The 288,358-nt window shown below is 41.6% G+C and overlaps 3 protein-coding genes and 2 pseudogenes across 3 annotated transcripts; 4 read left to right on the plus strand and 1 right to left on the minus strand.

Moving 5' to 3' along the window:
- The first annotated feature begins 7,155 nt into the window (after positions 1-7,155).
- LOC124597061 lies at positions 7,156-7,273 on the plus strand (annotated as a pseudogene).
- A 4,251-nt stretch (positions 7,274-11,524) lies between these two features.
- On the plus strand, positions 11,525-151,034 carry LOC124593885 (juvenile hormone acid O-methyltransferase-like). The gene is made up of 5 exons (XM_047132231.1): positions 11,525-11,677; positions 16,049-16,269; positions 19,448-19,580; positions 83,294-83,441; positions 150,850-151,034. Exons 1-5 carry the CDS (start codon positions 11,525-11,527, stop codon positions 151,032-151,034), a joined length of 840 nt encoding a protein of 279 aa, XP_046988187.1.
- A 57,251-nt stretch (positions 151,035-208,285) lies between these two features.
- Positions 208,286-216,784, minus strand: LOC124593886. The gene is made up of 3 exons (XM_047132233.1): positions 216,632-216,784; positions 211,972-212,192; positions 208,286-208,289 (listed from the first exon to the last, which is right to left on the minus strand). Exons 1-3 carry the CDS (start codon positions 216,782-216,784, stop codon positions 208,286-208,288), a joined length of 378 nt encoding a protein of 125 aa, XP_046988189.1.
- Positions 216,785-273,083: 56,299 nt separating this feature from the next.
- Positions 273,084-273,201, plus strand: LOC124597154 (annotated as a pseudogene).
- Positions 273,202-275,514: 2,313 nt separating this feature from the next.
- Positions 275,515-283,318, plus strand: LOC124593887. Its single transcript, XM_047132234.1, has 3 exons — positions 275,515-275,667; positions 280,037-280,257; positions 283,297-283,318. The coding sequence occupies exons 1-3, from the start codon at positions 275,515-275,517 to the stop codon at positions 283,316-283,318; spliced, it is 396 nt and encodes a 131-aa protein (XP_046988190.1).
- The last annotated feature ends 5,040 nt before the right edge of the window (positions 283,319-288,358 follow it).

Here is a 288,358-nt window from a genome sequence, read left to right on the forward strand (position 1 = left end):
CCGCCTTCTTAGCTGGGTGGTAACAAGCTCACCTCCCGTGCCAGTGGCCCGAGTTCAGTTCCCGACCGGGTTGGAGATATTCTCCGCTCAGGGAGTGGGTGCTGTGTTGTCCTCATCATCATTTCACTCTCATCACCGGCGCAAAAGTGGCCGAGTGTGGCGTCGGCTGAAATAAAACTTGCACATGGTGGTCGAACTTCTCCACATGGGGCCTCCCAGCCAACGATGCCATACACTCATTTCACTTCGTATACTATTTACAGAAAAGAGAAACGACAATAAATACAAATAAAAGAATGAATATTTACATAGTTCTTCTTCAATGACAAGATTGGTCTTTGCGGTGGGCAGGTACGTGTGACTGTAAATGCTGGCGTAATCGGCGAGTTTGCAGAAATGAAAAAATGGGGAAGTCGGCGTGAAGTGTTCTGGACAAGTCCGATATGTGACGAAATCGAATGAAGAACCCATCAGACACCTTTTATTGTGCCACTTACATACAATGGTAATTTTATTACCATTGTTATCAAACTGGTTATCGCCAAGCGTGAACGTGCATCGTTTTCCTTTCTATTCTTGCTCTAAAGGGAATAAGGAGGCTGCTAGCTGTTTGATACACAGAATATCTATTAATAAATCATTACTTAAATACACAGCTCTAAAACTGGCAGTGTATTTACAATGAGCTGCCGACATTTTTGTAGTCCGTCGCGTCGATATTTCTCAGTCGATGTATCGATACTTTCCCTCGATGTATAGCTGTCTGATAGTGATATATCTTTAAATACCGAATTTCGAAGGCCCGATGCTTATAAAAATATCAACAGTCCTAGAGTGGAGCTGCCAGCGCATGTGCGTCCATCTAAGCGTCGAATGTCCTGCTCTTTGGGAGCACACACCGAGGAAGATGGCGGCACGTAGTGTAGACACTGTAGACCAGACATGGGCAACTTTTGATGCACTGCGGGCCTGTTTCACGTACATATCTCGTGGGCCTACTCGTCACATGACGCGACAGCAGCGCTCTTAGCGTATAAAGGCAGAGCTACAGCGTCCCTGTCGTTAATGTATATGGCATAACGCACCGCCATCTCTTTATTGAAACGCCACGTCAATAAATTATGTTTCAAAACTAATAGTTTTGGGGGTGCATTCACTGTACGTGATCAAGTGTTTACATTTGTTTACGCATAGTAAACGTTATTTATTTACTTACGACGTTTCACAATAGCTGTCTGAAGAAATTCCTAACAAAATTCTGCAATGCCTCGCTCTCTCTCCCACGAACTTCTTCCGCGCGCCATATTGAAACCAAACGCTGGCCGGATTCGGTCCGCTGGCCGCCGGTTGCCCATCCGTGCTCTAGAGTGTAGATCACAGACGTATACAGGGTATTACAAAAAGGTACTGCCAAACTTTCAGGAAACATTCCTCACACACAAAGAAAGAAAATATGTTACGTGGACATGTGTCCGGAAACGCTTACTTTCCATGTTAGAGCTCATTTTATTACTTCTCTTCAAATCACATTAATCATGGAATGGAAACACACAGCAACAGAACGTGCCAGCGTGACTTCAAACACTTTGTTACGGGAAATGTTAAAAATGTCCTCCGTTAGCGAGGATACATGCATCCACCCTCCGTCGCAAGGAATCCCTGATGCGCTGATGCAGCCCTGGAGAATGGCGTATTGTATCACAGCCGTCCACAATACGAGCACGAACAGTCTCTACATTTGTACCGGGGTTGCGTAGACAAGAGCATTCAAATGCCCTCATAAATGAAAGTCAAGAGGGTTGAGGTCAGGAGAGCGTGGAGGCCATGGAATTGGTGCGCCTCTACCAATTCATCGGTCACAGAATCTGTTGTTGAGAAGCGTACGAACACTTCGACTGAAATGTGCAGCAGCTCCATCGTGCATGAACCACATGTTGTGTCGTACTTCTAAAGGCACATGTTCTAGCAGCACAGGTAAAGTATCCTGTATGAAATCATTGAGCGTAGGTGGAAGAACATGAGGCCAAATCAAGACATCACCAACAATGCCTGCTCAAACGTTCACAGAAAATCTGTATTGATGACGTGATTGCACAATTGCGTGCAGATTCTCGTCAGCCCACACATGTTGATTGTGAAAATTTACAATTTGATCACATACTGACGAAACTAAAATCAGCTCTAACATGGAAATTAAGCGTTACCGGACACATGTCCACATAACATATTTTCTTTCTTTGTGTGTGAGGAATGTTTCCTGAAAGTTTGGCCGTACCTTTTTGTAACACCCTGTATAGAACGTGTGCGACCCTAACTCTATCAAGTTTTGAAACTAAATGTAAGAAGTGTGATGCAGAGCAAAATGCTTTATTTCTGCCATTGGAGCCGATACTCACCGTCTTTCTCGTTCATGGCTAAAATAAAACACTGATTTTAAGAACTGAAGGACGTGTTGTCTTAGACTGACAGACTTGGGGGAATGTTTCCAGATGGATTTTCGCTCTGCAGGGGAGTGTACACTTACACGAAACTTCCTGGCTGATGAAAACCGTGCATCTCACCGGGACTGGAACCCAGTTCCTTTGCCTTTCGTGGGCAATTGCTCTACCTACTAAGCTACCCAAGCACAATTCACGATCAGTCTCCACAGTTTTACTTTTGCCAGTACCTCATCTCACACTTCTTTCCAAACTTCACAGAAGCCACCAAATGGTAAGTGTGAAGAACAGGTGGAGAAGGGGGTAAGAGCGAGGAGGTTAGCTTCTACACTTCTCTCTCGAGTGACAGCTTTCGATGCTCCCTATGAAGGGACTCATACTATTGTGTTTAAGGGTGCTGTGGAATGACAAGGAGAAATAACACACAATAAAGTTAGTTTCGGTGTTGGAAAACAGGAGGCAGAGACCACAGTTTGTTTGCTTTCGTGATTAAGTCAAATCTCATCAATGTACATTTTTTGCCCCTATTTTCGTTTTTTCTGGGCGATTAACCTTTGCAGTACCAAGGGGGTTTGAGGCGATAATTTGTACCCATCTTCTGAAAATATTGTAATGTAGTCAGGTAATTTACATTCTAAAATTTTGCATAAAATATTCATCGTTTCTAATGTAACCATATACCAGATTCCGTATTTCTTTCAAATCTTTAAGTTAAACATAGCCCAAGAAACTGTTGTAGTAGCAGATGTAACGTTTCACAATGAAAGTCATATTCAGTATTTCCAGCTTCACGACCATATGTACATATTAATATCTCTTTAAAAAGTATGTTGTGAATATGTCAATAATAATGAAACATAAATTTTTAAAATTTTTTGTGGAGTTCATAAAGTAGCCGACCACCCTTTAGTTGTAAGCTTTATTGAAAGTTTACTGATATTGCTAAGTGTGTGCTAAAAGGTTCTAGAGCGTAGTTACATCCCAGTACCCGTTTAAAAATTATGTTGCTAATATGAGTCAACAACAGTTAACGAATTAATTTTTTTTTCTAGGATGGGCATAAGTATCTCCCTCCACAAATTGGTAATACCCGTTGTTGAAAATGCATTGCTATTGCTAGGGCGAATGTGCTGAATATCAAAATCGGCCGTGATTGAAGTTGTGTTGAGAGTACTACAAAGCGGATTGTACCAGCGGAAATAGCAGCTAACTTTACATAAGGGTGATGTGCTAGTTTTATTGGCCCTGCTGGTTATATACTGAAATTGCGATATTATAGTAGTCATTTTTTAGTTAGGAACGAATTATTCAACGTACAGCCTCCTGCTATGGTTCATTTAATCAGCTCGAAAATGTGCATCTGCATATGTAATTTTATTTGCCCTATGCACATTATTTGGTCAAAAGCATATGGACACCCATATGTGATGTGGAACGGATCACCAAATATCACGAGAAGCGTACCTCCTAGTATAAATGCAGGTGGTGAGTATTGTGTTGTCAGCAGAGGTTCAATAACAGCAGAATGGATCAGACAAGAGAACTCAGTGACGTTGGATGTCGACTGAGAAACAAATGAGTCACGTACTTTTCAACTCTTATAGAGCTGTACAAGAGGACTGCTGGTACTGCGACTGAAAAATGGAAATACAATGCAACATTCACAGCTAAACCACGACCATGCAAGCCTAATGTACTGACGGAGAAGCATTACCTTGAGTCGTTGTAGAAAATTGTATGAAATCAGCAGAAGGAATCACTCCTGAATTACAAAATGCTAGCAGCAGACCACCTAGCACAATTAGTTTAAAAGGATTTGGGGAAAATGGTCTCGCAGATCCACATGAACCACAAATTCATGTAGTCAATGTTGAGTACCTCTTGAGAGGGATGGACAGTGGTTTACGCTAAGTGAGTGACTTGGAGCAATGAATCATGCTATACCCTATGGTAGTCCGATGGAAAGGTTTGGGTTTGGCAAACGCCCATAGAAAATTGCCTGCCATCGTATGTAATGTAAAGATTTATTTATTTATTTATTGTTGAAGAGCTGCGAAGGAAGCACCTGGCTTGGCGTGGAAATTTGTTGAAGAGCTTTTAAGTTAGGAGGAAGTGGTATAATGGCATGAGGATGTTTTTCATGGTTGCGCTTGAGACCATAGTCTCGATCAGCAAGACAATCTAACCAAAAATAAAGCAGGATCTATTAGGCAGTGGTTTGTGGACAATAACATTCCTGACAACTGGCTGGTCTCCCCTGGGTCCTGACCTGAGCACTGTGGAATATCTTCGGGGTGAGTTTGTTCATCGGCTTCGCCCCACACGCCAGCTTCTAACTTCCTTCTCCGGTTTCCCGATCTTGAGGAATAACAGACTGCCATTTCTCCCCAGACATTCAGACACCTCAGTGAAAATATCACCAGTGGATTACAAGCCGCCATGAGGGCGAATAGTGGACACAGCCCAAGTTAGTGTCCACTAATAGCTGTCTGGATATGTTTGATCAGTTTGTGTAAAGGTATATAATTTGGAGTGCAACAACTAGTCATTACCGTAAGTACAGCTCGCGGCTACCAGAGGCTGCAGTGGAACACTACTACCTGGGCACAATTAACCGCCTATGTATAACACGAACACACAAACATGACAAATACTGGCGAACCCCTGTGGCACAACAAAATTGACGGTCACCACGAGGTGTAAAATAGTCGACCAATCGGCAACGCAGGGAAGCGGAACTGCACACTAAAAGCAAACAAACCTAGCTAAAGCCCTTATACCGTAATCGATTTACGACCAATCGACCACTTATACGAGTCTTGGCCTGTCAAAGGGCCAGACACTGCAGTTGGCCCAGGATACCTCGCAGGTGCCCAGCCCAGCGGTACCCCTTCTCGAACATTTCTTATGTCGACCAAAGCTATGACAACAGTACCGGGCATTGCACGAGACCCAAAACTAACAGCCACCCTATCTTCACATGCTCTGTCACTGATAGCAAGCAATTCGTTACTGATCTTACTACCCGACCAAACAGTCGCAGAAGTTTTTTTCCCTTGGCGCTTGCGTTGGCACATTTTCCCCTCAGCCCTTGAAACTACTGCCCTTGGCTCGTTTTACGTCCACCATCTATCTCCTCGATGCCACCGTGTTGGTGGGTAATCCTACCTACAGTAAAATAAATAAATCTCGTCTGATTAGGGCCTCCCGTCGGGTAGACTGTTCGCCGGGTGCAAGTCTTTCGATTTGACGCCACTTCGGAGACTTGAGCGTCGATGGGGATGAAATGATGATGATTAGGACAACACAACACCTAGTCCCTGAGCGGAGAAAATCTCCGACCAAGCCGGGAATCGAACCCGCGCCCTTAGGATTGACATTCTGTCGGGCTGACGACTCAGGTACGAGTGGCGGACTTACCAACAGTAGATGTACGGGTAACGTCACAGACCCACATTCCGTGAAGTCCTCTGTCAGTAATTAACAAATATGGAGGAGACGTCTTTGTGAGCGAGGACGGGCTCCACCCTTTGCGATGTTAAAAAGAAAATGCAGAGGATCTTGCGGTTTGGGACCACGAACTGTGTAGGATCCATGTCGGTTCGCACCATCCCGTCTTATATTTGTGTGCTCTCAACGCTTGTAAATTTTTCAGTGTCCTAGTTCAGTCACCGAAAATATTTAATGAGTTTTACTTTCCTCCCTCCTGTTATGAGAACTTGTGCTATTATTAAATAGTAATTGCTGGTTAGAACTTCGTAACTTTTCATGAGTGGCAACCCTCGGGAAATGAATTTATTAGTGGTTTAACGAACAGGCAGCGCTATTTACTGTCGCGAGTTAACGACACTCAAAAGTTGCACTCAGTTTGTAATTTACCTTTGATTTGTTATGATCTTTATCACCCCAGGATGCATAATGTGACAGTGGTGAGTACACTGTGTAGGGACTCTCGAGTCCGTCTACAGACTTTAGCTGCTACAAAAGATACACTGGGTGCTGAGTTGACAGCCTAGACTCACTATATGTGCCAGGAGCACGCAGTAGCGTGTGAAAACTTCAATAAAATTTTTAAAAAATGTTCGATAGTGTAAGCGTAGGCTTCTCCGCCCGCTGTCGCACTCAACAAAATTCTCTTGCGCTGTCGACAGCATTGTCAATACATAGAACTGTCCGACGTTTCGGCCACTACTGCAAACGATCATCCTCAGGGCTTTGTACTGAGCTAGATTGTTGAATGAGAGAGACTGTAGACCTTATATAGCAGCAGAGGAAGCTGCTACACGTAATTTGATGGGGCGCTTGAGGATAGCAGAAGCGTTAGGCGTTCGTTACTGGTCTTTATATTATTCTTTGTAATTGGTGGGTAAAGACGTATCTCATTGGTGTTGAGACTACTTCTTGCCACTGGCGGAAACATGCGAATCAGAAACGGACGCTAGCTGTGACGTAGCACTGCTTATTCGTTGTCGGGTCCGGGCAGCGGCGTGCCCCAGCACAGTGCCCCGCTATCTTGTGTGAGTCGCTTTTCGCGCGCTGTCCGCTATCTAAGGTCTCTCTCTCACTCGGCAGTGTAGCTCAGCACGAAGCCCTGAGGAAGGCCGTTTGCAATAGCGGCCGAAACGTCGGACAATGCGATCAACAACTCAGCACAGTTTCATTGACAAACTTCAAGAGTATTAACAGAAAGGAATTTGTGTTGGCTACATAGATTTGTGCTGACAGCCTTGCCGCAGTGGTAACACCGGTTCCCGTCAGATCGCCGAAGTTAAGCGCTGTCGGGCTGGGCTAGCACTTGGATGGGTGACCATCCGTTCTGCTGAGCGCTGTTGGCAAGCAGGGTGCACTCAGCCCTTGTGAGGTAAACTGAGGAGCTACTTGATTGAGAAGTAGTGGCTTCGGTCTCGGAAACTGACATACGGCCGCGAGAACTGTGTTCTGACCACATGCCCCTCCACATCCGCATCCAGTGACGCCTGTGGGCTAAGGATGACACGACGGCCTGTCGGTACCGTTGGGCCTTCATGGCCTGTTCGGGAGGAGTTTAGTTTAATTTTTACATAGATTTGTAGTCGCCTGATTTTCTATCACCAGCCTAATGATGCATTGTTCTCTTACAGCTATTGTACCATATAACTCCCCCGGATGCGATAAAACACTTTCCGTTAAGGTTCGTGCTTTTATGTAGCGTTTTTATCTTTATATTTTCTCGTCAAGTATCCTTCACTTACACACTTAAGTCACCGATTTAATTTCTGACGTTGTCTCATCTTCTCCAGCCACATGAAGAAAAGTGGGGGACAGATGTCAGTTTTCTTCTGGTAAACGTGGAGCATAGTGGACGCAAAGATAACGCGGCATCATGTTCTTATAACAGATTTGCCAAAGTAAATGGTGGGTCACAATACACATTGGCGTGAACTGCGTTATTCATTTAACCCGTCGGTTTATTTTAAATTTTTATTTAAGAAACAATCAAAAGCTTTCTCTTCCGGCAGTCACAAAGAACGACCACAGATTATGCAAAGGTTGGAACATAAATAGTGGCAACTATTTATTCACAACCGATACAAAATACTTACATGTTTGCACCTGTTACTGTCGTTCAAAGTAGTCACCAGTGGTGTGTAGAGCCCGTTGCCAGCGGTGAGGAAGACGTAGTATACCGTTAGCAGAGCCTGTTCTGTTGATGGTGCGAATGGAGCGGTCTACTGCCTGTCGAATCTCTGGAACAGTTCTGAACCGAATGCCACGAAGTGGTTCTTTCATCTTCGGAATCAAATCAAAGTCACAAGAACTTAAGTCCGGGGAGTATGGTGGATGGTACAGTACTTCCCAATCCCACCGACCAAACAGAGCAGCCACAGATTGCGCTGTATGCGTCCGTGCATTGTCGTGCAAAATGAAGGTTGGGTTGCGCAGAAAGTGTCGCCGCTTCTTTCACAAAGCTGGTCGCAGCTGATGCTCCGAAACTAAAAGTAATACTGTGCACTGACGGTCTACCGTGGAGGAACGTAATGCGTTAGGATAACACCATCACACTCGTACACGAGAGTCACCGTAACTTTAGACCGCTCCATTCGCACCCTCAACAGAAAAGGTTCTGCTAACGGTATACTACGCCTTCCACATCGCTGGCAACCGGTTCTACACAACGCTGGTGACTACTTTGAGCGACAGTAATAGGTGCAAACATGTAACTCTTTTGTATCGGTTGTGAATAAATAGTTGCCACTGTTTAAGGTCTAACCCTCGTATGTGTCTATGCAGGAGCAACTTACATCCCACTTAGAACTGACACTAACAGATGCAGGCTCTCCCCACCACCAGATAACGAATGGCCAGACGCTTGGTGCCGTTTAGAGTGGAACCCTCGATGGAGCATTAACCCCATTTTTATGAGACATGACATGATCAAGTTTGTGGAGTACTCTATCTTAATTTTCAATATAAAATTTGTCTAGATTTTCACGTTTATAAAAAAGGTGCTCTGTTTCGATTGCTAACTCATGATTTTCATATTTAAAATAAACAGAAAAAATATTGTACTCTAAAAGTTCTACCTACTTACAATATTTAGCATATAAAAAGAAAAGAAAATGACAGGGAGCATAGCATCAAAATTTCGTTACAGTGAATAACTCGTCAAATGTAGTACAAACATGTACCATGTCATAAAAATCATTGTGCTTGTATGATACTACTGTTTAACAAAGAGACAAACTCGCATCTGCTAGAAGGCACAACGGTGTGCACGGTCGCATGATTACAGTTATCGTATAGATAATCATAGAAGAACACAGGAAAAGAACGTTGGAAGTTAAATTGTGTGCAGTTAAGGATTACATGTTAACATGATTCTTCACGTTACCCGCAAGTGTTGTAGTCAATTGCAAACAAACCACGGCATCAGTTGCTACTTTGTTTTCTAATGCTAGAACCGGTTTCATCCAGCAGGGACGTTTTCCAAGTGAATATGAACGGCAAACAAACCACGGCATCAGTTGCAGCTTTGTTTTCTAATGCTAGAACCGGTTTCATCCAGCAGGGACGTTTTCCATGTGATTATGAATGCAGCGCCGTGGAGATTCGTTGACGCTGACCAGTCGTGGTGTTGAAAAAGGAAAACAGCAACTGGTACTGTAACCTGTTTGCAATTACTAATCAACTTGCCAAGAAACATGTAAACGTACTCGTTCAGTACACTGAGGTGTATATTATAATTTTCAGGCTGTTCTAACCGTGCATCACCAAAGACAAAATCAGTTTACAACACTTACGCTAATCACATTACTGGCCTGAAGACGTGCAGAAGTCTTATTTTACGAAACACTCGTGTTATTTGCTATTACTAATGTATGAAAAGTGCACATCAAACGGTTCTAGGAGGGTGACTGAAAAGTAATGCCTCCACCTTCGTAACTCTTCAACAGTTGGCAACATTGCTATGCGGCAGGTACTGACTTGTTCCGTAACCTCTTCTCTACAGCTCCAGTTGGCGGGAAGCCTTGGCATTGAACGGTTGTGTTGTTACAGTGTAAAGTATGGAACCTTGCGGAGACGGTCAGTCAATGCAATTTAATCAAAGTGCAGTCACTGAATTCTTGACAGCTGAAGATGTCACCCAAAAGGAGATTCATCAGAGAATGAAAGCAGTTTATGGTGATTGTGTTGATGTGAGGTTGGAACATCTGACCTGCGTGACAAACAAAGTGTTGGACTTGCTGTGACAGCAACCACCGAGTTTCACAAGCAAAATGTTGACAGACTGATTCAGGACGATCATCGTATCACTCAGAGAGAAATTAAAGCACAATCGGCATTTCACAAGAACATGTGGGTTACATTGATGCTGACACCTGCAATAAAAGCACACATACTTGAAATTTCCCAGGAACTCCTCTCGCGTTACAAGAATGAAGGTGACGCTTTTCTCCATTCAATTGTGACAGGAGACGAAACGTGGGTACACCATTACGACCCGGAAACGAAACGCAAAGAGTCGCCCCAGGAAAAGAAATTCAAGACGCAGCCCTCAGCTTGAAAAATCACGGCCAAAGTGTTCTGGGACGCAGACGGTGTTATCAATGTTGATTTCCTTGATCGTGGAACAACAATAAATTCAGAGCGTTACATCACAACGCTGCGAACTCTGAAATGACGGCTAGCAAGGGCTCTAAAGGAAAAGGGTAATGTTTTCCTGCAGCATGACAATGCCAAACCGCACACTTAAGTGCCATCACAGCAGAACTTCAGAGACTGAATCTCAGCGCCGTACGGCACCCTCCATACAGTCCAGATTTAGCACCGTCTGACTTCCATCCGTTCCCGATAATGAAAGACGATCTGCGGAGACATCATTATGCTTCTGATGAAGACGTTGAGAGAACTGTGAGACTGTTGTTGCAGAAAATGAATGTCACCTTCTTCCGTGACGGCTTCAGAAAACTTGTTAATCGTTGGCAGAAATGTATCCAATTGGCTGGTGATTATGTGGAAAAGTGAATATTGGTAATAAAAGATCATATTCTAAGGATTATTTCTGCGTTTGATTCACTAAAATATTCCCATCCAAACCCAATTAACGAAGGTGAAGGCATTCTTTTCGTTCAGCCCTCGTAGTAAGAAATTCAGGAATGAAGTAGGTGTGGACCACCGATAAATCCCTTAGGATCCTCTTAAACTGAACTTTATTACTAACTGAAGTCGTTATGGCTGCTGGAAATTTCTTGTTAATGTGTGTTTGTGGACCGAAGTAGGTGACTTTAAATTTTTTTGAAGATACTTAAAAACTGTTTCCATGGACTGAACTGTTGACTTGAAAATGAGATATATTATTTACCACAAATTTCATTAACGCATAAGTAAGTGGGAAGCAGTGGTCAGTTTCCTTCGTCTTCCAGGAAACTGACTAGTATTCCGTCTCTAACGGCAAACGGTTAACGTCCACCTTCCCATTAAACTGTATCTGACGTGGAGGGAGATTTCCCTAAAAACATCTTTCTTCCAGGCATCAGCATCTTGTTCCTGGCTGTGATCGGTACAGAATTCTAACCAACTTGGCTGAGCAAGAAGTGTACACCAGCATGGATAAGCCGGACTTGTACAACCTCGGGTGTGCTCCCCTCACGCTGCTGGCCGCCAAACGGGTTGACGAGCTGTGGCCGGTCCTCACGTGGCCGAGGCAGCCGCTGCCGGTGCTCGACATTGGCTGCGGGCCCGGTGACGGTGCCAGGAAGGTGGGTTCTTCACTTTCAGTCACGTTACTACTCCATCAGAGCAATCGATGACTAAGCAACTCTCTTGTGTGCTGTAAAGTATCGTCGCTCCTGGATACCTAGGACCACCGAGATAAGGAGGTATACAGAGTGTTCATTTTAACAGAAGACACTGAAGCATCTCGAAACTACACATCGGACCAAAAAATGTTCAAATTCCAATTTGTTTGTCTCGGAGTGAGACATCTAATGATGCCACACTCAACCAGCCACCCAACCCTGTCAATGACTGGTAAGGGCAACTTTGAAATCTTCAGTGGGAACCCCCAGTTTTTGTTGCAGTTTACGATTTTATGGCAAAATCTGTATACTTTTGTCTGAAGCATTTCCTTCCTTTCGCCACAGGTGGCGCTGTAATCGGAGGAATAGAAATGGGTGCACTATCGCAATTTGTAACATGGTACTCAAAAGTCCTTGAATATCCAGTGGCATTTGGGAACCCACCTCCATGCTGCGACGTAAGGACAGGCCAGTGTCTCCTAACTTCTAATTGGAAACCCCATTCGCAACGCTGTAGTCCTCCAACCCATCGAACAGGGGACTACTTGACGTGATACTGTGGCCATGGTTCGTGGTGAACACTACTCTACTTTTCCAATTCGAGTAGGTGTTCAAACGTAGTATCGTCAACTTCAGTACACTTAGTGATCCACTTTTCAACTGACCGTAAAGAGGACAGAAGCATAGATGCAGGATTATCAGCATAGGTGTTTCCGATGCTGTCGACCATGTCTTCACGGCCTGTTGGCACTTGCTGATGCAATTTATCTTTTAAATATCCCCACAGGAAGAAATCCGGCGACCTAGCAGACCAATTAACAGGGCCACTTCTCCTGATCCACAGAACAGTGTAAACAACGTTAATACCTCCGGTGTTTCAGTTGCGTAATGTGCCGGGAATCCGTCATACTGAAATCACATACGTTGTTGGACGTCCGGGGCAACGTCTTACAGTTTTTCCGATAGTTCCTGTTTGCGCCCCTTCAACATGCCGTTGGTAAGATACGGACTAATGAGATTGTTCCCTATGACTCCACACCATACGTTATCTGACAGAGGACGCTGATGGTCAACTTGCTGCAACCAGTGGGGATTGTCTTCACTCCAGTAATGCATATTATCCCGGTAACGCAACCATGGTTTGTGAATGTAGACTCACTGGAAAATAGTATATGGGTAAAGAACTTGGGGGTCGGTTGCATTTGTTGACGTGGCCACTTACAAAACACTACTCCGTTATGGAAAACGGTGCCATGAAGTTCTTGATGCAGCGACATGTGGTGTGGATAATCCTTATGACAATGCAATATGGTGACAATACTACCTAAGGACATATCGGAATCGCGATATAATTGCTTGTCCGTGGACTGTGGTGCACTGGCGCTATTACAGCTATTTGATTAGCTTCTCCTTCAAAAACAATTTTATATGCCAGATTACGAGTAAATGGTAGCTTTAACGCGTCGCTGCACAGATTGAGTAAATCAGATCATGTCAATGTTCATTCCGCTCACAGAGAACTCATCACCACCAGCAACAAGGGCTTTCATTTATCACACCCATTTATGAATTTTAATAAAGAAAGCGATATGTAACATCCTATGTACAACAATAGATTTAAGACATTCTGTGGGGTTTCTATTTTACTTGCATATTCCTTGTTCATATCCCGAGCTACAGTACCTCCTCGTACGCAACAGGTGCACCAAACTTCAGATACGTATAATAATTAACAATATTGTGAAAAGGATAGTTGTTACTCACCGTATACCGGAGCTAAGTCGCAGACAGCCACAACAAAAAGACTGTCAGAAAGTGAGCTTTCGGCTAACAAGGCATTTGTCGAAAATCAACACACACACACACACACACACACACACTCCCGCAAACGCAACTCACGCACACATGATCACAGTTTCCGACTATTTTCGATGATGGCCTTATTGGTCGAAAGCACGTTTTCTGACAGTCTTTTTGTTGTGCCTATCTCCGCTACATAGTGAGTAACAACTGTCCTTTTCATAATAATGTTACGTTCTATCTTGAATTTTCCATTGTGCATTAACAGATCAATGTATCCTTTTCCAATGCAAGAAAAAACATGGTGCTCCCGATTAAGCAGGGATTCTTCATGCAAGCTGTTAAAAAATTATCCCATAGTTTGAGTGGTAATAGTGTGGTCCAAACCAAGACAATAATATCCAGTAAACATGGGATCCAAAATGCATCCATTAAGAGCTGTGACCACTTGTTCAGTATTAGAGATTTTTTTCACACGAGCCTATATGAACAAATGCTCATAGAACTTAAGGCATTCCTTTTGGAGCCCATGTATATTGGACTGTTTTCTTGTTTTAGTCCATACTGCAACCTCGCAATGCATAGTACGATTTTTTTAACATCCTGTATAGCGAAACATTGGCCTGTGCGTTCGGGACTCAAGCTGTGAGGGTTCCATACAAACTTAATTTTTATCCTGAACTGACGCGGCATGTACACCGAGAGATTTTTATTCAACAAATACGTCGTGAAGGACTTCGTAGCCATATTGTATACAGATAGTTCATCCATCTTGGAAATCGAGAATCTCGGCGATTTCTGCCTGTTATCAACATTGATACTGGCAAAGTATTGGTCCCAGGGATTCCAGTACCTTCGAGAATGTTTTAATTTCAAGTCTGGAGTCAGATAGCAAGCGAGAAAAAGACATTTTTTCCGTGTGATATAATAACAAATTAACAATTTACTGATTGTTTCCTTTTCTTGTACTGTGAAATCTTGCTTCTTGCCAAATTTCATGATTCTACGTCAACGGGAAAGAAGTATAGGTTTTGATGGATGAGTGTGCGAATGCCAAAAAGTTTGACACAAATGGTCCTACTTTGGATTTCACTGACTTAGAAGCTTCATTGCTGCTGGTAAACCTTTCGGGGTATAATGTCGTGATCCACGAAACTGTTCTGCTCCTGGCGTTCCCTCCAGAATTGGGCTGGACATCTCCAGAGGTGTTGCTCCTCCGTTGAGACTTGAGTCGTGAAAGAGCAACGCCTCTAAAGACGTCCAGCTCAGGGTAGAACGTCAGGAACAGAAGACGACAACATTATACCTCGAAGGATTTAACAGGAGTGTGTCATCCGGTCCTGAAAGCCTCCTTTCTGTCATTAGATGCTTCACTTTTTTACACCGTCAAGGGACAGTAGGCCTCAGTATGTGACATAAATGTGCACTTGGTAGACCTTAGTATGTGACATAAACTGGAACTTGATATGTTTACCCGTTGTTGACAAAAATGGTTTTTCACAGTAGGGTAGACAGACAGACAGAAAAGTAATCCAACAGGGCTTCCATTTTATCGACTGAAGAAAGGAACCCTAAAAAGGAACGAATTGTACGTACATTGTGTTTTCGCCAGTTTATGGACAGTGTTCTGACACAAAGACACACGAATCTGAAAACGAATACAGCTCAAACACATCCGATGTTCCGCACACACGCGTTAAACCCTTGCTGAGGGCATAGGCCCCACAAGCACATCCCTTGTACTCAGGAGCCGGACACAACCGATGTTGTTCGCAAAATATGGGCGGGTTTTCAAATAGACACCGTTTGATGATGCGCCGCTTGAACTGCCTGTTAGTTGTCGCAGGGTTGACAGAAACAGTCTGAAAAGCTTGTAGGGGTGTTGCAAGGTAGGCTGTACTGAGAAATAAATGCTGAGAACAAAATTCATACGTTACGGCAAGTCCGATTTAATTAGCAATTCAAGCACTTCCACGAGGAAAAGTGCGGTAATGCACAGACATCTGTGAGTTAGCACTTCTTCAAATGCTCATCACCTGTTAAACTGTGCTTTTTCCGGAAGTTATAAATTTAAGCAAGGTGAGCAGAAGCTACGTCTGTGCTGTCTTTCAACGGCTTGTTTAGCTAACTTCAATAATAACAAAATTAGAAACAATTAATAATTATTTCTCAGAGCAACCTACCCTGCAACACCCTTACAAGCTTTTAAGACTGTTCCGGACAGCTTTGTACATCTTTCAGGCTTTAGCTGGCCCGGTGAGCTATGTTCCATGGCACATCGCGGCGAGCCACCCTAATGTACCAGGTCACGGCACACGAACTGGACGATCTGGAATCTGAACTGTACTCTCCATTCGACAACTGTGGCCTCTTCTATCAATTCCCTCTTTTCTCAATCCTCGACAAGTCTGGAAGTCGCACTCAGCACGCTGTTTATCGCTTTGTGTCCTCGAAGAAACGGAAGCGCCGATTAACTTTACCAGCTGTGTAGCTTAGAAGAGCAAATTAGAAACCATATTTCTGCACTGGCAGATTTTAGCTCCGCGGCTGCCACCGGGTACGAAGCTGGTGGCCTGCGACATCAGCACAAAGGTGCTGGAGTTCTGCAGGCAGCACAACGCGCTGCCGGGCACCATCACGTACGAGCAGCTGGACGTGGTTCAGCCCGACCTGGTGAACTCCGCCGTGTGGCAGTACGCGCCCTTCGGCAAGGTGTTCTGTCTGCTGCTGCTGCATTGGGTGCCCGACAACAGGTGTGTGCTCAGTTTGTCGCCTTATCAACTACTGTGCAACAGCTCGCCTGTCTTACTTCTCCGACTGTAATACAAGAGGGGTTACACTCGATCACTCCAGCTATGGATTGCTGTTGTGGTACTTCCACCAGTAAGAAATACCATAACAATCAATCATACATTTTCTCCAACAATTTTTTAAGTTTATCCATATTTATCTCTTTTGTTATTGATAAAACTAGGTTATGTAAGGCTTGTTGTCAGACTGCAAGAAGAATGTCTTATGTATTAAAACGGAGTCACAGAGCAGCATGTAACTACGAGGGCAAGTCAAAAGGTAAAGATCACTGTTCAAAATAGAAATAAACTATTTTATGTTCAGGGCAGCTGCAGCTGTTGAAATGTATGACGTTAGGAAGAAGTCCGCTAACAGTAGGTGAAATTCTTGTTCATTAAAACTCAGTGGGTTTCGCTGCCTAAAGCCGCATCGTCAAGTGCAACATACGTTCTAAAAAGCAAAGTACAGTATCAGCAAATTTTGTGAATATTAAAATTAATAAAGGAATGTCTAAAATATAGCCACAACTTAAAAAGATTTCAGGAATATCCGTCGCTCCTAGTTAAAATTAATTGTTCTGTGAATATCGTCAGTACTACTGCGTGCTGTGTTCCTTAAAATTTGCCTGCATAAAAAAAGACGGAAGAAAATATTTTATAGTGAGTGGACGCTAAAAGTTTTTAAATAAGTCCGGATTGGCGTTGAAAAATTGTCACTGCTAACATGATTAGCCGCGACACTACGCAGATTACTGTGTGGAAAGTGTCAGGTGGCAGTGTCTTACCAGTGTGACAGCAGAGCAGGACAAAGCAAAAGCACGACCGACGAAGAGAGACTAGCTGGCTGGCGGAACGGAAGTTACCTATATGGACAGTGTGACGTCATGTACTGATGACTAGGAGCGGTAGGTCGATACCTTTACACACGAGAATAATACACAATTTTATTAGGTACTAACACCTAATCGTACAAACAGTCAAAATTAGCAAGAATGATATGGTGCTTTAATTCCAATTGATTATTCGACGTGAATTGTGCGTTTTCTTTCTAACATATTCAAAATGAGGCTTTTTTCTTTCTTTTGGAATATTTTTAAATTTCTGAACGGCTTGTGATGCTGTGTCCCTCTTCGCTAAGTGCGTTGTTATTTAAGATAAGGTGTTCCTGAAATCTGTAATGGCCTACCGGTTTGTCCTATTTATTTCTTACGGCAGTCATTGCATGTAATGCAGTATACGCCCGCTTTTTTATGTTTATTTCCCACGGCTTTTTCCTTGTGCCTGAGTTTTTTGCTTGTATCCGAAAATGGTTCTGAGCACTATGGGACTCAACTGCTGAGGTCATTAATCCCCTAGAACTTAGAACTAGTTAAACCTAACTAACCTAAGGACATCACAAACATCCATGCCCGAGGCAGGATTCGAACCTGCGACCGTAGCGGTCTTGCGGTTCCAGACTGCAGCGCCTTTAACCGCACGGCCACTTCGGCCGGCCCGAAAATGTAGAATACGTTGAAGTAATGTTTTTACATCTCATACGTTTGCAAATTCTTTCGCGTACTGCACCCAGATATGGTATTCTAAAAAAAGAAAAATAGAGCGTTCCTTCGTCTCCTCAGCTGGTGTTTTGCTTTGTCCTTCACCGAGCTGTCCTGACTCACACCGGATGGACACTGCCACCTTATACTTTCCACATAGTAATCTGCATACTGCCGCGATTAATCGTGTTAGCAGTGACAATTTCTATCGCCAATCCAACCCCTTCTTGAAAACTTTTAGCGTCCGCTCACTATAAAATATTTTATTTTTTATTTTTAGATGGAGACAGATTTTAAAGGATGGAGCACGCCTCTGCTCTCCCGTTAGAAACGACTTCCTTTTACGAGAAGAGGGGACGGCACATGTTCGACTAGCAAACTGGTAGAAAAATAAAAGCTGCAAAGGCGTGCTATTTACTGAATATGTTCCTTCTGGATATGCAGAAAGAACCACAAAAGTTCATCATTCGCTACAGGTTGTTCTGTAAGGTATCTTTGAACGAGAGACTACGGGGAGAGTAGTGTAGCTCTAGAAACTGCAAAACTACTCTGGAGGAAATAAACTCCTCTGGTCTCTACGAGACATGAAAAAAATCTCATTCACGCTTTCAACTCAACGGAAAAAGAAGGAAAGGACACTATAGATGGGTACAGGGGAGAAGCTGCTGGTTTCATTAAAAATAAAACAGCATATCCCGTTGTGGCTTCTCCCCCACCTCCCCCCGCCGTCCACAGTATCGGCATCTATTCGAGCTGTGTGATATAGCTGAAGAAAATGAAGACAACATGATCGTTATGAAATAATATTAGGAGAGTTGTTGGACGTGAAAACGTATCCCTTCCATCGTGCCAGAATGAGAATTTCAAAGAAATCACAATGGGATGCAGTGACAGTAAAAAAAAATGCCGTCGATAGCGCATTAGCTGCAAAATTCAGGAGCAGGGTCCTTCCCTGTCCCTAAGAGTCCATTAGAAGAACATGTTGCTTTAATACCGGGCTATGTACAACAATGGTATATTCGTATGATAATTTTAAAAACTCTTTCATTAATCGGTTGGAGGATAGACATCTTATATTTTTAGAAAAACTGTTCTTTGCCCCTAAAAAGTAGTAATTTTACAATTAGTCTATAATTTAATGCAACGTTTGAAGCCACGGGAACAAAAAAGCTGTAGTCAGTAATTTTTTTATGGAATTAATGAAGTGCCATTCTGAATTTTCACCAAGGTGTGCTCAATCTGCTGGTTTTCAAATAGCACAAGATGTTAACAGAGAGCAAGGAATGGTTACATTGAAGACCTATAACGACACTGAATATACCGTTACATGTAATTTCATTTTTGTGCTCACATTTACAACGTTATCGTTCTCATAATGTGTTCGGCGTTGTGAACAGCAAGTTCAAGCCTGTTAATTTAACTTCGTTTGCATAATGTGAAATTAAAAACACCTTATTTTGTGTAGGTTTTTAGTATTATTGTTGTAAATTTTCACCACAAAATAGTTTTGTTGTAATTCGTTCATTTGATTCTTACAAAAAACCAGAAAGTCTTATGTGTCCTCCACTGGGGCAACGCCTCCTAAGACATTAATATTTTCACAGGCGCGCTGTCCAGAACATTCACAAGCTGTTGGTGCCTGGAGGAGAGGCTGTCTTCAGCATAATAGCTAACATGGTGTTTTACACAGCGTTTGAAGAAATGGCGAAAGACTCGCGTTGGGCGCGGTACATGCAGGTAACCCTTAGGTCTACTCGATATTCTCCTAAACCTTAGAAATACTTGGGAAATTATGTTTAATAATTCTAAAAATGCCCTACTTCAGGAGAAGTCAACTTGTTTAGCCTGCCACCCACTTTTGTTTCTGTGTTAGGTATAAAATTTTCTAACCGTCCACCGATTACACAGTAAATATGATTTATGAAGTAGGGATAAGTTTACTTTACAAAATTTATAAAGCCGAGCTACATCAAGTTAAAACATACCATAGTCAGTCCCTTATTTTCAAAATTTTTCTTTAAAGCCTAATAAAAGTATTTTCAAAATCCCTACCAGCTACCGCCCACCACGAAAGCTGAAACGCCCACTTGTGGGTGGGAGGGACCATGTTGACCACCACTGCATTCTGCCTTTTCCTCAAACGAAACTAAAGTTACTAGCCAGGAAGAATTTTCTTTTATAAATCTGAGGACTGTCGTACCCATTGCGATTGACTTTAAGATTCTCAGAGTTTTTCAACGTTCTCGAGTACTCGACGTTTCGACCCCCTGCTGCGATCATCAACAGGAGTCTTCTGGTGTCCCGTGGTTAATGAACAGGGCTAATCATAGGGCAGAGAGAGGCATCCGCGCACTCAGTCTTGCCGAGTTTCATGTACGATAAGAACCGGAAGATGCAGTATTACCGGCCAAGCTGATAACAATAAATTATACTGCACTATCCCTTGGAATATGGCTGAACTGGAATGCAATTACACTACTGTCTATGGCTCTACGTTATCTAGGTGTCTGATTGCATCAGACCGGTTCTTGTTCAATTGATAATTCAAATGAACGCAGTTCCCTTGAACTGTACAAACATATAAGTTACAATAAATTTTGTTCCCAATGCAAAGAGTTTGCAATAAATTTAAAAATTTATTTCAGCAGATTCCATAAACACTTTTTCCTGATGCCTTTTGTCAGCTTCAACTGGTATTTAAAGCAAAATCGTGCACCAGATGTGCTTAAAAGGAAATGTGAAAGTCCGTAGGTCGTCTCGTGTACCTCCATACAACGTAGGTAACAATGTAAAATATCTAACTTGTGAGCGCTGATGCGTCAAGTAAGTCACTGTTCGACAGATACGAGGGCTTGTAGAAAAGTAATGCCTCCGAATTTTTAATTCTGTGCTTTATACTGGTAGAGGTACTAAAGGTCTGGCTTATTTCTCAGTCGACTGACGTAAGATGGATTCGAATTGTAGCGTGTAAAATAGCGGTATGTACCGCAACTATGTCGGTGCGTAAGAAACTATGTGTTGTAATGGAGTGTCTAACCGCAGACAACGTGCATCCAATTGAAGTTCATAGAAGAATGAAAGCTATGTATGGTGATGATTGTATCGACATCACTAACGTCCGACGCTGGGCTGTTCGTGCTCGTAATGAAGGGAGTAAAAATCGTCGAAGGAGACCAAGAGGTGAATACAGTAAGTAGATTCAGAACCATGCAGCCTGCGGTACTTATTTGGGTATGAAGAGACTTGCTCAGTATGGAATAGCATGGAGAGCTGCATCAAACCAGTCTTCGGACAGAAGGCCACAATAACAACAACCTCATTGTGAGTGACAGAGCACAATCTCTTTCCAAAGCTTAAAGAACAGCTTAGAAGACTTCGCTTTGATAGCGATGAAGCAGTGTAGTTAGAGGTAAGGTTTTCATTCCGTCAGAAAGTCAAATATTCTACAATGACTGATCAACAAACTGGCCTCTCGTTGGGGGAATGCCTTCGTCACCAAGGTGACTGCGTTGAGAAATAAGTCCATAGACATGAAAAGTAATGAAGTAGATATTAATAAAGTTTGTTTTATTTAAAATGTTTTGCGAGTTTTCGTATTAAAAAAGTTCGGAGACATTCAAGTTCAGCACATCCTCGGAAATACGATTCTCGACTGAACTCTAGCCACAACCCTAGCGGGTATCCCGGGAGCAGTGATCAGTATTGAGGAATATGACAGGAACGATCATTCGAAGCAACAATGCCCAGTAAGCAATGAATGTAAAATTCATGCTTTATGAGCCTTGAGCACCTGTTCATCTTCGATACAGTGAAACCAATCGCACATCGACAACGACCATATACTCTGCGACTTACGCAGAATCGTCACTGGAGAGTGGGACAAACTGGACCAGACAGGCTTGATAATCTCATCGAAGATGCATAAGCGATGGTTTCAAGTCTGTACATATTAACGTTGGCCCAGGAATGCAGTGAAAAACCTCCAGGGGGAAGCAGAGGATTTTGTCCTGTGTGTTTGATTTGGTGATCTGAACACATCCCAAATGAAAACAATCGCATGCTTCAGGCCAATTTTTCTTTTCTGTCCCGTGAATTTCCAAATAAAAGGGCGATGCACAACATTTGTTGTTGCGTGTATTTTTCGAGAAAATAAATGCAGATGTTTCGAAGTGTTTGGGTGACAATTTGCCCATTCTTTCATTTCTCGAGAGAGTGGAGAATTCAGCATACGTCCTTTGCCCAGAACATCTGCTATGAATTTCGCCTTGATCATTAATAATAAACTTTATCATCATTGCTTTTTCTCAATTCTGTTACAATATGTAGATTTTATTTTAGTAAAACGGATTGCTCTTCATATCCTCACTTCGAGAGCCAAACTGCTGAGCAGACAGCTCTCACAACGCAAGCACATTTGGCGCTGAGGTGTCATCAAGAGCAACCACTCGTGACAGACGAGACTTGTTACACTAGTACAACGCCATAGGTCCTGCAGTAGACTCACTTGTCACGAGTAGTCAATGGAGACAACAAAATCGTTCACGTAAAAGGGGCTTTAGACATAATCTGCCGAGACTTTCCAAAATAACCAGTTCTTAGCAGCCGAATCTGCACTAGTATATCATTATGATTTCTACAGGGTGAGAATTATTGAACTATTTGAATAAAACGTAAATTAGGTACAAACTACGGCGTGCACACAATTTATTCAACATATGAACGTCACTACAAATATTCGGATTTAGATTACGACATGTTCGATATTGCAGCCGTCATTGGCGATGGTGTGGCGCAGACGAATAACGAAATTCTGCATGACCCGCTGAAGTGTCGGAACAGCGATGCTGTCGATGAACTCCTGAATAGCTGTTTGCAGCTCAGAGAGGGTTTTGGGGTTATTGCTGTAAACGTGTCATTAATATAGCCCCACAGAAAGGTGTCGCATGTGTTCCGATCCAGAGGATATGGCGGCCAGTTGAGGCCCATGCAGTGGCTTCTGAGTACCTGAGAGCCATAATGTGTGTCCCCAAAGTGCTCTTCCAGAACATCAAACACTCTCTTGTTTCGATGGGGTCGAGCTCCGTCTCTCACGAACCATATCTTGTCGAAATGAGGGTCACATTGTATAATGGAGATGGAATCATCTTCCAAAACTGTCACGTGCCGTTCGGTAGTCACCGTGGCATCAACCATCAACGAATATCGAACCGACAATCCGTGACCGGACATTGCCCACCACAGAGTCACGTGCTGAGAGCGAAGAGACTTCTCGATCGCGAAATGTGGATTATCAGTCCCCCAAACGCGTTTATTTTGGTTACTGACGAACCCATCCATATGACGGTGGCCTTCGTTGCTAAGACAAACAACAATGCGCATGCTAATTCCCATCATGCTACGCAGCCAACAGTGCAGTTTGAACTTCCTAACGCAAACCATTCAGAGAACCTATGACGTTTTTCATTTCATGTAGTTCAATAATTGACCCCCCCCCCCCGTATATCACTAAGGTCAGCTAAATTCTAATGCGCGCTTTTGCGCTGATTAATTCAAGATGTTACAATAAGATGTGAATGAAGTGTTTGTCAGTCGGGATATTTCCACACTATCACAAGTAGACATAATTTAACTTTGTTTATTTGAACAAGTAAACTTAGAACACAAGTAGTCACTATTTCTGAAGCAGCGCAACAGAAGAAAATAAACGTTTTCCAGCGATTCTTCCTAGTATTGTGAAGGAAAGTTTCATCACAAATAACTGTTCTTAAACGAAACCGGTATAGATTCTTGAGAGCTTAGATTACGTTCTCGTGAGCAATGAAAAGTCTGTCTTAGAAAACAAAGTACGTATGCAAAGTTGTATCTCACGGGCAGTACGACTTGTCCACGGCGCGGAACACAAAGGCTCAGAGCGCAGGTCGCGGGCGACGTCCCATCTGAGGCTGTATCCAAATAGTGGTGGTACTTGAGTCGCTGGCTGGCGAAGACAGAACTGGCTCTAGCCGGCTCCGTGCTGGGAGAAATACTCGAGCGGCGGGAGGTTATAATTTCCCTATTGGCTAGTGAAGCTGCAGCGAATGCAGCAAGAGATACGTGTCTGGAGTGACGCCTGTTCTGCGCCCTCTAGCTGCTTGCCTACATCTACATCTACATCTACATTGATACTCCGCAAGCCACCCAACGGTGTGTGGCGGAGGGCACTTTACGTGCCACTGTCATTACCTCCCTTTCCTGTTCCAGTCGCGTATGGTTCGCGGGAAGAACGACTGTCTGAAAGCCTCCGTGCGCGCTCTAATCTCTCTAATTTTACATTCGTGATCTCCTCGGGAAGTATAAGTAGGGGGAAGCAATATATTCGATACCTCATCCAGAAACGCACCCTCTCGAAACCTGGCGAGCAAGCTACACCGCGATGCAGAGCGCCTCTCTTGCAGAGTCTGCCACTTGAGTTTATTAAACATCTCCGTAACGCTATCACGGTTACCAAATAACCCTGTGACGAAACGCGCCGCTCTTCTTTGGATCTTCTCTATCTCCTCCGTCAACCCGACCTGGTACGGATCCCACACTGATGAGCAATACTCAAGTATAGGTCGAACGAGTGTTTTGTAAGCCACCTCCTTTGTTGATGGACTACATTTTCTAAGCACTCTCCCAATGAATCTCAACCTGGTACCCGCCTTACCAACAATTAGTTTTATATGATCATTCCACTTCAAATCGTTCCGTACGCATACTCCCAGATATTTTACAGAAGTAACTGCTACCAGTGTTAGTTCCGCTATCATATAATCATACAATAAAGGATCCTTCTTTCTATGTATTCGCAATACATTACATTTGTCTATGTTAAGGGTCAGTTGCCACTCCCTGCACCAAGTGCCTATCCGCTGCAGATCTTGCTGTATTTCGCTACAATTTTCTAATGCAGCAACTTCTCTGTGTACTACAGCATCATCCGCGAAAAGCCGCATGGAACTTCCGACACTATCTACTAAGTCATTTATATATATTGTGAAAAGCAATGGTCCCATAACACTCCCCTGTGGCACGCCAGAGGTTACTTTAACGTCTGTAGACGTCTCTCCATTGATAACAACATGCTGTGTTCTGTTTGCTAAAAACTCTTCAATCCAGCCACACAGCTGGTCTGATATTCCGTAGGCTCTTACTTTGTTTATCAGGCGACAGTGCGGAACTGTATCGAACGCCTTCCGGAAGTCAAGAAAAATAGCATCTACCTGGGAGCCTGTATCTAATATTTTCTGGGTCTCATGAACAAATAAGGCGAGTTGGGTCTCACACGATCGCTGTTTCCGGAATCCATGTTGATTCCTACATAGATTCTGGGTTTCCAGAAATGACATGATACGCGAGCAAAAAACATGTTCTAAAATTCTACAAGAGATCGACGTAAGAGATATAGTTCTATAGTTTTGCGCATCTGCTCGACGACCCTTCTTGAAGATTGGGACTATCTGTGCTCTTTTCCAATCATTTGGAACCCTCCGTTCCTCTAGAGACTTGCGGTACACGGCTGTTAGAAGGGGGGGGGGGGGGGGAGACCCTCTGTGGATTGAGCAAGATAGGCGGGAACCAGCATGACCGCAGGTGTTGGACTGACGATAACACGCTGAACAGAGATGCGTTGCGGGTTGGTGGAGTCGCAGGCGAATCCGAGATAGACACCAGTTTACACGAAAGTTCTCCCATAAACGATAACAAATATAATTAGAATGACTGCACAGTCTCACTAAATTATTAAAACTGCCTAAAATTACTGCTAGGAAACCAAGTGGCGTATCATTCCAATGGTAAATTACGTCCCCTTTCTGCTAGCACAGACTTCTTGTAACTCATGCATCTGACTCCTTGATTGTTATTTCATAACGTTTCGTTAACAAGCTTTCTAAGATTTATCCGTTACCATTATCTTCGCCTCAATGAATCTCTGTTAATTTTATATGCTACTGATACAATTATAATAAAATATTCAGCATGTAGACCTCTTTAAGAGGATATACACTCCTGGAAATGGAAAAAAGAACACATTGACACCGGTGTGTCAGACCCACCATACTTGCTCCGGACACTGCGAGAGGGCTGTACAAGCAATGATCACACGCACGGCACAGCGGACACACCAGGAACCGCGGTGTTGGCCGACGAATGGCGCTAGCTGCGCAGCATTTGTGCACCGCCGCCGGCAGTGTCAGCCAGTTTGCCGTGGCATACGGAGCTCCATCGCAGTCTTTAACACTGGTAGCATGCCGCGACAGCGTGGACGTGAACCGTATGTGCAGTTGACGGACTTTGAGCGAGGGCGTATAGTGGGAATGAGGGAGGCCGGGTGGACGTACCGCCGAATTGCTCAACACGTGGGGCGTGAGGTCTCCACAGTACATCGATGTTGTCGCCAGTGGTCGGCGGAAGGTGCACGTGCCCGTCGACCTGGGACCGGACCGCAGCGACGGACGGATGCACGCCAAGACCGTAGGATCCTACGCAGTGCCGTGGGGGACCGCACCGCCACTTCCCAGCAAATTAGGGACACTGTTGCTCCTGGGGTATCGGCGAGGACCATTCGCAACCGTCTCCATGAAGCTGGGCTACGGTCCTGCACACCGTTAGGCCGTCTTCCGCTCACGCCCCAACATCGTGCAGCCCGCCTCCAGTGGTGTCGCGACAGGCGTGAATGGAGGGACGAATGGAGACCTGTCGTCTTCAGCGATGAGAGTCGCTTCTGCCTTGGTGCCAATGATGGTCGTATGCGTGTTTGGTGCCGTGCAGGTGAGCGCCACAATCAGGACTGCATACGACCGAGGCACACAGGGCCAACACCCGGCATCATGGTGTGGGGAGCGATCTCCTACACTGGCCGTACACCACTGGTGATCGTCGAGGGGACACTGAATAGTGCACGGTACATCCAAACCGTCATCTAACCCATCGTTCTACCACTCCTAGACCGGCAAGGGAACTTGCTGTTCCAACAGGACAATGCACGTCCGCATGTATCCCGTGCCACCCAACGTGCTCTAGAAGGTGTAAGTCAACTACCCTGGCCAGCAAGATCTCCGGATCTGTCCCCCATTGAGCATGTTTGGGACTGGATGAAGCGTCGTCTCACGCGGTCTGCACGTCCAGCACGAACGCTGGTCCAACTGAGGCGCCAGGTGGAAATGGCATGGCAAGCCGTTCCACAAGACTGCATCCAGCATCTCTACGATCGTCTCCATGGGAGAATAGCAGCCTGCATTGCTGCGAAAGGTGGATATACACTGTACTAGTGCCGACATTGTGCATGCTCTGTTGCCTGTGTCTATGTGCCTGTGGTTCTGTCAGTGTGATCATGTGATGTATCTGACCCCAGGAATGTGTCAATAAAGTTTCCCCTTCCTGGGACAATGAATTCACGGTGTTCTTATTTCAATTTCCAGGAGTGTATTATGGTTTTCTGAGCTTTTATGGTCCAGGAACACTAACACAAAAGTAAATCGCTTCGAATACGAGCATCACACATAATCAGATGACTAGTAGACGGGCGTTCCAGCCACGTATATGTATGTGTCATGTAGTCCCATAAGTCCGCTTATTATCGAAAGTACAATCGCTTGGGATATCATGCAATATTTGTGACTGGAATGAAGATTTGTTGGTAGGGACGACGCACGTGCTACCTGGGACGGATGATCATCAACAGATTAAGAAAGAAATAGAGCTGTGAACCAGAGACAAGACCTAGCTGTTCATATTTTAAAGTAACTACCAGGCAGAAAAATCTAATAGTAACTTCAGAAGTTATGCAGCTGTTGCAGTAGCCCGTAACAAAATACTATCACAGAAAGGATTACAGATATCAGCCACATCTTTTTAAGAATTAATATCGAGAACTTGTTTCAAAAGTTCAGAGATGTAAAACTGTGCACTTCAAGAATTGAAAAACGTATTATCTTACGATTGCCGTATCAATGAGTCGCAACTGTAATGTTCTTGCACGAATATCTGGGTATCACAACTACAAGGAGCACGAAATGGCATGACTGCATAGGTCAGTCATTTGTAAACTAGATGGCGGAATTCAGTTCATTGATAGGGCAATAGGAAAATGCAGCCAGTCTACAGAGAAGTCTGTTTACGAAACTATTGTGTGACCCATCCGTAGTATAACTTGTGCCAGTTCGAGCACAACCTGCATTGTTGCCAGATTTCCCTCCCTTATGACAGTGTGCTCTTTTACCAGGTATTCCCCTATCCTTACACCTCCACCTACTCCACCACCGTTCCTTTTACCTCATATATGCCAATTGACAGGTCTATGACATGAGAATCCAAGATGGCGATCGAAGATGGTGGACCTGGGAATACGAACACACTTGCTAGGTCACATTTCTTAACATGAAATTGGCGGGAAATGAAAAAAATCCTTTGTTTCTCCCACTCCTATGATATTACACTTCAGTTGCCCTACGTCCATGGCATATATGAGGTAAAAGGGACGGTGATGGAGTAGGTGGAGGTGTAGGGATAGGGAAATACCTGGTAAAAGAGCACACTGTCATAAGGGAGGGAAATCTGGCAACAATGCAGGTTGTGCTCGAACTGGCACAAGTTATACTACTGATGGGTCACACAATAGTTTCGTAAACAGACTTCTCTGTAGACTGGTTGCATTTTCCTATTACCCTATCAATGAACTGAATTCCGCCATCTAGTTTACAAATGACTGACCTATGCAGTCATACCATTTCGTGCTCCTTGAAGTTGTGATACCCAGTCCATGTCTAATGTTATTAAACAACTGACGCCACTTCTGGAATAGGATAGGACTTTTTATGCTTTTATTTACATAAATACCACGCTGTGGATGGCCTCTGCGTGTCGGAAAGGCCGAAGTAGCAGGGTATACAGACACCACCAGGGGGTTGGAGTGATGAGAACTAAATCCCACCCACTGGCTGATGACAGATGCCACACTCATACTACTGATTCAACTACCTAACGGAAAATGCAGGATAATAGCTCCAGTTTTCGCGACCAGCATGAAGTTGGCGATGGTGGTGCAGTCACAGCCGACCTAAGTTAAATTGCTCGGGAAATTTTAAAATGGAAGACGGTTATTTATACAAAAGCCGTTCAATAAGTAATGCATCACTTTTTTTCTGAAAACATGTTATTTTATTCAGGATTTCAATATACCGTATTATTCCTCTCTCTTTAGGCAACAAAACCCTATTTTTCAGCGTAATCTCATTCAATACGGTGGCTTTACGTCACCTTACTGGGAGGTCTGTATGTCCACATGGTACCACTGTATTCGTTGTTGTCAGAGCCAACGTCTTGCTGCATCAAAAACCTCCGTATCAACCACGTACTGGTTCCTGCAGAGTACATGATTCATTGGAAAAAACAAACGGAAAGTGCGAGATTCGGGCTGTAGGGTTGATGAATACCTCAACAGGTAGACAAGTGAGTCAGCACTTCTGACAGAGACGTCCAGTTGTCCAGCGAGGTGTTTGTTTGTGATCCGTCGATCACCTCGAACGTGAGTGTTCGCATGTTTCAACACCACAGAAGTAACAGCTGCGTGCAGGCTGCTGGCATGCGTTAGATCAGACAGATATACATGACCATATTTCGATAATGATGGATGCCTTACCCAGTGACTGACTGTGCGTTTGTTCACTGGCAGGATTAAGTAGACATTCTACAAGTGTCTATGAGTGTCTGCCATGCTCTGGTCTTCCACCAAAAGAAACTCTCTGCTGGGAACACACCTCTGTTACAGACGCCATTTTGAAGACTGTACATAGCGCCGCCACCGATGGGCACCTCATGAATTTACAGTGTTTGAAGCGAGAACATTTCATGAAGTCCCACAACAAATTCCACATTACTTTCCACCAAAAGTGGCTGAGAAAAAAATGTGTTGGATTACATGTTGAACAGCCACATTGATAAATTATGGGACAATTGGTCCTATGATTACATATCGGATTGAGTTTTCGTAAAACTAAACGATGATTATTTTTTTAATTTCTGTTCCAGAATTCTTATTTTTGGTTCCCAATCTGTGCGACCGCTAAAACAGTCTTGACTGCATCTCATTTTTTTAAATACAATTTTTATTAATGTAAGTGGAATGCTTATTTCAATTGCACGGTAAGTCATCTATTGTTGAAAAAAGATTAACCATTACTTACAAGAATATTTCACTAATTGGCCTTTATTAAACTTTTTTAACTACAATATTACATCGAAAAATAATGAATTATTTTGTGACACAGAAGCAACAGAAATTCCTGTAGATGAGAATAGTTAAAAAAGTTAGAAAAATTTCTTCAATCGAAATATCCAAATATTCATATTAAGCCAGATGAAATTTTAAATAGAATTGTTACTGAGAGTAATGTAAAATTCTGAATGGATATAAGAGAAGATAATATTGGAAGAGAGCTAGAATTTAGTAATCAAATTATTGAAGCTAATGAAAAGACTGTTGCTAAAGATATTCCTAAAATTACTCCATTCGAATTAATTGATATAAATTTTAATTTGGTTGATGGAATGTTTGTTAAACATACTGATCGTTTTCGCAGAGAAACCAATATTATTATTTTTTCATTTAAACCAAATGCTTACTTTGGAAGACCAATAATTTTTGAACCATATTATCCTGTAAATCTTCCTGTTTTAGATCCCAGTCAAGATTTAGAAATTACTGTAAGTGATGAAAATGACAATTTGATTGATGTTAATTGTGCTCGTGCAACAGTTGTTCTTAAAATGTTTTAATAAATTTTATCCTTACTAAATCATGAGGAAAATCGAGAGTTATCAGTTCTACTCATTCTCTGCGAATGGGAAAAGTAAACATAATTTAAATGCACCCAACTTGGATACAGATATTCAAATAAATGTTTGTGACTTCATCCAAATTATGCACAGCTATACATGAACTTAAGAATTGTTCTAGTTAACCCAGATAGATCAGAATCAGATAATCCAACATGTGATTGAAAATCCAATAAAAAATTAATCGATAAGTATGTGGCAAAACTGTTTGATTTTGTGAGCATAAAGAAAGGAAATGATATTTTATCTACAATCAAACATCCTTTTATTTCATCAGCAGCAGTGTTATATTTGACTTCATGTGTTATGATAAAATAAGCTTATAAGGATAAATTAATAACGGAAAAATAAAGAGTATGAAAAATGAAGTACTTTATCCATTATTAATTCATGGTGGATTTTTTATAGATCATAAAAAATTAGGTGGGAAGGAGATTTAACAGTAATTTTTACTAGGTCTTGTAGTTCTGAAGATGCAATTCTTAGATGGCCTGATTATAATGATGCTGGAGTTGAAATTAAAAATACACTTCCTAAGGAAGGAAAATTTCTAATCGAATTGATGGAAATTTGTGTAGTGATTGTTAAATATGAACCAACTTACAAGTTAGAACAATGAAAAAATATTCTGGAAAATCCATGAGTTCGGATATCTTTTTATGAAATAAAAATTGTAGCAGTTGCAGGATTGAGATGTAAGAAAAATTTCGAACTAGATATCACTAGTTACTAGAACTCTGCAGAATGTGATATACCTTATTTCGTATTTGTTACATTGCAGACAAATCGTAAAATTAATCAGTTACTTGACTCTTCATTATTCGACCACGTTAACCTACCCTACAGAAAGAATGAGGAAACGTAATATTCCCACAGGGAATGTGGAATACTAATCAACCAAATAGTTTTCTCAAAGTATACGATCCATTTCTTGATTTTAAACGACTTACGCTACTGAAATCAGACACTGACATTTCTCTATATAACTTCATAAGAAACTGTCCTATCTATGCGATTAACGTCTTTCATAGAAAGAATATTGTAAGTTCACAGAAAACGACTATGAAAGTTTGCTTGGAACTTTTAGTGAAAAAATTTCTACAGATATACTTACTGAAAGCTTTCAACTTTACAAGTGAATAAAAGATTAGAGAAAGTTTAGGAAATCTTTACATCATGTTTTCATTTCACTTTGAAATATTTTCAGAACGATAGAGATAATAAAAACTGGGTAATGTTAATTAGAAAATGATTATTCATTGTATTTTTTTCTGAATAGTTCTTTTTATGTCGATGATTTTAGCATTTTGAATTTCCAAAATCGGTTAATATTTGCGTGAGATCGATGGACAGCACTGGTTGCAGGCCAAGCTTCCTTCAGTTGTCACTGGGAGCTTCAACTTGTATTTTATTCAGCAGCGTGTGGCTTCTAGATAAACGTAGTACTGACGTAGAGCAGTAATTTACGTCAGTGCAAACGAGGTCAAGCGTTGAGTGAATTTACGTCAGCATGACTTACGTAAGACATTCTCTCGTGCTGATATAAGAAGTTCATAACTTCATTCACAGATGGCGCTGATGGACTACACATTGAAAATAATATTTGGAACATGTTCCACTTTAAACACAAATTAATTATTTTACAATTGATTTCAGTATTTATACCATCATGTACAGTCGTGCTCACGAGTATCCGAACGACCTGACTTGCATTTCGCCTTATTCGCATGCAACCCACATAACGCAACTGATTAGCAGGTCCTCTAATCGCTCCTTGGTACAGTCGTTTGACTATTGAAAATGGTTCCAACAAATCACCACTAGAAAACACTGCTCTGTATCGCAATAACTCAAGATGTAAAGTAAAACCAAGATACTACAAATATCAGGGAACCCTTTATCACAGATAACACTGTCCTTAAGGCCTGTAAGCTCACATTTATTACAATAAATGACATACCTGAAATGCTTACTTCAGATAGGTAAAACACGTAGTAAGTTCGTCCTATTCATGATTTCCTCTTCAACGTAACATACCGTACTTATTGTTTAACACAAAATGACATTAAAAATTTAAGTTATTCACGAGCAGCTAGTTGAGAAAATGTATGAACTTCAAATGACACGACGAACCGTCTTGTTCTGCATATGGATTCAAACCCAGGTCATGCAAACTAAGCAAAGTCTTCGTGACTGACGAAAACCAACAGTCATTCCTGACTAGGCATACAGAGAGCTATATACCTCGATTTGAGACAGTATCAGTTAGCAAATATCAACTTTAAATTACATAACGAAACATTTTTATCGGACGCGAATTCCTACTCATCATCTATTGTCCTTTTTAACGAACTACGAGAGATGTTAAATATTGCTTCTTTACATGTAACTTACTTGAAATGCCGTGAGGTAAAGATTTGTGTGGGATAGGGATTCGAACCCAGAACCTAATCGGATTGTAATTGAAGCACAATCAACTGTGACTTATCAGATTTTCTCGGCAGTAGCTTGATGTTTTAACTGAAATGACTAGACGAAACATTAATTTTTTTCTTCCCAGAACTCCAACCTGGCACTTATCGCTGTTATATCCTACAGAAAACGAACGTTAAATATGGATTTGTTACAACAGCAGCAACATGTGAGCACGTTTGAACTAGAAATAATATGACGAAGAGTTCAGTGCTAACTGGGAATCGAACCACACACATATCGTTGTTGACTGCACACTGAGAGACTTCAACTACCGAATTTTTCTCAACTTGCAGCTCGGAATAACATCCTTGAATTTACAATGACCTCGCAAATAGTTCTGTGTCTCACTGAGCGTCAAAAACGTCAGATATCGTTAGTGTTGACAACGAATAAAAATACATTCAAAATCTAAATTATTATCCACCAGCAGATAGGTGTTCTCATGCTAGAGCTTGATAATACATAATGGAAACTTTAGTGCCGGGCCAGAATTCGAACCCATTCACGCGCAATATGTGGAGATGTTGAGGAATCTGCAGTTTTGAACAAACAACAAATTATTGTCGAGCTGTTTTGTCACGAAAGGATCAAATTCCGCGTTAAGGGTGGTCTGAATTGCATCTCCAGTTCAGAACCAATTTTATCGACATACAAAAGCTCAAATGAAAGATGAAATAAGTGACCTGTGATCCTACTTGGCGTTTGTTCCGTCACTAGAAATAAATAATTACCATAAGAAAGATTACTGCTGAAGTTGGAATCGAATCCAGACCAGAGGTATAGGAACCTATCATCAGCCCAATAGACCACCAAATCCTCTTCTCTGTGAAACATTTTTCTATCGTAAAACGTTGTTCCATACTAGATGAGAATTCTGACTAACAGGCTCCCTGTAGTGTTGTGAAGCATGTTCTGTACATTCCTTTACTTGGTTGACCGAATCGCCATGAACTAGCTGCCTCGGCTACCCAGTGCATACATTCGACTCTATTTTCGAATCATCGAAATAAAATCACGTAACTGCCACCTACACAGAACTGCCAACAGTGTAGGATGCAGAAATTTAAATAGGAGGTGTTCCTTTCCACTTGAGCTACTCTATTGCGCTAAATGTTTGTTGAAAACGCCGTGCAATGCAAAAGAAAAACTGTAACTGTCTGTCTCTCAGAAGTTATCAGTCTAATGAAACGTTAAACATAATTCCCTTCACTTCTCAACCCAAAATAGTCGCATGTCGAAAAAGAGCTAACTTCTGCGACATTTTGTTCTTTTCAGGTTTAATAGACGGCCAGGCAGTAAATACATCTCGCAATTTTTGTATTATGTATGGGGAGAGCGCATCGTGCCAAATGTTCAAATGTGTGTGAAATCTTATGGGACTTAACTGCTAAGCTCATGAGTCCCTAACCTTACACACTACTTAAATTAAATTATGCTATAGACAAACACTCACACACATGCCAGGGAGCGGACTCTAACCTCTGGCGGGACCAGCCGCACAGTCCGTGACTGCAGCGCATCAGGCAGCTCGGCTAACCCCGCGCGGGCCACATCGAGAAAAAATACGTAAGAAAGGCATTTTCTACACTAACTGACGTGTGGTAATGGCATTTTATTCTTCTTCAAACCTTGTTTGACAGCTTTAATTCAGAACAAGTTTTCTATATGCATGTAATCAATAAACTGCATGTGCATTGTCGGACTGTTATAGATAACATCAGAGAATTCGCATATATCATTGATGATTAATTTCCCTCTCATGTTTACTATTCTTTTAACAACACGAAAATAACCTTACGAAAATTGTGCATTGTATTATAAGAAATGAAATAAAACTACCCACGATAACCTTACGACGAAACTCTGTTTCAATAAAACTGAATATCTATACACGCGGGTGTCTCTTTCGGCACGAATTAGTAAAATACTATTCACTTAGATTTCGATTGGGTTTGTGTTTGATTGGTATGCTGTGTCATACTCAAGTGGTATGCAAATGTGGTATTTCATAAATAAAGTTATGTATTCCTAGAAACCCAAAATTTACTTGTCAGCAACGGTAAGAGGCGTTACCTGCTGTGCAGCATTGTAAGTTTTTCACCATTGTACTATGAGCAGAAAGTATTCCCTTGCGATTTCCTTATCGATGTTTGATCTGACTGCCTGTAGCTCTTTCACACAAGGGATAAAATCGTTAGAGTCGAGAGACTGGAACCGCAAACAATAACAGCCGCTTTTTTACAGCTCAGCAAGTTACCACAGGGCTATGGAAGATGCATGTGTTTACACTTACTTTTACAAGGCCAATAGTGGCTAGAACTCATAAACCGCTATTTAAAGGACGAGATTAGTTGCGATTTTCACGTGCAACGACTTTCCTGGGCCTTCTCTTACCATCTGCTAGGTGTTTGAATCTAAAATAAGGATTCAAATTGTTGTGCCTGAGCCACAATCGAACCCCACACATACCGTCCTTCTTTATAATCCACGAATACAGCTGAAGTAACAATTGCTTGGTCACCAATAGTAAGATGTGTGCTTGTTTGACCGGAAATAACGACACCTATTGCGATTGTTGGCAACACGTGAACAGACATTAAAAATGCACGTTAATTTTCGCTACCAGGCCGGTGTGTACGTAATAGGGCTTGAAATGAAATTATGAATTTTTTTTTGTACTTGATCAGGATTCGGACCCACATTCTTACCTTTGGAGGAGATCTAGAGAAGATTGCAGTCTTGGTAAAAGGAACGAAATGATTGAACTATTCTGTTCCGAGAGATTCAGATCCTCGAAAGAGGAGATACGAATTCGAATCACAGTCCAGCACCAAATTTTTCAACGTCTCTAGTTCAATCGAGTGCCAGTAAAATAAGAGCCCTGTGCCTTTAAATGCATATCGGTTCATCAAATAATGCAAAATTTTCTAATGTAAGCAAGTTTACTGGTGACAGTATTTCTGTTTACCATGACTTCCGCCTGTGTCATTTCCCAACGTAAACCGGCTCCGCCCAGTTGGTAATGAAGGAACGTGATGTTTAATGCGGATTCTGGATTAAAACGTCGTTCTGTTGATGCTACCATGGATAAAGTAAAATTTTTGTGCCTCTTAAAAGTAAATGCCAGAACCCATGCGTTGCACCTGTCATAGTTCGTTCCACCAGACCATTGTGACCTCATTTTCCAGCCCCAGGAGTGTGCTGTAACGGATGACGTGATTAGCTTACAAAATTAGTTACTGTGGAAAAAATGCGAGTGTATCGAGTGGTTAAGTAGAAGTAAGCTTCTGACGCGGAGATTATGCTATTCTCATGTCAGCAGGATGTAAAAACTCTTCTAGGCATCATAGCCTCGATGTGAAGCCATTTTGAAATTTTCACTAATTCAGCAAATGTCTTAGTTCGAGAAAATCCACTGTGAAGTGTGAAGTTACCTGATAATTCGATTATTACCGTCATTATTACTATCATTTTCTTCATACCGCTGCTGGAACACATGTGCTTGAAGATCATTTAATGCCTTTTGGTCATTATAGAAGTAGCTGCCCAAGAAGAGGTTCTTTCCCTGTCTACGGAATCCTTTTCATGTTAATATCAAACATCAGCAATTACTTGTAGATTACATTAAAACTAAAGTAATTGATGAAGACGTTACTCGATAACAAAGACGCGCTGCCTTTCTTCATTTACTTGCGCCTAGAAATGGCTGCCGAATACTGCGAAACTAAAAGCCAAGGGATCGTACTGCCTTCCGATATACGTCGCTGTCAGTTCTTCCATATGATTTGGTCGACGTGACCTGTTACAAGTTGTATATGACAGAGAATGTTTTAGAAAATCAATTGTTTTCCTTTGCAATAAACAGAAAAATTTTCATTCTAAGCTATCCCAGTTCAAAATTTTCGCAATATTAGTTCAAATTTAATATTCGCTTCTGTAATGTAGGAAAGTATTTCACAGTTGCAAAACCCACATCCGACTCATTGACGTTACACTTAGTCACTGACCATAAATTCTAGCTCAGAGTGACACCAGTTTAAGTAACCTAATGTAGCGAAGACTGTTTGCCAGTGTTCTTTCTCACCGGAATATATGCAATTCACTTACTGGGCTCAGTACACTGTGACAGTAATTCCTGTGTGTATGCAATGCATACGTATTGTAGAATATAGTGGTGTTCTGGCTTCCACTTCTGTATACAATACGCCTTACCTAAACGGGACCTTTATCATTACAGGCCCTGGGCAGTGCAACATCATACTGACAACAGTAATGTGCTTATACTGACAACCTCACTGTTCTTTTTAGCTGATTTTGTAATCATTTAAATAAAACAACATGACCTTCCAGTGGGAGACATTTTGTCCCCCTTTTCCTTCTGTGAAATTTGTCAGTAAGCTTTTTGCTTTCAAACCAGCGAAATGAGGCAGAGTACAGCCAGTAAACGATTCACAAACCACGATTTAGTGCCTTTAAGACGATCTCTTTAAACATTGTCGTAGATGAAGGAATTTAGTTTCTTCATAATTCGTCTTATGCAGCAACACTCACAGATATCATAAATAGGAATAGGTCTTCATCCAGGTATAAAGGTTCTAAAACACAGCTTGTGTCAGGTTGATCTTTTCGTCTGATAGCACCGCCATCTACTACCTTTGTGTGTTATTTCTCGGTGTTCAAAAAGCAAAATATTATGCCTGTTCCCACGAGGTATTAGAACGAGGTCGCAAGAAGGGTAACGAATTATAATCAAAATGCACTGAGACGCCAATTTGGTGTTAAGTCGACAGATATAGTTGGATATTATTGCCTGTATTACTGTCATCCAGTTGTCGTCTTCTCTTACCGAGCTTTTCATATTAACCTGAACACAAGACGCCGAGATAAATGTGTATATTCTACGTGACGAAACATCCCACATTTCAATCATCCTGATCCATTCATTACGTGTTTTGGCAGCAGTGAGTGATAGGAAATCTGTTGTGAGGTGACGAATAACAATAACAATGTTAGTAATAACAAATCAGTAATCAAGGGTGTTTACTGCATTACAGACAATAGTTAACGATTAACAAAGTAACCAAGAAAGGCTGAGTGTTTAATTGTCGCACTGCGTAGGTGTTCTAACCACTTTGTTACTGAATTCTGTTCTGATTGTTTGCAGAGAGAAAAGAAAGAACCCTGTATCCATACATTTCGCTAGTACAAAGAGATACTACCTATCAACCACCCTTGCTTTACATCACGAGACGAACATAGCGTCATCGAGCAGATATTTGAAATACATTTATATTTTTTCTCTCTGTCTCTCTCTCTCTCTCTTATTATTTTTCTTTTTATTTTCTGAGGAAAGCTTTGAGAAGTGCGAGTAATAAGGAAGTAGGCATATAATCTATTTACAGTTAATTTCGTCAGGATGCATAACGCAAAACTACACCTTTTAAAATATTATTGCGTAATTCCAGTTATTGACAGTGTATTCGTGAGCTTGCTCGCATTCAGTGAGGTGAAACCTATCGCAGAAGCAAGCAAAACACAAATATTTCTTGCACCATGCGCAACACACAAACGATATCTCGCTGCACTGACGTGTTGTCCAATATATTGCTCGGAAAACATATCTGATTCATGTTGCTAAATACAGCTCTATCAGATATCGATCTGGATGTGTACCAAGTGTATAAAAGTATATCTTGAAATATGCACAAAGGCACATAGAGGTATTCGACTGAAACATAGCCATGACCAAGATTGTAACTGGGGTCGACAGCATCGTCGTCTACCGCCTCGACAGCTCGAATGGTGACGGTGCTCGGCCGGTTACTTACGTTTACTGGTATCAAAGCTACAGCATGAAAATACAAAAATGTTAATAACCCGAAGATCATTAGCTTTGGAACCCATAGTAAAGTAAAGCAGTCATCAGTCGGAAAATTGGTTTGAACACCACAGTGCTTTAATAGGCACGGTCGTGTTGGAGGTTGTATGCCATTGCTTTCCTCCGACCTTTCAGTTGACTTACCTAGCCAGTTAATAGGGGAACCTACAGTTTAACGTGGCTTTTGGACCACAGTGCAACTCGGCATTTTTCACGTCAACAAACACTGCTGCCGCTGCACGTAATGAATGGATCAGAATGACTGGAATGTGGGATGTTTCGTCACGGAGAATGTACACATTTCTCTCGGCGTCTTGTGTTCAGGGTAATATGAAAATCTCAACAAGAGAAGAAGACAACGCGGTGCTGGTGATGCAGGCAATAATACTCAACTATTTCTGCCGACTTAACAACATGGCGACAGACTAATTGGCGTCTCAGTGTATTTTGATTATAATTCGTTAGTCTTCTTGCGACCTCGTTCTAATACCTCGCGGGAGCAGGCATAATATTTTGATTATTGAACACCGTGCAGTAACACACAAAGATAGTAGATGGAAGGATAGAAAGAAACAATCAGACTCATGGGTGTGAATCCAGTTCATTGTTAGAACACTGAACAAGAGGGAAACATTACGAGAGCAATGAATACACTGCATAATATACATTACTTGTATAGATCTGAAGACGAAAAAGCGCAGATCTGCACAGTGCCCGCATCTGCACGTTAGTTTCTGTCTTAATGGGCATGATTTTTAGTTTCTTCTCTTCTGAATTTTCAGGTGAATTGATTATTACGTGGCACAGAATAATTACTTAACTGTGTTTCTTATATCTTCCATTCACACCAAAATTTTTCTGCATTCTCGTGCAATTCATGAAATTCTATTTCTATGTTCACAAGACTGCACGTAGATGCAATCGATTTCGAGGTGCAAAGTGTTTGTTATCTTACTTTTCGTGACAGGTGGGCAAAGTTGATTTCCAGAGACTTTATATTGTACTGAAATAATTTTTTGTCACAAAGTAACAAGGTAAGTGTTTCATTTGTATATATTTTGTGGGAAACTATAATCATGGTGGCAGATTACACACCTGAATGTTTCAAATAACTGGTAGGAGAAAACGCTGCATATTAACCGAACCCCACGCCTCGTCTGTGTATCCTCCTATGACACGAGCATGGGATTCTCCTCGCATACCACTACAGAGCTGTTCCTAGTACAGCTGAGAAATGGCAGCGTCGTCACAAACATTTGGCAATACTGTCACAGTGCAATATCTTCAGCGTATGGTACTGAACTGACTCACTAAATTCACTTGATATTCCCTTTCCATTTGAATGACTCGTGTTATATAATCCTCATCTAAACTAAGACACTGAGACTAAAAATTCAATATTTTGGCTACAGAAGTGCTATTCATCATATAAGTGACAACTTTTATTATCTTTCATGATGCGTTATGAGGCTGAGCGACCAATACCATGATGAGAATGGCGTGCTGGCAGCAGTGTGCCCATAGCCCTGTGGTACAGCCTGTCTCTCGTGTTGCAATGGCTCAATGAGTCGTCAGTACTAACCATGGTAGGGGAGAGCGTATGCGAGCATCTTTTCTGATTTGTTTTATGGAGCTACGAATTTCCAGAAAAATGCTGTAACGAAATCAGAAGAATACCTTTACCCATCACGTCCTCTTGGTAGTTCGACTCAGTAAGTTATGTTAATGGTGATGGATCTCGGCTTTCTGACTGCCAAGCTGCTTGACAATGCAAGCGTCTCTGAGGAAATTCGAATCAACTGTCAACAATACGATTTTCAATATTGTTCTTCACTTAAGACTCACATGCCAGGGTGATAAGTATGAAGGAAATGAACCTCTTTATTACTATAGGGCCTCTATGCTAAATTTCCACAGTAGCAATTAGCAACTCTCTGCAGACTTTGCTAACAGCGTCTCTAGGAATTTACTTTTTCTCCAGGTAGCTTCAAATATGGGCAATTTTGTCACCTTAAATACAATTGAATATTTTAAATGTCACTTTTGTACAGCGTTCACTTCTTCATTAATGAATGTATGGACCTCAAAACAAGCAATTTGCGACAGCAGCTGTAGAGCAGTTTCTGAAAGATATTGACACAATGATTCGCATCCATTTACGATAGGGAATCAAAGAAAAGAACCAAACACATTACATTGTATTTACTTTCTGTTCCTTGACTAACACTTATAAATCCATGACAAAAAGAAATTATTTGAAGAATCTCCTGTGAAAGGAAAAAGAACAGGATATGACACTTTAATTATAGTGCACTGGATCAAAAACAGTGAAATTAATTTTGTGCCACATTGATGTATTGCATACTAGTGTAATAAAATACTCACTAAATAAAACCGGTTTTGTGTCTCCACTGCTATCGAGTGTAACACAAATCGTAGACAGATTTTATGGGTCACCACTCAACAACATTAAAGCATTTTACGTAGTCGAGAGTGAGGAGTGGAGCAGATGTTGTTGGCAGAAGGCGAGGCAGCACAGTGCCTCAGCTCCTGCCAGTAGGCAGTAAATGGGTCCCAGAGTACTCAGACGCACGTGGTTTTCAGAGGCAGATGGTCGGCCAACAAATCTCTCGCTAAAATATTGCTGAACCAAACTGTTATTACCAATGTGACAGAAACCGAAATATTTTGTAGATTCGCTTGAAATACACTCAGAGCTTCAGCACCGAGAGGAAAGGGGCGATAAATATTTTGTTGACGCGTGCTTTCGGTTGCCTGACCTCGTAGTAACTAGTCTCGCGTTTTACCTCAAGACTACGGTCGTAGACAAGAGTGATGTACTCAGACTGCAGTTAAGACAAGGAAGTGCCGCAGTCTACAATGTTGCCAGATCGAGCATATTGCCGGACATAAAATTCTTAGGGAAGCACGACTGTATTGTCTACTTTACCTGAAGAACTCGGCGGTGATATTTTTGTCTAAGTCTGTATCTGCACCTCATATTGCACAATGAAGAACCAGAAGAATTAAAAAAACTAAATTAGTTTATGAGAGCAACGGTAGCTACAGCGTTCGAAGTATTCATAGTATTGTATACATGTCAGTAAATGCCTTCCAATACCCACTCAAGGAAGACAACGATACACAGTCTACCTTCAATATTATAAAAACGCCTCAGTTTGTGGATGAACTCAGACTTAAGTTGATAATCATTGTGAATATTTAGCAGTACTGTATCTATTGGTGTTAAACTCATTTTCAATCAACGGTTCCCACAGCTACGGGAACACTACCTGTGATACCTCTTACACAAAATACTTACGCAGTGCTATCAGATGAAAAGACCAACCTGACACATGCTGTGGGAATTTTGTCTAACAACCTTTGTACCTGGCTGGATAAAGAGATTTTCCTATTTTAGATATCTATGAACGTTGCTGCATAAGACGATTAACGAATAAAACTAAATTCCATCAGCTGCGACAATATTTGAAGAAATCGTCTTAACGGCACTAAATCATGGTTTGTGAATCGCTTACAGGCCTTACTCTGCCGCATTTCGCTGGTTGGAAGGCAAGAAGCTTACTGACAAATTTCACAGAAGGAAAAGGGGGACGAAATGTCTCCCACTGGAAGGTCATCTTGTTTTATTTAAACGATTACAAAATCAGCTAAAACGAACAGTGAGGTGGTCAGTATTAGCACATTACTGTTGTCAGTATGATGTTGCACTGGCCAGGCCGGCTGAAGTGGCCGTGCGGTTCTAGGCGCTGTAGTCTGGAACCGCGAGACCGCTACGGTCGCAGGTTCGAATCCTTCCTCGGGCATGGATGTGTGTGATGTCCTTAGGTTAGTTAGGTTTAACTAATTCTAAGTTCTAGGGTACTAATGACATCAGAAGTTGAGTACCATAGTGCTCAGAGCCCTTTGAACTATTTTTTTTTTGCACTGCCCAGGGCCTGTAATGATAAAGGGCCTGTTTAGGTAGGGCATATTGTATACAGAAGTGGAAGCCAGAAATTCTACAATCCGTATGCATTGCATACACACAGAAATTACTGTTACAGTGCACTGAGCCCAATAAGTGAATTGCATATATTCCGGCAAGAAAGAGCACTGGCAAACAGTCTTCGCTACATTAGGCTACTTAAACTGATGTCACTCTGAGCTAGAATTTATGCTCAGCGACTAAGTGTAACTTCAATGAGTCGGATGTGGGTTTTGCAACTGTGAAATACTTTCCTACATTACAGAAGCAAATATTAAATTTGAACTAATATTGCGAAAATTTTGAACTTGGATAGCTTAGAATGAAAATTTTTCTGTTTATTGCAAAGGAAAACAATTGATTTTCTAAAACATTCTCTGTCATATACAACTTGTAACAGGTCACGTCGACCAAATCATATGGAAGAACTGACAGCGACGTATATCGGAAGAAAGTAAGATCCCTTGGCATTTAGTTTCGCAGTATTCGACAGCCATTTCTAGGCGCAAGTAAATGAAGAAAGGCAGCGCGATTTTGCTATCGAGTAACGTCTTCATCAATTACTTTAGTTTTAATGTAACCTACGAGTAATTGCTGTTGTTTGATATAAACATGAACAGGATTCCGTAGACAGGGAAAGAATCTCTTCTTGGGCAGCTACTTCTATAATGACCAAAAGGCATTAAATGATCTTCAAGCACATGTGTTCCAGCAGCGGTATGACGAAAATGATAGTAATAATGACGGTAATAATCGAATTATCCGGTAACTTCACACTTCACAGTGAATTTTCTCGAACTAAGACATTTGCTGAATTAGTGAAAATTTCAAAATGGCTTCACATCGAAGCTATGATGCCTAGAAGAGTCTTTACATCCTGCTGACATGAGAATAGCATACTCTCCGCGTCAGAAGCTTGCTTCTACTTAACCATTCAATACCCTCGCACTTTTTCCACAGTGACTAATTTTTCTAAGCTAATCACATCATCCGTTACAGCACACTCCTGGGGCTGGGAAATATGGCCACAATGGTCTGGTGGAACGAACTATGACAGGTGAAACGCATGGGTTCAGGCATTTACTTTTAAGAGGCATAAACAGATTTCCTTTACCTCTGGTAACCTCGAGAGAAAGACGTTATTATCCAGAATCCGCATTAAACATTACGTTCCTTCATTACCAATTGGGCAGAGCCGGTTTACGTTGTGAATTGACATAGGCGGAAGTCATGGTAAACAGAAATACTGTTACCAGTAAACGTACTTACATTAGAAAATTTTGCTTTGTTTGATGAACCGATAGGCATTTGAAGGAACAGGGCTCTTATTTTACTGGCACTCGATTGAACTAGAGACGTTGAAAAATTTGGTGCTGGACTGTGATTTGAATTCGTATCTCCTCTTTCGAGGATCTGAATCTCTTGGAACAGAATAGCTCAATGATTTCGTTCCTTTTCCCAAGACTGCAATCTTCTCTAGATCTCCTCCAAAGGTAAGTATGTGGGCCCGAATCCTGATCCAGTACAAAAATATTACGTGCACACCGGCGTGGTAGTGAAAATTAACGAGCATTTTTAATGTCTGTTCACGTGTTGCCAACAATCGCAATTGGTGTCGTTATTTCTGGTCAAACACGCACTACCCGACCGGTGTGGCCGTGCGGTTCTAGGCGCTTCAGTCTGAAACCGCGTGACCGCTACGGTCGCAGGTTCGAATCCTGCCTCGGGCATGGATGTGTGTGATGTCCTTAGGTTAGTTAGGTTTAATTAGTTCTAAGTTCTAGGCTACTGATGACCTCAGAAGTTAAGTCGCATCGTGCTCAGAGCCATTTGAACCATTTTTGAAACAAACGCGCACACATCTTACTACAGGTGACTAAGCAACTGATACTTAAGCTGTAATCGTGGATTATAAAGAAGGACGGTATGTGTGCGGTTCGGTTGTATCTCAGGCACAACAATTTGAATCCTTATTTTAGATTCAAACACCTAGCAGATGGTAAGAGAAAGCCCAGGAAAGTCGTTGCACGTGAAAATCGCAACTAATCTCGTCCTTTAAATAGCGGTTTATGAGTTCTAGCCACTATTGGCCTTGTAAAAGGACGTGTAAACACATGCATCTTCCATAGCCCTGCGGTAACGTGCTGAGCTATAAAAAAGCGGCTGTTATTGTTTGCGGTTCCAGTCTCTTGACTCTAACGATTTTATCCCTTCTGTGAAAGAGCTACAAGCAGTCAGATCAAACATCGATAAGGAAATCGCAAGGAAATACTTTCTGCTCATAGTACAATGATGAAAAACTTACAATGCTGCACAACAGGTAACGCCTCTTTCCGTACCCGACAAGCAAATTTTGGGTTTCTAGGAATACATAACTTTATTTATGAAATACCACATTTGCATACCACTTGAGTATGACACAGCATACCAATCAAACACAAACCCAATCGAAATCTAAGTGAATGGTATTTTACTAATTCGTGCCGAAAGAGACACCCTTGTTAATAGATACTCAGTTTTATTGAAACAGAGTTTCGTCGTAAGGTTATCATGGGTAGTTTTATTTCATTTCTTATAATACAATGCACAATTTCGTAAGGTTTCTTTTAGTGTTGTTAAAACAATAGTAAACATGAGAGAGAAATTAATCATCAATGATATATGCGAATTCTCTGATGTTATCTATAATAGTCCGACAATTCACATGCAGTTTATTGATTACATGCATGTAGAAAACTTGTTCTGAATTAATGCTGTCAAACAAGGTTTGATGAAGAATAAAATGCCATTACCACACGACATTTAGTGGAGAAAATACCTTTCATACGTTTTTTTTCTCGATGTGGCCCGCGCGGGATTAGCCTAGCTGTCTGATGCGCTGCAGTCACGGACTGTGCGGCTGGTCCCGCCAGAGGTTAGGGTCCGCTCTCCGGCATGTATGTGTGTGTTTGTCCATAGGATAATTTAATTTAAGTAGTGTGTAAGCTTAGGGACTCATGAGCTCAGCAGTTAAGTCCCATAAGATTTTACACACTGTAAGAGGTATGCGCTGTATGCGCTGCCTGCAACAGGCAAGACTTAGGAGAGTCTCTGACCAGAGAGCAGTATATAGTTAGTTGTTGCTTGTCGCTAGTCGGCATGAGTCTGCATTAGTCTTGAGTAGTCTGCGTGAGTCGGCAGTGGTCCGTGGTGGCCGGCACGTGTTTGCTCTGGTCGAGACTCTGGTGGATGAGTATTATTGTAGAAGGTAAAGAAGCAGCCTTGCGCATATTTAGTAATGTATGTTAACTGTCATCCAATTTCTTTAAAAAAAAATGCCCCAATAATAATTTTTATAATATAAAGAATTTTTTTTAAAAAAAAGCATTTTGTAGGAACATTAAATGTGAATGCATTTCTGCACAGAGGTTATAAATGGGAGCCAATTTTGTTCAGAGGTTACAATATTTAAAATTCATTTTTATTATTATTTCCGTGGGGAGTTTACACATGATTCATTTTAATTTTTTTATTAATATTTCCATGGGAGGTTACCCTTGGTTCATGGTAGATTTTAATATTTTTGTGGGGAGGTTACACTTGGCGACATCCGGCCAGGATCGTATTTCTTTGTGAATCTTCTGATAAGTAGTCATATATCTGCTCTTATTCACTTAAATGTAGTTTGCATCTGGCGCAACGCATTTACTAATTTATCACTCTTTCTTTCACAGATCATCGGCAATTTGTTGCTCTTTGTTGTAATTGTGTTTGTTGCACTTTTGCATTGTCCTTGTTTCATTTGTGTTTAATTTTGATTTGTGAAAAATGCCGCTAAAAACTGTGTAATTTTTTCTAACGAAAATGAACAGTGTACTCAAAGTACGACAGATTTATTTGATTCCGAGGTAGTGACTAACAGTGCACATCCGTTTGGCAAACCCTTTCAAGAAGTACAGAATGACCAAATGGTTACAAAAAACGTGACAAATGCACATACACCATCACACAGCACAGAGAATACAGTAGCTGATTTTGGCATGGATCGAGTCATAGCATTAATAATACAACTTAACGAGAATCTCAAACAACAATTTGGTGAAAATGTTAAACAACTGCTTAATGAAAATTACAAACAACAGAATGAAAAACAAGACAACAATCACAAACAACTTAGCGAAAATCTCAAACAACGAATTGATGAAATTAATGAAAAACAAGACAACAACTTCAAACAACTTAATGAAAATAATGAAAATCTCAAACAACAACTTAATGAAAAACTAGACAACAATTCCAAACAACTTAGTGAACAGATTACAGCCGTTGCCGCGCAATGTCATGATACTAAAGAACAATTACTTGAGGAAATTAAGGCTTGTGCTAGGAAAAGTAATGAAGAAATTAGATCTGTTGCTCAAGAATTAAGTAATATGCAAACAGCTACGACAGAATCACTTAGAGACGAAATTAGTGCAGTTGGTAAACAATGCTCTGAAAACGCAACACAGTTACGCGACGAGTTTAAATTAATGTCAGCAGAACTTTCGCGCACACTAGATGCAAAGGTAGACGCGAAATTTGAACAACAGAACAGCCAAATTGACGAACGTTTTAATCACCACCTACAAAACAGGGAAACGCGTTACCGTAAATTCATACAGGAACAGAATAAAGTAAAGCGACAAGTCATGGAAACAATTACCGCACAGAGACAGGAAGATAAACGTAAATCGTTTACGAAAGCAAAAACATACGTAGACAACAATATTGCAACAGTATCAGACGAAATTAATACTATCAAACGGTTGAACACCGAATTGCGTGATGAAATTTCCGATCTTAAATCAAAAACAGATACACACATAGTAGACTTTCAGACAGTGACCGACAGACTCGAACAATTAGAATTAATACAGGATTCCGATGTCATCAAAGCAGACGTTAAAAAATTGGACGAAACCACACGTAAAATACAAAAACAAATTAATGCTTGTGACACTGAAAACGATGATCAGGTAAAAATACTGACTGAAAAATATAATGAATTGGCCAGTCTTATTGACGTTATTAAAAGGAATAATGACAGCAAATCAGAAGATACTTCACCGATTTCGTTTAATCAAACACCTGAATTCCAAAATTTACAGCAGACGATCAGTGAGATAGATTCGTCCAATAATACGTTATGTAGAAAATTGTCAACTTTACAGCAAGAAGTGACAGAGATGAAAAATGTTTCAGTCAATAACATGTCACAGCATACGGCACATTCGGAACATTTGTCACACTCACACAGTCAGTATAATTTAGGTAATTTACAGAGTGTACGTGACTTAGATTCTGAACAATCACAGACGTATAGATTCTCATACAGTCCTGAACCAGTTCAGACATACAGAGACGATAATTTTGATTACAAGCATTTTCTATCCGTGAGAAAATTTAAAGTATTAAAAATGACAGAACACAGATTCACCCCTTGGATTGGATACAACAATTTAGCTTTGCTTTTCCACCGACTTGGCCCGTAACACATAAACTTGAATTTATTTGTAGTTTTTTGGAAGGCGGACCGGCAACTCGTATGAGACCGATCGCGAGACAATGCTATTCGGTAGAAGAATTTCAGAATGCTTTTCTGTCATCGTATTGGTCGAAGACGACACAGCGTGGAATCAAGGATCAATTAATTAGTTTACCGAATTATGAAAGCTCAAATTTTTCCACTGTCACGCAATTTTTTTTGGACACATGGTCCAACAAAACCAGTACTTAACTGAACCATACAGTGAATCTGCACTTATTCAATTGTGTATTTCTAAATTACCACGATCATTAAGAGTGTCACTTTTAACGGGTCGGCAGAAAGAAAATATTTCGGCATTCAGAGATCTGTTACAGCTTTTGGAAGTGCAGCAATCGGATTATTCCTTTATAAACAAAAATTTTTCATATAATAACCAAGGTCAACAAACATACAGCAATTACGATCAGCCACGCAATCTCAATAGCAAAGCTAATAGGCGCTTCAGGAACGACAACCACCAGAACTTTAATAACAGACAAAATTTCAATTATCAGTATCGTCAAGATTATCAGCAACAGCGAACGCATTTTGGTAACAATAGAGGTTTTTCACCACAACAGCATGAAAGCCAACCGGTTAGCATACCTAACCAACAATGTAATGTGCAAGGTCAACCAAGCTTTAATGTTTCGCCGCCTACACGTATAGCATCAGCTCCAACAAATAGTAATGCACAGCAACAAGGAAATAACTACGTACAGAAAACACACCATTTCAACTCCTATCGCAATGCACCGTATAGAAATGACTATCATGACAGACGTAAAAGTAATGAGCACAATTTTCAGCGTACGTTTAATAACAGTCGGTCTTACCAACAGCAAAATCATCCGCAACAACATATTATCATGAATGAACCAGACAGTAGGTATCATCCCGAACGTAATACGTCAGGAAGAAATAACAGAACAGTACAAATAGTTGAAATGCCACAGCATCCTCCCGAAAATAATAGCACGTCAGATAGAATTTGACTAGATACAGTACAGGTTGCATCTTCCAGCAACGTAAGCAGTACTTTTGACACGGAGAATCTTGTTCACTAAAATGTTATTACTTTTGACGACATCCGAGACACTCTTTTGCAGGAAAGACCAGTTATTCAAAAAACTATTTCACACCCTGTCATCGAAGTAAAGATTGGATCATCTAAATTTTCAGCAGTAATCGATTCTGGATCTCCTATGTCAGTCATAAATAAGGAAACTCTTAACGAATGTAACAAAGAGAATACCTATCCTACATTACCATTAGGCAAAACTAAAGTAAAAGGAGCAGTATCTGGTAAAGGAGTAGATGTAAAATTACAGACACATTTATCATTTTGTATTGCAGGTCATACATTTCACTCAAATTTTTGGATTGTTCCCTTATTGACGACCGACGTTATTTTAGGTACGAATTTCCTGGTACAACACGACGCAATTATTGACTTTCAAAACTCCTATTTAATGTTAATGGATGAAAATGTACAACTGGCTTTAGAATTTCAGCACTCTTTATCTGCAGAAGAACAAACAATTAATCGTACAGAGGTCATTTCCGCATCACGTAACATAGACTGTCATTCCACATCGTTCACAGATACGTACGCACATAACTATAATACTCCAGACGAAGCCGACTATGACGTTATACAGATGATTTCTGATAAAGTTAAACAGAGCATTGCAAATACAGACGACCAACGCACGCAACTACGCAAGATTCTTTTACAGCAAGCTCCAGTTTTTGACAACGTTCCTGGTACTATGTCCGGTTTTTTGTATGAATTTCAAGTTAAACAGCACGACACATTTAAAGCCAAACATTATCCCATTCCGTATATTCACAGACAGCAAGTTAAGAAAGAATTGCAAGCTATGCTTGACCAAGGAATTATTGAACCGGCAGTTAGTCCGTACATAAACCCGCTCCATATTGTTAAGAAAAAGGATGGTTCACTTCGCCTCGTACTTGATTCGCGGCACATCAATGACATTATTATTAATGAAACAGATCGCCCTCAGACACTAGAAGAACTTCTACAGAAATTTCAAGGTACTGCTATTTATTCCACATTATATTTGAAATCGGGATTTTCGCAAATTCAACTCCATCCGGACTGCAGAAAGTACACGGCTTCTCTCTGTTTTGGTGACTGTTATCAATTTTGTAAATTACCGTTCGGTTTAACTATTTCTTCAGCAGCATTTATTCGCGGTTTGAATACAATACTTCCGACAGAACTTAAAGACAGGATCACAACGTATGTAGACGACATTCTTATTGCAGAAGCTAACTGGTCTGAACACAATCTGATTCTTGAACAACTGTTACGAACTTTTCGTGCACAAGGACTCACAGTTAATCTCAGTAAATCGCACTTTGGCAAAACTTCTATAAAATCTCTTGGACATGTAATTTCAGCAGAAGGCATTGCACCTGACCCGGAAAAGCTTCAAGCTTTACGTGACATTACTGTTCCTACGACGAAGAAACAACTACGCAGCTTTTTGGGTTTAATTAACTTTTTTCGTAAATTTATTCATTACTCTGCTTTAGACACCCCTAGATTATGTCAATTGACAGGTAAAAACACTATTTGGTCCTGGGATAAGCGAGCACATTCTGAATTTGTGAACCTGAAACAAGCTTTGTTGAATGCACCACTTTTATCACATCCAGATCTTACTAGAAATTTTTCCATTGCCACCGACAGTTCTAACACCGCTTTAGGCGTACACATTTTTCAGGAAATTGGAGAAGATGGCTGTACAGTAATTAAAAACATAGCCTTTGCGAGTCGCATTCTGTCACCTGCTGAACGCAATTATTCTGTTACAGAACTTGAAACATTATGTGTTGCATGGGCATTTACGAGATTTTGGCATTTTCTTTATGGAAGACATACCACCGTTTACACAGACCATAGAGCGACACAGTTTTTACTTTCCGCTAAATTTACACACGACAGATTAAGCAGATGGAAACTTTATTTGCAGGAATTTAGTTTTACAATTGTTCACATTCCCGGTACACAAAATATTGTAGCAGACGCACTATCCCGTTCTCTCAGCAACAATCAGCAAGACATCGCAACCAACTTCTGCAAAGCAAATTTCAGCGTCATGTACATTCAACATGTTGCATTTGAAAATTTCATTTCCTCGTCATTACAAGACATAGCACAAGAGCAGAGTAAAGATAACGTGTGGAAAGAAATTAAACACCTTTGGCAAGATAAGAATAATGTTACCATTAGAAACTATTACACTGTATGCAATGACATTCTGTTTCGCCGCTCTCACCCTGACAGCAACAATTGGTTATTATGCATTCCTGACGAGCTTGTTAACAAATTAATCTGGTATACTCATTTAAGTTACGCACATTACGGAACCAGAAAATGTTTTCTTATACTGAGACAGAACTGTTATTTTACCAACATAGAGAAACGTATTCGACGAGTTTTAGCGTCATGTAAAATCTGCCAGAAAGCTAAGTCAGATACGGCTTCACATATTCCTCCATTACATCCCATTGTACCTGTTAAATTGAGACACATGGCCGCTGTAGCCATTTTTGGTCCGATTCCTAGAACTAATAGAGGTTTTTGCTACATCTTTGTCGCTGTTGAACTCACTTCAAAATTTGTTACCTTCACTCCGTTACGCAAAGCTACTACTAAAACTGTTTCGAAAGCATTTCTAAAACATTTTCTATTTCATGTAGGGCATGTATTGAAAGTAATTTCCGACAATGGACCACAGTTTCGATCTGCTATGTGGACACGTATGTTACGAGCTAGAAACATTTCTCCGATCTATATATCCAGGTACCATGCTTCTTCGAACCCTTGTGAACGATTAATGAAAGAAATTGGTAAACTGTGTAGAATATACTGCCATAAAAAACATACTGATTGGGACACACACATACTCTAATTCCAGGATGTAATTAATTCCATACCAAATGATTCTACTATGCTATCTCCGTCTGTTATACTGAAAAATGTTGAACCACCTAAGAAAATTAAAGAATTAGTAACCTTTCCTACATCTCGTCGACTACGACACCATGAAATAATTGACATTGCGCTGAACAACATCAAGCGTGCCGCAGAGCGCCGGAGAAGACAGCAAAAACAGGTTTGTACACGCCGTGACTTTCACATTGGACAGAAGATATTAGTACGCACACATTATTTATCTAATAGAGGAAAAAGTAGATGTAGTAAATTTGAGCTTCTATATGCAGGTCCATATCGAATTCGCAGCATTCCTCACCCCAATGTAGTACACGTCGAAACTCTGAGGACCAAAAAAACCAAAGGGAGTCACCATATCTCCAACATCAAACCCTTTATTGAATGAATATACTTTAAGATTTATCACACTGTAATGCCATTTCCTGATTTTTTTATGACCACTTATGCAATTATATTCACATGAACACTTACTGATGATTATCGTATTTTTTCTTGGCAAGTGCCCGGCAAGGTAAGGTTAGCAGGTCTCTTCTCTTGTCGTTACACATCAGACTGTGCACATTTTCCATTTTTTTATGTATGTATGATTGTTTTCCTGTTTTGTTTGTATGCACTATGAAAATTTAAGATGTAACAAACACCAGTTGATTGTGACATTTGCCTTATGATATCTCAACACCGTGACTATTTTACATTTTTGTTTTGCTGCTACATTGTGATACTCTGTGTACATTTTTGCATCTGAACACTGTCTATGTTTTTGACATATGAGGTTTTCTGTCATGCTATGCTGTATGCTCAATTATATCACTAGAAATCAGCTATTATTTAATGGGTATATGATTTAAATGCAAGACATTAATCATTGTTCATCATTTTCAGAAAGAAATAACGTGTAAAAGAAATAAATTAAACAGAAATGGGAATTTCACCTTCGGAATGAACGAAAGAAGATGCAATACCTCGTCACGAAGAGTAAATGGATCAGAATTAACAAGCATTAACAAGAATATACTATACACATCGTATGATAGCAGTCTTAACTATTTTTTTCCTTCAGAATACGAGGCGATTGATGCAGGCTGTCAGACAGAACTACACATCTTAGTTTTAGTGATGAAATATGCTAGAAATAAGGAACTCTATACTATGAATAGTTGTATAATGAAGTGACTTTTTCGCAGATGATAATGAATGGTAATGAATAATGATGAAGAATATAGTGATACTGCAGGTGATAATAGTAATGATAATGAAGTTTTTCTTTGCAGATGAAAATAATGATGAAGTTTATATATTTACTGTTAGTTAAGAAATGCTATGTAGTTATTTAGGTATTTGTTGCAGTTCGTTTTGACAGTATGTCTTACGTCGCATGGTATGATGACTGAAGGTTTTGGAAAGGACAGCTAGAGAACATATAATATATTTAATACATATTTCATTACCTGTTAATTCGAAGTTCACTACTTTTCAGCATAATATGCGTTTCTTCTTTCAGCTTAATGATCCATTTTGTATTTTTTGCAGGAGAAATTATTCATGAAGTTAATGTGCTGTAGGCAGTTGGTCATTAAACCTGTGTCTTTCATGAATGTGATCACATATACTCTATTTGTTTCATAACCTTGCTACAGCTGACTCATGACGTTACACATCTTCATTTGTAGCAATAAGTCAAATGCAAATATTATTATGCCCCAGCAATTAATTATCGATCCCAACGCAATGCATTGCTAGCACAAAAAAAAGTATTACCAGTCCCAAATAATGCTACCAATTTAAAAGAGTTATGAGTAATACTGAATGATGTTTTCTAATCGCAGACTTTGAGTAATAGTTACAGAGTGTTACATTTTAATTATGTCTTATGTCACTTGAATGATGAGTTCTGAGTAATAGTGAATGATATTTTGTAATAATGCATGCATGCTCTACACTTATTAACTCCTGTTTTGATTGATGACTTCTGATGATTTGTAACTGGCCAATGAGTGCCAATAACTATTTGTAAATATGTCACATGTCACTTGAATGATGAAAAATGTTTTGTAATATTTAATACTTGCTATCCAACAAATGCCACTGTTTCTAATACTTTAAATTTATATTACGTCACTTACATGCTATATATATGTTTACCAGTAGCTTGATGGTACACTCATTAACTCCTGTTTTGAATGATGACTTCTGATGTTTTGTAACTGACCAATGAGTGCCAATAATTATGTTTAAATATGTCATATGTCACTCGAATGATGAAAAATGTTTTGTAATATTCAATACTTGCTGGCCAATTAATGCCACTGTTTCGTATATTTTACATTTATATTATGTCACTTTCATGCTATATATATGAATACCAGTAGCTTGATGCTACACTCATTATCTCCTATTTTGAATGATGGCTTCTGATGATTTGTGACTGGCCAATGAGTGCCAATAATTATTTTAAATATGTCGTATGTCACTTGAATGATGAAAAATATTTTGTAATATTCAATACTTGCTGACCAACGAATACCACTGTTTTTTATATTTTGAATTTATATTATGTCACTTACATGCTATATATATGAATACCAGTAGCTTGATGCTACACTCTTTAACTCCTGTTTTGAATGATGACTCCTGATGGTTTGTAACTGGTCAGTGAGAACCAATGTTCTCTGTAAATAGATAACTTATGAACATTATTCTGTAATACTTCATACATGGTACAGAAATGTTCAGTAACTGGGCGATGAGTGCCACTAATTAATCAACTCAGTTGATAGACTAGTAATTATCAATGATGACTGGCATAAGACTTAATGTCCTTCACCTTCTGACCTAATTAAAAGAAATTACTGCAATATCCGTTTGTCCTGTCTATCCTCATGCTCATGGAGCACTATATTTGGTTTTTGCACTAATTCTACGTTGGTGTACCTTACAAGAACGTGGTGTTGACACGATATGCTGTCCACCACCTTGAGCGATGGAGATGTTATTATGGTCCTATAAAATAAATAAAAAAAATATTAATTATTAATTATGTATATGCATGATAGTGATTGGTTGTAATTAATATTTGCTTATCTGGAACGTGGACGTTTAATTATTTGGTATCAGACACTTGACAATGGCTTTTTCGTAAGTGCAATGCTATTCGTAGTTGACCGTGAAATGTGATTCAAATAATCGGACTTCGTATTTAAATCGTTTCCAAAGACTGCTGCGGTAGGTGCGGACTCAAATCTAAATCTCAATATTAGAATAATTTGCCAGCCATGTCAATACGTCATACAGAGGTGACTGTCTACTCAACATAAAAAGTTTACACAGTTAGTTAAATCAGATATATTCAACGAATAAGCCTACAGTTAAATAATTCTACTTACTTTCATAAATATAAATTCTGTACAGAATCGAGTGCCTAGTAAGATTGCAACTCGCAATGTTCTTATATAACTTCAAATATGGCGGTGTGCCAGTTAATAAAATATACGTGCTTCCCGCCTCAGCTATTCTCCTCGACCTCCTTCTTCTTAATCAAACATAAGAGTATCGTAATTGTGTTTTTGTGTTATCAGCGACACTGCGCTGCAGTTCTGTGCCATAGGCTTTATTTATTTGTCACAGATTAATTATTTAATTAAGATTTCGCGTTTCTGAGGAAACTCACGCACGGCATGCAAATGTGCCTTTATATTGCCCCGTGAATTGCGAGGCGAAAGGACACCCCTGCAGGCGAGCAATTCACCTAAAGGCACAATAAAATCTAAATTATCTACAACTATTTACATGACATACATTATACAGTATATTATATACAAAATTTGAATGACACGCGTGCGCCGTAAAAGTTCTTATATTGGCAAAATAGAGTGCGCGCATGCGCAGAAGCGTCTGTGTGACTCCGGCACTGCCATTATATCGTAAATTTAGATCACGCGGCACAGTATTGCAGTTCATATTGTTCGTGTGCGCGCGCATTTCTTAGTCGTTGCACAAAGAAAATGTTCCACCAAGATTACATATGAAGACTACATTCTATGACAGGTAACTTAGTTTTAAAATTACAATATTTGTTATAATACAATACAACTTTAGATTGTTGAATGTTCTTAGTTACATAGTATTGCATTGAAATGCTTCTAAGAAAAATGTCTTTTTGTTTCAGGTGCGTTGACCTATACACATCGCGTCGTTATTACAGTTTATATTCATCTGCTGCACAATAATCTTTCACAGGTTAGTGTCGTCGTGGTAAAGTTTTTTGATCACAGTAACATCGCTGTATAACAACGTGATTGATACATAAGCATGTCCATTTCCTATTTCTATTATAGTCGTTGGGATGCCGTTCGTTGTGACAAAAAGCATTGTTTATTACATATCAGACGTGACCCGTCGAGTAATTGGTCCATATGCAGTTCGTTTTCGATATTCCGTGGAAGCTTGGTTGCACAACCTCGGGCGGCACATAGCTGGCGTCGATCCTTGGACAGTCCAGGTAAGTGTGTCCGTCACATTTCGAGAACATTCCATTCCCTGAAGTTCCAACCAAAATTCTTAAACTCGACGTGTTGTTTTCTGGACAGGCACGTTGTGACCATTTAATCCAGTTAACATCTTGAAGGTAGGTACTGCAGTAATGTCACTAGACGATGCACCAATTACGCACTTCACATTTTCAGTTTTTTGCTGAATATAGCTCACCTAAATGTTCGTAGTTACTAATCAAAGAAATCGTTCATCGCGTTTACAAAGGTACGATGCATGATGAATATCATTAACAGTTTCTTTCACATAGGTTTCTGCGTAGTTGCGGACTTAGTAATGTACGTTAATGTCCGTGAACAGCGGTTCACTATACAATTTTTTTTTCAAAAGTTTTTCACATTTTGGCACTCGTTATCGTTCAAATTTTCACATAGTAACAGTTACATTATACATAATTTTTTTAAAAAAACATAAGTAATCATACATATACATGTCACATATTTTCTTAGCATAAACATAATACAGTTACACATAAACATGTTTACATCATCATTACATAGCTATAAATTATTACATTGTGTCACATTTGATTACATGAATTGCAGATATTTACGTCCTCTTTAACGGTTTTGCCGGGATTTTATCGATGTTTTTTGTGATGTCATCTGAAATTAAGATAGGTTAGACACAACATTCATTACATCAGTAGGCAAGACCAAGCGTTTTCACTACTCAATAAATATTCAAAATAACAAGAGAAGGAAAACTGTTAGATTCCTCGCGTTTTGTGAGTGTGTTTATAGTGTCTGTGTGGCCTTGGCTACTGGTAGATGCTTTTCTTGCTGAGAGATGTGCGTCTAATCTATTTCTCGAAGTAAAAGATCGCTTCACAGATGACGTCTGTCGGTTCGTCAGGTGTCATACCAAGTCAGTGATACCTACAGTCACATATGTTCCGTGAAAAATTAATATATCCTTCACTGCTAGGTAATCATAAATTTTACTTTAATATTCAGTCTTCTCGGTGGTGCCGCGGCGTTGAAAGAAAAGTTCTTCTGTCTTCAACTGCGTCACTGGAACCGCTGAAATGAAAATTTCTATACTACTTATTATCTGTGTTGTAGCAAACAGAGTTTTGCGAGTTGCTTAGCAATGTTTTCATGGGTATGACTTTGACATTATTTAACATGAAATGCTCTAAGATCTCGGTGTGCGTATAGCCCAATAATTCTGTTAGTTCTAGGATGTTGTAACAGATACGCACCAGGATGCGGTATGTTAACAATTATATAAGGTCCTTCATATAGCAGACGCCACTTAGCATTGCGTCGTTTGAGTGCTACAGATTTATGATGAGTACGAAGTAGTACAAGCATTCCTACCTTGAATTTTTGTTTTCTTTTTGTTATGTTTATGTGATGTTTGTTTCGTATCTGTGCGTGATGTGTCAGTGTTGTCAATACTTGTACCCTGTACAGCGTTTGTCATGCTTTAGAGTTCTCCTGTCCAAATCGATAATAATTACACTGCCTTTATCATTTAAAATGCATTTACCTTTGGAGAAGTTTATAATGCAGTCCTTCTCGCTCATAATATCTATTCCTAATATGCAATTTGTCACAAGGTTTTGTACAACCAGGAATGGCTATTGAACGGTTCCATTACCTATTTTAATGTTTACAAAAACTTTCTTCGTAACCCTACATGACTTATTACGTAGAGCAGTAGTTATTTTACAGTTTTGGACAAGAAACTCAGGCACAGTCTCCAATTCACACATCTTTTTATAGAAATTAAAAGACAAAACGGTCACAGCTGCACCCGTATCTAAGATAACAGTAGTTGGAATCCCACCTACTACACCAGTAGTAGAGGCTAAAACAATTTCATTTGTGTTTGAACGACATTTTGTACTGTCTTGCAAATGTTCATTTGATATATTCTCATTGTGGTTATAACTTATAAATAAAACAGGTTCTTTTTGTTTAGAATTATTAGGTAAATCAATATTTTGTTGTTCAATGGTGGTGTCAAATAACTGATTAACATTGAAGTCGCCCCCCAAGAATTCTTCAGCCACGACCCAGGGCATAAAAGTGACTGTTTCTAGTTTGTTGGATTAGCATTTGTATTAGGTACTGACACAGATTGAGGTTGTGTATCAGGTGTCATTTCTATTATATTCACATTCGGATATTGCCTGTTGTGATCTCCAAACTTTTGCGGTTGTTGTTGCTGTTGCGCATTATAACTTACCTGTCGGTCGTAAGGTATGCTCCAATTTCGTCCTGGTGGCTGCTGTGGTAAAGCAGTGTTTGAATGAAAGTATTGATCGCTACGAGTCCAGCCTTGATGCTGTCTTGGCTCGTAGTTATTATTATTTCTATTTCTGTTTGTGTTTTTGTTGTTACATTTGTATCCGTTGTTACCGTTGTTGTTATTTCCGCGGTGCCTTTTTATGGATTGCCGCATGAAGTGTTATTACTGTTGTAACTGTTGTTTGTATTGGAATACGCGTGTTGATTTTGATTTCCGTATTGAGACGGCATGTGAGTTTGCTGTTTTTGCTGTACCGCGTATCCAACTGTGGGCGGGCCAGAATTGAGTTGGCAAGCCTGCATGTTTTGCATACCACTAGTATAAACATTGTGGCTGCTGTTTTGCCGCGCAAAGCGCTGATCTAGTAACTTGTCAACCGAATCTAAAGCCGTTAAAAAATAATCTGGATCGTCATCCGGATTATGTAAGAGATTTTCTTTAATGTTGAAAGGCAATTTGGCCTTCAACGCACGGAGTATATCACGTGTTGCGACTGGTTCGTCCAAAAAATGTCCCATGTTCAAGCATTTTTCAAAATATCTGCGTAAGTTACTATTTTTACTGTTAAAAGTTTCAGGTTCTAAAATTTGTCTTCTGAGTCGCTCCTGGACGGATTGCGACCAGAATTTGCTCAGAAAGGCACGCTCAAACTCACTGTACGTGGTACATACGTCAGCTTGACTGTATGCCCAGACAGCTGCATCGCCTTGGATTTAACCGCCAATATATGAAATCTTTTTCCGGCCACTCCAAGTGCGTGGAAATGCGTTACTAAAAGATTTAAGAAAAATCACCGGATGAATGGTTCGTTTTTCTGGGATAAAAGTCTGAAATTGCCTCTGTTTTATTAAGCTTTCTTCTTCCTTTGCATTATGATATGGATTTGTTCCACTGTAATTACTGTAATGTTCAGATGGCGAGTAATTACGATAATGTTGCTGTGGTTTAGCATGATAATAGCTTGTGTTTGTGTTTGCACGTCGTTGTATGTGTTGTTGTCGTGGTGTGTTTTGTTCTTGTGTGTTTGTTGTGTCCGGTATGTGTGCGTCATACTCGTATGTATATTGGTTTCTGAACTGTACATTTTGACTGATATTTTCGTTACACTCAGACTGTGGTTGATCCGTGAATTGTGTCATTGGTGCAGTAACGGATTGCACTGCGTCACTAATCAGCTGTTTGTTATTAGTGATGTATTTCGCTACGGAGTCGTGCACAATTGTTGGTAAATTTTCACGTATGCATCTATCAAAATGTTTGTCCTTGCTCTCTACCCAATCATGAAATTCTTTATTAATATTTTAAAAACGAGCTGTGGCATCAGATTGTAATCTATCAGTCAGTTGTTGTTCAACATCGCCAAATTTATTCTGTACGTCAATAATTCGTTTTTCAAGGTTGTCATGTACTGAAGGATATGTTTGAATTTGTTCAGTAAGAGCTTCACACGTGATATTAAGGTTTTTTACTTGTGTCTGTAAAAGTGCTATGTCACTTGTAGTCTTTTCTTGTATCGTATTGAGCCTGGAAAATTTCGTACTGAGTTCAGTCATCTGTTTGGTCAGTGTGGCGTCTATAAGTTCCACACGTTTACATAAAGTGTCATTGCATGTCTTGATTGCTATGAGGTCAGATTTAATTTCGTCATTTTGTGTCTTTAAGGTTGCCAGGTTTTCCGCGTTCTGCATCCTTAAGGTTGCCATATTTTCTGCGTTTTGTTACATTAGCATTTGTAACATGTTGGCAATGTTTACTGTTTGCAAGGTCTCTGCCCCCGCCGCGTCATTAGACGTGACGTCATGTATTAACATGGGCTCTGACTGAGACTTTCAAATTTTTGTGGTGGACGGCCTATTGTCAAAATTTCCGTTAACACTTGCGTCAATATTTGATGAATCGTCACAACCGGTTGCTGTCGTAAAGTCATTTTCTAACATTTGTCTCTCGTCCGAGTCGGATTGCGTCTGAATAGTATGTCTTTGCTGTTCCATCTTTGCGTATTGTTTTCTAGTTATGACCATGCCACACGTATGGTATGCTTCAAGAAAATAAAGTTTGACACTGGTTTTAAAATAAAATGCAGTTGAACATGAATTGCTCGTAGCAACAATGGCTGTTTGTTAATTTAAAAATGTAAACTAAATATCGGATTATTCTTAATGGCTGCTGGCCATGTTACAACGTATCGTACAGAAGTCGGCCACATTGTACACTCGTGTATTGGTATTGTTGCAGAAGTTATTGTTTAAGGAAAAGCACTGAGAATGAAATTTATCACTGAAAACTGCTACGCGCGAAAGAAATACTACAGAATCTACTGAAGAGCTAATACACTGAATTATGCATCTGGTCAAGCCTGCCAATGCAAAGATGCTGCGTCTTACCTTATTTTGCTGGAACCTTCGTTGCGTTTTCCCGCAAAATTTTAGAATTGGAAAATATCTTCAGATTTTTGTTATTTCTCATACATTCACGTCCAGGTCCAGAAAGTTGATTTTTCACATGAAACAAAGAGAACAATGCAACAAATGACGAATTGAACAACGTCCTGTCACGGTCGCCAATATAAAATAAATAAAATAAAATAAAATATTAATTATTAATTATGTATATGCATGATAGTGATTGGTTGTAATTAATATTTGCTTATCTGGAACGTGGACGTTTAATTATTTGGTATCAGACGCTTGACAATGGCTTTTTCGTAAGTGCAATGCTATTCGTAGTTGACCGTGAAATGTGATTCAAATAATCGGACTTCGTATTTAAATCGTTTCCAAAGACTGCTGCGGTAGGTGCGGACTCAAATCTAAATCTCAATATTAGAATAATTTGCCAGCCATGTCAATACGTCGTACAGAGGTGACTGTCTACTCAACATAAAAAGTTTACACAGTTAGTAAAATCAGATATATTCAACGAATAAGCCTACAGTTAAATAATTCTACTTACTTTCATAAATATAAATTCTTTACAGAATCGAGTGCCTAGTAAGATTGCAACTCGCAGTGTTCTTATATAACTTCAAATATGGCGGTGTGCCAGTTAATAAAATATACGTGCTTCCCGCCTCAGCTACTCTCCTCGACCTCCTTCATCTTAATCAAACATAAGAGTATCGTAATTGTGTTTTTGTTTTGTCAGCGACACTGCGCTGCAGTTCTGTGCCATAGGCATTATTTATTTGTCACAGATTAATTATTTAATTAAGATTTCGCGTTTCCGAGGAAACTCACGCACGGCATGCAAATGTGCCTTTATAGTCCCACTGTTTGGTGTACCTAATGTACTACCAAAATGATAACATGGAATATTACTACGACATTTCAGTGTCTTGGCTACACTGATTAATACTTCAGGGAAAAGAACCTCAGATTGTATCACTTGGTGTTGTGCTTCTGTAGAAAGATATGGACTTTCAGTGCAGCTGTGTGCAACCTAATGTGCTACAACCATGATGCAATCGTTCCCTTTCCTATCCTAGGTCTTGTAAAATAGTAAAAAAAGCTACAGTGTGTGTGGACTTTATGTCATTTGTTAATATGATTTGTACTCATTGCGTATACTTTTTGTGATTTCCTGATATTCTGCACTGCAGTGAGTGTGCACTTATGTCATTTGTTAATATGATTTGTAACCATTGCGTGTACACTTTGTGATTTGCTGATATATTCTGAACTACAGTGCGTGTGCACTTTATGTCATTTGTTAATATGATTTGTATTCATTGCGTATACATTTTATGATTTGCTGATATATTCTGAACTACAGTGTGTGTGCACTTTATGTCATTTGTTAATATGGTTTTGTACTCATTCCATATACATTTAGTGATTTCCTGATATGTTCTGTACTACAGTGCGTGTGCACTTTTGCCATTTGTTAATATGTTTTCTACTCATTGTGTTTACATTTTGTCATTGCTTGATATGTTCTGTACTCAGTGCATGTGCACCATATTTTATTTCATGTTCTGCATTCTGTGATTGTAAACTTAGTTAATTAGGAAAAATATGTTGCTCATGGCAAGTCCAATCGACTCACCATCGCTGCCAAATTTTTGCCCCCCCCCTTCCCAGTGGAGGGTATCCGCTGTATGCGCTGCCTGCAACAGGCAAGACTTAGGAGAGTCTCTGACCAGAGAGCAGTATGTAGTTAGTTGTTGCTTGTCGCTAGTCGGCATCAGTCAGCATTAGTCTTGAGTTGTCTGCGTGAGTCGGCAGTGGTCCGTGGTAGTCGGTGCGTGTTTGCTCTGGTCGGGACTCTGGAGGATGAGTATTATTGTAGAAGGTAAAGAAGCAGCCTTGCGCATATCTAGTAATGTATGTTAACTGTCATCCAATTTCTTTTAAAAAAATGCCCCAATAATAATTTTTATAATATAAAGTAATTTTTTTAAAAAAGAAGCATTAATTTCAATTTAAAGATTTTATTCAATGGATTATCTTTACTTTCATGAATCACAAAGCATAGGCCAGCATTGCACGGAGCTCTGCCGAAAATTTTTTATGTAAGAGCAGATATATTCGCAGTTTTTATTGAGGTAAGAATTTTTGCATTTTTTTATTCAGAATACAGGGCCGAGACGCAGCGCTGCTGTCGTCATAAAATTTACCAGGTTACTGAATTTTTTTATTATTTTGGTGTTCTGGAATTTTTCTGTTTCGAACTTAACATTAGATGAGAAAAGAATTTTGTAGGAACATTAAATGTGAATGCATTTCTGCACAGAGATTATAAATGGGAGCCAATTTTGTTCAGAGGTTACAACATTTAAAATTCATTTTTATTATTATTTCCGTGGGGAGTTTAGACATGATTCATTTTAATTTTTTAATTAATATTTCCATGGGAGGTTACACTTGGTTCATGGTAGATTTTAATATTTTTGTGGGGAGTTTACAACACATTTGAACATTTGGCACCATTGCTCTCCCCATACATAATACAAAATTTTCGTGATGCATCTGCTGCCTGGCCGTCTATTAAACCTGAAAAGAACAAAATGTCGCAGAAGTTAGCTCTTTTTCCACATGCGACTATTTTGGGTTGAGAAGTGAAGGGAATTAAGTTCAAAGTTTCATTAGACTGATAACTCTTGAGAGACAGAGAGTTACAGTTTTTCTTTTGCACTGCACGGCGTTTTCAACAAACAGATAGCTCAATAGAGTAGCTCAAGTGGAAAGGAACACTTCCTATTTAAATTTCTGCACCCTACACTGTTGGCAGTTCTGTGTAGGTGGCAGTTACGTGATTTTATTTCGTTGATTAGAAAATAGAGTCGAATGTATGCACTGGGTAGCCGAGGCAGCTAGTTCATGGCGATTCGGTCAACCAAGTATAGGAATGTACTGAACATGCTTCAAACCACTACAGGGAGCCTGTGTGTCAGAATTCTCATCCAGTGTGGAACAACGTTTTACGATAGAAAATGTTTCACAGAGAAGAGGATCTGGTGGTCTATTGGGCTGATGATAGGTTCCTATACCTCTGGTCTGGGTTCGATTCCAACTACTGCTTATGATTTTTGATAAGTAGAGACAGATCCTGTTCTCTTCTGGCTACGCCAAGTGAAGAAGGTATAATGGAATTGTGGTCTGAAATTCACGTTAAAGATGATATTCCTTCTCTACCAAGTACACGTTAGATTGAACCACAATAAAGTCAGGAGTAGCGTCATGTAGAAACTCTATCAGCAGTAATCTTTCTTATAATAATTATTCTGGGACAAACTCGAAACCACCCTGGCAAAAATACCCCAAGACAACGCGAAAATTCTACTAGGCGATTTCAACGCACAAATCGGCAGAGAAAAACGCTACAGAAAAACAGTAGGAAATTTCCCTGCACACAAATTCACCAACAAAAACGGCACCAGACTGATCGAACTCTGCCAGCAAAACAACCTCAAAATCATGTCAACCTCCCTGATGAAAAAGCCCAAGAAACAAAAGACGTGGCGATCACCAGTCCACCCACTAGGCGAATTCCAGATAGATCGCGTGGCAATCTCCTATGAATACCAGAAAGAAATCCACGACGTCCAAGTGACAAAAGGCGCCAACATAGATTCGGACCACTACCTAACAAGAATCAAAATCAAACTCACACCAAGAAGACAACACAAAAAGAAATTGACCTCACCGAAATTTGATACAAGAAAGATCAGAGAATCGAACATCACAGAACACTGGGAAAAACAAGAGGCGAAAGATTGGACCAGCTTTAAACAAAAAATTGTGAACACAGCCAAAGAACTGATCCCGCTGACGAGAAAACCCAGGCACCCTTGGTGGAACACTACCTGCGAAATCGCCCTACAAAATCGAAGAACAGCTTTCACAAACTACAACAGCAACAAAACACAAGAAACGCAGGACTACTTCTATGAAATTCGAAGACAAACATCGAAAACAATAAGACAAGAGAAACGCAAATACATAAACGATCAGCTAAACTCCATCGAAGAAGACTTCAGAAATTTCAACACACGGGATTTCTACAGGACGTTCGCCAACCAAGTCAAAGGATACTCACCACAGAACCTCTGCTTCAGAAAAGAAGACGGAAAACTGGCACTTACCAACAAAGAAAACTGTGAAGAGCTCGCGAAGTACTTTTCAAAATTACTAAATTGCCTGGAACCTAACTCAACCTTCGAACCCCGAGAACCGGCCAACGCACCGGAAGACTCACCATCACCAACAAAAGAAGAAATCCTCCACTGCATAAAGAAACTGAAAAACAACAAGGTAGCCGGTGAAGACGGAATAACGGCAGAACTGCTGAAGAACCTAGGACCAAAGTCGCTAAACGAAATCACACAAATCATACAGAACACCTGGACAACCGAAATCATACCTGACGACTGGAAGACCGCACTCATTCACCCGCTACACAAGAAAGGTGACAGGACAGACACAAACAATTATAGAGGAATTTCCCTGCTACCGGTCATCTACAAAATTCTATCAACCTGCCTTCTCACCAGAACGCAAGGACAACTGGAACCCGCCATCTCGGAATACCAAGCGGGTTTCAGACCCAACAGAGCCTGTCCCGAACAAATCTTCAACCTGAAATCAATCATAAAATACCACATGACAAGCCCCAAAAAAATCATCTGCACTTTCGTCGACTTCAAAAAGGCTTACGACTCGATCGACAGAAAGTCCCTCATCCAAATCCTCAGAGAAAAAGGCCTAGACCAAAAGACCCGAAGACTAATCGAACAGACACTAACCAATACAAAATCCAAAGTCAAATTCATGGGAGAAATCTCGGACCCCTTTGAAATCCACACTGGCCTAAGACAAGGAGATGGACTATCCCCGCTATTGTTCAACATCGTCCTGGACAAAGTAATGAGCGAATGGGAAGCTGAAGTCAGGAGACAAAACACCTGGAGACCAGGCACATTAGGGAGGAAAAGACTGGAAATCCCTTACCTAGCATTCGCAGACGACCTAGCGATACTGACCTATGACCCAACATCAGCAAAAACACAGATCGAAATCCTGAAAGAATGCGCCGAGAAAGTCGGCCTACAAATCTCTTTTGAAAAAACGCAAGTCCTAACAAGAGAAGGCGACGACATCACAACCAAGTACGGCAAAATTAAAGGGGTCACACACTTCAGATACCTAGGCGACATCATCGAACCGACCGGAACAGAGAAACTGGCTTACGAAGACAGACAACAGAAGACACGGAAATCACTAGGCATGGTACGAAACGTCTACAACAAACAATGCATTTCCAGAAACACCAAGATCAGACACTATAACACAATGATCAAACCCGCCGTACTGTATGCCAGCGAAACACTAGCACTCAACAGGAAAATCAAAATTGAAGAAATCAAAAAAGAAGAACGCAAAATCATGAGGAAAATTTTAGGAGGAAGACCCACACCAGATGGCTACAGACTACAGAAGAACTCAACAGTAGAAGCAAATTCGAACATCGAGAACGATATGAGAAAAAGGCGCCTTAAATTCTACGGACATTTAGATAGACTCCCTGAAACAAGACTCACCAAGAAAATTCTAGAACACATCAAGACACTTAAAGTCTCGACACCCTGGATGGAAGGAGTCCGAAAAGACCTACAAGCAATTGGCACCACAAACACCACAGACAGAAGCACCTTCCGAAAACACATAAACAATTGGGAAGTAAAGTCAGAAGCGCTAAAACAGCGGACCAGACAAGAATGGTCTGAGGAGAGAAAAGAGGCCCTCTCCAAGAGAATGAAGGAGTACTGGAAGGACAAGAAGAACAAGCCTTCAAAGTCATAAGCTTAACGATTTCCTTTTAGGGAAAATTCGCCAACAATAATAATAATTATTATTATTTATTTCTAGTGACGGAACAAACGCCACGTAGGATCACAGGACATTTATTTCATCTATTATTTGAGCTTCTGTATGTCGATAAAATTTGTTCTGAACTGGGGATGTAATTCAGACCGCCCTTAACGCGGAATTTGATTCCTTCGTGACAAAAGAGCTCGACAATAATTTGTTGTTTATTCAGAACTGCAGATTCCTCAACATCTCCACATATTGCGCGTGAATGGGTTCGAATTCTGGCCCGGCACTAAAGTTTCCATTGTGTTATCAAGCTCTAGCATGAGAACACCTATCTGCTGGCGGATAATAATTTAGATTTTGAATGTATTTTTATTCGTTGTCAACACTAACGATATCTGACGGATTTGACGCCCAGTGAGACACAGAACTATCTTTGAGGTCACTGTAAATTCAAGGATGTTATTCCGAGCTGCAGGTTGAGAAAAATTTGGTAGCTGACGTCTCTTTGTGTGCAGTCAACAACGACATGTGTGTGGTTCGATTCCCAGTTAGCACTGAACTCTTCGTCATATTATTTCTAGTTCAAACGTGCTCACATGTTGTTGCTGTTGTAACAAACCCATATTTAACGTTCGTTTTCTGTAGAATATAACAGCGATAGGTGCCAGGTTGGAGTCCTGGGAAGAAAAAAAAATTCATGTTTCGTCTAGTCATTTCAGTTAAAACATCTAGCTACTGCCGAGAAAATCCGATATGTCACAGCTGATTGTGCTTCGATAATAATCCGATTAGGTTTTAGGTTCGAATCCCTGTCCCACACAAAGCTTTACCTCACGGCATTTCAAGTAAGTTACTTGCGAAGAAGCAATATTTAATATCTCTCGTAGTTCGTTAAAAAAGACAATAGATGCTGAGTAGGATTTCGCGTCCGTTAAAAATGTTTACGTTATGTAATTTAAAGCTGATAGTTGCTAACTGATACTGTCTAAAATCAAGGTATATCGCTCTCTGTATGCCAAGTCAGGAATGACTGTTAGTTTCCGTCAGTCACGAAGTCTTTGCTTAGTTTGCATGACCTGGGTTTGAATCCATATGCAGAACGAGACGGTTCGCCGTGTCATTTGAAGTTCATACATTTTCTCAACTAGCTGCTCGTGAATAACTTAAATTTTTAATGTCATTTTGTGTTAAACAATAAGTACGGTATGTTACTTTGAAGAGGATATCATGAATACGACGTACTTATTACGTGCATTACCTATCTGACATAATAATGAGAGTGGTAGCATTTCAGGTATGTCATTTATTGTAATAAATGTGTGCTTACAGGCATTGAGGACAGTCTTATCTGTGATAAGGGGTTCTCTGATATTTGTAATACCTTGGTATTACTTTACATTTTGAGTTATTGCGATACAGAGCATTGTTTTCTAGTGGTGACTTGTTGGAGCCATTTTCAACAGTCAAACGACTGTACCAAGGAGCGATTAGAGGACCTGCTAGACAGCTGCGTTATGTGCGTTGCATGCGAATCAGGCGAAATGCAATTCATGTCGTTCGGATACTTTTGAGCACGACTGTACGTTTCAAATGAAATACGAAAGTGTGAAGAAAATAATTTATTTACATCCAGAATAAACTGATGAAAGTAGTGCTTCTATAACGTACGTTGTCACTGGAATACCATTCGTATATACTATCTTAGAGCCTCATTACTCTGTCAAACATATAAACCAAGTATGAAGACTGAACGATTTTGGCCATTATCTCAAAAGGCATCAAAGCGTCATTTGTTGGAGGAGAGCTAGCTTCTATATAGTCTCCTGAATCGCAAACACATTTTTCCCAGTGGACAGGCAGTGACTTGATCCCATTTTTGTAAAATGAATGTGGCTGTGTCAGCAGCCAGTTATGCACAAACACTTCCTTAGCGCCAAATCTGTGACCTCCGATTGCTTGCTTTAGTGTTCCAAACAAACGAAAATTGTAGGGCGATAAGTCCAGACGCTAGGATGGATATTCGAGTGTGCTTCACAACATTTCGTGAATTTTTGTTGATTTCGGGTAGCTGTGGACGGTCGAGCGTTGTCATAAAGCAGGATCATATCCTGGCTTGGAAAGACTGCCTTTCCTGACAAGACGCACGTTTTATTCGGTAATAGTATGCACCGTTCGTGGTACGGAGGGCATACAGAAAATCGATGATTAGATTAGATTAGATTAGATTAGATTAGATTAGATTAGATTAATACTAGTTCCATGGATCATGAATACGATATTTCGTAATGATGTGGAACGAGTCGAATTTTCCAATACATGACATAATTAGGTTAATTTAACAACATACTTAAGTTAATATAACAACTTTATTTTTTGTGTTTTTTTGTTTTTCTTTATTTTTTATTTTTATTTTTATTTTTTTATTTTTTTTAATATTTTTGTTTTTTTTTTCTTTTTTTTCTTAATTTATATCTAAAAATTCCTCTATGGAGTAGAAGGAGTTGTCATTCAGAAATTCTTTTAATTTCTTCTTCAATACTTGTTGGTTATCTGTCAGACTTTTGATACTATTTGGTAAGTGACCAAAGACTTTAGTGTCAGTATAATTCACCCCTTTCTGTGCCAAAGTTAGATTTAATCTTGAAGAGTGAAGATCGTCCTTTCTCCTAGTATTGTAGTTATGCACACTGCTATTACTTTTGAATTGGGTTTGGTTGTTAATAACAAATTTCATAAGAGAGTATATATACTGAGAAGCTACTGTGAATATCCCTAGATCCTTAAATAAATGTCTGCAGGATGATCTTGGGTGGACTCCAGCTATTATTCTGATTACACGCTTTTGTGAAATAAATACTTTATTCCTCAGTGATGAATTACCCCAAAATATGATGCCATATGAAAGCAATGAGTGAAAACAGGCGTAGTAAGCTAATTTACTAAGATGTTTATCACCAAAATTTGCAATTACCCTTATTGCATAAGTAGCTGAACTCAAACGTTTCAGCAGATCATCAATGTGTTTCTTCCAATTTAATCTCTCATCAATGGACATACCTAAAAATTTGGAATATTCTACCTTAGCTATATGCTTCTGATTAAGGTCTATATTTATTAATGGCGTCATACCATTCACTGTACGGAACTGTATGTACTGTGTCTTATCAAAATTCAGTGAGAGTCCGTTTACAAGGAACCACTTAGTAATTTTCTGAAAGACAGTATTGACAATTTCATCAGTTAATTCTTGTTTCTCAGGTGTGATTACTATACTTGTATCATCAGCGAAGAGAACTAACTTTGCCTCTTCATGAATATAGAATGGCAAGTCATTAATATATAATAAGAACAACAAAGGACCCAAGACTGACCCTTGTGGAACCCCATTCTTGATAGTTCCCCAGTTTGAGGAATGTGCTGATCTTTGCATGTTACGAGAACTACTTATTTCAACTTTCTGCACTCTTCCAGTTAGGTACGAATGAAACCATTTGTGCACTGTCCCACTCATGCCACAATACTTGAGCTTGTCTAGCAGAATTTCATGATTTACACAATCAAAAGCCTTTGAGAGATCACAAAAAATCCCAATAGGTGGTGTTCGGTTATTCAGATCATTCAAAATTTGACTGGTGAAAGCATATATGGCATTTTCTGTTGAAAAACCTTTCTGGAAACCAAACTGACATTTTGTTAGTACTTCATTTTTACAGATATGTGAAGCTACTCTTGAATACATTACTTTCTCAAAAATTTTGGATAAAGCTGTTAGAAGGGAGATTGGACGGTAATTGTTGACATCAGATCTATCCCCCTTTTTATGCAAAGGTATAACAATAGCATATTTCAGTCTATCAGGGAAAATGCCCTGTTCCAGAGAGCTATTACACAGGTGGCTGAGAATCTTACTTATCTGTTGAGAACAAGCTTTTAGTATTTTGCTGGAAATGCCATCAATTCCATGTGAGTTTTTGCTTTTAAGCAAGTTTATTATTTTCCTAATTTCAGAGGGAGAAGTGGGTGAGATTTCAATTGTATCAAATTGCATAGGTATGGCCTCTTCCATTAACAGCCTAGCATCTTCTATTGAACACCTGGATCCTACTATATCCACAATATTTAGAAAATGATTATTAAAAAGATTTTCAACTTCTGACTTTTTGTTCGTAAAGTTTTCATTCAATTTGATGGTAATACTGTCTTCCTCTGCTCTTGGTTGACCTGTTTCTCTTTCAATAATATTCCAAATTGTTTTAATTTTATTATCAGAGTTGCTTATTTCAGACATGATGCACATACTCCTGGATTTTTTAATAACTTTTCTTAATATAACACAGTAGTTTTTATAATTTTTGATAGTTTCTGGGTCACTACTCTTTCTTGCTGTCAGATACATTTCCCTTTTCCGGTTACAAGATATTTTTATACCCTTAGTAAGCCATGGTTTGTTACAAGGTTTCTTACGAGTATACTTAACTATTTTCTTGGGGAAGCAGTTTTCAAATGCATTTACAAAAATGTCGTGAAATAAATTATATTTTAAATTGGCATCAGGTTCACGGTACACCTCATCCCAGTCTAACTGCTGTAGGCTTTCCCTGAAATTTGCAATTGTTAAATTGTTGACTGAACGTACTACTTTGGAGGACTGTTCAGTATTGCTGAATGGTGCTATGTCATATATCGTAACTAGCTGTGCACCATGATCAGAAAGACCATTCTCAACAGGCTGAGCATTTATCTGGTTAAACTTATCTTGGTCTATAAAGAAGTTATCTATCAGTGAGCTGCTATCTTTTACCACCCGAGTAGGAAAATCAATAACGGGTGTCAAATTGAAAGAACCGAGTAATACTTCAAGGTCATTTTTCCTGTTACCCTCTTTCAGAGAATCTACATTGAAGTCCCCACAAATAATAATTTGCTTCCCCCTGTCTGACAGATAGCACAACAAGGAGTCCAAATTTTTCAGAAATAGATGAAAATTTCCTGATGGGGACCTATATACAGTTACAATTATAAATGTGCCTTTATTTAATTTAAGCTCACAGGCACATGCTTCTATATGTTTCTCTACACAAAACTTTTTGTTTCTATACTTTTTTTGCACAATGATAACTTTTGACATATATGGCAACTCCTCCTATCTCCATATTTTCTCTCATTACATGTGCAGAGAGCTTATAACCACTTACATTTACCTTATCCATATCAGTAACAATGTGATGCTCAGACAGGCATAGTATATCTATTTCATTCTCAGCTTCTAAATCTTCCAAACAAACCAGAAGCTCATCTACTTTATTCTTTAAACTCCCAATATTTTGATGAAATATACTTACATTATTTTTAATTATACTTTTACGAGAACCTTTCCTTATTCTAACATTTGCAGTACTCTCCTGTCTGAGTTTCTCATTGTGCTTAGGCCTAGTTCCTATGCCAGTGGTCACATGGTGTTCAGAGAGGCAGACTATGTCAATTGGGTTGGGTGACTTTAGTTCATCAGTGCAATTACCTAGGACTGAGATACAACTTGGTGGAGATAAAATTTCTGGTGATTGGTGAAAATTTATAATTGATAGCTGTGATTGGTGATCCAATGTGCTAGAATTGTGCTGTTGAATTTCTTTCCTAAACTGAAGATTTGTTTCAATCCTGACCTCTCGTAGAACTTGACATCTTTCTGTCTTACCTATCCTAAAAAAGGTGCTGCTCCAACACCTGTAACCACTGGTATTTTACCATTCATGGCAGTGCCTCCCCCCCTTAAATTTCCTGCTATTACCCCAGCCAGTTTCCCCTTCCCTTTCCTGTTGAGATGTAGGCCGTGCCTGGTATAGTCCCACCTACTGAGATAATCAACAGGAACCACACCAATATGAGCCCCTGCACCCGACACAAGCAGCTGTTCCAACTCCAAATTAACTCTCCCAACAGAAGAGTTCAAATGAGGCCGGTCAAGGCGTCTCAGGACAGATACAAATTTAACATTGGTGTGTCTCGATGCCGACGCAATCTTTACCAGGTCACACTCTATACTGTACCCAGGATCTCTGTCGATGCTGTTCCCTGGCCCTCCCACAATAACCACGGTGTCTTCCCTGGTAAATCCTTTACAGAGTGAACCTAAATCCTCTGTCACCTGATCCAGACTAGCACTTGGTTTGAAAAAATTTGTGACCTGGTATTCTGGTCCTAATTCCTCCTGCAGAAGTTGGCCTACACCTCTGGCATGAGAACTGCCTAACAACAAAACTTTCTTCCTTTTCGATGACTTTCCTACATTCTTTTTCAATTTCCTATTGAAAGTTTGTTGTGTCCTGTCTACATCTACCTCTGCTTGAGGCTCATCAGTTTCTAACTGAAGCAACAGGTCAAACTTATTTTTGACATTCACCACAAAACTGTCAGACTTAGTTCTAGGCCTGTTCCTTCTGCTACCTGTTGCCACTTCCCACCTCTCTTTGCCCTTCTCCCTCCTTAACCTGTCCAGATCTTCCCTAGCCTGATCTAGCTCAGCCTGAAGGGCAGCAATTTTCCCCTCCTGTTCCACTATCTTCCTATCTCTGCTGCAAATCCTACATAACCACTGATGAGCCTGATCCACTTTCCCAACACCCACGCCACTGCAGTCCCCCCAGTGAAAAAAACTACTGCATCCATCACACCAAACCCCGGAACTAACAATTCTACGGCAAGTCAGGCACTTCTCACTCATGGCAAAAATACTTTAGCTAGAATAAATCAATTAAATTACCGAAAATCAAAAAAGACTTTACAAGAATTAAGCCTATTCACAAATGTATATAAGCAAGTTTCTGATTTAAAATTCCGCTGGTTTTCTGAGATCTGTATTAAAACAACGAAGGTATACGCTATTTATTATATATTTCACTCGATGGAATGAAAAAAGGGCAATTAAACGAGATACTTTAACTTTGATTCTCCAAAAACGTTACGAGAATAGGCCTATAAACAAATGTATATAGGCAAGTTTCTGATATAAAGTTACGCTGTTTTTCTAAAATCTGTATTAAAACAATGAAGTTATACGCTATTTACGGTAGTTTACTTATTTGTTACCGAGAAACTAGTTAAATTACCTTGAAACAAGAAACAAACACGTTTACAAAATTTAAGCCTAAGCACGACTTCGCGAAGTTACGATCTTTTCGTGTTTTCTGAAAAAATACGCAAATATAAGTCAAACCTTTAACGGCAAGACTAAACGATACACTAATGCACGTATTTAATTTGTTGTCAGAGTTAAACTAAATTATATTCCTGTCTAAATCACTTAACTTTCTGGAAATGGTTTCTGGCGTCACTTACTCGGCGGCCTCCTTTAAAGTCAGAAGCCGGCCAGAGTGGCCAAGCGGTTCTAGGCGCTACAGTCTGGAACCGCGCGACCGCTACGGTCGCAGATTCGAATCCTGCCTCGGGCATGGATGTGTGTTATGTCCTTAGGTTTAAGTAGTTCTAAGTTCTAGGGGACTTATGACCTCAGCAGTTGAGTCCCATAGTGCTCAGAGCCATTTGAACCATTTTTTAAAGTCAGAAAAGACATGCGCAAGAATCTCAGACAGTCACGCTGGTTCTCAGTCGGCGTTGGTGTGCTGTATTCTCAACTGTTTCTCGTCTTCTCAAAAACTGTACCATTTGTAGACTTGAATCTTCTTCAGGATGCTCTCCCCGTCCGAACTGTGCCTCAAATATTTTCAAAATTTCGGGCAGTTTTAGACCCTCCGTTCTGAGAAGCTTGATCATACAGGACACGTCGCTTAAATCCGGACAGACGAATTTTTTTAGAACCAAATTTATGAACACAAAATACAAATGAAAATTAAAATCCTTTCACATATAATCAATGGTATCTTTCAAGAGTAACAGTACTTGATGCAACCTCCTTCAGCCGCAGTGACTGCCTCCAATCTTGCTCTGAAGCGACCGCAGATACTCTTTAAAACAGCGCCCTCCATATTCGCTAAAGCTGCTCCGATAGCGGTGCGCGGAGATGCGACGTTAGGGTGCCTCGTCTTATTGGTAAAGTTTTTGACTGTGCTCCAAACACAGTAGTCTATGGGCTATGCGGCGCCCACAAATCTTTTGACCAGAACATGTCAACGTCATGCGAGAGCCAGTTTTGGACTAAATGGTTCGTATGAGATCCTCCCTTGCCATCCGATACATTATTCGCTCGCTGACAGTCAGTACTGACACCGGTTTACTCAGCGGTTGCCGCGGTTCCTCCGAAATCAGCGCCCCTCGCCGTTTCACCAGAACCTTCCCCAGAATTCTCCGAAGCATTGTTCTTAGCCACAGTATCGTAACCAGCAGATCTCGGATACCTGAAGAATCGAACTGTTTCAGTGGGCGAACGCCCATCGAGACGACTGTCGAAAATCGCGGCTCCTCGATTTACTTCGCACTCGTCCGTAACATCTCATTCGGCCACAACGTCCAGAACCTGTACACTGCCGAGTACGAACATTCTTATATGGAGTAACATTGCACGTTGCCTGTCATGTATCTATGTCTACGTTGTGAGGAAAACGTCAGGTTGCTATACAGCGCATAAAGGCCTGTGTCCTACAGGCCAATGTAGTATTGCTCAGATGATTTTGCTTTAAAATTTGCATCTACAGTAGGTGGACCACTGTGTTCAACATCTTTTCAGTAGCTGGCAATAAGCCCTGCAGCTGACATACAGTCAAGTTTTACGCTTCGCTACTATCATGAAATGTAAGTCTTTTTTCATCATACATGTTTCTGGTATTTTTGAGGTTTACTGTGCGACTTGATGCTTTGAATAAGTGTGCTTGATTCTCAGATGTGCTTGATTCATGATGGGTGCAGACAAGATCAACACGTTTGTGTGGCAACTGTGTTTTGGCTATGACTAAGGCAAGTTACTGCTTGTTTTAACAGCTGTCGTCCATTCAACAAATCAAGTTTTGTGGTGAAATTTTTAACAAGATAATAGCACATGTTTTTCCTTCAGTTTCTGAGTCAATGCATGTCTTTCCATAGGAAGATTAATATGCTTCTGTAATTTTTGTTTAATTTACCTGCATAATTTATGTGTCGGCTGTTTATCACCTCAAACCTAGGAGAAATTTGAATTTCCAATAATTTTATTTAATTTGGGTTAAAGAGTAAATGGCCCGCATCTCGTGGTCGTGCGGTAGCGTTCTCGCTTCCCACGCCCGGGTTCCCGGGTTCGATTCCCGGCGGGGTCAGGGATTTTTTCTGCCTCGTGATGGCTGGGTGTTGTGTGCTGTCCTTAGGTTAGTTGGGTTTAAGTAGTTCTAAGTTCTAGGGGACTGATGACAATAGATGTTAAGTCCCATAGCGCTCAGAGCCATTTGAACCATTTTTTTTAAAGAATAAATATGCTTCCAGCATCTTAAAATTTCATAACAATTTTAATTTAGATCACATTAGCTGTGATGCAGCGCCGTCACAAACAGCAGATCATTTTGTATTGGTATATATTATTCATATTGGTATTGTACACTGCCAATTTCCCAGCATTTTGGGCGTTCAGTATGAGATGGCACTACCATACTTTCGTCTACATTGGGTCTGAGAATTCCTTTAATGTAGGCTCAATAAATTCATGGTTGTCTCAATAAGAGCCCATATATGTGCTATATTCATGGCCAGCTTAAAATTGGTTATGCGCATTTTGTCACACTCGTCATGCTGTCTCGTGCCACAAACCAGTTCATGCTACTCATTGACGGTTGTGATAACACAGATTACAGCAAATCTGTCATGTTGCATTATCTTCTACTAAACACACATTTCATTTCTTCTCATGTTTTCTTACTTGTATATTTGTTTGCGACGATGACGCAAAATACACTCCTGGAAATGGAAAAAGGAACACATTGACACCGGTGTGTCAGACCCACCATACTTGCTCCGGACACTGCGAGAGGGCTGTACAAGCAATGATCACACGCACGGCACAGCGGACACACCAGGAACCGCGGTGTTGGCCGTCGAATGGCGCTAGCTGCGCAGCATTTGTGCACCGCCGCCGTCAGTGTCAGCCAGTTTGCCGTGGCATACGGAGCTCCATCGCAGTCTTTAACACTGGTAGCATGCCGCGACAGCGTGGACGTGAACCGTATGTGCAGCTGACGGACTTTGAGCGAGGGCGTATAGTGGGCATGCGGGAGGCCGGGTGGACGTACCGCCGAATTGCTCAACACGTGGGGCGTGAGGTCTCCACAGTACATCGATGTTGTCGCCAGTGGTCAGCGGAAGGTGCACGTGCCCGTCGACCTGGGACCGGACCGCAGCGACACACGGATGCACGCCAAGACCGTAGGATCCTACGCAGTGCCGTAGGGGTCCGCACCGCCACTTCCCAGCAAATTAGGGACACTGTTGCTCCTGGGGTATCGGCGAGGACCATTCGCAACCGTCTCCATGAAGCTGGGCTACGGACCCGCACACCGTTAAGCCGTCTTCCGCTCACGCCCCAACATCGTGCAGCCCGCCTCCAGTGGTGTCGCGACAGGCGTGAATGGAGGGACGAATGGAGACGTGTCGTCTTCAGCGATGAGAGTCGCTTCCGCCTTGGTGCCAATGATGGTCGTATGCGTGTTTGGCGCCGTGCAGGTGAGCGCCACAATCAGGACTGCATACGACCGAGGCACAAAGGGCCAACACCCGGCATCATGGTGTGGGGAGCGATCTCCTACACTGGCCGTACACCACTGGTGATCGTCGAGGGGACACTGAGTAGTGCACGGTACATCCAATCCGTCATCGAACCCATCGTTCTACCATTCCTAGACCGGCAAGGGAACTTGCTGTTCCAACAGGACAATGCACGTCCGCATGTATCCCGTGCCACCCAACGTGCTCTAGAAGGTGTAAGTCAACTACCCTGGCCAGCAAGATCTCCGGATCTGTCCCCCATTGAGCATGTTTGGGACTGGATGAAGCATCGTCTCACGCGGTCTGCACGTCCAGCACGAACGCTGGTCCAACTGAGGCGCCAGGTGGAAATGGCATGGCAAGCCGTTCCACAGGACTACATCCAGCATCTCTACGATCGTCTCCATGGGAGAATAGCAGCCTGCATTGCTGCGAAAGGTGGATATACACTGTACTAGTGCCGACATTGTGCATGCTCTGTTGCCTGTGTCTATGTGCCTGTGGTTCTGCCAGTGTGATCATGTGATGTATCTGACCCCAGGAATGTGTCAATAAAGTTTCCCCTTCCTGGGACAATGAATTCACGGTGTTCTTATTTCAATTTCCAGGAGTGTACTTTGACTACTTGCTTAACGCAATACATCCGCGATTCTGCATGCTATGTAATTCGACAAGTCCTTAGTAGGTTTCCAGAGGTATCTGAAATAATATGTCTTCGCACAGACCATGCAGTTCTATGCTCTTGGTGGATTACCAGAGGTATATGACATAAGATATCTGTGCACCGATCATGCAGTTCCCATATATTATGCCTCTGGTAGGTTGCCAAAGATATCTGACCTAAGATGTCGATGCAGAGATCTCGCAGTTTCTGGAGGTATCTGACATAAGATGTGTATGCTCGGGTCACACAGTTCCCATAAATTATGAGCTGGCAGTTGCGGATGCGGAGCTGGCGCCCTATGGATTCCCAGATGTGTTCCATTGGCTACAGATCAGGTGAACTTGGTGGCCAAGACATCAACGTGAGTTCATTATCATGCCCCTTAAACTACTGTAAGCATAATTCTGGTCTTGTGGCTCCGAAAATTTTGGTGCAAGAAACTACCGCCTTCAGAAAAAAACATGAAGAATGAGGCATTGATTGATGCAGGTGGTACCAAATAATGTTCATTAGTCCAGAACCGTCGAATGCCTTCGATTAGCATCACAGGTCCCATGGAAACCCATATGAATATACCCCATACCACATAATTGCCTCCACTGGCCTACGTCTGTGGTGCAGGGCATGGTTGATGGTGTATCCAGACGTGATCATATATCTGGTGTAACAGAAAAATGTGAATTATCTGGTCAAGCTTCACGTTTTCACTGAGCCACTGTCCATTCTCGACGATTCTGGTCTGTCAACAGATGAGATTGTTGGGTCAACTTAGGGACAAAATGCGGATCGTCTACTGTAGAGCCCCAAGTTCAATATCCTGCATGCTGTGCTCTATAACACTTGTGCCTGTCCCAGCACTGTACTCTGCCCTCAGCTCTGCTACAGATCTCCATCTATTGTACATCACCAAGTGGGAAACCCCACCTCCAAGTCCTGTGATGTGGTGTGGACATGTAATACAACATCCCCTACTTGTTCTTTTACTGACCTACAAGCACTTTCCATAGAAACTTGCGACAGTAGCACATCAACTGCCACCCAGCCCTGCTGTCTCTGGGATGTGGACTCTCCATTTTGTGGCCCAGATAGTTGCTGGAGTGACTCCCCCATTTTTGTCTGCTCCACTTATACAGGATGTAAAGAGTCTACATACAGACATTATTTTAATATGTAACTACTTCAGTGTGTTAGTTGGTTTTTCTCTGCATCTAATAATCTTCCTGCAAACAAATGACAATTTACTGCCTGATGTTTCCTGCATGGTCGCAACTGCATCTTGTAGTGGACTACACCTGCCAGTATAGACAATCCATTTTGTCTCCAAACATCCACACTTCAATGCCTGAGCAGCTGCACAAACGAAAATAAACATCAATGACTTGCTTGTGTCACGTTTACTTGGAGATACTAATCAACCTAAAAACATGCTGCTTATAATACCTAAAATTATTAGTCTACAAATGAATTAAATACTGATGTAAAGTTTTTCAGTACACTGTCCTCAGTAATTGACAGAAACATCTGCATTTATACACCTAACATCCTGTATCCTTTTCTTACCTTGTCGCATGCACACAATATCACCAGGCGACCTTCAGTCTTGCGGTGGCCAGCGGTCATGTTTTGGCTCATCAGTGTATATATGATATTCTTGTCTCCACTAGACAGGTTGACAATAAAGTAAAACAATTTTTTAGTGTTGTTGATCTGGATTACCATCACTGCTTTTAACAGCTTATGTCTCTGTTGATATAGACCTTGACATACCTCACAATACTTAAGGTTCCAGGTCACGATGGGTCATAACGAAATAAACCAAGGAATGATTGCCCATTTCTACATAGTATAGTGTTCTTTTGGAAGTTTCACTCTGTAGTTTATTTTTGCGATTCACATTTGTCATTTTGCACAGTTAGAAAGTGTACCAACCAATGAATCCACATATATTGTATATACTACATATATGTGTGTGTGTTTGCCGCATGACCTCCTAAACCACTGGAGCAGTTTCAACCACACTTGGTAAACATATTCTTTACTGTCAGGCAACAATAACTGTGTGGGTAAGAACCACCTACCTAAGATAGTTCAGCAGATATGACATCACAAAATTAAATGGGTGGATAAACGCGGCATCATGCATGAAGTTTAAATTTTATTTCTTCTGTACTATTAACTGTATTCGCAATAACTTCCGCAGACGGTATCCACATACGCTGCTAAATGCATCTATAAAATTATTTCATGACATCACACGTGGTTCAGGAGATATGACGTCATAAACACTGAAATTCGTGAAAAACTGCCTCATTGTGCTTGACGTTTAAATGTATTTCTCCTTTGCTACTAATTCTATTCTAATATATTTTCGAGACAATACCCATATTCGTCACTGAATGTATCTAGTCAGATACATCATAGTACAACACATAGTTCAAGAGATTTGACATCATAAACACTAGGATGCGAGAGAAATTGCCTAATCATGCATAAACTTTTAATACGTTTGTTCTTTACTATTGAGACACTCTTACAGTCGAGACAGTTTGAAGAAATACCTGACATCTTGCAACACCTTTGACAACTTTCAACTGCTAAGGGCAAACGACATAAGTGAAAACAGTAGCTATCTATAGAGTTATCAACAGGCAATGCAATAGAGACGTTTACAAAATCGTGTTGTAGACGCGCGAAGCACCTGGGCCCAGTACGTTGAAACTGTACGGGATCGTTTCTTAATTAGGATACTGTAGTTATGCATTTCTAAATTACATATATTTCATTATACGATTGTTTCATAACTTCGAAACTGTTTTCACCAATACATGAAAATGAATTTTCTTCAATAGTTCACTACAAACACATTTTATTTTTTGTTTTCGTTTCTAATAGAAAATTGGGAAAATGGATACCGTGTGAATGCCGGTTTTGTCAGTTAACACTGGTACAACACCTAACCTTTACATGCTATTAGTTGTATACCTCATTGTGGGAAGCGGAACTGTTGAAAGGTTCTTTTATTTTATGTACGTGTTTGCTATAAATCTCATTATAGTACAACATGGGTTAATAACATGAAACAGATAAAATAAATTGGCTACGTGTGAGTAGGACTCACGTACTGAGGGTGGACTGCAAACTTAATTGCGTATATAGATAGTTTAAGCATTACGAGAACCAATGATATTGACGATTTTGGCCTATTATTGACATTGCTATTGACAAAATACGTTTGCAGGGATTCCAAGACTTTCAATAATGTTTTAGTTATAAATCTGAAGTCGAATAACAAACGACAAAAGAAATATTTTTCTTCGTGTTGTATAATTACAGATTAACAGTTTCGGATTTTTCCTTTACTTGTACTGTGAAACCTTGCTTCTTGCCAAATTTCATGGTTCCAAGTCATCGGGAAATAACCTATAGGTTCCGATGAGTGAGATTTCCAGTATGAAAAAATGTGATAAACGGCCGCTTCTTTTCGCCGTATTCACTTACAAGCTTAAAATTTTTACACCGTGAAGGGACCATAGACTTCAGTATGTAACATAAATTTGAACTTGATACGCCAACCTGTTACAAAGAAAAGATGTATTAACAGACGGACAGACAAATAGACAGACGGATAAAAAAATGAGAAAAAAATATCTTTTCATGTTACACAATTATTAGAAATTAAGAATTTTCGTTTTTTTTTTTTTTTTTTTTTGCTTTGCTTGTACTGTGGAATCTTGTTTCTTGCCAAATTTCATGATTCTAGGTCAACGGGAAGTACACTAGAGGTTTTGATAAGTGAATATTGCGAATATGAAAATACGTAACATAAATGGCTGTACCTTTTGATTGCAGCGACTTAAAGCTTAAGGCTTGTACACCGCTGAGAGATCAGAAACCCTTAATAACTGACATAAATTTAACCTTGATACGTCGTCTCGTTCCTGAGAAAATGTTCCTTAACAGTCGAAGAGATACAGAGGCAACCGGACAACAAAACGGTATTGGCGCACTGAACCCTAGTATTAGTATCTGGAACATACAACAGAAGGATGCGTGTCAGTTATATTATTACGTTTCAGCAAGTATCCACAATTCATACTATTGTGTTGGTACCATTTAGTAATTTAATCTCGAATCCGATAAGTATTATTGATCACAAAAAAATAAAGAGAATGTGACTTTTTCTCTGAAGACAAATCGTTTGCAAGCGTTGTAGTGGAGCGTCGATGTTCACGGATTTTGCCGTTCCTCTCAGGACGTGGAGGAGTTCGTTTCTCCGTACCAGCACAGTGAGGACCCAGTGAGCGACTTCCGCCAGCTGCTGCAGAGCGAGGGCTACCAGGTGCTGCACTGTGACGTAGCGCCGCAGATGCTCTTCTTCCCGAGTGAGATGCAGCGCAGAGGTGAGCACCTCCTTTAGTGTCCCAGAAACAACTAGTTACACGTGTCTGGATGTAGCTAACACCCAAACATCCAGATGTCAGACGCTCACATCTGTACCAAATGTTGTATGCCGATAGTGTGTCAAAAAAACTCCGATTTAGTTCGTACTATGTTCTGTCGTCGAGCAGAACGGCGTAAATGTAATTAAATGTAACACCGGATCTACGGGACACAAAAAGCAGTACTACGAGTAACTATCACGTATATTTCCCGTGGGGAAGTTAGTAGAGCGTTAGATTATCGTTCCAAGGATAATGGGTTCAAAGCCCAATGGTATCAAATTTTTACTATATTGTGAGCGAAAGTGTTATATGGGACAACGTCATCTTTAGGACATGTAAAAGGGCCATTTGGAGTTTACAGCATTGTTCTCTTGGAAGTCTTCTTTCGCTTCGTTTCTTTGAAAGTAGTAAACCTATAGAGTGCATTTCTAATTTCACAGAATATACAACCAGAACACAAAATAAAGAATCGTTGCATCACACGTGCAGAAGTAATAGTATTGATAATAATAATAATGATAAAAGCTGTAATAATAATAAAACTAATAGTAATAATAATAAAGAGTGTGATTCATTCAGGAACAAAGGCTTCACAATCCTGGCTGCATACTAAGAGGTGTGTGAAGCAAATTGCTTTCGTTCACCAAGAACATTTGATGAATCTCACATCTGCGCATGCACCCTGTAGATTGCAGAATGAAAGCTTGTGTCTGAAACAGAACTTTGTTGAAACTTTAAAGCCATTATCCACCGGTAATGGTGGGAATTAGGGAATCGTGGAGAACCCAACTGATTTTTTGTGACGGACTGCAGCTTAAGAAGATTTTTCCGTTGTTGCTGACTGATCTCTTCCGAAGAATCTCGAACAGCATCAGACATTTTACGCGTCATATGCTCGTACACTCTGAAGAAATGAAGATCGGACGGTTGACAAATAAAGATTGTGTTTGCTGGAAATACGTCAATTGCGATTTACTTTCCTGGTAGGTTATTTTGTACATGCTTCTCAAGAAAAACACTAGTGTCTTTGCAGGGCCCACAAGAATCCAATATTAGCAATAGTTTGTTCTATATAAATTTCACGCATAAACACTCAACAAGAGTTGTGATCGGTGGGGTGCGAACGCGTGACCTTGTACGACAACCTCACGTTCTACCTACTCACCCACTCAAGATCTAGCAAACAATAGCTGATAGATAAACTTTTCCTGTGCTCCGTATTTCTGGTGTTATTTATAATTTACGCACTTAGCTCGAACTAAATCTGTGTTTTGGTTGATGCTCTATCGACATACAATATTTGGTACCGATCTGACTGTCTGACACCTGGAGGTTTGGGTGTCAACAGTAAAGGTTGATCAAAAATGTTAATCAAATGCTATTGTAGACAGCCTGCCTCACAAGTCGCTTATCTAGAGTGTATTCTTTGATGAACATGTGTGTAGGTTAATCATAGAATGCTATTGGTGATGAACCCCTCAATGTGGTGTAATAATTACTTGACTTGCTGGACTGGCCTCAGGGGATGTCCTCAAGATGCTTGTCCTCAAGCTGCGATGGAGAAAAATTTTCTCGCTGCAAGATTGGCCTCTGTTGGTGATGAAGAGGTGAGCTGTCGTTAGGCCCGTAAGGAGAAAATTATTCTCGCAACCGTTCTGGACAACGTATTGTCACCCCGACAGTGCTGCTGGTAGACCAGTTCCAGGACGAGCCTGTTGCAGGATCGACCCAACTACTCGTAGAAGGAATCATAGGGGCAGTTATTGAGCCCCATCTGTCCTCCCTCCATTGGGGATAAACAACAAAACACAATATCCAAATATCAAAACTCACAGGGAGGAATGGCGTGAGGGGTGAGCTGTACCAATTTACACAAAGGTTGTACTTTTCGTTACACATTTATTTTCGAATACAAAAATGGCATTAACCTGAAGACAATCTTGATTAGGAAATTTTTGCTCTGTTTACAAATCACAATACTATCATGCACCTGGTAAACAAAGTCAGCTGCCACAATTACCAAAACATAAGCTCATTTAAACATTGTTGTAGTCGTCGTCATCGTGCCTAATCGAGGACCCTGAACTCTGTGTACTGTAGCTTATATAGCAGACTGCTTTTCCTATTTCATTCTTGGGTGTGCTGTATCTTATACTTCTCGTAGGTCTTCTTGTTGCACTGCTTACTTGTTGTTTTTCCTTTTTTTGCTCTTGTTGTGTTGGGCGCTCGTAGCTACTCACGCAGCAGGTCCGTCCACATAGTTGTCGTTTGCCGTTGCACCTAGTTGCCCAGGCCACTGACGAGACAGCAGATACTCTACAATTTTTATCCTGTCACTCCTGCTAAGCGAAAATATACCGATGTCAAAACACTCACAAACACACCAAAACACCATATGGCAGAACAACCTGCTCCCACATGACCACCTTCTCAGTAAGATGGTCACAATTCACTGTAACACTTTCACTAGTCTTGAGGAAAATCGAATTACGCGACCCGAGCTTGATGTTCGTGTTTTTTTATCTTCACGCTGTGTGCTGGGGTGGTGGTGAAACTGGAGTGTCTTCCGGCAATTTAACGTCTTCGTTTAGCAAATATGCAGTTTTCAGTCGGTCGATGGAAATGTTTTTTACTTGGTCTTTCATTTCGAATCCAAAAAAATTTGGTGTTCTTTCCACGACATCGTATGGGCCTTAATACGGTGGTTCTGTCAACCTTTACAAATACGTGTGTTAACGTGCTGAGGTCATTGTATACAAATGGTGTCTGTTTTACTTTGTGAGCTATTTGCACAGGTTTCAGCCAGTTCCTATATTGTTTTAGTTGTGAAACAAATTGCGGTAAGTCTGAATCCCTTTTTGTTCCGTCTTCTTGAAAAAAATCACCAGGTGTCCTGATGAGTGGATTGAAGATGATATGCAGTAGTTTGAGTTTGATTACAACCACATATTTTTTATAGTGCTTGAAATAGCTCAGAATTAAATTGTCTTCCACAATCGGTTACTATTGGTAAGGTGCGCCAAATCTAGAAATCCAACAACTGAAGAAAGCTTGAGCTACAGCTTCTGTAAGTACGAGTATATTCGAAGTGGTATTACCTCAGTCCAATTCGTAACTCTATCGATGCATGTTACGTGTATCCATCAGAAGGAGGCATTGGCCCTATCAAATCAATACGAATTACTTTAAAACGTTCATCAGTGTCGGGAAAGTGTCCTATTGGTGAATGCACATGTCGTGGAACGTCGTTGTTTTTTTGACAACCATTACAAGCTCGTGACCAATTTGCAATGTCCTTTTTCATATTCATCCACACACATTTTGACGTCATCATTTTTACAATTGTCTTGATACCTGGATGAGCCAAATTATGATAATGTTGAAAAATAACATAACGGAATTGTTCAGGAATATAAGGTCGAATACTTTGTGTCGAGATAAGCGAAGTATTATTGCCAGGTTGCAGTTGATAAAGCTCTTTATCCTTTTCTTGTGCTTGGGCTATCTCTTCATAGCTAATTGGAACCAATTCTTCAAGCCTTGAGAAGCTATCAGCCACAACATTTGCTTTACCAGAAATATGTCGCAAATATGTTGTAAACTGTGAAATATTGTGGAGATAACGTAATTGGATTGATGTTGCTTTCTCATTCTTCTGCATATGTTAGAGGGGCACGATCGGTATAAATAATAAAGTATTTACCTTCTAGCAAATATCTGAAATACTTGACAGCCATATATATACTAAATAGTTGTCTGTCATATATGGAACTTTTTTGAAAAGAATCCAATAGGTTTCCATTGTACATCTTGCCACTGTTGCAATACAGCACCAGCTGCAAGATCTGATGCAGCCATAAATAATGCGAGTTGGTTGTGCAAACCCGGAAATGTTAAAAACGTTGCATTTACGAGATCTTCTTTACATTTTTGGAACTGAGCAATTGCTTCTTCTGTCCAGTCAATATGTCTTCGGTCATTTTTAGTTGTTCGTTTTAGGTAATCATTCAACAAAGCTTGGTTTTCTGCAGCATGTTCTAAATGCCTGCGATCAAAATTGATTATTCTTAAAAATTTTCGAAGTTCGCTAACAGTTTCAGGTCGCTTGTAGTTCATCAGCACAGACATTTTTCCTGGATCCGGCTTCGCTCCTGCAGGTGTGATTAATTATCCTAAGAATGTCAGTTCTTTCACTCCAGATACCGATTTTCCAACCTTTATTACCAGACTATACTGATTCAATTGTTTAAAGAGTAAATTTAGATGTTCAGTATCTTGTTCTGACGATTCTGATGCTATTAAAATATCATCCAGATATGGAAAGCAGAAATCCAGCTCTCTCACAACTTCATGTATAAACCTCTGAAATGTGCTACGTGCAATTCGAAGTCCGAAGGGCATATAATTAAATTTATACAGACCAAAAGGTATAATAAACTCTGACTCTGGTTTGTCTAGTTCGGCTAACGAAATTTGATAAAGTAGGTCAATCTTGGAGAATATCTTCTTATTCTGCAGCACAAAATTTACGTCATCTACTCGAGGGACTGGATGCCGGTCTGGGAGAGTCCTATCATTAAGACGACGACAATCCCCACAGTCTGGCCACTGACCATTTGACATCATAACAAGGTACAGTGGACTGGCCCATTGTGATTGTGATGGACATATAATACCATTATTCAACACAAACTGAAATTCTTACTTAGATATTTGCAATTTATGTGGGTCCAAACAACGAGCTTTACTATCCACCAGTGGCCCATTATAAGTAGTGATGTAATGCTGTACTTTATGCTTTAACACCTTTTGGTACTATAGATGGTTTTATTAGCTCAGGAAATTTTTGTAGCAGCTTTGAATACTGACATTTTGCATAGAGTGGGCTTACTGAATCGTTAGCATTCACAGTGGTTACCTTTGCCGAAATTTTTGACATATTAATGTTATCTATAGCTTATTATTTTTCAGATCTACGAGTAAACCAAAATGATGAAGAAAATCGGCTCCCAATAGTCCCTTTGATACATCTGGTACTATAAATAGCCATTCAAACTTACATTTAAGACCTAAATCAATGGTTCAGCTTTGACCCTTAAGTTTTTATTTCAGAACCATTTGCGGCAGAGAGACTAAAGTCAGAGGGTTCAAGTTTTTTAGTTTTTGACACTGGTATAACATACAAATCTGCACCGCTATCTACCAGATAAGGTCGTCCATAAGTTCTGTCTTTAACAAATAATCGATATTGGCGGCTTACTGTGGGAACTGGAGTAGAACACTCAAACGCTTTTGACTCTACCCTTGCTTGTTTTCCTTGTTTTTCCATTGGCAAGACGGTACACACTTTTCAGGTTTACACCGTGAGCCAAATTTGAAGTGATGATAACAATATTTACCATTTGTTTTGAACTGTGTTCTGTTTCTACTTCTGCTGCGCGGTCTGGATCTATTTGTTTCTCGAAGCGTCTTAACTTCATTTCTAAGTCTTTATTTTTTACAAGAAGATCTTGGACTGATAAGGAGGTGGAAGGAACTGACTGGGCTGAGGTAATTTGATGCTCCTCAGCATATTGCATCTCCACTATACGATCGGCCATCTGCGCGATTTTGTCCGTCGTTCCTTGCGATATCACTAATATACTTCAACTATTACTTCAAAGTTTATCGAGCCACAATTTTTTTAAAGCGTTTTCCGACAAGTTGGTCCCAACACAGTTCCGCGTTTTTCGTAATAACTGCTAGGTTTCATATCGCCCAGTTCCAACCCGCTCAACAGTTGTTTTATTTTACGCTCCTCACTTTCCTTGAAAATAGTTAAGAGTCGTTCTTTTGCCAGCGAATATTTATTATCTTCATCTCTGGTTACCAGATCCCAGATGTTTTTGACATATTTCGGTTCAAACTGGGCCAGCAGGTAATTTAACTTAGTTGCTTCCGTTGCTATAGCAGCGATTATAAACTGAGCTTCGGTTTGGTAAAACCAAATATCGGGCTATTCTACCCAAAAGGGAGGACGCTTTACGCTTACCTTATTGATTTCCCGAGTACTCACGGGATTGCTCCCTCAAGTTCACTTCCTGTCGGCATTTTGAGTATTTTTATTAAATACTGTCTACGACGAATTCCAGCAGATTCCGCGTTGGACAATTCGCCCAATTCCCCGATAATTATGTTGCAGGTTTTATTTTTGTTTCCCCTCGCCGATCACGTCGGAGTCGCCATTTATTAGTGGTGTCTAACTAAGGTAAACACACACAAATAAGCTTATAACTTCTTTATTATATAATTTTATAAGACATGAATGAGCGGGTTACTTAGGCACAATACAAATAGCGAGGTTTGCGTGCATCCCATGCGCGATGCTAGCTGTTTTCACAAATTATTCAGCTGCCAAAATCATCGAGGATGGCCTCAGAACTCAGGTGGCATTACTCGTCTAACATTAACAGATCTGCTCTCTGTACTTGTCCGGATTGGACAGGAAAGTCGGCCACTGGCCCATCAGGAAAGGCATACCGTACTGGCTACGCAGTATGATCAGGAATGGGTCTTTTGAGTCATCAGTCTTCTGAATGGTTTGATGCGGTCGGCCAAGATTTTCTCTCCTATGGCAACATCTTCATCTCAGAGTAGCACTTGCAACCTACGTCCACAATTATATGCTGGCTGTATTCCGATCTCTGTCTTCCTTTACAGTTTTTGCCCTCTACAGTCCCCTTTAGTGCTACAGAAGTCAGTCCCTGATATCTTAACAGATATCCTATCACACTGTCCCTCCTTCTTGACAGTGTTTTCTACACGTTCCTTTTCTCTTGATACTGTGCAGAACCTCCTCTTCTAGCTTTACCAGTCCACCTAATTTTCAACATTCGTCTGTAGCACCACACCTAAAATGCTTCAATTCTCTTACTTCCCATTTTCCCACAGCCCATATTTCACTACCATACAATGCTGTGCTCCAAACGCATACTCTCAGAACTTTCTTCCTCAAATTAAGGCCTATGTTTGATACTAGTAGACTTGTCTTGGCCAGAAATCCCCTTTTTACCGGAGATAGTCCACTCTTGATGTCCTCCTTGCTGCACCCGCCAGTGGTTATTTTGCTGCCTAGGTAACAGAATTCCTTAACTTCATCTGCTTCGTGACCATCAATCCGAATGTTAAGTTTCTCGCTGTTCTCGTTTCTGCTGCTTCTCATTACTTTCGCCTTTCTTTGATTTACACTCAAGCCATATTCCGTACTCGTTAGACTGTTCATTCCATTCAGCAGATCATGTAATACTTCTTCACTTTCACTCATGGTTGCAATGTCATCAGCGAATCGTATCACTGATACCCCTTCACCCTGAATTTTAATTTCACTCCTGAACCTTTCTTCAATTTTATCATTGGTTCTTCGATGTACAGATTGAACAGTAGGGGCGAAAGACTACATCTCTGTCTTGCACCCTATTTAATCTGGGAATTTCATTCTTGGTTTCGGCTCTTATTATTCCCTCTTGGTTCTTGTAGATGTTGTACATTAACCGTCCTTCCACATAGCTTATCCCTATTTTTCTTAGAATTTCTAACATACTGCACCATTTTACATTGTCGAACTCTTTTCCTAGGTCGACGTATCCTATGAACGTGTCTTTATTTTTCTTTAGTCTTGCTTTCATTATAAACCGCAATGTCAGAATTGCCTTTCTGATGCCTTTACCTTTGCTACAGCCAAATTGATCGCCATCTAACACATCCTCAGTTTTCTTTTCCATTCTTCTGTATACTATTATTGACAGTAACTTGGATGCATGAGCTGTTAAGCTGACTGTGCGACAATTCTCGCACCTGTCACCTCTTGCAGTCTTCGGAATTGTGTAGATGATATTTTTCCGAAATTCGGACGGTATATTGCCAGACTCATACAATCTACTCAACAACGTGAATTGTCGTTTTGTTTCCTCTAATAATTTTAGAAATTCTGGTGGAATGTTATCGATGCCTTCTGCATTATTTGATCTTAAGTCCTCCAAAGAAATCTTAAGTTCTGATTCCAATACTGGAACCCCCGTCTCTTCATAATCGACTCCTATTTCTTCTTTTATCACATCAGACAAATCTTCCCCCTTCTAGACGCCTTCTGTTTTACTCTTTCCACCTATACGCTCTCTACTCTGCATATAACAAGTAAATTCCCGTTGCACTCTTAATGTTACCACCGTTGCTTTTAATTTCATCGAAGGTTGTTTTGACTTTCCTATATGCGGAGTTAATCATTTCTTTTTCGATTTCCTCACTTTTTCATGCAGCCAGTTCGACTTAACTTCCCTGCACTTCATATTTATTTCATTTGTCAGCGACTTATATTTTTGTATTCCTGAATTTCCCTGAAATTTTTTGTACTTCCTTCTTTCATCGATCAGCTGAAGTATTTCTTCTGTTACCCATGATTTCTTTTCAGTTACCTTCTTTGCACCTATGTTTTTCCAGCTTCTGCGATTACCTTTTTTAGAGATGTCCATTCCTCTTGCACTGTACTGCCTACTGGACTATTCATTATTGCTATATCTACAACGTTAGAGAACTTCAACCGTATCTGGTCATTTCTTAGTAATTCCGTATCCCATTTCTTTGCGTATTGATTCTTCATGACTAATCTTATAAACTTCGGCCTGCTCTTCATCACTACTACATTGTGATCTAACTCTACCTACATCTGCTTCTGAGTACGCCTTACAATCCAGAATCGGATTTCGAAATCTCTGTCTGACATTGATGTAATCTAACTGAAATCTTCCGGTATCACCCGGCCTTTTCCAAATATACCTCTTGCTCTTGTGAGCCTTGAACACAGTATCCGCTTTTACGAACTGAAATTTATTAGAGAATTCATTTAGCCTTCTCCTACCATTCCTTGTCCCAAACCCATATTCTCCTGTAGCCTTTTCGTGTGCACCTTCCCCTAAATTGTATTCGAGTCCCCCAAGACTATTAGGTTTCATCTACCATTGCGAATTTTATTATCCTTTCAATACCTTAATGTATTTTCTCTGTCTCTTAATTTTCAACTTGCGACATCGGTATGTATAGCTAATCTGTTAACTGTTCACCGTAACACATTGTCAGCGCTACCTTCCTATTTATTTATTTATTGTTCCGTGGGACCAAATTAAGGAGAAGTCTCCATGGTCATGGATCGAGTCAATACATGAAAGTATAACACGATATTAGAAACGGATAAAATGAAATATAAAAAAACATATTCAGGTGACAAGTCATAAGTTTGAATGAAGAAAATCAACAATGTAACACTGGAATTTGCTTAATTTTTTAGCTCTTCCAGGAGCTCCTCGACAGAATAGAAGGAGTGAGCCATGAGGAAACTCTTCAGTTTAGACTTAAAAGAGTTTGGGCTACTGCTAAGATTTTTGAGTTCTTGTGGTAGCTTATTGAAAATGGATGCAGCAGAATACTGCACTCCTTTCTGCACAAGAGTCAAGGAAGTGCATTCCACATGCAGATTGGATTTCTGCCTAGTATTAACTGAGTGTAAGCTGCTAACTCTTGGGAATAGGCTAATATTGCTAACAACAAACGACATTAAAGAAAATATATACTGTGAGGGCAATGTCAGAATTCCCAGATTTTTGAATAGGGGTCGACAAGAGGTTCTCGAACTTACACCACATATAGCTCGAACAGCCCGTTTTTGAGCCAAAAATACCCTTTTTGAATCAGAAGAATTACCCCAAAAAATAATACCATATGACATAAGCGTATGAAAATATGCGAAGTAGACTACTTTTCGTGTTGAAATGTCACGTATTTCAGATACTGTTCTAATGGTAAATAAAGCAGCATTTAGCTTCTGAACAAGATCCTGGACATGGGCTTTCCACAACAGCTTACCATCTATCCGAACGCCTAGGAACTTGAACTGTTCCGTCTCGCTGACAATATGCCTATTCTGTCTGATCAAAATATCGGTTCTTGTTGAATTGTGAGTTAGAAACTGTAAAAACTGAGTCTTACTGTGATTTAGCATCAAATTATTTTCCACAAGCCACGAACTTATTTCATGAACTACATTATTTGTTACTGTTTCAATATTACACACAAGATTCTTCACTATCAAGCTGGTGTCATCAGCAAACATAAATATTTTTGAATCACCTGTAATACTAGAAGGCATATCATTTATATAAATAAGAAACAGCAGTGGACCCAGCACCGACCCTTGGGGAACGCCCCACTTAACAGTGCCCTATTGGGACTGAACATCATTACCACTCTCAATATTGCGGAGAATTACCCTCTGCTTTTTGTTCTTAAAGTAAGAGGCGAAACAATTGTAAGCAACTCCCCTTACTCCATAATGTTCCAATTTCTGCAGTAATATTTTGTGGTCAACATAGTCAAAAGACTTCGTTAAATCAAAGAAAACACCTAGCGTTCGCAACCTTTTATTTAATCCGTCCAAAACCTCACAGAGAAAAGAGAATATAGCTTTTTCAGTTGTTAAACCATTTCTAAAACCAAATTGAACATTTGGCAGCAAATTATGTGAATTTAAATGCTGCAGTAACCGTGTATATACAACCTTCTCGATAACTTTAGCAAACACCGATGGCATAGAAGTAGGTCTAAAATTGTCAACATTATCAATGTCTCCCTTTTTATAAAGTGGCTTCACTACCGAGTACTTTAATCGATCAGGAAACCGACCACTCCTAAAGGAAAAGTTACAGATATGGCTGAGAACTGGGCTAACATACATAGAACAATACTTCAGTATTCTGCTAGATACCCCGTCATATCGATGAGAGTTCTTGGTCTTTAGTGATTTAATTATTAACTCAATCTCCCTCCTGTCAGTATCATGGAGGAGCATTTCAGGTAACAGTCTCGGAACACTTTTTTCTAAGAGTGCTATATGATTCCCTGTTGGGACTAGGTTTCTATTTAGTTCACCTGCTATATTCAGAAAGCGATTATTAAATACTGTACATATATGCGACTTATCAGTAACACGGACATTCCCACTACGCACTGATTCTATATCCTCGACCTGTCTCTGCAGACCAGCAAGTTCCTGTACGACTGACCATATGGTTTTAATTTTATCCTGAGACTTAGCTATTCTATCTGCATACCACATACTTTTTGCCTTCCTAATAACATTTTTAAGCACCTTACAATACTGTTTGTAATGGGTTGCTGCATTTAGATCTTGGCTGTTTCTAACGTTTTGATATAATTGCCACTTTGTTCTACAAGATATTCTTATCCCTCTAGTCAGCCACCCAGGCTCCCTGTTTGTGCTAGTACCCTGTTTTAAACGTTCTAACGGAAAGCAACTTTCAAAGAGCATGAGAAAAGTCTTGAGAAAAGCATTATATTTAACGTCTACTGTATCAGCGCTATAAACAGCTTGCCACTCTAGTGTACAAAGGCTTCTACAGCAACTGGATCAGCTTTCCTGAACAGCTGATGACTATATTTAACACGTGTTGCAGCACAAAAATCTTTTAAAGTTAAAATTTGTCCATCATGATCTGAAAGCCCATTCACCTTTTTGCTAACAGAATGCCCTTCTAGTAATGAGGAATGAACAAAATTGTTGTCTATGGTTGTTCTACTGTTCCCTTGCACTCTTGTTGGAAATAATACGGTTTGCATAAGATTATATGAATTAAAGAGGTCTACCAGCATCCTCTTCCTTGCACAATCACTTATACAATTAATATTTAAGTCACCACATATAACTAAGTTTTTGTATTTCCTATAAAGTGAACCAAGAACCTCCTCTAGCTTTAGCAAAAATGTTGTGAAATCGGAGTCTGGGGATCTATAAATAACAACAGTTAGAAGTTTAGCTCCGTTAAATTTAACCACACCTGCACAACATTCAAACACCTTTTCAGTGCAGTACTTTGAAACATCAACTGACTCAAATGGGATGTTTTTCACATACATGGCTACTCCCCCACGCCGCAAAGAGCTCCTCGAAAAGCTGCCAGCCAACCTGTATCCTGGTAAAGGAAGCCTCTGAATTTTCTCCTTATTTAAGAAGTGTTCAGATATACCAATAATTTCAGAGTCAACATCTATAAGCAGTTCACTAACTTTATCTCTAATACCTTGTATATTTTGATGAAATATACTAATTGCCTCATTACTCGGATACCTAAGCTTTGTCAAAAGTGATTCCCTTGTTATAGAGACTTCCCTTAAGCAGGAATACTTATCAGCTGACTTCAATCTAAAAAAGGTGCAGCTCTAACACCCACTACTGCAGGAATTTTCCCATGAGTGATCCCACCAACCCCACCTATGCTGTCATTTATAAGCTTTGCCAACCTCCCCTTCCCATACCTGTTGATGTGTAGGCCATGTCTAGTGAAACCCGTCCTGCTCATAGACTCCTCCGACACCACTGAAATGTGACCCATGCTTTCTGTCATCAGCGCACCCCCAAGTCTCATGTTATTACGCCTGACGGCTGTATTAAGATGAGGCCGATCGTGACGCTGAAACAGTTCCACGAAATGCACGTTCGTGTTGCCAGTCTGAGTGGCTATCTTTTCCAGGTCCCCATCTATGTTATACTCCCCATCCCTATCAATACTATTACCAGCCCCACCCAATATCACAATCACCTGATCCTCTTTAGTAAAATCCCTACATAACCCCCATATGTTAACAGTCACCTGAGCCAACCCTGCATTAGGCTTCACAATGCTGGTGACCTGGTACTCACTCCCCAGCACTTCCTGCAACTGCTGGCCTACACCTCTGCCATGAGAACTACCTAACAGCAGAACCTTCTTCTTCCTCTTCGACTTTGCAACTGTTCTAGGCACAGTAACTACTGAGGTCTGCTGCATACTTCCTACATCTACAGCTACTAGAGATTCCTCTCCACTAGACTCTGACAGTTGGTCATATCTATTGTAAGCACCAATAATAAAACTATCTGAAAATCTTCTTCTCCTAGCAGATCTCTTGCCAACAGCCAGCTCCCATTCCCCAACCCCCTTCTCCCTCCTCATCCTATCTAGCTCCTCCTGTGCGTTTTTCAACTGCACCTGAAGGGCACAGATCTTACGCTCCTGCTCCTCTATCAACTTACTCTTGCTACATAACCTGCAGTTCCAGGAGAGGATCTCACCAGAATGCCCACTGGCTTCCCCACTGCATTCCCCCCAGTGAAAATACTTCGAACAAGTCTCACACCGCAATCCACTACTCACGAACCTACGGCAAAGCCCACACTTCTCACTCATGGTAAAATTTTACTTTTTCTAAGTTCCGCTACTACAATAAGATGATGTTAAAAACCTGACTACAATAATCACAAACTTACTCTACAAGGGAAGTAACTGCTATTATTAACAGTATTAATAAACAACAAATGTGAATATAACAAAAGACTAATACAGAAAGAGAATCAAACGTCTAATGACACAGTAACGAAGCTGAAAACAGTTCCCAAAAGGTTCTTATGAAATTATTTCACTAGAAAACACTAAGAACACCGGTTGAAGACTACTAAAGTTCCTAAATAAACCACTATACACAAACAATTAATTAGTACTTAGCTTTCGATGCGCCGCTACTGCTGCAACTGCTCAGCGCGGAATGTAAACACAGGCAAGAGGTTAAGTTGCTCTATACGAAACACTCACAACGAAACACTTATAACGAATCCTACTCCTGTTATATCATTTTCTGCTGCTGATGATATTACCCTATACTCATCTGACCTAGAATCCTTGTCTTCTTTCCATTTCACTTCACTGACCCCTACTATATCTAGACTAAGCCTTTGCATTTCCCTTTTCAGATTTTATAGCTTCCCTATCACATTCAAGCTTCTGGCATTCCACACCCCGACTCGTAGAACAGTATCCTTTCGTTGATTATTCAGCCTTTTGCTCATGAGCACCTCCCGGAGATCCAAATGGGGGACTATTCCGGAGTCTTTTGCCAATGGAAAGATCATCATGGATCTTTCTCAGTTACAGGCCACATGTCCTGTGGATCGACGATATGTGTCTTTAAGTTCCATTGCCTTCTGCATCCTCATTGCTGATTCTTCCGCCTTTGCAGGCACTTTCCCACCCCAAGGTCAAGAAAGTGCCCTGAATCTCTTTCCATTCCTCCGCCCTCTTTGACAAGGCCGTTGTCAGAGTGAGGGTAACTTCTTATGCCACAAGTCGTTGGCCGCCAATGCTGATTATTAATGAAAATTTGAGCGGTGGCGGGTTTCGAACTCAGGACCGAGGACGTTTTAGGTTATGAATCAAAGACGCAACCGCTAGACCACGAGAATTATCAGACGTCGGTAGCACCTCATAACTATTGTTATGTCGTACGGAGCCAGCCACGCTGTCTGTTCCGTCTGTCGCCTTCTGCTCAATGACGTGCGAACAGACCACTGTCCACCAATCGCTCTCGAGTGATGATGAACTGGTCAGGTGCTGCATGTCAGCAGACACAGTAACAACCAGGCTACCAAGGCATTCCAACGGCACCACGGGTGTCACAGTTCTAATCACCAGTGCCATGATGTCGCCACAGCTTTGAGCGGCGCGCCAAAAGTCTGTCGACTCTGGCCAACACAGCGTCCAGCTGTTTATGGACTGCAGGCAGTTTTCTATGCGTCCGCTCACAAGATCTTACTGGGTAAAAGACTGAATACCCTCTCATAAAATACAAACAGAGCAGGAGGAGTAACTGAAAGAGTACAGCAGACACCTGCAAAAGAGAAAATTACCTGACTGTGGCGCTTCTGGGCTGAAGAGCGCAAGATGCTACGTAAACAATAACTCACTGAACGTAACTGCATAGCACATGGGCACACGACGTACTGAGGCTACCAACTGGCTGATCTAAACATCGTAGATTTACGTAAAGCTTGTCTAATTGACCTAAAGAACGTGATCGAAGCAGAATGAGCAGGAATCCAATGCGAAAGGTCTTCAATAAACCGTAAAATAAATCTATGGCACCCCATATGAAAAGATATTCGAAGAAACTTTTGTCGTAAGTAAAGTCAGCAAGCAAACATAAATCAGCTATTCAGTCACACAGGGACTATAATGACATCAGAGCTGAAGGTTACAGAGAGAAGATCAAATTACTGAATTCGGTCTTCCGAAAATATTTCACCCCGCAAAATCGTAATACTGACTTCAATCATAAGAACTTTCGGTCATCACACACACATCAAAATGGCAGATAAGATAATCGACCAGTGGGCACAGGTATTACAGCAAAATCTTCACACTGGCCATCATGTCATGGCACCATCACGTCGAGGTGTATTCACACTGTCCATCGTGCTGTGTCATGTCATGTCACGTCACATCAGTTCAAATCTCATGATATCAACTCTTGTGGCTGTTTATGTGTATAGACTTCTTTGTCTATTATATGTATTCTTAGGTATCTATGCTAGACGTTTGTGTTTTGTGATTTTATGTAGTATTCCTTTGCAAACTGGCAAAAGCACATTAAAAATAATAAATAAAAATCTCTATTCCTGAACAGTATTCCTCTGTTAATATTATTTTACTGTGCAGGTATATAATCCAGTAGATTATGGGCCTACAAAGGCTGAATTGAATAAGTTTGACCAGTAAATTGTGTTAAACTTAATATTGTTTGCGAGCAGTTTATAACGTAATATCGTATTGTAACTGAGCAATTAACTTCTGCCCAAATGAGGTGGATTGAGGCGCTATCTAAATATACAACTTGGAAGTTTCTAGCAGAAGCTTATCTGCAGTTGGACGATCCTTGGGATGTCGCTGATGGAATCTTAAAATCTACAGATTCAGATTTACAGACCGAAAATCGTAAGGCAAAAATCAAATTAACTCTTCTAGTCGATCCTGTTACTTACTTTTACACAGAAAAGGCCAGCACGGCAAAGGAAGTATGGGACAATCTAAGAAGAGCTTTTGAAGACGGAAGTTTGACTAGGAAAGTTAACTTGCAAAGAGAGATTATCGCCACAAGTTTAGTCAGATGTAGAAATGTTGATGAATCAGCGAACAAAATCATCTCCACTATGAATCGTTTTAGAAATATTGGACTCGGCATTGCTGATAAATGTATTGGTACCTTGTTACTAGAGGGACTACCTGTAAGTTCTCTCACATGATAATAGGCCTAGAGAGTTCAGGTAAATCAATTACAGGCGACAATGTATAAGTCACGGTATTAGAAGATGTTAAGAATGTACAAAAATATTCTGTTCCGGACAAAGGAACGGCTTCGTATCGAAAATACAAAAAGAAGAAACTTGTTCGATGTTATAAATGCAAAAAATGGGACATTTTGCATCGCACTCCATGGAAAAATAAGTACACAATAAAAACGTCTTGTTTCAAAAGGAACAGAAAGGAAGGAAATCAGTAAAGGTAAGACACTGCTTGTTGTTCTTGTGGTAAAATTAGAAGTAAGAGTGCAGATTGGTTTCTTGATTCTGGAATGTCAATGCATATTACCAAAGACCAATGAGTTTTATGCGATGTTTCACCTAAAACACACATTATTGTTCCAACAGTGGATGTTCCCAATTACAATGTGGATGGGTAGGAAAGATAAATTTTAATTTTAATGCTAAAGCACAATCACACGGTATTACAGCCCATAATGTACATTATATTAAGAATGTTGCTAAATATTTGCTTTCAGTTGGTGAAAAAGTGAATAAGGACTACAAGATAATTGTTTTTATTTAAATAGTTGAGTAACAATTGATCAGAGTGGTAGTGGGATAGCCAAAGCTAGTAAATAAAAGGTTAGTTATCAGTTAAATGTTCCTGAAGTTGGTAATAGTTATCAAATACATTCCACAAAAAGTTTTTTATGGCATAAAGGATTCGACATCTTAATAGGAAAAGTATGGCCTTGTTAAAAGATATAGCAACAGGATTAAAGGAATACAAGTGTTTTAATTTGCGTTGTTAAATTTGTATACAATGAAATCAAGCCAGATTACAGTTTAAGTAATTAAAAATAGATCTACTGAGCTTTTACAGTTGATACACAGACCTCTTTGGGCCTATGGAAAAGGAATCTATGAGAGGCAGTTGTTATTTCCTTACCTTGATTGATAATTTTATGAGATATATCCACGTTTATTTCCCTAGAACCAAGTACAAAGAGAGCGAGATATTTGCCAGTTTCGGGTCATGGTGGTAAGAATATAAAAGTTATCCGGTAAGAAAATAGTACCGAATATGTCAATAAATAGTATAGACAACAACTGAGTGAACTGGAATGAGATATCAAACTGCAACTCGCTTTAGTTCTGATCATAACTAAGTAGCAATACAGGCTAACAGAAAAATTGTACAGAAAGCAAGAAACGTGATAAATGATGCAAAATTGCCAAAATGTTATTTGGCCGAAGCACTTTCAACTACAGCGTATCTAAATAATAAATCATCTACTAAAGAAGTACTAGACATGACACCATACGAAGTTTGGATTGGAATGAAACCTTCTCTAGATCATCTAAGAATTTTTAGAAATAAGACCATTGTACTAACTGCCAAAAACTTAGAAGAAAATGCGGCTCTAAATATGAAAAAATCCTTTTCATTGGAAACTGTGAAGGTTCCACAGGTTATAGATTCATAAAGCCTGAAACCAAAAGGGTAATAACTGGCGGGGTTGTAGCATTCTTATAATCTGGTGAAATCGAAATGATTGGTGGAAAATTATTTGCATGTATTAATCCTGAAGCAGATGCCCAAGAACATGCAAGGCACCAGTAAGTTTAGAAGCGAAACCCCTTGAAGAAGTCCAGGAACAGTCTTATATGTTTATTGAAGATGAAATGGATAATGCGAACCTGGAAACTCCAACAGCAAAGGAAATAAATTTACAGCATTCAACATGTACAATGTAAGCTAAATTGTGTCCAGATTATGAGATGTACATGGCTTCTCAAACATGCAACAGTAAACCCCTTATAGTTGAAGAAGCCTCATGCAGTTTATTTGAAGAAATATAGAACAGGAATTAGTCCTTTACATAAATAATATTTATGAATAAGTAGATGCACCACAAGGAATGAAACCATTATAAGTGAGATGAATCTTCAGTATTAAAAACACTGAAGATGCAGTACGAAATTTTAAAGCTTGTTTGGTAGTTACAGGTATTTCTCAGGTAGAGGGCATAGATTATAAAGAAATATTCTCAACTGTAGTGAAATATGTTTCTTTAAGATATCTCTTGTGGCTTGTTGTAAAAGAAAATTTATTAATCCACCACATGGATGCATCTCAGTGGAGAAATGGAGGAAGAAATCTTTGTGCTTCCTCAAGAGGAAGCCAAGAAAAATCTTCAAGAATATAATTTATCATCTGGAAAGGATCATGTATGGTCTTAAAAAGGTTGGATAGTGTTGAAATCAGTGCTTATATAAAGCATAAACAGTCAGCGTCTGATCCTTGTGTGTATCACAGAAAAAAACCTTGATTTTCGCTATATGTGTTGATGATATCTTTATTTTGACAAAAAGTGAAATTTCAGTGAATAGTTTCAAGGGAAAACTTCAATCTGAAATTCATATGCATGATTTAGGTGAGGTGAAACAATATCTTGTTATGAAGATCATAAGAACTGACGATGAAGAAGAACTATTGATTGTCCAATCAATGTAGAGAAAGAGAATACTAGAAAAATTTGGCCACGTAAGACAGTTTCCTCACACCTATGGAACAGAGGGTGGAGCTGAAGCGGGAATGTGTGGGATCGCCAGATACAAGTTACTGGTGCACTGGGCGCCGGCCGCTGTGGCCGAGCGGTTCTAGGCGTTTCAGTCTGGAATTGCACTGCTGCTACGGTCACAGGTTCGAATCCTGCCTCGGGCATGGGTGTGTGTGATGTCCTTAGGTTAGTTAGGCTTAAAGAGTTCTAAGTCTAGGGGACTGATAGCCTCAGATGTTAAGTCCCATAGTGCTTAGAGCCATTTGAACCATTTTGCATTGGGACAGTCTTATTGCCACACCAACACACTGTGCTCATGGTGTATAATGTGGTGGTGATGTGACGAGACGGATGGCGCTGTATAAATAATACCCCATGCGTTGTGGGGAACTCGCGTTAAACTCGACCAGTGTGACCTGAGACAAGCAGAACTATATACCTGTATACTCGTCTACACTGGTCTGTTGCTCAACTAACACTGCTCTCCGCTTTGTATTGAGCGCACCTATGTGCGCCGCACTGTTGCCAAAATTTGGCCTAACCGTTAATCTGTGGGTACGCTGGCGGCGAGCACAGCAAACTACGGCTCGCGCATTTCTTGGCGCGGCTGCCACAAAGTTGTTAGTAGCAGAAAAAGGTGAAATGCGTAAAAAGGAATTCCATTATTTGGAGGCAGTAGGAAGTCTTTTATATTTAGCATAAACTTTTAGGCCAGATATTGGCTTTAATGCTAATACTGTGTGCAAATTTTGAAAAGACCTTAGAATGAAACAGTGGGTTGCGGTTAAAAGAACGCTAAGATATTTAAAAGGAACTGCTGATTACCAAGTAAGTAATTGTAGGACAGGAAACTGGAGTCTGGAATGTTATAGTGATGCAGACTTGGGAAAAGAACTGCATAACAGACATTCTACTGGAGGTAGCTGTTTCAAGTTGATGGGGCGATTAATCTCCTCGTCTTGCAAGAAATAAATAACAGTGGTTTTGAATACTGTTGAGGCTGTCCATATCATATTGTCTTTCACCATAGAAGAAGTGTTATGAAATCTAATAGATGAAACTGAGCCACATACGATTTTTTAATCTACCAAAGTGTTTTCCGACAACATGGGAACTATCAAGCCAGTTCAGAAGCAAATAACAAGTTGCCATCCAAGCACATTGACATTAGGCACCATTTTATTGGGTATCCCTTAAAGCAGAAGGATATTACTCTAAGCTATTTGTGTACAGAGAAAATACTCTCTGATTTATTGACCAAGGCTCTCAGTAAGACAACTTACAGAAATTGGAAAAACTGTATGGTTTAACAACGTAGAGTTCCATGTGCAGTGGAGGAGGAGGAGATTAGTGTTTAACGTCCCGTCGAGAACGAGGTCATTAGAGACGGAGCGCAAGCTCGGGTGAGGGAAGGATGGGGAAGGAAATCGGCCGTGCCCTTTCAAAGGAACCATCCCAGCCCATGTGCAGTGCTTTGAAACGGTGTAGTTTTCAAGATTATTGTCATCATCATCAGTGTTCTGCCTAAAAGCAGGTTTTCACATCGTAGTTCTCCAGGCTGTCCAGACTTCTGCCACCCTCTTCAGGTCTGCATAATTTCCTCTTCCCTTTATTTCATCTATCATCTTATATCTCCTTCTTCCTCTCAGTCTTCTCCCACAAGCCAATCCTTCAAAGCATCTACTAGCAAGCACTCCCTTCTCAATGAATGTCCCAACCAGTTCTTTTTCCTTTCTCTTACAGTCTTCGGCAGACATCTTCTCTCACCAACCCTTTCCAATATTCTTTCATTACTCATTCCTTCCATCCAGCTTATTCTCTCCATTCTCCTCCACATCCACATCTCAAATGCTTCTAACCTTTATTCATCCTCTCGTCTCAGTGTCCATGTTTCTGCCCCATATAGAGCTAGACTCCAGACAAAACATTTGCCAAGCCTTTTCCTTACTCCTGATCTAATTTGCCACATAAGAGTCTCCTCTTTCTGTTGAATGCCTCCTTCGCTACGGTAATTCGAGTTTTCACCTCCTGGTGACATCTCAAGTCTTCAGTTATTGTGCTTCTGAGATATTTAAATTCACTTACTTGGCTAATGGTAGATTGTCCTATTTTAATATTGGACAGTCTGCGTCTTGTACTGATGACCATACTCTTTGTTTTTGCTGTGTTTATTTGCATCCCATATTCCACACAAGCTTCACTCAGATCTTTGAGCATGTGATTCACTGTTTGCTCACTTTCTGTCACTAACACCATGTCATCAGCAAATCTTATACATTCTATTCTCTTTCCACCAATACATATTCCTCTTTTCCCATCTAAGCTTTTCGCAACAATCTCTTCAAGGTATACGCTAAACAACAGTGGGGAAAGGCAACAACCATGTCTAACACCTCGTCCAATGCTGCTTCCTTTTGACATTTCATTTCCACTCCTTATGGTTCAAATGGCTCTGAGCACTATGGGACTTAACATCTATGGTCATCAGTCCCCTAGAACTTAGAACTACTTAAACCTAACTAACCTAAGGACATCACACACATCCATGCCCGAGGCAGGATTCGAACCTGCGACCGTAGCGGTCGCGCGGCTCCGGACTGAGCGCCTAGAACCGCTGGACCACCGCGGATGGCCCACTCCTTATCTTTACTTTCTGGTGTAAATATAGATTCTGTATCAGTCGTCTCTCTTTCCAATCTACTCCTTTCCTCTTCAAGATATCCATCAGCTTGTTCCACTGAATTCTGTCAAAAGCCTTTTCTAAATCTATAAAAACAGCAAAGATTCTCTCCCCTTTTCCATATATCTTTCCCCTATAGTTCTTAGCAGGCCAATAGCATCTCTTGTTCCTTTTCCTCTTCTAAATCCGATCTGCTCCTCTGGAATCTCTCTATCCAGCTTGCCTTATAACCTTTTATTCAACACTCTCAGCTAGACCTTAGCTGCATGAGAAATTAGACCGATGGTCCGGTGCTCTTCACATTTCCCTCTCTCTCCATTTTCTCTATTTCCTCGCATTTCTGTTTCATCCATTTTTCTCTTGCTTCTTCAGTTTCTCTTCTTAATTCATTATTCAGTTTCCTGTACCTCTTTTTGCCTTCTTCAGTTTCTACACTTTTCCACTTTCTGCGCTCTTCCATCTTTTCCAACACGTTATCCATTCTTTCCTGGTGCTTTGGGATACTTTAATTCCTAGAACTTCTTTGGCAGAGCCCATGAGTCCTTCCCTCATTTTTATCCACTTGTCATTAACACTTTCATCAGCACTACCTCTTTGTCATTTTTCCATAAATCTGTTCTCCAAATCTGATGCCTTTCCTACCTCATTGAGTCTTTCTATGTTCAGTCTTTCCTTTGCTTTACCTCTCCAGAGTTTTTTCAACTTCACTTGTATTTGTGGTCTGAATTTATATCTGCTCCTGGATAAGCTTTAGCATTCTTCAAGAAGTTCCTAAACCTTTTTGTATTAGGATGTAGTCCAGCTGATATATTTCCCTATTCAAATTTGATATCCATGTGTAACGTCTCCTTTTGTGGTGTTCAAATAATGTGTTATCCACTGCTAATGAATTTTCTTTACAGAAACTAATTAGTCATTCACCTCTCTCATTTCTTATTCGTAATCCAAATTTTCCTACTGTATCTTCATCTCTTCCTTCACCCACCACTGCCCACTGCATTCCAGTCCCCTATGATGATAATGCAGGCATTTCTATTTTCTTTCTCGATGAGTTCTTGTATTTTCTCATAATATTCTTCCACTTCCTCATCTCTGTGCTGGCTGGTTGGCATATACATACCTGTATTAATACCAAATCTTTTGAACTACCTTTCAGTCGTATCATCATCAGTCTTCCATCAATATATTGTACCTTCATTGCCTTACTTTTCAACTTTCGCCCTATCAATATTCCTACTCCGTTTTCACCACTCTTGATTTCCTCTGAGTAAAAGAGTTTATAATCTCCAGTTTCTATCGCCCCATTCTCTCCCCATCTCATTTCACGCAAACCAAGGGCATCTAATCTGTTCATTTCCATCTCCCGTTTTGCATTCTCTAGCTTTCCTTCTTGAAGAAGTGTCCACACATTCCATGTTCCAGTCTGTATCTTTCGTCCTTTCACTGTCCCTTTCTTCCTTTCAAATACGTCTACTCTCAATGTATTCCCTTCTGGAGATCGGAATGAGGGGAAGTTTTAACTCCGGAATCTTTCACATGGAGAGACATACCATGTACTGCTTGGGAATGTAATGTGGTAGTTTCCCATTACTTTCCACATAGCCAGTAGGATGCCCAGCCTAAAGTCAGCCGCTCAGCATGAGTCAGACGCTGTCTGTAGCCGCTCCTCTGGGGTTCAGTCGCTACTTATACTCTTTTTGTACCCAAAGAGAAAAGATGCCTCTTCCACCAGCTCCGCCGTACCGAAGCCCATCTTCTCCCCCTTCGCTGCCGTTGAGGTCTTCACCGTATCCCTGGAAAGGGGCCCTCACAAGGTACTATCACCCGGGCCAGGTGAACCAAAGTTTTTTAACGAGGTGGTACTCCTCTCCCTCCTCCTTTCTCAACCGGGCTTGGGACCGGCTATGGCGGAGTTAAGATTATTGTGAACACATAAAACTAGGGTGTTGAAATTTGGTGTACTAAGTATGTATTATGTGTATTGGCAGTGAGTTGGTGAGTATGGAACTCTTTGCCTAATGTTTGTACTCTTGGGTATATATGTTAGATGTTCTGTGTTCCATTCTTTGTGTAGCATGTCTTTGTAACATACTAGGAACACATCAAATATAACAAAAGATATATTCCTAGGTTGTGTTTCTCCGTCAGTATTATTTTACTGTGTAAATGTGTAATGAAACAATTTGGTACTTTTTGAGGCTAGAAACCCGTAAATACTTTCAATAATAAATGTCTGTTCTTCTATTTCGAACCGATTTCCACTTCACGACACACCAAAGTGCGCAAAATAAACAGTTTAACAGACTGTGCTGACAGACATGTAATATTAGCCAGAGACTATGCATTCTAAACATTTTGCTTAAAATCTAATTTCAATAGATCCGTCAGTATACGTGCAATATGTTACATAACTTTCAGTTTTACCTACAGACAGCCAGTAATATTGCGGAATATGAAATATTGCATTGGTCTCTGACATTTAGTTCGCACGAGTATACAATGAAAATCTTGTTGAATAATATGGATGCAGGCACCTAGAAATATACTCATTTGCTTGAAACACACTGACATGCACAACCCTCAAATTTAGCGTAACATTGTGAATAAACCAATCCCAAAAATATGTACACCAGCCGTCAAATCTGAATACTGTGTGGGCTATAGTTCTCGACCAGTCAGAACAAAGCACACCTATAGTAGGTGTGCGAGCACACAGTGTAATGGGTTTGTTCAAATTGTTCAAATGGCTCTGAGCACTATGGGACTTAACATCTGTGGTCATCAGTCGCCCTAGAACTTAGAACTACTTAAACCTGACTAACCTAAGGACATCACACACATCCATGCCTGAGGCAGGATTCGAACCTGCGACCGTAGCAGTGGCGTGGTTCCGGACTGAGTGCCTAGAACCGCTAGACCACCGTGGCCGGCAATGGGTTTGTACATAAATTCATTTCATAAGGTTACTTATGTATTATGTCAGAAATATGACTTTATAAAACGTGACGAATCCATTGAATGAATGGGAGCATGTGTGGCTATTATTTTACTAAATAGTAGAAAAATTATGGGGTGGGGAGTGGAGTGAACTCTACATTTATGTGTTCGTACCGTTGCAATGACAACATTGTCATAAAAATCAAATTAAGACAGTAGCGATCGCGTTTTCAGATTTTTTATTTGTTAGCAACGATTTTAGGCCCTTTCCTCGTACCATATTCAGGCTTTTTCTGGCATTATGACTACTGGTGACGGCATACGGAGCGAGATCCGTGGAAGTACGGTTGTCACAACCGTAATTCCATGTATCTCGCTCCGTCTGCCGCCACCAGCAGCCAATGACAAATATTATGACGGGAGCAAATCTTGCTTTAAAGAGAAACCGGATACGGTATTACATTACTTTTGCAACTAAGAGCCTTATTTACATATCAATATTTTTCAAAAATCTTGGCTTTGTGATTCTTCAATTTCTCCGGGCGTATTTCATGACGAAATAAATCTCGGGTAAACAGTCTGGTATGAGTGTGCATAGGACACAATATTTCGGCAATCGACCACGTTGCGCGAGTACATCAGCGCACCTGATGATGGCAACGTGGTCGATTGCCGAAATATTGTGTCCTATGCACACTCATACCAGGTTGTTCACCCGATGTCTATTTCGTCATCTTGGCTTTGATTGCAGCTCACACCGTTGCAATGTACCAAGATAGTAGGCGAGTCTAGTATTGGACAGTAATTTGCTGAAAATATTTCGAGGTCCGTTATACATCAGTTGCAGGTAGAAACAGAACTCCGGTACTGGCGCAGCTGTCGGGGTGAGCTTGATGTTGTGGAACTGCAAGTCTAGATTATACACAATTTGAAACTTTCGGTACTAGCACTCTTACGGTCTACAAATGTCTATACACTGTCATACCCAGTGGAACTTGTGACACCCTTTCAGTTCAGTGACTTATATGACACAGTTTGAGGTTTACTCAGATAAAAGTACCGTCCTCAAAATGCTCAAACGAGGTACCATGCACACGCATTGATCCACCAGTGGCCTATCGATTTGTGCCCAAAAACTGTCTTAGTTTACTCAAGAATAAAAGCGCGACACTCAGTTCACATAATATTACTCACTCTCTTTCTGCAGTTCCCATCAATACGCACACGTATTAATATAAATGATTTATCTATGACTTAACGCACGAAAGCAAACGCACCAGCCATGCCAAATGTCAGCAGTCTGCGTCCTCATGTTACTAAGCGCCCTACTACTCGATTGTTCAGTCTCTACAGGGTGATTTTTTTTCCACCGTGTACAAACTCTAGGAATTGATCGATCAGAGGATCCTGAACAAATTAGGTCTAATGAACTTATTTCCGGAACTGTATGTTTTCGTGCTACAGACCTTTTATTCAAGCGTACTTTGTTACAGAGACTGCAGTCTAGCACGCGCTGTACCATGCAGCCACAGCTACAGTATGCATGGTTATCTACTGGAGGATGGTACAGTACTGTATCATGCCCTAGAACCACATCCCCGCCATAATATTTGGTAATGCTGTCACCGATTCACTTCTCTATGTGTCTCACTTTGTAGTGGATGTGATACAGTGTTGTACACAATGGTTCCGGAATAGTGTTCACTTACGGAAAGGCAAATGACAACGGACGGGGGCCAGCAAGGTTGTATCAGGAGAGCTATCCTCATCGACAATAACCACAGCATTCAATATTTGCGATAGTGTTCCGCCATTTTTCTGAGACAGGGTCGATCAGGAAACAGGAAATCATGAAGAACGTACCCGAAAACTTCGGACACTAGACTTGGAAGAAAATATGATTAACACTGTGGAAGGAGATCGCATTGTCAGTACCAGGCGGTTTGCCCGCAAGTACAGGGAAGGCCAAACGACCATGTGCAACATTCTCCATGACAGTTGTTATTTTCTTTATCACTTACAGCGTGTGCAGGGCTTACCAGCGACAGACTTTCCATATCGGGAGCAGTTTCGTCAATGCTTTCTTCACCAGGCAACCACGATTCTGGGATTTGTGTCGTCCATCCTGTTCACAGATGCGACCACCTTTACGTGGAGTGGTATGTTCAGTTTTCGTGTCAGTGATCTGTGGGATAATACGCAAACCCCCATGTTATGGTAACAGCGAATTATCAGCATCGGTGGAGCCAGAATGTGTGGACCGGGATAATTGGCGATCGTCTTTTGGGACCAGTCTTCTTTCTACATCGCCTGACAGGCCGGAACTACGTATCGGCGTTTCTTGCGGGTGGCTTTGCCTCCCGTGCTGGAAGAAGTGCCATTGATTATTCGAATGGTTATGTGCCTACCACGTGACGGATCTCCAGCCCACTTCGTCGTTAACGTCCGGACGCATCTCATTCGTGTGTTTTCTGGTCGATGGACCGGACGAGGGTGTCTAGATGCATGGCTTGCTCGTTCACCGGATCTCAACCGGTGCAGTTTCTGGTTATGGGGCCATCTCAAAAGAATCGTTTACATAGAGGCCATTCCAGATATGCAGACAATGAAGCAGCGTATTCATCTGCCTTTGACACTGATCGGATGCAGCCTGGCAGAAATGAACGGGTAGGAGAAAAATGCTACGGCGCGTATATACACGCTTTGAGGCACATGGAAATCATTTTCAACACATACTGTAACTGTGGCTGCATGGTGCAGCGTGCATTAGACCGCGGTCTCTGTAACAATGTATGATTGAATACACGGAAACCATGCATTTCCGGACACAAGTTCATTAGACCTTTTTTGTTCCACATCCTCTCATCGATCAGGCCATAAGCATTGTACGCGGTGAAAAAAATCACCCTGTGTTGTCGAAAGTAGGCATTTTATGGCAAACATATGAACATAAACAATGAAAAATTAATGTTCAGACAGAGGTAATACCTGAACATTTTGACATTTATTACTAAACACAATGAATAAAGCAAAACAATAAAGGGAAAAATTATTTACATAGACTCCTCGGAGTTATACCATCACGGTATACCATCAAGGTATACTATTGTACTCATGAATTAGTTAATTTTTTAAAATTGTTTCGTTTTTCAATTAAGATGACATGTGTGACTTATTCTGTAAATTATCTATGGATGAGTAAACAACTAATTAACGGTGCCTCGATAGATAAAGTCTGAAGCATTGAACACACTGTAAAACATCCTTGTTTTGGGCACTGTATTGTGATAAAGTGCTGCTTTCGATATCTTAAACCATTATTCAAATATAATATTTGCGTGCTTTCTGATGTTTGATCATGACCTAATATTTGCCTTTTTATTTTATTAGATTTTCTGAAGTCGGTATGTCCATTCCTGAACCGCGTTCCGGAAGACCAGAAGGATAATTTGTTAGATGATTGGATACAGCGTTCGGAGAAACTGAATGGATTGTCAAAGGATGTTGGAAGCAGCGAAAAGCCGAAATACTACATCCACTTTAACATAATGGTGGCTGTGGGAGTTTTACAGCACGGCTTGAACAAGAAACAATGTTTAATGGCAGAAATGATAATCTACGTAGAATTTCCCAGCTAATCTTTTGTTAATAGAGAATTAAACTATAGATATTTATATGTACTTATCTTCCTATAACATATGTGTTATGAGAAGCCTCTCAGATGTAAATGACATTATACGAGAGTCCTGATCTGGATAGTTTTGATGATACTCCTGTCAAATATATTCCAACTGTGCTAGTGTTCCGTCTTTAATTACCAGGATGTCGACAATACTTTCCTTTGCTCCCTTAATTCGTTGGTTTCTCCCTCACTTCATCATCATGGTCATACATGATTCGTTTTTCATCCCTGTCGAAATGAATAACTACTAAATGTTTGCTGCTTTAGTGCAAACACCAAGAGAAGTATGAACAGAACTAATAAAGGTTTGCACATTTAGTAGTTCTTCATGTCGGGAAGGGTGGAGAAAGGAAGTGTATTGTGAAGAAAAGATGTAATTTATGGCGTTAATGGTATTCGCTGAGAGATCCAGCTCAAATCATTACGAAAGGGGCTGCTATTGCATTATTCATTGTCATGCGAAATTTTGTAAAACCTGTAAATACCAACATGGCACAAGCAGTAAGTTTACCCATCCAACAGAGTGAAGTAACAGGGCGTGCTGAAAAGTAATGTCTCCGAAATTTTAATGTAAAAATTCTTAAAACTTTTTAAATAATCAAACTTTATGATCAATATGCATCTTTATTGTTTATGACTACGTATTTATTTCTCAATGTAGTTACCCTGGCTACGAACACATTTCTCTCAGAGAGAGGCATGTTTGTTGATATCGTTCACTAAGTTGACGGGATCATGCTCTCACCTCGCGTTGCACGCTTCATCACTGTAAAACTTAGGTCCTCGAAGGTGTTCTTTAAGTTTTTGAAACTGCTGAAAATGGGTGGGGCCAAGTCGGGATTGTATAGATGATGGTCGATGGCGGTGAACCCAGGACGTCGGATTGTTGCAGATGACGCAGCGCTCGTGTGTGGTCTGGCATTGTTATGGTGAAGGAGAGGGTATTCTATACGTGGACGATCTCTTCGAATTGGTGCTTCACGTTTTCTGAGGGTCTCGCAGTACATCGACATAGTTACGTAACACTTCGCCATGCTGCACACTGCAGTTCGCAGCCATCTAACGGCAGAGAGTTGCAACTTGCGTCAGCGAGCGGGAAAGTCGACCGATTAATACGCATGACATGTAACAAGCGATACTGGAAACAAAATAAAAAGATTCGGAGGCACTTCTTTTCAGCGTGCGCTCGTAATCAGACAGTGGTATTTGAAGGTAAAGGCTGATCAGAAAACCAATCTTCACCGAAGCTGTTTGTTGCCCACTATTTAATATCGATGCGTTTTTAACGGTTTCAGAGTGGGCAGCAGTAGCATGAATTTATTCATATTTGTGAAGAAAGTGCCAATACGTGTTTACGTTGCTAAGCAAAAGCTGGAGAAGTGGCACAAAGCAAAATGACGACAGTCCTCTGCATTTACATTCTAGCAAATAATAGTAGGAGGGTAAGAGAAATAGTTTTCTGGTTGACACGCAGAAAGGTTTACCAACTCAAGGTTACAAAAGCAGGACAGTGCTTCACAAAAAGCAGAATATCTTTTTTTTTAAAAAGGCTGACAGTTATTTATTTTATAATCAATAAACTGTTTGTATTTTACACACTGGGATAATAAACATGCTTTAATATCAGTACGAGGAGAAAATAATACGGGATACTTCGAATTAGTAGAAAACGCTCACATACAGCGACGGTACTCAGCCAAACTTCTCATTGAAACAGCACTTCTAAACACGACAGCATACAAAATTCTCCAACTTCAAAAGATTAGCTAACAAGCATTCGTATCAGAAAGTTAAAATATCGAGACAATGCTTAATAAATCAAAGATCTTGAATCGAGACATCGCTCACGAATGCGTCATTTCTCCAAACAGTTGCACCTTTGATAACAAATCTTGTGAAAACCATATGGCAAAATGAGTGCAGCTTACCATTCAGTCTAATTACGAAACTCTGAAATTCGTTGGATGATGAAGTGCAACTTCGTTAGCAAAAATCTGGTCATTTTCTAAAAACAACTCTGGCCAGATTTTTTTTCTTTAAAGAAAAGAAGAAAAAAAGGGCATGACTGTAAAAGCTCCACCGTAGGTAACATCGGTAACTCTACAAACAGATGGCACTAATATGAAAGATTTATTTAGTTATTTTTACACAGGGTAAGTAGCAACAGAAGTGAAGCACCAACGTGATCCGTCCTTTTCAAGTAGTCTGGTGTGTCGTTCAATGGCTATCATATTATCATTTTGGACACTTCTTAGACTACAGAAATTGTAAACTGCGCCATATTTTGCTAAATACTACAGTTCACTTAATTTGTAGGCAGATCCTTTGAAGGGGGACAACTTTCCAGCTTTTCACACCAGAAGTATTATGAAACCACGTGCCTACTGCCTTCGTTACTGCCACACAAAATTAATCACTGATGGGAAGCATCTTCTGCAATAAAAAATGACTTATTTTATTAGTATTAAAACGATATATTTCTCATTCACACTAATACACTCTAAGACAAGAGAAAAAGATGCACCACGAACGAATTATCCGAATGAGATGGAAATCGGTAGGTCTGATGTTCATGATAGACAAGCAAACAATTACAGCTTCAGCTTAATTGGGCGATTTATTTAAGTGAAAGAGCTCCACAAAAAACAGGAAGAAGTTGTGTGGAACTATGGAAAAATAAGCAAAATATGCAAACTGGGTCGTCCATGCGTAAGATAAGTAATATTAATGAAAAAGTGAGGTGAGGAGCGCCGTGGTCCCGTGGCTAGCGTGAACAGCTGCGGAACGAGAGGTCTGCAGTTTAAATCTGCCCTCGACTGAAAATTTTGCTTTCTTTATTTTCGCAAAGTTATGATCTGTCCGTTCGTTCATTGACGTCTCTGTTCACTGTAACAAGTTTAGTGTCTGTGTTTTGCGACCGCACCGCAAAACCGTGCGATTAGTTGACGAAAGGACGTGCCTCTCCAATGGGAACCGAATACATTTGATCGCAAGGTCATAGGTCAACCGATTCCTCCACAGGAAAACGCGTCTGATACATTCTATACGACACTGGTGGCAGCATGTGCGTCACATGACAGGAATATGTTGTCGACCCACCTAACTTGTACATTTGGCGAAAGGGTAAAAAGATTCTTCTACCTTGCCCGATTTAGGTTTTCTTGTGGATGTAATAATCACTCCAAAAAAAGTGATGAAAACATAAGAGTTTGTCACATAAACTGAAAATAAAAAGTTAAAATTTTCGGACGCGGGAAGATTTGAACAAAAGACCTCTCGCTCCGCAGCTGTTCACGCTAACCACGGGACCACGGCGCTCTTCACATCACGTTTGCCTTATATTGCCTGTATTAGACATGGACGACCCAGTTTGTATATTTTGCTTATTTTTCCATAGTTCCACACAACTTCTTCCTGTTTTCTCGATCGATCTGTGTTCAGTTTTTCAAGGCCTATCCACTGTGCCTACTTATAACTAAATCTCAGGTGGGTGCGATGGGGTGGTTCCCTTGTCAGTATCCGTTTGAGATGTCAGCTATTGACTCTGTACCGCGAGGCCGCGGTTTTCCTCTTTGATCGCTCTTCGTTTATTTAAACGCACGACGCTGTGGGGAGAGGGCTGGTTTTGGTCGGTTGGTTGGCGCTCCGGTATGCAGTGTGGTTGTCTACGGTCGCTCTTTGCGCATGCTCCGCCTCTTTCTGTCACGTGGGCAGTGGGGCTGCGGACGGAGACGTGCGTGCGGTCGGCGAGAGTGTACTGCGTCGTGTGAGAGGTCTATGGGCCCGTCTTTGCTGCTAAACGATGTGAACTCGTGAAAGTGCCTTTCGTATATATCAGCCTGCAACCGCATACGGTAAAGAATCAAATGGTGGGAATTATTCAGGTTTTTGAAGTCCTGTTCTGTATATGTACATTGAATTTCGTGCTGTTTGCAGTTAACAGCTCTCCCAGTGTTTGGACGCCCATGTTATCTGTTTCGCGTTGACCACTGGTGCACAACTTTTTGAATGGTAGTTACCTGTGTGGACGAGGTTTGCTGTTTTGGACGCACTGAGATACAGGCAAGGAGTGTATATCTAAGTGCGTGTCTGTGCACTCCGAAATAACCACAGGTACGATATTCTGGGTGTCTGCTGGTATTTAGCTAATGTGTTCAGAGGTAAACAAGCGGGGGTGTAATGGCGAAAAATTTATTGCATGCTAGAGTCCCGTCGTATTGTAATTACTGAGTGTGTGTTAACGGAATATATATATATATATATATATATATATATATATATATAATAATAATTAATCGGCCCTGGTGTTATATTACGAGTGCCTGATTTAGCACTATGACCAACTTATTATATATTTGAGTATATCATCACTTCCTGCTCTGGCAGTAGTAAGCGTATCTGCACGTATTATTAATGACAAAGTAGTGCAGATATTTAAAGTGGTTGGCTTGGGGATCCCTTGTGGCCGTATTCTTGATTTGCAATTTTCTAATATTTTAGTGATTTTGTTATTCTAGATACTTCCCTGTTGCTGTGTGGTTTTATGTTGTTGTGCCAGTGGTATAATTAGCAGTGCGCGTCGTCCGTTATAGCTCTTCGTTTAACTGGGGGACGACGCCTTGCCAGCGGTCAGTTTGAATTGTAATCGATACCGCGGTCGCCGTGTTTATCAGCAGACACCAGTTCTTCGGCTAATATAAGTTGAGTATTTTATTATTTGTTCCTGGTGACACCGAGGCGTCCGTCTTTCCTTCTTCACCGTTCTTTTCAGCTATCATTCAGGCTCGATCTGAGTTGCAGTTTCAGTGCACCTCTGATGAGCCATTAGTTGTCACAGAATTTTTGTAATACCTGATAGATGCCTTTCATTCTACTGTGTTTTTAATGTCTTACTGCTGTTATATCTTAAAAGGTGTCCTGCCTCTGTGGCAGTTTTTCTCAGTAAACCATTTATTGTTTGTATAGTTCTTAAGATTTATGTAAAAAGGATTCTAAAATTATTGGTTTGGTTTGTTTGGTGTGGGCTTTGACGCCCGTAGACATTTTGGCTGTTTAGTAATTTTTCAGTTTCTTGGGTAATTATGTATATTATTCTGGAGTAACAGCAGTCTGACGTTGTCATGCAGTTGTCAAATAAAATCTGTTGGAAATTATAACCCAGGGTTTGTGTTTGATTGATAATTATTGGCTTGTCTTTATTGAGTTGAAGTATCTTTGAGCGTGTGTCCCACGTCACAGTGCCGTTGGACATAGAATCAAAAAAGGAAGGCGGCAGTGGTGGAAAATTCAAAATTGCAAGATGTGAAACTAACCTGGTTGTGCTAGTGGGCAATTAAAAAAATTAAATTTGCAAAATTTAAAAAGCCAAAATGTCGGAAGTATAGCTACTTTAGTTTGCAAGACTGCTGACGCTACAATCAAAGACGGCGATATGTTCGAAAGTTTATGAACGATCTGGATTTTGTGCCACTTTCAAAGGCACTTAATTATACTAGGCAAAATGATTTTTGATTCTGTGTAAGTTTCATTGCGTTTGGAGTACTTCTTCGTACTGATTTCAGATCTGTTATTAGTTTTTTTGTAGCGTGTACAGCTTTTTCACAAGCCAAGTAAACTCATTTTTATTTAAATTTAAGATTCACAAAGAGAAATTTTATTGCAAGTCAGGAAAGACATCAAGGATATAGAATATCCTAACATTTCTTCGCCCTTACGACCAGTTATGCATTATGAATCTCTCCCTATTACAAACCTACATCCGATTTTTAAGAATTTGCGAGAGGAGAGCAGCTCCAAAAATGAATGCGATGATGGTGATGATTACAAGCCAGAAAAAGATTATGTACCACAATTATTTGGTTAAAACGATCTAAGTGATTTAACTCGTGACTTGACTCTGATAAGAGATCCTGCCAAACTGTATGGGCGTAGACTGGAAGCAAAACACCTCCTATTACCTGGAGACTCATTCTCTTTGTACCGCAACAGACAAACAGATAGCTAAAAGATGTACTTTTACGTAATGGAAATTTGTTTGGCTCAATTCCAGTTGTACACTCAGTGCACCATAATGAGATGAACTGTTCCGTACTCGGCACTATTGCCTAGGTTTGCATTAGCAGCCGCAGGCCATTGGTTGGCTATACCGCCTAGTAGTTTGTGCTCTTCCCTCTCTGTTGGCAGAAGTGGTTATTGGCAGTAGTCAAGACACAGACGAGATCAGTGAGTTGGTCGTTGGTCGGAACCAATAAGAAAGGCAGTCGCTTGTTCGCTCAAGAAGAGCTTTTCCACCAGCTCTCAATGTGGTTTGTGTATGGGGCCACCACTGAGTGATTGCTGCCCTCGAGTAATGTGAGCTCTAGGAATGGAGCAGCCTGAATTTAACGGCAGTGATTATAGCGCGTTTACTCAAGTTTGCAGTACGGAAGGAATCCATGTATGTTTCTGTTTGAAACCGGTACTTTGTCTTGGAGTGGCCATATCGCCATTTTCTAGTTACTACTTAAACGGATTGTGCACCGATAGAGTTTGAAAGATGGACGTACATATCTTCGTTTGGGAAGTTGGCTGTTGATTCTGCTGTTGCGTGCATACACTAACTCTGAGTCTGAGGTATTATTATTGTGAGTGGTAGCGAGCGAACAGTTAGTTGTTGGTAGCAGTGGGACGCAGCCTGGCGTGGGGAGAAGCTGCGCGTCAGGAGAGGTTGCAGCGCGCCCTGACCGCGATGGTGGCGCCGGAGGAGAGCTTTGTACTAATCGAGGATTTTCGGTCATTTGCCTTTAGGCCGCTCCTTGTTGTTGCTTGCTTGCCCACTGCAGGGATGTTGTCATATTTGTGTGCGCATACATTGAATGTAATATTCGTATCTTCGTTGTGACCAGATACGTCATGAAAGACATTGTGGAATAATTAAAGTTTTTGGTAATAAAACTGTTAAAGGAAAAGGTCTGAGTAAAGTATGCAGGGTGTGAATCGTCAGTTTTCGGACTATAGCGAACTAAAATTTTTATTGATTCTTTTAATTTTTTACACCACTTAAGGCTTGTGACTAAACCACTCCTGTACATTTAATTTCTATAAAAAAAGGGGAGTGGTTTCATCATTAGTGGTGACCACGAGTTACACTCTGCATGGATCGCAGTATTTCTTTTGAATTATTTTAGCATGTTGCTGGATGCAGAATATTCAAGCAGTTGCAGCGGAAAGACGAGGTACGTTGTCTGTTGCGTGCAGGAACATTACAATATAATTGAATATTTTAAAAATTGCGGTCACATACAAAAGACTTAATTTTTCCTGGTGTAGCGCTAGCATCATCGGTCCCGAGTTCGAAAACTGCCACAGCTTAAATTTTGATTGATAATGACAGTTGACAGCTGAAGATTTCAGGCATAGGAAGTCACCCTCATTCTTCAAGCAGCAATTTTGAAACGTCCCCTTGGAAAAATTATAAATGACTGTGCTTAAACTGACACACAATATTTATAGCGCAACGCAATCTGACTTTCAATAATCCCTACAAAAGAATGGCCCTGACTAACATTAACCTATACCTTTCACAAATCACTTACCTCACAAAAATCTTCGTTACTCGAACTACTGCAATACAGCGAGCGCCACTACTGCCAGCTAAATAAAAGGTTCAAGCTACTGAAGGCATTAACTGCTGATATTCATAGTTAGCAAATGAAAGATTTTGTTGGATAACAAACAATGTATTTACCTTAATAGTGTTCAAAAGTCATAATATATATAGCAGTTCATGACATCCAGTCTTACAAATGTACTGTCTCTCATGGACACACGTCCAGATCATCCGCTCTCAAAACTCCGCCATTTCTCTCCCCACATCCACCACTGCTGGCGGCTCACCTCCAACTGCACAACGCTACGCGCTGTTCACAGCCAACTGCCCAACGCTACAATGGCGAGTATTACAACAATGCCAACCAGCCACAGACTGCACACAGCACAGCCAGTGATTTTCATACAGAGCGCTACGTGGCAGCGGCGTTACCAATATAAGAACCTAAACAGCCTAGTTACAGTTTCAAAGAAGACATAGGAACGGACAGAGATTCATGGCACTCTCTTGTCCTTGGGATGGGAAACTGCACCTAAGGACGGAAGTATAAGCAATGAACAACGGCATGAGGATACAGAAGGCAATGGAAACAATGCGTTAAAGACACATAACGTGTATCCACAGGACATCTGGCCTGGAATTGAAAAGGTGTCATGATGATCTCGGAATAGTCTCGGAACAGTCTCGATTCCGGAATAGTCTCGTATCTCCAGTAGTGGACTGCCAAAGAGGACGCAACAATGAGATAAAGATTGAATAACCAACGAAAGGATAACGTTCACGATTCGGGGCATGGAAAGTCTGAAGCTTGAATGTGGGAGGGAAGCTTGAACATCTGAAAAGGGAAATGTAAAGGCTCAATCTAGATATAGTAGTGGTCAGTGAAGAGAAGTGGAAAGAAAACAAGGATTTCTGGTCAGATGAGCATAGTGTAACATAAACAGCAGCAGAAAATGGTATAACGAGAGTAGGATTCGTTATGATTAGCAAGGTAGGGAAGAGAGTGTATTACTGTGAACATTTCAGTGATAGGTTTGTCATCATCACAATCGATGGCAAACCAACACCGATATTCAGGTATACATGCAGAAGTCGTAGACTGAAGACTAAGAGACAGAAAAAGTATATGACGATATTGAACGGGTAATACAATACGTAAAGGGAAATGGAAATCGAATAGCCATTGGGGAGCGGAATGCAGCTGTAGGGGAAGGAGTAGAAGAAAAGGTTACAGGAGAATATGGGCTTGAGACAAGAAAAGAGAGAGGAGAAAGACTAATTTAGTTTTGTCACAAATTTCTGCTAATAATACCGAATACTCTATTCAAGAATCACAAGAGGAGGAGGTACACTTGGAAAAGGCTGGGTGATATGGGGAGGTTTCAGTTAGATTACTTCATAGTAAGACAGAGATTCCGAAATCAGATACTGGATTGTAAGACGTAACCAGGAGCAGATATAGACTCAGATCACAATATAGAGGTGATGGAATACATGTATATGCCTTCATAATGTTCCAAATATGAGTTGTAAACACACAACATGCCCACACCACCAGAGGCATTGGTGGAACGAACTTCCACTTAGAGGTGAAAGTTTGGTATCTTGAAAACACGATCTTTGACCCAATTAAATGTACTCATCAAATGCCTAATGATTTCTAGTACATAACACACACACAGGTTGCTTATCACAGTGCGTAAGTACAATTTCAGATCTCTAATGGTGAACGAAAATACGATCTTTGGACCAAAATAAAATTATTTATCAAAATACGTAATATTTCGAGTACAAAATACACATAGCATTCCCACCTAGCCTGATTGTTCTGTAACGTTAGAAAAATTGATGTGGCCCACTCATTGCACTATTAATTTTACCTACAGGTTCAGTGACACTTGTCGATGAGATTAGTTCGATCTTGGTATCAGACTTCAATAATACAAGAACTGGGTGTATTGTTTATCGAAATGCATAAAAGTTTGTTCTATAACACGACAAAACACTTACAGGTGTTACTACTGATATAACTTATAGCTTAAAGTGCACTTGTCGACAAGAATAATTTGACCTTTGTACAAAAGTAAACAATGTTAGTCCAAGTATAAACTGCCTGTATTAATTTGTGAAACACCTATCTTAATTCGATTAAAATCGAAAAGTTACTCAAAGATATAGTGACCGCAATGCATAATCATCAACTTTATCTTGCAGTACAAAACATTTGTCATCTTCTGCTCTTAATGCTAACATACATTATCATACAGTGGAGACTACAAGGCGCTTCAGTGAAACAATGGAACGAACCAGAGTGATCTCACAATGGTAAGCCACATTTTGATATAGTTATCTAGACCTCGTCATTTTTTAGTCTTACCATCAGATTATAGTGAATTTTGCCTACATTATGGTTGTCATTACATTGTCAGTCCCCTGATATGTGGCTCTGCTGTTAAGTCACTTTTTATAACAATACTTAATAGCTTTAACATCCTGAGTGTCAGGTGATAATAATTACTAACACATACCTCTTTCTTTTTTCTTCCCTGTGCAATGATGAGCCTGTATCTCGAGATAGATATTAACGGCTATATAGTTTTGAAAGTGCAATATTGGTGTTGACTACCTGTCACTAGACAGTATCATCATCAGTCCAAGAGCTGCCAATATGTGGGTCTGGCATCACCATGAAAAGAATATCTTACATCACAGAATAATTTTCTTAAATGGAATATAAAAGTGTTTTGCATTGAAATCAATACACAGTGAAGGCTGTAGTTACCATAATCATTGTAATTATGTGGGTTCCATCGTGTTAATCAATTACTGGTCTTCTTCCGCTAAATATTTTGTCTCGAGACTGATGGATGTTGTCATTTTTCAGAATTTGTTGCAAAGAGGTAATCTGCATTAGACATCCATCAAGATTTTATGATTGATTATTTAAAGTACCAACCAATTAATTATGTATGTAATAGGAATTTGTTTAGGAAGGGAACTGTTTTAGGCGTTCTGTGCGATGCCTAGTATTTGTACATAACTGGAAATGTGGTATATGATACCTAGCTTTTGCATCAATAAGAAAAGGACACACAAGCACAGGGTTCTTTCTCGTCTGAAATAGATAAACAAGTTTTAACGGTCTTTAATATATTCTCACTGAAAATAATTCAGAAATTAGTTGTATTTATTACTTTTATTATCACACGACCTGTTTCAGTCTCTTATAAGCCCATTTTCAGGTGTCGTAACTTGGTGGTGTGTCCCCTGAGCGCTGTGGTGAACGTGTACCACCTCGGCTCTTCGGGGTCACAGCCCCACGCTACGACACCTGAAGAAGATGGGCCTATAAGAGCCCGAAACCGGTCGTGTGATAATAAAAGAACTTTACAACTCTAGCGGGATTTGCAAGCTCTGGTATAATGCTCAGTTGGGAATATTCCTCCAACAGAATTGTTTATAATTATTTCCTTGTAATGAATTGCTTTTGCATCAGATGCAAGTAAAAGATCGTATGATCACTAAGCATGACCAAATTACCAGAGGAACATTTCATACTAGTGTAAGATGTCGTCTAGAGGTCTGCTGGCATACGAAGTGTTCAATCACTAACATGATTTGCAGTCTGCGTAGTAACAATCGAACTACGACGTATGTCCGTATGAAGTTTTTGGTTTCAAATGAGAATTCCTATTCCTCCTAGGACACCCCGTACTAGGCTGTGAATAAGGTGCTATAATTCCTATTCTGTAATTTAAGACAAAGGTGTTCAAAATCGCTAAAGATTTTTCGTTTTTACGTCACGAATACATAATTTCGTCAATAGCTTGGAAAATAAAGGAAATAACTGAACAAGGTTATCAGGAGAACATTTCCTTTCTAAAATCATAAGGTGTTAAAACTTCAGGTTTGTGACTTTTGTATTTTGGTGGAACTCAAAATTCCAAAAATACTACATTTCTTAGTACCCCATTACGTATGTTGGCTTCAGACTTTACTTTTGTACACATTCCATTTCTTTTCGTGTATGTTAAATGGCAGCCATTGTAATGATGTGATATTGCGCAATTGTTGGTCGCTAAGCATGAGCTCCATTCATACACAGGGTCCAGGAAGAGCAAATAGTATCCGAAAGACACTATACTGATGCAAATTAGAATCTGTAGCAAATTGGTAGATGATCTATAGACTGAATAATATTCAGATGATCACTTTGTATCTTCTTCTTATGTTTTTGTAAACTTACAATGTCGATTGAATGAACCCACTACTAGCTCAAAAATATTTCTCATACTTATGAGTGATTTTTTTAGTGCTGAACATAGCTGAAAACTCAAATGAAGTTAATGTTAAGTCAAGGTTTGGGAACGTGACTGACGTTGCCCACACATTTACTTGTTATTGGTAGATGATGTGCCTACAATTAAACACACATCAGTGGCTGTTTCTAAACTTATTTGGATGTAATTACATGGATATGCACCTAGTGTAGCCTAAAATCAGTTCAGCTACGATCCTACATTTGTATAATTGCTAATTACAGCTGAGGTAGCTGTAGATAATAAATTTCAGATAATCAAAAATCGAAACTTTTCAATAAAAATATTTTCTTGTATTATTCATTTATAATTCATTGTGCTCCAAGTGCCAAGTATGATCATCGCCTTAGCAGAAATTGTTTCCATGAACTGCTGAAGTCTGGCCCTTAGGCATTGTCTGAATTGGAATGGGGCAACCATCATGATTGCTATTTCCCCTGCAACATGCAACACAAACTTGGTTAGATGATTCGGTAGTGTCCTGGATGCATGCATTTTGGGAGGCATGTGCAATTGGCAATACCAGCGTCCAGGAGATCGTGCATATGTGACAGAGCCCAGTTTGTGTTTCTCGAGCATGCAGGGAGCAATGAGCTATGTCCATTGAAAAAATTACCGCAGTGGTACAATGAAGACCAGGAGTTTGGCAGTCTAGTCACTGTCAGTATAAAAATAGGTCGATTGTAAGTATTTAAGATTAATATTAACAGTAAGTAAATATTTTTATTGTGTCATTCTGTTTTGACAAAAGTAATTCACAAACATATCTCACACATTTCTTGCTACTAGTGACACACTATTATTTCGTCTACTGAGATCTCTATGTTGAACATTACGAGACTGATAGATTATCTCAACCCACAAAACCGAGCGAGGTAGCGCAGTGGTTAGCACACTGGACTCGCATTCGGGAGGACGACGGTTCAATCCCGTGTCCGGCCATCCTGATTTGGGTTTTCCGTGATTTCCCTAAATCGCTTCAGGCAAATGCCGGGATGGTTCCCTTGAAAGGGCTCGGCCGATTTCCTTCCCCATCCTTCCCTCACCCGAGCTTGCGCTCCGTCTCTAATGACCTCGATGTCGACGGGACGTTAAACACTAATCTCCTCCTCCTCCTCCTCCTCAACCCACAACTCACCTATTAGCTTCTACAAAAAGGAAGCAATAAGACATGCTGGCATTCCAAAAACAGAAAGTTTTACTAATGGAGGAAAGTTCAAGCGAAAATGAACCACATGAGAAATTAAAACAAGATGAGGGTCATTTGTTTTCATGAGTATTTCGTCTTCTGTGAAGAAGTTGTCTACAATACAGAAATTGTACATTCAGGAAAAAATCAGTGAGTGATTGACTGAAGCTGCGAGTGAGAACCAGACTGGTTATTCTCCTCTTCCCAGACTATGTCAGTATCAAATAAATTATTCTTGATAATTTACACATCACTCATTACTCAAATTACTTCTGTTGTGCTTGACTTTACACTATTAGATGTTATTAGTAATTTACATAAATGTTTTCTGGGTATGGTGCCGCGTCATAATGTATAAAACTACTGCTGCTGCTGGAGAAAAACCAACGTTTCGGCCACGGTTGCAGCGGCCTTCTTCTGGGTCTACTGGTGCGTTCTAGCTATGCAGAGTATCTTATATTGTATTGTTACTGTTCACTGGGCATGCCATTACGTCATAATTTTAAAAAGATAGTTCGTTACATTGGTCACTTAAGGAAGAAGGAGAGGGAAATTTATTTTAATAGGTTATTGCGGTGGATGGAGAGCGTAACCTCTTTTGTGTATTGGCTCTTGTGTTATGTACCATGATTGGTGGTCACCGTCCAATGAGATTGACTGCTGTTTACCATATGCTGGAAGTCTGTCGCGCGGCGGTAGTTAGTCGCCGGTAGTGCTCGTGCCTCGTGTTGACAGTGCGGTCTGTTGGGCTCCGATTGCTGGCAGCCAAGATGTGGCAAGCCTGAGTCCATCCTCTCTATTCATGTTCTTAGGGTTTTATGTATTTCGATGGCCTATCTGATTTTGCGTTTCGTCATAACCAGCTGCTTGAGCGAAGATTGTGTGTTGGCCAAACAGCCGGTTGTGACGAAACGCAAAATCAGAGAGGCCATAGAAATGGTTCAAATGGCTCTGAGCACTATGGGACTTAACATCTATGGTCATCAGTCCCCTAGAACTTAGAACTACTTAAACCTAACTAACCTAAGGACATCACACAACATCCAGTCATCACGAGGCAGAGAAGCCATAGAAATACTTAAACACGCAACACAAAAAGTTTCCTTTCCTTCTGCCTTAAGTGACCTATGAAACGAACTATCTTTTTAAAATCATGACGTAATGGCATGCACAGTGAACAGTAACAACAAAATACAGGGACACTGCATAGCTAGGACGCATCAGTAGACCCAGAAGACGGCCGCTGCAACCGTGGCCAAAACGTTGGTTTTTCTCCAGCAGCAGTAGTTTTATACATTATGACGCGGTACCACACCCAGAAATCTTTTATGTCGACTGACTCTGGCCGCGGAAGCCTACGGAATTATATTATAAGCAATTGTTTAAACTATTTTCGTTAAAAATAAAATTGTGAAAAACCAACAAAAATTGTTGATTTCAGATCTACTTATCTCAAGATAACTATAAGCATTTCGTCTGGCTATGTAGGTTAGTGGAAATTGGTGCAGGGTACTCCTAAGTGAGCATCGAGCTTTTCCCAAAGATAATCAAACGTAGGCACAGACTGCCCCGTGTATTCATGGAATTTATTGGAATCTGATTATAAACTGACGTACAATGTATTAAACTCTCCAGACAATTCTCTCTGTCTCACTAGGATTCTTAGACTCTTCCTTATAGTGGATAAATTTTCCATGATAGCTCTGTTACTGTTTTCCTTGTAAGTCCTTATAAGGTTCCCTGAATGCTTCCTGCGCTGGCCAGTCATGAGTCCTGTTCGGCATCTGACACCAAAACCTACAGGATGAGAACTCTTAGACAACCGCAGTTAACTGTCGAGGTGAAACTGAGTGTCACGCGCCCCCAACCGACCTGCTATCTGTCTCAATCGATTATAAGGACATTATTTGGTACAACGAACTCGATTTTCACACATCTCACAGCTTAATACATTAGCTTCATGATGATCTGCCTACCGTTTCGCTAATTGTCATAGTTACTGTGATATTTCCAGATAAAATAAGCTACTGCATGAAGTTTTTAAAGTTTGCCACGAAAAATAGAGGACACTATGAATTTGCGTTTGGGCATGTTAAGTCATTTTTGCTTCGTATGAAATGTATCTGACACACTGAATTATTCTTTAAACTTGGGAGAGTATCGCTAACTGGCTCCACTCTCGAGAAGGTGGATGTATGTAAAGCACTTCATCTCAAACTAGCACGCCAACAAAAAGGCCAGATTTGAATATCATAACATTCCTCATATCTCATGAACAGTTTGAGATATCGAAACAAGAGTTTGGAAAATCACAGTACACATTTTTTCATATGATTATATTGAGAAACTTCCACATGTATAGCGACAGTCAAGCAGATACTGATTTTTTGAGTGAAATAATGCAATTCTTAAGAACCATCAATAGCTGGAGAAACAAAAACTGCTGTGGGTTTGGGATAACACATGTGAAGAAATTACAGTTTACTTTTATATGGAGAATGGGCATTTTCACATAATACTAACTTGTTTTTTGACGGAAAAATGCATATGAACTTTGGGGAAAAAGAACTACCACTTGTGCTGGAATTTCGGCGTAATTCTACGATCCAGAGTATTTTTGATAATGAACGACTGATAACGAATCAGTGTCGCGAAGGGTAAAATATTCAACAGTAAAGTATTCAGCTTAAGTTGGTAAGAAAGTTGAAAAATCGTTTCTTGAAGAGAAGAAGTGAAATCTTTGTGTGACGAGTTAGATGCCGGTATCCAATGTTTTATCAGCTAACAAGAAGTGGAACGTCACTTCGCCAGCAGCGAGCTAAGCAGCTTGACCCTTGAACGGTACAGGCACCAGCGCCGACAAGTATACGACAGAAAAGTATGGCGGACGTCATGCGGCAACTCCATGACGATCCCAATCGACACAACCATCACTGAACACACCATACGGGTGGTGCAGTGTGCAACTGCTCCTTATAAGTAGTCCAACCACCGCCTGCAGTGGGAGAACAGATCGGTAGTTGTCTGGGGCACTACCTCTGTGACGCTCGGGGTCAAGGGTTGTACGTGTATTTTTTGGAATAGGCAGTATTTAGAAAGATTCTCGAGGCTTAGCCGCAGTAGGACTTGTATTTGAAGGGCTTATTTCAATAGTGGTACAAGTCCATTTTTGTTCAAGTACATATACTTGAATATTTCTGGTATCTCAACTCAGATTTTTCAGCGCTCATTTAACTTTAGGACTCTGTATCTCAGAATGAACAAAAATGGACTTGTACCACTATTGAAATAAGCCCTTCATTTGAAGACAAGAGCAGTACAGTCTAATATGACCACTTCTGCATACTTGTAAATAGTAACTTGTAAATAGGGGATGTGCCAGGGGATACTTCCAGGGAATGTATTCCTTCCTACCAATATTTGATTTACATCCCGTTCCCGACCGAATCCTACCGAGTTCCGTGCTCTGCACCACTCAACACCCTGCATAGGGAGTTAAAAAGGAATGGGCTAAAATGCTCTCGCAGATCCTCATGAGCCACAAAGTCATGTAGTCAGTGCTGAGCACCTCTTGAGATCGATGGACAGCGGTTTACACTGACTAGGAGCAATGAGTCACGCTATGTCCTGTGGCAGTCGGATGGAAAGGTTTGGGTTCGGAAACGCCTAGAGAAAATTGCCTGCCATCATGTGTAGCGCGAATATTTAAATTTGGAGGAAGTATTGTGATCGCATGGGGGTGTTTCTAGTGGTTAGGGAGTGTTCCGCTAATTGCGCTTAAGTCAATGCTAAATGCGGAATATTATGAACGAATTTTACAGCTCGTTTGACAGCACTATGTGTTCGATCGGCGGGACAATCCAACCTGTAATAAAGTAGTATCTATCATGCAGTGGTCTGTGGACAGTAACATTCCTGACAATTGCCTGGTCTCCCGTGGCTCCTGACCTGAGCACAATGGAACATCTTTGGGTTGAGTTTGTACATCGGCTTCGACCCACACGCCAGCCTCTAATTACCTTCTCTAGTTTCCCGATCTCGAGGAACAATTGACTCTCATTTCTCGCTAGACATCCAGACACCTCAGTGAAAATGTGTCCAGTAGAGTTCAAGCCGTCATAAGGGCGTTTAGTGGATACAACTCATATTAGTGTCCACTAACAGCTGTTTGGATACGTTTGATCAGACTGTGTAAGGGTATATAAGTTGGAGTGCAATGACTAGTCATTACGGAAAGTACAGCTCGCGGCTATATGAGACCGACCAGAGGCTGCAGTGGAACACTACTACTTGGGGACATTTAACTGTCTATGGATAGATAACACGAACACACAAACATGACAAACACATATTTTTTGGCATATCCACATCATAAATTAACTTAGTTAATTCAAAACTGTTTTTAATACTATAATTTTCTTCATAAATATTGAAGGATTTTAAGATTTGATTAAGCTTTTTGTTCAGAAATAAGAGGGACTGTTGGTATTATTAACAATTGGACGAATTGGTAAATTCGGTTTGTGTAATTTGATTTGTGATCTCAACTTAGATAAAGTGGGGTTCATAACTTTAAGTGTAATTTAACTTTAGGTGAAAGTACATGGGACCTATTTCAGATAAAATAATTAAATTATTTAGGATCACAAGCGTGACAACAGCATTTAAAACTAATAACCCCCTACAGATGAAACTGAAACACACAACTGGAGACTCAAATATATACCAAAAGTCAGGGGTTTACAAAATAACATGTAATGACTGTGAGAAACAGTATATTGGCCAAACTGGCTGTAACTTTTTAACATGTTTCAGAGAACGTACTACTGGTACTGCACGTACCAAATCAATATTTGGTCAACATCTTCATGGTTACAATCATTCTGAGGGTTGCATTTCTAACACTTTGAAAATAATACATACTGTGCCAAAATGACCACCGCTAAGTACCTTAGAAGAAATTGAAATCTTTTCACTTCACAAAAGTAATCCATTATATGTTTTAAACGAACAACTTCAGTTCAGAGATAAACATTTCTTTCAGCTTGATCTTCTTTAGAATGTTTACTCTTCTGTCCGTTGTTTTTTAAACTTTTTTTAAAAATCATTAAGACTTTTAGGAAATTCGTGTAGTAACTATTAAATATGAACCAACTTAAGAGTTAGAACAACGAGGAAATATTCTGAAAAAATCGAAAGTTGAAATATCTTTTTATGAAGTACAACTGTAGAAGTAGCAGGATTGAGTAGTAAGAAAAATTTCGAACTAGATATCGCATAACTCTGCAGAATTTGATATGCCATATTTCGAATTTATTACATTTCAGACAATCGTAAAAATAATCAGTTACTTCACTCATCGTTATTCGACCACGTTAAATGGAACAAATGAAATTTTCCCACAGGAAATCTGGAATATTAACTCACCAAATAATATTCTCAAAGCATACAATCCATTTCTCGATTTTAAATGAGTTACACTACTCATATCAGATGCTGACATAATTCCATGTAATTTCATAACGAACTATCCTATGTATGCGATTAACGTGACGTGTAGAAATAATATTGTAAGTTCACGGGAAAGGACTAGGAATCTTTGTGTGGAACTTTTAATGAACAAATTCCTTCAGATACTTCAACGTATGTTGGAATGTATAGTAAGAAAAATTTAACTTACAATACTTGGCACAGAATATTTGCTGAAAGTTTTTAACTATATAAATGAATAAAAAATTAGAAAAAGTTAAAGAAATTTTAACATCATGTTTTCATTTCATTTTAAAATATTTTCAGGAAGATAAAGAAAACAAAACTGAAAAATTTAGTATGTTAATTAGAAAATGATTACTCATTGTATTTCTTGTGTATAGCTCTTTTTATGTAGATTATAATAGCATTCTGAATTTTCAAAATCAATCAAGGTTTGCGTGAGATCGATGGAAAGCGCTGGCTGCAGGACAAGTCTGCTTCAGCTGAACTACCAGTTTGCAACTCGTTTTTTATCAGGTGGCAGGTGGCCTCTAGATAAAGATAATACTGACCTTGAGCAACAATTTCCGTCAGTGAACTTACGTAAACATTCTTTTGCTCTATTTGTAGTATGACTTACGCGAAACATTCTCTCGCGCCAATCTAAGGCAGTTGAAAACTTCTTTCAGCGATGGCGCTGATGGACGATCCATTGAAAATAATAGCGGAACATGTTTTGCTTTAAACATGAATTAATCGATTTTAAAGTTGTCTTCAGTATTCATACTATCATTTACATGTTATTCACATTTCTTCACTTCAAATAAAACGCGAAAATGTGAAGAAAATAACTTATTTACATCCGAAATGAACTGATGGAAGTAGTGCTTGTAGAATGTGCTTTGTCACTCGAATACCTAATATATATACCATTTTAGAGGATATTTACTGTGTCAAAGCTCTAAACCAAGTATGAAGACTGAAGGATTTTGACCATTATCTCATGAAATCATCAAAGCGTCAGTGGTTAGAGAAGAACTAGCTATTTGACAAAACTTTTTCTATTCTCGCTTCTGTACGATCTATCACCATGTAAAGGGCAAGTTTAAGACCCATCCCAAGGAGCGGGTGGTGTGTTTCATCCCGAAATAATGGAGCCCTCTGTTATCTCAGAAGCAAGATGCACTGACGTACGAGAGGTCAGAACCCGGAATCTCGGTTTATAGAACTAACACAGTGGAAGGTGTTCGCTAGCGAACGTTTTGCACTTTTTAGGAATGAAGCTAATTTTGCCCTATTAAAATTCATAATCTTTAAATGGACAATTTCAAACAGCTAAAGCAGTGTGGTGACTGTCTAGAAAAGAGAATATTAATGAATTTCATAAAGATAAGTAACGAAAAGATGGATTTGTAAAGAAAGTGCATAGAGACATCAGAAAATTAGAGTTACATGTGAATTTGGTAGAACTGTTGGTAAAACAAGAACACTAAAAAATCAAGTACAATCGACAGTTCATAAAAATCATATGGCTGCTCAAGAAGAAAGAATTAGGAAAATATTGAGCAAAGGATAGATTTCTTATATTCACCATAATTCATTACGTTTTATTTTTTCACGTTCACTTTTTATAAAGAAATATTAAATTTTATTTTCTTACATTTACGTTTTATATGAAATATTAAATTTTATTTCCTTGCATTCACCTTTTGTATGAAAAAAATAATAATTTGAAAATTGGTGAACGTGATACGAAAAAGTGTTCAGATTTATTAACTTTTCTAAGTAATTTAAAAGAAATTAAGTGATTTAGACCTGAAAAGTAGATGTTTTGTTAAGTTCTGTGTAAGTTCTAGTGAGCTAGCTCATGAGGAACGAATCAGCTAGTGAGCTAGAACTGAGATATAATCTACCAAAACGTCCTACTCTCATTGTGTATAGAAAATCTGACACCCATGCAGATTGAACCACATGTGGAATATTTTTAAGCTACACTGAAGCGCCAAAGAAACTGGGAGAGGCATGAGTATTCAAATACAGAGAGATGTAAACAGGCAAAATACGGCGCAGCGGCCGGGAACGCCTACATGAGACAAAGAGTGTCTGGTGCAGTTGTTAGATCGGTTACTGCTACTACAATGGCAGGTTTCAAAGATTTAAGTGAGTTTGAACGTGGTATTATAGTCAGCCCAGGAGCGATGGGACGCAGCATCTTCGAGGTAGCGATAAAGTGGGGATTTTCTCGTATGGCCATTACACGTGTATACCGCGAACATCAGGAATCCAGTAAAACATTAAATCTTCGACATCACCGCGGCCAAAAAAAGATCCTGCAAGAATGGGATCAATGACGACTGAAGATAGTCGTTCAGCATGACTGCCTTCCACAAATTTCTGCAGATGTCAGTGCTGGGCCATCAGCAAGTGTCAGTATACGGACCATTTAACCGAACTTCATCGATATGTGCTTTCAGGGCAGAAGGCTTTCTCGTGTACCGTTGATGACTGCACAACACAAAGCATTACGCCTTGCCTTGGCCCGACAACACCGAAATTGCACTCTTGATTACTGGTAACATATTGCCTGGTCGGACGAGTCTCGTTTCAAATTGTGTCAAGCGGATGGACGTGTACGGCTATGGAGACAACCTCATGAATCCATGGACCCTGCATGTCAGCTGGGGACTGTTCAAACCGGTGGAGGCTCTGTAATGGTGTGGGGCGTCTGTAGTTGGAATGATACGGGACCCCTGATACGTCTAGATACGACAGTGGCGGGTGACACGTACACAAGCATCCTGTCTGATCACTTGCATCCATTCATGTCTATTGTGCATTCCGACGGACTTCGGCAGCTCCAGCAGGACAGTTCCACACCCCACACGTCCAGTATTGCTACAGAGTGGCTCCAGGAGTACTCTTCTGAATTTAAACACTGACGCTGGCCACCTAACTCCGTGGACATGAACGTTTTGATCATAACTGAGACGCCTTGGAACGTGCTCAGAAGAGATCTCCAACCCCTCGCACTCATACGGAATTATGGACAGCCCTGCAGGAATCATGGTGTCATTTCCCTCTATTATGGGAATCGATGATGATGCTGACTAGTTGTTTCTGTTATCGACATTGATATTGGCAAGATATCGACCGCAGGGATTCCAAGACTTTCGATAATGTTTTACCTTCAAATTTGAAGTCGATAACAAATGAAAAAAGAAATATTTTTCTTCGTGTTATATAATTAAAGATTAATAATTTCGGATTTTTGCTTTACTTGTATTGTGAAACCTTGATTCTTACCAAATTTCTTGTTTCTAAGTCAATGGGAAGTACCCTATAGCTTTTGGTGAGTGAGGTTCCGAGTATCGAAATATGTGATAATCGGCCATTTATTTTGATAGTATTGTCTTAGAAGCTTAAATTTTTACACTGCGAAGGGGCCATAGACCTTGAATATGATACGCCAACCTGTTACAGAGAAATTTTGTCTTAAGGAACGGACAGACAAACAGACGGAGGATAAATGACCAAAAAATATTTTTTCGTGTTATAGTTTTACAAATGAAGCAATTTCGATTTTTTTTTTTTTTGCTTTACAATGGTACTGTGAAACCTTGTTTCGAGCCAAATTTCATGATTCTAGGTCAAAGGAAGTATCCTATTAGTCTTGATGAATGAGTTTTGTGAATATGGAAATATGCGACATACATAGCTGTATCTTTTGACTCCATCGACTTAGAACCTTACAATTTTTACACCACTTAGAGATCACAGCCCTCTCTGGCTGCTGAGGCAACACTGGGATCAGCTGCGCATAATGGGAGACGGGACTCTGTGGTGTGGGTAATGAGAAGCCTGAGGGCGTGGGGAGGGGGAGGTATAGCAGTGTGGAGTGGGGGACGCTAAAGTGCTACCTGTGGGAGCTCACAGGGACCATGGAGAGTGAGTAGGGCAGCTAGGTGCAGGCAGGAGGTTAGGCGGAGGGTGGGGTGGGGGGTTAACGGAAAAGGAGACTAATGAAAAGACTGTGGGTACATTGGTGAATAGAGTTCTGTGTAGTGCTGAAACGGAAACAGGCAAGGGGCTAGAGAGTACGACAAAGACTAACGACAGTTGAGGCCAGGAGGGTTACAGGAACGTAGAATATACTGCAGGGAGAGTTCCCACCTGAGCAGTTCAGAAAAGCAGTTGCTGGTGGGAAGGACCGAGGTGGTGCAGGCTGTGAAGCAACCATTGACATGAAGAAAGTTGTGCTGGCAGCATGCTCAGCAATGTGGTGGTCCAGGTGTTTCTTGGCCACAGTTTGTCAGTGGCCGTTCATGCAGACAGACAGCTTGTTAGCAGTCACGCCCACATAAATGCAGCACAGTAATTGCAGCTTAGCTTTTGGATCACTTGACTGGTTTCACAGGTAGCCCTGCCTTTGATGGACTGGAGTAGGTGATGGTGGAAGTGTGACGCTACAACGCAGTCCTTGCTATGAATTTTTTCGCTTACTTAACACATGAAACGGTTTGTATACGATGTATTGTCTAGTGCAAATATGTATTGTAAATACTATGTTTAAATTATGTAATATTTAACACTGGCAAGTCAGGGCATATTTAGTTAACGTTGAGGTCAGAGAGATTGTACGATGTTCAAATTCCTCCTTCTGAAAAACGCTTCTCTTGCTATTGCCATTCTGCATTTTATATTGTCTCTGCTTCAGTCATCATCAGTTATTTTGCTTCTTGAGTAACAAAACTCATCAGTTTTTTGAGAGCCTTATTTTATAAATCTGATTCTATCAACAACATAAGTTTGGATAGGCTTATCAAGAATAAAAGACAAAACAACTCCGTTAACATCTATCTGAAGCATTGTATTCACCACATTATTCACATTTTCCCATCTCTCATCGAGCAACAGTTACTCCACATCTTCAGAATTCAACATGTCTATCTGTTCATAGCTATTCTCTGTCATTTTTCCAGCACCGAAATCGGCTACGTATGGAAGTGTCAGTCCCGTGTTGGTGGGTTCTCCACATGCACTTTATTCCGTGGATCAGCTGACTGCAGCTCTGCAGTGCTCAGACCTTAGTTCCTATCACTCCAGTGGCCATCCCTGGTATATGCCCTGCTACCTCTATTGTTAATACAGCGTCTACCATTCCAACCGTCTCCACCTGTCCTATCATCATGATTCTTGATGCTACCACTTCTCATTACCACATTTATTTCGTCGTCAATATATTGCTCGCGGTCGTAATTTCTAATCCCTTGTAGACTTCAATCAAAATACATAGACTGATTATTACTTCTTACAGGAGCATTCTCATCACTATTATCATATTCCAATATCCATATCCAATAATAAACTCTGACAACCTAAGTCATCTATCACTCAAGCAGCTAGAATAATTTGATGTAAATGTGACAAAAGTTTCATTACACAGATACGAATCGACGTAGCAAGACTATAAGGACTGTATAAGAATTGATTTTTCAATAACATATGTTCAAATAATCAAGCAGGATTGTATAAACCACAATTGCTAAAATTTTACATCATTACAAGACCGTGTTTAAGTCAGTGTTGTGCTGCCTCAGACCAATAAGCAGGCAGGCACATAGGCCTAAACACCTCATAGGATTAACAATTTCTAGTCAATATATGTATCTGCACAGCATATTCACTTTCCAAGTAACCGTACACAAATTCAGTCTTTCGGGCAGCAGGGAGACTAGGCAGAAGTTTAAAATCAAATTGCTCCAACAAACATGAGGGTGAATGACAATTGCTGTATTCCTGACAGGTAAGGAATTACTATAAGCAAATTCAGACACACCTTCAGAAATCTCATTCTCTTAATCAAGCTCTCTATGACCACACTGGGTTCTCCAACTCCGTAATGGCACAAAGGATCTGGTTCATCTTCATGATCTGAATCCATGTCACTGTGCAGTACGTGATCCCTACTGTAACAGCGACATGCAGTACCTACACTTAACCTTTCCTCAGTCATAGACAATCTTGTCCTAATTCCCTTCTCCTCCTGATAATTTCCATCTTCGTTACCTTAAACCTCAACAGTGATATCATCTCTTCATACTCACAAACAGCAACACGGAGAGTAAAACCATAACAGTAATAACCTAATTCACGAACTTTCTTATCCATTTTAGTAATCTCCTCTTTACCCTCTAACATTTATTTTTTTGAACTAAGCCTTAACTTTTCAGAATTATCTTCTAACACCGGTTTTAATGTAGCATGGCTTGAATCTGCTCTTCAATGTGAGTAACTACTGCTTGATTTGGTTCAACTTCTGTCTTATTCTTTTAACACTCTTCCCTAAAACTTTGAAAATTATTTTGCAATTGCTAATTTGTTCATTAACATCCACCAGAGATTAACCAATTCTGTGCAACAATGGAAAGTTTAGTCTCAACATTAGAAATTCTTACATCAAATTTTGTGAGGAAATCCCACCTCTACTGAAAGCTAAATACATTGAATGTCATGGAAACCTCTCCATTAACAGATTGATATTTCAGTATCTGTCCCTGCACGTTAGCAACACTACTTTCTATATTCTCAGCTAAGTTTCTTGCTCAGTTCTAGATTACTGGTTCTTATTTTCTTATCAAGTCTTCTTGAAACGAATTCCCCTCGCTCTTTCTGTTCTCTTCGTAACGTTTCATAAAATGAAGATTAATTTACGTAATACAAGGTTACAGCAACTTGCCTATAAAATGTGAATTGCGTAAAGCCTAAAGTAATAATACATAAAAAGTAGAAGTCATTACTGAGCCACACACTACACTAATGATGAAAGGAAATGATTATCAAAACGATTGTAACAGTAAACATCTATCTGCATCTTGTAGTCTATACTTTGTTTCAGTGATTCCAGATTACCAGTGGGTACTGTGAAGCACCCAAACTGGAAATTCTGTTTTTTTACATCACCATCACTATCAAAATTAATATTTTCAAAGCGCAATATATAGTAATTAGTTACCCACAAAACAACACATGCACTGCGTAACACAACAAGTCAAGCTAAAATACTGGGTCTCTTACTAATGAGTACTACAACATTCACATCTACATCTACAGGAGTACTCTGCAATTTACAATTACGTGCCTGGCAGAGGATTCATCCAAACACCTTGAAGCTACTTTTCTACAGTTCCACTCTCAAATAGCGCGCGGGAAAAACGATCACTTAAATCTTTCTGTGCGAGCTCTGATTTCTCTTATTTTATTATGGTAGTCATTTCTCCCTATGTAGGTGTTCGCCAACAAAATATTTTCACACTCTGAGGAGAAATAGGAGACTGAAATTTCATGAGAAGGTCCCGCCGCAGGTAAAATTGCCTTTATTTTAATAATTGCCACCACTACACGTTTATCATATCCCTGGCACTTTCCCCGTTATTTCGTGATAATACAAAACGAACTGTCCTTCTTTGAACTTTTTAGATGTCCTTCATGAATCCTATCTCATGCGGAATAAATCGCAATCTTTGGTTTGGTATCCCAAGAACATTATCTGTGAACTCATTCCAATTTAAGTTATTTGTGTTCTAATCCCTAAGTATTTAGCTGGTTTACAGCCTGTTTAATTTTGCGATTTATCCTGGAACTGAAATTCAGCGGATTCTTTTTAGTGATCATATGGATGATTTAGATTCAACTGCCATTTTTTTTCGCAATACAGTTAGCTTGTCTAAATCATTCTGCAATTCGATATGATCATCTGATGACTTTATGTGACTGTAAATGACAGCGTTATCTGCAAAAGGTCTGAGATGGCTGCTCTGATATCTCCTAAATCTTTTATGCATATTAGGAACAACAGAGGGCCTAATACATTTCCTTGGGGTACGCCGAACGTTACTTCTGTTTTACTCGATGACATTCCGTCAGTTATTACGAACAGTGAGCTTCCCGACAAGATATTACGAATCCAGTCACACAACTGAGACGATACCCCATAGGGATGCAATTTAATTAGAAGTCACTTGTGGGGAAACGGTGTCAAAAGCCTTTTGGATATCTAAAAATATGAAATCAATTTGACGTCTCCTGTCGATAGCACTCATTGCTTCTTGAGAATAAAGAACTAATTGTGTTTCACAAGAACGATATTTCTTAATCTTTGTTGACTGTTTGTCAATAAATCGTTGTTTTCGAGGTAATTCATAATGTTCAAGCACAGTTTATGTTCCAGAATTCTTCTGCAAGTTGCCTTAGGGATATTAGCCTGTAATTTAGCGGATGACTCCTATTTGCTTTGTTGGGTATTGGTATGACATGTGCAACTTACCAGTCTTTGGGGACGGACGTTTCCACGAGAGCGCGACTGTATGTGATTGATAAGTACAGAGCCATTGTGTCAACGTACTCTGAATGGAATCTGATTGGTACACAATCTGGAGCGGAAGATTTGCCTTTCTTAAGTGTTTTAGGTGCTTCGCTAAACCGATGATATCTGCTTGTAAGTTACTCATGATGGCAGTTGTTCTAGACTGCAATTTTGGAATATTTACGTTGTCTCCGTTGGTATGCTAGTTTCGGGGAACTGTGTTTAGTAACTCTACTTTAGAGGTACTGTCGTCAGTGACGTCAGCATTGTTATCGCGCAATAAATGTATGGATAGCGTGTTGCCACTGGTGTACCTCAAGTACGATCAGACTCTCGTTGGATTTTCTCCCAGGTTTCGAGACATAGTTTCGTTCGGGAAACTATGAAAAGCTGAAAATAGGTTAAGGAAAATCCTTGTAAAATTGAAATAACTAACAACATTCTGAAAGGTGTTTATATGAAGTGCTGCCTGATTGTACACAATAACTCAGATACTCTACACGATCCTTCAGTATCCTTAACATCACACGAGACCCTAAATCCTATGCAAAGCTTGTTAAGTTCTAGATGGCTCCAACCAAAAACTAAATGAGATAAATTTAATTAAATGAGATGAATTTAAAGTAACCAATGAATTTAGTATGCTTTAAATTATTTGAAAATTCCTCTTCCATCAGTCTTCTACACTGAAGAGCCAATGAAACTATTACACCTGCCGAATATCGTGTAGGGACCCCGCGAGCGTGCCGTAACACGACGTGGCATGGATTCGACTAATATCGGAAGTAGTGCTGGAGGGAACGGCCACTACGGAATTGCCCAAGTCCGTCGAAGTGCACAATGGACATGAATGATGCAGGTGATCAGACAGGATGCTTCTGTACGTGTCACCTGTCACAGTCGTATCTAGACGTATCAGGCGTCCCATATCACTCCAACTTCACACGACCCACACCATTACAGAGCCTCCACCAGCTTGAAGAGTCCCCTGCTGACATGCAGGGTCCATGGATTCATGAGGTTGTATCCACGCCCGTACACGCACATTCGCTTGATACAATTTGAAACGAGACTCGTCTGATCAGGCAACAAGTTTCCAGTCATCAACACCCCAATGTCGATGTTGATGGGACCAGGCGACGCGTAAAGCTTTGTGTTGTGCAGTCATCAAGGATACAAGAGTGGGCCTTTTGCTCTGAAAGCCCATGTCGATGATGTTTCGTTGAATGGTTCGCACGCTGACACTTGTTGATAGCCCAGCGTGGAAATCTGCAGCAATTTGCGAAAATGTTGCACTTCTGTTAATCTGTATGATTCTCTTCAGTCGTTGTTGGTCCCGTTCTTGCAGGTTTTTCTTCCGGCTGCAGCGATGTTGGAGATTTGATGTTTTGACCAGATTCCTGATATTCACGGTATGCTCGTTAAATGGTCGTACGGGAAAATCCCTACTTCATCGCTACCTCGGAAATGTTGTGTCCCATCGCTCGTGCGCCTACTATAACGCCACGTTCAAACTCACTTAAATCTTGATAATGTGCCACTGTAGCATCAGCAAGCGATCTAACAACTGCGCCAGATACTTGCTGTCTTATATGGCCACTGCCGACCGCAGCGCCGTATTCTGCCTGATTACGTATCTCTTTATTTGAATACGCATGCCTATACCGGGAGGGGGGGGGGTTTCCCTCGAAATCGACGCCACAGTCACTAAAAACTGAATCAACCATTTGTAGCACTGTCTATGCTATCATAGAATCAACTGCTGAAACACATCACGGAAGTTCCGGATTTGCTTCTCTTTATGAGCAGACGACTTTCAAAATGGTTCAAATGGCTCTGAACACTATGGGACTGAACTTCTGAGGTCATCAGTCCCCTAGAACTTAGAACTACTTAAACCTAACTAACATAAGAACATAACACACATCCATGCCCGAGGCAGGATTCGAACCTGCGACCGTCGCGGTCGCGCGGTTCGAGACTGTAGCGCCTAGAGCCGCTCAGACGACTTTCCCAGTTGAATAAAATAAATAGTATATCAGCACCAATATTCTACACAGAAAACACACTTCCAAAGAACAAGCATCCAAATCCAGAAAATGACGTCACACGCCAAAATATACAATGATTAAGAATGAAAATTAGCAATGCAGGATCCAGTTCTTAAGACACAGTACAACACCTCAACACACGGTAAGAAGAAAATGTTTATAAGTTTAACACTAAAAAAAAGTTAGCAAGAAAAGTAAATTATTTCACTCTGCAACAGTCGTCAACATTCTGATGCTTAACGTCTGCCAATCTTCTATCTGAAAAAAATATATCAGTCCAAATTTAAACTTAAGTAACAAAATGCTGATTATACTTTAAATTCGAGATATTTTCACCAGTTTCGACAGTCTCTTGTTTCAGTATGCAGAACAGTGCAAGAAGTAATAATTAGCAACCGCCATTCGTGTTTAGACCACAAACAGCAAAAAATTACTTTCCATATTGTCCTTACTTATCACAGTAATTACCACATAAGCATGGCAAAGTACTCTTTACTATTCTCCCTCACAGTGAGTTATGTCAAGAATGAAGTGACGAAAATCTTTTGAGCCACGCCAAGTATGCACTCATTACTGATCAATTAAGTGCTTAAAGAAGGTGAGAAGACAACGTGTATCATATGCTTTAACGCAAATTGTCCTGTGTTCTCAGCATAAGCAACGATATTCTGTAATAAAATGTATGCCAAACTGATAACTGTTTCAGAGAACAAAATTTTCAACAAATAGATGAAAAGATTTCTGAACATTAACAAATATACCCATTCGATAGGTAAATTTTATTCGTTAGACAACTCTGGAAACTTACGTTCTTTCATCTTGGCAGGATCGCCAATATGTACATCTGCTGTCGTGTTGTAGCTTTCAAGTGAGTCATCCGGCTGAAAATTCCCCCTTTCAATCATAAATGTTCACCCAGGAAATAATATTATGACGTAACCTGAAACGAAGAGCAAGGCTGAGTGTTGGGAAGAAATGATCTGAGGTCACATGGTCAACAACGGACGATGAAGTCAGCTGTCTCAAAACCTTGTACCCGAGAAACTTTGACGTTGGCTTGATGTGACGTTATGTGTTGGCCAGTGTGAGTGCTATTATTTGAAGTGGAATATTTTAACATGACATGACATGATGGGAAGTGCGACTTGGCCTTAAGAGGTGCGTGAAATACGATATTTGGAAGTTGACAAATTATAAGACAACTTTCAAACACAATGTGAATGGTCGACCTAAGTTCAAACGGTGTTAATGACTGTGGAATCAAGTGATTTCCTGATCTCATTAAGTGGCCCCTAAACTATCAATAATATTGGGCAGCAACATTGTGCAACATATGAACAGCTGGTTCCAGACAATGAATCGATATGGCACAATATTGGTGTCAAATCCCGGATGTGCAAACATGGCAAATACTGATGCCATATATGGCTCTTGGGCTGGTTTTGCGCTCATGCAAGAAAAGAGAAAGCGTAAACGAATAAAGGAGTGATATAATAAGACAGGAGAATTGACACATGTATACGTCCTAAGTGACTTGATAATAAGCGAGCCTAATGAGTATCGGAAATTTCTGAGGATGGACGCTCGCTCATTAGATATACTGTTTCACGTGATTACATCTATAATTCTGATTATATATGGTTAGTATTTATTTATTTACATCCAGTTTTGAAAATAAGAAGTACACATAATTTTACTTAAAGTGCGTTAAAAAATTTCTTGCCCTTGGATAAAGCTCAAACCACCAACGCACCAAAGTGGTGGTTCCAGTAGCTCGGCACCACCAGCCTCGCTTTTCGATGCACTTGTAATTCTTTTCAGCTCTTTCCTATAATTTTTCCACAATGAATTCAATTTCTTTACTAAATGAAGCTTATGTGCTCCCAGGTACGTTTCCCTATATTTCGACAACAACTGATAGAATTGTTCCGTTTTCTCATGGTGACTGCTATATTCGTTCCATTTATGTTGAGGTTTGGTGAACAAAAGATATGTTATGGCTATTGGCAGTGAGTTAATGTGTATGGACCTTTTCACCTAATATGTGTATTATTAGCTATCTATGCTAGATTTTTCGTTGTATGCTTTTGTGTGTTGGCCTTTGCAAACTGCCAGGAGCAAATTAAATATAATAAATAAAATCTATTTTCGTGAACAGTATTTCTCTGCCTATATTATTTTACTGTACAGATACAAAATTCAATAGGTTATGGTCCTCGGAAGACCGAATTGAATAACTTTGACCAGTAAATTGTGGTATACTTAATATTACTTGTGAGAAGTCTATAACTTACAGTTCTTGTATTGCAACTGCGCAAAGAACTTCTGCCCAAATGAGGCAGACTGAGAAGTTCATGGGTCGAGATAATTATACAGCTTCGAAGTCTATAGTATAAGCTTATCTGCACTTGGGCGATCTTTGGGATGTCATTGATGGAACCTTGAATTTCACAGATTCAGATTTCCAGAACAAAGATCATAAGGCAAAATCCAAATTAATTCTTCTAGTCGGATCATGTTAATTACCTTCACACAGAAAAGGCCAGTACAGCGAAGGATGTATGGGACTATCTAAGAAGAGCGTTTGAAGAAGGATGTTTGATTAGGAAAATGAATTTGCAAAGAGAGCTTATCACCACACGTCTAGACGAATGTAAAAATGTTGATGAAAATGTGAACAAAATCTTCTTCCACTTTGAATCGTTTAAGAAATATTGGATTCGACATCGCTAATAAATGGATTGGTACCTTGCTACTAGCGGAACTACCTCTAAGTTCTCCCACATAATAATGGGCCTAGAGAATTCAGGTAAACCCATTACAGGCGACAGCGTAAAAGTCAAGATATTAAGAATATATAAAAATATTCTATCCAGGACATAGGAATGCCTTCGTATCGAAAATACAAAAAGAAGAAACCTGTTCGATGTTATAAATGCCAAGGAAAAACAAGTACACAAGAAAAAGTCTTGTTTCAAAGGGAACACAAAGGAAAGCGAACAGTAAAGGTAAGGCACTGCATATTATTCTTGGCAACATTTGGATAAGAATACAGGTTAGCTCCTTGATTCTGCAGTGTCTATGAATATAACTAAAGGCCAATGAGTTTTATACGATGTTTCACCTAGAACATACATTGTTCGCCTAACAGTGGATGGTTCTCCATTACAATGTGATTGGAAAAGAAAGATAAACTTTAATTTGAATGCTAATGCAGAATCACACGGCATTACAGCTCATAATGTACATTATATTAAGAATTCTGCTAAAGATTTTTCCTTCAGTTAGTGAAAGGGCTACAAGATAATTTTTCTATTTAAATGGAGAAATAATTGATCAGAAGGGCCAGTGTGAGACCCACAGATACTAAAGAAAAAGTTATTTATGAATTAGACGTTCCTGAAGTTTGAAATAGTTATCGTTTACATTTTGCGAAAGGTTTTTTATGTCATAAAGAACTGGACATCATAGTAGGAGAAGTACGGCCTTGTTAAAACACACGGCAACAGGGTTAAAGGAAAATAAGCGTTGTAACTTGCGTTGTGAAATTTGTTTACAATAAAATCAAACCAGATTATCGTTTAAAACAAGTAAAAATAGATGTACTGAGATTTCACAGCTGATACGCAGAGACGTTTGGGCCCATGGAAAAGGAATCTATCAGAGCACTTGTTGTTTCCTTACCTTGATTGGTAATTTTTCGAAATAAACCCACGTTTATTTCCCTGGAACCAAGGACAAAGTGAGCGAGATATTTGCCACTGTCGCGTCATGGCTGAAAGAAGGAGTGGTAAGAATATAAAAGTTATCAGGTAAGAAAATTGTACCCAGTGCGTCAATAAACACTTTAGACAACGACTGAGCGAACTTGGAATCAGAAATCAAACTGCAGCTTGCTTTAGTTCTGACCATAACGCAATAGCAAAACAGGCTAATAGAAAAATTCTATAAAAAGCAAGGAGCATGTTTAAAGGATCCAGAGTTACTCATATGTTATTGGGCAGAAGCAGAATCAAGTGCAGAGTATCTGAACAGTAAATCGCCTACTAAAGATTTACCAAACACGACCACATATGAAATTTTTAGACCATCCAAAAATATTTAAATGAAAGGCCATGGTACAAGTTCCCAAACTACTTAGAAGAAAATGGGGATCTAAATTTGAAAATCATATTTATTGGAAATTGTGAAGATTTCCAAGGTTACTGAATCGTAAAGCCTGAATCAAAAACGGGACTAACTAGCAGAGAGGTAATATTTTTATAATTGGTGAGAATGAAACGTACAGTGAAAAAGTATGTGCACATATTAATCTGAATAAGATGTCCAAGAGCGTTCAAAAGCACCAGAAAATTTTGGATTTAAAGCACATGAAAGAGCTGTTCAGGTAGAATCAGATATGTTGACTGAAGATGAAAAGGATAATGAAAACCAGGAAACTCCAGCAGCAATGGACGTACATTTGCGGCGTTCATCGTGTAGAATATAATCTAAATTGTATCCAGAATATAAAATGTGTGCGGATGCTCAAATATTCAACATTAACCTCGCACAGTTGAAGAAGCCTTGGTTAGCCCGAGTGCAGTGTATTGGAAGAAAGCTACAGAAAAGGAATTAGAGTCTTTTTCTACTCCGGCCAGTGTAGCCGATCGGATCTAGGCGCTTCAGTCTAGAACAGCGCGATCGCTACGGTCGCAGGTTCCAATCCTGCCTCGGGCATGGCTGTATGTGATGCCCTTAGGTTAGTTAGGTTTAAGTAGTTCTAAGTTCTAGGGGACTGATGACCTCAGATGTTAAGTCCTATAGTGCTCAGAGCCATTTGAACCATTTTCTTTTTCTACGAATGATACTTACGAGTGCACCACAAGGAAAGAAACGATACGAGTGAGATACGGATTGTACACTCCTTAACTATGGAGCACGTGATCCGATCGCGTAACGGCGATAAAACAATGGACGCGTGAACAGACAAAACCGATAACTGTCTTCCCACCCACTGTGCGCCGTGTACTTTGTGGTCGCGACGTAACGATACGGGTTGTGCTGTCTAAAAGATCCAGATCGCGTTGTTGGGAACTCGGTTTAAGCTCGACACTTTGGTCCAGAGCTCGACGCTTTGGTTTGTGCCAAACAGAATTATACACATGGATACACGTCTATATTGGTCCGTTGCTCAGCTCACACTGGTCTCCACTTTGTCTTGTGCGAGCCCGTGCAATTCGCACTATTCCCAAAATTTGCCCAAATGGTAAATCTGCGGGTGTGGTGTCGGCGGCCACCACTAGTTTGGGCCGGCACTAGCTACAGCTCGCGCATTTCTCGGCACGGCTGCCACAAAGCTGTTTGTAGAAAACGAAGGTAGAATGTGAAAAAGCAATTCCCTTATTTGCAGGCAGTCGCCATTCTTTTATAATCAGCTCAAATTCCACGCCAAATAGTGCCTTCACTACTAATATTGTGAACAAAATTTGCTAAGACCCTAGAATTAAACGTTGGATTGTAGTTAAAAGAAAATTTTTATATTTAAAAGGTACCGTTGTTTACCAATTAAGTAATTGTTAGACAGTGAACAAGAACCTGGAAAGTTATATTGATGCAGACTGGGGAGAAGAGCTGCATAACAGACATTCTATTACAGGCAGCTGTTTCAAGTTGATGGGAGGATTAATATCCTGGTCTTGCAAGAAATAACCAACGGTGGTTTTGATTACTGTTGAGGCTGACTATGTGGCATTGTCTTTCACCATACCAGAAGTGTTATGATTAATATCCTGGTCTTGCAAGAAATAACCAACGGTGGTTTTGATTGCTGTTGAGGCTGACTATGTGGCATTGTCTTTCACCATACCAGAAGTGTTATGATTAAGAGCTCTAATAGGTGAAACTGAGCCACATACTATTATTGAGTCTACCAAAGTGTTTTCCGACAACAAGAGAACTGTCAAGCTAGCTCAGAAGCAAATAACAAGTGTACGATTCAAGCACATTGATATTGGGTACCATTTTACTAGGTATCGCCTAAAACAGAAGGATACGGCTATAAACTGTTTGTGTACGGAGGAAGCAGGTCTGATTTATTGACCAATGCTCTCAGTAAAGACAAATTCCGGCTATTTGAAAAACTGTATGGTTTAACAACATAGAGTACAATGCGTAGTGCTCCGAAACGATGTAGTGTTCATGATTATTGTGAGCACATAAAACATTTGTTCAACAGGAAGTGTTGAATGTTTGTGCTCGAAATATGTGTTATGTGTGTCAGCATTGAGTTGACATGTATAGACTTCGTGGCCCAAGGTATGTAGTCTTGGTATATATGCTAGATGTTATGTGTTCCATTCTTGTTGTAGTATGTCTTTGTAAATTACAGGGAATACATCAAATATAATAAAAAATATGTTCCTAAATAGCGTTTCTCCATCAATATTATTTTACTGTGTAAATGTGCAATGCAACAATTAAGTACTTTGTGAGACTGGAAACCACTAAATATTTTCAATAATAAATGTCCGTTCCTCTATTTTGAACCCATTTCCATTTCACAACACATCAAAATGCACAAAATAAACACCGTAACAGACTGCTCTGACAGGCATGCAATATTAGCCAGCGCCATTAGCATAAGACATTTTACTTTTAATCTAATTTCAGTAGATCCGTCAGTGTGCCGTATAATATATTACACAACTTTCAATCTTACCTACAGACAGCCAATATCATTGGGCAATATGAAATATTGAGTCATTCTCTGACATTTAGTTCCCACAAGTATACCGTGAAAATGTTGTTGAATAATATGTATGCGTGCACCCAGAAATGTACTCATTTACGTGAAATACACTAATATGCACAACCCTTAAATTTAACATAATGTTGTAAACTAACTAACCTCAAACACATGTACACCAGCTGTCAAATTTTAATATTGAGAGGGCTACAGTTCCGGACCTGTCAGAACAAAGCACACTTATAATAGGTGTGTCAGCACACAGTGTAATGGATTTGTAAATATCTTCATTTCATTGAGTTATTTATGTATTACGTCAGAAACATGACGCTATACAACGTGGTTAGTCCACTGAATGAATGAGAGCAAGTATGGCTATTAATTTACTAAATAGTAAAAAAATTATTGGATGCGGAATGGAGCGAACAGTACATTTATGTGTCCGTACTGTTCCAATGACAACATTGCCTTAAAAATTAAATGGAAACAGTCCTGATCGCGTTTCCAGATTTTTCATTTGTTACCAACAGGTTTCGGCTAGTTCCTCGAACCATCTTTTGGCTCTTTCTGCCATTATGGCTGCTGGTGACCGCAGACGTAGCGAGATCCGTGTAATTACGGTTCTTTAGCATTTTATACCGATCGCTATGCTCCATCTACAAAATGCTTTCTAAAATTTTGAAAACATTGTCGTTGATTGACAAAATGTTATGACCGGAGCAAATTCTGTTTTAAAGAGAAACAAGATACCGTACTACATCGATACTTCCTGGCAGATTAAAACTGTGAGCCGGACCGAGACTCGAATTCGGGACCTTTGCCTTTTGGAAGGTAGGAGGCGAGTTACTGGCAGAAGTAAAGGTGTGAGGACGGGGCGTGAGTCGCGCTTGGGTAGCTCGGTTGGTAGAGCACTTGCCCGCGAGAGGCAAAGGTCCCGAGATCGAGTCTCGGTCCAACACACAGTTTTAATCTGCCAGGAAGTTTCATATCAGCGCACACTCCGCTGCATAGTGAAAATCTCATACCGTACTACATTATTTATCCAGCTAAGAGCCTTATTAACGTAGCAGCCTTTTTCAAAAATTCTCGCTGTGACTGCAGCTGACACGGCTGCAGTATTCCAAGATAGTATGGCGGGTCTGGTATTGGACGATAATATGCTGAAAATGTTTTTAGGACCGTTTTACATCTGAGGTGGAGACAGGACTCCGATACTGGCGCAGCTGTCGGCGTGAGCTTGATGTCGTGGAATTGTAGGTCCAGATATGCATAATTTGAAACATTCGGTCATATGTTCGTATATTCTTCTGCTCAGTGGAACTTGTGATACAATTTCAATTTAGTGGCTTACACGACACAGTTTTAGATTTACTCGCGTAAAAGTACAGTCTTCGAAACACTCAAACGAGGTACCATGCACACACATTGTTCCACCAGTGACCTACCGATTTGTACCCAAAAACGGACTCACTTAATTCAAGAATAAAAGTGCGACACACAGTTCACATTATATTACTCGCTCTCTTTCTGCAGTTCCCATCAATGCGCTCACGTATTAATATAATTATCCGTGAGATAACGCACGAAAACCATCGCACCAGCCAAGCCACATGTCTGCAGTCCGCGTTCTCATGTTACTTACGGTCCTACAACTCGATTGTTCAGTCTCTACAGGGTCTTTTTTTTTTCACCATGTACTGAGAGTATACTGAAAAAATAAAAAAAAGTCTAGTGAACATACGTCCGAATGTGCATGTTTTCCACGCTAGAGACCATTTATTCAATCATACTTTGATGCAGAGACTGCGGTCTAATACGCGCTGCAATACCATGCAGCCACACTTACAGTATGCATGGTTTTCTCCTAGAGGGTGGTACAGTTCTTCAGATATCAGGCCCTAGAGCCCTCTCCTGCCATAGCAATTGGTAACGTTGTGTCCGATTCACTTCTCTATGTGATTCATGTTGAAGTGGGTGTGATACAGTGTTGTACACAATGGTTCCGACATAGTGTTCACTTGCGGAAAGGCAAATGGTAAAAGGGGGGGGGGGGCAGCAAGATTGTATCAGGAGAGCTATCCTCACCGACAGTAGCCACAGCATTCAATATTTGCAACAGTGTATCGCCATTTGTCTGAGACAGCGTCGTTTCTGGAAACAGGAAACCACGAAGAACGTACCCGATATGTTCGAACACCAGACTTGGAAGAAAATATGATTAACACATCAGGAAGGCGACCGCTGTGTCAGTACCATTCGGTTTGCCCGCCAGTAAGGGGTAAGCCAGACGACCGTGTGGAACTTTCTCTATATCAGTTGTTACTACCCTCATCACTTCAGACGTGTGCAGGGCGCTCTAGAGACACACTTTCCACATCTGGAGCAGTTTCGTCACTGGTTTCTTCACCAGGCAACCACGATTCTGGGATTTGTGTCGTCTGTCCTATTCACAGCTGAGACCACCTCTACGAGGAGTGGTATGTTCAACATTCTTATCAGGATCTGTGCTATAATATGCAGAACCCCCATGGTGTGGTGACAGCGAATTATCAGCATCAGAGCAGCCGGAATGTGTGGGCCGGGATAATTGGCGATCGTCTTTTGACACCAGTCTTCCTTCAGCGTCGCCTAACGGGCCGGAACTATCGGCGTTTCTTGCGGGTGACTTTGCCTCACTTACTGGAAGAAGTGCCATTGATGATTCGAAGGGTTACGTGGCGGCTACATGATGGTTCTCCAGCCTACTGGACGCATCCTAATCGTGTCTTGCCAGGTCGGTGGACCGGACGAGGGTGTCCAGTTGCATGGCCTCACGTTCACCGGATCTCAACCGGTGTGGTTTCTGGTTATGGGGCCATCTCAAATGTATCCTGTACACAGAATCATTCCAGATATGCAGACAAGGAAGGAGGATATTCATGCTGCCTTTGACACTGTTCGGATGCAGCCTGGCCCACGTGAACGTGTGAGACAGAGCATGCTACAGCGCGTACATACATGCCTTGAGGCACTCGAAAATCATTTTTAAGACATACTGTAGCTATGGCTGCATGGTGCAGCGTGCATTAGACCGCAGTCTGTATAAGGGTGTATGATCGAATACCCAGAAATCATGAATTTCCGGACATCAGTTCATTAGACCTTATCTGTTCCGTATCCTCTCATCGATCTATCCATAGACTTTGCACACGGGGGGAAAAAATCACCCTGTGTTGTCGAAAACGGGCAGTTCTATAGCACAGATAAATATAAACAGAAACAATGAAAAATCTATGTTCAGGTAGAACTACTATCTGAACGTCTTGACGTTTACTACTAAACACAACGAATAAAACAAAACAATAAAGGGAAAAATTAATTATGTAGGCTCCCTAGAGCTATACCTTCAATTTTTAAAAATTGTTTTGTTTTTCTACTTAGATGACAAGTCTGATACAGTCTGTAAATGCACTACGGATGATTAAACAACTAATTAACAGTGCCTCGATAGATAATGTCTGAAGCATTGAACATCCTTCTTTTGCGAACTTTGTCCTGATAAAATGCTGCTTTCGATATCTTAAACCATTATTCAAATATAATATTTGTATGCTTTGTGATTTTTCATCTAATCTAATATTTCCCTTTTTATTTTTTTAGATTTTCTGAAGTCAGTATGTCCATTCCTGGACCGAGTTCCGGAAGACCAGAAGGATAATTTCTTAGATGATTGGGTACAGCGTATGGAGAAACTGAATGGATTATCAAAGGACGTTGGAAGCAGTGAAGAGCCGAAGTACTACATCCACTTTAACATAATGGTGGCTATGGCCAGTAAACTGTAATTGGGAGTTTTGCACCACCGCTTGAACAAGAAACAATATTTAATAACGGATATGACAAACAAGACAGAGCACAAACAGAATTCCCCGGCTAGTCTGTTGTTAACAGAGAATTAAGCTATAGACATTTATATGTAATTATCTTCCAGTAAAGGAAACAGCTGAAAATTGGATGGAGCCAAGTCCACATTGAATCGGGGATGGTCGATGACGGTGAACCAAAGACGTCGGATTGTTGCAGATGTCGCAGCGCTCGTGTGTGGTCTGGCATTGTCGTGCTGAAGGTCAGGGTGTTCGATATGCGGACAAACTCTTGGAATTCGCGCTTTCAGGTTTCTGAGTGTCTCGCAATGCACTGACACTGTTACGTAACACATCGCCATGCTGCATACTATAGTTTGGAGCCTTCTAGCGGCAGAGCGTTGCAACTTGCGTCAGAGATGCGGAAAAGTTTACCGGCTAATATCAGTGTCGTGTAACAGCCGCTATTGAAAACAAAATGAAGAAAATTAGGAGGCATTACTTTTCAACCCGCCCTCGTAATCGGACAGTGTGGTATTTGAAGTTAAGGGCCGATCAGAAAAGCAATCTTCAGCGAAGCTCTTTGTTGCCCAATATTTGATATCTATGCATATCTAAATGATTTCAGAGTGGGCAGTAGTGGCATGAATTTATTTAGCTTTGTGAAGAAAGTGCCACTAGAAAACTTAAAGTGTTTACATTTCTAAGCAGAATAAGCTGGAGAAGTGTCACAAACCTGTGCATTTACATTATCGCAAAAAATGTAATGTACGAGGGCGAAAGAAATACTTTACTAAAACTTACTGGCAGATTAAATATGTGTGCCGGACCGAGAATCGAACTTGGGGCCTTTGCCTTTCGCGGGCAAGTGCTCTACCAACTGAGCTACGCAAGCACGATTGATGATCCCTCCTCACAGCTTCAGTTCTGCCAGTACCTCGTATCCTACCTTCCAAGCTTCACAGAAGCTCTTCTGTGAACCTTTCAGAACTAGCACTCCTGGTGGTGGTGGTGGTGGCTAGTGTTTAACGTCCCGTCGACAACTAGGTCATTAGAGACGGAGCGCAAGCTCGGGTTAGGGAAGGATTGGGAAGGAAATCGGCCGTGCCCTTTCAAAGGAATCATCCCGGCATTTGCCTGAAACGATTTAGGGAAATCACGGAAAACCTAAATTAGGATGGCCGGTGACGGGACTGAACCGTCGTCCTCCCGAATGCGAGTCCAGTGTGCTAACCACTGCGCCACCTCGCTCGGTAGCACTCGTGGACGAAAGGATACTGCGGAGACATGTCTTAGCAACAGCCTAGAGAATGTCTCCAGAATGATATTTTCTATCTGCAGAAACAAGTTTTTATAAAATGGATTAATGTGTTTAAATGATCTTTATCAAACCTCAAATAACTTCCTGAACATGGAGAGTCACTATATCTACATCTACATCTACATCTACATGGATACTCTGCAAATCACATTTAAGTGTCTGGCAGAGGGTTCACCGAACCACTGTCACAATTCTGTATTATTCCAATCTCGTACAGCGCGTGGAAAGAGTGAACATATATATCTCTCCATACGAGCTCCGATTTCCCTTATTATATCATGGTGTTCGTTTCTCCCTATCTAGGTCGGCGTCAACAAAATATTTTCGCTTTCGGAAGAGAAAGTTGGTGATTGGAATTTCGTGAGAAGATTTCTACGCAACGAAGACGCCTTTTTTTCAGTGATGTCCATCCTAAATCCTGTATCATTTCAGTGACGCTCTCTCCCCTATTTCGCGTTAGTACAAAAAATGCTGCTCTTCTTTGAACTTTTTATGTACTCCGTCAGTCCTATCTGGTTATGATCCCATACCCCACAGCAGTAGTCTAAAAGAGGATGGACAAGCGTAGTGTAGGCAGATCTGTAACATTTTCTAAGTGTCCTGCCAATAAAACGCAGTCTTTGGTTAGCCTTCCCCATAACGTTTCCTATGTGTTCTTTCAAATTTAAGTTGTTTGTAATTGTAATTCCAAGGTACTTAGTTGAATTTAGTGCCTTTAGATTTGACTCATGTATCGTCTAACCGAAGTTTTACGAATTCCTTTTAGCACTCATGTGCATGACCTCACACTTTTCGTTATTTATGGTGAATTGTCAATTTATGCACCATTTAGATATCTTTTCTAAATCGTTTTGCAATTTGTTTTGACCCTCTGATGACTTTGCAAGTCGATAAACGACAGCGTCATCTGCAATATTCATTTAAGATCTCTGCCATCGATTCTGTATCATGTAGCCGTGGTTTTCCTCTTTGGTCTCTTTTCAGCTATTTAAGCACACGATGCTGTGGGGAGAGGGGTCATCTCCTCCAGTTGGCTGATGACCCCGCCTTCCTAGCCCTTTATCCTAACCTTCAACGGTCCCAACGTACCCTCCAAATTGACCAATTCACTGCTTGGTGCAACCAGTGGTTCCTCTGTATCTACCCCTCCAAGACCCAGGCGATCATCATAGGTCGAACCACCAGCTATTTCCATCTCCATGATCTCTACCTCACCATTTATGGCCGTCCTCTCCACCTCATTCCTACCCACAAATACCTTGGCCTCACCCTCGACCGCCACCTCACCTGGACTCCCCATCTCCTTACCATCCAACACAAAGCTCACAACAGACTCTGCCTCCTGAAACTGCTGTCTGGCTGGACATGGGGTCTGCATCCTTCCACCATCCTTCACACCTACAAATCCTTGATCCACCCCATCCTCTGTTACGCCAGCGTGGCTTGGATTTCCGCCCCTCCCTGGTTCTATAAATCCATCCAAATCCTCGAACACCATGCGCTCCACCTTGAATTCCGCATCGTCCTTCCATCCCCCATGAACATCCTCTATGGCCTCATCCCCTTCCCCCACATTCTCCTTTTCCTTGAACACATCTGCACGCTATATATTGTCCACCACATTGATCCCCATCACCCCCTTGTGTCTCCCTTCCTCTCCATCCCCAGCCCGTTGCTATGCCTTCACCGCTGTGTCCCATCCCTTGTCCATCTCCACACCCTCCGCCTCCTTTCCTAACGCAATTTCAACCATCTACCCCTCCCAGATGATGAGCTTCGCCCTGACATGTATCCTTCATACCAACTCTAACCCCATCTTCCTCCTACCTCCTCCTCCTCAGGGTTCCCTCTTCTCCCCCTCCCTTCTCGTGTCTTCCTCCTCCTACTCCCCATCCCCCTCTTGTACTCCCCTTCAGTGTCTCTGCACTCCCTCCTGCCTTGTCTTCCCTCTTCATCTCCTGCCCCACCAGTTTCCTGCCTCTTGGTGTAGCCGCTGACACCCCTACCCTTATCATCCCGCCCCTCCCCTGCTGCCCCATGCTCTCCCCTCCTTTTCCATCCTGTCTGGCCTCTCCCTCGGCAGGTCCCACCTGTCAGTTTTATTCTTCATCGTATGTGCTCCAAGTGGGTTTAAAGTGTGTTGTTCTGGAGTGTTTTTAACTCTGTGGCTGACTTTTAACCTGTGTGTTTGCCTTCAGTGTCTTCTTAGTGTTTTGAGAATTGCCAACTGTGTTTTTTTAACTTTATGTCGACTTTTTTAATTGTCCCCCCATTAACGTCTCCATGTCAGTGTATTTTTACCTCCATTATCTCCACTTACTCTGTCTTTTGTCCGCCGGCCGAAGTGGCCGTGCGGTTGAAGGCGCTGCAGTCTGGAACTGCAAGACCGCTACGGTCGCAGGTTCGAATCCTGCCTCGGCTATGGATGTTTGTGATGTCCTTAGGTTAGTTAGGTTTAACTAGTTCTAAGTTCTAGGGGACTAATGACCACAGCTTTGAGTCCCATAGTGCTCAGAGCCATTTGAACCATTTTGTCTTGTGTCCCCCGTTTTTATCGCCTTATATGTAACATTTTACTCTCGTATTATTGTCATGTCACTCGGCTGAAAAGCGGCGGATTGTGCCGCTGACAGCCCTCCCCTGCCCTTATCGCGCAGGGGAATGAAATCACAATAAAGAAAAAAATTGGGGAGAGGGCTGGTTTTGATCGGTTGGTTGGCGCTCCGGTGTGCAGTCTGGTTGTCGACGGTCGCTCTTCGCGCATTCTCTGCCTGTTTCTGTCACGTGGGCAGTGGGGTTGCGGACGGAGACTTGCGTGCGGTCGGCGTGTGTGTATTGCGTCTTGTGAGAGGGCGATGTTCTCATCTCTGCTGCTAAACGATGTGAAGATGTGAAAGTGCCTTTCGTATACATCAGCCTGCAACCAGATGCGCTAAAGAATCAAACGGTGGGAATTATTCAGGTTCTTAGAGTTCTGCTGTATACATGTTTATTGAGTTTCGTGCTGTTTGCAGTTAAAGGATCTTATAGTGTTTGCACTCCCTTGTAGTCTGTTTCGTATTGACCACTGGTGCACAACGTATTGAACAGTGGTTACTTGTCTGAATGAGGTTTGCCTGTTTTGGTTTTATGTTGGTGTTTCCGTGGTATAATCAGCATTGCGCGTCGTCTGTTGTAGCTGATCGTTTAACTGGGGGACGACGCCTTGACGGCGGCCAGTTTGAACTGTAACCGATAGCGCGGTCGCCGTGTTTGCCAGTAGACACCAGTTCTTCAGTGAATCTAAGTTGAGTATTACATTATTTGTTCCTGGTGACGCCAAGGCGTCCGTCTTTCCTTCTTCATCATTCCTTTCAGCTTTCATTCAGGCTCTATCTGAACTGCAGTTTCCGCAAACCCCTGATATGGTACTACTTGTCACTGAAATTTTGTAAAATCTGAAAGATGCCTTTCATTCTACGGTGTTTTTAATATCTTACTGCTGTTATATCTTAGAAAGGTGTCTTGCTTCTGTGGGAGTGTGTGTCAGTAAACAATTTATTGTTTGTACAGTTCTTAAGATTTATGTAAACAGGATTCTAAAATTGTTGATTTGGTTTGTTTGGTGTGGGCATTGACGCCAGTAGACATTTTGGCTTTTTAGTAATGTTTCAGTTTCTTGGGTAATTATGTATATTATTCTGGAGTAATAGCAGTCTACTGTTGCCATGCAATTTTGTAATAAAATATGTTGGAAATTATAAGCCAATGTGTGTGTTTCATTGATAATAAATGCCTTGTCTTTATTGAGTTGAAGTATCCTTGAGCGTGTGTCCCATGTCACAATGATGTTGATGGTAGAATCAAAAATTTAAGATGGCGTTGGTGGAAAACTAAAAATTAGAAGATGTGAAACTAACCCTGTTGTGCTATTGGGCAATTAAAAACAATTAAATTAGAAAAATTAAAAAATCCAAAAACGTTGGAAGTATACCAGTTATACCTTGCAAAACTGCTGACTCTACAGTCCAGGACGGCGCCATGTTCAAAAGTATCTGAACGATTTGGATTTTGTGCCGCATTCAAAGACGCTCGATTATACAACCCAATATGATTTTTGATTCTGTGAAATTTTCACGGTTCTTGGAGAACTTTTTCGTACTGATTTCGGATCTGTTATTAATTTTTTTGTATCGTGTACAGCTTTTTCACAAGCGAAGTAAACTCATTTTTCATTTAGATTTATGTTTGACCAGGAGAAATTTTGTTGCAAGTAAGGAAGATTGCATTTTAATAACATGGAGTAGCTGGCTACACATGTGACAACCATCTGACTGTTAGGGGGGAGGCATTAATTGATTGTGGACATACTACAGTGTCGTGAGACTACATTTGTATTGTTAGATGTACTTTTCCAGTTTCTTAGAAATGAGTTTCAACAAGTGTTTGAATAACAGATACGTATTCTTTTATGTTTGTGTTAACTATGTAATTGGTAAGAAAAGACTGGTCATTAATAGTTTTGCGAAAAATGTCTGCTAAACAAACTTTCTTCGTATAAGGCTTGGCAATCAAGACAAAAGCTGAGCACAACACAAGATGCGCCGTACTTATGTTGAGGGACTGAGATTGTGGAATAATGTGAAGAGGAAATCAGTGCTTTTTGCAATTCGCATGGTGTAGAGGGAGTTGCAAAAAGATATATATCGTTGTTGTTGTTGCTGTTGTATGGTTATTGTTGGACACAAAAAGAAAGAAGGATATAAAGTATCTTAATATTTCTTCGCCCTTACGACCAGTTATGCATTGTGAATCTCTCCCTATTCCAAACCCACCTGCGATTCTTAAGATTTTGCGAGAGGAGAGCAGCTCCAAAAATGAATGCGATGATGGTGGTGATTACAAGCTAGAAAAAGATTATGTACCTCAATTATTTAGTTAAAACGAACTAAGTATTTAACTCGTGCCTTGACTCTGACAAGAGATCCTGCCAAATTGTACGGGCTTAGACTGGAAGCCAAACACCTATTACCTGGAGGCTCATACACTTTGTACGGGAACAGAGAAACAGAATAAGTAAAATTATTTATAGAAGAACATATGGCTGTTTGTTGTGACACTGAACGTTTATGATCCAAATCAGTGGAGGTTATTTATATTCTTGTCAAAACATAGCTGAAAGATGTACTTTTATGTAATGGAAATTAGTTTGGCTCAATACCAGTTGCACACTCAGTGTACCATAAGGAGATGAACTGTTCCGTATGCGGCACTATTGCCTAGGTATGCATTAGCAGTCCAAGGCCATCGGGTACCTATACTGCCTACTGTTTTCTGCTCTTTCCTCTCTGGTGGCAGAGGTGGTTATTGGCAGCAGTCAAGACACAGACGAGATCAGTCATCTGGTCCTTGGTCAGAACCACGGCAGAATAGCGCGTTTACTCAAGTTCGTAGTGCGGAAGGAATCTATGTATGCTTCTGTTTGAAACAGATACTTTGTCTTGGAGTGGCCATATCGCCATATTCTAGTTACTATTTAAACGGATTGTGCACCGATAGAGTCTGAAAGTTGGACGTTCATAGCGTCTTTTGGAGAGTAGGCTATTGATTCTGCTGCTGCGTGCATACAGCAACTTTGAGATATTATTATTGCGAGTGGTAGCGAGTGAAGAGTTAGTTGTTGGTAGCAGTGGGACGCAGCCTGGCGTGGGGAGAAGCCGCGCGTCAGGAGAGGTTGCAGCCCGCCCTGACCGTGAAAAGATGGCGCCGGAGGAGAGCTCTGTATTAGTCGAGGATTTCCGGTCATTTGCAATTTGGTGCGCCTAGTTGAGCGCTGAAGGGATTTACTCAATTTTGTGTGTGCACACATTGAAAGTAATATTCATATCTTTGTTGCCACCAGATACGTAATTATTGATGTACGAAATTGTAGAATAATTGATGTTTTCAAAATGTTCAAGGAAAAGAAAGGTCTGATTGAGGTTTGTCAGTGTGTGAATCGTCAGTTTTTGGAATATAGCGAATTAAAAGTTTTTATTGATTCTTTTAATTTTTTTCACCGCTTAAAAGGGTTGTTGACTAAACCACTCCTTACATTTAATTTATATGAAAAAAGGGTAGTGGTTGCATCATTAGTTGTGAACATGCGTTGCTCTCTGCATGGATCGCAGTATTTCTTTTGAATTATTTTAGCATGTTGCTGGTTGCAGAATATTCAAGCAGTTCCAACGGAAAGACGAGGTAAGTTGTCTGTTGCATGCAGGAACATTACAATATAACTGAATATTTTAAAAATTGCGGTCACATACAAAAGACTTAATTTTTCCTGGTGTAGCGGTAGCGTCATCGGTCCCGAGTTCGAAAACTGCCACAGCTTAAATATTGATTGATAATGACCGTTGATAGCTGAAGATTTCCAGCATAGGATGTCACCCTCATTCTTCCAGCACCCATTTCAAAGAGGACGTAGGAACAGACATAGAATCATGGCACTCTCTTGTCCTTGGGATGGGAAACTGCACCTAAGGGTGGAAGTATCAGCAATGAACAACGGCAAGAGGATACAGAAGGCAATGGAAACCATGCATTAAAGAAACATAACGTGTATCCACAGGACATCTGACCTGTAATTGAAAAGGTGTCATGATGATCTCGCTATTGGCAAAAGATTCCGGAACAGTCTCGATTCTGGAATAGTCTCGTATCTCCATGAGCGGACTGGCAAAGAGAACGCGACAATAAGAAAAAGACTGAATAACTAACGAAAGGATAACGTTCACGATTTGGGGCGTGGAAAGTCAGAAGCTTGAACGAGGTAGGCAAGCTAGAACATCTGAAAAGGAAAACGCAAAGGCTCAATCTGGATATAGTAGGGGCCAGTGAAGAGAAGTGGAAAGAAGACAAGGGTTTCTGGTCAGATGAGCATACGGTAATATAAACAGCAGCAGAAAATGGTATAACGGGAGTAGGATTCGTTATGACTAGCAAGGTAGGGCAGAGAGTGCGTTACTGTGAACAGCTCAGTGATAAGGTTGTTCTCATCACAATCGACGGCAAACCAACACCGATAACAATAGTTCAGGTATACATGCCGAGGTCACAAGCTAAACACAAAGAGACAGAGAAAGTGTGTGATGATATTGAAAGGGTAATACAGTACAGGGAGATGAAAATCTAATAGTCATGGAGGAGTGAAATGCAGCTATAGGGGAAGAAGTAGAAGAAAAGGTTACAGGAGAATGTGGGCTTGGGACAAGAAAAGAAAGAGGAGAAAGACTAATTGAGTTCTGTTATAAATTCCAGTTAGTAATAGCGAATACTCTGTTCAGGAACCACAAGAGGAGGACGTATACTTGGAAAAGGCCGGGTGATACGGGAAGATTTCAGTTTCATTACATCATGGTGAGACAGAGATTCCGAAATCAGATACTGGATTGTAAGACGTACCCAGGAGCAGATATAGACTCAGATCACAATATAGCAGTGATGGAGAGTAGGCTGAAGTTTAAGACATTAGTCAGGAAGAATCAATACGCAAGGAAGTGGGATACAGAAGTACTAAGGAATGATGTGCTACGCTTGAATTTCTCTAAGGCCATAGGTATTGCCATAAGGCATAGCTCAGTAGGTAGTACTGTTGAAGAGGAGTGGACATCTCTAAAAAGGGCAATCATAGAAGTTGGAAAGATAAACATTGGTACAAAGAGGATATCTGCGAAGAAACCATGGGTAACAGAAGAAGTACTTCAGTTGATCGATGAAAGACGGAAGTATAAAAATGTTCAGGTACATTCAGCAATACAGAAATACATTTCGCTGAGGAATGAGATACATAGGAAACGCAGAGGAGGTAAGACGAAATGGCTGCAGGAAAAAAGTGAAGGAATCTAAAAAGAAAATAATCGACCGAAGGACTGACTTGGAATATAGCAAAGTCAAAATAACCTTCAGTGAAATTAAAAGAGGTGTCGTAACGTTAAAAGTGAAACGGATATTCGACTGTTAAATGCAGAGGAGAGAGCGGACAGGCGGAAAGAGTACATTGAAGGCTCTATGAGGGAGAAGATTTGTCTGATGTGATAGAAGAAGAAACTGGAGTCGATTGAGAAGAGATAGCGGATCCAGTATTAGAATCAAAATTTAAAAGAGCTTTGGGGGACCTGAGATCAAATAAGGCAGAAGGGATGGATAACATTCCATCGGAATTTCTATAATCATCATGGTAAGTGGTAACAAACCGACTATTCACGTGTAGAATGTATGAGTTTGGCGACATCAACACAATTCCGAGTACTGCAAGAGCTGACAAGTGCGAGAATTATCGCACCATCAACTTAACAGTTCATACATTCCGGTAACTGAGCAGAATAATATATATAAGAATGAAAAGGAAAATTGAGGATACGTTAGATGATGATCAGTTGCGGTTTATGATAGAAACAGGACTAAAGAAAAATCAAGACACGTTCGTAGGATTTGTAGACCTGAAAAAAGCGTTCGTCTATGTAAAATGGTGCAAGAAATTCGAAATTCCGAGAAAAATAGAGGTAAGCTATTGGGAAAGACTGGTAATATAAAGTATGTAAAAGAGCCAAGAGGGAATTCTAACAGTGGACAACCAAGAACGAAGTGCTCGGATTAAAAAGCGTGCAAGGTAAGGATGTAGTTTTTCACCCCTTGTGTTCAATCTGTACATCGAAGAAGCAATGATTTAAATAGAAGAAAGGTTCAGCAGTGGGATTTAAATTCAAGGTGAAAGAACATAAATGATATGATTCGCTGATGACCTTGCTATCATGATAGAAGGTGAAGAAGAGTTACATGTTCTGCTGAATGGAATGAACCATCTAATGAGAGTTTATGGTAACGACAATAAAGTTTCGCTAGATAGCCTGGCAACTTCTGGAGAAAAAGTGTAGATAACGACAATATGGTCAGAGAGAGCTTTACACATTTTCGTGTATGTGTTGCCATAATAATAATTTTTTATGTTGAATCTATCACTAGCCCTACAATAGTTATAATTTTTGATAATAACTTTCAAGTTATTTAAACTGTGTTAAAGATTCGGATATAAGCTAAGATGACTTAAATGTGATACAGAATGAGAAAATTTGTCTGTACGCTTGAAAGAAAAAGAGTAATTGTTGCGAAAAAATAGTGAATTTCAGAGAGTTTACTTTAGAATAAAAGTATATAATTCTTTAAAGTTACAAATGCAGACTAGAAAAAATAAAACCTGTGTATCATTTTCGTGGACTAAAATTCTTAGATATGATACGTAGTTCCAAAACATAATATAAATGTGATATTGTTATGTACACAGAAGAGGAAAATTGAGATCTTAAAAATGAGATAGAGAACCCACAAAACGATACATAAATGCAAATGGGATATTCCTATGGGGCGTATTTCTAGGAAATTTATGGCAAGAAATTTATGTCAGACTGAACTACAGAAATGTCTATTTCTTTTTACTGTTTTAATGTGAGTACTATAACGTCATCCAGCAATGGATAGGAACTGTTTACTGTTGAACTGACTATACTGACAGTAATACAAAAATAGGAGATTCGCAAAAGATAATCACTGTTTTACATCAACAGGACCGTTAAACATGAAGCAGGACCCTCGTATAATATGTTTACGACCCCTGTAGGAATATGAGAAATCGCCAGTTTCCGTATCAAATCAGTTTTATTAATAAGAGATATTTATTTTACTCTTTGTATGCTGTAGACATATCTGTATCTGTATGAATTCCTCTTTCCTCCATGAAATTTAGCCAAGATACAACGTCCTCCAACAATATGGATTTGATCTGTCTTTGCAATAGGATCCAGTGTGGATTTTCCAAATGGGTTGACATTATCACTCCTGAAAGATATGTCAGAAACAGAATAAGTCTCCTTAGTTTCTTTTCTTTTTTGTGTACTTGTCGTAGCTTTGGTCCAAGCATAGCCTGGCGTAGTACAGCAACTCGACGTGGTATGGACTCAACAAGTCGTTAGAAATACTCTACAAAAATACTGAACCGTACTGCCTCTACAGTCGCCTATAATTCCTAAAAGTTTGCCGCTGCAGAATATTGTGCACGAACTGGCCTCTTGATTATGTCCCATAATATTCGATCGGATTTATGTCGGGCGATCTGGGTGGCCAAGTCATACGCTCGAACTGTTCAGAACGTTCTTAAAAACTTTAGGGAACAATGGTGGCCCCGTGATATGGCGCTTTGTTATCCATAAGAACTCCATCGTTGTTTGGGAACATGAAGTCCATGAATGGCTGCAGATGGTCTCCAAGCAGCTCATCGTAACCATGTACAATCAGTGCTTGATTCAGTTGGACAAGAGGACCCAGTCCGATCCCTGTAAACACACGCCTAACCTTTATGGAGCCACCAACAGCTTTCACTGTGCCTTGTTGATGATTTGGGTCCCTGGCTTCGAGGGGTCTGTATCACACTCAAACCCTACCATCAGCTCTTACCGACGGAAATCGGGGCTCACCTGATCAGCCCACGGTTTTCCAGTCGTCTGGGATGCAACCATTGTGGTCATGAGACCAGGAGAGGCGATGTTGTGCTGCTAGCAAAGAAACTGGCGCCGGTCTTCTGCTGCCAAATTTCTTCGTACTGTCATAATGGATAGTTAGCCATTCGCCCCACATTGATTGTTAGCACTGACAACTCTACACAATCGCCGCTGCTCTCGGTCGTTATGTGAAGGTTGTCGGTGACACCATTGTTCGTGGTAATAGGTATTGCCTGAAATTTAATATTCTAGCCACACTCTTGGCACTGTGGATCACGGAATGTTGAAATCCCTAATGATTTGGAATGTCCCATAGTCTAACTCCAACTACCATTCCGTGTTCAAAGCCCGTTAATTCCCACTGCGTGACAATAATCACGTCGGAAACCTTTTCACATGAAACAGGTGGGTACAAATGATAGCTCCGCCTACGGACTGCCCTTTTACACCTTGTGTAATTTATACTATCGTCAGCTGTATACATGAGATCGCTATCCCATGACTTTGTCACCTCCGTGTATTTTGGAATGAAGCGTATCATATTTAAGAATTATAGTGATTGCTTAACAATTATCTCATTATAATAAATCTGTAAATAATGAATAATCTAACCTACACAGCACAATTATCTATGTAGCACAAATTTCGTTAATTGCGTAAATGTGGCAAGTATTTTAGAACTGTGTGCACATTTATTTTCAGTATTTAAATTCAAAAGTGATGTTTCTGTTGAAAAAGGAAATTATGATTACCTATTCCTAAATTTTGGCTGTATAACTGGCAGTAGGAATGTTTGTAGTAGGTATAGTTTTCTTATGAACGGACTCGATGTATCAGATAGTTGGAAAGTTTTGGCTGTATAATTTTTTATTGCACCTGACCCTACGTTGTGCCGACTGGTTCTAATAGCGATAGACTTCGTGTGAGTGTGAGTTGTGGATGGACAGTTGTATGATTACCTACAACCATGTATGAATCGCACATATATTTTAAAGCTGTTCTGTAACTGAAGCCTTGCATGAGGGCACGTTGTTCATGTGCAGCCAGCTTGTGTAACTTGCACAAAGTGTTGTTACACTCCCTTACCGCGGCAAGAATTCCTAGTTTAGTATTGGTACCACTCAGCTGTTTCAGGGTAGCCTTTGACATTTCCTTATTTGTGTATTTACTAATTGACTGTGGCTACGGTACCAAGGCCTATGTAACACATTGGGATCCTTCCAATGAGGGCTTCGTGTTTATTGTAATTATTACCTCATTCTTCTTAATTGAGTGATTATCAACAAATTGAAATCGAGTCCAGACCATTCTGAACTTCAAGAACCTTATTGCCTCGTATGCTATGACACTGAAAAGTTTTAACTAACGTTGTCTTAAGAGGCTAGTTGTATCTTGAATTTCGGAGCAAATCTATGTATTTAACTGCTGTCCTAAGTTCGCTGGACCAACATTTTGTTTAATGCTACAATATAAAACGTGGTGCTTGAATTTAAATTAAAATTTTTTTGTAGTTATAATTTTTGGGGCTAATATTTTCATGGGCTTAATGACTCTACCTTGTTGTAAGTCCATACACATTATAAAAATGCAGTGTGTTTGTGTGTTTGTGTGTGTGTGTGTGTGTATGTGTGTGTGTGTGTGTGTGTGTGTGTATGTGTATGTATGTATGTATGTATGTAACTTTCACATCTCCTTCCAAGCCACCTAGATCAGTTTCAAACAAGTGTAGTACACGTAGCCCTTACTGTCAGGCAACAATCGCTGTGGGGGTAAGAACCAACTACCTATTATAGTTCTGGAGATAAGTAATGACGTCTTAAACAATGAGATGCGTGCGAGACTGCCATGTCGTGTGTGACGTATTGAATTCGCAATACGTATCTTAGGCAGTATCCACGTATGCCGCTAAATGCACTTTAAAAACTACATCATGGAACCTCCTCCACGCTTCCTATGTATCTCATTCCTCAGCGAAATGTATTTCTGTATTCCTGAATGTACCTGAACATTTTTATACTTCCGTCTTTCATCGATCAACTGAAGTACTTCTTCTGCTACCCATGGTTTCTTCGCAGATACCCTCTTTGTACCTATGTTTATCTTTACAACCTCTATGATTGCCCTTTTTAGAGATGTCCACTCCTCTTCAACAGTACTGCCTACTGAGCTATGCCTTATGGCAGTACCTGTGGCCTTTGAGAAATTCAAGCGTAGCACATCATTCCTTAGTACTTCTGTATCCCACTTCCCTGCGTATTGATTCTTCCTGACTAATGTCTTAAACTTCAGCCTACTCTCCATCACTGCTATATTGTGATCTGAGTCTATATCTGCTCCTGGGTACGCCTTACAAACCAGTGTCTGATTTCGGAATCTCTTTCTCACCATGATGTAATGAAACTGAAATCTTCCCGTATCACCCGGCCTTTTCCAAGTATACGTCCTCCTCTTGTGGTTCCTGAACCGAGTATTCGCTATTACTATCTGAAATTTATGACAGAACTCAATTAGTCTTCCTCCTCTCTCTTTTCTTGTCCCAAGCCCACATTCTCCTGTAACCTTTTCTTCTACTTCTTCCCCTATAGCTGCATTTCACTCCTCCATGACTATTAGATTTTCATCTCCCTTTACTATATTACCCGTTCAATATCATCACACACCTTCTCTGTCTCTTTGTGTTTAGTTTGTGACCTCGGCATGTATACCTGAACTATTGTTATCGGTGTTGGTTTGCCGTCGATTGTGATGAGAACAACCTTATCACTGAGCTGTTCACAGTAACGCACTCTCTGCCCTACCTTGCTAGTCATAACGAATCCTACTCCCGTTATACCATTTTCTGCTGCTGTTTATATTACCGTATGCTCATCTGACCAGAAATCCTTGTCTTCTTTCCACTTCTCTTCACTGGCCCCTACTATATCTAGATTGAGCCTTTGCATTTCCCTCTTCAGATGTTCTAGCTTGCCTACCTCGTTCAAGCTTCTGACTTTCCACGCCCCAAATCGTGAACATTATCCTTTCGTTGGTTATTCAGTCGTTTTCTTATTGTCGCGTTCTCTTTGGCAGTCCGCTCCTGGAGATACGAGACTATTCCAGAATCGAGACTGTTCCGGAACCTTTTGCCAATAGCGAGAAAATCATGACACCTTTTCAATTACAGGTCAGATGTCCTGTGGATACACGTTATGTTTCTTTAATGCATGGTTTCCATTGCCTTCTGTATCCTCTTGCCGTTGTTCATTGCTGATACTTCCACCCTTAGGTGCAGTTTCCCATCCCAAGGACAAGAGAGTGCCATGATTCTATGTCTGTTCCTACGTCCTCTTTGAAATGGGTGCTGGAAGAATGAGGGTGACATCCTATGCTGGAAATCTTCAGCTATCAACGGTCATTATCAATCAATATTTAAGCTGTGGCAGTTTTCGAACTCGGGACCGATGACGCTACCGCTACACCAGGAAAAATTAAGCCTTTTGTATGTGACCGCAATTTTTAAAATATTCAGTTATATTGTAATGTTCCTGCATGCAACAGACAACTTACCTCGTCTTTCCGTTGGAACTGCTTGAATATTCTGCAACCAGCAACATGCTAAAATAATTCAAAAGAAATACTGCGATCCATGCAGAGAGCAACGCATGTTCACAACTAATGATGCAACCACTACCCTTTTTTCATATAAATTAAATGTAAGGAGTGGTTTAGTCAACAACCCTTTTAAGCGGTGAAAAAAATTAAAAGAATCAATAAAAACTTTTAATTCGCTATATTCCAAAAACTGACGATTCACACACTGACAAACCTCAATCAGACCTTTCTTTTCCTTGAACATTTTGAAAACATCAATTATTCTACAATTTCGTACATCAATAATTACGTATCTGGTGGCAACAAAGATATGAATATTACTTTCAATGTGTGCACACACAAAATTGAGTAAATCCCTTCAGCGCTCAACTAGGCGCACCAAATTGCAAATGACCGGAAATCCTCGACTAATACAGAGCTCTCCTCCGGCGCCATCTTTTCACGGTCAGGGCGGGCTGCAACCTCTCCTGACGCGCGGCTTCTCCCCACGCCAGGCTGCGTCCCACTGCTACCAACAACTAACTCTTCACTCGCTACCACTCGCAATAATAATATCTCAAAGTTGCTGTATGCACGCAGCAGCAGAATCAATAGCCAACTCTCCAAAAGACGCTATGAACGTCCAACTTTCAAACTCTATCGGTGCACAATCCGTTTAAATAGTAACTAGAAAATGGCGATATGGCCACTCCAAGAGAAAGTATCTGTTTCAAACAGAAGCATACATAGATTCCTTCCGTACTACGAACTTGAGTAAACGCGCTATAATAGCTGCCGTGGTTCCGACCAAGGCCAGATGACTGATCTCGTCTGTGTCTTGACTGCTGCCAATAACCACCTCTGCCACCAGAGAGGAAAGAGCAGAAAACAGTAGGCAGTATAGGTACCCGATGGCCTTGGGCTGCTAATGCAAACCTAGGCTATAGTGCCGCATACGGAACAGTTCACCTCCTTATGGTACACTGAGTGTGCAACTGGTATTGAGCCAAACTAATTTCCATTACATAAAAGTACAGCTATGTTTTGACAAGAATATAAATAACCTCCACTGATTTGGATCATAAACGTTCAGTGTCACAACAAACAGCCATATGTTCTTCTACAAATAATTTTACTTATTCTGTTTCTCTGTTCCCGTACAAAGAGAATGAATCTCCAGGTAATAGGTGTTTGGCTTCCAGTCTAAGCCCGTACAGTTTGGCAGGATCTCTTGTCAGAGTCAAGGCACGAGTTAAATACTTGGATCGTTTTAACTAAATAATTGGGGTACATAATCTTATATATATCTTTTTGCAACTCCCTCTACACTATGCGAATTGCAAAAAGCACTGATTTCCTCTTCACATTATTCCACAATCTCAGTCCCTCAACATATGTACGGCGCATCTTGTGTTGTGCTCAGCTTTTGTCTTGATTGCCAAGCCTTATACGAAAAAAGTTTGTTTAGCAGACATTTTTCACAAAACTATTAATGACTAGTCTTTTCTTACCAATTACATAGTTAACACAAACATAAAAAAATACGTTTCTGTTATTCAAACACTTGTTGAAACTCATTTCTAAGAAACTGCAAAAGTACATCTAACAATACAAATGTAGTCTCACGACACTGTAGCATGTCCACAATCAATTAATGCTTCCCCCTAACAGTCAGATGGTTGTCACAAGTGTAGCCAGCTACTCCATGTTATTAAAACACAATTTTCCTTACTTGCAACAAAATTTCTCTTGGTCAAACATAAATCTAAATGAAAAATGAGTTTACTTCGCTTGTGAAAAAGCTGTACACGATACAAAAAAATTATTAACAGATCCGAAATCAGTACGAAAAAGTTCTCCAAGAACCGCGAAAATTTCACAGAATCAAAAATCATATTGGGTTGTATAATCGAGCGCCTTTGAGTGCGGCACAAAATCCAAATCGTTCAGATACTTTTGAACATAGCGCCGTCCTGGACTGCAGAGTCAGCAGTCTTGCAAGGTATTACTGGTATACTTCCAACGTTTTTGGATTTTTTTATTTTTCTAATTTAATTATTTTTAATTGCCCAATAGCACAACAGGGTTAGTTTCACATCATCTAATTTTTAGTTTTCCACCAACGCCATCTTAAATTTTTGATTCTACCATCAACATCATTGTGACATTAGACACACCCTCAAGGATACTTCAACCCAATAAAGACAAGGCATTAATTATCGACGAAACACACACACTGACTTATAATTTCCAACATATTTTATTTAACAGTTGCATGGCAACAGCAGACTGCTATTACTCCAGAATAATATACATAATTACCCAAGAAACTGAAACATTACTAAAAAGCCAAAATGTCTACGGGCGTCAAAGCCCACACCAAACAAACCAAATCAACAATTTTAGAATCCTGTTTACATAAGTCTTAAGAACTATACAAACAATAAATTGTTTACTGACACACACTCCCACAGAAGCAAGACACCTTTCTAAGATATAACAGCAGTAAGATATTAAAAACACAGTAGAATGAAAGGCATCTTTCAGATTTTACAAAATTTCAGTGACAAGTAGTACCATATCAGGGGTTTGCAGAAACTGCAGTTCAGATAGAGCCTGAATGAAAGCTGAAAGGAATGATGAAGAAGGAAAGACGGATGCCTTGGTGTCACCAGGAACAAATAATGTAATACTCAACTTAGATTCACTGAAGAACTGGTGTCTACTGGCAAACACGGCAACCGCACAATCGGTTACAATTCAAACTGGCCGCCGTCAAGGCGTCGTCTTCGAGTTAAACGATCAGCTACAACAGACGACGCACAATGCTGATTATACCACGGAAACACCAACATAAAACCAAAACAGGCAAACCTCATTCAGACAGGTAACCACTGTTCAATACCTTGTGCACCAGTGGTCAATACGAAACAGACTACAAGGGAGTGCAAACACTATAAGATCCTTTAACTGCAAACAGCACGAAACTCAATAAACATGTATACAGCAGAACTCTAAGAACCTGAATAATTCCCACCGTTTGATTCTTTAGCGCATCTGGTTGCAGGCTGATGTATACGAAAGGCACTTTCACATCTTCACATCGTTTAGCAGCAGAGATGAGAACATCGCCCTCTCACAAGACGCAATACACACACGCCGACCGCACGCAAGTCTCCGTCCGTAACCCCACTGCCCACGTGACGGAAACAGGCAGAGAATGCGCGAAGAGCGACCGTCGACAACCAGACTGCACACCGGAGCGCCAACCAACCGATCAAAACCAGCCCTCTCCCCAATTTTTTTCTTTATTGTGATTTCATTCCCCTGCGCCATAAGGGCAGGGGAGGGCTGTCAGCGGCACAGTCCGCCGCTTTTCAGCCGAGTGACATGACAATAATACGAGAATAAAATGTTACATATAAGGCGATAAAAACGGGGGACATAAGACAGAGTAAGGGGAGATAATGGAGGTAAAAATACACTGACATGGAGACGGTCATGTGGGAATAATTAAAAAAGTCGACATAAAGTTAAAAAAACACAGTTGGCAATCTCAAAACACTAAGAAGACACCGAAGGCAAACACACAGGTTAAAACTCAGCCACAGTGTTAAAAACACTCCAGAACAACACACTTTAAATCCACTTGGAGCACATACGATGAAGAATAAAACTGACAGGTGGGACCTGCCGAGGGAGAGGCCAGACAGGATGGAAAAGGAGGGGAGAGCATGGGGCAGCAGGGGAGGGGGTGGGATAAAAAGAGTAGGGGTGTCAGCGGCTACACCAAGAGGCAGGAAACTGGTGGGGCAGGAGATGAAGAGGGAAGACAAGGCAGGTGGGAGTGCAGAGACACTGAAGGGGAGTACAAGAGAGGGATGGGGAGTAGCAGGAGAAAGACCCGAGAAGGGAGGGGGAGAAGAGGGAGCCCTGAGGAGGAGGCAGGTGGAAGATGGGATTAGATTTGGTATGAAGGATACATGTCGGGGCGAAGCTCATTATCTGGAAGGGGTAGATGGTTAAAGTTGCGTTAGGAAAGGAGGCGGAGGGTGTGGAGATGGACAGAGGGTGGGACACAGTGGTAAAGGCACAGCAACGGGCTGGGGATGGAGAGGAAGGGAGACACGAGGGGGTGAGGGGAATCAATGTGGTGGACAATATATAGCGTGCAGATGTGTTCAAGGAAAAGGAGAATGTGGGGAAAGGGGATGAGGTCGTAGAGGATGTTCATGGGGGATGGAAGGACGATGCAGAATTAAAAGTGGAGCGCATGGTGTTCGAGGATTTGGATGGATTTATAGAACCAGGGAGGGGCGGAAATCCAAGCCACGCTTTCGCAACAGAGTATGGGGTGGATCAAGGATTTGTAGGTGTGAAGGATGGTGGAAGGATGCAGACCCCATGTCCAGTCGGACAGCAGTTTCAGGAGACGGAGTCTGTTGTGAGCTTTGTGTTGGATGGTAAGGAGATGGGGAGTCCAGGTGAGGTGGCGGTCGAGGGTGAGGCCAAGGTATTTGAGGGTAGGAGTGAGGTGGATAGGACGGCCATAAATGGTGAGGTAGAGATCATGGAGATGGAAATAGCTGGTGGTTCGACCTATGATGATCGCCTGGGTCTTGGAGGGGTTGATACCGAGGAACCACTGGTTGCACCAAGCAGTGAATTGGTCAATTTGGAGGGTACGTTGGGACCGCTGAGGGTTAGGATAAAGGGCTAGGAATGCAGTGTCATCAGCCAACTGGAGGAGATGACCCCTCTCCACACAGCGTCGCGTGCTTAAATAGCCGAACAACGACCACAGAGGAAAACCACGGTTACGTGATACAGAATCGATGGCAGAGATCTTAAATGCATATTGCAGATGACGCTGTCGTTTATCGACTTGCAAAGTCATCAGAGGGTCAAAACAAATTGCAAAACGATTTAGAAAAGGTATCTGAATGGTGCATAAATTGACAATTCACCCTAAATAACGAAAAGTGTGAGGTCATGCACATGAGTGCTAAAAGGAATTCGTTAAATTTCGGTTAGACGATAAATCAGTCAAATCTAAAGGCACTAAATTCAACTAAGTACCTTGGAATTACAATTACAAACAACTTAAATTGGAAAGAACACATAGGAAACGTTATGGGGAAGGCTAACACAAGACTGCGTTTTATTGGCAGGACACTTAGAAAATGTTACAGATCTGCCTACACTACGCTTGTCCATCCTCTTTTAGACTACTGCTGTGAGGTATGGGATCATAACCAGATAGGACTGACGGAGTACATAAAAAAGTTCAAAGAAGAGCAGCATTTTTTGTACTGACGCGAAATAGGGGAGAGAGCGTCACTGAAATGATACAGGATTTAGGATGGACATCACTGAAACAAAGGCGTCTTCGTTGCGTAGAAATCTTCTCACGATATTCCAATCACCAACTTTCTCTTCCGAAAGCGAAAATATTTTGTTGACGCCGACCTAGATAGGGAGAAACGAACACCATGATAAAATAAGGGAAATCGGAGCTCGTATGGAGAGATATATATGTTCACTCTTTCCACGCGCTGTACGAGATTGGAATAATAGAGAATTGTGACAGTGGTTCGATGAACCCTCTGCCAGACACTTAAATGTGATTTGCAGAGTATCCATGTACATGTAGATGTAGATGTAGATATAGTGACTCTCCATGTCCAGGAAGACATTTGGGGTTTGATAAAGATCATTTAACCACATTAATCCATTTTATAAAAACTTGTTTCTACAGATTGAAAATATCATTCTGGAGACATTCCCTAGGCTGTTGCTAAGACATGTCTCCGCAGTATCCTTTCTTCCACGAGTGCTACCGAGCGAGGTGGCGCAGTGGTTAGCACACTGGACTCGCATTCGGGAGGACGACGGTTCAGTCCCGTCACTGGCCATCCTAATTTAGGTTTTCCGTGATTTCCCTAAATCGTTTCAGGCAAATGCCGGGATGATTCCTTTGAAAGGGCACGGCCGATTTCCTTCCCAATCCTTCCCTAACCCGAGCTTGCGCTCCGTCTCTAATGACCTAGTTGTCGACGGGACGTTAAACACTAGCCACCACCACCACCACCAGGAGCGCTAGCTCTGAAAGGTTCACAGAAGAGCTTCTGTGAAGTTTGGAAGGTAGGATACGAGGTACTGGCAGAACTGAAGCTGTGAGGAGGGATTATCAATCGTGCTTGCGTAGCTCAGTTGGTAGAGCACTTGCCCGCGAAAGGCAAAGGCCCCAAGTTCGATTCTCGGTCCGGCACACATATTTAATCTGCCGGTAAGTTTTAGTAAAGTATTTCTTTCGCCCTCGTACCTTACATTAGTTGTGATAATGTAAATGCACAGGTTTGACGTCATTTTCCTTTGTGACACTTCTCCAGCTTATTCTGCTTAGAAATGTAAACACTTAAAATTTTCTAGTGGCACTTTCTTCACAAAGCTAAATAAATTCATGCCACTACTGCCCACTCTGAAATCATTTAGATATGCATAGATATCAAATATTGGGCAACAAAGAGCTTCGCTGAAGATTGCTTTTCTGATCGGCCCTTAACTTCAAATACCACACTGTCCGATTACGAGGGCGGGTTGAAAAGTAATGCCTCCTAATTTTCTTCATTTTGTTTTCAATAGCGGCTGTTACATGACACTGATATTAGCCGATAGACTTTTCCGCATCTCTGACGCAAGTTGCAACGCTCTGCCGCTAGAGGGCTCCAAACTATAGTATGCAGCATGGCGATGTGTTACGTAACAGTGTCAGTGCATTGCGAGACACTCAGAAACCTGAAAGCGCGAATTCCAAGAGTTTGTCCGCATATCGAACACCCTGACCTTCAGCACGACAATGCCAGACCACACACGAGCGCTGCGACATCTGCAACAATCCGACGTCTTTGGTTCACCGTCATCGACCATCCCCGATTCAATGTGGACTTGGCTCCGTCCAATTTTCAGCTGTTTCCTTTACTGGAAGATAATTACATATCAATGTCTATAGCTTAATTCTCTGTTAACAACAGACTAGCCGGGGAATTCTGTTTGTGCTCTGTCTTGTTTGTCATTTCCGTTATTAAATATTGTTTCTTGTTCAAGCGGTGGTGCAAAACTCCCAATTACAGTTTTCTGGCCATAGCAACCATTATGTTAAAGTGCATGTAGTATTTCGGCTCTTCACTGCTTCCAACGTCCTTTGATAATCCATTCAGTTTCTCCATACGCTGTAGCCAATCATCTAAGAAATTATCCTTCTGGTCTTCCGGAACTCGGTCCAGGAATGGACATACTGACTTCAGAAAATCTAAAAAAAAAATAAAAACGCAGATATTCGATTACGACAAATATTAGATTACGATGAAAAATCACAAAGCATACAAATATTATGTTTGAATAATGGTTTAAGATATCGAAAGCAGCATTTTATCAAGACAAAGTTCGCAAAAGAAGGATGTTCTACAGTATGTACAATGTTTCAGACTTTATCTATCGAGGCACTGTTAATTAGTTGTTTATTCATCCATAGTGCATTCACAGACTGTATCAGACATGTCATATAGTAGAAAAACAAAACAATTTTTAAAAATTAAGGTATAGCTCTAGGGAGCCTACATAATTAATTTTTCCCTTTATTGTTTTGTTTTATTCATTGTGTTTAGTAGTAAACGTCAAGACGTTCAATTAGTAGTTCTACCTGAACATTAATTTTTCATTGTTTCTGTTTATAATTCTCTGTGCTATAAAAGTTCCCGTTTTCGACAACACAGGAGGATTATTTCCCCCCGTGCACAAAGTCTGTGGATTTATCGATGAGGGGATACAGAACAGAAAAGATCTAATGAACTTATGTCCGGAAATTCATGATTTCTGGGTATTCGATCATACACCCTTATACAGACTGCGGTCTAATGCACGCTGCACCATGCAGCCATAGCTACAGTATGTCTTAAAAATGATTTTCGAGTGCCTCAAGGCATGTATGTACGCGCTGTAGCATGCTCTGTCTCACACGTTCACGTGGGCCAGGCTGCATCCGAACAGTGTCAAAGGCAGCATGAATATCCTCCTTCCTTGTCTGCATATCTGGAATGATTCTGTGTACAGGATACATTTGAGATGGCCCAATAACCAGAAACCACACCGGTTGAGATCCGGTGAACGTGAGGCCATGCAACTGGACACCCTCGTCCGGTCCACCGACCTGGCAAGACACGATTAGGATGCGTCCAGTAGGCTGGAGAACCATCATGTAGCCCCCACGTAACCCTTCGAATCATCAATGGCACTTCTTCCAGTAAGGGAGGCAAAGTCACCCGCAAGAAACGCCGATAGTTCCGGCCCGTTAGGCGACGCTGAAGGAAGACTGGTGTCAAAAGACGATCGCCAATTATCCCAGCCCACACATTCAGGCTGCTCTGATGCTGATAATTCGCTGTCACCACACCATGGGGGTTCTGCATATTATAACACAGATCCTGATAAGAAAGTTGAACATACCACTCCTCGTAGAGGTGGTCTCAGCTGTGAATAGGACAGACGACACAAATCCCAGAATCGTGGTTGCCTGGGGAAGAAACCAGTGACGAAACTGCTCCAGATGTGGAAAGTGTGTCTCTAGAGCGCCCTGCACACGTCTGAAGTGATGAGGGTAGTAGCTACTGATATAGAGAAAGTTCCTCACGGTCGTCTGGCTTACCCCTTACCGGCGGGCAAACCGAATGGTACTGACACAGCGGTCGCCTTCCTGATGTGTTAATCATATTTTCTTCCAAGTCTGGTGTTCGAACATTTCGGGTAAGTTCTTCGTGGTTTCCTGTTTCCTGAAACGACCCTGTCTCAGACAAATGGCGATACACTGTTGCAAATATTGAATGCTGTGGCTACTGACGGTGAGGATAGCTCTCCTGATACAATCTTGCTGCTCCCCCCCCCCCCCTTTTGCCATTTGCCTTTCCGCAAGTGAACACTATGTCGGAACCATTGTGTACAACACTGTATCACACCCACTTCAACATGAATCACATAGAGAAGTGAATCGGACACAACGTTACCAATTGCTATGGCAGGAGAGGGCTCTAGGGCCTGATATCTGAAGAACTGTACCACCCTCTAGGAGAAAACCATGCATACTGTAAGTGTGGCTGCATGGTATTGCAGCGCGTATTAGACCGCAGTCTCTGTATCAAAGTATGATTGAATAAATGGTCTCTAGCGTGGAAAACATGCACATTCGGACGTATGTTCATTAGACTTTTTTTTTATTTTTCCAGTATACTCTCAGTACATGGTGAAAAAAAAAAGACCCTGTAGAGACTGAACAATCGAGTTGTAGGACCGCGAGTAACATGAGAACGCGGACTGCAGACATGTGGCTTGGCTGTTGCGATGGTTTTCGTGCGTTATCTCACGGATAATTATATTAATACGTGAGCGCATTGATGGGAACTGCAGAAAGAGAGCGAGTAATATAATGTGAACTGTGTGTCGCACTTTTATTCTTGAATAAACTGAGTCCGTTTTTGGGTACAAATCGGTAGGTCACTGGTGGAACAATGTGTGTGCATGGTACCTCGTTTGAGTGTTTCGAAGACTGTACTTTTACGTGAGTAAATCCAAAACTGTGTCGTGTAAGTCACTAAATTGAAATTGTATCACAAGTTCCACTGAGCAGAAGAATATACGAACATATGACCGAATGTTTCAAATTATGCATATCTGGACCTGCAATTCCACGACATCAAGCTCACGCCGACAGCTGCGCCAGTATCGGAGTCCTGTCTCTACCTCAGATGTATAACGGACCTAGAAATATTTTCAGCATATTATTGTCCAATACCAGACCCGCCATACTATCTTGGAATACTGCAACCGTGTCAGCTGCAGTCACAGCGAGAATTTTTGAAAAAGGCTGCTACGTTAATAAGGCTCTTAGCTGGATAAATAATGTAGTACGGTATGAGATTTTCACTCTGCAGCGGAGTGTGCGCTGATATGAAACTTCCTGGCATATTAAAACTATGTGCCACACCTAGACTCGAACTCGGGACCTTTGCATTTCGCGGGCAAGTGCACTACCAACTGAGCTACCCAAGCACTACTCACGCCCCGTCCTCACAGCTTTACTTCTGCCAGTACCTCGCCTCCCACCTTCCAAACTTTACAGAAGCTCTCCTGCGAACCCTGCAGAACTAGCTCTCCTGAAAGAAAGGATATTGCTGAGACATGGCTTAGCCACAGCCTGGGGGATGTTTCCAGAATGAGATTTTCACTCTGCAGCGGAGTGTGCGCTGATATGGAACTTCCTTACAGATAAAAACTGTGTGGCGGGCCGAGACTCGAACTCGAGACCTTTCCCTCTCGGGGGCAAGTGCACTACCAACTGAGCTACCCAAGCACGACTCACGCCCCGTCCTCACACCTTTACTTCTGCCAGTACCTCGAATCCCACCTTCCAAAAGGCAAAGGTCCCGAATTCGAGTCTCGGTCCGGCTCACAGTTTTAATCTGCTAGGAAGTATCAATGTAGTACGGTATCTGGTTTCTCTTTAAAACAGAATTTGCTCCGGTCATAATATTTTGTCAATCTGGTTTCCTGTTAAAACAATATTTGCTCCAGTCATAATATTTGGTCAATCTACGACAATGTTTTCAAAATTATAGAAAGCATTTTGTAGATGGAGCATAGCGATCGGTATAAATGCTAAAGAACCTTAATTACACGGATCTCGCTCCGTCTGCGGGCACCAGCAGCCATAATGGCAGAAAGAGCCTAAAGATGATTCGAGGAACGAGCCGAAACCTGTTGCTAACAAATGAAAAATCTGGAAACGCGATCAGGACTGTTTTCATTTAATTTTTAAGACAATGTTGTCATTGGAACAGTACGGACACACAAATGTACTGTTCGCTCCATTCCGCATCCAATAATTTTTTTACTATTTAGTAAATTAATATCCATACTTACTCTCATTCAGTGGATTAACCACGTTGTATAGCGTCATGTTCCTGACGTAATACATAAATAACTTAATGAAATGAAGATATTTACAAATCCATTACACTGCGTGCTGACACACCTATTATAAGTGTGCTTTGTTCTGACAGGTCCGGAACTGTAGCCCTCGCAATATTAAAATCTGACAGCTGGTGTACATGTGTTTGAGGTTAGTTAGTTTACAACATTATGTTAAATTTAAGGGTTGTGCATATTAGTGTATTTCACGTAAATGAGTACATTTCTGGGTGCACGCATACATATTATTCAACAACATTTTCACGGTATACTTGTGGGAACTAAATGTCAGAGAATGACTCAATATTTCATATTGCCCAATGTTATTGGCTGTCTGTAGGTAAGATTGAAAGTTGTGTAATATATTATACGGCACACTGACGGATCTACTGAAATTAGATTAAAAGTAAAATGTCTTATGCTAATGGCGCTGGCTAATATTGAATGCCTGTCAGAGCAGTCTGTTACGGTGTTTATTTTGTGCATTTTGATGTGTTGTGAAATGGAAATGGGGTCGAAATAGAGGAACGGACATTTATTATTGAGAATATTTAGTGGTTTCCAGTCTCACAAAGTACTTAATTGTTGAATTGCACATTTACACAGTAAAATAATATTGATGGAGAAACGCTATTTAGGAACATATTTTTTATTATATTTGATGTATTCCCCGTAATTTGCAAAGACATACTACAACAAGAATGGAACACATAACGTCTAGCATATAGACCAAGACTACATACCTTGGGCCAGGAAGTCTATACATGTCAACTCAATGCTGACACACATAACACATATTTCGAGCACGAACATTCAACACTTCCTGTTGAACAAATGTTTTACGTGCTCACAATAATCATGAACACTACATCGTTTCGGAGCACTACGCATTGTACTCTATGTTGTTAAACCATACAGTTTTTCAAATAGCTGGAATTTGTCTTTACTGAGAGCCTTTGTCAATAAATCAGACCTGCTTCCTCCGTACACAAACAGTTTATATCCATATCCTTCTGTTTTAGGCGATACCTAGTAAAATGGTACCCAATATCAATGTGCTTGAATCGTACACTTGTTATTTGCTTCTGAGCTAGCTTGACAGTTCCCTTGTTGTCGGAAAACACTTTGGTAGACTCAATAATAGTATGTGGCTCAGTTTCACCTATTAGAGCTCTTAATCATAATACTTCTGGTATGGTGAAAGACAATGCCATATAGTCAGCCTCAACAGTAATCAAAAGCACTGTTGGTTATTTCTTGCAAGACCAGGATATTAATCCTCCCATCAACTTGAAACAGCTGTCTGTAATAGAATGTCCGTTATGCAGTTCTTCTCCCCAGTCTGCATCAATATAACTTTCCAGGTTCTTGTTCACTGTCTAACAATTATTTAATTGGTAAACAACGGTTCCTTTTAAATATAAAAATTTTCTTTTAACTACAACCCAACGTTTAATTCTAGGGTCTTAGCAAATTTTGTTCACGATAATAGTAGTGAAGGCACTATTTGGCGTGGAATTTGAGCTGATTACAAAAGAATGGCGACTGCCTGCAAATAAGGGAATTGCTTTTTCACATTCTACCTTCGTTTTCTACAAACAGCTTTGTGGCAGCCGTGCCGAGAAATGCGCGAGCTGTAGCTAGTGCCGGCCCAAACTAGTGGTGGCCGCCGACACCACACCCGCAGATTTACCATTTGGGCAAATTTTGGGAATAGTGCGAAGTGCACGGGCTCGCACAAGACAAAGTGGAGAGCAGTGTGAGCTGAGCAACGGACCAATATAGACGTGTATCCATGCGTATAATTCTGTTTGCCGCAAACCGAAGCGTCGAGCTGTGGACCAAAGTGTCGAGCTTAAACTGAGTTCCCCACAACGCGATCTGGATCTTATATACAGCGCCACCCGTATCGTTACGTAGCGACCACAAAGTACACGGAGCACAGTGGCAGGGAAGACGGTTATCGGTTTGAATCGCCGTTACGCGATCGGATCACGTGCTCCATAGATAAGGAGTGTACAATCCCCATCTCACTCGTATCGTTTCTTTCCTTGTGGTGCACTCGTAAATATCATTCGTAGAAAAAGAAAATGGTTCAAATGGCTCTGAGCACTATAGGACTTAACATCTGAGGTCATCAGTCCCCTAGAATTTAGAACTACTTAAACCTAACTAACCTAAGGGCATCACACACATCCATGCCCGAGGCAGGATTGGAACCTGCGACCGTAGCGATCGCGCTGTTCTGGACTGAAGCGCCTAGATCCGCTCGGCTACACCGGCCGGAGTAAAAAAAGACTCTAATTCCTTTTCTGTAGCTTTCTTCCAATAAACCGCACTCGGGCTAACCAAGGCTTCTTCAACTGTAAGAGGTTACTGTTGAATATTTGAGCATCCACACACATTTTATATTCTGGATACAATTTAGATTATATTCTACACGATGGACACCGCAAATGTACGTCCATTGCTGCTGGAGTTTCCTGGTTCTCATTATCCTTTTCATCTTCACTCAACATATCTGTTTCTACCTGAACAGCTCTTTCAGGTACTTTAAATCTAAAATTTTCTGGTGCTTTTGAACGTTCTTGGACATCTTATTCAGATTAATATGTGCACATACTTTTTCGCTATACATTTCATTCTCACCAATTATAAAAATGTTACCTCTCTGCTAGTTAGTCCCGTTTTTTATTCAGGCTTTACGATTCAGTAACCTTGGAAATCTTTACAATTTCCAATAAATATGATTTTCAAATTTAGAGCCTCATTTTCTTCTAAGTAGTTTGGGAACTTGTACCATGGCCTTTCATTTAAATATTCTTAGATGGTCTAGATCTGGCTTCTTTCCAGTCCAAATTTCATATGTGGTCGTATTTGGTAAATCTTTAGTAGACGATTTACTATTCAGATACTCTGCACTTGATTCTGCTTCTGCCCAATAACATATCAGTAATTCTGGATCCTTTAAACATGCTCCTTACTTTTTATAGAATTTTTCTATTAGCCTGTTTTGCTACTGCATTATGGTCAGAACTAAAGCAAGCTGCAGTTTGATTTCTGATTCCAAGTTCACTCAGTCGTTGTCTAAAGTGTTTATTGACGCATTCGGTACTATTTTCTTACCTGATACCTTTTATATTCTTACCACTGCTTCTTTCAGCCATGACGCGAAAGTGGCAAATATCTCGCTCACTTTGTCCTTGGTTCCAGGGAAATAAACGTGGGTTTATTTCGAAAAATTACCAATCAAGGTAAGGAAACAACAAGTGCTCTGATAGATTCCTTTTCCATGGGTCCAAACGTCTCTGCGTATCAGCTGTGAAAGCTCAGTACATCTATTTTTACTTGTTTTAAACGATAATCTGGCTTGATTTCATTGTAAACAAATTTCACAACTCAAGTTACAACGCTTATTTTCCTTTAACCCTATTGCCGTGTGTTTTAACAAGGCCGTACTTCTCCTACTATGATGTCCAGTCCTTTATGACATAAAAAACCTTTCGCAAAATGTAAAGGATAACTATTTCAAACTTCAGGAACATCTAATTCATAAATAACTTCTTCTTTAGTATCTGTGGGTCTCACACTGGCCCTTCTGATCAATTATTTCTCCACCATTTAAATAGAAAAATTATCTTGTGGCCCTTTCACTAACTGAAGGAAAAATCTTTAGCAGCATTCTTAATGTAATGTACAATATGAACTGTAATGCCGTGTGATTCTGCATTAGCATTCAAATTAAAGTTTATCTTTCTTTTCCAATCACATTGCAATGGAGAACCATCCACTGTTAGGCGAACAATGTATGTTCTAGGTGAAACATCGTATAAAACTCATTGGCCTATGGTTACATTCATAGACACTGCAGAATCAAGGAACTAACCTGTATTCTTACCCAAATTTTGCCAAGAATAATATCCAGTACCTTACCTTTACTGTTCGCTTTCCTTTGTGTTCCCTTTGAAACAAGACTTTTTCTTGTGTACTTGTTTTTCCTTGGCATTTATAACATCGAACAGGTTTCTTCTTTTTGTATTTTCGATACGAAGGCATTCCTATGTCCTGGATAGAATATTTTTATATATTCTTAATATCTTGACTTTTACGCTGTCGCCTGTAATGGGTTTACCTGAATTCTCTAGGCCCATTATTATGTGGGAGAACTTAGAGGTAGTTCCGCTAGTAACAAGGTACGAATCCATTTATTAGCGATGTAGAATCCAATATTTCTTAAACGATTCAAAGTGGAAGAAGATTTTGTTCACATATTCATCAACATTTTTACATTCGTCTAGACATGTGGTGATAAGCTCTCTTTGCAAATTCATTTTCCTAATCAAACATCCTTCTTCAAACGCTCTTCTTAGATTGTCCCATACTTCCTTCGCTGTACTGGCCTTTTCTGTGTGAAGGTAATTAACATGATCCGACTAGAAGAATTAATTTGGATTTTGCCTTACGATCTTTGTTCTGGAAATCTGAATCTGTGAAATTCAAGGTTCCATCAATGACATCCCGAAGATTGTCCAAGTGCAGATAAGCTTATACCATAGACTTCTAAACTGCATAATTATCTCGACCCATGAACTTCTCAATCTGCCTCATTTGGGCAGAAGTTCTTTGCGCAGTTGCAATACAAGTACTGTAAGTTATAGACTTCTCACAAGTAATATTAAGTATACCACAATTTACTGGTCAAAGTTATTCAATTCGGTCTTCCTAGGACCATAACCTATTGAATTTTGTATCTGTACAGTAAAATAATATAGGCAGAGAAATACTGTTCACGAAAATAGATTTTATTTATTATATTTAATTTGCTCCTGGCAGTTTGCAAAGGCCAACACACAAAAGCATACAACGAAAAATCTAGCATAGATAGCTAATAATACACATATTAGGTGAAAAGGTCCATACACATTAACTCACTGCCAATAGACATAACATATCTTTTGTTCACCAAATCTCAACATAAATGGAACGAATATAGCAGTCACCATGAGAAAACGGAACAATTCTATCAGTTGTTGTCGAAATATAGGGAAACGTACCTGGGAGTACATAAGCTTCATTTAGTATAGAAATTGAATTCATTGTGGAAAAATTATAGGAAAGAGCTGAAAAGAATTACAAGTGCATCGAAAAGCGAGGCTGGTGGTGCCGAGCTACTGGAACCACCACTTTGGTGCGTTGGTGGCTTGAGCTTTATGCAAGGGCAAGAAATTTTTTAATGCACTTTAAGTAAAATTATGTGCACTTCTTATTTTCAAAACTGGATGTAAATAAATAAATACTAACTATATATATTCAGAATTATAGATGTAATCACGTGAAACAGTATATCTAATGAGCGAGCGTCCATCCTCAGAAATTTCCGATACTCATTTGGCTCGCTTATTGTCAAGTCACTTAGGACGTTTACATGTCAATTCTCCTGTCTTATTATATCACTCCTTTATTCGTTTACGCTTTCTCTTTTCTTGCATGAGCGCAAAACCAGCCCAAGCGCCATATGTGGCATCAGTATTTGCCATGTTTGCACATCCGGGATTTGACACCAATATTGTGCCATATCGATTCATTGTCTGGAACCAGCTGTTGATATGTTGCACAATGTTGCTGCCCAATATTATTGATAGTTTAGAGGCCACTTAATGAGATCAGGTAATCACTTGATTCCACAGTCATTAACACCGTTTGAACTTAGGTCGACCATTCACATTGTGTTTGAAAGTTGTCTTATAATTTGTCAACTTCCAAATATCGTATTTCACGCACCTCTTAAGGCCAAGTCGCACTTCCCATCATGTCATGTCATGTTAAAATATTCCACTTCAAATAATATCACTCACACTGGCCATCACATAACGTCACATCAAGCCAACGTCAAAGTTTCTCGGGTACAAGGTTTTGAGACAGCTGACTTCATCGTCATTTGTTGACCATGTGACCTCAGGTCATTTCTTCCCGACACTCAGCCTTGGTCTTCGTTTCAGGTTACGTCATAATATTATTTCCTGGGTGAACATTTATGATTGAAAGGGGAAATTTTCAGCCGGATGACTCACTTGAAAGCTACAACACGACAGCAGATGTACATATTGGCGACCCTGCCAAGATGAAAGAACGTAAGTTTCCAGAGTTATCTAACGAATAAAATTTACCTATCGAATGGGTATTTTTGTTAATGTTCAGAAATCTTTTCATCTATTTGTTGAAAATTTTGTTCTCTGAAACAGTTATCAGTTTGGCATACATTTTATTACTGAATATCGTTGCTTATGCTGAGAACACAGGACAATTTGCGTTAAAGCATATGATACACGTTGTCTTCTCACCTTCTTTAAGCACTTAATTGATCAGTAATGAGTGCATACTTGGCGTGGCTCAAAAGAGTTTCTTCACTTAATTCTTGACATAACTCCCTGTGAGGGAGAATAGTAAAGAGTACTTTGTCATGATTATGTAATAATTACTGTGATAAGTAAGGACAATATGGAAAGTAATTTTTTGCTGTTTGTGGTCTAAACACGAGTGGCGGTTGCTAATGATTACTTCTTGCACTATTCTGCATACTGAAACAAGAGACTGTCGAAACTGGTGAAAAATTTCTCGAATTTAAAGTATAATCAGCATTTTGTTATTTAAGTTTAAATTTGGACTGATATATTTTTTTCAGATAGAAGATTGGCTGATGTTAAGCATCAGAATGTTTGCGACTGTTGCAGAGTGAATTAATTTACTTTTCTTGCTAACTTTTTTTTAGTGTTAAACTGATAAACATTTTCTTCTTACCGTGTGTTGAAGTGTTGTACTTTGTCTTAAGAACTGGATCATGCATTGCTAATTTTCATTCTTAATTATTGTATATTTTGGCATGTGACGTGATTTTCTGGATTTGGATGCTTGTTCTTTGGAAGTGTGTTTTCTGTGTAGAATATTGGTGCTGATATACTATTTATTTTGTTCAACTTGGAAAGTCGTTTGAGCGGCTCTAGGCGCTACAGTCTGGAACCGCGCGACCGCCACGGTCGCAGGTTCGAATCCTGCCTCGGGTATGGGTGTGTGTTATGTTCTTAGGTTAGTTAGGTTTAAGTAGTTCTAAGTTCTAGGGGACTGATGACCTCAGACGTTCAGTCCCTTAGTGCTCAGTGCCATTTGAACCATTTTGAAAGTCGTCTGCTCATAAAGGGAAGTAAATCTGGAACTTCTGTGATGTGTTTCAGCAGTTGATTCTATGATAGCATAGACAGTGCTACAAATGGTTGATTCAGTTTTTACTGACGGTTGTGTCGATTTCGAGGGCATCCTCGCCCCCCCCCCTCACCCCCCCTAGGTACCCTTTATTGCAGTTTTTCTGCACGGAAGTGCCAAGCCAAACAAACTGGTATAGGCATGCGTATTCAAATAAAGATATACGTAAACAGGCAGAATACGGCGCTACGGTCGGCTGTGGCCGTATAAGACAGCAAGTATCTGGCGCAGTTGTTAGATCGTTTGCTGATGCTACAGTGGCACATTATCAAGATTTAAGTGAGTTTGAACGTGGCGTCATAGTAGGCCCACGAGCGATGGGACTCAACATCTCCGAGGTAGCGATGAAGTAGGAATTTTCCCGTACGACCATTTGACGAGCATACCGTGAATATCAGGAATCCGGTAAAGCATCAAATCTCCGACATCGCTGCAGTCGGAAGAAAAACCTGTAAGAACGGACCAACAACGACTGAAGAGAATCGTTCAGATTGACGGAAGTGCAACCCTTTCGCAAATTGCTGCAGATTTCAACGATGGGCTATCAACAAGTGTCAGCGTGCGAACCATTCAACGAAACATCATCGATATGGGCTTTCAGAGCAAAAGGCCCACTCTTGTATCCTTGATGACTGCACAACACAAAGCTTTACGCGTCGCCTGGTCCCATCAACATCGACATTGGGGTGTTGATGACTGGAAACTTGTTGCCTGATCAGACGAGTCTCGTTTCAAATTGTATCGAGCGAATGTGCGTGTACGGGCGTGGATACAACCTCATGAATCCATGGACCCTGCATGTCAACAGGGGACTCTTCAAGCTGGTGGAGGCTCTGTAATGGTGTGGGTCGTGTGAAGTTGGAGTGATATGGGGCGCCTGATACGTCTAGATACGACTGTGACAGGTGACACGTACAGAAGCATCCTGTCTGATCACCTGCATCATTCATGTCCATTGTGCACTTCGACTACAGTACGCGTAGGTCAGAATCCCCGAGAAGGCACAACGACAACACGATGCCGACAACAATGTTTAAATGACCTTGTGTTTTGATAACTGTGTCTTGACTTGCAGCAGACTTTAATTCTGCAGACATTTAAATCTTATCCCACCCCCCCCCCCTCCCACAATCACACCATTCCTCTCTGTGAGTTATGTTGTTTACCCCTAATGGAGGGAGGATAACTGGCACTCAATATCTAATTTAAATTGAAGTCTCTCCCTATGACAAGAAAACCAACCAACAACGACACTATGAAACACTCTCCACATCTGCTCCTATGGCTCGTTCTACGAGAAGTTGGGTCAAACCTGCAACCAGCTCGTCCTGGAACTGGGCCACCAACAACACTGCCGGGCTGACGAGACATTGTCCGGAACTGATGCGAGAATAATTTTCTCCACAGAACCCTGAGGACACCTCATCTCCACCTCAACTGAGGACAATCTTGCTGCGAGAGAAAATTTCTCCACAGCAGCTGGAGGGCAAGTATCTTCATATTCCCTGAGGCCAGTCTACCAAGTCCGGGTAGTTATAACATCACATCGACGGGTTCATCAGGAATAACATTCTAATGTTTAACCTGCACACATACTGAGCAAGGAATGCACACTAGATAAGCGATTAGCGACTAGAGAGGCAGGAGGTCTGTAAAGGCATTTGATTTATAGTTTGGGCAAACTTTTGCTGCTTTCACCTAAACCTCCAAGATGTCACACACTTAGATCGGTACCACATATTGTATGTCGATAGAGCATCAACCAAAACACCGATTTAGTTCGAGCTACGTGCTGTCATCTGGTGGAAGATGCGTAAACGGTAATTAAAAGTAACACTACGGAGCACTGGAAAAGCGTATCTGTGAGCGATTGTTTTGTGGATCTCGGGGTGTGTTGGTATAGTGTGAGGTCGTCTTACCATAGGTCCCGGGATCGCACTGTAGGGAAGCAGCCTACTCAGTCTTTCCATTGCGTGCCGGCCAGTCCGCTGTAACTAGATCTGACACCATAAATGTTGCGCAATACTTTAAAAATCAAGAAAATAACCTGAAACGGTTCTAGCATGTCAGGAGTAATACTAAATCAATATGTGTTGAATGTCAGTTCAATAACTTTAACCATTTTCGAAATTTGGATGTTTTTCTGTAAAAATCATTGGCGCAACAGAAAAGAGCTAGAGATTTAAAAATTTATATTTAGATTCCTTTTTCATAATAATTTAATAGAAACAGTACTTTGGATTTCACAAATTAAAATTTTAGTGGAAATTCATGATTTCTGTTTTTTGTCTTAAAGAATAAGGAAGCAAGATTGATTAAGTAGGCGAATAAATAAGGCTAGGATTTTTAAATTTAAGTAGAAGTGAGATCCGCTATAATCATAAGGATGTGAGAAGTTTCAATTGAATAACTATAAAACTATAGTGATAGCGTATCTCCAAAGGGCAAGTTCACAGCTCGTCTACTGCATGTAATGTAATTAAATTAATTCTCTCGCCCAAAATATTTTACTAAGCCACGTCAGACTGTTATTATGATTACTTATCTGTGCGCTGAATGCGCATTTAAATTGAGAGCTTCATCTGCCATCAGCAAAAGAAGCAATGATTTATTCAGTAACTTAAAGTGGTGCTTTACTAGCCCAGCGGCTAGTTGGGAGAGCCGATTTGATCAGGCGTCCCACCTGAAGCCTGGGGTCGACGTCAGGGCGGCCAACTACTCCAGCTATCGCACCGATCGACTGACGGCGGGTGGTGGGACAGCCGTTTACGTCCGCAATGGCATTCGTCACCATGTGATACAACTTCCGCCACTGGCAACGCTGGAGGTCACTGGTGTCGTCGTTCACACCTCGGCGGGAGCCATCACGTTCCTCGCTGCCTATCGACCGCCGTCTCGTCCACTGGACCTTGCTGACATCGATGCTCTGCTCTCCTTGAGGCTGCAGGTGTTCGTCGCCGGGGACTTCAATAGTAAACATGTCTCCTGGAACTCCAGGATCACCAATGCCGCTGCCCGCTGCCTGCTCCGGGTAGTGGAACGTCACCATGCGCTTGTGGTGGGGCCGTACGATCCGACAATCTTCCCTACCCGTGGCCTCCCGGATGTCATCGACATAGCGGTCGTCAAGGGCATCCCTCATCGGATCACCGCCACGACGAGGACGGCACTGTCTTCTGATCATGTCCCAGTGGTTTTTGATATCGACCTAGACGCCCTCCAACAGGCCAGGAGAGGCATCTCACTCGCTGGCATCGACTGGGACAGGTTTCAAGCAGCCGTGACGGACTCACTCGCCGCCGCGCCGCCCCCTGCAGAAGCTGGAGCGATCGCAGCACTTCTGCACTTCGCGGCCTCCACGATCGACGCTGCCAATATAGCAACGCCGCCCCGACCTCGCAATCCGCCTGACTACTCCCGACAGCTGCCGCCGGACATCCTTGCGGCCATCACTGCGAAGAACCGGGTATACCGGGAGTGGCAGAGGACAAGAACTGCCGACACCAAGCGCCTCCTCAACAGGATGCGTCGGGACATTCGGGCTGCCATTGACAACCATCGCAATTGCGACTGGAATAACAAGGTCGCCACCCTCTGTCTTGACGACGGCACGGCCTGGCAGACGACGAAGCGTTTCCTACGCCGCACGCAACGTATCCCTCCGCTGCTGGTCCATGGTCAGGCTGTCTGCGAACCAGCTTCGAAGGCTGATGCCCTCGCAGACGTCTTTGAGGCTGCGTTTACGCCGATCGAAGACCCCACCGAAGCTGTCCACGACGACCTGGTTGCTGACCGGTTCCCACGCTACTTGGAGGCACGCGACGACGATGACGTCATTGAAGAGTCGACGGCGGAGGAGGTGTCGTCCATCCTGCGTGCCCTGAACCCCAGGAAAGCTGCGGGCCCAGACGAAGTTTCCAACGCCCTACTCCAGAAGTTGCTGCCGGTGGCTGTCACTCATCTCGCCGACGTCTTTAATGTAATCCTCCGGTCCTGCAGTTTGCCTCAGTCCTGGAAGCACGCAGAGATCGTGGCGATTCCGAAGATGGGGAAGGATCTGCGTCAGCCTGCGAACTACAGACCTATTAGTTTACTGCCGGCCGTCTCCAAGGTCTTTGAAAGGGTGTACATCAGGCGGCTGCAGGCCTCCTGCCCGAAGAGCAGTTCGGCTTTCGCAGGGGCCACTCGGCAGTTCACCAACTCCTTCGGCTAGTGGAAGATGCGTTCGTTGCCCTCGAGCATCGCGAGTTCTTCGGCGCGGTGTTCCTGGACGTGTCGCGTGCTTTCGACAGTGTGTGGCACTGCGGCCTCTTATTCAAACTTTTTGAACTTAGGGTCCCGACGTCGCACGTCCGTCTCATCCGTTCCTATCTTGCCGATAGGACCTTCCATGTGCGGGCCGCGCATGGCTTGTCCTCTGTCCGCCAATGCCGGTGTGCCACAGGGCTCGGTGTTGGGGCCACTCCTGTACTCGCTGTACACTTCTGATGCGCCGAAGATCGACCGTGTGCGGCTCGCCCTGTACGCGGATGACACGGCTCTATATACGAGGAGCCTCATTGCCGCCGTCATGCGCCGACGTCTGCAGCTCGCCGTTGACACCCTGGCAGCCTGGGCCGTCAAGTGGCGTCTACAATTCAATGGGGCCAAGACGCAGTTCCTGATCGTCACCAGGCGACTCGTTCCTGCAGGTCTGCAACCGCTCACCGTCGGTGGCAGCCCTGTCCCGTGGCGTCCAACGGCGCGTTACCTCGGCGTCACCATCGACCGCCGACTCACGTGGGTTCCGCACATCCGCGAAGTGAAGACCAAAGTGCGGAACAGGCTCCACAACCTGTACCCGGTGCTGAACCCCGGCTCCCAACTACCACCGCGGCTGGGCATCACTCTCTACAAGGCGCTGCTCCGCCCTGTACTCCAATACGCCGCCGTCGTCTGAGGGAACGCCGCCGACACAAACCTGAAGAAGCTGGAGACACTGCAGAATCGCATCCTTCGGCTGGCCTTACACCTGCCTTACGATTTCCCCACCGCTTATCTTCACGACATCCCGGAAGTACCTCTGCTCCGTGACCTCTTCCAGGCGACCGCCCGCACCTTTTACGAACGTGCAGGCCGGTCACACAACGCCCAAATGCGGACGCTGGGCCGCAAACTGCCGCGCAGCGTCACCACCCGCTGGCCACACCTGCTCGCTGCAGAACTGTGCGGAGGAGACACCCAAGAAGACAATCTACATGTGAAGACGCATTACATCGGCATGCATGGGAGGCAAAGCAGTAACTGCTGCGAACTCCATCACACATCGGAGGACAAGTTATCTCCGTGCAGATCCACGCGAGGAAGCAAGGCCCCAGTTCTCTCCAGACGCTGAATAGCACACCATCTGTGTCGGCAGTCGCGTCGCGTCGGTATCATTGCTATAAACCGCCTCGGATGCCGTATTAAGTTACCTGGGATACGCGTAACCATGAAATCATTTTCGAGTGAAGTGTTATTTCTGGGATGACTTTAATGATCTATCTTCAGTTTGCGTATGTCGTATTTTCACGTGCCGCCGCGGGACAGACATTCTACCATTGCTTAGCGTGGCGTTTCATGAACCTAATCATAAAATTATGGCGAGCATTCACTTAAACATTTAATTTGGACAGTTATAGTTGCATCAGCGCATTAGACTCTGAACTGCTCGGTTTGTCAGATTGTGTGGATTTTTTTTTTTTTGTTTTTCATCTGTGACTTTCAGAATATAGAGAACGTTTTTTTTTTTCACGATCGTTTTTGATTATGAATCCCAGACAAGCTCCTAATTCCTCAGAGCTATAAGCTGTAGCTATAAGTGTATTTCCCAGATGAAGTGGGCACTAGGAATTCTAATTACAGGCTTCACGTTTTGCTAATCACTTTCTGGTTGCCAAAATTGTAGTTAGAGAGCCAGTGTTGAGAACGGCAAAACAACAGCATTAATAATAGGAACATTTTAAACAACATAATTCCATCCGCAGCCCCACATATGGTCAAACAGCAGGGAAATGCAGTGTTTCTACATCACAAAACATTATATATAAATATATACATAAATTCCACATATGGTTAAAACGGCCGGGAACACTGCAATAATTTCTACATTCTACATTACATTTATAAAACAAATAATTTCCACCCGCCGCCCCACAGCACCCCTCTGATTAAAAATCTTTTTAAGTGTTTAAGCGTGAAATTTATATGGGAGAAACTTCTGCTAATACTGGATTCGTATGGACCCCACGAAGACATTAGTGTTCATCGTGGCAAGCACGTTCAAAATAACCTACCAGGAAAGAAAATCGCAATTCACGTAATTCCAGCATGCACAATCTTCATTTATCAACCGTCCGATCTTCATTTCTTCAGAGTGTACAAGCATATGAAGCGTAAAATGTCTGATGGTGCTCTAGATTCTTCGGAAGAGATTAGTCAGCAAGAACGGAAAAATCTTCTTAAGCTGCAGCCCGTCACATACAGTCAGTTTGGTTCTCCACATTTCCATAATTCTCGCCGTCACCTGTGTAATGGCTTTAAAACTTCGACAAAGTTCTGTTTCAGACACAATCTTTCATTCGGCAATCTTCAGGATGGATGCACAAATGTAAGCTCTTATCAAATGTGCTTGGTAAACAAAAGTAATTTTCTTCATACACTTCTTCTTAAGCAGCAAGTACTGTGACGTCTTAATTCCTGAATGGATCACGCTCTTTATTATTACTGCTATTACTTTGTTATTGTGACCATTATTATTATTATTACTTCTGCACATGTGATGCAACTGTTTCTTCCTTTTTGTTCTGGTTGTATATTCTGTGAAATTGCAAATGTACTCTGTGGGTTTACTATGTGCTTTCAATGAAACGAAGCGAAAACAGACTGCCAAGTGCACAGTTCTATAAACATGACGTAGTTCCATATAACACTTTCACTCGTAATATAGTAAAGAAAAATTGCAGTCATTGGGTTTTAAACCCAGTATGCTTAGTACAACGATCTATTGCTCTACCAACTTCCCTACGGAAACTATACCTGATAGTTACCGATCGTAATGATTTATGTGCGCTCCATAGTTCTCATGTAGCTTTTAATTAAGGTTTACGTCGTTCTACTGGACGCCAGCACATAGTACAAACTAAATCGGGGCTTTGGTTGACACACTATCGACACACAACGATTGGTACAGGTGTCGGACAGCTGGGGGTTTTGGCGTTAGATGCACCCAGGCGCATGTAAAGCGTTGTTTCTGAGACACTGGCTGACACTAAAGGTAAAGGAGCTGCTCACCTCTGCGCTGCATCTCACTCGGGAAGAAGAGCACCTGCGGCGCGACGTCACAGCGCAGCACCTGGTAGCCCTCGCTCTGCAGCAGCTGCCGGAAGTCGCTCACTTGGTCCTCACTGTGCTGGTACGGAGAAACGAACTCCTCCACGTCCTGAGAGGAACGGCAAAATCCGTGAACATCGACGCTCCACTACAACGCTTGCAAACGATTTGTCTTCAGAAAAGAATACATCACATTCTGCTCCCAACCCTATGCCTCATGGCCTCCCGGGATTTGCGAAATTACAAGTTAACAATGACCGTGACTTATGAACTTTGACCCGTGTCGGAATAAGGCATCCGAATCCGAAGTAAATAATGATTGTTCCGCGGGAAACAGGAGACGTTATAACTTGATCGTTATTGAACGAGTAATTTCATTCAATAACGATCGGTAGATGAAATAATGGAAATAAATTGGAAATAAATTTTGCCAGTGGAAATTTTGCCGAAGGAAATGATTAAGTTGTAAATGCAATTAAAAAATCGGTCGCCAGCTCAACTGATGAGCGACAGTACTGTTAAGTACGTGAATAATTGTGTCAAAGATAAAAGTTTACCTGTTTGTAGCGCAGCAGGTGGAACGTGAACTTTTACGTGAGTGCTGTGTCAGGCTCAGTAGTCATATAAAATAATGTCATAACAATCTAACTACACTTAAACATTAGTGGTTAACTTTCAATAAGTATTTTGATAGTTATTTTGTTCATAATTTGTCAGCTAAGTGCAATGCTGACAACACAGATAATTATCTATCTAGATTTTGAATAATGGACTGTCATTCTGTCTTTAAAATTACGTACTTTGCACAGTTTAATCTACTGATCATGAAATATATCGCCAATAATTGAGTAACTATGTTTTGAATGATAAAAATTCATTAATTTGGCGATTGTCAGGTGGAATAAGCTTTACAATTTCATGAAATATCCTTGAACTAACTTAAGCTGAAAAAATATTTCAAATGGCTCTGAGCACTATGGGACTTAACATCTGAGGTCATCAGTCCCCTAGAACTTATGAACTACTTAAACCTAACTAACCTAAGGACATCACACACAACCATGCCCGAGGCAGGATTCGAACCTGCGACCGTGGCGGTCTCGCGGTTCCAGACTGAAACGCCTAGAACCGCTCGGCCACACCGGCCGGCCACTTCAGCTGAATATGCATGGAAATAAATCTTAATAATCAAGTTTATTACTTCAGTCTATTATTAAGTTACTACGGTTGGCATAAGCTTATTAAGTGCAACAATTAACTATGATAACCAATCGTTCAAAACAGTCTGAAATTTACTCTTCACCGTCTATGCTAATAATTTGATAATTAACGTATTTTCTCTTGATTATGGCGTGACATACTTGGTTCAATAAGATAAGTAAGGATCGCAAGGAACCTACTCGGTGTTATTGTCGGGTGGAATGCAACACTTCGATTATACAATGCTTTTTATTAATTGTTCAACTTCAGAGAAAAGCACAGTCACTGGCAAGCCCTCTACAATTTTATCCTACGAAAATTACGTAGATCTTACTTCCCTCGTTGTCGGTGGATCGACGGAAGTCCACGGCGGCGACACAATGTGGCAGTGGGCTTTTACTGTTGCGACTTGGGCCCACAGTGCGCTTCACATTTAAGCCCTCGTTTCTTCAGCATTATGCCCATTAATCCATAATGACTTGCCCGGCCATGCTTCCAGATATGCCGACCATTACTTTCCCGTCGTACTTAGATCCACACACTAGCCGTTGGATGTAACATAGCTAAGAATAGCAGCATTCGACTGTACATCTTACTCCGAGCACGGCGTCATTGCTACTACTGCCAGCTGGCGCGCTCCCGCGCCCAGCGGCACGACAAAACAATCTCTCTGACTTCAACGTTAACTAAATATGCCCTGACTTGTCAGTGTTAAATAGTACATAATTTAAATATAGTATTTACAATACATATTTACACTAGACAATACATCGTATACAAACCGTTTCATGCGTTAAGTAAGTGAAAAAATTCATAGCAAGGACTGCGTTGTAGCGTCACACTTCCACCATCACCTACTCCAGTCCATCAAAGGCAGGGCTACCTGTGAAACCAGTCAAGTGATCCAAAAGCTAAGCTACATTACTGTGCTGCATTTATGTGGGCGTGACTGCTAACAAGCTGTCTGTGTGCACGAACGGCCACTGACAAACTGTGGCCAAGAAACAGCTGGACCACCACATTGCTGAGCATGCTGCCAGCACAACTTTCTTCATGTCAATGGTTGCTTCACAGCCTGCACCACCTCGGTCCTTCCCACCAGCAACTGCTTTTCTGAACTGCTCAGGTGGGAACTCTCCCTGCAGTATATTCTACGTTCCTGTAACCCTCCTGGCTATGTATGTCGTTAGTCTTTGTCCTACTCTCTAGTCCCTTGCCTGTTTCCGTTCCAGCACTACACAGACCTCTATTCACCAATGTACCCACTGTCTTTTTATTAGTCTCCTTTCCCGTTAACCCCCCACCCCACCCTCCGTCTAACCACCCGCCTGCACATAGCTGCCCTACACGCTCTCCATGGTCCCTGTGAGCTCCCACAGGTAGCACTTTAGCGTCCCCCACTCCACACTGCTATCCCTCCCCCTCCCCCCGCCCCCAGGCTTCTCATTACCCACACCACAGAGTCCCATCTCCCATTATGCATAGCTGATCCCAGTGTTGCCTCAGCAGCCAGAGATGGCTGTGGTCTCTAAACAGTAAAAAAATTGTAAGTTTCTTTGGCGCTTCAGTGTAGCTTAAAAATATTCCACATGTGGTTCAATGTGCGTGGGTGTCAGATTTTCTATAGACAATGAGAGTAGGACGTTTTGGTAGATTATATCTCAGTTCTAGCATCGATGCAGTCAAAAGATACAGCTATGTATGTCACATATTTCCGTATTCGCAAAACTCATTCATCAAGATCTATAGGATACTTCCGTTGACCTACAATCATGAAATTTGGCTAGAAACAAGGTTTCACAGTACAATTGTAAAGCAAAAAAAATTGAAAATGCTTCATTTGTAAAACCATAACACGAAAAAATATTTTTTGGTCATTTTTCATCCGTCTGTTTGTCTGTCCGTCCCTTAAGACAAACTTTCTCTGTAACAGGTTGGCGTGTCATATTCAAGGTCTATGGCCCCTTCGCAGTGTAAAAATTTAAGCTTCTAAGTCAATACTATCAAAAGAAATATTATACATATTTTGATACTCGAAACCTCACTCACCAAAAACTATAGGGTACTTCCCATTGACTTAGAACCAAGAAATTTGGTAACAATCAAGGTTTCACAGTACAAGTAAAGCAAAAATCCGAAATTATTAAACTTCAATTATATAACACGAAGAAAAAGATTTCTTTTGTCATTTGTTATCGACTTCAAATTTGAAGGTAAAACATTATCGAAAGTCTTGGAATCCCTGCGGCTGATATCTTGCCAATATCAATGTCGATAACAGAAACAACTAGTCAGCATCATCATCGATTCCCATAATAGAGGGAAATGACACCATGATTCCTGCAGGGCTGTCCATAATTCCGTATGAGTGCGAGGGGTTGGAGATCTCTTCTGCGCACGTTCCAAGGCGTCTCAGTTATGATCAAAACGTTCATGTCCGCGGAGTTTGGTGGCCAGCGTCAGTGTTTAAATTCAGAAGAGTGTTCCTGGAGCCACTCTGTAGCAATTCTGGACGTGTGGGGTGTGGAACACTCCTGCTGGAGTTGCCGAAGTCCGTCGGAAAACACAATGGACATGAATGGATGCAAGTGATCAGACAGGATGCTTACGTACGTGTCACCCGCCAGTGTCGTATCTAGACGTAGCAGGAGTCCCGTATCATTCCAACTGCAGACGCCCCACACCATTACAGAGCCTCCACCGGTTTGAACAGTCCCCAGCTAACCTACAGGGTCCATGGATTCATGAGGTTGTCTCCATAGCCGTACACGTCTATCCGCTTGACACAATTTGAAACGAGACTCGTCCGACCAGGCAATGTATTACCAGTAATCAAGAGTGCAATTTCGGTGTTATCGGGCCAAGGCAAGGCGTAATGCTTTTTCTGGCCGCGGCGATGTCGGAGATTTAATGTTTTACTGGATTCCTGATGTTCGCGGTACACACGTGTGATGGCCATACGGGAAAATTCCCACTTTATCGCTACCGCGGAAATGCTGCGTCCCATCGCTCCTGGGCTGACTATAACACCACATTCAAACTCACTTAAATCTTTGTAACCTGCCTTTGTAGTAGCAGTAACCGATCTAACAACTGCACCAGACACTCTTTGTCTTATGTAGGCGTTCCCGGCCGCTGCGCCGTATTTTGCCTGTTTACATTTCTCTGTATTTGAATACTCATACCTCTCCCAGTTTCTTTGGCGCTTCAGTGTAGCTTAAAAATATTCAACATGTGGTTCAATGTGCGTGGGTGTCAGATTTTCTATACACAATGAGAGTAGGACGTTTTGGTAGATTATATCTCAGTTCTAGCTCACTAGCTGATTCGTTCCTCGTGAGCTAGCTCACTAGAACTTACACAGAACTTAACAAAACATCTACTTTTCAGGTCTAAATCACTTAATTTCTTTTAAATTACTTAGAAAAGTTAATAAATCTGAACATTTTTTCGTATCACGTTCACCAATTTTCAAATTATTATTTTTTCATTCAAAAGGTGAATGCAAGGAAATACAATTTAATATTTCATATAAAACGTAAATGTCAGAAAATAAAATTTAATATTTCTTTATAAAAAGTGAACGTAAGAAAATAAAACGTAATGAATTATGGTGAATATAAGAAATCTATCCTTTGCTCAAAATTTTCCTAATTCTTTCTTCTTGAGCAGCCATACGATTTTTATGAACTGTCAATTGTACTTGATTTTTTAGTGTTCTTGTTTTACCAACAGTTCTACCAAATTCACATGTAACTTTAATCTTCTGATGTCTCTATGCACTTTCTTTACAAATCCATCTTTTCGTTACTTATCTTTATGAAATTCATTAATATTCTCTTTTCTAGACAGTCACCACACTGCTTTAGCTGTTTGAAATTGTCCATTTAAAGATTATGAAATTTAATAGGGCAAAATTAGCTTCATTCCTAACAAGTGCAAAACGCTCGCTAGCGATCACCTTCCACTGTGTTAGTCCTATAAATCGAGATTCCGGGCTGTGACCTCCCGTACGTCAGTGCATCTTGCTTCTGAGATAACAGAGGGCTCCATTATTTCGGGATGAAACACACCACCCGCTCCTTAGGATGGGTCTTAAACTTGCCCTTTACATGGTGATAGATCGTACAGAAGCGAGAATAGAAAAAGTTTTGTCAAATAGCTAGTTCTTTTCTAACCACTGACGCTTTGATGATTTCATGAGATAATGGTCAAAATCCTTCAGTCTTCATACTTGGTTTAGAGCTTTGACACAGTAAATATCCTCTAAAATGGTGTATATATTAGGTATTCGAGTGACAAAGCACATTCTACAAACACTACTTCCATCAGTTAATTTGGATGTAAATAAGTTATTTTCTTCACATTCTCGTGTTTTATTTGAAGTGAAGAAATGTGATTAACATGTAAATGATAGTATGAATACTGAAGACAACTTTAAAAACAACTAATTTATGTTTTAAGTAAAACATGTTCCGCTATTATTTTCAGTGGGTCATCCATCAGCGCCTTCTCTGAAAGAAGTTTTGAACTGCCTTAGATTGGCGCGAGAGAATGTTTCACGTAAGTCATACTACAAATAGAGGAAAAGAATGTTTACGTAAGTTCACTCAGTGCGCAACCTTTCTTTTACTGACGGAAATTGTTGCTCTAGGTCAGTATTATCTTTATCTAGAGGCCACCTGCCACCGGATAAAATACGAGTTGCAAACTGGTAGTTCAGTTGAAGCAGACTTGTCCTTTAGCCACCGATCTCACGCAAATCTTAATTGATTTTGAAAATTCAAAATGCTAATATAATCTACATAAAAAGAGCTATACACAAGAAATACAATGAGCAATCATTTTCTAATTAACATACTAAATTTTTCAGTTTTGTTTTCTTTATCTTCCTGAAAATATTTTAAAATGGAATGAAAACATGATGTTAAAATTTCTTTAACTTTTTCTAATTTTTTATTCATTTATATAGTTAAAAACTTTCAGTAAATATTCTGTGCAAAGCATTGGAAGTTAAATTTTTCTTACTATACATTCCAACATACGTTGAAGTATCTGAAGGGATTTGTTCATTAAAAGTTCCACACAAAGATTCCTAGTCCTTTCCTGTGAACTTACAATATTATTTCTACACGTCACATTAATCACATAGATAGGATAGTTCGTTATGAAATTACGTGGAATTATGTCAGCATCTGATATAAGTAGTGTAACTCATTTAAAATGAGTAATGGATTGTATGCTTTGAGAATATTGTTTGGTGGGTTAATATTCCAGATTTCCTGTGGGAAAATTTCATTTGTTCCATTTAACGTGGTCAAATAACGAAGAGCGAAGTAATTGATTATTTTTGCAATTTGTCTGAAACGCAATAAATTCGAAATATGCCATAAATTCTGCAGTTATGTGATATCTAGTTCGAAATTTTTCTTACTACTCAATCCTGCTACTTCTGCAGTTGTACTTCATAAAAAGATATCTTAAATTTCGATTTTTTTTAGAATATTTTCTCGTTGTTCTAACTCGTAAGTTGGTTCATATTTAATAGTTGGTACACGAATTTCCTAAAAGTCTTAATAATTTTTTTAAAAATTTTAGAAAACAAAGGACAGAAGAGTAAACATTCTAAAGAAGATCATCAAAAAGCTCAAAGAAATGTTTATCTTTGAACTGAAGTTGTTCGTTAAAAACATATAATGGATTACTTTTGTGAAGTGAAAAGATTTCAATTCCTTCTCAGGTATTTAGCAGTGGTCCTTTTGGCACAGTATGTAATATTTTCAAAGTGTTATAAATGCAACCCTCTGAATTATTGTAACCATCAAGATGTTGACCAAATATTGATTTGGTGCATGCAGTACCAGTAGTATGTTCTTTGAAACGTGTTAAAAATTTTTCGCTAACAACTCAAATAATTTACATCCAAAACTTGTATTTACAGTAGGACACGAAAGTAACAATAGTATTAATTTGCTGGACCTCACAATTACAAATAAGAATGGAAAACATAATATTTCTATTTATAGAAAACCCGCATCAACCGACATAATAATAAATGCTAAATCATGCCATCCATCAAGATACAAAATGGCATTTTTTAAAACTATGATACATAGGATACTGAAATTTCCTCTCGAACATGATGCAAACCAGAAGGAAATTGATACATCAAAACAGATAGCAGTTGCTAACAATTATAATTCCCATCAGGTATTGATCTGTTACATCAAAAATTACAAGAAACAAATGATGCTGTTACAAATTCCAAGAAGAGATTTACAAAAATGACATACATGGGACCTATTTCAGATAAAATAAATAAATTATTTAAGAACACAAGCTTGAGGATAGCATTTAAAACTAATAACCCCCTACAGATGAAACTGAAACACACAATTGGAGACTCAAATATATACAAAAATTAGGCGTTTACAAAATAACATGTAATGACTGTGAGAAACAGTATATTGGCCAAACTGGCCGTTACTTTTTAACACATTTCAATGAACATACTACTGGTACTGCACGTACCAAATCAAAATTTGGTCAACACCTTGATGGTTACAATCTTTCTGAGGGTTGCATTTCTAACACTTTGAAAATATTACATACTGTGCCAAAAGGACCACTGCTAAATACCTGAGAAGAAATTGAAAACTTTTCACTTCACAAAAGTAATCCATTATATGTTTTAAACGAACACTTCAGTTCAAAGATAAACATTTCTTTGAGCTTTTCGATGATCTTCTTTAGAATGTTTACTCTTCTGTCCTTTGTTTTTTGAAATTAAAAAAAATTATTAAGACTTTTACGAAATATTTTGTCTTTACATTGTAATTTTATTCACCAAATACTATTTTATGACTGACTACCTGTTTTAGAATTTTTGCTTATATGCTTTTAGACTGCATATTGCTAATTCACATCATTTTATTTTTGACACTATGGCTCATAATTTTATAATTTATCTTCCTTTTTCATTATTTTTATTTGCTTATAAGACTGGCATATAACTTGAGGAATAGCAATGCCTTTAAAAATTGTCACATGTAATTTACATACCAACTTCATAAACAATATTTCATATATATGGACAACTACTTCGAATTGTATCTGTGCAGCATGTAGTATACATGTCAGCTATAGATTATTGCAGCTTACACATTGAAAATCGTTTCAATAAAGACATGTTGCTGCTCAATAATACATCGTCTGACGCGCCATTCCACTTTCACAACAACTTCGTTGGAGAGAAGGCTGCTGCCACATCTTTAAACTGGCGTTTGTCCTCACCATGGCAACCACTAGTTCGACTATCGACTTTACAACAACTATCAGTGGAAAGAAGCCTGCTGCCTCATCTTTGCAACGGCATCAAACTTCACCATGGCAACCAGTGGTTCCAAATGGTTCACTAACAGGCCTTGAGAGGGCAACCCATGTACAGCCAAACCGAAGTTCATTTTTCCTACATAGATAAATATTTTTAACGCTCCTTAATTGACAATAGCTGTTTAATAAGCTAATTTTAGTGTGTATTTATTTTTAGTTCTTGACAATGCTCTTTTAACTAAGAAATTTTAAATTGTAATTCGACTTATAACTCAGTGGTTAGTAATGACATCATGCAGTCTGAAGTCAGTGGAACCTCCATTATGTATAGTAAGACGTGCACTGGTTTCTCCAGTATTGATTCTCCAACAGAAAGAGGATCCTGCTCAATAGTAATTCATCTTTTTATAGCTTTATAACTTTATGTATCTTCTTTAATGTATGTAGCCCTCTAATTAAAGCTTTGTATACAACCTGTAGGTCTGAAGATGACTACAGTTGTGGTCGAAACCGGTTACCTTCATAAATAAATCGTGATCAATAGTAAATATCAAAGAATGTGCGATTCTAGATAAAATGTTATTTCTTTCCTTTACAGTCACAAAATGAAACAGTTTTGTTACATTATTATTGGATTTTCCATCATACGTTGGATAATACGATTCTGATTCATCTGGATTATCTATAACAGTTCTTAAGTTCACCAAAATTTGTGCATAGTTTGGATGAAGTCATCAATATTTATTTCAATCTCTGTACCCTCGTTGGGTACATTTAAATTGTGTTTACTTTTCTCATTTGCAAGGAATGATTTTTTTGATTTCCCGCCACTTTCAAGTTAAAAAAAGTGACCTAGGAAGTGTGTTCGTATTCCCAGGTCCACCATCTTTGATCGCCATCTTGAATTCTGATGTCATGTCAAATATCACATTATATCCTAAGTGATAGTTCTTTCGATAATAAGCGAAATTGTGAGATTACATGACATATACACACATACTTTGCAAGAAACTGCACAAAGCATGGCGAAGGATAGGTAGTGTTGTAGCACACGTTACGGGTTCTCTGCCACACGAAAAGATTTCCCGAGTAGCGATGAGTCGGCAGCGTCTGACTGAAGCGAACATGACGCCCTTGGTAGTAGAGGGGGCGTGGCACAGTCGCTTAAAGCTGTCACTGCAGAAGACTCACCTCGCGATGGACAGGTATAGGTAAAGACGTGGAAATGTCAGACTTACGCGTGGCTGGTGCGTCCATGTACTGGTCATCTGATTACGTGCGTTACTTGTATTCGAAACGATTTACTTTTGTGTTTGTGTTGCTGTACCATAAAAGGTCAGACAAGCATAATATATCCCCTTAAAGAGCTCGAAACGCTGAATATTTCATTATAATTCTATCAGTAGCATATAAAATTAACAGAGATTCGTTGAGGCGAAGAAAATGGTAACGCATAAATCTTGTAAAGCTTGTTAACGAAACATGATAAAATAAAAATCAAGGAATCAGATGCATTAGTTACAAGAAGTCTGTGCTAGCAGAAAAGGACGTAATTTGCCATTGGAATGATACGCCTCTTGGTTTCCGAGTAGTAATTTTAGGCAGTTTCAATAATTTAGTGATACTGTGCAGTCATTCTATTTGTTATCATTTATGGGAGAACTTTCGTGTAAACTGATGTCTATCTCAGAGTAGCCTACGACGCCGCCAAACCGCAACGCATCTCTGTTCACCGGGTTATCGTCAGTCTAACACCTGCGGTCAGGCTCGTTCCCGCCGTATCTTGCTCAATCCATAGAGGGTCTCCCAGTAAGCAGCTAGAGGGCGCAGAACAGGCGTCACTCCAGACACGTATCTCTAGCTGCATTCGCTGCAGCTTCGCAAGCCAATTGGGAAATTAAAACCTTCCGCTGCGCGAGTACTTCTCCCAGCACGGAGCCGGCTAGAGCCAGTTCTGTCTTCGCCAGCCAGCGACTCAAGTACCACCACTATTTGGACACAGCCTCAGATGGGACGTCGCCCGCGACCTGCGCTCTGAGCCTTTGTGTTCCGCGCCGTGGACAAGTCGTACTGCCCGTGAGATACAACTTTGCATACGTACTTTGTTTTGAAGACAGACTTTTCATTGCTCACGAGAGCGTAATCTAAGCTATCAATAATCTATTCCGGTTTAGTTTAAGAACAGTTATTTGTGATGAAACTTTCCTTCACAATACTAGGAAGAATCGCTGGAAAACGTTTATTTTCTTCTGTTGCGCTGCTTCAGAAACAGTGACTGTTTGTGTTGGAAGTTTACTTGTTCAAATAAACGAAGTTAAATTATGTCTACTTGTGATAGTGTGGAAATATCCCGAGTGAGAAACACTTCATTCACATCTTATTGTAACATCTTGAATTAATCAGCACAAAAGCGCGCATTAGAATTTAACTAACCTTAGCGATATACGGGGGGAGGGGGGAGGGGGGGGCAATTATTGAACTACATGAAATAAAATCGTCATAGCTTCTCTGAATGGTTTGCGTTAGGAAGTTCAAACTGCGTAGCATGATGGGAATTAGCATGCGCATTGTTGTTTGGCTTAGCAATGAAGCCCACCTTCATTTGGATGGGTTCGTCAGTAACCAAAACAAACGCACTGGGGGGACTGATAATCCGATTTTCGCGATCGAGAAGTCTCTTCGCTCTCAGCACGTGACTCTGTGGTGGGCAATGTCCGGTCACGGATTGTCGGTTCGATATTCGTTGATGGTTGATGCCACGGTGACTACCGAACGGCACGTGACGGTTTTGGAAGATGGTTCCATCTCCATTATACAAAGTGACCCTCATTTCGACAAGATATGGTTCGTGAGAGACGGAGCTCGACCCCATCGAAACAAGAGAGTGTTTGATGTTCTGGAAGAGCACTTTGGGGACACAAATTATGGCTCTCAGGTACTCAGAAGCCACTGAATGGGCCTCAACTGGCCGCCATATTCTCTGGATCGGAACACATGCGACACCTTTCTGTGGGGCTATGTTAATGACACGTTTACAGCAATAACCCCAAAACCATCTCTGAGCTGCAAACAGCCATTCAGGAGGTCATCGACAGCATCGCTGTTCCGACACTTCAGCGGGTCATGCAGAATTTCCTTATTCGTCTGCGCCACATCATCGCCAGTGATGGCTGCAATATCGAACATGTCGTAATCTAAATCCGAATATTTGTAGTGATGTTCATATGTTGAATAAGTTGTGTGCACGCCGTAGTTTGTACCTAATTTACGTTTTATTCAAATAGTTCTATAATTCTCACACTGTAGAAATCGTAATGATATACTAGTGCAGATTCGGCTGCTAAGAACTGGTTATTTTGGAAAGTCTCGGCAGATTATGTCTAAAGCCCCTTTTACGTGAACGATTTTGTTGTCTCCATTGACTACTCGTGACAAGTGAGTCTACTGCAGGACCTCTGGCGTTGTACTAGTGTAACAAGTCTCGTCTGTCACCAGTGGTTGCTCTTGATGACACCTCAGCGCCAAAAGTGCTTGCGCTGTGAGAGCTGTCTGCTCAGCAGTTTGGCTCTCGAAGTGAGGTTATGAAGAGCAATCCGTTTTACTAAAGTAAAATCTACATATTGTAATAGAATTGAGAAAAAGCAATGATGATAAAGTTTATTATTAATGATCAAGGCGAAATTCATAGCAGATGTTCTGGACATAGGACGTATGCTGAATTCTCCACTCTCTGGAGAAATGAAGGAATAGGCAAATTGTCACCCAAACACTTCGAAACATCTGCTTTTATTTCCTCAAAAAATACACGCAACAACAAATGTTGTGCATCGCCCTTTTATTTGGAAATTCACTTGACAGAAAACAAAAATAGGCTTCAATCATGCGATTGTTTTCATTTGGGATGTGTTCAGATCACCAAATCAAACACACAGACATTTGTGTAAGGACAAAATCCTCTGCTTCCCACTGGAGGTTTTTCACAGCATTCCTGGGCAAACGTTAATATGTTCAGACTTTAAACCTTCGCTTATGTATCTTCGATGAGATTATCAAGCCAGCCCTGGTCCAGTTTGTCCCACTCTCCAGTGACGATTCTGCGTAAGTTGCAGAGTATATGGTCGTTGTCGATGTGCGATTGGTATCACAGTATCGATGATGAACAGGTGCTCAAGGCTCATTAAGCATGAATTTTACAGTCAATGTTTACTGGGCATTGTTGCTTCGAATGATCGTTCCTGTCATACTCCTCAATACTGATCACTGGTCCCGGGATACCCGCTAGGTTTGTGGCTTGAGTTCAGTCGAGAATCGTATTTGCGAGGATGTGCTGAGCTTGAATGACTCCGAACTTTTTTAATCCGAAAACTCGCAAAACTTTTTAAATTAAACAAGCTTTATTAATATCTACTTCATTATTTTTCATGTCTATAGACTTATTTCTCAACGCAGTCACCTTGGTGACGAAGACATTCCCCCAACTAGAGGCCGGTTTATTGATCAGCCATTGTAGAATATTTGACTTTCTGACGGAACCAAAACCTTACCTCTAATTACACTGCTTCATCGCTATTAAAGCGAAGTCTTCTAAGCTGTTCTTTAAGATTTGGAAAGAGATTGTGCTCTGTCACTCACAATTAGGTTGTTGTTATTGTGGCGTTCTGTCCGAAGACTGGTTTGATGCAGCTCTCCATGCTATTCTATACTGTGCAAGTCTCTTCATACCCAAATAAATACTGCAGGCTACATGGTTCTGAATCTACTTACTGTATTCATCTCTTGGTCTCCTTCGACGATTTTTACTCCCTTCATTAAGAGCACGAACACCCCAGCGTCGGATATTAGTGATGTCGATACAATCATCACCACACATTGCTTTCATTTTTCTATGAATTTCAATTGGATGCACGTTGTCTGCGGTTAGACACTCCATTACAACACATTGTTTCTTATGCACCGACATAGTTGCAGTACATACCGCTATTTTACACGCTACAATTCGAAACCATCTTACGTCAGTCGACTGAGAAATAAGCCAGACCTTTAGTACCTCTACCAGTATAGAGAACAGAATTAAAAAGTCGGAGGCATTGCTTTTCTACAAGCCCTCGTATCTGTCGAACAGTGACTTACCTGGCGCATCAGCGCTCACAAGTTAGAAATTTTACATTGTTACCTACGTTGTATGGAGGTACACGAGACGATCTATGGACTTTCACATTTCCTTTTAAGCACATCTGGTGCACGATTTTGCTTTAAATACCAGTTGAGGCGGACAAAAGGAACTAGGAAAAGTGTTTATGGAATCTGTTGAAATAAATTTTTTAAATTTATTGCAAACTCTTTGCATTGGCCAAAAAATTTATTGTAACTTATTTGTTTGTGCAGCTCGAGGGAACTGCGATCATGTGAATTATCAATTGAACAAGATCCGGCTGATGCAATCAGACACCTAGACAACGTAGAGCCATAGACAGTAGTGTGATTGCATTCCAGTTCAGCCATATTCCAAGGGATAGTGCAGTATAATTTATTGTTATCAGCTTGGCCGGTAATACCGCATCTTCCGGTTCTTATCGTACATGAAATACGGGAAGACTGAGTGCTCGGATGCCTCTCTCTGCCCTATGATTAGCCCTGTTCATTAACCATGGGACACTAGAAGACTCCTGTTGATGATCGCAGCAGGGGGTCGAAACGTCGAGTACTCGAGAACGTTGAACAACTCTGAGAATCTTAAAGTCAATCGTAATGGGTACGACAGTCCTCAGATTTATAAAAGAAAATTCTCCCTGGCTAGTAACTTTAGTTTCGTTTGAGGAAAAGGCAGAATGCAGTGGTGGTCAACATGGTCCCTCCCACCCACAAGTGGGCGTTTCATCTTTCGTGGTGGGTGGTAGCCGGTAGGGATTTTGAACCTTTTATTATGCTTTAAAGAAAAATTTTGACAATAAGGGACTGACTATTGTATGTTTTAACTTGATGTAGCTCGGCTTTTTAAATTTTCTAAAGTAAACTTATCCCTACTTCATAAATCATATTTACTGTGTAATCGGTGGACGGTTAGAAAATTTTACAACTAACACAGAAACGAAAGTGGGTGGCAGGCTAAACAAGTTGACTTCTCCTGAGGTAGGGCATTTTTAGTATTATTAACCATAATTTCCCAAGTATTTCTAAGATTTAGGAGAATAATCGGGTAGACCTAAGGGTTAGCTGCATGTACCGCGCCCAACGCGAGTCTTTCGCCATTTCTTCAAACGCTGTGTAAAACACCATGTTAGCTATTATGCTGAAGACAGCCTCTCCTCCAGGCACCAAAAGCTTTTGAATGTTCTGGACAGCACCCCTGTGAAAATATTAATGTCTTAGGAGGCGTTGCCCCAGTGGAGGACACATAAGACTTTCTGGTTTTTTGTAAGAATCAAATGAACGAATTACAACAAAACTATTTTGTGATGAAAATGTACAACAATAATACTAAAAACCCACACAAAATAAGGTGATTTTAATTTCACATTATGCAAACGAAGTTAAATTAACAGGCTTGAACTTGCTGTTCACAACGCCGAACACATTATGAGAACGATAACATTGTAAATGTGAGCACAAATATGAAATTACATGTAACGGTAAATTCAGTGTCGTTATAGGTCTTCAACGTAATCAATCCTTGCTCTCTGTTCATATCTTGTGCTATTTGAAAACCAGCAGATTGAGCACACCTTGGTGAAAATTCAGAATGGCACTTCATTAATTCCATAAAAAAATTACTGACTACAGCTTTTTTGTTCCTGTGGCTTCAAATGTTGCATTAAATTATAGACTAATTGTAAAATTACTACCTTTTAGGGGCAAAGAACAGTTTTTCTAAAAATTTAAGATGTCTATCCTCCAACCGATTAATGAAAGAGTTTTTAAATTTATCTTACGAATATACCATTGTTGTCCATAGCCCGATATTAAAGCAACATGTTCTTCTAACGGACTCTTAGGGACAGGGAAGGACCCTTCTGCTTAATTTTGCAGCTAAGGCGCTATCGACGGCATTTTTTTTACTATCACTGCATCCCATTGTGATTTCTTTGAAATTCTCATTCTGGCACGATGAAAGGGATACGTTTTCGCGTCCAATAACTTTCCTAATATTATTTCATAACGACCATGTTGTCTTCACTTTCTTCTGCTATATCACAATGCTCGAATAGATGCCGATACTGTGGACGGCGGGGGGAGGTGGGGGAGAATCCACAACGGGATATGCCGTTTTGTTTTTAATGAAACCAGCAGCTTCTCCCCTGTGCCCATCTATATTGTCCTTTCCTTCTTTTTCCGTTGAGTTGAAAGCGTGAATGAGATTTTTTTCATGTCTCGTAGAGACCAGAGGGGTTTATTTCCTCCAAAGTAGTTTTACAGCTTCTAAATCTATACTACTCTGCCCGTAGTCTCTCGTTCAAAGATGCGTTGCAGAACAACCTGTAGCGAATCATGAACTTTCGTGGTTTTTTATGCATATCAAGAAGGAACATATTCAGTAAACAGTACGCCTTTGCAGCTTTTATTTTTCTTCCAGTTGACTTGTCGAACATGTGCCATGTCCTCTCCTGGTAAAAAAAAAAAATGTCGGTTCTAACGGGAGACCAGAGGTGTGCTACATCCTTTAAAATTTGTCTTCATCTAAAAAGAGAAAAGAAAACATTTTTTAATGAGCGGACGCTAAAAGTTTTCAAAAAGGGGCTGGATTGGCAATAAAATATCGTCACTTCTAACACGTCGCGGCAGTACGCAAGTTACTATGTGGAAAGTATAAGGTGGCAGTGTCTTTCCGGTGTGAGTTAGGCCAGCTCGGTGAAGGGCAAAGCAAAACACCACCCGAGAAGGCAAAGGAACGCTCTATTTCTTTTAGAATACCATATCTGGGTGCAGTACGCGAAAAAAATACAGTCATACGAGATGTAAAACGTTATTTCAGCGTGTTTTACATTTTCGGATACAAGCAGTAAACCCAGGCAAAAAACTTTGGTAAACAAATACACTCCTGGAAATGTAAAAAAGAACACATTGACACTGGTGTGTCAGACCCACCATACTTGCTCCGGACACTGCGAGAGGGCTGTACAAGCAATGATCACACGCACGGCACAGCGGACACACCAGGAACCGCGGTGTTGGCCGTCGAATGGCGCTAGCTGCGCAGCATTTGTGCACCGCCGCCGTCAGTGTCAGCCAGTTTGCCGTGGCATACGGAGCTCCATCGCAGTCTTTAACACTGGTAGCATGCCGCGACAGCGTGGACGTGAACCGTATGTGCAGTTGACGGACTTTGAGCGAGGGTGTATAGTGGGCATGCGGGAGGCCGGGTGGACGTACCGCCTAATTGCTCAACACGTGGGGCGTGAGGTCTCCACAGTACATCGATGTTGTCGCCAGTGGTCGGCGGAAGGTGCACGTGCCCGTCGACCTGGGACCGGACCGCAGCGACGCACGGATGCACGCCAAGACCGTAGGATCCTACGCAGTGCCGTAGGGGACCGCACCGCCACTTCCCAGCAAATTAGGGACACTGTTGCTCCTGGGGTATCGGCGAGGACCATTCGCAACCGTCTCCATGAAGCTGGGCTACGGTCCCGCACACCGTTAGGCCGTCTTCCGCTCACGCCCCAACATCGTGCAGCCCGCCTCCAGTGGTGTCGCGACAGGCGTGAATGGAGGGACGAATGGAGACGTGTCGTCTTCAGCGATGAGAGTCGCTTCTGCCTTGGTGCCAATGATGGTCGTATGCGTGTTTGGCGCCATGCAGGTGAGCGCCACAATCAGGACTGCATACGACCTAGGCACACAGGGCCAACACCGGGCATCATGGTGTGGGGAGCGATCTCCTACACTGGCCGTACATCACTGGTGATCGTCGAGGGGACACTGAATAGTGCACGGTACATCCAAACCGTCATCGAACCCATCGTTCTACCATTCCTAGACCGGCAAGGGAACTTGCTGTTCCAACAGGACAATGCACGTCCGCATGTATCCCGTGCCACCCAACGTGCTCTAGAAGGTGTAAGTCAACTACCCTGGCCAGCAAGGTCGCCGGATCTGTCCCCCATTGAGCATGTTTGGGACTGGATGAAGCGTCGTCTCACGCGGTCTGCACGTCCAGCACGAACGCTGGTCCAACTGAGGCGCCAGGTGGAAATGGCATGGCAAGCCGTTCCACAGGACTACATCCAGCATCTCTACGATCGTCTCCATGGGAGAATAGCAGCCTGCATTGCTGCGAAAGGTGGATATACACTGTACTAGTGCCGACATTGTGCATGCTCTGTTGCCTGTGTCTATGTGCCTGTGGTTCTGTCAGTGTGATCATGTGATGTATCTGACCCCAGGAATGTGTCAATAAAGTTTCTCCTTCCTGGGACAATGAATTCACGGTGTTCTTATTTCTATTTCCAGGAGTGTATAATGAAGCGGCTGGATACTGTTTTACATGCAATGATTGCCGTAAGAAATATATAGGACAAACCGGTAGGTCATTTCAAATAAGATTTCAGGAACACCTTATCTTAAATAACCCACGAGTTAAATTGACAGCGCACTTAGCGAAGAGGGACACAGCATCACAAGCCCTTCAGAAAATTTAAAAATATTCCATAAGAAAGAAAAAGGCCACATTTTGAATATGTTAGAGAGAGTAAACGAAAACGCACAATTCACGTTGAATAACCAATTGAAATTAAGGCACCACATCATTCTGCCTAATTTTGATTGTTTGTATGATTTAGTTTTAGAACGTAATAAAATTCTGTATTATTCTCGTGTGTAAAGGCATCGACCCAGCGCTCCTAGTCATGAGTACATGACGTCACACTGCCCACATCGAGGCCCACGAGAAAGACAGGCCGCAACGCCTACGTCACGAAGGAAGGCCTGAACTCGCTCGCTCGCTCAGCTCAGCAGACAAAATGCGTTCCTAGACCTGTTAACTTGCAGCTTGGTGTGAACACACTAATGAGAATTGCATCTTCTACTGGAATTTGCTATTATGTAGTCCTACTGATGAACAGTACTACAACAAAATGTAATTTAAGACTAATACTTGATATAAGTGCGTATCGCATTTAGTCTCTTCTGCTCAACAGTCCTCATTTCATACAAGAAGTGGTTCCTTATGCAACTGATAATCATTTTGGCATGATTTTAATTTCATTGTACCCCAGTACAGCCGTAGTGGACTTCCTATCATTGTAGGACTAATAACAGTAATAATCCATAACAGCGGATTCCAGCAAAAGATGCAATTCTCGTTTGTATGTACACATTTAGTTACGAGTTAAAAGACGTATAAACGTAGTTTTCGTCTGCTGAGTTGAGCGAGCGAGCGAGCGCAGGCCTACATTCGTGACGTATGCGCCGCGGCCTGTCTTTCTTGTGGGCCTCGGTCCACATGGATAGCCTCCGTTCCGGCAGCCAGCTAGTCTCTCCTTGTCGGTCATGCAGGGCGCTTTTGCTTTATCCTACACCGACCTGCCTTTCTGTCACACTGGTAAGACACTGTCACCTGACACTTTCCACACAGTAATCTGCGTAGTGTCGTGACTACTCATGATAGTAGTGACAATTTTTTTAACGCTAAACCGTCCCTTTTTTAAAAACTTTTAGCGTCCACTCACTATAAAATATTTTCTTTCGTCTTTTTTGATGCAGGCAAATTTTAAGAAATGAAGGTACGCCATATGACGAAATTCACTGAATAGTAAATCCTTACTAGGAGCGACCGGTATGCCTGCAATCTTTTTAAGTTGTGACTATATTTTTGACATTCCTTTACTAATTTTAACATCCACATTATATGGTGACGCTGTACTTTGCTTTTTACCGCGTATGTTGCACCTGACGATGAGGCTTTAGGCAGAGAAACCCATTGTGCTTCAATGAAAATCAATTTAACCAACTGTTAGCGGACTTCTGCCTAACGTCATGCCTTTCAAAAGCTGAGGTTGGCCTGAATATAAAATAGTTTATTTCTATTTTAAACAGTGTTCCTTACCCTTTGACGTGCCCTCGTAGTTGCATGGTGCTCTGTGACTTCGTTTTAATACACAACACATTCTTCTGCCAGTCTGACAACAAGCCTTACATAATCTAGTTTTGTCCGTACCATAATATATACATATCGATAAACTTAAAATATTATTGGGGAAAATGTATGACTGATTGTTATGGTATTTCTTACTCGTGGAAGTACCACAACAGCAATCATTAGCTGGAGTGATCAAGTGTAGCCCCCTTGCATTACAATCGGAGAAATAAGGCAGGCCAGCTGTTGTACGGTATTGGATAAGGCGACAAACTGAGCACACACCTGTTGTCGGGCACCCAATGCAGCAGCAGCAAACAGAACACCTTGCCGAAGGGCGCGTACTGCCACACGGCGGAGTTCTCCAGGTCGGGCTGAACCACGTCCAGCTGCTCGTACGTGATGGTGCCTGGCAGCGCGTTGTGCTGCCTGCAGAACTCCAGCATCTTTGTGCTGATGTCGCAGGCCACCAGCTTCGTACCCGGTGGCAGCCGCGGGGCTAAAACCTGCCAGTACAGAAATATACTTTCTGATTTGCTCTTCTAAGCTACGCAGCATGTAAAATAATCAGTGCTTCAGTTTCTCTGAAGAGACAAAGCGATCCTCAGGTATTGCAGATCATTGATACAACCGTGCTGTGCAATTTCCAGACATGTCGAATATTGAGAGAAGAGGAGGGTGATGAAAGAGGCCACAGTTGTCGAATGGAGAGCACGGTGCAGATTACAGAGCGTCCAGTCCGTGTGTCGTGGTCTGGTACATGGGGGCGGCTCGCCGCGCTGTCCGCGGAACATAGCTCACCGCGCCAGCTAAAGCCTGTACAGGGCGGTCGGGAACGGCCTGAAAAGCTTGTAAGGATGTTGCAGGGTAGGTTACACTGGGAAATAATTATTAATCGTTTCTGATTTTGTTATTATTGAAGTTAGCTAGACAAATAGTTGAACTCGTGAATTCAAGCAGTGTACTGGAGAAGCTGTTGCCAAATATGTTCTTCCTTCGTTTCCTCAGACAGCACAAATGTAGCTTCTACTCACCAAGATTAAATTTATAACTTCCGGAAAAGGCACATTTTAGCTGGTGATGTGCATTTGAAGAAGAGGTAATTTACGGACTAACAGGTGTCTGTGCATTACCGCACTTTTGCCCGTGCAAGTGCTTCTATTGCTAATTAAATCGGACTTGCCGCAACGTATGAATTTTGTTCTCAACAATTATATCTCAGTACAACCTACTCTGCAACACCCCTACAAGCTTTTCAGACTGTTTATGACCACCCTGTAGAGCCTGCGTCAACTGGAAGGTAGTTCAGGCGGCGCACCATCAACCCGTGACTGTTTGAAAACCCGCCGGTACCGTGGAAACTCCATGGGTTGTTGCCGGCTCCTGTATACGTAGGGTGAGCTTGTCGGGTCCACGTCTTCAGCAAGCGTTCAACGCTGGTGTGAGGAACATCGGCTGCGTTTGAGCTGGATTCGTTTCCAGATTTGTGTGTCCTTGTGTCAGAACATTGTTCATAAACTGATGAAAACACAGTGTACTTACAGTTCGTTTCTTTTTAAGGTTCCTTACTTCAGTCGGTAAAAATCGAACCCCTGCTGGATTACTTTATTGTCAGTCCATCTGTCTCTCCAATTGTCAAAAATCCATTTTCTCGAACGAGTAAACGTATCAAGCTTAAATTTATGCCACATGCTAATATCTACTGTCCCTTGACGGAGTAAGAAAGTGAAGCTTCCAAGACAGTGAAGTCACGAGGTACGGCCATTTATGACATATTTTGACACTCGAAAGCTCACTCATCAAAACTATAGTTACTTCCCGTTCAGCTAGAATCATGAATTTTGGCATGAAGCAAGATTTCACAGTTTATGTAAATTTGTAATTGTATCACACGAAAAAATATGTTTTTGTCATTTGAAATCCGACTTCGGACTTGAAATTAAAACATTTTCGAACGGTTTGCAATTCCTGGGACTAATATTTTGTCAGTATCATTGTTGATAACAAGTTGGTAAGCAGTCGAGATTCTCTATTTCCGATATGAATGAACTGTCTGTATAAGTAATGAAGTTTGTATGGAACCCTCACAGCGCGAGACCTAAACGCACAGGCAAATGTTTCGTTATACTGGATGTTAAAAAAATTGTACCGTATATTGAAAGGTGGCAGTATGGACTAAAACAAGAAAACAGTCCAATATACATGCGCACTTAAATGTATACCTTAAGTGCTATGAGCATTTGTTCATATAGGCTCGTGTGAAACAAATTTTTAATACTGAACAAATGGTCACAGCTCTTAATATATACGTTTTAGAAGCCATGTTTACTGGATATTTTTGTCTTGTTTTGGACCACACTATCGCCTCTCAAAAAAAAACTCCGTCCGCACAGGCCTTGGAAGGCCCAAAGGTACCGACCGGCCGCCGTGTCATCGTCAGCCCACAGGCGTCACTGAATGAGGATATGGAGGGGCACGTGGTCAGCACACCGCTCTCAGGGCCGTAAGTCGGTTTACGAGACCGGCGCCGCTACTCCTCAATCAAGTAGCTCCTCACTTAGCCTCACGAGGGCTGATTGCACCCCGCTTGCCAACAGCGCTCGGCAGACGGGATGGTCACCCATCCAAGTGTTACCACAGCCCGAAAGCGCTTAACTTCGGTGATCTGACGGGAACCGGTGTTACCACTGCGACAAGGCCGTTGGCATCGCCTCTCAAATTATGGGATAATTTTTAACACCTTGCATAAATAGTCCATGCTTAATCGTGAGCATCGTGTTTTTTCTTGCTTTCCAAAAGGATATATCGATCTGTTAGGTATTACACAATGTAAAATTCAAGATAGAAAGTAACAGTACTGTGAAGAAGATAGTTGATACTCACTGTATAGTGGAGGTGCCGAATCGAAGATAGGCACAACAAAAAGACTGTCAGAAAATGAGCTTTCGGCCAACAGGGCCTTCAAAGAAAATAGTCGGTGATTATGATCACGTGTGTGTGAGTTGCGGTTGCCAGTGTGCGTGTGTGTCTGTGTGTGTGTGTTCGCGTTGTCTATTTTCGACGAAGGCCTTGTTAGCCGAAAGCTCACTTTCTGACAGTCTTTTTGTTGTGGCTGTCTGCAACTCACTATCTCCGCTATATGGTGACTAGCAACTATCCTTTTCTTGTTAATTATTATAGGTGCCAGAAATATGGTGCACCTGTATTGTACCAGGTAGTACTGTAAATCAGGAGATGAACAAGGATTATGCAAGTAGAATAGAAATCCTATAGCAAGTCTAAAATCTATTGTCGTACGTAGGACGTTATGTATAGCTTTCTTTACTAAAATTCATGAATGGGTGTGATAAATGTAAAGCCCTTGTTGCTGCTGGTGATGAGTTACCTGTGAGCGGGATGGACAGTGACATTATCTCATTTACTCAATATGTGCAGCGGCGCATTAAAGCTACCATTTACTGGTAGTCTGGCATATCAAATTGTTGTTGAAGGAGAAGATAGTGAAGTAGCTGTAACAGTGGCAGTGCACCACAGCCCACGGATAAGCAATTACACCGCGATTCGAATATGTTCGTACGTAGTAATGTACAATATTGCTTCGTCTTAAGGATTATCCACACCACAAATCGCTGCATCAAGAATTGCATGGCGCCGATTTCCATAACCGGGTAGTGGTTTGTAAATGGACACGTCAACAAATGCAATCGACCCCCATGTTATCTGCCGAGAAACTATTTTTCAGTGAGTCTACATTCACAAACCATGGTTGCCTTAACGGGGGTAATATGCATTACTGGAGTGAAGACAATCCCCACTGGTTACAACAAGTTGACCATCAGCGTCCTTGGTCGGTTAACATATCTTGTGGCGTCGTAGGAAACAAACTCATTAGTCCGTATCTTATCGACGGCACGTAGAAGGGGCACAAACAGGAACTACCGGTACAACTGTAAGACGTTGTACCCGACGTTCGACAACGTATGTGGTTTCAGCATGACAGTTCCCGGGGCATTATGCAATTGGAGCACCGGAGCTATTAAATCGTGTTTACACTAGTCGGTGGATCTGGAGAAGTGGCCCTGTTAGTTGTTCTGCTAGGTCGCCGGATTTGATGTCACTGGATTTCTTCCTTTGGGGATATGTAAAAGATGAAGTGCAGCAGCAAGAGGCAACAGGCCGTGAAGATATGGGCGACAGCATCGGAAACGGCGATGCTGCTATTCCCGCATCTATGCTTCTGTCCTGTGTACGGTCATTTGGAAAGTGGATCATTAAGTGTACTGGAGATGGTGATACTGCGTTTGAACACTTACTCGAAATGGAAAAGGAGAGTAGAGTTCGTCGCGAGCCATGGCCACAGTGCCGCGTCAAGTACTCCCCTGTTCGACGTGTCGAAGGAATACGACGAAGCGAATGGGGTTGCAATTAAAAGTTACGAAATACTGGCCTGGCCCAACTTCACAGCATGGGGGTGCGGTCCCAATGCCTTTCAAGGGCCACTGAGTATCATGTCATAAATTACGATGGGGTACCCATTTCTGTTCCTCTGATTACAGCGTCATCTGTGGCGAAAGGAAGGAAACGCTTCAGACAAAAGTATACAGATTTGGCCGTAGAATCGTAATCTACAATAAAAAACGGGGGTTCCCATTGAAGATTTCAAAGTTGCCCATACCAGCCACGCACGGGGTTGGGTGGCGGGTTGAGTTTGATATCATTGAGTGTCCCCCTCCGAGCAAGCAAATTGGAATTTGAACTTTTTTTGGTCCGAAATGTAGTTTCAAGATACTACAGTGTCTTCCGTTGAAATGAACACTCTGTGTACCTCCTTTTCTCGGTGGTCCTAGATAGCCAAGAGCGACGGTACTTTTCAGAATACATCGGAGTTGCTTAGTCGTCGATTGCTCTGATGGAGTAGTAACGTGACTGGAAGTGAAGAACCCACCTTACTGGCGACGTCAGCGGGCCCGCAGCCAATGTCGAGCACCGGCAGCGGCTGCCTCGGCCACGTGAGGACCGGCCACAGCTCGTCAACCTGTTTGGCGTTCAGCAGCGTGAGGGGAGCACACCCGAGGTTGTACAAGTCCGGCTTATCCATGCTGGTGTAGACTTCTTGTTCTTCCAAGCTGGTTAGAAGTCTGTACCGATCACAGCCAGGAACAAGATGCTGATGCCTGGAAGAAAAAAATTTTTAGAGAAATCCCCCTCCACATCGGATACAGTTTAATGGGAAGGTGGACGTTAACCGTTTGCCGTTAGAGACGGAATACTACTCAGTTTCTGGAAGAGGTTTTTAAACAAGGCCGAAGGAAACTGACTACTGCTTCCCAGCTATTTACGCGTTAATGAAATTTATCGTAAATAATATACCTCATTTTTCAAACCAACAGTTCGCACCATGGGAACAATCCTTAAGTATCTTTACAAAAATTTAAGGTCACCTACTCCGGTCCAGAAAGGTGTCCATTATTCAAAAGCACACATTAACAATATATTTCCAGCAGCCATAACGACTTTAGCTAGTAGTAAAGTTCAGTTTAAGAAGATCCTAAGGGGTTTATTGGTGACCCACTCCTTCTATTTCATTCCTGAATTTCTTACTAGAACCGTTTGGTGGACACTTTGTATATATTAGTAACATCAAATAACACGAGCTTTTCGTAAAATAAGACTTCTGTACATCTCCAGACCCGTAATGTGATCAGTATAAGTAAGTGTTGCGAACCGATTTTGTCTTTGGTGGTGCACGGTTAGAACAGCCTGAAAATTATAATATACACCACAGTGTACCGTACGAGTACGTTTACATGTTTCGTGACAAGTTGGTTACTAATAGCATACAGATTAGAATACGAGTTGCTGTTTCCCTTTTTCTGTGTATCTCAACGGCGCTGGGTTCATAATCATTTGCAAAACGTCGCTGGTGGATGAAACCGGTTTTAGCGTTCAAAAACATAGTTAAACTAATGCCGTGGTATGTTTCCAATTGGTTACAACATGCGGATACCATAGAAACTCATGTTAAAATGTAATCCTTAAATTCACATAATTTAACTTCCAATAGTCTTTTCCTGTGTTTTTGTATGATTTTTATACGATAACTTTAATCATGCTACCGTGCACGCCGTTGTGCTCTCTAGCAGATGTGCATTTGTCTCTATGTTAAATAGTAGCATCATAGACCGCACAGTAATTTTTATGACACTGTACATGTTTGTATTACATCTGACGAGTTACTCAGTGTAACGAAACTCTAATGCTATGCTCATTCACTTTCTTTTCTTTTTATAAGGTAAATATTCTAAGTACGTAGAAGTATTTGCGAACAATATTTTTTCTGTCTATTTTAAATATGAAAATCATGAGTTAGCATTCGAGACAGAGCATCTTTTTATGAATGTGCGATCAAGACAAATTTTATATTAAAAATCAAGATAAAGTACTCCAGAAACTTTGATCGTGTCAGGTTTCATAGAAATGTAGTTAACGTCCCTTCGAGGGTTCTAGTCTAAATGTCACCAAGTGTCTGGCCATTCGTTATCGGGTGGCGATGATGGGGGGAGGAGGGGGGGGGAGAACCTGCATCCGTAAGTGTCAGTTCTAAGTTGCTCCTACATAGACTAGTATCATTTGTGGTCGTTCCTTGTGACTGTCGGAAGATATCTTTTGCTTGTTTCTTTAATGGAAATTGAAAATAACTCGACGGGTAAAATGAACAGCGCAATTCACGCCAATGTGTACTGAGACCCACCATTTACTTTGGCAAATTTGTTACAGAAACACGATGGCACGTTAGCATTGCGTCCGCCAGAAGAAAATTAACATCTGCCTCTCACTTTTTTTTCATGTGGCGCTCACACGAGCTTCTAAGCGATGGTGAAGGATACCTGACAAGAAAATATGAAGATTAAACGCTACATAAAAACACGAAACCTAAGGGTAGGTGTTTTATCGCAACTTGGGGAGTTCTGATGCAGTACAATAGCTGTAAGAGAACACTATCATTAGGCTGGTGACAGAAATGCAAGCGACTACATATCTATGTAGCCAAGACGAACCCATTTCTGTTAATACTATTAAACTTTATCAATCAAACTGTTCTGGGTTGTTGTCAATACATAAACTGTCCGACGTTTCGGCCACTATTGTAGACGGCCTGTCTCGGGGCTTTATGCTGAGCTACACTGCCTAATAAGAGAGACGTTAGATAGCGGACAGCGCGCAAAGCGACTTACACGTGCGAGCGGGGCACCGCGGTGGTCGTACGCACACAGAGCGCGGGCACGCCGCTGCCCACACCTGATAACGAGTACGCAGTGCTACGTCACAACTACCGTCCGTTTCTGATTCGCCTGTTTCAACCAATGGCAAGACGTAATCTAAACACCAGTGAGACACGTCTTTACCCACCAATGACAAGGACCCACCAATAACGAACGCCTAACATCCCTTCTGCCCTCAAGCGCCCCATCAAATTACGTAAAGCAGCTTCCTCCGCTGCTATATAAGATCTAAAGTCTCTCACATTCAACAGTCTAGCTTAATACAAAGCCCCGAGGAAGATCTTTTGCAGTAGTGACTGAAATGTCGGACAGTTTTATGTATTGACAGTGTTGTCGACAGCGCTAAAGAATTTTATTGAGAGTGACAGCGGCTGCAGAAACCTACACTTACACTGTTGAACTCTTTTTAAATTTTTTTTAATTAAAATGTCCGTACGCTACTGCATGCTACTGGCACATATACTGAGTCCAAACTGTCAGGTCAGCACCCAGGGTGTTTCATAACAGTTACCAAGTCTGTAGACGGACTCGAGAGTCCCTAAACAATGTACTCATCACTGTCACATTAAGGGTGATAAAGCCCATAATCAATCAAAGTTAAATTTCAAATTAACCTCATCTTTCGAGTGTCGTTCATTCACGACAATAAAAAGTGCTGTATGTTCGTTAAACCACTAATAAATCCATTTCCCGAGGGTTGCGACTCATGAAAAGCTGCAAGATTCTAACCAGCAATTACTATTGAATAACAGCGCAAGTTCTCATAACCGGAGGGAGGAAAGTAAAACCCGTTAAATATTATCGGAGACTGAACTAGGTCACTGAAAAATTTACAAGCGCTGAGAGCACACACATGTAAAACAGTGTGTCAGCCGGGAATGTGCTGCTGAGTGACACGCGAACCGACATGGATCCTGCCAAGTTCGTGGCCCCAAACGTAAAGTTCCACTGCATTTTTTTCTTTTTTTATCACGCAAAGGGTAGAGCCCGTCCACGCCCACAATGACGTAGTGACCATCTCATAAAAACTACTGTCACCTCCATATTTGTTAATTACTACACGAGGACTTCATGGAATGTGGGGTTGTGAAGTTATCCGTATATCTGGGCAAGATTACCCACTAATACGGTCGCATCGAAGAGATAGATAGTGGACGAAAAGCGAGCGAAGGGCAGCGGTTTCAAAGGCAGAGGTGAAAATGTGTCAAGGAAAGCGCCAAGGGCAAAATACTTCTGCGATTGTTTGGAATGGTAGTAAGAGCAGTAGCGAATTGCTTGCTGTCAGTGACAGAGCTTGCGAAGATAGGGTGGTTGTTAGTTTTGGGTATCGTGCAATGCCCGGTACTGTTGTCATAGCTTAGGTCGACATAAAGAGTTTTCGAGAAGGGGTACCGCTGGGACTGGGCACCTGCGAGGTATCCTGGGCCAGCTGCAGCGTCTGTGACAGGCCAAGAGTGTCATTTAAGTGGTCGATTGGTCGTAAATCGATTACGGTATAAGAGCTGTGGTTGGGTTTATCTGCTTTTAGTGTGCAGTTCCGCTTCCCTGCGTTGCCTCTTGGTCGACTAGTTTACACCTGGTGGTGCCAGTTAATTTTGATGTGCTGCAGGGATTCACCAGTGTTTGTCATGTTTGTGTGTTCGTGTTATCCATAAACAGTTAAATGTCCCCAAGTAGTAGTGTTCCACTGCAGCCTCTGGTCGGTCTCATACAGCCGCGAGCTGTGCTTTCCGTAATGACTGGTCGTTGCACTCCAAATTATATACCTTTGCACAGTCTGATCAAACGTATCCAGACAGCTGTTAGTGGATACTAATATGAGCTGTATTCACTAAACACCCTTATGACGGCTTGAACTCTACTGGAGACATTTTCACTGAGGTGTGTGGATGTCTAGCGAGAAATGAGAGTCAATTGTTCCTCAAGATCGGGAAACCGGAGAAGGTAATTAGATCCTGGCGTGTGGGACGAAGCCGATGTACAAACTCAACACAAAGATGTTCCATTGTGCTCAGGTAAGGACCCACGGGAGACCAGGCAATTGTCAGGAATGTTACTGTCCACAGGCCACTGCATGCTAGATGCTACTTTACTACAGGTTGCATTGTCCCGCTGATCTAACACATAATGCTGTCAAACGAGCTGTAAAATTCGTTCATATTATTCCGCATTTAGTATTGACTTAAGCACAATTAGCGGAACACGCCCTAACCACGAGAAACACCCCCATGCAGTCACAATACTTCCTCCAAATTTAAATATTCGCACTACACATGATGGCAGGCAATTTTCTCTAGGCGTTTCCGAACCCAAACCTTTCCATCCGACTGCCACAGGATATAGCGTGACTCATTGCTCCTAGTCAGTGTAAATCGCTGTCCATCCATCTCAAGAGGTACTCAGCACTGACTACATGAATTTGTGGCTCATGAGGATCTGCGAGACCATTTTACCCCATTCCTTTTTAACTCCCTATGCAGGGTGATTGTGCTAGGTGGACTGCTGCTAGCACTTTGTAATTCAGGAGTGATTCCTTCCGCTGATTGCATACAATTTTCTACAGCCACTCAAGGTAATGCTTCTCCGTCAGTACATGAGGCCTGTAAATGTTGCATCATGTTTCCAGTTCTCAGTCGCAGTACCAGCAGTCGTCTTGCACAGCCATTTAAGAGTTGAAACGTACGAGACGTATTTGTTTCTCAGTCGACATTCAATGTCACTGAGCTCTTATGTCTGATCCATTCTGCGATTATTGCTTCCCTACTGACAACACAATACTCTCCACCTGCAATCATACTAGCTGGTACGCTTCGCGTGACATTTGGTGATCAATTCCACATCACGTTAGGTGTCCATATACTTATGATCAAATAAAATTACATACGCAGATTCACGTTTTCGAGTTGATTAAACGAATCATGCTGGATGCTGTACGTTGAATGATTCGTTCCTAACTAAAAATTAATTGACTAGCATAATATCGCAATTTCAGTAACTAACCATCAAGGCCTACAATTCATAGTTCCCAATTACAGGAGCACATCACGTTCATGTAAAGTTAGCTGCTACTTCCGCTGGTACAGTCCGATTTCCAGTACTTTCAACACAACTTCAGTCACGGCCAATTTTGATATTCAACACATTCGCCTTAGCAATAGCAATTCTTTTTTAGTAACGGCTATGGCCAATTTCGGGCGGGGGATACTTATGCCAACCTTAGAAAAAAATTTAAACATTCGTTAACTGTTGTTGACTCATATTAACAACAAAGTTTTTATAAAGGTACTGATGTATAACTACGTTCTAGAACTTCTTAGCATACACTTAGCAATATTAATGCCATTTTTAATGTGTACGACTAGTGGGTCGGGGGGTTATTTTATGACCTCAACAAAAAATTTTAAAAATATTCATTTCATTAATTACAGTTGACTTTTATTCACTGCATACTTTTTAAAGAGATATTAATATGTGCATATGGTCGTGAAGCTGGAAATACTGAATATGACATTCATTGTGAATCATTACATCTACTGCTAAGACAGTTTTTGGGTTTCGTTTGACTGATGGATAAAAATTTAAAGCAAAATTTTAGAATATAAACTACCTGACTACATTACAATATTTTCAAAAGATGGATACAAAATGCCGCCTCCAACACCCTTGGTATCGCGAAGGTTAATCGGCAAGAATTAACGAAATACATGACAAAAAATGTAGATTGATTAGATTTGTTTTAATCTGGAAAGCAAACCAAGCGTAGTTTCTGCCTCATGTTCCCAAGACCGAAACTGAATTTATTGTGTGGTGTCTGTCCTTGTCACTCCCGTAAAGCCAGCCAGCACACTTAAACACAGTAGTATGAGTCCCTCCATAGGGAACAGCGAAAGTGGTTGCTGGACAGGGAAGTGTAGCAGCTAAACCGCTCCCCCTTCCCCCCCGTTCTTCACACTTCTGTGAAGTTTGGAAAGAAGTGGGAGATGAGGTACTGGCGAAAGTAAAATTGTGAAGACTGGTCGTGAGTTGTGCTTGGGTAGATTAGTAGGTAGAGCATTTGCCTGCGAAAGGCAAACAAACTGGGTTCCAGTCCCAATGAGGTGCACGGTTTTAATCGGCAGGGGAGTTTCGTATCAGTGTACACTCTGCTGCAGAGTGAAAATCCATCTGGAAACATTCCCCCAGGTCTGTCAGTCTAACGTCTAATACAACATGTCCTTCACTTCTTAAAATATCTGTTAGATTTCAGCCATAAACGAGAAAAATGGTGAATATCGGCTCCACTTCCTACAGTCAGCAATGACAGAAACACAGCTTTTCGCCCTGCGTCACACTTCTTACATTTAGTTTCAAAATTTGACGCGTTAGAGGTACGATTCAGAGTCATTTTGATGACCCATTCTATTTCTTTAAATGGTTACTCGATCCGTTTTTTTTAATAATTACCCATTCCTTTTTTGAAGAAAAGGACAGTGATCAATTCTGAATTTGTAAATGGCTACCCTCACCATTTCTTTAAGCAGTGCCCTACACTGAGAGGCAAATATAGCATTTTATGTAAAATATCTTATACCATTTTATGTAAATATCTTTGACTTTCATGGAAATTATGAACATGATACCAATTATCACATCATTTTAATATTACGTTGATCAAATACAGACATATGTATGTATATGCAAATATCAATGACTGCCATGAAAATAATGGAAGTTGACGCCATTTTTACGGATAGTTTTGATATCACATTGCTTAAAAACACAGGTACGTATGTGTACAGAATTACATTAGACCTTCTCCGAAATAATGCATATCTTGACTTTGGTACCTATTCAAGTAAAGTTTATGTAGTTCCTTACTGCATAGCTTCGAACTTGCCGGCATTTTAATACATTTTACTGTCTCATTGTAATACTACCCTGTGACTGCCTGGAGAGGAGGAGGGGAGATGGTACGAAACACAGTTGTGCTAGTTCTACCATCTTTAATTTTTTCACGCTAGCACAAGTGGTTCGGCTATTTTGGATTATAATTGGCTTTAGAGGAGAGAAGGAGGCTTAATGATAAAATTGCCACTCCATGTAGGCAGCCCGCTCTAACACTTCCATTTTCTTAGTGCCAAATGGCCTCTATCTTGGAGTGTCACGTCAGTGGTATCACATACTTCCACATTGTATTTAAGTGCAAAGTGGGCTAGTACGTCCATAGATGCAAGGGTAGGAACTTAAATAGTGACAACTATTTATTCACAACCGATACAAAAGAGTTAGATGTTTACACCTGTTACTGTCCTTCAAAGTAGTCACCAGCGTTGTGTAGAACCCGTTGCCAGCGATGTGGAAGGCGTAGTATACCGTTAGCAGCGCCTGTTCTGTTGATGGTGCGAATGGAGCGGTCTAAAGTTATGGTGATTCTCGTGTACGCCTGTGATGGTGTTTTCCTAACGCATCACGTTCCTCCACGGCAGATGGTCAATGCACAGTATTACAGTTCGTTTTTGGAGCATCACCTGCGACCAGCTTTGCGAAAGAAGTGGCGACACTTTCTGCGCAACCCACCCATCATTTTGCACGACAATGTGCGGGCGTATACAGCGCAAGCTGTGGCTACTCTGTTCAGTCTATGGGAGTGGGAAGTCCTGTACCATCCACAATACTCCCCGGACTTAAGTCCTTGTGACTTTGACTTAATTCCGAAAATGAAGGAACCACTTCGTGGCATTCGCTTCAGAACTGTTCCAGAGATTCTACAGGCAGTAGACCGCTCCATTCGCACCATCAACAGAACAGGCTCTGCTAACGGTATACTACGCCTTCCACATTGCTGGGAACTGGTTCTATACAATGCCTGTGACTACTTTGAAGGACAGTAATAGGTGCAAACATGTAACTCTTTTGTATCGGTTGTGAATAAATAATTGTCACAATTTAAGTTCCAACCCTCGCATTATTCTTATGGTTAGCTGGCTTTATAAACTTACATATTTTACTAATTTTTTAAATTTCACTGTGGAAATTATTATACAATTTTATTCCCTAACAGAAAATGCTGTTTTTAGGTTTTGTTTGTTTTTCTTTGGTAAATGTAATTAAGAAGTGGCTGGTGATTTAAAGAACTAATAGTGAAACACATCATACAAAGTGGCCTTAATTCAGCATACATATTTGTTGCTCAATAAAGTTTTAATTTGTCCTACATCAGGTGCAACTGCCACAAAAAGATCGTTACATGGGATGTTGATCGAACTAACTGTCTATGGCATCGGGAGTATTATACTCGTATTTGTTATACTGTAATACATTCAGACAATTGAGTTAGGTACACATTTTATGTATCTGTATGGCCTGTTCCTTAAAAGATACTTAACGACAGAAGGAGTGGACATATGGCTGCAGCTTGTTTCACACTACCGTCTACGTGTAAGTCGTTGCTGAGCCGTGCTGACCCCGGCTTGTGCGTTGCTTTAAAACTTGGCTGTTACTCTGCGTTTGGTTTCCCGCGGTTATTGCGGTTGTGCCGTGGTTCTTCCTCTTTTTGCGTGTGGCAGCAGCGGTGTGTATCGATATTTGCACCGTATACCATCTTCGGTCTGGTGTCCATAGTTCCGGCTTGGCGGTGTGAAGCCAATCGGTCGGTTGGAGCGGATTAGCAAGCAAGTGTCTGCGTGGCACATTCGGCCGGGCCCGCTGTCGGTCTCTGTGCAGTGTCGGAGCATGTGGAGGCTGTTCCGAGTGCTACGAGGTCCGTGGCTCATTGACCCAGCACATGAAAGTTGAGGGGTGATTTAATTACCGAAGCCACGTCTGTTCACGTTGTTCCCTTGGTTGGTGGTTCGCTGTTGGTGGTATTCCTGGGAGCAACAGCGAGTGTTCGAGTTGGAGAAGATTTAGCCGCCGTGTGGTGGAATTAACTATATTTGTCGGTTTGAAATTCAAGTGCACCAGCGGAATTTTCTGCCTTGTGGCCGTTAGCATTCCGGTTACCTGCCCAAGTCGCTGACGTAAATTCAGGCAGTGTCCTTTCCTCACCTGTTGTCACTGTCCAACATGGTGTGTAGTTTTTCACAGCTTAATGTATTTTTGGTTGTGGGCGGCTATGTCTGTAACTTTTTGGCTTTGGAATTCTCGTATACTGGTCCGTGGTTAGCAAGTGGTCTTGTCGATGGGTCCCTGACTTTCTCTTGGTTGTGTTACCGGCGGATCGAGTATAGTTGGACCGACTTCTTGTCTAACCTAAGCGAATTTTAAGATTTCAAGGGCAGACCGAGCCCCCTGGAAACTTATGAGCACCGTTGCCTATACTGCCTTTCGTGTTGGCGTTTAAGTGTGTATTTTTAATGGTTCATTGCCGATGGTTGCAAATCTTATGCTTGTAATTGTGTTTTTTAAATCAAAGGCCTTCAGCAGTTTTAAAAGTAAGTTTTTCTAAATTGGGCAAGTCTTACATTGTCTGAAGATAAAGCTTGGGCCTTTTGCCTGTTGAAAATTTATTATATTGTTTTAAAGCATCGGCCTTCAGCCGCTTTAAGTTTTAAGGATCTTACTTATCAAGTATCACCCTTTGGAAGATAAAGCTGTGGGCTTTCTGCCTGTTGAGAATTTATTGTAGTGTGTTGTTTTTAAAAGCACCGGCCTTCAGCCGCTTTAAGTTTTAAGGTTCCTACTTATCAAGTATTACATTCTTTCAAGATAAAGTTGTGGGCCTTCCGCCTGTTGAAAATTTATCGTAGTTGTATTGTTCTTAAAATGATGGGCCTTCAGCCGCTTTAAAATTTTCGATTCTTACTTATCAAGTCTACATCACCTGGGCTTAAATACTACTTAAGGTTAAAGCCTGGAGCCTTCTGTCTCAAAAGAAATATTTATAGTTGTTGTATTTAATTCATGGGCCTTCAGCCGTTTTAGAATTAAAGGCGTTTTCTGTCGATAGTCAAGCTTAGAAGTTGCGCTGTAATGTTTGGACAACTACATAAAGTGTTATGTTTGGAGAGTAACTTACAGCCGCTCATTCTGGCTCCCTTCCACAGTTCCTACTACTTGTCCTGTCCTGCGGGTTTAGCAGGGCGTCTCAGCTGCTTTCAGGCATTTTATTCAGGTTACCGCAACTGCAATTGTAAGACCCTTAAGATGCTAGTACATGAGCAGTAGGGTACTCAGGCTCCCAGGACACTTTTGATATCAAATTGATATGTAAATTTATTCAGTTGATCAATTATTACTCCCACACCCACTCCTATAACAGTCCCACCACCCACTACCACCTATACCCCCACCCCAAATCCACCACATCCCCAGGTGACATCATGTGTTTCCCTCAGCCTGCACATTGCTCCCCAACGCCTCTCCCTCACCTATTCCCATTGGTGGGAATTGCAAATATGATGGCAATTTCGAATTATGGCGAAAATATCGAAATTTGGTGGAAATTTCTTTTTCCCACCACTACCCTGACATCCCACCTCTCCCCCATTTCACAAAAGAAGTGGTCTGAAATTCAAAATGATGTTGCTGTTTCCAGGACTCGAACTCTGGTCCTTTTGGACAGAAACCCCAAGTGCACCCACAACACAAGGAAACTGTCCAGATGCAGGAGAGGAAGGTTAGGTTAGTGTATTTTATTTATTTTGAACTACAGATTGGTCTTAATTACATAATTAATCGTAGAGATCAGTCCTAATTACACAACTACATGCATAGCACTACGTAAGTAATGCAGAAAATAGCAATAGGACTCAAAAATTTCCATACAACTGATGTTATCTCTCTGGGAAAAGATTTCACAATTCCACTCAACAGAGAGGAGTTTAATAAGTGTATTACTTGTAAGCTTGCAGCTGAGGACTGTATCTATCGCTGTTTGGCGTCAGAGTTCGCTACAGATGCCTGCTCGACAATCACATTACAGCCCAGGTAATCGAAGCAAATACATGCTACTGCAGCTGATGGAAAACGCTTCACTGTTTTAATTACACAATGAATTGGTCCTGAAAAGAAAAACCAGCACTCATAATCAATGGGGAAAAATGTAGTTCCTAAAGATGGCAGAGGGGTAGCAGTTGAACATGCATTTTCATCATAGTACAGCTAAGAACTAGCAAAATTATAGGCACTCCCACCTCCTATAATTCACTCCCATACCTCCCTCACCCCTCCTTCCACCTTTGCGAGGTGGGGGGGGGGGGGACACACACAAGCGCTTTCAACTGCTACAGTGTGCCATCTGTGGCAAACTGCCATTCTCCTTGGCCGCTGGCTGCACCCAGCCTTGAGGTGATGGTCTAGGCATCGGCCCTTCGCAAACATAAAAGGATGTAAAGCCAACTAAACAGTATGAGATAACTCAGGACCATCCCAAGTACAAACTTTTTGTTCATCTAAAATGTAGCTGCACTGCACTGCCCCTCACACTGCCCCTTCTGTTGTGGGGCAGCTGCCCTGGTGGCCTCACACACAGAAGGCCCACCCCAGAAAGTGGCTACATTTCTGAACGTGAAAACGCTTCACTGTAACAATAGTATTTAATGTCAAGGCACTTCTTGTATGCGAGCATGTTTTAAAAAGGAAAACACACTCCGTATAGTTTTTACGTTTGCTGCAGGATACAATGTGCATCTTATTATTTTGCGACACCTAACGAAGTGAAAAAAAACTACAGCTCCGACATCGATCATAGATGACCAGACTGCTGAGGCTTATACATGTGCAACCAGCATAAAACTGAGGGAAAAATACTTGCACTATGTTGCTGCGATAACTACTGATTACCGTAGAATGTTCTAATTATATCGAAATCATCATTGGAGTAAAGATAAAGCGAGAATTTAAACTCCAAAGAAAATACATTTGTGTTAAGCAATATTTTTCAGCTTGCTCGACAAATTACACAACCTGAGAGCCTCGCGTTCAAATCGGTGTCTGTAAAAAAAACTGTTATGTGTGTGTGTGTGTGTATTACAAACATTTCAGACACGTGAAATAACATTACAGAATACAGCCCTTCGCTCCATTTGCTCCACGTCAGAGAAAACACAATCATTTTACATTCGACAATAACAAGCTATAATTGAAGAGTACGGTGCTCTTTTGTACACTATGGCAGGACCCGTTTTGCCAGTGTAATGTTATATCACACCGGCGTTTAGAAACAATTCATGAGAGTCTATCTTGTAGTAGAAACTCCTATAAGATTTTACTGTGTCTATCTCTTCCGATACATCGAAAGTACATACTGTCTGCATGCTTACATGTGACATTTTTACTCCATAACTGCCCTCTACTGACCTGTCTGTAAAGATACTGTCATAGAGCAACTATCATTTGCAATAGCAGCACATTTTTGCGTTCTAGTTTTATCAGCAATTTGATCATGTCAACTTGTTTCACACAACATACTCACATGTCGGGAAAAACACTATCATTTCGATGTTCTACAACGAGCTATAATTAAGGTGGTGTCTACTTTATAATTAGAGATTATGGAGTATGAGATAACATAGGACTTGTGGTAAGACGTATTTTTAAACACACAGTCGCGATGATAATAATAAAAACAGTTGTGATTCCATGAGAATAGATACAGTGGAGTTCTGTTGGTTTCATGAGCAAAATTGGTGTAGTTTTGAGAGACCTATATGCATGCAAACTTTAATCAGTTATACCACTCCTTATAATAGAACCTCCTATAAGATTTTACCATATCTCTCTGTCTCCTGATGTATCAAAAAACAAATATCATCTTTGTGTTGACACCAAGCACATTACATACATACGTATCACTCCACTGTAGCTGGCGGGCAGTGGTCGAAGTCTCTTGCGCAGATCTGCACAAAGTTTTTCAACTATACTAGAGGAAGACCATATCCAACAGACTATCAATCACGAGAGAGGGTTCCTCTGTTATTCCTTCATAAGCAATTTAGTATATTGTTTTGTGTTTTTTGTTGTTGTAACAGTTCCAAGCAGTATACAATTACAGCTTTGTGCACTGCCACTTTTTCTGTTATGTCCTAAAGGTCTGTGTCACGTGCTAAACCGACATCATTACGTTTCAATCCATTGGCTCTTACAGAAAGCTGAACACCACATGGTGTAACTATGCAGCTACCACCACATACAGGTTGGTAGAAATAAAATGCACAGGTGATGTTACCCAATGACAAACGTCGGGAATACATCGCAACATGTTAAAACTGGAAGAGCTTGCGGGATTGTAGAACATTTGCAACAGCTATCAGAGGGTGGTACCCTGTACAGTTAATCTCATCTTCCACAGTGATGGGATAGTGGATGCCTCAGCGTTCTGTTTCGAAGAGCATTGTTCCCTCATTTTTCAGTCATGTACATGATTACTGTTCTGGTGTTGACCCTCTCTGGAAGGTGTTTTCACAGTACATGTGAGGCACTAATAATAAAAAAGGTACTGTTATCTTATTGGTGAAAAAAAAAAAAATCTGAAGGGTATTGCAGCATATAGAAATAGGATTAGTCTGCAGAATTGAGGAACGCATCTAAATAACTGGGAAGGTGATGACCCCAATGTTTAATACTATGCTCCACACTGACAGCAGATATCCAGTGTTCCGCCAAGGCTCTTTCCATCTCAACCAATTTTTATTTTAATCGTGTCAGAAGCATCGTACATAAAATTAGAATTATTAACACATACATATCAAGTATATAACAAATACAAAAAGAGTATAAAAGTATACAGATATATAAAAATGGTTCAAATGGCTCAGAGCACTATGGGACTTAACATCTGTGGTCATCAATCTCCTAGAACTTAGAACTACTTAAACCTAACCAACCTAAGGACATCACACACATCCATGCCCGAGGCAGGATTCGAACCTGCGCCGTAGCAGCCGCGCGGTTCCGGACTGAAGCACCTAGAACCGATCGGCTACAACGGCCGGCACTAATGGCATAGAAATTGATCTAAAATTATCTGCATTATTCCATTCTACCTTTTTATAAAGCGTCTTTACTACTGAGTACTTTAATCGCTCAGGAGACTGACTACTCCTAAAGGAAAAATTACAAATATGGCTAAATACAGGGCTAACATGTGCAGCACAGTACTTTAATATTCTGCTACACACTCCATGATAACCATGAGAGTCCTTAGTCTTCAGTAATTTAATTACTGACTCAATTTCCCTCGTGTCTGTATCACAGAGGAGTATTTCAGACATCAATCTCGGAAAGGCATTTGCCAAGAAAGTTATATCATTTCCTGTATAAACTAAATTTTTATTTAATTCACCAGCAATGCTCAGAAAAGATTGATAAATACTATACATATATCTGATTTATCAGTAACAGAAATATTTTTATTGCGAACTGACTTTATATCGTCGACCTTGTGCTACTGACCAGACACCTCCTTCACAACTGACCACGTAGTTTTAATTTTATCCTGTGAATCTGCGGTTGACACCTACTACATTCCACGTCTCGTGAAAAACAGGGCGAGCTGTGTCTGTAACTGCCATTCAGAAAAGACTGTTCCGCATCAGTCTTACCCACGGCATCCATCCAAATGTACAAGATGTCTCCAGATCAGTGCATATCGAAGTGGGTAGCACCTCTTATCGGTGTGTAGTAGAACTGGGAGTGTTCAATCATATAACGGATGGTTAAGAATAAACGTGTGGTTTATACACGATGGAGCTCCAGACAGACGGGGTTTGAAACATTTCATGTATATCAACTGTGCTATCAATTCTGAAGTATTATTACACTGTCTGGAGTCACTGCCAGGAAGGTACCAGCATGAGAGAAATGATTACAGGGCATAAACACGCATTTCTGTAGCTACAACGTTCTGCACCTAAAAATGCTATATTGTTAAAGCCACATGGTTTCTGAAGTATTAATCATGTGGAATGCAACGCTCTTAACACTCCAATGCTCGATATATTTGTCTGACATCGGACAGTTACTCTGCAAGTTTCCTACCCCAATCACTAATTCGACAAACTTTAAAATGATAAAACTACTTCCTTTTGCACTACTCTGGTGACCTAGGAAGGCATCGTCAGTGTATAACCACTGCTCGAGCAGCTTAAAAACCAACTAGAGCGAAGACAGGACACTGCTGTCTGTCTCTTATGAAATTAATGGTTTTTATATGTCTTTTTAAGGGGGATTGGAACACCCTATACCGACATCGTAAAATTTAATGACTTGGCTTCAATGTAATTCCGGAACCTCTGTTGCCATTGACATGAAACTTTTACAGGACATTAAACTGTATGTTCTGAGTTTACTGAACTACAATAATTTCATTTCAGCCACTGCTTTCGGAAATACAATTTTTTAATTACACAGTTAAAATTTTGTGTACTTTTTTGTACGTTATCCTATATAATTTTAGTTGTACATAACATTATGTTCTTCTGTTAGTTCAGTAGATTCAGTATATTTATATATATATATATATATATATATATATATATATATATATTATTACTCCCTAAAATTTGAATACTCTATTCGAAGTGATTTTCGAGATTAAGTGAAAAATACAACAGGAAATTTAATTTCTCATGAACGGCTTCTGAAGTTTCGAAAGCCTGTAATTCACTTAATATACGCTAATTTTTTATTTTTAGTCACTCAGAGGCACCCTGCACCATAGTGTGTATCATACTCTTGATCTTTTTCCAAGTTTTTTCTTTTTTTCTTCTTTCTGGACTCCTTAGTGGCCAAGTGTGCTGCATACTCTGCTTTATCAACGTAAATGTTGTCCACTTTTCAGGTTGTCTGATGCAGTTTCCTCCAGCATTAATTCGCACATGCTGTACCACTTTTACGCTACCAATGTTGCCATCAATAAACGCAATAACAACATCACTGAGCCCCCACTTTATTGTCTTCATTTCAACAAAAACACTTTTTGGTAAGGCAGTCCATATACGTTTATTGAACGACTCATTGGGATTTTGAGTCTCACCATGCAGACACTTCAGTAATCCAGGATTTTCCAGGTCTCTGTAAATAAGTTTATGATATCCATGACTGCCGCTGGGATGGAATGATAATGGCTGTATGAACTGTTTCAGTAGTGGGCATTGCGGTAATTGCACCATGAATCAGGTCCTGGAGGACAAAGGTGGCGTACATGTTTTTCATTCCCTTTACAGCAGAGCCATATATCAGGGGAGAAACAATGTAACAGCCCCCATAACGTAGGTAAAATTCACGATAATCTGATGGTAAGACTAAAAAATGACGAGATCTAGCTAGCTATATGAAAATATGGCTTACCATTGTGAGATCACACTGGTTCGTTACACTGTTTCACTTAAGCGCCTTTTAGTCTTCACTGTGTGATAAAGAATGTTAGCATTATTAGCAGAAGATGACAGGTGTTTTGTACAACAAGATAAAGTTAATGATTATGCACTGCGCTCACTGTACTCTTTGACTCACTTTTCGATTTTAATCGAATTAAGATATATTTTTGACAAAATAATAGAGACAGTTTAGACTTAGACTAATGTTGTTTACTTTTGTGCAAAGGTCAAACTATTCTTGTCGACAAGTGCACTTTAAGCTGTAAGTTACATCAGTAGTAACACCTGTAAGTGTTCTGTCGTGTTATAGAACAAACTTTTATGTATTTCGATAAATAATACACACAGTTTTGGTTTTATTAAAGTTGTGTACCAAGATCGTACTAAGTTCGTCGACAAGTGTCATTTAACCTGTAGGTTAAATTAATAGTGGGCCACATCTATTTTCCTAACAGTACAGAACAATCAGGCTTGGTGGGAATGCCATGTCTATTTTGTACTCGAAATATTAGATATTTTGATAAATCATTTTATTTTAGTCCAAAGATCGTATTTTGGTTCACCATTAGAGATCTGAAATTGTACTTACATACTGTGACAAGCAACCTGTATGTGTGGTTTGTTTTAGAAATCATTAGGTATATGATGAGCACTTTTAGTTTGATGCAAAGATCGTCTTTTCAGATACCAAACTTTCACCTCAGTGTGGAAGTTTGTTCCACCAATGCCTTTGGTGGTGTGGGCATTTTGTGTGTTTACAAGTCATATTTGGAACATTATGAAGGCATGTATCTGTACTACGAAAATGTGTAGTTTAAGTGATACACTTTGTTAACTATATAAACAAAATGCAACATTTTTAGTATGGTTCCGTCTGCTAAAGTGTCGGAAAATGTAACGATGGTGGATGACTATGCCACCACAGGTAGGCTCTAGTTCAAATGTGACGAAATCTATATTAGCTATTCAGTAACACCAATTATATTTTTCTAGTGTAGAACATGAACCTTATTCATCGTGCTTTGTGAGGTGATGCGTTACTGAAAAACTTCTGAAAAGTCAAGGCAACGGATTTGTGTGCCACAACTAAAATAGCTCCAAGTATGCCTACATATTACAGAAAATTGAGACATGGAACAGACTTTCTCCTCTGTGTGGAACCTTGTCCAACATTTTCTTTGATCATTTTGTGTGTTTACATATCGTATTTTGCTCGTTACGATTAGATCTCGGTATTATTTAACAGCTGATTAGGGCAAGAAAAGGGAATACACGCTGAAATGCTTTTGTAAACCCTCTGCGCCGTAGTTCCAATCAGTAAATGTCGCAGCCTTTCTTAAAAGATCATATTCGTGCACAGCCTCATGTGTACCCAAAAACTAATTGTTTAGCATGTAATTTTTAGCAATATGTGCTGTATGTTGTTATATGACAATTAAGCATGGCAATAACAATTTGTCAGTTAATTTGAGAGTCCACAGTCAAGTGACAAGCATCGCACATTAATTGAGCTGTTCGATTTGCTGACAGTTACAGAACAGTGATTCGGACTGCCTACTTTCTTGCATGTTTGCATGCTGAGATTTGTATTGTAAGTAACATGTGTTTTGCACTGTTTAGGCCTGGTCAGTTCGTGTTTGGGCAGAAGCTCGTTTAGGTCTGCTTAGGAATGATTAGCCACATGTGTTTCGTATAGTTGGATCACGTTTTTCTAGTGCAGAACTAATCTTCCTTCCCCCTAAAATGATGCTTTGTAGGGTGTAGCATTACTGAGCAAAATCCAAAGTGTGGTCTTCGTAACACTGCCTGAACAATGTTTAAAACTGAAATCCTGTGCTTGCGTGCGTGGATTTAATTCATCTTACACTAAGTGTGTGGTGTATTAATCGGAATAAGCTTGTTCACATGAGTTGTTCAACGTGTAAGTTAGATCCTTTATCCCTAGTTACCCCAGTATTGTCACACTTTTATCTGTTTTTAATTAATAGCATTATACTGGCCAATTTTTAGAGGAATGTTTTGTGACTGTAAGGTGTTATTTGACATGTTTTCCATTCTGATTTTTGTTTTTCTGTATCACGTCAGCTGTTTGTACATATGACATCTAATGTTTTAGATAAAATCACATTTTATTCTAACAGGGGATTTTTTTTATTCCATTAAAATTACTTATTTTGTATCATGTGTATAATTACTACACACTGCGTTAGAATAGATAACAGCATATGTTAACTTAAAATGCTAATAATAAGGGGACTGATGACCTCAGATGTTAAGTCCCATAGTGCTCAGAGCCATTTGAACCAGCTAATAGTTGTTACAAAGCACAACACATGTGTGACAATTTAATTTCGCTTCGCTGGTTCCACTGCATGAAGTTCCTTCTGACAAGGGGCAAAACTTCTCGTCTCTGATTGTCTGCCTTCGCAACTGCTATCTCTGTTTTGCATAATGTTTGCGTTTCACCTTCCGAGGTGAAACCGTTCTACTTGTTCTTCAGTGGCAGTGTCCAGGTTTGCAGGCAAAAAATCTACATCTACATCTACATCTACATCTACATTTATACTCCGCAAGCCACCCAACGGTGTGTGGCGGAGGGCACTTTACGTGCCACTGTCATTACCTCCCTTTCCTGTTCCAGTCGCGTATGGTTCGCGGGAAGAACGACTGTCTGAAAGCCTCCGTGCGCGCTCTAATCTCTCTAATTTTATATTCGTGATCTCCTCGGAAGGTATAAGTAGGGAGAAGCAATATATTAGATACCTCATCCAGAAACGCACCCTCTCGAAACCTGGCGAGCAAGCTACACCGCGATGCAGAGCGCCTCTCTTGCAGAGTCTGCCACTTGAGTTTATTAAACATCTCCGTAACGCTATCACGGTTACCAAATAACCCTGTGACGAAACGTGCCGCTCTTCTTTGGATCTTCTCTATCTCTTCCGTCAGACCGATCTGGTACGGATCCCACACTGATGAGCAATACTCAAGTATAGGTCGAACAAGTGTTTTGTAAGCCACCTCCTTTGTTGATGGACTACATTTTCTAAGCACTCTCCCAATGAATCTCAACCCGGTACCCGCCTTACCAACAATTAATTTTATATGATCATTCCACTTCAAATCGTTCCGCACGCATACTCCCAGATATTTTACAGAAGTAACTGCTACCACTGTTTGTTCCGCTATCATATAGTCATACAATAAAGGATCCTTCTTTCTATGTATTCGCAATACATTACATTTGTCTATGTTAAGGGTCAGTTGCCACTCCCTGCACCAAGTGCCTATCCGCTGCAGATCTTCCTGCATTTCGCTACAATTTTCTAATGCTGCAACTTCTCTGTATACTACAGCATCATCCGCGAAAAGCCGCATGGAACTTCCGACACTATCTACTAGGTCATTTATATATATTGTGAAAAGCAATGGTCCCATAACACTCCCCTGTGGCACGCCAGAGGTTACTTTAACGTCTGTAGACGTCTCTCCATTGATAACAACATGCTGTGTTCTGTTTGCTAAAAACTCTTCAATCCAGCCACACAGCTGGTCTGATATTCCGTAGGCTCTTACTTTGTTTATCAGGCGACAGTGCGGAACTGTATCGAAGGCCTTCCGGAAGTCAAGAAAAATAGCATCTACCTGGGAGCCTGTATCTAATATTTTCTGGGTCTCATGAACAAATAAAGCGAGTTGGGTCTCACACGATCGCTGTTTCCGGAATCCATGTTGATTCCTACATAGTAGATTCTGGGTTTCCAAAAACGACATGATACTCGAGCAAAAAACATGTTCTAAAATTCTACAACAGATCGACGTCAGAGATATAGGTCTATAGTTTTGCGCATCTGCTCGACGACCCTTCTTGAAGACTGGGACTATCTGTGCTCTTTTCCAATCATTTGGAACCCTCCGTTCCTCTAGAGACTTGCTGTACACGGCTGTTAGAAGGGGGGCAAGTTCTTTCGCGTACTCTGTGTAGAATCGAATCGGTATCCCGTCAGGTCCAGTGGACTTTCCTCTATTGAGTGATTCCAGTTGCTTTTCTATTCCTTGGACACTTATTTCGATGTCAGCCATTTTTTCGTTTGTGCGAGGATTTAGAGAAGGAACTGCAGTGCGGTCTTCCTCTGTGAAACAGCTTTGGAAAAAGGTGTTTAGTATTTCAGCTTTACGCGTGTCATCCTCTGTTTCAATGCCATCATCATCCCGTAGTGTCTGGATATGCTGTTTCGAGCCACTTACTGATTTAACGTAAGACCAGAACTTCCTAGGATTTTCTGTCAAGTCGGTACATAGGATTTTACTTTCGAATTCACTGAACGCTTCACGCATAGCCCTCCTTACGCTAACTTTGACATCGTTTAGCTTCTGTTTGTCGGAGAGGTATTGGCTGCGTTTAAACTTGGAGTGGAGCTCTCTTTGCTTTCGCAGTAGTTTCCTAACTTTGTTGTTGTACCACGGTGGGTTTTTCCCGTCCCTCACAGTTTTACTCGGCACGTACCTGTCTAAAACGCATTTTACGATTGCCTTGAACTTTTTCCATAAACACTCAACATTGTCAGTGTCGGAACAGAAATTTTCGTTTTGATCTGTTAGGTAGTCTGAAATCTGCCTTCTATTACTCTTGCTAAACAGATAAACCTTCCTCCCTTTTTTTATATTCCTATTAACTTCCATATTCAGGGATGCTGCAACGGCCTTATGATCGCTGATTCCCTGTTCTGCACTGGAAGAGTCGAAAAGTTCGGGTCTGTTTGTTATCAGTAGGTCCAAGATGTTATCTACACGAGTCGGTTCTCTGTTTAATTGCTCGAGGTAATTTTCGGATAGTGCACTCAGTATAATGTCACTCGATGCTCTGTCCCTACCACCCGTCCTAAACATCTGAGTGTCCCAGTCTATATCTGGTAAATTGAAATCTCTACCTAAGACTATAACATGCTGAGAAAATTTACGTGAAATGTATTCCAAATTTTCTCTCAGTTGTTCTGCCACTAATGCTGCTGAGTCGGGAGGTCGGTAAAAGGAGCCAATTATTAACCTAGTTCGGTTGTTGAGTGTAACCTCCACCCATAATAATTCACAGGAACTATCCACTTCTACTTCACTACAGGATAAACTACTACTAACAGCGACGAACACTCCACCTCCGGTTGCATGCAATCTATCCTTTCTAAACACCGTCTGTACCTTTGTAAAAATTTCGGCAGAATTTATCTCTGGCTTAAGCCAGCTTTCTGTACCTATAACGATTTCAGCTTCGGTGCTTTCTATCAGTGCTTGAAGTTCTGGTACTTTACCAACGCAGCTTCGACAGTTGACAATTACAATACCAATCAGTATGTCAAGGTAGAAAATGAAACTTCACAGTCATGTTACACCCAAATTTCATGAAATCTGGCAACATTGTTTTAACCGTGGTTTTGTAATTTATATGTTTGTTGTCGCTCCCGAAGTTGGTCACTACTTCTTCAAAAAGAATCAAAGTCCTTTCTCCACTGGATGCATTGTACTTTCAGACAAATTATTTTTCATTAAATTTCTGATCTGTGGCCCCACAAGAAGCCCTTATTTATGTTTCTCATAAGATACTTTTGGAAATCTTGTTACCAGTTACATGAAGCAGTCACCATTTCTTGGAATTGCTATAGTTAACTGTTTCGTTAGTCCGAGCGTGATATGAAAAGAAGATCATTGTTTCTTGGATGGTGGAACAACTAGTTCATTTATTACATTCTATGAATTCAATTGGAGGGTTTTTCTTTCACCCCAGTTAGTTGCCTCCAAAAGCCTGTTTTTCGCTTGGCTGTCCCGTTCACAAATGACATAAGGCATTTTTGTGAAGCCGGATTGTTGAAGTAGTACCGTGCTAACTGCTTTCAAATCCCCACATATTGTGCCAAAATATTTCTCATAGTTCCTGTACTTCAACACAGCTTTGAGGTTTTCATATTGTGGGAAGCAGGTAGGCCCAAGGACAAATAAAAGGCTGACATCTATAGATTGAGTTACCAGTAAAATAATATCCGTCTACTGAAAACACTAAAATTACAATTTGACTAGCTGACAAACCTGGCATTACCCGAGTATTCATTTTTCCAATTTTCAAAAAATGAACTGTATTTGTAGTGAAGTATCGAAAAAATTTCATTTTCATGTATTCGTGAAAACACCTTTGAAAATATGAAACAGTCGTATCATAGAATTGTGCACGATGTACCGATGTATAGGTACAGTATTCAGATTAAGAAACGTGATCACGGAAAGTTTCTGTACACTCGACTCAGCTAATTCGCGTGTCTACAAAGCGGTTCTGTAAACGTCTCTATGACAACAGCTCTTCATAGCTCTATAGACGGCCGTCGTTTCCGCCTACAACCGTTCGCGCTGCGTAGTTGAAAGCTGTCAAAGGCGTTTCAAGGTGTCAGGGATTTCCTTAAGTTGACTGACTGTTGGAGTGCCTATTGTTATCAGTAAAGAAAAAATGTATTAAAATTTCATGCGTGTTGTGGCGTTTTTTTCACACATCTCAGTGTTTTTGACGTCATATCTCTCGAACTATATGTCGTGTAGTAATATATTTGTGTAGGCACATTCAACGGCATGTGTGGATACTGACAGCGAAATATGTTGTGGGCAAAGACGTAAAAAATTTAAACGTCTTAACACGATGCGGTAGTTTTTGCGCGTCTCAGTGTTTACGATGTCATATCTCCCGATCTATATGTCCTATAATGATATACTTTAGCAAGTACATTCAGTGGTATATTGGATACTGTCTACAAAATCTGTTGCGCATATAAGTAGTAGAAAAGAAGTAATAAATCTCAGTGTTTATGACGTCATGTCAAAAAGGCCACCTCAGATCTGAGTGTCTTCAGCGACGGATCACCCAATTGCCAGCCGCTACCGTGGCACCTCCGGCTCCGACGACATTTTTACCGATCACCTACGCATCGGCTCTCTCTTCTCTCACCGGCCGCCGCCCGTCGGACCATGCACCGGTGACCCTTCCAGCTGCTACGGATACCGCCGGGGCCGAAACGTCGCGCTCAAAGCCTGACGCTACTCCGGCGCCACTACCAACAGCGACGACTTCCGACCCCCACCCGCCCGATCATATGGACGCCCCTTCATTTGACGTTCCCACGACGGTCTTCCTCCCAGAGCGACGCGACTCCCTTCCGTCTTCCGACACAGACGGACGAAGCCGCAAACAACGTTCACCTAAGAGGCGCAAGAGGAGGCGCCGCACGGGTTCGGAACGAGACGGATCACCTCCCCCTGATGCTCCAGAGGACGTCCGACCCGACGAGACCTCAGAAAACCTGCACGACGATGCGGATGACGACAACATGACGTCGACTGTGGCTGTGTCGGTCACTACTCTACTGGCTCGCCCAGGCCCTCCTGAACCAATGGACTCCACCATTGCGACTGTCGCCGAGACGTCCTCCGCCCCTACGACCGAAGTGGAAAGTATAACCACCACAACGACAGCGCCTTCAATGGCGTGGAGTGAAGACGCCGATGAAGACTCGGACCACACACTGGGGACAGAGCTACCCCAGACGGAAGCCTCGTTACGCCGCTGATAATGCCTCCAGGTGGCGCACGGCACGACTCGCCGTTGCCTCGCCCCTCTTCATCCTCCGCTGGTGGAGTTCCCCTCCACGGCGGGGTACGGCTCCAAACCTACCGAGTAGCGACGATCAACACCAACACCATTAGCTCACCCGTGAAACTTAAACTGCTGCGAGAGATGATATGGGCGTGGACGTCGACATCGCACTACTACAAGAAGTACACTTGGTCACACTTACAGACGTCGCGGGATATAACACTTATCCTTCTCCTGGTGACCACTTGGGACGCGGCGTAGCCATCTACGCCCGAGAAGGCATTCCAGTTGCCGATATCACATACCTTCCATCTGCCAGAGGCATAGCCGTCACCATCATGGGGACGTGTATTGTCAACATTTACGCTCCGTCGGGCTCCACCCGCAGACGCGACAGGGCACTCTTCTATTCAGAGGAAATCGCTCCTTTGTTTCTTGGACGCTGCGACCATTACTTGCTTGGAGGTGATTTTAATTGTGTCTTGCGCCCTAAAGATCAAGTGCCCTACTACAACACCTGTCAAGAACTGCGTCTTGTCGTCCGAGATCTGTTGCTCCGCGACACTTGGGAAGTTCGGCACGGCGACGCGCCTGGACATACTTACCAGACGAGTCACTCCGCGAGCCGCCTTGAAAGGATTTATGTCTCTCGGAAACTCACACCTGCAGTCTGAGGTGCAGAACGTTGGCCCTTGGCCTTTTCGGACCACTGTGTCTACATCTGCAACATTCTCCTTCCCCGGCAAGTGGTCTGGCGTAGTCGTGCACCCTGGAAGCTAAACACCTCCCATCTTCATAATCCCGAACGTCTTCAACGTGTTACCGAGACATGGGCCACCTGTGAACGTCACTTACCTAAGTACTGCACGACCTTGACCTGGTGGCTGGAATGTGCCAAACCTGCCATTCGACGTACCTTGATTCAGTATGGCAAGGAAGTTGCTACGTGGCGCCGGCACACTACCGACTATTTCTACGCCGTTCTCCGCGACCTGGACGCCCAGCCGCCCACCCCGGGCACCCAGAGGGAACGCAGCAGAATTAAGGCGCAAATTGTCACTTTGACACGCCGTAGGCTGCAGGGGGCTATGGTGCGAACGCGATGTCAAGATTCGGCGGAACAAGAACATTCCACCATGCATCATATCGCCTCCGATAGGAAACATCGACGACAACGACTCATCACCGAGATCAACACCTGTCGCGGCCAGCACGTCACTTGCCAGGCCGAAATCGTCAGTGCCTTTGTCGACCACTACCGCACAATGTACCAGGAGCAGACTACCAACAACCACGCTGCGGAGTCTGTGTTACCACACGTAACTCGCACCCTCACCAGCGACGAAGTGGACGAGCTGATGGAGCCAATTACGCGTGACGAAGCGCACGATGCAATCAACAAAGGTGCTCTGAATAAGTCACCTGGTGTCGACGGATTGCAGATAGAATTTTATCGCGCTTTCCTCACACTAATGGCGTCACGGTGGACGACGATGTTTCATGAACTGATGACGACGGGGAACGCCGTACCGCCGTCCTTTGTCACGGGAATTATTATACCCATCCACAAACCGACACCAGGTGTGACGGCAGCACATTACCGTCTCCTGACTGTGCTTAACAAAGACTATAAAATTTTTACACGCCTACTGGCAACGTGATGCCGCAAGGTCCTGCCTAGCATTCTATTCCCGGAACAGACAACTCCGGGCGGCTCAGTTAGTATACAAACGGCCACAGGAGAATGTCTCGCTTTAATTGCACTGGCAGCGGCGTGCAGACTCCGCGCGGGGGTGGTTGCCATTGATTTTGACAGCGCATTCGACAGAGTGCAGCATCTTTTTCTGTACTCAGTGACGAACCGCATGGCTTTTCCTCCAGCCTTTATCGACTTCAGCTGGAGCCTGTACGGCTCCGCTGAGTCGTTGATTCAGGTCAACGGCCGTGTGGCGGGACCAGTGGTGATCCGGCGTTCCGTACGGCAAGGCTGTCCACTTTCGACCCTACTCTATGCCATAAACCTGGAGCCACTCATCGGGAGTCTGACGAGCCACCTTTCTGGTCTCACTTTGCGACAGCACAGTTTTCGATGCCGTGCGTATGCGGACGACCTCCTCCTCTTGATCCGCTCACGGAGTGAAACACTAACGGTACTTGATTTGATATCAACGTACGGAACTCCAGCGGGCAGTAACATGAATGTGGCTAAATCCGCGGCGATGTCCATTGGACGCGGCCTCTCACACGACGACTTAGCACCTCTCCCGTGTGTACAAAAAATGCGATACCTTGGTATCATTTTCACCTCCACCTTGCGCCGCTCCGCTGCCATCAATTTTCGGCGCGCACTCCAAACTATCCGCACGACGGTGCGACAAAATCTTCTCCGCCGACTCGATTCTTTACAACGTGTCCAATACCTCAATCAACATGTGGCGTCCAGAATGGTCCACGTCGCACAGGTCCTCCCGCTGCCATCAACTACTGGACGCAGCCTCCAGGCTGCATTCGGATACTTTCTTACAGCCGGTACGCTCTTTAAGGTCCTCTACGACACGCTCACCCTTCCCCCGCGAGCGGGAGGCCTCGGCCTTGTCAATGTGCGACTCCGAGCGGCGTCCTTGTATATGTGCAACTCGGACAAGCAGTGGCACGGGGGCATCTTCCTTAAGCGCAGCTTGCTGGAAATTCTTGTGCCCGCGACCATAACGCCACCAGTACCAGTCGGACACATCAAGCACCACCTGACGCACATTTCAGATTTCATCGTCGACTTCAGTTATGCTCACACACACTTACCGACCTCGCGGTCTCCTCGACCTACAGATTTTTAGAACCCACTGCTACGTTCCATATCCAGCAACAATATCGAACTCAGACGTCCGTCCAAGCGGTAGCCCACGATTTGGCGTCATATCCACCAGCCTTTTCTTCCCTCCAACGTCCGAGCAACATGGTACCAAGTCGCAAATGGAAAATTCGCCACAAATCAACGTCTTCACGCCATCGGACTAACGGACTCACCACTTTGTTCCATTTGCCACCTTATGGATGACGGTGTCCATCAACTGACCTGCGCTGCCAGCAGTGACGTCTGGAAACTTGCTCGACAGTTCGTTGCCTGTTACCTCCGCATTCTGCCGGACTTGATTGGCCCATGGACTTTCCTCCATCCTGAGGATACTTATTTCCCCGCCACCAAAAATCATGCGTTTGTATGGGTCAAGGGATGGACGATCACCTACGTGTATAATAATGGCGACAAATCACGCCTTGATTTCTGGCAGTACTTACAAACCGCCCACAGTGAAGTCGAGCACCGACCGCGCTACCGCGCCTTCTTCGCCAATTACCTACACGCGATCTTTACGTCACCCCCGCTCAGTTGGATGTTGCCACACGCAGACAGCACTCCCGCCCCCCTCCTGCTGACATCTGAGACTGGTATACAATGAGGTTGCCTTAGTGCTATACTGCGCTCCAAAATATTAATTCAAATGGCCAATTCAAAATTAAGTACACATAAACCAGCATTAATTAACAAGGAGTGACACAAGGTCGCTCGAAGGGATGACAACACTTAATTGAAAAGACAAATGGCGGAAGCGGCAGTAACATTAAACAACTTCTCCGAGTTTTAACAAGGAGTCACTTCCCGCTATACAAGTAAACATTTAACCATGCACAAGGAAGGAACCCCAAAGAGAAAATTCAAATAAAACCCCCAAAAGATTATAAAGGACAGGGAACCCCAACTATTTAAATTTAAAAGAATTAGCTCTCCCTAAAGGCAGTGTAAACGCGATGGCCACACTTAAGAGGCTACCAAAAGGTCTTATACATTTGCTCCTTTTCTTTAAAGAAACACAAGGCTGCTTAACGTCTGCTGGCTTCTGCTGGACGTCCGGTATGGCTCGTGTAGTATACACCAGGCAGCAACCCAAGTTAGGCGGTCGCAAGGCACAGCGAGCAAAATCAGGAGAACAGAAAGGAAGGCATCCAGCACATATCCTCCATGCTGAACCGGCAGACCGCGTACAACCAACTCCACATATACGTGGTTGCTTCCCACCTCGTACCTCGCGGCGTCTCAGCAGGTAGCCCGAGCAAACGTCAGCTCCATTCGCCCCGCGAATGCGGAAAACAACAAGGCAAGCAAAGATAAGAAGCATCGAAGGATCGATAATGGACATCCAAGAGACTGGCGCGCCAGTAACGAGCGCCACGGCTCAAGGTGGACACATCAGTGAATAGAGCTATTTTCTCGTTTGCTATTCACGGCACAAACGCCATGATTGCCCGTCCAGACAGGCACAGTGATACACTTGTGACAAGAAAGGTCACGTAAGTACAATCTGTATGTTTGCACTGGAACAAACATAATAATTCTGCCCAATCACAAAAATATAGTCACAAGGCCCATGTAATCAGTGCAGTGAATTCAAAGCCTGCTGCAAGCATTAGCAAAACTGGCAAGCAGACAGTTCCTTCAGTGTTGCGTGTGAGTTGACCAGCATTTCGCTCTCATTTAAATATAGGGCCGAAAGAGTCAGCCTTCAGGAATTGTGAAACGAACCTGTCGTCCGGGACAGTGTGCCACAAAGAGTGCAGATTCGCCACGAGATGGGGAAATCCACAGGCGTCTATTGTGCTGAATGTGGCCTAGGTGCTTTAGTGTGCGAGCGAGACAGACGAGAACCTATGTGATATGGAAACCCCATAGAAGCTGTTTGTGGCCAGAAAGACGTATCAGTGTTAAATATGGCGGACCTAAGATATGCCATAAAGGGAAACATTTGTGAAAACTATTTAATCCTGTAGTAATTCAGGGAATTATGCCACAGTGATTTTAATCAACCATCCATAAATTTTCGTGGTCATCCCAATAAAACTTGAATATTGATCATATCTACAATAGTTTAGTATTTACTGTTAAATTGAAATTAACAAGTTTTGTAACAAAGACCTCAATGTTAAAATCTGAACGCTTTGGTCGATCTTAACAATCGACATTTCATATAGAAGCGCATCATTAAAATGACGAATGTTATAAATATCAACTCTGTAACTTTATTTGTTCAAAATAATTAGTGAATTTAAATTATCAATATATTCAGTTAAGCATTAGATCATCATTTCCTCCACACAAAACACATTGAACGATGACAGCATGACACCTTATTGAATCATTAGGTAACAGAATATTTGTTGTAACGTTCAGTGCATAATCGTTACTTTTGTTCTTTATTTATTTACCAGAAAGCACATTGGTGCTAGGCTACTGGCCGTGACATTCAAGCTTAAGAAAGATTTTGACGTTTATTATGTACTGGATATTATTGTTACTTTATTTCGAATGTGAAAGTGGTCAAGCTTTGATTATATGTTGAAATGTAAAATAATGTAGAATAAGCTGTAGCCAACCAGATGGACAGCTTCAGGAAAGGGAACTGCTCTACTCACTTGAGCGAGGATATTCGGCGCGCGGGAAAAAGGCAGCCGGAGACGGGCAGAGAGGGACAGTTCTGATTGAGGTGCGAAAGCGGACAGTCGGTCTTTAGGTAGTTAGGAAGTGAAACGACTTAGAAAATTTGGCGTTGTGTGGTATCGCGGGACTTTGTCTCTGATGGGTGAGCAGCCGCTCGCCTCGTGTGAACTCTAGCTTTTCGTGTAAACAACGAGGTGGGGATTGAACAGTTCTCGGGTATCCGACCGGGTAGCGTTGTAATTTCTCCACAATACTTCGGCATACGTACACGCTGCCATCTTCAGGTGGTTCCTGACGAATGCTGTGCTGTTCCTCTCGGCGACCTATATATACTAGCCGTTACCCCCTCCACCGTTCCTTTCCTGGTGTCTTTGGTGCGGCCGGCGCGGCGGCTACTGGAGGTGGTGGGGGAAGCGGCGCCTGGGTCTGAACGGGGGTCTACAGTCTCCCTGCTGCCGCCATCAGGGGCGTCCTCGATCTCTGGGACCGCATCTTTCACTCCAGGCTGAGTCCAGGGTTCCAAGCCCGAGTAAGTTGAAGGCCGCTGTCTTTATTGTGTCTGCCGAAATATTGTGGAGAAATTACGACGCTACCCGGTCGGATACCCGAGAACTGTTCGAATTGGAAATACGCCGGGAAAACTTCAGATCGCATATCAAGTACCTCTACGGGGAGGAAATGCTACAACAGATGAAGATGCTGGACAAGCTGCGGAACTAGAAGGAGCGACTGCTGTACTCACTTGCGTTCCTGCTTAGATGCCGAGACGGTACTGTCGTGCCGCGCTTCGCCAAGATAACTCACCACATAAGGACTGCAGCGGCCAGGCGCATCATGAGACGAGCCAGCTTAGCGCTGGTAAGAGAGAGAATTCATTATACTCGCCGCTGCCTGGATGACACTTCGAAGAAACTGCTGGATGTCCATCTCAGGATATCTTCGGTTTATTATGGGAATGGGCTAACGCTGCCACCTGGACACAAGCAGACGGCGTATGAAGGAAAGCTACAGTAAGCAGACATCGAAGCTGGAACGCCTTGCAGCACGACAGAAGACTACGCAAGAACCACCTAAGCGTACTGTCATCAACCTTACAGGAAGAACGATCAATGACGCAGCAATGTCGGTGCTCAAGAAAGGACTCAACTTCGTCCCAACCCCGACATCTCTACCGAATGTGGACATTATAAGCAGTGTGGAGCAGGCCACCTATACTCTGCCAGCCAATGAAGCAGAATAAATACGTCGTGCGCTCACCAGGGCCGCACCATTGAAACAGAACATCTCGAAGGAGGAGAGAGCGGCCAACCGCGAGTTACGCAGCGATCCTGAGTTGGTGGTCTTGCCTGCTGGCAAAGGCAATGCTACAGTGGTACTCCTGCACTCAGAATATAAGAGAAAAATGTACGATCATCTCGATGACGCAGCGTACAGAAGGATAGAAGGAGACCCGACGAATCGCCTTCAAAGAAGAACCGTTGAACATCTTCGCAGTATCTTTGATGGAAAAACTGTCAAGAAACTTCGACCACGAGCGGCTGCACCGCCACGACTGTATGAGCTATCAGAGGTCCACAAGGATGGGACACCTATGCGCCCAATAGTCAGCAACATAGAAGCAGCAACCTATGAACTGGGCCAACACCTGATGGGTCTCCTTAGTCCATTTGTGGGAAAATGCGAACACCACATCCGCAATTCCATCCACTTTCTGAAACATATACAAGAACTTCGGCTCCAGGATAGCGATCTGTTAGTGAGCTACGACGTAGTGTCCCTCTTCACCAGGGTACCACTGAAAGACTCCATCGATCTGATAAGCAAGAAATTCGACAACAACCTAACAAGGCTCTTCGAGTTCGTGCTCACCTCAACATACTTGCTGTTCGACGGAAATTATTATGAACAGACAGATGGCGTCGCCATGGGGGCCGGTTGTAGCCAACTTTTTATGGAGAATTTCGAGGAGAAGGCACTAGAACAAGCCAAACAAAAACCAACTTGTTTCTTCCGCTACGTGGATGACACGTTCGTTGTTTGGCCAAATGGACGGGATATCTTAAATGAATTTCTCGAACACCTCAACTCGCTGTACCCCAACATATAGTTCACGGTGGAGGTGGAGCAGGACGGTGCCCTACCGTTTCTTGTCGTCCTGGTGAAACGGAAATCTGACGGGAAGCTGGAACATTGTGTATTCAGAAAACCTACACACACCGATTTGTACCTAAATGCCTCCAGTTGCCACCACAACTCCCAGCGTGAAGGCGTTTTGCGCACACTTGTTCACAGGGCACGATCGATCTGCGATCAGGAGAGCCTTCCAGCAGAGCTGCAGCACCTAGAGACAACGTTTCGGAAAAATGGGTACAACCAGAAGCAAATAAGACACGCATTCGGACAGACTGCGCCATGAGAACAAGAAGAAGAAACAGAAGAACACAAGTCATTGGTGTGCATTCCGTTCGTCGGAAACACCTCAAGAAAAATCGGTAGAATCCTGGGGAAACACAATGTGAAATGTGTATTCCGGCCCCCTTGACTCTATTGGGTTCAGTGAAAGATGATGTAGGCCTTCGAAAACCAGGCGTTTATCAAATTCACTGTCAGTGCGGAAACCTTACATTGGAGAGACAGTCCGCACTGTAGAAGAGAAGTGCCGCGAACACAAGCGTCATACCGAATAATGCCAGGCCACCAAATCAGCCGTGGCTGACCATTGTATAAAGACTGGCCATACTGTGGACTATGAAGAAACAAAAATACTCTGTCAATCCTCATACTTCTGGGACTTATTGTTTACAGAAGTAAGTTGAAGAATCATAACTGTTCGTGATCACAGCAAACAAAATTTGAAGAAAAGATTTATTTTCGCAGCGACCTTTGAAGGTGCGTTATTATAAAGTGAAACGCTTAATTGTCACTATGGCTTTTATTACTGTCGCAGAAAGACGGTATTAACATATATAGCTTGTGTAACTGCGACTGAGGAAGAAAGAGGCCGTAAAACAAAGAAGACAATATCTAAACTGATTTGAAATCCACCCACAGTCGTTCGAACTCTGTTCGTTCGGGCGTTGAGACTGAGATCGGTTGTAACAAGACCGCATACGTACTGGCGTATTTTTTTGAAAAGATCGGCCGTCTTCGGCCGATGTCGGTCGTGGGAGGAATGCAGTCTGTGCCAGTGCGACCGCAGCCCTAGGCTATACTTACACGTGATACGCTTTTCTGCCAATCCGATGTGAAGTCATTATGTGCCCCATTGTTGCCCGACGTCGTCCATCTGGCCTCGCTTAACATCCAATCGAGAAGCAGTTACAGTAGCCTATGTTGTGTTTGTACCAAGCTAGCGCCACTCGTTTGCAAATGACACAAAGTCCGAATAGACATCATCTTTCAGATGTAGAAACGCGCCTACCAACTTAAGTTTTCGTTGTACAACTCCTTCTTGGTATTGCGAGTTTTTTTCCATCAGCGTGTGAGATGAAGAGAGAAACGTTCTATTACGTACTCGAGATTATTCGTGGTGATATTTGAAAAGGAAGATAACGAACACTCGCCACAACTACAAGTAAATTCAGCAAAAGAGAAATATGTCATTTACACTTCAGTGACTGTCACTAAAGATACGCGCGACAGGCAAACATAAATTTTAGAATAAGATACTTTTAACAGCAGCTATATCGAAAAGTGGTAACACATGCACCACATTTGCAATCACCTCAAGTAAAAGAATGGCGACCTTGCTGGCGTAAAAACGCCAGTAAATAGCAACAGTAATTTGTAGACCGATAGTGCTCAGCTACCAAAACCCAAAAAACATCCAGTATGGTAACTTTAAGCGTAATATACGCCACTCTTTTCTCTTTAATGAATTATTTTTTGGGGTTATAATATACGCCTAAAATACCCGACTGTGATTTTGCCTACCAGTGGTTTCCAATAAAGCACCAATTTCAGTCCACAAATGCTGAGCTATATCCTGATTACGACAATTTATATTCTCAACATGACACAAATACGATCTTTCTTGGACTCAATTTATCAGTTTCTCACGATCCATATTTCGTGTGTGAGAACGTCGGGAGATTCGACCGAAGAAAGATTTGAATTTCGTCGAATGTCGTCCGAATTCTGTACGTTCGGACGAGGAGACCGGCTGCATCTGGCCGCGCTCGCAGTGACGTACTGGTCTGAAAAGATCGGCCGTCTTCGGACAAAGTCGGTCGTTGCCGTAATCTGCCGGTGTCGGTGCCACCATGACCGCAGTCTCTCAGGCAGAACTTGAAGCGTCCGCGGGACACGTTCGCGACACGTGTCGTTCTGTTGCAGTAAACGAGCGCCCTGTTTTCGCAAACACAATGGGTAAGCAGCACGAAATGAGAAACATGATTAAGAGGCAGTTAGGCGCCGCTCGTAAAACGCAGCCAGAAGCCAACTCCAGGCATGGAGGAAGTTAGCTGCAGCGGGCGGAGCAAGCACTAGGTGTTAAATGTAAACGTGGAACAAGGAGTTGCAGCGGGATCTGACGGCAAGAGGATTACGACGTCGGAACCGACAGCACTTGGGAGATAGCACACATAAAGGTCAGAATACGGCATGGAGGTGAAAGAGGACATCATTTTCAATCTTTCGAAGAGGAAATTAATTTGATTAAATGATCTACACTGAAGAGCCAAAGAAACTGGTACGCCTGATTAATATCTTGTAGGGCCTTCGCGAGCACGGAGAAGTGTCGCAGCACGACGTGGCTTGGACTCGACTAATGTCTGAAGTAGTGCTGGAGGGAATTGACACCATGAATCCTCTGGGCTGTCCATAAATCCGTAAGAGTACGAGAGGGTGGAGATCTCTTCTGAATAGCACGTTGCAAGGCATCCCAGATATGCTCAATAATGTTCACGTCTGGGGAGTCTGGTGGGCAGCGAAAGTGTTTAAACCCAGAAGAGTGTTCCTTGAGCCACTCTGTAGCAATTTGGGACGTGTGGGGTGTCGCATTGTCATGCTCGAATTTTCCGAGTCCGTCGGAATGCACAATGGACATGAAATGATGCAGATGATCAGACAGGATGCTTACATACGTGTCACTCGTCAGAGTCATATCTAGACCTATCAAGGGTCAAATATCCCTCCAGCTGCACATGCCCCACATCCTTACAGAGCCTCTAGCAGCTTGAACAGACCCCCACTGACATGCAGGGTCCATGGATTCATGAGGTTGTCTCCATATCCATACAAGTCCACTGCTCGATACAATTTGAAACGAGACTCGTCTGACCAGGTAAGATATTTACAGTCATCAACAGTCCAATGTCGGTGTTGACGGGCCCAGGTGGGGCGTAAAGTTTTGTGTCGTGCAGTCATCAAGGGTACACGGTGGGCCTTCGGCTCCGTAATCTCATATCGATGATGTTTTCTTTAATGGTTCGCACGCTGACACTTGTTGATGGCCCTACACTGAAATCTGCAGCAGTTTGCTGAAGCGTTGCATGTATGTCACGTTGAAAGATTCAAGAGTCGTGGTTGGTCCCGTTCTTGCTGAATCTTTTTCCGGTCGCAGCGATGTCAGAGATCTGATCTTTTACCAGATTCCTGATATTCACGGTACACTCTTGAAACGGTCGTGCAGGAAAAGCCCCACTTCATCGCTATCTCGGAGATACAGTGTCCCAACGCTCGTGCGCCGACTATAGCACCACTTTCAAACTCTCTTAAATCTTGATAACCTGCCATTATAGCAGCAGTAACCGAACTAAGAACTGCGCCAGACAGTTGGTGTCTTATATAGGCGCTGCCGATTTCGGCATGTCTCTGTATTTGAATACGCGTGCCTGTACCAGTTTCCTTAGCGCTTCATTGTAAATTGTGAGACAAATGGCAAGTTACAAGTAAGAGCGCTGCACGTGGAAGGTAAATGTTCGGGTTCTAATCCCGGTCCGACACACCGATTGCCGGCTGGTGTGGCCGTGAGGTTCTAGGCGCTTCAGTGTGGAACCGCGTGACCGCTACGGTCGCAGGTTCGAATCCTGCCTCGGGCATGGATGTGTGTGATGTCCTTAGGTTAGTTAGGTTAAGTAGTTCTAAGTTCTAGGGGACTGATGGCCACAGATGTTAAGTCCCACAGTGCTCAGAGCCATTTGAGCCATTTTGAACTCACCGATTTAATTTGTCTGGAAGTTTCACTAACGTACGTTAGTTAATCCAAACTAAGTCACATTAAAATCGTATGTCAACGTGTCACTTTACAGTGCAAGAAGGGCGCTAGAGATAACATACACTCCTGGAAATTGAAATAAGAACACCGTGAATTCATTGTCCCAGGAAGGGGAAACTTTATTGACACATTCCTGGGGTCAGATACATCACATGATCACACTGACAGAACCACAGGCACATAGACACAGGTAACAGAGCATGCACAATGTCGGCACTAGTACAGTGTATATCCACCTTTCGCAGCAATGCAGGCTGCTATTCTCCCATGGAGACGATCGTAGAGGTGCTGGATGTAGTCCTGTCGAACGGCTTGCCATGCCATTTCCACCTGGCGCCTCAGTTAGACCAGCGTTCGTGCTGGACGTGCAGACCGCGTGAGACGACGCTTCATCCAGTCCCAAACATGCTCAATGGGGGACAGATCCGGAGATCTTGCTGGCCAGGGTAGTTGACTTACACCTTCTAGAGCACGTTGGGTGGCACGGGATACATGCGGACGTGCATTGTCCTGTTGGAACAGCAAGTTCCTTTGCCGGTCTAGGAATGGTAGAACGATGGGTTCGATGACGGTTTGGATGTACCGTGCACTATTCAGTGTCCCCTCGACGATCACCAGTGGTGTACGGCCAGTGTAGGAGATCGCTCCCCACACCATGATGCCGGGTGTTGGCCCTGTGTGCCTCGGTCGTATGCAGTCCTGATTGTGGCGCTCACCTGCACGGCGCCAAACACGCATACGACCATCATTGGCACCAAGGCAGAAGCGACTCTCATCGCTGAAGACGACACGTCTCCATTCGTCCCTCCATTCACGCCTGTCGCGACACCACTGGAGGCGGGCTGCACGATGTTGGGGCGTGAGCGGAAGACGGCCTAACGGTGTGCGGGACCGTAGCCCAGCTTCATGGAGACGGTTGCGAATGGTCCTCGCCGATACCCCAGGAGCAACAGTGCCCCTAATTTGCTGGGAAGTGGCGGTGCGGTCCCCTACGGCACTGCGTAGATTCCTACGGTCTTGGCGTGCATCCGTGCGTCGCTACGGTCCGGTCCCAGGTCGACGGGCACGTGCACCTTCCGCCGACCACTGGCGACAACATCGATGAACTGTGGAGACCTCACGCCCCACGTGTTGAGCAATTCGGCGGTACGTCCACCCGGCCTCCCGCATGCCCACTATACGCCCTCGCTCAAAGTCCGTCAACTGCACATACGGTTCACGTCCACGCTGTCGCGGCATGCTACCAGTGTTAAAGACTGCGATGGAGCTCCGTATGCCACGGCAAACTGGCTGACACTGACGGCGGAGGTGCACAAATGCTGCGCAGCTAGCGCCATTCGACGGCCAACACCGCGGTTCCTGGTGTGTCCGCTGTGCCGTGCGTGTGATCATTGCTTGTACAGCCCTCTCGCAGTGTCCGGAGCAAGTATGGTGGGTCTGACACAACGGTGTCAATGTGTTCTTTTTTCCATTTCCAGGAGTGTATTACACAGTGGGAGATCACTTGTAAATTTTAATGAGAGACGGAAAGTCTCACGTATAAGTAACTAACCTTGTTCATGTTTGATGACTGATGATGAATGTGTAATAAACGCAGATGTCGTCTAATAATGACGACACAAATAACAATGACTTATTCGGTGATAATTTGATTCAAGAATTTTAATTACGCAAAACTATGAGATGTTAATATGTTAGTGACATAAGGAGACCATTGAGTAAGATTCCGCAAGAAAAATATTCTCAAGTACCCTATAAAATACTTATATTCTAAGTTAAGCACTGAGCTTCAAGTTCTCAATGGCCACCTCGTTTGTTTTATATAATTTGGAGCATCATTGAAAGACAGGTCAAATTTTTCTCTAATTTGTATTATTTCTTACAAATCATTTCACAAATCATGTTACCTTTTATTTTTAATTTTTTTTTATTTTCAAGTTTTGCTCATAAATCATGAAATACAATATATTTCAGAGTCAATTGGTATTGTATTAAGAGTGAAAGCAAACTAGTCTCAATTTTTGCTGTCTTATACATTTTTGATACTTCATTTACGTAGGTGTTCGTTAAAAATTTCAAGTTTTCCCTCAGATCACTAATTGCTTATTTGTCATCAGTACTTTCAAGCAATTAAAACTTTTTTACAGAATTGTATCTCACACTGGTCAATTTTGTACCACATTTGTCTGTTTCCTAATCTTCAGTTGGCTATGAAAGTTCACTGACCAGTTTCTCCTGAAATCACTAACAAAATTTTTCTTAATTAGCTGGGTTACTTTAAAGTATTTTTTTTTTTTTTTTGCACTAGAGCTCACACGCGTCAATGTGGTACCCAATTTATCAATTTGTCATCCATAATTTGGATATGAAAATTATGACAAAAATTTTCCCTCACCCAATCACTAATTGCTCTTCTTAATTATCGTGATTACTTTCAAGAATTAATTTCTTCCTTGTCAAACTAGACCTCACGCTGATCAATTTGATATCTCTGTTTTTCCATTTCCCAATTTCCGTTTCAGAATGAAAATTCGGAGACTAATCCATTGTATAATTTTTACAGAACCCACAAAAATGTTTGAGAAATATTATTGATTTTCGGCAAAAATACACACCAGGAAATTATTGCAAGTATTGTGCGTAAAAGAAGGTATTAAAGTAGGTATCACGTTTAGTGTAGTAATAAAATTTACGCCATTTTTGTAGCTATGCGTAGGTTCATTAAATGGCTCAAATGTCTCTAAGCACTATGGGACTTAACATCTGAGGTCATCAGTCCCCTAGGCTTAGAGCTACTCAAACCTAACTAACCTAAGGACATCACACACATCCATGCCTGAGGCAGGATTCGAACCTGCGACCGTAGCAGCAGCGCGGTTCCGGACTGAAGCGCCTAGAACCGCTCGGCCGTAGGTTCATGATCAGATAATAAATTATGGATCTCTTTGCGAGAAATCGTCTTTGAATTTTGCTCCACTTCCTATGATCAAAAGTATTATTTCTACCACCTGATATTAAACTTTGTTTTGTTGTAACTGTCTTTCATTGTTTCATCACAGTCTGGCAGACTTTGAAACTAAGAACGCCCCATTTAAGCTTTCAAGTTTGCCAGATTATGCTGAAACAGTAAAATATAAGTTGCAGCAAAATGAAGTTTAATAGCAGCTTTTTGATTGTATATTCAAATATGTCATCAAATCAATCACCAAGTGTGCAGCCAATAACATTTCTTTTAACACGTCTCATACGACGAGAAGTTAGAGATTGCACCGTTTGAGTGTTGCTGACTCGGTAACTTTTGAGGTGGGCGAGAGCGTCTAACGGGCCGGAGGGGTGGTGGGTACGAATATGAAAACGCGGGCGCCCTCGATTCTTTATGTGTCTATATCTGGGTCGCGGTCCACACGCCGTGGTCGGTGAGTTCTACGTTTGGTGCTTCGTCGTCACTTCAGGCACCGACAGCGTCTGTGGTCTAATGTGTAGTTCATTCAAGGAAAACTCGTGATCAGGTGGGTCTTTACACTTCAAAGTTTTCTTACATTGTGGTGAGCAAATTGTACTTTTGAAATGCTTCTCCGAAACAGCGTGTGGAATACTGGATATGATTTGAACAATATCGCAGTTAAAAACAGTTGAAATACAGTTTAGCATATACAGTCGCGATACACCTACGACAGCAGCGCACCAAGCGGACAGTCAGCTACACTGTTGAAGGAGATATCCGGTGAATTCAAGTTGTATCTATGACATTGATTTGTAACATGGTTTATACAAAAGGGAGCTTATGTAGCGCAACAAATTGCCGCAATAGCAAAAAGAGGATACCACATTTGTCATTCTTAAGTCTTGCAAGGACCCAGAAAGTGTGATACGGCAAATTACAGGGCTGTTCGAAGTCAATTCCCTTGAAACCTATAGACTTTTGTATCCTTCTTTTAAAGTATAAGAACGAATGTGAAAGGAAGGAAAGTGGAACGGAATGCAGAAAATACATTATGTGACGTAACAAATCAGCCACCGTAATTTAGGTAAGAAAGTTACATGTTCCGTAGACCATTGGAACGGCTCTTTTATCAAAATGATGTGGAAAGAGTCAGTTTACAGGATATGTACGCACGTTATTGTTGTTGTTGTTGTTGTTATTGTCGTGGTCTTCAGTCCTGAGACTGGTTTGATGCAGCTCTCCACGCTACTCTATCCTGTGCAAGCTTTTTCATCTCCCAGTACTTACTGCAACCTATATCCTTCTACATCTGCTTAGTGTATTCATCTCTTGGTCTCCCTCTCGAATTTTACCCTCCACGCTGCCCTCCAATGCTAAATTTGTGATCCTTTGATGCCTCAGAACATGTCCTACCAATCGGTCCCTTCTTCTCGTCAAGTTGTGCCACAAACTCCTCTTCTCCCCAATTCTATTCAATATCTCCTCATTAGTTATGTAATCTACCCAGCTAATCTTCAGCATTCTTCTGTAACACTACCTTTCGAAAGCTTCTATTCTCTTCTCGTCCAAAATATTTATCGTCCATGTTTCTCTTTCATACATGGCTACACTCCACACAAATACTTTCAGAAACGACTTCCTGACACTTAAATCTATACTCGATGTTAACAAATTTCTCTTCTTCAGAAACGCTTTCCTTGCCATTGCCAGTCTACATTTTATATCCTCTCCACTTCGACCATCATCAGTTATTTTGCTCCCCAAATAGCAAAACTGCTTTACTTCTTTAAGTGCCTCATTTCCTAATCTAATTCCCGCAGCATCACCCGACTTAATTCGACTACATTCCATTATCCTCGTTTTGCTTTTGTTGATGTTCATCTTTTATACGCCTTTCAAGACAGTGTCCATTCCGTTCAACTGCTCTTCCAAGTCCTTTGCTGTCTCTGACAGAATTACAATGTCATCGGCAAACATCAAAGTTTTCATTTCTTCTCCAAAGATTTTAACACCTACTCCGAATTTTTCTTTTGATTCCTTTACGTCATTAGTATTGACATTAATGAACATGCCATTTTCGTTCCACTCATGCATTTATGCAACATAAAAACCAGATCGTTTTTTCCTGACAACCAGTCTTTACATAAAAAAACCTTCCATGGGATAAAAGACAGGATCACAGGTTACATTGATTTAAATTTTACTTTGCTACCTGTCATATATGTTATTGTACAAATGATCAATAATTTTTGTTGCTGCATAATGAACTCCTATCTCAACCACTAACAGCTTCAGTAGTGGCTAATAAAGGTATTTTTTCTCTAGTGTCGAAAGTACGGCCATCATATTCTTTTCAGATAACTGTGGTCGGTGTGCTGGCGTGCGCCTTCACCATCACATCAGTCAGTAGTAGCAAATATTGTATAGCAGGCGCTGAAATAAGCGCCCTTATGACAAGAGAAAACCAAAACAGCCCCTAGACTACGCGTCGGTAACGCCCCCAGGGCAGCGTGCATATAGGCGACCGAGCTATCAATCAATAACAGTATCTCAGACGCCGGCACGGTAGCTCAGCGTGTTCGGTCAGAGGGTTTAGCAATCCTCTGTAATAAAAAAAAACTGAGTGAACGAACAATAAAAAAGAAGAAAAAACGTACGTCGCGTCGGGAGTCAGTTCGCACTGTGATCTAGTCCTCCGCAGTGATAGTCGTCGCCTCACACCTTAGCGAGCTGTGAGGGAACTTCATTGTGTACAGTTGTGATAAGGACACGGACAAGATTCAAGAATTAGTACATGTTATTTGATTGATGTTAACCACAGAACTTCAGACCGGACATAATTGAAGTTAGTACACAATTGGTTCCTGTAATACAGTGTATTTTAACCACGTGTGCATTTTGTGTTGAAGTGAGAGGAAACCAGCCACCCACCTAGCATACCACCCTCTCCTCATGCAGACAGGAACCACAAAACATTACAAGAGGGCACAGCCACAACAGTGGGTTATTTACGACGACTTTCATTACCGAATATTTGTATTGTGATGGCGCAGTTAACACGCCTAGATCCTTCAAGAGGTACTTATATGAAGACTCCGTGTGAACACCGTATATTATTCTTGCAGCTGTCTTCCGTGCAATCAATATTTCCTTTTAAATGTTCAGTTACCCCAGAAAATTATTCCGTAAGACATTACTGAGTGAAAGTAGTCAGAAAATGACAGGAGGCTGATTCTTTTGCTCCCAAAATTAGCAGTCATATGTAGAGCAAGTGTAGCTGAATGAGATATTGTGAGCAGCCAAGGAAAGAGCCAATGGGAAAAAACCTCTGCGATTTTTCGCTATCTCTGGTCGAATCAAAGGGAATCCCCAGAATAACAATGGAAGTATAGTGTGAGACACGCAACAATTTGTCCACTAATTTGTCAACATTTGTTTTAAAAAAAGTATTTGCCGATACTGAGCACTAATAAAGAATAAAACGAAACATAAGGATTCCGATTGTGATTGACTGCCTCAGTAATGATTTTTTTGTCTTTTGTTTGTTTTAATCAGGTAAGAGCGACGCTTTTTACGATTTCAGTGAAGTTGTTTTCCTGTAATCTAGCTTATTATCATTCTCCGAAAGATAATGACGTGGAAGGACAAGGCAGTTTAGACTGTGTATAGGAAAGTTCTCATTATCAGAAAAAAGGGCTCGTACCGTGTTAACAGTACGAAAAGGGTCGACCAACCGGATGCCCGGGACAAGAGCTCTTCGCCGGGCAAGAAGTTTCGCACGATTACTGGACGCATGTGGAAAACTGTATCAATATTGAGTAGTGCCTCTTTACGTACTTTCGAATTCGAGCAGTAGGTTTGCTACTCGCTTTGGATAAATTCGTCATACGTCTGTCGTCGTCATCATGGGCAGATTACTGACACTGAACACAGTGCAAAGCACGTTCAGTCAGAAAATGAGGAATCCGAGAATGTGTCTTCCGTCATCTCCCATAGTATAACAGCAACAAGTTTCAGACAGGTCGTATATCACGAGGGATGGAAAAAGTTGGTTTTAATTAAAGTGAAGCTACTCGCCGAAATCCAACGACGCTTGGTAGGAACGGTAATGCATTAGTGCGGAACCTATTTACACTGGAAAAAAATTACTTCCAGTTTTGGCCACCAGGTGCGAAGCTGGAGCTTTACACCATTTGAATGGCGGCATAGCACCAACGCTGTTATTTGACAAGCCGTGACGTGAGTGAACAGAATGGTTATCGAGGATAGAGACAGTGCACTTCTAGTGAAACTGTTTTGCGTGAGCGGCGGCAGCTACAGTGCTGCGCTAACAGAGTACCGCCGAATGAACGTTCTGAGGAGAGGTCAGGTGTCATTAAATGTTTTAAAGAAGGTGAGAACGAAATTCAAAAACACAGGTGCACTTGGCGCGGTGCCTGGAAGAGGAAGGCGCCTTACCCCGGTGGAAGTTATCGACGGAGTTGCTGTTGCTGCAACCGACCGTTTAGAACTTGCCCTGCGCAGCGCTAGTGCGCGCGCAGTCTCCCGAGAATCATGCATCCCGTGGTCAACAGCACGGATATGAGTGCGTTCTGTTTACTAAACTGGTACCCCTACAAGATCCAGACGGTGGAGCACCAGAAAACCTCATGATCCGCGGCAAGGTTCTGAATTTGCTCTTCCGTTTCTGGCACGGATCGAAGTTGATGACATGTGGCCGGGCAATATTCTATCGACTGGTTGGTTGGTTGTTTGGGGAAGGAGACCAGACAGCGTGGTCATCGGTCTCATCGGATTAGGGAAGGATGGGGAAGGAAGTCGGCGGTGCCCTTTCAGAGGAACCATCCCGGCATTTGCCTGGAGTGATTTAGGGAAATCACTCTATGGACTGACGTGGCACATTTTACACTACAGGATGCAGTAAGTACACAGAACCACCGAATTTGGGGTACTGTTACACCGCGTGTTGTGCACAAAGAGCCATTACACTTGCCGAATGTGACTGTGTAGTGTGCATTCACAAGCACCTTCATTGTCAGTCAGTTCTTCTTTCAAGAAAATACACCCAGAAGACTTGTCCGGTGTACCGTGTCGTCTACACCTTATCGATACCTCCTTATACAGCATGTGATTCCTGATTTGGAAGAGCGCAACTGTGTTGAAACCGCTGTTTTCATTAAATATGACGCAACACCTCATTTCGTTCGCTCATTGAAAGATATGCTTAGTGAACCTTCCAAAGTCGTGTTATCTCCAGAGGTTTTCCGGATGCATGGTCTGCAACATCACCTGATCTGAATCCATGTGATCTTTTGTTTTGGGGATATGTAAATGAACGCGTGTTTACCAAGGACACGTTCGGCCTCCACCTGATCTGAAAGCCGTTATATTGGAACATGTTGCTGAGATTCCAACGGAGCAGCTCCGAGCAACTGTTGATCACGTCGTTTGACACATGCAGCATCTCGTCGACGTTCCCGGTGCTCGTACTGAACGAATTGTGTGAGCTGTGATTAACTATAAAATCAACATTATGCCTTTCTCGCTTCCTTAACCTTTTCTGCACACGTCCCGTTCCTAATCCGTTACATATGCATTTACAGCGCCAGATTTGCACTTGTTGGCCGAAATCACCAGTTGCTGCTGTGTAGAGCAGCAGATGCTCCTGAGCTGAATTTTCAGTTCAAAAATGGTTCAAATGGCTCTGAGGACTATGGAACTTAACTTCTGAGGTCATCAGTCCCCCAGAACTTAGAACTACTTAAACCTAACTAACCATGCCCGAGGCAGGATTCGAACCTGCGACCGTAGCGGTCTCGCGGTTCCAGACTGTAGCGCCTAGAACCGCTCGGTCACTCCGGCTGGATGAATTTTTAGTTGCGGCGAACTACATATAAATGGGATTTCCCTGTTATATAATGAATGAAATTGTCTCTCAAAATACTGTGGAAAAGTGAAGGCAGCATAACACTTTTCCTCTTTGTACATGAGACTTCCGACATATCAATGAAGGAACAAATATCCATATGCATCAGATCTGTCTACAAAAATCTTCAAGTTGCAGTACAAGCTATCGAGGGTGTCATTAGACGTTTATCCCTGTCGTGATCAGTATTATGATGGTGAGAGGAATGTCAGTAGACATTTAACAAGACTACAAAATAGAATTACTCAATTGGAGCCGAAAGCTATATTTGTTCATTGTTCGACGCATAATTTGAATTTGGTAGCGCAAGATGCAATGGAAGGTATTAGTTACGCGCAAGACTTTCTACAGTATTCGTGAACTCAAGTCAAGATATTCGCCAAAGAGGCTAGTAGCGTTTCCCTCGCCACAAGAAGACAACGAAGACAGTTTTGTAAAAAAACATTCCCAGACTGATTTTGCAACCATTCTGTCCTGCAAGGTGTTGGGTGAGAGTACGATCAACAGAATCACTGGAAATCCATCATGACGTTCTCCTGGGTGTTTTTGAAGATCTGTCTGAAGAAAAAAGTCGGTGGCAAGGCTAGTGGACTGTTTTCCACACCTACATCAACTCGGATTTCTTACTTTCCTGAAAATGTTAATTTCAGTTTCCGGCAGCAGTGAACCTGTTCATACTGCTTTTCAGCAGCACGTATTTGTATTTGCAGATGATGCTGTCTTTTACCGTCTTGTAAAGTCATCAGATGACCAAAACTAATTGCAAAAAGATTAAGATAAGATATCTGTATTGTGTGAAAAGTGCCAATTGACCCTGAATAAAGAAAAGTGTGAAGTTATTTTGAGTACTAAAAGAAATCCGCTAAATTTTCATAACGCGATAAGTCACATAAACCTGAAGGCTGTAAATTCAACTAAATACATAGGGATTATACACTCCTGGAAATTGAAATAAGAACACCGTGAATTCATTGTCCCAGGAAGGGGAAACTTTATTGACACATTCCTGGGGTCAGATACATCACATGATCACACTGACAGAACCACAGGCACATAGACACAGGTAACAGAGCATGCACAATGTCGGCACTAGTACAGTGTATATCCACCTTTCGCAGCAATGCAGGCTGCTATTCTCCCATGGAGGCGATCGTAGAGATGCTGGAGGTAGTCCTGTGGAACGGCTTGCCATGCCATTTCCACCTGGCGCCTCAGTTGGACCAGCGTTCGTGCTGGACGTGCAGACCGCGTGAGACGACGCTTCATCCAGTCCCAAACATGCTCAATGGGGGACAGATCCGGAGATCTTGCTGGCCAGGGTAGTTGACTTACACCTTCTAGAGCACGTTGGGTGGCACGGGATACATGCGGACGTGCATTGTCCTGTTGGAACAGCAAGTTCCCTTGCCGGTCTAGGAATGGTAGAACGATGGGTTCGATGACGGTTTGGATGTACCGTGCACTATTCAGTGTCCCCTCGACGATCACCAGTGGTGTACGGCCAGTGTAGGAGATCGCTCCCCACACCATGATGCCGGGTGTTGGCCCTGTGTGCCTCGGTCGTATGCAGTCCTGATTGTGGCGCTCACCTGCACGGCGCCAAACACGCATACGACCATCATTGGCACCAAGGCAGAAGCGACTCTCATCGCTGAAGACGACAGGTCTCCATTCGTCCCTCCATTCCCGCCTGTCGCGACACCACTGGAGGCGGGCTGCACGATGTTGGGGCGCGAGCGGAAGACGGCCTAACGGTGTGCGGGACCGTAGCCCAGCTTCATGGAGACGGTTGCGAATGGTCCTCGCCGATACCCCAGGAGCAACAGTGTCCCTAATTTGCTGGGAAGTGGCGGTGCGGTCCCCTACGGCACTGCGTAGGATCCTACGGTCTTGGCGTGCATCCGTGCGTCGCTGCGGTCCGGTCCCAGGTCGACGGGCACGTGCACCTTCCGCCGACCACTGGCGACAACATCGATGTACTGTGGAGACCTCACGCCCCACGTGTTGAGCAATTCGGCGGTACGTCCACCTGGCCTCCCGCATGCCCACTATACGCCCTCGCTCAAAGTCCGTCAACTGCACATACGGTTCACGTCCACGCTGTCGCGGCATGCTACCAGTGTTAAAGACTGCGATGGAGCTCCGTATGCCACGGCAAACTGGCTGACACTGACGGCGGCGGTGCGCAAATGCTGCGCAGCTAGCGCCATTCGACGGCCAACGCCGCAGTTCCTGGTGTGTCCGCTGTGCCGTGCGTGTGATCATTGCTTGTACAGCCCTCTCGCAGTGTCCGGAGCAAGTATGGTGGGTCTGACACACCGGTGTCAATGTGTTATTTTTTCCATTTCCAGGAGTGTAATTATAAATAGTCTAAATTGGAACGATCACATAGGTAAATTCGTGGGTAGAGCAAACCAAAGACTGTGATTCATTGGGGTAACACTTAGGAGTTGCAACAGGTCTAACTAAAGAGACTGCTTACACCATGCGTGTCCGCCCTATGCTGGAATACTGCTGTGCGGTGTGGGAGCCGCATCAGGTGAGACTGATGGATGATATCGAAAAAGTTCAAAGGAGGGTAGCTCGTTCTGTATAATCGCCAAGTAGCCGAGATAGTGCCACAGACATGATACGTGTATTTGAGTGGCAACCATTAAAACAAAGGCGTTTTTCGTTGTGACGGGATCTTCTCATGAAATTTCAATCAACAGTTTTCTCCTCCGATTGCGAAAACATTCTGTTGGTATCCACCTACATAGGGAGAAATGATCATCACGATAAAATAAGAGAAAACAGGGATCGCACAGGAAAATTTAAGTGCTCGTTTTTCCTTGCCGCCGTTCTGGAGTGAAACGGTAGAGAGACAGCATGAAGGTGGTTCACTGAACCGTCTGCGAGGTACTTTATTGTGAATAGCAGAATAATCACGTAGATGTAAATGAATGACCCCTTCAAAGTAGTATCCTCCGGCAGCTATGCACTGGCGGAGTCGTTGTTTCCAGTCGTGCTAACAGTGCTGAAAGGCTTCAACTGGCAGGACCTTTAACATCTCGGTCACATTGTATGGAATGTTCTACAGAGTCCGCAAATGACGTCCTTTTAAGACATGTTTAAATTTCGGGAAAAGAAGAACGTCACGAAGACTCAGATCAATTGAAAGGGGGGGGGGGGGGGGGGAGGGGATTTGTGGAACAACAGGAATGCCTTTTGAGGTTTAAAATTCCGTGATGAAAGCGGTCGTGTGTCATGAGGCGTTGTCATGACGCAGCATCCACTTGTCTGCAGTGTCCGGCCTCACTCGATTCTCCCTTTTCCTGAGTCTTTCAGGGAATCACTTGGTTGACAATTTGTCCTGGAGGAACAAATTCTTTTATACGGTACTCCTATGGACAAAAAAGCAAATCAGCATAGTAATTTCTTAGTCTTTCCCGGCGATTTTGTGACATCTCGTTGAATCGGGTATACTGCCGGTGGTCTGCGTTTTTCTAATACAATGTTTCGACGTCGTACCTCGGCGTCTTCATCAGGTGCTTCCTGTGACTGAACGGCAGGCTGACAGCGTCCCGTATTTATGTATGGACGCTGTCTGGCGTTCCCTACGCCGTTCGTTCCCGCTGCGATCGCGTCGGTTGGTCGCCAGATGTTCCGTCTTCCGTCCGTGCCCGCTTCCGCTGTTTTCCCCGGTGGCGGCCGTTTCTTGGCGTACCCTACTAGGTCCGCACCCGCGATGTTTCTCAAATATTTATACTTGTTAGTTACGTGTCACTATGTGAAACTCGCGATTCCAAGGTTGTGGAATTGCTGGACCGTCAATGAAAATCAGTGTTGATACGTTTTTATATGGTAATTATTCAGCATTTGCTCACGTCACATTCTCATACGTCTTTACACGCACGGCCTGCCCTTGTGGCCTGTATAAAGAAAAGTTGGGGGAAAAGTACAATTATTTTATCTTTAAAGATATAGACTGGATTCGACTTTGTGAAAGGGAAATAGTTACACATTCCTGGTCGCGGCTTACCATGACCTAAGAACAAAATTAAATATGGTGGCCACAAAAGGAAGTAGATAAGTGCATTCACGTACCTCAGTTAATATGAAGTGTCGTGTCGAAGACCGGCGTCCAATCTTTTATGAAATTTTGGAAAGAAAATTTCCAAGAAATAACTTCACGGGGTTCCAAGGTTGTGCAATTGTTGGACTGTCAATGAAAAACAGTGTCGATACGTTTTTATATGGTAATTATTCAGCATTTTGCACAAGTCACATTCTCATACGTCTTTACAATAGGACTGATAGATAACGAAAGACGGCTCTTCGTCGAGAAAAAAAATTGAAGGTGAAGTGGTTCACTCTTTTTCAACGTTATCTCTTCCTACAGCTTATATACATCTTTGAAAATAAATCTGCTTGAAAGTTATTATACTATTTACAGTCCGCCTGCTTAGCTGGGTGGTAACAAGCTCACCTCCCGTGCCAGTGGCCCGAGTTCAGTTCCCGACCGGGTTGGAGATATTCTCCGCTCAGGGAGTGGGTGCTGTGTTGTCCTCATCATCATTTCACTCTCATCACCGGCGCAAAAGTGGCCGAGTGTGGCGTCGGCTGAAATAAAACTTGCACATGGTGGTCGAACTTCTCCACATGGGGCCTCCCAGCCAACGATGCCATACACTCATTTCACTTCGTATACTATTTACAGAAAAGAGAAACGACAATAAAAACAAATAAAAGAATGAATATTTACATAGTTCTTCTTCAATGACAAGATTGGTCTTTGCGGTGGGCAGGTACGTGTGACTGTAAATGCTGGCGTAATCGGCGAGTTTGCAGAAATGAAAAAATGGGGAAGTCGGCGTGAAGTGTTCTGGACAAGTCCGATATGTGACGAAATCGAATGAAGAACCCATCAGACACCTTCTATTGTGCCACTTACATACAATGGTAATTTTATTACCATTGTTAGCAAACTGGTTATTGCCAAGCGTGAACGTGCATCGTTTTCCTTTCTATTCTTGCTCTAAAGGGAATAAGGAGGCTGCTAGCTGTTTGATACACAGAATATCTATTAATAAATCATTACTTAAATACACAGCTCTAAAACTGGCAGTGTATTTACAATGAGCTGCCGACATTTTTGTAGTCCGTCGCGTCGATATTTCTCAGTCGATGTATCGATACTTTCCCTCGATGTATAGCTGTCTGATAGTGATATATCTTTAAATACCGAATTTCGAAGGCCCGATGCTTATAAAAATATCAACAGTCCTAGAGTGGAGCTGCCAGCGCATGTGCGTCCATCTAAGCGTCGAATGTCCTGCTCTTTGGGAGCACACACCGAGGAAGATGGCGGCACGTAATGTAGACACTGTAGACCAGACATGGGCAACTTTTGATGCACTGCGGGCCTGTTTCACGTACATATCTCGTGGGCCTACTCGTCACATGACGCGACAGCAGCGCTCTTAGCGTATAAAGGCAGAGCTACAGCGTCCCTGTCGTTAATGTATATGGGATAACGCACCGCCATCTCTTTATTAAAACGCCACATCAATAAATTATGTTTCAAAACAAATAGTTTTGGGGGTGCATTCACTGTACGTGATCAAGTGTTTACATTTGTTTACGCATAGTAAACGTTATTTATTTACTTACGACGTTTCACAATAGCTGTCTGAAGAAATTCCTAACAAAATTCTGCAATGCCTCGCTCTCTCTCCCACGAACTTCTTCCGCGCGCCATATTGAAACCAAACGCTGGCCGGATTCGGTCCGCTGGCCGCCGGTTGCCCATCCGTGCTCTAGAGTGTAGATCACAGACGTATACAGGGTATTACAAAACGGTACTGCCAAACTTTCAGGAAACATTCCTCACACACAAAGAAAGAAAATATGTTACGTGGACATGTGTCCGGAAACGCTTACTTTCCATGTTAGAGCTCATTTTATTACTTCTCTTCAAATCACATTAATCATGGAATGGAAACACACAGCAACAGAACGTGCCAGCGTGACTTCAAACACTTTGTTACGGGAAATGTTAAAAATGTCCTCCGTTAGCGAGGATACATGCATCCAACCTCCGTCGCAAGGAATCCCTGATGCGCTGATGCAGCCCTGGAGAATGGCGTATTGTATCACAGCCGTCCACAATACGAGCACGAACAGTCTCTACATTTGTACCGGGGTTGCGTAGACAAGAGCATTCAAATGCCCTCATAAATGAAAGTCAAGAGGGTTGAGGTCAGGAGAGCGTGGAGGCCATGGAATTGGTGCGCCTCTACCAATTCATCGGTCACAGAATCTGTTGTTGAGAAGCGTACGAACACTTCGACTGAAATGTGCAGCAGCTCCATCGTGCATGAACCACATGTTGTGTCGTACTTCTAAAGGCACATGTTCTAGCAGCACAGGTAAAGTATCCCGTATGAAATCATTGAGCGTAGGTGGAAGAACATGAGGCCAAATCAAGACATCACCAACAATGCCTGCTCAAACGTTCACAGAAAATCTGTATTGATGACGTGATTGCACAATTGCGTGCAGATTCTCGTCAGCCCACACATGTTGATTGTGAAAATTTACAATTTGATCACATACTGACGAAACTAAAATCAGCTCTAACATGGAAATTAAGCGTTACCGGACACATGTCCACATAACATATTTTCTTTCTTTGTGTGTGAGGAATGTTTCCTGAAAGTTTGGCCGTACCTTTTTGTAACACCCTGTATAGAACGTGTGCGACCCTACCTCTATCAAGTTTTGAATCTAAATGTAAGAAGTGTGATGCAGAGCAAAATCCTTTATTTCTGCCATTGGAGCCGATATTCACTGTCTTTCTCGTTCATGGCTAAAATAAAACACTGATTTTAAGAACTGAAGGACGTGTTGTCTTAGACTGACAGACTTGGGGGAATGTTTCCAGATGGATTTTCGCTCTGCAGGGGAGTGTACACTTACACGAAACTTCCTGGCTGATGAAAACCGTGCATCTCACCGGAACTGGAACCCAGTTCCTTTGCCTTTCGTGGGCAATTGCTCTACCTACTAAGCTACCCAAGCACAATTCACGATCAGTCTCCACAGTTTTACTTTTGCCAGTACCTCATCTCACACTTCTTTCCAAACTTCACAGAAGCCACCAAATGGTAAGTGTGAAGAACAGGTGGAGAAGGGGGTAAGAGCGAGGGGGTTAGCTTCTACACTTCTCTCTCGAGTCACAGCTTTCGATGCTCCCTATGAAGGGACTCATACTATTGTGTTTAAGGGTGCTGTGGAATGACAAGGAGAAATAACACACAATAAAGTTAGTTTCGGTGTTGGAAAACAGGAGGCAGAGACCACAGTTTGTTTGCTTTCGTGATTAAGTCAAATCTCATCAATGTACATTTTTTGCCCCTATTTTCGTTTTTTCTGGGCGATTAACCTTTGCAGTACCAAGGGGGTTTGAGGCGATAATTTGTACCCATCTTCTGAAAATATTGTAATGTAGTCAGGTAATTTACATTCTAAAATTTTGCATAAAATATTCATCGTTTCTAATGTAACCATATACCAGATTCCGTATTTCTTTCAAATCTTTAAGTTAAACATAGCCCAAGAAACTGTTGTAGTAGCAGATGTAACGTTTCACAATGAAAGTCATATTCAGTATTTCCAGCTTCACGACCATATGTACATATTAATATCTCTTTAAAAAGTATGTTGTGAATATGTCAATAATAATGAAACATAAATTTTTAAAATTTTTTGTGGAGTTCATAAAGTAGCCGACCACCCTTTAGTTGTAAGCTTTATTGAAAGTTTACTGATATTGCTAAGTGTGTGCTAAAAGGTTCTAGAGCGTAGTTACATCCCAGTACCCGTTTAAAAATTATGTTGCTAATATGAGTCAACAACAGTTAACGAATTAATTTTTTTTTTCTAGGATGGGCATAAGTATCCCCCTCCACAAATTGGTAATACCCGTTGTTGAAAATGCATTGCTATTGCTAGGGCGAATGTGCTGAATATCAAAATCGGCCGTGATTGAAGTTGTGTTGAGAGTACTACAAAGCGGATTGTACCAGCGGAAATAGCAGCTAACTTTACATAAGGGTGATGTGCTAGTTTTATTGGCCCTGCTGGTTATATACTGAAATTGCGATATTATAGTAGTCATTTTTTAGTTAGGAACGAATTATTCAACGTACAGCCTCCTGCTATGGTTCATTTAATCAGCTCGAAAATGTGCATCTGCATATGTAATTTTATTTGCCCTATGCACATTATTTGGTCAAAAGCATATGGACACCCATATGTGATGTGGAACGGATCACCAAATATCACGAGAAGCGTACCTCCTAGTATAAATGCAGGTGGTGAGTATTGTGTTGTCAGCAGAGGTTCAATAACAGCAGAATGCATCAGACAAGAGAACTCAGTGACGTTGGATGTCGACTGAGAAACAAATGAGTCACGTACTTTTCAACTCTTATAGAGCTGTACAAGAGGACTGCTGGTACTGCGACTGAAAAATGGAAATACAATGCAACATTCACAGCTAAACCACGACCATGCAAGCCTAATGTACTGACGGAGAAGCATTACCTTGAGTCGTTGTAGAAAATTGTATGAAATCAGCAGAAGGAATCACTCCTGAATTACAAAATGCTAGCAGCAGACCACCTAGCACAATTACTTTAAAAGGATTTGGGGAAAATGGTCTCGCAGTTCCACATGAACCACAAATTCATGTAGTCAATGTTGAGTACCTCTTGAGAGGGATGGACAGTGGTTTACGCTAAGTGAGTGACTTGGAGCAATGAATCATGCTATACCCTATGGTAGTCCGATGGAAAGGTTTGGGTTTGGCAAACGCCCATAGAAAATTGCCTGCCATCGTATGTAATGTAAAGATTTATTTATTTATTTATTGTTGAAGAGCTGCGAAGGAAGCACCTGGCTTGGCGTAGAAATTTGTTGAAGAGCTTTTAAGTTAGGAGGAAGTGGTATAATGGCATGAGGATGTTTTTCATGGTTGCGCTTGAGACCATAGTCTCGATCAGCAAGACAATCTAACCAAAAATAAAGCAGGATCTATTAGGCAGTGGTTTGTGGACAATAACATTCCTGACAACTGGCTGGTCTCCCCTGGGTCCTGACCTGAGCACTGTGGAATATCTTTGGGGTGAGTTTGTTCATCGGCTTCGCCCCACACGCCAGCTTCCAACTTCCTTCTCCGGTTTCCCGATCTTGAGGAATAACGGACTGCCATTTCTCCCCAGACATTCAGACACCTCAGTGAAAATATCACCAGTGGATTACAAGCCGTCATGAGGGCGAATAGTGGACACAGCCCATGTTAGTGTCCACTAATAGCTGTCTGGATATGTTTGATCAGTTTGTGTAAAGGTATATAATTTGGAGTGCAACAACTAGTCATTACCGTAAGTACAGCTCGCGGCTACCAGAGGCTGCAGTGGAACACTATTACCTGGGCACAATTAACCGCCTATGTATAACACGAACACACAAACATGACAAATACTGGCGAACCCCTGTGGCACAACAAAATTGACGGGCACCACGAGGTGTAAAATAGTCGACCAATCGGCAACGCAGGGAAGCGGAACTGCACACTAAAAGCAAACAAACCTAGCTAAAGCCCTTATACCGTAATCGATTTACGACCAATCGACCACTTATACGAGTCTTGGCCTGTCAAAGGGCCAGACACTGCAGTTGGCCCAGGATACCTCGCAGGTGCCCAGCCCAGCGGTACCCCTTCTCGAACATTTCTTATGTCGACCAAAGCTATGACAACAGTACCGGGCATTGCACGAGACCCAAAACTAACAGCCACCCTATCTTCACATGCTCTGTCACCGATAGCAAGCAATTCGTTACTGATCTTACTACCCGACCAAACAGTCGCAGAAGTTTTTTTCCCTTGGCGCTTGCGTTGGCACATTTTCCCCTCAGCCCTTGAAACTACTGCCCTTGGCTCGTTTTACGTCCACCATCTATCTCCTCGATGCCACCGTGTTGGTGGGTAATCCTACCTACAGTAAAATAAATAAATCTCGTCTGATTAGGGCCTCCCGTCGGGTAGACTGTTCGCCGGGTGCAAGTCTTTCGATTTGACGCCACTTCGGAGACTTGAGCGTCGATGGGGATGAAATGATGATGATTAGGACAACACAACACCTAGTCCCTGAGCGGAGAAAATCTCCGACCAAGCCGGGAATCGAACCCGCGCCCTTAGGATTGACATTCTGTCGGGCTGACGACTCAGGTACGAGTGGCGGACTTACCAACAGTAGATGTACGGGTAACGTCACAGACCCACATTCCGTGAAGTCCTCTGTCAGTAATTAACAAATATGGAGGAGACAGTAGATTTTCTGAGATGGTCACCACGTCTTTGTGAGCGAGGACGGGCTCCACCCTTTGCGATGTTAAAAAGAAAATGCAGAGGATCTTGCGGTTTGGGACCACGAACTGTGTAGGATCCATGTCGGTTCGCACCATCCCGTCTTATATTTGCGTGCTCTCAACGCTTGTAAATTTTTCAGTGTCCTAGTTCAGTCACCGAAAATATTTAATGAGTTTTACTTTCCTCCCTCCTGTTATGAGAACTTGTGCTATTATTAAATAGTAATTGCTGGTTAGAACTTCGTAACTTTTCATGAGTGGCAACCCTCGGGAAATGAATTTATTAGTGGTTTAACGAACAGGCAGCGCTATTTACTGTCGCGAGTTAACGACACTCAAAAGTTGCACTCAGTTTGTAATTTACCTTTGATTTGTTATGATCTTTATCACCCCAGGATGCATAATGTGACAGTGGTGAGTACACTGTGTAGGGACTCTCGAGTCCGTCTACAGACTTTAGCTGCTACAAAAGATACACTGGGTGCTGAGTTGACAGCCTAGACTCACTATATGTGCCAGGAGCACGCAGTAGCGTGTGAAAACTTCAATAAAATTTTTAAAAAATGTTCGATAGTGTAGGCGTAGGCTTCTCCGCCCGCTGTCGCACTCAACAAAATTCTCTTGCGCTGTCGACAGCATTGTCAATACATAAAACTGTCCGACGTTTCGGCCACTACTGCAAACGATCATCCTCAGGGCTTTGTACTGAGCTAGATTGTTGAATGAGAGAGACTGTAGACCTTATATAGCAGCAGAGGAAGCTGCTACACGTAATTTGATGGGGCGCTTGAGGATAGCAGAAGCGTTAGGCGTTCGTTATTGGTCTTTATATTATTCCTTGTAATTGGTGGGTAAAGACGTATCTCATTGGTGTTGAGATTACTTCTTGCCACTGGCGGAAACATGCGAATCAGAAACGGACGCTAGCTGTGACGTAGCACTGCTTATTCGTTGTCGGGTCCGGGCAGCGGCGTGCCCCAGCACAGTGCCCCGCTATCTTGTGTGAGTCGCTTTTCGCGCGCTGTCCGCTATCTAAGGTCTCTCTCTCACTCGGCAGTGTAGCTCAGCACGAAGCCCTGAGGAAGGCCGTTTGCAATAGCGGCCGAAACGTCGGACAATGCGATCAACAACTCAGCACAGTTTCATTGACAAACTTCAAGAGTATTAACAGAAAGGAATTTGTGTTGGCTACATAGATTTGTGCTGACAGCCTTGCCGCAGTGGTAACACCGGTTCCCGTCAGATCGCCGAAGTTAAGCGCTGTCGGGCTGGGCTAGCACTTGGATGGGTGACCATCCGTTCCGCTGAGCGCTGTTGGCAAGCAGGGTGCACTCAGCCCTTGTGAGGCAAACTGAGGAGCTACTTGATTGAGAAGTAGTAGCTTCGGTCTCGGAAACTGACATATGGCCGCGAGAACTGTGTGCTGACCACATGCCCCTCCACATCCGCATCCAGTGACGCCTGTGGGCTAAGGATGACACGACGGCCTGTCGGTACCGTTGGGCCTTCATGGCCTGTTCGGGAGGAGTTTAGTTTAATTTTTACATAGATTTGTAGTCGCCTGATTTTCTATCACCAGCCTAATGATGCATTGTTCTCTTACAGCTATTGTACCATATAACTCCCCCGGATGCGATAAAACACTTTCCGTTAAGGTTCGTGCTTTTATGTAGCGTTTTTATCTTTATATTTTCTCGTCAAGTATCCTTCACTTACACACTTAAGTCACCGATTTAATTTCTGACGTTGTCTCATCTTCTCCAGCCACATGAAGAAAAGTGGGGGACAGATGTCAGTTTTCTTCTGGTAAACGTGGAGCATAGTGGACGCAAAGATAACGCGCCATCATGTTCTTATAACAGATTTGCCAAAGTAAATGGTGGGTCACAATACACATTGGCGTGAACTGCGTTATTCATTTAACCCGTCGGTTTATTTTAAATTTTTATTTAAGAAACAATCAAAAGCTTTCTCTTCCGGCAGTCACAAAGAACGACCACAGATTATGCAAAGGTTGGAACATAAATAGTGGCAACTATTTATTCACAACCGATACAAAATACTTACATGTTTGCACCTGTTACTGTCGTTCAAAGTAGTCACCAGTGGTGTGTAGAGCCCGTTGCCAGCGGTGAGGAAGACGTAGTATACCGTTAGCAGAGCCTGTTCTGTTGATGGTGCGAATGGAGCAGAATGAAAGCAGTTTATGGTGATTGTGTTGATGTGAGGTTGGAACATCTGACCTGCGTGACAAACAAAGTGTTGGACTTGCTGTGACAGCAACCACCGAGTTTCACAAGCAAAATGTTGACAGACTGATTCAGGACGATCATCGTATCACTCAGAGAGAAATTAAAGCACAATCGGCATTTCACAAGAACATGTGGGTTACATTGATGCTGACACCTGCAATAAAAGCACACATACTTGAAATTTCCCAGGAACTCCTCTCGCGTTACAAGAATGAAGGTGACGCTTTTCTCCATTCAATTGTGACAGGAGACGAAACGTGGGTACACCATTACGACCCGGAAACGAAACGCAAAGAGTCGCCCCAGGAAAAGAAATTCAAGACGCAGCCCTCAGCTTGAAAAATCACGGCCAAAGTGTTCTGGGACGCAGACGGTGTTATCAATGTTGATTTCCTTGATCGTGGAACAACAATAAATTCAGAGCGTTACATCACAACGCTGCGAACTCTGAAATGACGGCTAGCAAGGGCTCTAAAGGAAAAGGGTAATGTTTTCCTGCAGCATGACAATGCCAAACCGCACACTTAAGTGCCATCACAGCAGAACTTCAGAGACTGAATCTCAGCACCGTACGGCATCCTCCATACAGTCCAGATTTAGCACCGTCTGACTTCCATCCGTTCCCGATAATGAAAGACGATCTGCGGAGACATCATTATGCTTCTGATGAAGACGTTGAGAGAACTGTGAGACTGTTGTTGCAGAAAATGAGTGTCGACTTCTTCCGTGACGGCTTCAGAAAACTTGTTAATCGTTGGCAGATATGTATCCAATTGGCTGGTGATTATGTGGAAAAGTGAATATTGGTAATAAAAGATCATATTCTAAGGATTATTTCTGCGTTTGATTCACTAAAATATTCCCATCCAAACCCAATTAACGAAGGTGAAGGCATTCTTTTCGTTCAGCCCTCGTAGTAAGAAATTCAGGAATGAAGTAGGTGTGGACCACCGATAAATCCCTTAGGATCCTCTTAAACTGAACTTTATTACTAACTGAAGTCGTTATGGCTGCTGGAAATTTCTTGTTAATGTGTGTTTGTGGACCGAAGTAGGTGACTTTAAATTTTTTTGAAGATACTTAAAAACTGTTTCCATGGACTGAACTGTTGACTTGAAAATGAGATATATTATTTACCACAAATTTCATTAACGCATAAGTAAGTGGGAAGCAGTGGTCAGTTTCCTTCGTCTTCCAGGAAACTGACTAGTATTCCGTCTCTAACGGCAAACGGTTAACGTCCACCTTCCCATTAAACTGTATCTGACGTGGAGGGAGATTTCCCTAAAAACATCTTTCTTCCAGGCATCAGCATCTTGTTCCTGGCTGTGATCGGTACAGAATTCTAACCAACTTGGCTGAGCAAGAAGTGTACACCAGCATGGATAAGCCGGACTTGTACAACCTCGGGTGTGCTCCCCTCACGCTGCTGGCCGCCAAACAGGTTGACGAGCTGTGGCCGGTCCTCACGTGGCCGAGGCAGCCGCTGCCGGTGCTCGACATTGGCTGCGGGCCCGGTGACGTCGCCAGGAAGGTGGGTTCTTCACTTTCAGTCACGTTACTACTCCATCAGAGCAATCGATGACTAAGCAACTCTCTTGTGTGCTGTAAAGTATCGTCGCTCCTGGATACCTAGGACCACCGAGATAAGGAGGTATACAGAGTGTTCATTTTAACAGAAGACACTGAAGTATCTCGAAACTACACATCGGACCAAAAAATGTTCAAATTCCAATTTGTTTGTCTCGGAGTGAGACATCTAATGATGCCACACTCAACCAGCCACCCAACCCTGTCAATGACTGGTAAGGGCAACTTTGAAATCTTCAGTGGGAACCCCCAGTTTTTGTTGCAGTTTACGATTTTATGGCAAAATCTATATACTTTTGTCTGAAGCATTTCCTTCCTTTCGCCACAGGTGGCGCTGTAATCGGAGGAATAGAAATGGGTGCACTATCGCAATTTGTAACATGGTACTCAAAAGTCCTTGAATATCCAGTGGCATTTGGGAACCCACCTCCATGCTGCGACGTAAGGACAGGCCAGTGTCTCCTAACTTCTAATTGGAAACCCCATTCGCAACGCTGTAGTCCTCCAACCCATCGAACAGGGGACTACTTGACGTGATACTGTGGCCATGGTTCGTGGTGAACACTACTCTACTTTTCCAATTCGAGTAGGTGTTCAAACGTAGTATCGTCAACTTCAGTACACTTAGTGATCCACTTTTCAACTGACCGTAAAGAGGACAGAAGCATAGATGCAGGATTATCAGCATAGGTGTTTCCGATGCTGTCGACCATGTCTTCACGGCCTGTTGGCACTTGCTGATGCAATTTATCTTTTAAATATCCCCACAGGAAGAAATCCGGCGACCTAGCAGACCAATTAACAGGGCCACTTCTCCTGATCCACAGAACAGTGTAAACAACGTTAATACCTCCGGTGTTTCAGTTGCGTAATGTGCCGGGAATCCGTCATACTGAAATCACATACGTTGTTGGACGTCCGGGGCAACGTCTTACAGTTTTTCCGATAGTTCCTGTTTGCGCCCCTTCAACATGCCGTTGGTAAGATACGGACTAATGAGATTGTTCCCTATGACTCCACACCATACGTTATCTGACAGAGGACGCTGATGGTCAACTTGCTGCAACCAGTGGGGATTGTCTTCACTCCAGTAATGCATATTATCCCGGTAACGCAACCATGGTTTGTGAATGTAGACTCACTGGAAAATAGTATATGGGTAAAGAACTTGGGGGTCGGTTGCATTTGTTGACGTGGCCACTTACAAAACACTACTCCGTTATGGAAAACGGTGCCATGAAGTTCTTGATGCAGCGACATGTGGTGTGGATAATCCTTATGACAATGCAATATGGTGACAATACTACCTAAGGACATATCGGAATCGCGGTATAACTGCTTGTCCGTGGACTGTGGTGCACTGGCGCTATTACAGCTATTTGATTAGCTTCTCCTTCAAAAACAATTTTATATGCCAGATTACGAGTAAATGGTAGCTTTAACGCGTCGCTGCACAGATTGAGTAAATCAGATCATGTCAATGTTCATTCCGCTCACAGAGAACTCATCACCACCAGCAACAAGGGCTTTCATTTATCACACCCATTTATGAATTTTAATAAAGAAAGCGATATGTAACATCCTATGTACAACAATAGATTTAAGACATTCTGTGGGGTTTCTATTTTACTTGCATATTCCTTGTTCATATCCCGAGCTACAGTACCTCCTCGTACGCAACAGGTGCACCAAACTTCAGATACGTATAATAATTAACAATATTGTGAAAAGGATAGTTGTTACTCACCGTATACCGGAGCTAAGTCGCAGACAGCCACAACAAAAAGACTGTCAGAAAGTGAGCTTTCGGCTAACAAGGCATTTGTCGAAAATCAACACACACACACACACACACACACACTCCCGCAAACGCAACTCACGCACACATGATCACAGTTTCCGACTATTTTCGATGATGGCCTTATTGGTCGAAAGCACATTTTCTGACAGTCTTTTTGTTGTGCCTATCTCCGCTATATAGTGAGTAACAACTGTCCTTTTCATAATAATGTTACGTTCTATCTTGAATTTTCCATTGTGTATTAACAGATCAATGTATCCTTTTCCAATGCAAGAAAAAACATGGTGCTCCCGATTAAGCGGGGATTCTTCATGCAAGCTGTTAAAAAATTATCCCATAGTTTGAGTGGTAATAGTGTGGTCCAAACCAAGACAATAATATCCAGTAAACATGGGATCCAAAATGCATCCATTAAGAGCTGTGACCACTTGTTCAGTATTAGAGATTTTTTTCACACGAGCCTATATGAACAAATGCTCATAGAACTTAAGGCATTCCTTTTGGAGCCCATGTATATTGGACTGTTTTCTTGTTTTAGTCCATACTGCAACCTCGCAATGCATAGTACGATTTTTTTAACATCCTGTATAGCGAAACATTGGCCTGTGCGTTCGGGACTCAAGCTGTGAGGGTTCCATACAAACTTAATTTTTATCCTGAACTGACGCGGCATGTACACCGAGAGATTTTTATTCAACAAATACGTCGTGAAAGACTTCGTAGCCGTATTGTATACAGATAGTTCATCCATCTTGGAAATCGAGAATCTCGGCGATTTTTGACTGTTATCAACATTGATACTGGCAAAGTATTGGTCCCAGGGATTCCAGTACCTTCGAGAATGTTTTAATTTCAAGTCTGGAGTCAGATAGCAAGCGAGAAAAAGACATTTTTTCCGTGTGATATAATAACAAATTAACAATTTACTGATTGTTTCCTTATCTTGTACTGTGAAATCTTGCTTCTTGCCAAATTTCATGATTCTACGTTAACGGGAAAGAAGTATAGGTTTTGATGGATGAGTGTGCGAATGCCAAAAAGTTTGACACAAATGGTCCTACTTTGGATTTCACTGACTTAGAAGCTTCATTGCTGCTGGTAAACCTTTCCGGGTATAATGTCGTGATCCACGAAACTGTTCTGCTCCTGGCGTTCCCTCCAGAATTGGGCTGGACATCTCCAGAGGTGTTGCTCCTCCGTTGAGACTTGAGTCGTGAAAGAGCAACGCCTCTAAAGACGTCCAGCTCAGGGTAGAACGTCAGGAACAGAAGACGACAACATTATACCTCGAAGGATTTAACAGGAGTGTGTCATCCGGTCCTGAAAGCCTCCTTTCTGTCATTAGATGCTTCACTTTTTTACACCATCAAGGGACAGTAGGCCTCAGTATGTGACATAAATGTGCACTTGGTAGACCTTAGTACGTGACATAAACTGGAACTTGATATGTTTACCCGTTGTTGACAAAAATGGTTTTTCACAGTAGGGTAGACAGACAGACAGAAAAGTAATCCAACAGGGCTTCCATTTTATCGACTGAAGAAAGGAACCCTAAAAAGAAACGAATTGTACGTACATTGTGTTTTCGCCAGTTTATGGACAGTGTTCTGACACAAAGACACACGAATCTGAAAACGAATACAGCTCAAACACATCCGATGTTCCGCACACACGCGTTAAACCCTTGCTGAGGGCATAGGCCCCACAAGCACATCCCGTGTACTCAGGAGCCGGACACAACCGATGCAGTTCGCAAAATACGGGCGGGTTTTCAAATAGACACCGTTTGATGATGCGCCGCTTGAACTGCCTGTTAGTTGTCGCAGGGTTGTCAGAAACAGTCTGAAAAGCTTGTAGGGGTGTTGCAAGGTAGGCTGTACTGAGAAATAATTGCTGAGAACAAAATTCATACGTTGCGGCAAGTCCGATTTAATTAGCAATTCAAGCACTTCCACGAGGAAAAGTGCGGTAATGCACAGACATCTGTGAGTTAGCACTTCTTCAAATGCTCATTACCTGTTAAACTGTGCTTTTTCCGGAAGTTATAAATTTAAGCAAGGTGAGCAGAAGCTACGCCTGTGCTGTCTTTCAACGGCTTGTTTAGCTAACTTCAATAATAACAAAATTGGAAACAATTAATAATTATTTCTCAGAGCAACCTACCCTGCAACACCCTTACAAGCTTTTAAGACTGTTCCCGACAGCTTTGTACATCTTTCAGGCTTTAGCTGGCCCGGTGAGCTATGTTCCATGGCACATCGCGGCGAGCCACCCTAATGTACCAGGTCACGACACACGAACTGGACGATCTGGAATCTGAACTGTACTCTCCATTCGACAACTGTGGCCTCTTCTATCAATTCCCTCTTTTCTCAATCCTCGACAAGTCTGGAAGTCGCACTCAGCACGCTGTTTATCGCTTTGTGTCCTCGAAGAAACGGAAGCGCCGATTAACTTTACCAGCTGTGTAGCTTAGAAGAGCAAATCAGAAAACATATTTCTGCACTGGCAGATTTTAGCTCCGCGGCTGCCACCGGGTACGAAGCTGGTGGCCTGCGACATCAGCACAAAGATGCTGGAGTTCTGCAGGCAGCACAACGCACTGCCGGGCACCATCACGTACAAGCAGCTGGACGTGGTTCAGCCCGACCTGGAGAACTCCGCCGTGTGGCAGTACGCGCCCTTCGGCAAGGTGTTCTGTCTGCTGCTGCTGCATTGGGTGCCCGACAACAGGTGTGTACTTAGTTTTTCGCCTTATCAACTACTGTGCAACAGCTCACCTGTCTTACTTCTCCGACTGTAATACAAGAGGGGTTACACTCGATCACTCCAGCTATGGATTGCTGTTGTGGTACTTCCACCAGTAAGAAATACCATAACAATCAATCATACATTTTCTCCAACAATTTTTTAAGTTTATCCATATTTATCTCTTTTGTTATTGATAAAACTAGGTTATGTAAGGCTTGTTATCAGACTGCAAGAAGAATGTCTTATGTATTAAAACGGAGTCACAGAGCAGCATGTAACTACGAGGACAAGTCAAAAGGTAAAGATCACTGTTCAAAATAGAAATAAACTATTTTATGTTCAGGGCAGCTGCAGCTGTTGAAATGTATGACGTTAAGAAGAAGTCCGCTAACAGTAGGTGAAATTCTTGTTCATTAAAACTCAGTGGGTTTCGCTGCCTAAAGCCACATCGTCAGGTGCAACATACGTTGTAAAAAGCAAAGTACAGTGTCAGCAAATTTTGTGAATATAAAAATTAATAAAGGAATGTCTAAAATATAGCCACAACTTAAAAAGATTGCAGGAATATCCGTCGCTCCTAGTTAAAATTAATTGTTCTGTGAATATCGTCAGTACTACTGCGTGCTGTGTTCCTTAAAATTTGCCTCCATAAAAAAAGACGGAAGAAAATATTTTATAGTGAGTGGACGCTAAAAGTTTTTAAATAAGTCCGGATTGGCGTTGAAAAATTGTCACTGCTAACATGATTAGCCGCGACACTACGCAGATTACTGTGTGGAAAGTGTCAGGTGGCAGTGTCTTACCAGTGTGACAGCAGAGCAGGACAAAGCAAAAGCACGACCGACGAAGAGAGACTAGCTGGCTGGCGGAACGGAAGTTACCTATATGGACAGTGTGACGTCATGTACTGATGACTAGGAGCGGTAGGTCGATACCTTTACACACGAGAATAATACACAATTTTATTAGGTACTAACACCTAATCGTACAAACAGTCAAAATTAGCAAGAATGATATGGTGCTTTAATTCCAATTGGTTATTCGACGTGAATTGTGCGTTTTCTTTCTAACATATTCAAAATGAGGCTTTTTTCTTTCTTTTGGAATATTTTTAAATTTCTGAACGGCTTGTGATGCTGTGTCCCTCTTCGCTAAGTGCGTTGTTATTTAAGATAAGGTGTTCCTGAAATCTGTAATGGCCTACCGGTTTGTCCTATTTATTTCTTACGGCAGTCATTGCATGTAATGCAGTATACGCCCGCTTTTTTATGTTTATTTCCCACGGCTTTTTCCTTGTGCCTGAGTTTTTTGCTTGTATCCGAAAATGGTTCTGAGCACTATGGGACTCAACTGCTGAGGTCATTAATCCCCTAGAACTTAGAACTAGTTAAACCTAACTAACCTAAGGACATCACAAACATCCATGCCCGAGGCAGGATTCGAACCTGCGACCGTAGCAGTCTTGCGGTTCCAGACTGCAGCGCCTTTAACCGCACGGCCACTTCGGCCGGCCCGAAAATGTAGAATACGTTGAAGTAATGTTTTTACATCTCATACGTTTGCAAATTCTTTCGCGTACTGCACCCAGATATGGTATTCTGAAAAAAGAAAAATAGAGCGTTCCTTCGTCTCCTCAGCTGGTGTTTTGCTTTGTCCTTCACCGAGCTGTCCTGACTCACACCGGATGGACACTGCCACCTTATACTTTCCACATAGTAATCTGCATACTGCCGCGATTAATCGTGTTAGCAGTGACAATTTCTATCGCCAATCCAACCCCTTCTTGAAAACTTTTAGCGTCCGCTCACTATAAAATATTTTAATTTTTATTTTTAGATGGAGACAGATTTTAAAGGATGGAGCACGCCTCTGCTCTCCCGTTAGAAACGACTTCCTTTTACGAGAAGAGGGGACGGCACATGTTCGACTAGCAAACTGGTAGAAAAATAAAAGCTGCAAAGGCGTGCTATTTACTGAATATGTTCCTTCTGGATATGCAGAAAGAACCACAAAAGTTCATCATTCGCTACAGGTTGTTCTGTAAGGTATCTTTGAACGAGAGACTACGGGGAGAGTAGTGTAGCTCTAGAAACTGCAAAACTACTCTGGAGGAAATAAACTCCTCTGGTCTCTACGAGACATGAAAAAAATCTCATTCACGCTTTCAACTCAACGGAAAAAGAAGGAAAGGACACTATAGATGGGTACAGGGGAGAAGCTGCTGGTTTCATTAAAAATAAAACAGCATATCCCGTTGTGGCTTCTCCCCCACCTCCCCCCGCCGTCCACAGTATCGGCATCTATTCGAGCTGTGTGATATAGCTGAAGAAAATGAAGACAACATGATCGTTATGAAATAATATTAGGAGAGTTGTTGGACGTGAAAACGTATCCCTTCCATCGTGCCAGAATGAGAATTTCAAAGAAATCACAATGGGATGCAGTGACAGTAAAAAAAAATGCCGTCGATAGCGCATTAGCTGCAAAATTCAGGAGCAGGTTCCTTCCCTGTCCCTAAGAGTCCATTAGAAGAACATGTGGCTTTAATACCGGGCTATGTACAACAATGGTATATTCGTATGATAATTTTAAAAACTCTTTCATTAATCGGTTGGAGGATAGACATCTTATATTTTTAGAAAAACTGTTCTTTGCCCCTAAAAAGTAGTAATTTTACAATTAGTCTATAATTTAATGCAACGTTTGAAGCCACGGGAACAAAAAAGCTGTAGTCAGTAATTTTTTTATGGAATTAATGAAGTGCCATTCTGAATTTTCACCAAGGTGTGCTCAATCTGCTGGTTTTCAAATAGCACAAGATGTTAACAGACAGCAAGGAATGGTTACATTGAAGACCTATAACGACACTGAATATACCGTTACATGTAATTTCATTTTTGTGCTCACATTTACAACGTTATCGTTCTCATAATGTGTTCGGCATTGTGAACAGCAAGTTCAAGCCTGTTAATTTAACTTCGTTTGCATAATGTGAAATTAAAAACACCTTATTTTGTGTAGGTTTTTAGTATTATTGTTGTAAATTTTCACCACAAAATAGTTTTGTTGTAATTCGATCATTTGATTCTTACAAAAAACCAGAAAGTCTTATGTGTCCTCCACTGGGGCAACGCCTCCTAAGACATTAATATTTTCACAGGCGCGCTGTCCAGAACATTCACAAGCTGTTGGTGCCTGGAGGAGAGGCTGTCTTCAGCATAATAGCTAACATGGTGTTTTACACAGCGTTTGAAGAAATGGCGAAAGACTCGCGTTGGGCGCGGTACATGCAGGTAACCCTTAGGTCTACCCGATATTCTCCTAAATCTTAGAAATACTTGGGAAATTATGTTTAATAATTCTAAAAATGCCCTACTTCAGGAGAAGTCAACTTGTTTAGCCTGCCACCCACTTTTGTTTCTGTGTTAGGTATAAAATTTTCTAACCGTCCACCGATTACACAGTAAATATGATTTATGAAGTAGGGATAAGTTTACTTTACAAAATTTATAAAGCCGAGCTACATCAAGTTAAAACATACCATAGTCAGTCCCTTATTTTCAAAATTTTTCTTTAAAGCCTAATAAAAGTATTTTCAAAATCCCTACCGGCTACCGCCCACCACGAAAGCTGAAACGCCCACTTGTGGGTGGGAGGGACCATGTTGACCACCACTGCATTCTGCCTTTTCCTCAAACGAAACTAAAGTTACTAGCCAGGAAGAATTTTCTTTTATAAATCTGAGGACTGTCGTACCCATGGCGATTGACTTTAAGATTCTCAGAGTTTTTCAACGTTCTCGAGTACTCGACGTTTCGACCCCCTGCTGCGATCATCAACAGGAGTCTTCTGGTGTCCCGTGGTTAATGAACAGGGCTAATCATAGGGCAGAGAGAGGCATCCGAGCACTCAGTCTTGCCGAGTTTCATGTACGATAAGAACCGGAAGATGCAGTATTACCGGCCAAGCTGATAACAATAAATTATACTGCACTATCCCTTGGAATATGGCTGAACTGGAATGCAATCACACTACTGTCTATGGCTCTACGTTGTCTAGGTGTCTGATTGCATCAGCCGGTTCTTGTTCAATTGATAATTCAAATGAACGCAGTTCCCTTGAACTGTACAAACATATAAGTTACAATAAATTTTGTGGCCAATGCAAAGAGTTTGCAATAAATTTAAAAATTTATTTCAGCAGATTCCATAAACACTTTTTCCTGATGCCTTTTGTCAGCTTCAACTGGTATTTAAAGCAAAATCGTGCACCAGATGTGCTTAAAAGGAAATGTGAAAGTCCGTAGGTCGTCTCGTGTACCTCCATACAACGTAGGTAACAATGTAAAATATCTAACTTGTGAGCGCTGATGCGTCAAGTAAGTCACTGTTCGACAGATACGAGGGCTTGTAGAAAAGTAATGCCTCCGAATTTTTAATTCTGTGCTCTATACTGGTAGAGGTACTAAAGGTCTGGCTTATTTCTCAGTCGGCTGACGAAGATGGATTCGAATTGTAGCGTGTAAAATAGCGGTATGTACCGCAACTATGTCGGTGCGTAAGAAACTATGTGTTGTAATGGAGTGTCTAACCGCAGACAACGTGCATCCAATTGAAGTTCATAGAAGAATGAAAGCTATGTATGGTGATGATTGTATCGACATCACTAACGTCCGACGCTGGGCTGTTCGTGCTCGTAATGAAGGGAGTAAAAATCGTCGAAGGAGACCAAGAGGTGAATACAGTAAGTAGATTCAGAACCATGCAGCCTGCGGTACTTATTTGGGTATGAAGAGACTTGCTCAGTATGGAATAGCATGGAGAGCTGCATCAAACCAGTCTTCGGACAGAAGGCCACAATAACAACAACCTCATTGTGAGTGACAGAGCACAATCTCTTTCCAAAGCTTAAAGAACAGCTTAGAAGACTTCGCTTTGATAGCGATGAAGCAGTGTAGTTAGAGGTAAGGTTTTCATTCCGTCAGAAAGTCAAATATTCTACAATGACTGATCAACAAACTGGCCTCTCGTTGGGGGAATGCCTTCGTCACCAAGGTGACTGCGTTGAGAAATAAGTCCATAGACATGAAAAGTAATGAAGTAGATATTAATAAAGTTTGTTTTATTTAAAATGTTTTGCGAGTTTTCGTATTAAAAATGTTCGGAGACATTCAAGTTCAGCACATCCTCGGAAATACGATTCTCGACTGAACTCTAGCCACAACCCTAGCGGGTATCCCGGGAGCAGTGATCAGTATTGAGGAATATGACAGGAACGATCATTCGAAGCAACAATGCCCAGTAAGCAATGAATGTAAAATTCATGCTTTATGAGCCTTGAGCACCTGTTCATCTTCGATACAGTGAAACCAATCGCACATCGACAACGACCATATACTCTGCGACTTACGCAGAATCGTCACTGGAGAGTGGGACAAACTGGACCAGAGCAGGCTTGATAATCTCATCGAAGATGCATAAGCGATGGTTTCAAGTCTGTACATATTAACGTTGGCCCAGGAATGCAGTGAAAAACCTCCAGGGGGAAGCAGAGGATTTTGTCCTGTGTGTTTGATTTGGTGATCTGAACACATCCCAAATGAAAACAATCGCATGCTTCAGGCCAATTTTTCTTTTCTGTCCCGTGAATTTCCAAATAAAAGGGCGATGCACAACATTTGTTGTTGCGTGTATTTTTCGAGAAAATAAATGCAGATGTTTCGAAGTGTTTGGGTGACAATTTGCCCATTCTTTCATTTCTCGAGAGAGTGGAGAATTCAGCATACGTCCTTTGCCCAGAACATCTGCTATGAATTTCGCCTTGATCATTAATAATAAAATTTATCATCATTGCTTTTTCTCAATTCTGTTACAATATGTAGATTTTATTTTAGTAAAACGGATTGCTCTTCATATCCTCACTTCGAGAGCCAAACTGCTGAGCAGACAGCTCTCACAACGCAAGCACATTTGGCGCTGAGGTGTCATCAAGAGCAACCACTCGTGACAGACGAGACTTGTTACACTAGTACAACGCCATAGGTCCTGCAGTAGACTCACTTGTCACGAGTAGTCAATGGAGACAACAAAATCGTTCACGTAAAAGGGGCTTTAGACATAATCTGCCGAGACTTTCCAAAATAACCAGTTCTTAGCAGCCGAATCTGCACTAGTATATCATTATGATTTCTACAGGGTGAGAATTATTGAACTATTTGAATAAAACGTAAATTAGGTACAAACTACGGCGTGCACACAATTTATTCAACATATGAACGTCACTACAAATATTCGGATTTAGATTACGACATGTTCGATATTGCAGCCGTCATTGGCGATGGTGTGGCGCAGACGAATAACGAAATTCTGCATGACCCGCTGAAGTGTCGGAACAGCGATGCTGTCGATGAACTCCTGAATAGCTGTTTGCAGCTCAGAGAGGGTTTTGGGGTTATTGCTGTAAACGTGTCATTAATATAGCCCCACAGAAAGGTGTCGCATGTGTTCCGATCCAGAGGATATGGCGGCCAGTTGAGGCCCATGCAGTGGCTTCTGAGTACCTGAGAGCCATAATGTGTGTCCCCAAAGTGCTCTTCCAGAACATCAAACACTCTCTTGTTTCGATGGGGTCGAGCTCCGTCTCTCACGAACCATATCTTGTCGAAATGAGGGTCACATTGTATAATGGAGATGGAATCATCTTCCAAAACTGTCACGTGCCGTTCGGTAGTCACCGTGGCATCATCCATCAACGAATATCGAACCGACAATCCGTGACCGGACATTGCCCACCACAGAGTCACGTGCTGAGAGCGAAGAGACTTCTCGATCGCGAAATGTGGATTATCAGTCCCCCAAACGCGTTTATTTTGGTTACTGACGAACCCATCCATATGACGGTGGCCTTCGTTGCTAAGACAAACAACAATGCGCATGCTAATTCCCATCATGCTACGCAGCCAACAGTGCAGTTTGAACTTCCTAACGCAAACCATTCAGAGAACCTATGACGTTTTTCATTTCATGTAGTTCAATAATTGACCCCCCCCCCCCCCCCCCCCCGTATATCACTAAGGTCAGCTAAATTCTAATGCGCGCTTTTGCGCTGATTAATTCAAGATGTTACAATAAGATGTGAATGAAGTGTTTGTCAGTCGGGATATTTCCACACTATCACAAGTAGACATAATTTAACTTTGTTTATTTGAACAAGTAAACTTAGAACACAAGTAGTCACTATTTCTGAAGCAGCGCAACAGAAGAAAATAAACGTTTTCCAGCGATTCTTCCTAGTATTGTGAAGGAAAGTTTCATCACAAATAACTGTTCTTAAACGAAACCGGTATAGATTCTTGAGAGCTTAGATTACGTTCTCGTGAGCAATGAAAAGTCTGTCTTAGAAAACAAAGTACGTATGCAAAGTTGTATCTCACGGGCAGTACGACTTGTCCACGGCGCGGAACACAAAGGCTCAGAGCGCAGGTCGCGGGCGACGTCCCATCTGAGGCTGTATCCAAATAGTGGTGGTACTTGAGTCGCTGGCTGGCGAAGACAGAACTGGCTCTAGCCGGCTCCGTGCTGGGAGAAATACTCGAGCGGCGGGAGGTTATAATTTCCCTATTGGCTAGTGAAGCTGCAGCGAATGCAGCAAGAGATACGTGTCTGGAGTGACGCCTGTTCTGCGCCCTCTAGCTGCTTGCCTACATCTACATCTACATCTACATTGATACTCCGCAAGCCACCCAACGGTGTGTGGCGGAGGGCACTTTACGTGCCACTGTCATTACCTCCCTTTCCTGTTCCAGTCGCGTATGGTTCGCGGGAAGAACGACTGTCTGAAAGCCTCCGTGCGCGCTCTAATCTCTCTAATTTTACATTCGTGATCTCCTCGGGAAGTATAAGTAGGGGGAAGCAATATATTCGATACCTCATCCAGAAACGCACCCTCTCGAAACCTGGCGAGCAAGCTACACCGCGATGCAGAGCGCCTCTCTTGCAGAGTCTGCCACTTGAGTTTATTAAACATCTCCGTAACGCTATCACGGTTACCAAATAACCCTGTGACGAAACGCGCCGCTCTTCTT

This window comes from Schistocerca americana, chromosome 2, assembly GCF_021461395.2.
Source record: "Schistocerca americana isolate TAMUIC-IGC-003095 chromosome 2, iqSchAmer2.1, whole genome shotgun sequence".
In the NCBI taxonomy this organism is placed as follows: Eukaryota; Metazoa; Arthropoda; class Insecta; order Orthoptera; family Acrididae; genus Schistocerca; species Schistocerca americana.

Excerpts from the sequence above, each read along its gene's own strand:
- LOC124593885 (XM_047132231.1), top strand. The coding sequence starts at position 11,525 with ATGGATAAGCCGGACTTGTACAACCTCGGGTGTGCTCCCCTCACGCTG. Across the intron at positions 11,678-16,048 it reads CCGGTGACGGTGCCAGGAAG|ATTTTAGCTCCGCGGCTGCC; the intron begins GTGGGTTCTTCA and ends CTGCACTGGCAG. Across the intron at positions 83,442-150,849 it reads GAGTGAGATGCAGCGCAGAG|ATTTTCTGAAGTCAGTATGT; the intron begins GTGAGCACCTCC and ends TTATTTTTTTAG.
- LOC124593886 (XM_047132233.1), bottom strand. The coding sequence starts at position 216,784 with ATGGATAAGCCGGACTTGTACAACCTCGGGTGTGCTCCCCTCACGCTG. Across the intron at positions 212,193-216,631 it reads CCGCTGACGTCGCCAGTAAG|GTTTTAGCCCCGCGGCTGCC; the intron begins GTGGGTTCTTCA and ends CTGTACTGGCAG.
- LOC124593887 (XM_047132234.1), top strand. The coding sequence starts at position 275,515 with ATGGATAAGCCGGACTTGTACAACCTCGGGTGTGCTCCCCTCACGCTG. Across the intron at positions 275,668-280,036 it reads CCGGTGACGTCGCCAGGAAG|ATTTTAGCTCCGCGGCTGCC; the intron begins GTGGGTTCTTCA and ends CTGCACTGGCAG. Across the intron at positions 280,258-283,296 it reads CATTGGGTGCCCGACAACAG|GTTTTTAGTATTATTGTTGT; the intron begins GTGTGTACTTAG and ends TATTTTGTGTAG.